The sequence below is a fragment of the Nylanderia fulva genome, unplaced genomic scaffold (genome assembly GCF_048542155.1).
Source record: "Nylanderia fulva isolate GAGA-0341 unplaced genomic scaffold, ASM4854215v1 Scaffold106, whole genome shotgun sequence".
Classification (NCBI taxonomy): Eukaryota; Metazoa; Arthropoda; class Insecta; order Hymenoptera; family Formicidae; genus Nylanderia; species Nylanderia fulva.
In genome coordinates, this window is record NW_028189258.1 from 55,933 (window position 1) to 308,422 (window position 252,490).

At 30.7% G+C, this 252,490-nt stretch overlaps 4 protein-coding genes and 2 long non-coding RNA genes across 10 annotated transcripts; 2 read left to right on the forward strand and 4 right to left on the reverse strand.

Annotated features, from left to right (window-relative positions):
- Positions 1-4,500: 4,500 nt before the first annotated feature.
- On the reverse strand, positions 4,501-7,822 carry LOC146725061 (uncharacterized). The gene is made up of 2 exons (XR_014925194.1): positions 7,471-7,822; positions 4,501-6,315 (listed from the first exon to the last, which is right to left on the reverse strand). It is a non-coding gene; the product is annotated as an uncharacterized LOC146725061 (long non-coding RNA).
- A 4,972-nt stretch (positions 7,823-12,794) lies between these two features.
- Positions 12,795-49,661, forward strand: Atg17 (autophagy-related 17). Of its 2 annotated transcripts, none has more exons than XM_029304449.2 (10): positions 12,795-14,492; positions 23,836-24,044; positions 35,315-35,603; positions 36,799-37,744; positions 38,712-38,926; positions 39,032-39,668; positions 41,614-42,363; positions 42,448-42,756; positions 43,121-43,975; positions 45,065-49,661. In XM_029304449.2, exons 1-10 carry the CDS (start codon positions 14,425-14,427, stop codon positions 45,185-45,187), a joined length of 4,401 nt encoding a protein of 1,466 aa, XP_029160282.1. In that variant the 5' UTR covers positions 12,795-14,424; the 3' UTR covers positions 45,188-49,661. The 2 variants fall into 2 exon arrangements, with proteins under 2 accessions (XP_029160282.1, XP_029160283.1); XM_029304450.2 differs by having other exon boundaries at positions 12,796-14,492; positions 39,032-39,152.
- An 885-nt stretch (positions 49,662-50,546) lies between these two features.
- LOC114932278 (uncharacterized) lies at positions 50,547-70,564 on the reverse strand. The gene is made up of 6 exons (XM_029304445.2): positions 70,089-70,564; positions 61,759-61,861; positions 61,380-61,610; positions 59,848-60,117; positions 55,225-55,318; positions 50,547-52,086 (listed from the first exon to the last, which is right to left on the reverse strand). The coding sequence occupies exons 1-6, from the start codon at positions 70,097-70,099 to the stop codon at positions 50,726-50,728; spliced, it is 2,070 nt and encodes a 689-aa protein (XP_029160278.2). The 5' UTR covers positions 70,100-70,564; the 3' UTR covers positions 50,547-50,725.
- mei-W68 (meiotic W68) lies at positions 55,421-117,426 on the forward strand. 2 transcript variants are annotated; one of them, XM_029304446.2, is made up of 5 exons: positions 55,421-55,475; positions 114,227-114,341; positions 114,886-115,367; positions 116,200-116,557; positions 117,028-117,426. In XM_029304446.2, exons 2-5 carry the CDS (start codon positions 114,232-114,234, stop codon positions 117,323-117,325), a joined length of 1,248 nt encoding a protein of 415 aa, XP_029160279.2. In that variant the 5' UTR covers positions 55,421-55,475; positions 114,227-114,231; the 3' UTR covers positions 117,326-117,426. The 2 variants fall into 2 exon arrangements, with proteins under 2 accessions (XP_029160279.2, XP_029160281.1); XM_029304448.2 differs by lacking the exons at positions 55,421-55,475; positions 114,227-114,341 and adding an exon at positions 114,563-114,796.
- LOC146725062 (uncharacterized) lies at positions 55,729-56,584 on the reverse strand. The gene is made up of 2 exons (XR_014925196.1): positions 56,289-56,584; positions 55,729-56,172 (listed from the first exon to the last, which is right to left on the reverse strand). It is a non-coding gene; the product is annotated as an uncharacterized LOC146725062 (long non-coding RNA).
- A 2,333-nt stretch (positions 117,427-119,759) lies between the features above and the next one.
- LOC114932276 (inactive dipeptidyl peptidase 10) lies at positions 119,760-226,988 on the reverse strand. 3 transcript variants are annotated; one of them, XM_029304443.2, is made up of 13 exons: positions 226,192-226,988; positions 152,147-152,385; positions 133,282-133,388; positions 131,799-131,997; positions 130,243-130,317; positions 129,949-130,001; positions 128,435-128,983; positions 127,152-127,470; positions 126,411-126,589; positions 126,094-126,316; positions 125,568-126,012; positions 125,250-125,455; positions 119,760-124,569 (listed from the first exon to the last, which is right to left on the reverse strand). In XM_029304443.2, exons 2-13 carry the CDS (start codon positions 152,237-152,239, stop codon positions 124,468-124,470), a joined length of 2,550 nt encoding a protein of 849 aa, XP_029160276.1. In that variant the 5' UTR covers positions 152,240-152,385; positions 226,192-226,988; the 3' UTR covers positions 119,760-124,467. The 3 variants fall into 3 exon arrangements, with proteins under 3 accessions (XP_029160276.1, XP_029160274.1, XP_085341085.1); XM_029304441.2 differs by having other exon boundaries at positions 152,138-152,385; XM_085484959.1 differs by lacking the exons at positions 129,949-130,001; positions 133,282-133,388; positions 152,147-152,385; positions 226,192-226,988 and having other exon boundaries at positions 131,799-131,865.
- Between the last annotated feature and the right edge of the window lie 25,502 nt (positions 226,989-252,490).

Consider the following 252,490-nt stretch of genomic DNA (forward strand, 5'->3'; position numbering starts at 1 on the left):
CTATATATCTCAGTTAAAAAAAATCAAGTTAATCATGTCCGTTTGCATGTGAAAGATTAACGCAATAAAATATAAAATATTTTATTAGAAGAATATAGCGACGTATATCTTTCCAATGTATGAACACGTGCACATGCACGCACATTTTTTGTTGGATTGTGAGTTCTTAGATCACACATCAAACACCACTGCGTCTCTACTGCACACTGTCTATTACTAGTTGTCAACGTTATTGAAGCAGTGAATGCCAAACGAACGATGGGCGATTACACAGTTCAACAAAAAATGAATTTTTCGAATATCAGAACGAAACTAATAATTTCTTATAGTTTTTTGAACTCTAAATATAAATCCAATTTTCAAATTGTTCCATCACGTCACAATTTTGAAAAATTTGCAATCAGAGTTGCAAAAAAAGACTATATTTTCACGAATTTTGTCATATTACTATAATTACAAAATATATGACATATCCATAGTTAAATATAGGATATATCGCGGAAGTTACCTGTGACTTACATATAGGTCATTCACAATTTATCAACAATTATTATTTAAACTGAAGGATTGTTTAGATCGCTGAATATAAATTCAATGTCAAACTCAAAATAGTGAACTCAAAATATGATGTATATCAAAAGTTTAAAAATGTTTAGATTGCAATCTTTTGAAACCTAACCTAACCTGCTATATTTTAAGTCCGTCATTGCCTATACATTAGAAACATACGTCGTTGTTTGTCTTGTTTAATCGAATCGGAACTGAAACAAATAACAAAACAATGCGCACATTAAAATTTATTAATGTCTTGATCTGATGTTTAAGATTATTTACTAGTCATTTTTGTCACATTATGACTAAATTTGTGCATGTCACGATTTATTCAGAACTCTAATACAATTATATCATCTTGTATTTGATATATGCGCACTAAACAATTAAATACAAAATTAAAGTAAAAATTTAAATATAATATTCGAACATAAATGTAATTTTAAATTCTGTAATCAACAATTATGGTAACAAATATTTAGATATGATGAGCAAAAATATGTGATTTAAATTAGAAAGATGCATAGACATACATGAATCTTTTAATAAACCTATACGTTATACGTTAAAAAAAAATCTCTACAATCTATTTCTTATTGGTTCCTCTTCTATAAATAACTCTATTATATCGAAGAATATATTATTTACAAATATTGCATTCGAAATGCATACTGAAACGCAAGCGAATAAACGCTAATCAAAGCTTGAAATTCATGATGGTTATGTTACCATCTCGCCACGGTTAACAAAAAAAAGTACACATGACATAAAGCAATGTCTTTGTATTTCGTGCTTGTAATTCGACAAATCAATCGTTTATTGATAATCATTCGATCGTTTTATCAAGATATGTTATAAACGACGAGTATAAGTAATAATGCCGAAACAAAAAAGCGCGCTTTTAACTTTAGCAGACAATAAGGTGCCACAGTCACGTTATCAACTGAAGAATGTAATAATTGTGATGAAATGCAACTGAAAGAAGGAAATTAATTCCGATTTGAACATTGTCTTAATTAGAACATCTACACCTTACGTACAAATGACAAGTAAGTTTCTAGTTTTAAATAAGCTTTACTCATTGACATTTATGTTACGCAAATATTATATCTTATTGAGTCTAGGTTTACTATAGTTTTTATAAATGACGTATTAAATAACATATTTTATGTATATGTGCTTTTACAAAAGCAGATTATCATATTATATGTAGATGCGCGAATATTTAAATTAAAGAAAGGCAACAAAACATATTTATCAACTAAAAGTTTATATAGAAAAACTAACTTGCCATATTGAGTTGTCAGTTAAATTCTCAATATCGTTATATATTTAAAAGAGGGTTATATTTAAGAGACAAGTTATATTTAAAAGAGTCAGAAATATGTATATATATTTCTGAATAACAGATATACGCAGTTAATAAAGAGCATTCATCTACAAAATTACTTCATTAAATTTTAAATTACAAATTTTAAGTATTCCTTTTTCATCTTTTGTTGATGAACTGGTCAAACATGAGCGAACTTTGCCCAACTGTTGAAATGCGCAGATAGTTTGAAACTCATCATTGAGATCGTCCTCTTTTTCTCCTCCTCCCCCTCTCTTCCCGAAAAGATAATCTCCATATCCATCTGCAGTCTGCCATTTCTCGAATATTTGGAACGTCTATCAGCGCGAAGTCGTTTAGGAACGCAATTCACGAGTCTTATCAAATGTCGTAATCGCGATTCGGAGAATTGAACTTAAAAGTGAGATATCCAGCGCAATGTATTGGTAACATGCAACATTCGTTATCTTTTATCTCTTTTGATCTCTTTTTTTTCGCCAAGAGAACGATAAAAAACGCGGCCGATAACCCAAACAAGAATCGCTGCGAGATAATAGCGTAATGACGGAATGGTAGAAACAAGGAAGAAAAAGAAAAGAGGCTGAAATAATATATATATGTATATTTGTTATCATAACAAATGCTGCTACAGATAAAGCACTCGTACGAAATTCGCGACGGTCGTTTTCTCGTTGTATTCTTTTTAATATTTATATAACAGCGTTTCCAGGGTAAAAAATAATCTGGCATTTTCTGGGTCATTAACCGCAGTATATCGATCGTGTCGATATCTCGCCTCGAGGAAACATCAGGCGAGTCCGATTCCATTCCTCAATTTTTTAACCTGAATCTAAGACCTTGCGCACAATACAGACAATATTAAGAATAAATATTAAATATTATATAAGAACAAGAATGATTTTAAAATAATAAAATCGAGAAAACTCTGATATAAAAATACAAATTCAGGTATAAAGGACTAATAAGGACTAATAAACTATAGTAGGAGCACTTTATACCTGAATTTGTATTTGTATATCAGAATATTTCGATTTTATTTTAAAATTAACTTCTAATATTTATTATAATATTTATTTCTAATATTTTTTCTATTGTGCGCAGGTCTTAAAGTGTAAAGGAAAACATATAGCTTTGTGTCTAATTTTAAAATGAACATATGCGTGTGTATGTTACTTGCACGCGTTATTATACATTTATAATATATCTATAATTATAAATTACATATGTTATGCATGGATGAAAGAATAATTCACTAATTTTGATATTCTTGAATTTTTACTATAAAAAATGATATATTATTAAATATAATATATATGTATATATGTGCATAATATAATCAATTATATTAGAAGTCAAAATTAGCACATGTCAGAAAATAATATTCTTGTTCGATTACATTTAATCGAACGACTTTTTTTAATCGAACTAATTACTTCGATGATAATAACTTTATTTGTAATATTTTTACTAAAATTATTGCATCCGAAAAAGTATTTCGCACTAATCTTATGTAAAATGAATTTCGATTAAATCAGCTGATTTTTTCATGTGTGTAGCTTATGGCTTACTGAAAAAGGTATATAATAACATAATGTAAAGATGTAAAGTTATAACATACGAGAAAACCATTAGATTTTATTAAGGTTCAATTTTATGTAGGATTAGTGCAGAATTTTTGAATTTATATAAAATCCTAGATAAAATTAAATCCCGATAAAATCAGCTAGTTTTCTCGTATGTTATAGCTTATGATTTATTAAACAAAAATGTAATAGGTTAAAAATTAAAAAATAGACAGTTATTGATTTACAAGTCAAACATAAGAATCTCGGACTTTGCGAACTATTTAACTGGCTATATAACTCAATATATAATTATTCATAAATAAATGTTGATTTTCGCCAGTGACAATTTAAAAATAACACTGATTGTGAGACAAATTACTTCGAGCAAAAACTGGCTAATTCTTTTATTAAAAGTAAATGAACACTACGTTTCATCAAGCAGCAAGCATAGAACCGAATACAATCATGATTTCCGATGGCTTGAACCATGTATTTTACATACTGAGAAAAATAAACGGAAAAGAGAGATCGCCGAAATGTTATATATAAAAAGACAAACAAATAAAATTAATTTACAAATAGACACGGATAATCTTAGTCCTATTTACAACATTATACAAATGATTTAAAAATATGATACTTTGTCTTCAATAGCTAACAGATTGTTAACATGACAGGTGATAATTTCACGTCTCCATTTCGGATTAATGTAATTGCAGAATAAGTATTGTATAAGTATGTATATCGATTTTTGTTAATGTAAAGATAATTTTCGCTTGGCAACTTATGTATTTTTGTATTCTTGTATTTTAGCACTTGAAAAGGACCACAATGTTAGTCGAAACGTAGTGTTCATTTACTTTTAATAAAAGAATTAGCCAGTTTTTGGTCGAAGTAATTTGTCTCAGTATTATTTCAATATATAATTGTCCATTATTTAGCTTTGAGGCTATCGTATCTTTTGTTCAGCAGGTCATAAGCTGCAACATATGAAAAAAACAATTGATTTACTCGAAATCCATATCACACATATAAGATTAGTGCAAAGTATTTTATTTATAGCTGGTACATTCTTTTTATAATTTGATTCCAATTCTACATACAAACACAACTATACATATATGTCGTATGTCGATGCTTACACTTTTACAAGTCAAATATAAAAATCTCGGACTTTACGAACTGCTTAACTGCCTATATAACTCAATAATTGGTTATTATTTAGCTTTGAGGCTATCGCATCTTTTGTTCAGCAGGTCATAAGCTGCAACATGAAAAAAACAATTGATTTACCCGAAATCCATATCACATATATAAGATTAGTGCAAAGTATTTTATTTATAGCTGGTAAGTACATTCTTTTTATAATTGATTTCAATTCTGCATACAAACACAATTATAGTATACATACAATGTCCACGTATACACTTTTCCACGCGAAGGCGAGGTCCACATGGGTTTGCAATATTTTACGGGGTTGTAACATTGTATATTATATTGTTTTATCTATTTTCAGTACGCAAAAGGGCTGTTATAAACTCGAAGTGTTTCATTCGGAACAGTATCCACATTTATTTCCATTTTAAAAAACGTTCAGGCAAATGCTATTTGTCTAGGAAAATAGCATTTGGACACAAATAAACGGACGAAAGCCATTTGACCAGGCAGATATATAGCATTTGACTAGTCAAAAGCTACCCAGATAGAAATGCCTGATGATCAGATTTCATCATGTCATGATCTTCTGATATTGATTGAAATGTGTTGTATGTCTTGTAATCATATTATGATGATAGGAATCATGAGCACAAGTTACATACATATGATGAAAAATGTGAGCTCATTGTCAGATATTAATTTGAGCATATTTATATGTACTCATAATGACAATTTTTGCAAAAATGTTAAAGATATCATAATATGTCCGTGTTTTGAGTAGCATATGAGCCTACATCTGTGTCTATTTTTGTCATCATGTTTTAAGAAATATGAGTACAATATGAGAACAGAATGCATATATATTTTGCTATCTGCATATATATTTGCCTAAAATAACAATTTGCCTACGACATATACATACGTACATTCAATTGTAAAATTCAAAAACGGTGCTCGACAATTAGATAATATCGCAGCGCTATATACGCAATGACGCGTCCGCCAATGATGAGACGAGAGAGAGTATATATATAATACGTATATAATGAACGCCACGCACGACGTGCACGTGCGTGATCTGACCTCGGTCTGTTCACGCACCTCCCGCATGGGCTCTCTGGCGACTCGCGTGCTACAAAAGCTGATGCGAGCTGAGAGACCTTCGTTCGGGAGGGGCAGAGAAAAAGATAGACGCGTGAAATCTCACGTTATGCTTAACTGTGTGCACATCAGCTGTCGCGCTGATTTCGCGAGAGCCGCTTTCATTTACATCAGCGTACGTAGAAGACGAGAAATATAGAAGCGCATTTCTTCCGCGCGTCTTTATCCTCGTTCGTTCTTTTTCCCGATAAGTGAATTAATTGCGCGCGATTTATTCGCTTAGATTTCCTATGTTCTCGAACTGCGCCTGTTTACGCGATCGTCAAACGAAATAAAACGTTATCAGATCAGATTTACTTGTGAATATTTTTTTGTGTTTCTCTTATATATTTATTCTATATTTCTTAATTGAAAAAATTATTTACAACTTATTTAATAAAAAAAAAAATCTATTGCGTTTTCAATGTTTGCCGTCAGTTTACGCACACACTCACACATACTGTAACTATTTATAGAGATTGTCATTCTGTCATCTTCTTGTTCCATACTTGTTTGTATAATTCTGTTTGCACGATAAAGATGTATTTTCTGAAACATATTGACTACGATGTCGATATGACTGACATGGAATTATAAAATTTATTTTACTATATGTTAATAAGACCAAACTCTAATATTAAAATAAGCAGAATAATGAAAGAATCGCGCGAATTGCATAAATAAAAGAAAACAAAATTATAAGCTAATCTAATAAAAAACTTATTTTTTCTCTCGACTCTTTATAATTATTCTGCCCATCTTATCATTAAAGCTTGAGATCAGTACTTATTAAAATAATTCTATTATGCCGAAACTTTTTTGGTCCGTAGATCTTGGTCTTCATTTATTATGATATCAATTATATATTTATTATTGTATATACAGGGTGTTTCCTAAATAAGTATAAAAATTTAAGAAGATATTCCTTAGCTTATTTTATGAAAAAAGATCCTATAAACAAATGCTGTTTCGTTTTTAAAATATAAAATATCAAAGTTATAAAAAAAAATAGAAAAAATGTGGGGGTGAAGTAGGGGCGATAGGCTAACCAGGCACACCAAACTTTACATCTTCGAAACATCGAACAGAATAAAACAAATTTCTTATTGATACATATAATTATTAATTTTAATTTGTAGTTTTCACAGTTTTTATTTCAATTATTTATCTTAACTCAAAAGCGATTTATCGTTTCAAAAAAAGTACAAGAGGTTATTTTAATAGAGTTGTAGTTCGAGATTTTTTAAAAATTGTTAAACTTGAGAAAAACAATAGCGTACAATTTTTTTACAAAAAATTTAATAGGATTATCCATAATTGTGATGGATCTAAAAATACTTCATCAATATTGAAAAATGGTTCTTACATGTACATATATTCCAAATTGAAATACAATATTTTTAAACGTTTTCGAGATTTTCACAAATTTCATATTTTTTCCACAACTTTTTATAACATTTTATATTTTGAAAACAAATCAGTTTAAAGCATATGTTTATAGGATCTTTTCTTCATAAAATATAAACCAAGAAATATCCCATTCAATTTTTCTACTTATTGTTAGTTAGGAAATACTCTATTCTATTCTATTCGATATCTAATGAAACAGTGAAACCAAAAACATCATATACTTTTTTTAACGATGCGTATGTGCGTGTCTTACTTGAGAGAGAATTTGATTACATCAGAAATGTTAATACTTACTACAAGCAGGTCGTGAAGAGAGACTGCTCCAATGTTATTAACTATGCGATCACGGAAATTCGTCAGGGATGACGAAACATGTCAGTTCGTTGCGTTCGAACGAATACTAAATCGGCGTTTTGCGCGTCAGTCACTATCTCTAAACTTTGCAAGATCAAGAAAAGATTCAAATTGATAAAGTACGAAAGAAATTATATAAAAGACACAGGATAGGAAAAAAGAAAGTTAACAAATTTATATACATATATACATACATACACAGGTAGCTAAAATAAAGCGTTACGAATTTTTATCTCCAAAAATATTGTTTCTAGAGAAAAATGTTTCAAATAAAAGTTGCAGAATTTCGAGGAAGAAATTAAGAAATTGACGCTACTGACTTTTTCCTAAAGGGCGATTTTCAATGTTATTTAAAGTAATTTGTTTTTTTTATGAAATCACCATATTTTTTACATAAATTGATTCCTTGTAATATTCTGCATATAAAGTTATAAGAATAGAATTGTGAAAAAGTGAATAGTTTACAAGATATTTTATACCTAAGTTTATCATAATTTTACGTAAACTATGAAATATCTCGTAAAATATTTAGTTTTCGACTATCTTACCTCAATACTATTAAGCACAAAATAATGAGAAGAATCGATTATGTAAAAAAAACACATAGTTGTTTATAAGAAAAAGTATGTATATGTAATTTTCACTAGCAGCTATATTTTTTCTTAAAAACAACTATGTGTTTTCTTTACATCAATCGATATTCCTCTCATTATTTTATTCATAAAAATATTAAGATAAAATCATCGGAAAGTGAATATTTACATAGTTTACGTAAGATTATGTCAAACTAAATTCTAAAATATCTTGTAAACTATTAACTTCTTTGCTATCCTACCCCTATAATTTTTTATGCAGAATATTGTGAGGAATCAATTTATGTAAAAAAATATGGCGGTTCCATATTTAAAAAAACAAATGACCTTCAAAATGATCTTGAAAATCGTCCTTTAGAAAAAAGTCAGTAGCGCCAACTATTTTGCACCTCGAAATCCAACAACTTTTATCTGTTGTAAATATTTTTTTCTAGAAACAATATTTTTAGAGATAAAAATTCGTAACGCTTTATTTTGTCCACCCTATATACATACATTCTTCAACATAAAAGTTCTCTCTATTCTCTGTATATATACAGAAATCCAGTTCATGAGCCTCTTTCGCGCGAACATGTTTCCACAAGGGGGAAATACTCGTTAATAATCGAAAATTATCGCGCAGTCTCGTACGAGGACGAATTGATTGAAATTGATGTTACTTGGGGGGACCAATCCTCATTCGATACATTTATACGCCAAATAAAAATAGCGGCTCACGCCACGGTCTTGCTTATCTGTTTCGATGTAGAATACGAAAGTATGTGAAAATAATGATTTACACACACATATACACACACGTACACACACACACGCACATATCTGCATACTTGGAGAATTTAACGAAGTGCGACTTGATACGATCAATGTGAAAGATGCATTGGTATGAGTATACCTGTGTAAAAGTCTGACTCACAACTTTATCAAAACGTTTAGCATATTGGCGATTTCCTTCGCGAAGCATCGCGTCACTAATATTGAATAATTGCGCACCGAATTTATCTATGCGCTCTTTACACATCATAAATTTTTTTCAAAACGTACAGCATGGATTACTTGAAATGTGTATTGTAATCTATGATGGTATCTATATGTAATAATGAAAAAATTATTAATATATGCGTATTTTCTCGAAAGAAAAATTTATTGAATATATTATTTCTAGCGTCGTTCTCGATAACTACATGACTGCACAGTTTATTACATATGCACAGTTCTTCTTGTCACATATTTAGCACAAGTTCTCAAGACATCTTTATCAGTTGCCGCACGTGTATGTGCAATTACAACGCAACAAGATTGGCCTTTACTGCGTCGAAACTATTCGCGACGACGCGACGCAGTAAACTCTACGCTTATACAGATTTGAACGAATTAAAATTCAGCATGTCTAAACTCATTGTATTCTAATTAATCGCGATATCAAACGCGCCGCGAATGCGTCACAATCTCCGAATTCTGTCAGATTTCAAACCAATGGCGCGTTTCACTACATTTACTTTTACTCTCGATCGCCCTTGACTCGCACTTAGCGACAAGGCGTCTTACTTTTTATTTTATGAGCTTCTTGATGACAAAGGCTTCCCAAATGAAGAGATTTAACCCTTAGTCCTGACTCATGGGTCGTTTGCGACCCAAACGAACAAGTGATTTTTCCTTAGGTACCTCCATTCTTAATAACAAACTATATAAAAAAATAATTTTTATCGAAATATTATGATTGGGACTTCAAGTTGAAGGTTGCAAGAAGCTCCATGAATTTCTTCAGATTTTTTAAAGCGTTTTTACTGATCCAAATAACGCAAAGACGCAAACGACCCGGGATTAAAGGTGCCGAAAAGAACCGTTGGGACTAAGGGTTAACAGGGTGTATACTCCTTGGAAAAACCTGGAAAACCTAGAATTCTCAGAGAATTTTGTTCTACCTTGAAAAATGGAATTATCATGGAATTTGATTTGAACTCAGGAAATTAAAAAAAAATTGCCCTTTTGATTTTAAAATAGAGTTTTAAAGAATATAAATTTTATTTGTTTTATATAAAGTATATATATAAAGTATGTATTAAAATATATTTTATATAATACAAATACTATATTATATTATTATATTGAAAAAATACTTCATTAATGTTAAAAAATTATGTATAACAAATAAATTTATTTCAAAATTGTATTCTACAAATATTATTTAAAGTACTTTAATTTTACTTGGAATTTTAAACAAAAGTAAAAACATGTCCTGTCAAATCATGGAATCGTCAGGGAATTTATTTCTAAGATTTGAGTATACACCCTGTTTATTAATCTGATCTGAATAAATAGAAAAATGCTTCTTTCTTTGTATAACAAATCCTCTTATTATACGAATAATACGGAAAAATATCGATCGCTCGTTTCTTGCACTGCATCGTCCGCTCTCATCTCTAAATTGAAAATGCAATATGTATATTGTATGAAGCTCTTTATTTAGATAGCTCTATCAAGATTCAAAAAAGAGAGATAAACTCGTTATATATAAAAAGTAAAATTACTTATGAATAATATATTTTAAATATTGTATACATATATGTACATATATATATATTATATGTTAATATTTATATTTCTAGTGCAGATATCGATCGCGTGGTAGAAAGAGTAAACAAATTAAACATTCAGTTAAAAGTTGAGCTTTGAAGTCTAAACATTTATCATTATTCATTGTGCATTTTTAAATACGTTTTATTGTTGGTGGCGCGAGAGTTTGCGGAAAGAGCAATGACAGCCTCATCCTAAGGTCGCGCAAAGCGCGACAGAACAATCAGATGATTACGGCAGCATCGAGCCGAATCGAGCATTGTTACGTTCGCCACAAGCAACAATTATATTAAGAAGTATACAATATATAAGTAAAAACGGATACACTGTCTCTTTTTTCTTTAACTATAATTTTTAAATTTTTTTATGTATACTTGAAGGTGGTGAAAGGAAAACAAGATTAATAATCTCATTTACGCTACAAAGCTGCTGTATGTTAGAGCAATGAAAACTGCATTTCTTGAGAATGTCGAAATAAATGTTCACTTTAGAAAAGAACGGAATATTTATATATATATATATATATATATATATATATATATTAAATAAAACTAATAATACAAGAAACTGTTTAAAAAAATATTTTATTTTATTTTATTCTATTTAATAGAAACAATATGAGCTACAAGTTTATATAAGGTGATATTTGAATCATAAGATTTATTGAGATTTCGATTTTATTATATTTTGTAGCAGGAAAGTGTTATTAAAAGAGAGAGAGAGAGAGAGAGAGAGAGAGAGAAGATTTCTAAGTCTACAATATTTCTATACAATTACATTATTGCCAGTGTTTGCTGTTATCTAAATAAAATAATATAGATGATCACCTAGGTGAAACTTTAGCTTCATCTTATCTTTATATAAATTAATAAAAATATGTATTATCTATATTTGCATCTTATTGTTAGATGAAAAAAGTATTATCTTTTCTAAATTATGTAGAATAATTTTCAGATAATTTTGGTTTAAAATCACATAAATATACTTAAATAGTAGAACTTAAGCAGTATGCGATAAAAATTTATAAATAAAAATATGAATACATATATTTTTATATCTCTTTTACCATTTACATTTTTTTATAACTGTGTTTACATCAGCAATCTAAAAAATTATTTAGATAAATCGCCATATAATTTTATCTTTTATCTAGATATATTTAAAACAAAATCATCTTCACCTTATTTAATAATTTACATATATAGTTTTATCTCATCTTTATCTAGCTAATTTTAAAATCATCTAATTGTAAGCATAATACACTGATTATTGCGTTATATCACATATATTACAATATAGCTAAATAAAATATTCCATTTTGAAAAATTGATTATTCCTCTCTGCCCCCCCCCCCCCCTCTCCCTCTCTCTCAGTCAGAAATTTTAATCATAGGCTTTGTAGATCGGTTGCCAACAAAAACTGTTAATTACCTATAGTTTTTTGTATTAGAAATACACACAGTGTCCAGAGAAAATTAGAGAAAGAAGTACTAAAAGTAAAAAAGTATGTTTTTCTCATTAACCTCCTCATCCGGACAAAGTCTGCTACATATTGCCAGTCCATATATCTATAAGATATGACTTTAATACATATAAAAATATATAGAATAGAAAAAAAATATTATTTACCCGATTAAAATAAAATGTAAATAAAAATAATTTTTTTTTATTTCTCTCAATTTATAAAAATAGCGATTAAAAAACACACATTTCCTTTCCATTCGCAATAAGAAATATTCGGAGAAAAAATATTCCCGGTTACTCGTACACTGTAAAAAAATATGTAATATATTACACAAAAATATGTAAAATTACATAAATAATAAGTGTAAAATTACACGATAAATAATAGAAATGATTACCTTTTCATTATTTATCATGTATAATTTTACATTTATTATTTATGTAATTTTACAAAATTTTTTTACAGTGTACCGCGCTATTCGTCACTGGCGGAACGACGCAAAACGAACGACGTCAAGCGAGCACAGCACAGTTCGCGCGGCGACGATTGGAGTCTCTTTCGCCCCCTACCACCGGACTCGGCCGTTCGTTCGGTCCTTCTGTCCGCCGTGCTCGGCTGTGTTCGGCTCGACGCTCGTCGCGACTCGATAGTAAACAGCTGGCGACGCTCTGCGTCAGTGCGAAACGTTGAACGGTGCTGCGCGGAGCTGGGTCATTTGTCTTCTCTCCTCCTACTTTTTTTCTTTCTTCACGTCTAATTATATATCCTTCCGACCGACGCATTCTTGGCCACTGTCCAACCAGTCCTCGCGAGTGTAAAGCGCAAAAACATTCCAAGTAACATTCGTCTGTATCGACGAGAGAGAGCTCTGCGTCGTTGTGGAAAAGCCGCGGGGAAAGCGGAGTCTCTTTGTTCGATGCGACGCGACGGCTCTGCGCATAGACTGGCGGTGGCGCAGCATCGTCTGTGTGTTGTGTCGTGCGGTCGGTTTGGTACTTTCGTCGTCCCTCATGCGTAAGACGGGACGCGAGCCAAGAATACACATGACTATTAATAGTAGTAAATCTACGTATTGCGCATTGTCGCATCAATCGCGCAGATTCGACAAGTAGGAAAGAATCCTTGTCCCCGAATCCTCGTCGATGTGAACGTCGAGCAAAACGGGAGAAAAAAAAGGATAGAGAGGGAGAGAGAAAACGCAGCGGACGCGGTAGCGTAACGCGGCGCGTGAGTGCTTTGTTTTGGCGAGCAGCTGATCCGAGGCGGCTGTCCGTACGTGACACGATAGACGCGAAACACGCGTCAGCCTGCACATTTATATCTCTCCGACGTTAGGAGCGATCGGCTGCTTGCGCGCGAGCGCATTTTCGCCAAAACCCGGAAAGCCGCTGCTGTTGGAACAAAAGTAGACGTCCGCCGATTGATTTCGATGCCTACCTAAACGTGTAGAGGCGGCAACTTGGCAGCTCGAATCGATCGCGCCAACGGAGACGCTCCGAGAGAGACGGAAAGAGAGATTTAAAGAACGCTCGGCTTCCTCCCTTCGAGATTTCTTGAGGGAAATCCCATATGAAAATATACTCTGGTGACGTTTCAATTAAATTCTTGAACATCGCGTCCGCTAAATTGATTGTGAGGCTCGATGACACGTTCGTGAATCACGAATTGCGTTGCACGAAGATTGCGACGTAAGGTTGCACTAGGTGACGTGATCGACCCGGTGTTTCTAGTCTCCGCGGAAAGTAGAAAGCGGAGTCGATCATAAAAATCGTAAGAACGACGTCCCGCTGTTAGTAGTTTAGTCCCTGCGAAAAGATTCCAGTTTTCAAAGAATTAGCTTTTCCGCAGTCGCGGAACAAAGGAAACAAAGAACTGGCGCGACGCCCCATAGTGAGGAAAGACGGTTAGAGCCGATCTCTTGGGATTTTCGAGACCATATAACCTTTAAATCCCAGGTAGAGAGGCTGCGAAGGAATTTTCGAAGCGCACTCGAGAAATCTGGATGATATTGCGCGACGTGGTGCGACTCTCACGTAGCTGGGCTTCGTCTCGAGACCGACGTCGAGAATCATCGCGTTGATCGATGCGGCATAGTCTCGAAGGGGCCGTCCTCGCGAACGACCAGGAACGTGGGGTACGGCCCCGATCGAGCTGACTAGACGAACCGTCGAGGCCGTGGGCCTCCTGTTGCTGACGGGGCCCGTGACGGCGGCGAATACATCCACGTTTCTCTGTCGTTGAAGACTTTTAACCGACTTCCACGATGCTCTACATCTTTCACGTTGACACCGGCACTACCATCACCTTCGACATCAAACTGGCTCTGCAAAAGTAAATTTATTATTTATGTATACGTATATATTTTTTTTTATTTTTTTTTGCAATGATGAATTTTTCATTGTATGAATTATTTGAAAGAGAGATGAAGAAAAATACTAATATACAGATAAATTGAAAGCATGAAACATATTTACAAAATCTATATATGTAATTTTATTTATTGTTTATTATATATTTATATTTATATATTATGTACATATATTTTATTTTTTTTTTTTTTTTTTTTTTGCAATGATGAATTTTTCATTGTATGAATTATTTGAAAGAAAGATGAAGAAAAATACTAATATACAGATAAATTGAAAGCATGAAACATATTTACAAAATCTATATATGTAATTTTATTTATTATTTATTATATATTATTTATATTAAATATACGTATATTTTTTTATTTTTTGGCAATAATGAATTTTTATTATATGAATTATTTGAAAAAAAGATTGAAGAAAATATACTGATGTACAGATAAATTGAAAGCGTGAAACAAATTTACGAAATTTATATATGTAATTTTATTTATTATTTATTATATATTTATATTTATATATTATGTACATATATTTTTTTTTTTTTTTGCAATGATGAATTTTTTATTGCATGAATTATTTGAAGGCTGAAGAGAGATTGAAGATAAATACTGATATACAGATAAATTGAAAGCATGAAACAAATTTACGAAATCTATATATATATATATTACAATTTATTTATAACGCATGCACATAGGGTGGCTCAATAAAAGTGAGCTCAATTTCTTGTGGATATACGGAATAGGTAAAAATAATTTCATAAGTTTCTATAAAATTTTTTTCTATAAAAAATTTTTATCGCATCTTTTTTGAGAATCTTGTTTTTAGTTTTTGAGAAGTATTTTTCTTAATTAAATAACTTACTTTACTCTGTAGATTTTAATAATTTGTAATCATTTTTATATTAAGTAAAGATCTTTAAAATAGCATAAATTTCTTGAAATTATGTTGGAAAACTAGAAGTGAATTACTTAACTTGCAAAACTTTTTGCAAAACGTTTCTTTTTATTTTTACGTGTTTTTTTTTAGATTTTTAATATCTTTTTCTAAAAGAAAAAACATGCTCTTGATTTATTTTGTAAAAATTAACTGTTTTCAAGAAAAACATTTAAACGATACAAAGTAAACTTTTATTCAGATAATAGAACAATGATTTTTGCATGATACGAAAATTCTACTGACTGTGTTAAAGTTTATTGAAAAATATTCAGCCAAAATTACAAATATTTTTAACTTTAAAGACAAGTATGAAAGACACATTGTAGAAAAAAAATTTATAGGAATTTCTGGGATTATTTTTACTTATTTTACATATTTACTAGAGATTGCCCATTTTTACTGGGATACTATGCATACACATTTTTACATTTTCTTTTTTGCTCGTGTCTTTGTGATTCGGTAAGACACCATTTTGATATAGCGCGCATTCCAAGATTCGTCGAAGGTCAACGAATTGTAAGAGTGCAGACATGAATGAGATTTTTGCGCTGCGCAAAAGTTTGTTGGAATCGCACCTTAGATTGCAAACTTACGCCGAAAATTATATATATATATATATTAAGGTGGTCGTTAAATTGAACATCATGTTGGATGGTCATAAATCAGCTCAAAATGTAGAAAAAATAATTCTCTAATTTTTTCAGATTTTTATTTTCAACCTTGAGTCTCCCTGTTTACACATGTTATGTTATATTCTTATATCAGTTCATTTATTTATTTATTTATATGTTATTTAAATATTATTTATATTATATTTTTTATAATTTGAAAAAATACTTAATTTACTTCAGTTCTAGATGGAGTCAGCTGCAAAAGTAGTGAACAAAATTATTTAATTTTTCATAAAAGATAGTCATAAATATTATATGGGCTATTCCGCTATTTATATTATTTAACTATTTTATATTATTTTATACTATATTTTTTCGGTATTTTCAAATAGTTTCAAATTTTTTTCACTAAAATTTCAAACTATTTACAACAAAAATTGATGACAGAAGCAGCTGCAGAACTGTAGTATTAATAAAATTACATGCCAACAGGGAGACTCAGGACTCAAAATAAAAATCTGAAAAAATTAGAGATTTTTTTTCTACATTTAGAGCTGATTTACGACCATCCAACATTAAAATTTTGAAAAAACCTATATAACGACCACCCTAATATACAATATATATATATATATATATATATATATATATATATATAAAATGCGCACGCGCACTGCACGTATTTTATGTACATAGGTGTGGGTTGACGCGCACGAGTTTGACCCGACGGTAAAACTCGGCCAAGCTCTCCCTCTAATGCATATAACATGCAACAACACGCGCATAATGCAAACGTAGACTCTTTCGATACTCCCCGTTGCTCCGTTCGAACAACAACTCATCTTTTTATCTTGCTAGACGCGAACGTCATATATGCCGTAGCATTTCCCGCGATTCTAATTTGAATAGATCAATAAAAGTTTGGAATTTATTTTCCTTTTTTTCGTCGTGTTGCAAGAATGTTCGCAATATTATTCGCCGTTAAAAAATGCGATTGCGAGACGAAAAACTTTTCACAAACTAAAATTCTTTAGACAAAAATTATAGATTACAATAATCATATTTTTAAGCTGAGATTTCAATTGAACTTATATGATAGAATTTTAATTTGAGATACAGAGAGATATAAAAAAAAGAGAAAATCAAATCAAAGAAAGGTTTTTTTAAAAATCCGACTACACTGGCAATGCTTTATTTAATTAATCCTTAACACGACGTTTCGACCATGGATTTGGTCCTTCAAAAGAGAAAATGTTAGTACAGGATGGGTCAACTGAAAACTTTAAATATTTTTTTCAAATTTATTACCTGAAATCGTAGCCATTCATGCCGCATGCTTCCATTCTTTCTGTCGAACCTTTATTTTGAATATTTTTCACATCTTTCTTATTTGACAGACCCTTGGCCAGACCTTGTGCTCAGTGATTTTCATATTCTTTGACCGTTCAAATGAAAGACAAGTCACGCAGAGGGTCGATTCTGAAAATAAAAATTTTTAAAATTTTTCATTTTCTTTGTCCTGGGAATCTATTCTGTATCACACAACTAAATAAAAATTAAAAACAGAGTAGACAGGTTCGATTCCCAGGACAAAGAAAATAAAAATGATGAATGAAGAAAATTATGTGTATACCTTTCGTATTCAATAAATTACAAGATAATAAATATTTAAGATTTTTACTCACTTATATATTACATAATGCTGGAGTTTGAATATTTGCTATAAACGACAATATTTTTGTTAAGTCAAATTAGCAATGACTAATTTAGGAAATGAGATTTTAAATCTGTTAAGCCTTTTTTCTCGCTATTAATTTATGAGAATAAATTGAAATTCTTAAATAAATTGACACAATATTTTATGTAAGACAATAATTATATTTAATATTTTATATTGAGTATATTTAATGTTTTATATTTACATATATATTTAAGACAGTAAAAATATATATTTCATATTATTATTGATCACATCAGAAAAAAAGTTTTTACAGACAGGCTAAAAGATTAAAGTTAACTTCACATAATTATTTGTTAGTACGATGACATCACCTGATGTCGCATGATCATTTATACTCATTTTCAAGAAAGAATTACTTGTTTATCGCGATCGTTATCGATGCTGAATGAATAATATAGGAAAATAATATAATTTCCATTGACGTATGATAAACAGCTTTGTTACAGATAAAGTCATATCGGCGCATTATAAATGCATCGGAAATGTCTTGTAAGACTTTTCTCTCTCTCTCTCTCTCTCTCTCTCTCTCTCTCTCTTTCTCTCTCTCTCTCCCCCCCTCTCCCCCTCTCCCCCTCTCCCTCTCCCTCTCCCTCTCTCTCTCTTTTTGCACTTTTGAGAAATATCCCCACGTAGTTATGAAAATAATATTGGCCCAAGATGCATCGGCCGTTTTGTAACATGCCACGCACGCCGAATCGCGTAAGCTCAGCCAAGCTTTTAATGCGCAGCATTCTAAGAAAGACAGATTACATACTACTCTCTTTCTATATATGCGAGTAACGTCAGAGATCAATTGAGCAAAAAATTGCTGATGACATTTAAAAATAAAGATATAGAAAATTCTACAATTACAGTACAAAACACAATTTCTTATATATATATATGAAATTGAAATTAATATATATATCGTCGCTTCCAAATTATTATAATTCCGAATGAGTTTTTAGCAAACTTTTGCCGTAGAATTTCTTCGTAGTTCTATTCTATCTAGGAGTGTTTGTTCTCGAGTTTATTTCGGATATACACTATTTGTGGATTAAGATAGAGAGAGAGGAGGCGGTCAACGGCCTCGTTTGTCGCAGCAATTAACGATCTGTGTCAATTCGCGAGGGCGCCTCCTCCCGCTTCGAGAGACTTGCTTTTATTCATCGCGCCTGCTTAGTAATCGCGGCTGCGCGTGTAAGTGTGAATGGGTAAATACGCTGCGGCCTAATTGCAGCATCATGCGATTAAACACAAAACTAGATAAACTAATCTCTGTCTGGTCGTAGTAACACATGTCACCGATGTATATACGGCATTATTTTGCATCGTTTATAAAAATAGTGTGAAAGAAAATCAAACGATTGACAGTTTTCCATTAGCGCGAGAGAGAGAGAATTGATGTATATTTATTTTATTATAATCTGCTCGCGCGATAAACTTATTCAAGTATTTACAATAACATAAAATTAATTAATTCATTAAAACTAATATCAAACTAAAATTAATATAAAATTAATATAAAACTAAAGACCGGTATTCATAGTCCGAGCTTATATTTAAGATCATCTTAAGTCCGAGCTTAAGACGCCACGGAGCCATTTGATTGGTTGAACAGGATCTTAAGTCAACCTCCGACCAGACTTAAGACGATCTTAAATATAAGCTCGGGCTATGAATACCGGCTTCAAACTAATATAAAAAAACTAAAATTAATATAAAACTAAGTTAATATAAAATTAAAATTAATATAAAACACTAAAATTGATATAATGCACTGTAAAAAAATTTTGTAAAATTACATTAAAAATATGTAAAATTACATAAATAATAAATGTAAAATTACACGGTAAATAATAAATAGGTAAACATTTTTATTATTTATCGTGTAATTTTACACTTATTATTTATGTAATTTTACATATTTTTGTGTAATATATTACATATTTTTTTACAGTGTATAGTCACTTACATATGCGCGCACATGTGTATACATTTTTTGCACAATTATTATAGCTTAACACATTAATATAAATATATATACTTCTTATAATCTTTTTCTTGCATCTTATCTTCTATGATATATTTTCTGATTGATAAGAAACTTTTTATCTATGAGTCATTTATGTAAGTCACCGGTGCTTCGTTTCTTTTTATCAAGAAATGTTATATAAAATAACAGACGTAAAATGCGAAAAGAGAATGATTGTGTACATGCAAAAGTAAATAAGATCTACAGGGTGGTTATCATTTTTTGCATTCCTAATTTTGGTCATCATATATATTTGTAACTAAACTTTAAATTAAAATTCTATTAAAGTGAACATCTACCTAAAATTAACTGAAGAATGTAGTTTTGTTAATATTTTGTTTCGACAAGACTTACAAAAAAATTCTTTATTTTCAATCGCTCATAACTTGAAAATTATTGGTGCCTCGACATTTTCGCTGAGGAAAAGTAATCTCCAAATGACATCTGGAATCTAACTGTACATCGGTCATTCGTTGGATACGGGACATTTTGCATAGTTTCTTTTCTTTCATATTGTCAAAGTTTCATGTTTTTCGACCATTTTTAAATTTTATCTTGAACTTAGCTTGACAATATACAGGGTGTTTCTAAAATTATATCAGAGATTTGAAGGACGTATTGTAGGAGTCAAAATAAGAAAAAAAGTTCCTATAAACATGGGTCCAAAAATGAAAATTGCTCTCATATTTTCTTCTCAAAATCGAATCAAATTGTCAAAATTGCATAAAAATGAAGGTTATTAATTATTACGCTGTGCAAAATTTCAACAATCTGTGAAAATCTCCGAGAGCTATAACAAGGTGTATACTCCCTGTAAAAATCTGGAAAGCCTGGAATTCTCAGGGAATTTTGTCTTACTTTGAAAAATGGAATTATCATGGAATTTGATTTGAACTCAGGAAATTAAAAAAAAATTGTCGCCTTGATTTTAAAACAGTTTTAAAGAATATAAAAAATTTATTAGTTTTATATAAAGTTTATATTAAAATGTATTTTATTATAATATAATATATTATATTACATTATTATATTTAAAAAATACTTCATTTATGTTAAAAAATTACGTATAACAAATAATTAAGTATTTCAAAATTGTATTCTAAATATTATTTAAAATACTTTAATTTTACCTGAAATTTTGAACAAAAGTACCTGGAAAATTATGGAATCCTCAGGTAATTTATTTCTAAAATTTGAGTTTACATCCTGTATAAATACATTTTCGATTTTTGCTCCCGCAACTTTAGGAAGCTATAACTCGAATGAAGAAAAGCATTTTTGGACCCATGTTTATAGGAACTTTTTCTCTTATTTTTACCCTTGGAATACGCCTGTGAAATCTCTGACATAGGTTTAGAAACTGTAAAACTGTCAATATATGTAAAGAAGAAAGAGAAAAAAAGAAAGAAACTTGCCGGGGGATTCTGATACACGCGTTAACCAAGTCAGCGACAACAACGTGTGTATGTTGCATGCGCGCGTGGAATACGAGTCGCGCCATGACGCGCCTAACTCGACGACACGCAGTCTCGAGATTTCGCGCAGCTGAACGCGCGTACCGTAATCAGCTGTAGTGCAACCGCAAACGTGTGACTGGCAATATTCCACTCTCACACATGCATGCACGTTCTTGTGTGCGCGCGCGCGCGCCAATGCGAAGCGTTTGATTGATCGATATACGCTGTGGAAGCAATCCGAGAACTTTAAATTGCTCATTAATGAGACATCATTGATCCGATTTTCATGTCGAGGAATAGGAAGGAAATAATTGCACAGTGGAGATTGCGTAAGAAATAGTGTGCTAGAAAGATCACTTTTTTCTGGAACGCTTTTTATAACTAATGGATATCTTGTATGTCGATTAAGACAATTGTTATGACCATTTACGAATGAAATTTTTCGCAAATTTGATGATTTTATTATTTATTTTTCTTTTTTTAGCGCTATAATCAAATCGTTATTGTCTGCAAAACCTAGTTCTTTTATAATTAATGCGTACATCTTTCCTTCTATTCTTTGGACTTTCTTAAAAGAATGATTCCATATCCGTTAGTTAACCTTGCAGGATGTTAATGATGCCTAGTCTACTGTTCCGATTTATTTTAAGCGTGTCATTTATGACTAATATATGTAGTATGTTTGAACGAGTCGAGACTTCAAGTTTCTTAAAATGTCATAAATTAAAAGCGCATGAATATGGATCATGATTGTAAGGAAACAAAAGAGGATTAAAATTAAAATTAAAAATTAAAATATATATACAGGATGTCTCATTGGAAATTGCTGAAATTATAATCAGCTGTCATTTTTTAATGTATGCAGTTATTAAGAAAATAAAAATTGTGTGAGAAACAGGAAAGCCTGCAGTTTTTAATGGATATAAATAAAATATTTGTATATCAGTTTATTTTTTATTAATAAAAAATAATAAAGTGCTAATAATCACATAAAATCACATATACTAATGATAAATATTTTCAACAGTGCCAGATTTAATAGCAGCTGTTAAAAAAGATCGCCAATAACATTAAAAATGACATATTAGTAGAAAAAGTTGTTTCGAGTTTTCGTAAAACAACAGAATTTTGTACAAATTCAAATGGCGCGCAATTTGAAAATATTTGTCATTAATTTACATATGTGATTATTATAGTACTCTTTTTATTACTTTTTTTTAATAACATTTATACAAACATTTTATTTATATCCATTAAAAACTGCAGAGTTTCTCTGCAACTTTTTTCAACACATTTTTTATTTTCTCAATAATAACTGCATGCATTAAAAAATAACAGCTGATTAGTTTTAGCAATTTTCTATGGAACACCCTGTATTATATGCAATTTTTCGCAAGGATTAATATGCTGTATAATTACATCAGTTTTTTGTCTTCTTTATTTATCTTTGATGTTTTCTACACCAGTGCACTTAGTCTGCATATAATTAATCAAATAATGGTATGTAGTTTATTATTCATATGTATTGTCTAAACATTGTGTTAATAAACGACAATCTTTTACCGCTTTACATATTATTATACGACACAATCATTTTTATTATAATATATTAAAGAATTTACAAAATGAGCAATATATACCTTAATCGCGTTCTTAATAATTTTCTTTCTTTCATTATCTTCGTCGCTGTTAAACATGTGACGAAAAAATGTATCCATTACAATCCAATATAGATCTTTGCAGAAATCAGATTGTATAACCTGATTTGACTTGATTTAATCACTTTCAAACTGAACAACTTGCTTCTTTCTTGCCTAGAGGCGTAATGTTGTCCTTGATTTATTGAAGCGGAAGAGAAACTTTCTGAGATTCGATAGAAGATATTGGGATTAGCATTATCGTAATATAATTATATTTGTATTTTCATTGAAACATGACAGAGGCAATATTTTTCGATATATGTATATAATTGATTGAATTTTGACTTTTTCCGAAAGAGACACATCAAGAAAGAGAGAGAGAGAGAGAGGGAGGGAGGGTGGGAGGGAGGGAGGGAGAGGGAGAAAGAGAGAGAGAGGGACTGTGTGTGTGTGTTTCTAATACATTTAAAAAGAAAAAATTTATAAAAAGATAAGAATTTCTAAGTAAATTTCAATTTCACATTCTTCTTATATAAAAAAAACTAGTCATAATTTTTTGCAAATAAAAAATCAACTTAAATTTGAACATTTTTCAATAAACCTCTTGAAATGCATTGAAGAAAATTAAAATGTAAACTTAATGAAATATAAACCAAAAATATGATAAATTTGAAAAATTCTATCCGAGAAGCGAAAAATCGCTGCAACTCTTCTTTTTAGTTTTGTAATGCTTTGAATATTGAGCTCATCGTTAAAAAAAAACTTGAGAAAATTATTAGCAAAAAAGTGTCTCGTTTATAAAATTGAAAAAAAAGATCTCGAATTTCTGTTCCGCATATTCTAACATCTAAGAGTGTATAGACGTTGCTTATTTATGCATAATTAATTTTGTATGCGCAGCGTGAGCCAGCTGATGGAAGCGATCGAGAGGGAATGCGGTGTAGTAGCGACGCATCAGGTGCTGCTTATGAGCGGAGGCGAGTGCCTGGAACCCACTGCACGCGTATGCTCTTACTCGGCTGGAACCGACACGAATCCGATCTATCTGTTCAGCAAGGCTGCCATTGAGAATAGCCTTCCGCCCACGCCGAGTATAGATTACGGTTCCGGTGAGTAACGAAAAAATTTCTTTTTTTTATATTTTATTTTACACCTATGTGTCTCTCTCACTTGACGTATGTAGATAGGTTACAATATGTTAACGCATCGGCTTGCGTAATATATATATATATATATATATATATATATATATATATATAGCGTTATTTAAATAGGAAACCCTATTTTTATTTCAAAAATCGGATGAATCAATCATTTTATCTGTTTAGTTTACCTGTGTATATATATATATATATATATATACACAGGTAAAATAAACAGATAAAATGATTGATTCATCCGATTTTTGGAATAAAAATAGGGTTTCCTATTTAAATAACGCTAATACCGGTGGTTAGGTAATACAACTTTCAAGCCTTGTAACTCGGAAAGTATCTTATAAAAACTTAATAAATTATAGTGTTTTGAAAGCTCTCGAAGTAAGCTACAAGAATATGTAATAAAAAATATAGAATTCCATTTAAGAAATTTAAGGTGACCTCATTCTAACCTTGGTAACGCCGTCCAAGGTCAAACTGATAAGATCAGTAAATAGATTTTTTTAAACCCTACAACTTTTGCCTGAAACTTTTTTCTGTAAAACATATACGTTTCGAGATTTTTCAATGTTCCGATCTTTTTAGGACACCCTGTACACACACACGCACACGCACACGCGCACGCGCACGCGCACGCACACACACACACACACACACACACCCACACACACCCCCACACACACCCCCACACACACCCCCACACCCCCACACACCCACACACCCACACACACACACACACATGCATTTATTATGACAGCCAAATTTTATTTTTGATGACGCTAACAGCGCCTCTTCGCGTTAATTTTTTAAATTACATTTAATTAATTTCATTACTCATCTTGATTCATATTGTTTTCATATATAGACACTCTTTATCTAAAAAATATATTTCTATCGTGCATTTTATTAAACATAAATAATTGTAATATTAAAACATCTCTATAAATATTTTATAAAATTGAATTTTGTCATAATGTGGAGAAGAAAAGGATTGCTTTCTTTCGATAAAAATATATTCTTGTTTCCGTGTACCGGTAATTATCCTTATTTTCCCAGAGTTGGGCCTTGCAATATATGCGCCTATTTTATACTTTCTTTCATTCACTCTTCTTTGTGTTGTACCGTTAGATTACCGTATGTTCACGACTCACTTTATTACCATCTTCGTGTTCTCTCTTTCTCTCCGATCGTGTATATACAGGGTGAATCTTTTTAATCTTAATATGTAAATATCTCGAAAACAAAGGCTTTTTGAAAAAAAAATGTTAAAAAAAATTATAGGGCTTTAAGTAGCGCATTAAATAGTAATATTAGTGTTTGACTATAAATAGCATTAAGGCCGCGTAAAATTTACTTTGAAATTTTTAAATGAAAACCCCTATTTTTGTTTACATATTGATGTACCTTATCTTAAGAGCTTTTCGAAACACCATAATGAAATGTTACGTTATAAGTATTTTTTTCGAGTTATAAGGCTTAAAAGATACAGTATTTTAACATAAAATACAATATATGTAAAATATTTAGTTTTTGATCAACTTAATGCTTATGCGCAAAATAATGAGAGAAATCGATTAGTGTAAAGAAAACATATAGTTGTTTAAAAAAAATTGTTGCAAATTACATATAAGATTAAAAAGACTCACTCTGTATATATATATATATATATATCTGATCATAAAGGTGCGAGATATGATTTTAGCAACGTCGTATACTTTTTGCAATAAGTTTCTAGACTGTTCGATCACAAATTAAACCCATGCGAATCCAGTATATAGAACAGACACTTATCAGATGCATCTGGTATAGAATCTTCGTGAATCCGACTTGGCGCGATCGTCCGAGTTAGATCGTAAATGTCACCGCGAGATTTCGACTCGCGCTGTTAACGAGCCTTGTAATCAACTGTCCGACCTGATTTTATTATTTACTGGTTATAATTATCCGGCTCTCCTTTCCGGTTGTGCGTGAGTAATTGCATCTCGGCAACATGACACGACGCGAAAAGAGTACCAAGTTTCCGTTGCGTAGAACGCGAAACTAGGTCGACTAACTAGATAGATGGCGTAACGCTTTTCCGCGAATCGCAAAAATTATATGCCACACTTGCCTAAATTACGGTGAGCCGAGTCGAGTCGAGAAAAATATTCATACAGCAGCTTCAAACCTGTCGATCATGCTCGCGCGTATTGCTACAAAATTGATGTAAAAACAACTTCTCGTGTGATTACGATGTTGTGTTTTCTTTATCGAAAAACGAAGATCTTTTGATATAATAAACATTTATTAATTATTAATAACAATTTGATTTATAGACAAATCCGAAATATTTGCTAGTTTTTCGTCATTACAGAAGTATACCGAATTGACTTATTAATTTTCGAACGATTATTATTGTGTAATGTATGAATCAGAATATAAATTGTACGTAATATTTATACACTGAAAAGAAAAATTAATAATTCAATAAATATTTATTTTAATACTGCCTTATTAATCATTTATTTGACAAATAAATATTTATCTGTGTTGTGAAAAGGATTTTCTTATATCAAATAAATATTTTTTTTACTTTAAATCATTATTATTAGTTTCAAATAAATGATTTATGAGGCAGTATTGAAATAAATATTTATTCGAATTCAATAATTTTTTTTTAGTGTATCTAACATAATATATTGGAATGTGTATAAAGAATGTTGTAATCATTAAGACTTTGATCCGCAGCCATGTTGAATTGTGACATCAGAGGCAAGAAAATACTTTTTGTGTCATTTTTAGATAAAAAGATATTTTGATAAAACACAACTTCAGATGATTTTGACACTTTTAAAATATTCCGAAAACTTTTTTCTTTGACTGTCAACAACCAAAAATTAATTGAAACATCAGATTTTGTCAGGCGGAATGACTGTGCAAGGTTATATATGAATCAGGTCTCATGTCAGTCATTTTACAGCTGTTAGTTTTCGGGATATTTTAAAAGTATACTAAAGCCATACAAACTTGTGTTTTTATCAAAATATCTTTTTATCTAAAAATAGCACGCAAAAATTTTCAGCGTATGTTTTTTAGCCTCTGACGTCATAATCTAACATGGCCGCGACGAGTACCAAGGAATCTTAAGGATATCCTAAACAGCATTGTGAATTTCAATCTTGTTTTATAGACAAAATGTGAGATTAGATTTAACTATAAATCTATTTAGTGGCTATACGGATTGTTTTTTTACTGAAATTAGAACACTTCGCAATTTGTTAATATTAATATTTTGATTTGTACATGAAAAAGATTTATCAATCTGTATAGTCTCATATATCTAGGTATAAAATTATGAATTCTTTATCAATTTATAATTCTATAGTTGAATCTAACCTCACATTTTGTTGATAAAACAGGACTGAAACTCAAGACCGTTTAAGATTCCCTTAATAGAAAATATTTCAAAATATTTAACTCTAGATTAAATTAGGAGTTTAAAGAATTGTCAATCTTCTTTACAAAGACAACACCTTGAATCGGTCATTGTTACATCGCGTTACGTTGGACCATGAATAGAATGAATTCTCGTTTATCGAGAATCGAAGATACCGCGTGACATATTGGAGTGGTCAGCTGACTATGAAGGACCTCATGAGAGTGCTTCCGTCATCGATTGTGAAGAACGCAAAAATACTAGAATAATTGCTTACCATTGAGCATACTTGTTATCTTTTCAATGATAAATGATTCTCGAGTCACTACACAAAAAACTAAAACAAAAGAGACCTAGTCTGTTTACTTAGCGATCTATGAGCGAATCATAATTTATGAATGTGTATGTGTTGTATAGAGAATTTTTTTACTCGTATTAATCAACAGTAATTCGATTTAATGTAATTCGAGTAATTTTTTTCTTACCAGTCATTAAATCAATTAATTGACTCTAATTCTTGATCAGCTGATTCTCGTTGACAGGCGAAAAAGATGCGAACTAAATTGCATTTTTCGCAAAATAATACCTTCGATATCATATTTTACGATGTCATAATTTTATTTATATTTTATAATGTAATATCATCTTTAAGCATTATAATTATTAATTTTAATCAAGATTTCTAATCTCAAAACAATACGATTTTTCTTTTTGTGCGTTACTAAATATCTCAATAGAAAATTATTCCTATATTTACAGAATTTTGAACATAATATTGCTGAATGAATAGTCGAAAAATAAATAGCAATGTATAATATATGTTTATGTTGAGTTATACATATATATATATATATATATATATATATATATATATATATATAATTTTAATATATAATTACCCTTATTAGTATATAATTTACCTTTTTTTGCACTCAATTCTGGGACACTGTATACACACACACACACACAAAGTGTCCCAGAATTGAATGCAAAAGAAGGTACATATTCTACAACTCAAAAGAAGACAAAATTGTTCTATAAACATATGTCCGAAAACGCATTTCCTCTGAGCTACACTTCTCCAATGTTATCCGAAAAAACTCGAATGTTCTGTATATTGTCTAAATTTGAGCTTCGAATTTTATGAAAATTGAGTCAATTTTTGACAATAAAAATAAATAAAATGCACAGGGATATTTTTTCGAGTTTTTTCGGATAATATTGGGGAAGTGTAGCTTAGAGGTGATGCGTTTCCGGACATATGTTTATAAGACAATTTTGTCCTCTTTTGAGCTGTAGAATACGTACCTTTTTGCACTCAATTCTGGGACACCCTGTATATATATATATATAAGTATATAAATAGTAATCTCAATGTCGTGATGTTATAACAATATAATCAATGTACCCTTGCATTTATCTCTCATATTTACGTTTATTTATTATCATTTATGTTGTAAATATTATTGAAATACTTATCTTTTTCTGGTATTCACATAAATATGTCTCTATCCAATATACACGCATTTAACTGTAATTATTTGCCCGAACTATCATAACGCGATATTTTTTTTCTTTTTTTTTTACAATTGTATGACATGCACGCTTCGTCTGCGATAAAACCAAGAGAATTTTTATTAAATTATACTCATATTATAAAGTGACACCAAGTCAATAATGTCAAAATGCGAAAACAGTAAGTAATGTTCGATGAAAATTTAGATGATTCAGAATCAACAACTTGGAACAGTCATATTCTATAGCCCTCTCTATTTCTAATTATTATCTAAATTAAATAATTTTATCAATAAATAAAAGAAAGATAATTTTCAAGTATATCTCAAACAGATTGTACAGTTATCCGAATTTTTCGCTTTTGATTGCCTTTTACGTGTTCTTATTTCATGCATCATATTTTTATTGTAAAACAATTTAAACAATAATACGCTCCATTTATTTATATGTTATACGTACACGTGCGAAACTTCAATAAATTTATCATAATATTTAAAAAAAACATAAATAGCGCTTTTTCAGTACAATTGTATTCGCGAATTTGTGGCATTAATTAAAAAATTATAATGATATTTAATTAAACTTTGCAAATTCTGAATCACTTTTTCTAATCGAGAAGTAAAAATAAAAATGCGTTAGCGCTGTTAATATTACTGCGGAATATTATCTGTTCACAGAAAGTTATAATAATATTTTAAAATACATAAGGCAAGCAAATTTTAATGTAAATATATGATATTAATATAATATTATCAGTGCGCGTGCGCTTTAACTTTATTTTTATAATTTGAGCGGAAAAAGCATTTCGCAATCAATTTCCAAAATTCAATTTAATATTAGATTTCCTATTAAGATCAAAGTTAAGCAACAGTCGCGACCTGTTACCGTGTGGGTTACCGTGACCTATTAGAGACTATTACGTTTCCACTCTATATACATATATGCGTACGCCAAATGCATATAAAGTTGATGTCGCGACTAAAGATTTGTTAAGCTAACACATGAAACAATTTTTCATTATTGTATTCTCAAGGAAACATTAGACACAGATAAGATAAAGAAAAAAATATTTTAAATTATACGTATTACATATATCATTTTTTTCCATATCAGCGATATCGTTTTGTAAATTTTTGAAGTTTGCGTGTAATTTTCGAAAGGTCGAAAGATAGAAAACTAATGTACACACTGCTATGGCGTAATTACACATATATTTTCGATTATAATACATAACGTGACAACATTATCTCGGAAATATTGCATACATCGTTATGTGTATAATGCATAAATATATACAAGATGTTTCTAAATAAGTGCAAAAAATTATATGATTCTTTGTGGAAAATTAAGTATATTTTTCATATGTTTTTATATCCCTCTCTGAAGAGTTACACTTCTCCAAAGGAAAAAATAAAAATTAGGCTTTTATTTTTTTTATTGAAAATTATTCACTGAATCACAGAGCTATTGATTTCAAATAAATATTTATTTTAATAGTGCCATTAACATCATTTGTTTGAAACAAATACATATTTATGGTATCTGCTTTGAAAAAGGATTTCTTACATCAAATAAGTATTTTTTCACGGCAAATCAATAGTATTAGTTTCAAACAAATGGTGTTAATGGCACTATTGAAATAAATATTTATTTGAAATCAATAGCTTTTTTTCAGTGTTGATTTTACGAAAAAAATAAAAGAAATAAAAAAATCTGTAAAGAAATCAAGTTTTTGAATACATTTTTCGATGATCATATTTCGGTTCGTTAAAAAAGTTCTAATAAAAAATTGGAGATATGGATGTTAGTTTCATCCCCTTATTACAATACGAGAAGATAAAAAAATATTAATAATTCTTTTTAATAATGAAAAATATCCATGAAATTTTACTTTTTTAACTTGTCCAAAATTTGAGACAAAAATTTAAAACGTAATTTTTACTTCTTCCTTTGGAGGAATGCAATTTCTCAAAGAGAAATATAGGGAGAAGTATATGTTTATATGAAAAATTTCCCTTAATTTTCGACAAAGAATTATTTATTAAAATTTTTCGCACTTATTTAGAAACACCCTATATAACTTTAGATCAAAGGTATCGCGATTTCGTGTACAAGGTAATCTAAAAAAATTCTAAGAATTATATTATTATGTAAGAATTGCATTATTTACATAACCCCCACAAATGTCCTTAGAATTATTTGCTTCTATTATATGTAAATTTTCGTTAAGATATACAAAATACATTCAATGAACCGGTAATATATAATAGTGCATTAGGCCTATAATAAAATCTTGCATTATTAATAATATATTACATTTTTTGTTTATTGTTGAACATTGACGTTGTTAATGTTTCAGTTAAGAAATTTTTGTTGACAATTTCTTGGTGACAATTTTATAGGAAAAGAAAAAGAAAAATTTTAAATTGAGAAAAAAATTTCCATACATAAAGTAATGAAGATCATCAGTTCAATAATCGATTTATGTTTCATTATATTCCATATCGTCCTCTCTCCGCACTTTTTTCACAATAATGCTTATTATCGCGCATAATCTCTCGCTCGTGCGATTTGATTATCTTCTTCATAAAAGTTGAAGGAACGCTTTGATAAAAAGCAGCAGTTCATAAACCCAAGTTAATTATAATGAAGAAAAATATGTTTTTGCGAGAGACACATTTCTCGCACCATTTTATTTCTGATTAGATTTTTAGCAAACTTACCTTATTATTGATTTTTAAAAACAAGGGAACGGTCAGAAGTATCCCTCGCTAATTTTAATGAATTCTGGATATGTTGTAAAGTATTTTTAGCTGCGTATCTCGACGTTTAAGGGATGAACCATCCCCTTAAAAATCGATTTTTTTTTATTTCTAAGATAATACCATCGAAACGGTAAGATATGAAAAAAATGTGTCAAATAAAAGTTTTATGATTTTTAATGTTCTTTAAAACAGTGATTGTATTTTTCAAAAATTACGAAACGGGAAGGGGAATTACGAAAAATTTGATATGTTCAAAAAAATTTTTATTACATTGTTTTAAAGAACTTTTAAAATTATAAAACTTATCTGAAACAACTTTTATTGTTTCGATGGTATTAACTCAGAAATAAAAAAAAAAACTTTTTCAAGGGGGTGTTTTACTCCTTAAACATCAAGATACGTATAGCTAAAAAAATATGGGTCTAACATTTTTCATTACTCAACATATCCAAAGTTCATTAAAATCGATGAGGGGCACTTCTGACCCCTTGTAAGTACATAAGAAAATAGAAAATAATGGAGGAAAATGAGGGAACATTTTTCGCAATAATATTCCTATTAAGAAATGATAAAAATGTTTTTGAAAAAAAATATATTCAATATGTTAATGATTAAAAATTGCTTGAAAGATATTGAAATAAAATATTTCTTGCATCATTGGATATATGTTGATTATTATATGCTTACACTGCTTTTTGTTAATAAAAAAAAGATACATATGGTCAATGTAAATAATGCAAGAGCAAATAGAAAAGATACTTCAATTGTCACATACAAGATCAAAGGACACATCTTTTCTTATGTTTCTAATACGTCATAAATTGTAATGTGTTTAAAGAAGAAATAAAAAGATAAATACACACGTGTATAAAAAATAATTATCGCCGTTCAGGGGTTATCGTAAATCGAGACTTCCATATTCGATGGATTCCTGTTTATTAATCTATACGTTACGCGTGTGCTTTACGAATAAAAAAATATCGATAATCAATGTAACTATTACATCCGGCACACTTGTTCGCGATGACGATTCAACTTTCGAGTTTAATAATATTGCGGCATCTTGTCGCTGACTGTTCAATTGTGCATAATGATATTTTTTGCACTTGCAAATCAGTAGGGTCACTTGAACGGCGATCTAGAGATCGGGATCTGTCATAGATACATATAGATATGTACATTATCATAGGTAGAATATGCCAGATAGAATATGTAAAATAAAATATCTAAATATGCTGATATCACAAACGCGCGTTGCATAATAATTTTTTTCTTCTATTCTATATCTTTTTTTGCAACGTTTATTTCCATGTCGATTTTCCTCGACGGAACAGTTTTTTTTTCTGATTTCTTTTTGCGACTTTTTACACGCGAATTAGTCTCGTCCGTTTGAAGCATAATTTTGCTTCTTACTGTCTGCGAGAGAATGATGTAAGGTTAGAGCGATGCATATCATGTTGACCTTGAAGTTTCATCGCGTGCCAAGATTACGTTCTTTGGCGACTTGATCGATCAATTATACATCTGCTATTTGATTCGATTCTCGATTCGATGCACAGTTTCCGTTTGATTGCGACTCTTTGCAAACAATTATTAGGATAAGATTATCGAAAAATAAGTATATTACGAGATTTATCACATTTTTTGTCAAAATGAGAGAGAAGTATAAAATATCTCATAAACCATTCATTTTTTTATTATTTCACTCAACAATTTTTTACGCCAAATATTACGAGGAATCGATTTATGTGAAAAAATTAAGGTAGTTCCAATTAAGAAAGTAATGATAACCACGAAATCTCAGAAATGCCGCCATCCATTGGAAAATTAATACTAGCATATTATGGCTCTTTTGAAACCATACAACTTTTGTAATTACAATATTTTCGTATCTCTGAAAATAGCGAAGATATTCCAGGTAGACAGAATTATTGGTTCATCCCCTATATACACAAAGTATTTTTTAAATAAATACAAAAAATTCACGACTTTTTTTTCATAAAATAAGCCAAGGAATATTCTTCTTAATTTTTTATACTTGCACAGTTGAATTTTTTTTTCTTTTTTTGTTTTGTTTAGTTTAAAAACGGTCTCCATTCAAATTTTTGTTTTAAATATTTAACACATTCATGTGTTAATTTAACATGCTATTATGTTAATTAAACTTGAATGTTAAATTATTAAAACTGAAAAAAGATGTAAAAATAACACAATGTGCATCTATTTGTAATTATACACAATATGTTTTATTTTATTAGTGACAAGATTTATCTTTTAAAACTTACAGGAAATAATGTTGATTTTTTATTTTATAAATAGGGGTGATAAAATCTAAAATTAACATTTTTAGTTAATTTTTACATTAAAACAATGTTAATTTTATACAAAGTTTATTTTAAATTACTTGAAATTTTGCATATATTTTGTGTTAAAATATTAACACAGTATTTGTGTCTTTCTTAAAGGGGTACTAAAAAATTTTTGATTTTTTTTGTTTTAGATTAAAAATTGCAGGAGAAATCTTTTCGGTCGCGGAACATTATCCGTGAAAAGAGGTTTCTTTTGCTGAATTCTCGCGCCACTTTGTACAAAAAAAATTTTTTTAACTTGTAAACATACTTGAAAATATGTGCAATAAGAACTTCTAAACACATTTTATATTCCATTCCCTATATTCCCATAAAAAATTGTTAAAATTACGCTGTTTTTTCGGGGGCTAGAGTGGCATTACCCCTTAACATATATCTATATTATGTTAAATTAACACAAAAATTTTTGTGGACCGTTTGGAACATGTGAGATATCTGTTTTTAACACAAATTTTTCAACTGTATAGGAAATATTCTATACATTAAAGCTTTTTGGTACTCGCCGTGGCCATGTTAGATTATGACATCAGAGGCGAGAAAATATACACTGAAAATTTTGCGTGTCATTTTTAAATAAAAAGATATTTTGATAAAACACACACACATATATATATATATATATATATATAAAGAAACCAAGAAAGTTAAATAATTATAGTTTTCTTATATCGTTTAGGTTAGGTTGACCCAATGCAAAAGATAGAAAACTGTAATTATTTAACTTTCTTGTTTTTTTTTATATATACATATAGTAGTTTTTTTATATATACATATAGTAGTTTTTTTATATATACATATATATATATATATATATATATATATATATATATATATATAAAGAAACCAAGAAAGTTAAATAATTATAGTTTTCTTATATCGTTTAGGTTAGGTTGACCCAATGCAAAAGATAGAAAACTGTAATTATTTAACTTTCTTGTTTTTTTTTATATATACATATAGTAGCCTAGATTTGTTATTATGAATACTTATTAAATTCTAGTAAAGATTTTTCATTTTGTATAGCCAATAAATATACTTAAATAAAAATATTTGTTGATAAAATAGACCTAATCAGCATCCCTTTAATTATATAATCACACATACGCAATATAAGAAAGATGTGAAGCCGAGCATTAATTTTGATTTTTTGTTCACCAGATGTGGATCTTCAGTCCCAGATCGATGCTTCGCTGGCGATGCCGGCCACCTACCAGACCCTCTGTGCACGTGCCCATCTGGCTCAGCAGTGTTGCGGCCTGGCACGAGAGCAGACGAGAATCTGCGAGAAGCTAGTTCACGATCAGCACCTTCAACAGCAGGGTTGGGCCGCGGTAGTTGCAAATCTTGAGGATATCACGCAAATGTTTCAGTCACGTGCCGAGCAATTCCAACAAGCCTTTGTCGTGTATCTCGCGGAGAGGCAGCAACATATGAAGCTCCTTGAGAAGTACGACTTTTTTATCATCTATTGTTTCATTAATACATAAATATCGGGAAAAGATGGTAGAAACTCCTATTTTGTTCTTACATCCTTTGACTTATCAGTAATAGCTAAAATATGTACAATATGTATATACAGGGTGTCTGACATAAAGTGTCACACCGAAAAATACAAGTAGAGCTCGTTATTCGGAGACGATTTTTCCTCAGCAAAAATGTCGAGGAAGGCCATCATTTTTCGCATGTTCCCAATTTTTGTTATTATGTATCTTTATAATTAAACTTTCAATTAAAATTTTAATAAAATAAATTCCTCTACTCTTGAAATTAATTAGAGAATGTGGTTTTGTTAATATTTTATTTTCATAAGGCTTAGCTTGCAAAAACCCTTTTTGCTCAGGAAAAATTGTCTCCAAATAACAAGATATATTTGTATATTTTCGGTGTGACATCTTATGTCAGACAACCTGTCTATTCAACAACTAAATTCAGTATACAGATTCTGTAAAAGAATTTTTTTTTAAAGATTAAAATGAATTGTAGAAATAGTTATTATTACTAAATATTATTATTATTAATTTGTCGTAATTATTGCAAAATTTAGGAGTTCGATATTTATTATTTATTAGCTGAATGCTTTACGAATAAGTTGCGAAAAAGATTGAGGGGGAGATATAATAAATAAAAATTGAAATAACAATGAGATAAAGGAAGTTGGCGAATTTAGGGTGCGTAAAGTGAGAACTAATTTTTCTCAATGAGTTACAAGCTGATATAGCTAACGTAAGAATATACTGCTCTCAATTACTTAAATTACAATGGAATATAATTGCTATTGAATCCACGTTTTAATTATCATTGCGCTTTAATTATCATGCGTAATTGTTTCGCCGCTTTAATTATCATTAATTACATTGCTAATGAGTAATTAAATGTGATTAAGCCATTTTAATTTTATTTAAAAATATGTGCATTCACCTTTATCGCAATATATATTTGCCAACATGTAGCCGAAAATATTGCTTAATACCTGATAATAATATTCTAATTTGTAAGAGTGCATTGAGTTCTTAAATTTTTCTCCGAAAATAAAATAGTTTTATTTGCTTTTGAAAAAAATTAAATAAGTATGTTTAGGTTGATATATTTTCTGTGTGTGTTTTATCAAATGAAAAAACTAATGTCAATTGTTTGCGTTGCAGTTTTAATGCCGATCTTGGTACTCTCGCGAAAATTCCTATTTTGCCGGCTTTGAGAGCTCAAGCGGAGGGCTTGTTGAGTCCGGATGACCAGCCCAGTCAATCGTCTGAAGCTACGTCGGAGAGTCCCGTGGAAGTACTAAGCTTGCTTCGATGGATTTCGGCGAAAGACAATCAGAGCAGTTTGGAGCAAGTGGCGGAGCAATGCTCGCGCGGCTTGGAGCAGTTCGATGAACGATTGATGCAGACTTTGAAAGCCGAAGTGAACGGGGCCATCGATAGCGCCAACAAGCAGGATATGAAGGAGATCAAGGGTTTAGGCGAGAGGCTGTACGCTCTGGAACAGCTAATGGCGCAGACCAAAAAGCTCGTTCACGAGCAGGGTGAATTGGCTCAAGGTTTCCTGCAGAATCAGAGTCGGGCGAGCAACCTGGGCGATGCGAGCGTTTTGCCCGACCTTTGCACCTCCCATCGACGGCAATTGCTGGTGATGTTGCAGAATCACAATCAATTGCGTGACATCCGTCGCAGATGCACCAAAGCGAAAGAGGAACTGTCGGTGAACATCTATCATCGTCTCAAGTGGATCATGTACGTGGAAAACAAGATGGTGGAAGTCGGCAACAAGTTGATCATATATCACGAAAGCTTAAAGCGATTGAGAAGGCATCTGGAAGTGCTCCAACAAATTCATTTGGCTCCGCAAATGTACATAAGCGCGGTGATCGAAGTGGTCAGAAGGCGCACATTCTCGGAAGCCTTTCTTGTATGGGCCAGCAATCTGGCTTGCCAGCTGCTGACCGTTCACAGCGAAGAGCTGGCGCGTAGACGAGAGTTTCAGAGCAAATTCAACGGCCACTTCTTGAACACCCTCTTCCCGGGTCTGGAAGACACGCCGCCGCCTTTCGCGACACAGGCACCTTCCGTTTTTGACAACGGATTACCCAAGGTAAAGTCAATTAGAGATTTCGTTAATAACACTGTTCAACAAAAAAAATTTACCGGAACGAGACTAGTCGTTTCTTAGGTTTTTGGACTCTGAATACGAATCTGGTTTCTAAATTATTCCATTACGTCACAATTTTGGAAAATTTTTAATTAAAGTTGCAAAAAAAGAGCTTTTTTCATGAACTTGCTATATTATAGCTACAATATATGACGTGCTAGAGAAATTTTATTATAATCAAAATAGAGTATATTGTTAGGATTTTTAACCCTCAAAAGGAATTTTTGATGTTGGTTATAATCAATAAGATATCCATGGTTAAATGGGATGTATTGCGGAAGTTAGCTGTGACTTAGATCATTGACGATTTACTAAATCAATTTCAATTGTATTTATTTAATCCTAAAGGTCTTTTAGGCCACTGAATACGAATCCAGTGTCAAAATTGTCAAATTTAAAATGATGAACTCAATATGGTGAATTTATATAAAAAAAACTTTTTGACATCCCCCATATTGAGTACCATTTTGAATTTGACAATTTTGACATTGAATTCGTATCCAATGACCTAAAAAAATCCTTAAAAGCTATTTAGTAAATCGTCAATGATCTAATTGTAAAGTTACAGCTAACTTATAACTATAACCGACTATTACTAACTATAACCGACATCAAAAATTCCTTTCGAGAGTTAAAAGTCCTAACAACATATTTTATTTTGACGTCATTAGAAATATTTTCTCTTATATACTTTATTTTGATTGCAATAAAACTTCTCCATCACGTGATATAATGTAGTTATAATATGACAAAGTTCATGAAAAAACCCTTTTTGCAACTTTAATTAAAAATTTCTCAAAATTGTAACAGGATGGAGCAATTTGAAAACCAGTTTTTTTTTATTGAACAGTGTAATCATTACTGAAATATGTACATTCGTATAGCTTAGTTTTTCTTTATGCTTTCTCAGCTAACCGCGGACGACATGGAGTCATTGAGATCGCAGCTTCCTGATTTGGCGCTTACCATCTCTACGCCAGATTTAAACAACATTACACAATTCTTTCTATCCAAGAGCTTCACTGAAGGCAGCACTGATGACATCAAGAAAGACGCTACATCAGTGAGCATTGATATTTCAACAAAGGAACAAGAGCGCGCTAGAGCGCCGATATTGTCCGACAGGTGAATTTTTGATAATATAGTCACTTTTACAGACGAAATACATATTTACATATATAGATGATGTATGAATAGCGAACGTCATGATTACGCCACGTTGATTTTCAGGGGTGATTTTGAATCCGAAACAGATACGGAGGAATTTGAAAAGATCAGTCAGGCCGGTGCTGACGCGAGCAAGCCCGGCGGGTTCGACGGAGCGAAACAGAAGCGGCAGAAGCAATTGGAGGTTGGTGCCTCACGAAGCGTGTCCCCCGCTTCGTCGACCTCGACTAACGTCTCCCCGTTAAATTCGAAAGTCGCGGATTTAACGACGCGTTCGTCCACGTCAAGCGAACCCGGCTCTTTCCAATTTCCCAGCCTGTCCGCCACGAGCGAGCGTCCGGCGCAGCTGAGTCCGCTGACTGAGTGCGCGGAAAACGGCGCCGCCGATTCATCCTCCGTTTGTCTGCTCCGTAACAACGCGAGTGGCCTATCAAACTATCGCGACACTCTGCCGCTCGAGGAACAGCATTCCCTGAGTCCAAATCCCCCTTCCTTACCACGGTCCTCCGTCATGTGCGACGACCAGCAGCATCATTATCATCATCCGTTGTCCGGTAGCGGTGGTAGCAGTCCCTCTGTCGGCGTAGGCGCTACCGATTTTATGGGTACCGAGTTTTACATGGACGAGTCTCTACCGAGCAGTCTCAGTGAACATCCTGTCATCGACGGCCAGCATCAGGCTATTGTGTCCCTCCTTCAGGTACTGGACGACTTACAGCTCGCTAACAGACAACTCTCGTAGCCGTAAAACGTTCCATGAAGTACTTGTCTTCGTCCTTTATCATTACCTACCATACCTCTAAAATATTCAATTTGTTTATTTTTCTCTTTTTTCACCCTCTATCTCTGTTTCTATATTTCCTTCCTGTATTCTGCAAGAATATCGGAAATTTTGTAGTGTTACGTTTATATAGATGTACATAAATGTAAATAGATTTATACATAGATGTGTGGTCTCGTAGTTGATATTCTCTTTTATTTTTTAAATATTATTATAACACTGATCAACAAAAATGACTTTTTTGTCGAATACCAGAACGACACTAGTCGTTTCTTATAGTTTTTTGGACGGTGAACACAAATCTGTCTTCAAAATTGCTCCATCACGTCACAATTTCAAGAGACATGCAATTAAAGTTACAAAAAAGGACTAGTTTTACGAACTTCGTCATATTTTAGCTACAAAGTGCTAAAGAAGTTTTCTTGCTACCGAAATAAGGTATATTGTTAGGACTTTCAACCCTCAATAGGAATTTTCAATGTCGGTTATGGTTCTGCAATACCTTATATCCATAGTTGAATATGGGGTATTGCAGAAGTTAGCTAATTAAATAAAGTGACTTACTTAAGTTGACGAGCTACAAACAGTTTTAAATTATGTTTATTTATTCTTAAAGGTCTTTTAGGTCACTGAATACGAATCCAATGTTAAAATTGTCAAAATGTGAAGTCAATATGGCGGATTTATAAAAAAAAATTTTTTTTTAAATTTCTGCATTCTTTATATTGAGTACCAGTTTGACAATTTTGATATTGATTTCATATTCAGTGATCTAAAAGACCTTTAAGAATAAATAAATATAATATAAAACTGTAACTCGTCAACCTAAGTCACAGCTAATCTCTGCAATACCCCATATTCAACTATGGATATCTTATGAATTTAATCGACACCGAAAATTTTTATTGAGGGTTAAAAGTCCAAAAACAATTACTTTATTTTGGTGGCAAGAAAACTTCTTTAGTACATCGCATATTTGTAGCTATAATATAGTAAAGTTCATGAAAATAGCCTCTTTTAATTGCATGTCTCTTAAAACTGTGACGTGATGGAGCAATTTTGAAAACAGATTCGTGTTCAGCGTCTAAAAAACTAAGAAACGACTAGTTTCGTGCCGGTTTTTTTTTTGTTGAACAGTGTAATAGTTACCTTTACATTTGTTAGTGAGCTATTTAAAAAACTGACTATATGTAATTTGATTCGTGAAACGTGGATGTTATTTTTTGTGTTCTGGAATTGCTCAAACTAATCGAATTAAATTTTATTAGCGCTTCTAACTAATTTCTTTGTATCGCTTGCCTAAATATAATGGCATCAAATATTAGATACGTGTGCGCCAACAGTGTATATGTGTATATGTATGTGTACATATATATATGTATATACATATGTATTTGTATACATATGCGCGTGCGTCTTGATTTTTTACAGGATAGCTGGCGTCGCACTCGTTTCCTGATTCCTCGATCCACACGTGATTCCTTCAGAATTCCATTAAATTCATCTACACAATCGCTTTCATAAAGACATTCGTTTTCAATTAAAATGATTTCAATTTTGCATATTATATACAAATCCAGTGGTTCAAAATTACTGAAAAAGATGAATTGTTCTTCTTTCGAATGAATTTTTCTCGACTGTGTCCCTAACAGCACACATCCTGAAGATGGTCAGAGAATATCCTGAGAATGTTCGAATGTTCTCTGGATATCCTCTGAATGTCTTTCGCATACGTTGTACTATTAGGGTGTTTGTATATGCGTTATACGTGTGGACATATACATGCAGAGTCGCGAATAATTTATTCTATTAAAACGTGATCTTGGATGTGCTTATTGGAACGTCTCTGATATTGACATTTCAGGAAAATCTCGGTAACACACGCGAGGAAGTGGAAAGATTGCAATCCATTCTAAAGACTATGAAGGTAGTCGTATGCGAGGAATTGAGTTCCGTACGGAACGAACTGACGATTCTGCGTGATCAATCCAAAAAGGATAAGAACGGTATCGCTGAGATGACGGAGCGCGTACGAGTGGCGTTGTCCTTGTATTCCCGCGAGTGTGATCGACGTCTTCAAGAGCGCGAGCAGGAGTTAACGCTCGAGCACGAGTTCGAGATCACGGACGTCAAGAAGCTGATACAGAGTCACAAGGAAGAAATTTGCACGCTGAAGGATAATCTCCTGGAAAAGGAGACGGAATTGACGGAGCACGAGCGACTGATGGCTACGATGCGTCAAAAGCTGGAGGACGAGCAGATTGAGAGGGGGGATCTGCAGACCCGTCTGCACCAGCAGCTCGAGGACTATTCGAGAATATTAGAACAAGCGCGCCTAGAGAAAGAAGAGGCTGTGAAGAAGACGAACGATGAGAGATTTCTCGAGATCACGTCTCTGACGAATTCTTTGACGCAATGTCAGAAGCGGATTCACGAATTGGAAGAGAACCTGATCGCTGCTCGCAATGATCAGGAAAGAATGGTGAAAGAGGTAACTGATAAGTTCCAAATAGAATATAAGACGGAGCTGGAAACGATTCGAAGCCGCTTCAAACTAATGGCCGCCTCTACCATGGAAAGAAGTCCCAGCGATTCCAGTCTAGAGAGGATTGAGGTAATCAATTTATTAGTTTGTGCGCGTGTGCTGTTGTTATTGAAAGATGAAGAAAGATGTAAAAGATTTTTTTTATTTTTTCAGCGGACAGATGTTATCGAGCTGGCTAATCACGAAGCGATTTTAGAGCAAACGAGGGAAAATATGAAAGTGGAAAACGCCATGGCAGTTCGTACTGCTATAGAAAAGGAGAGAGCTGATTGTATGATAAAATTAGATAACGAATTGAAATTAGCAAAGAAAGTAGTTGAAGAGAAAAACAGGGAGATTGAGATACACAAATTAAGAACAGCTATGTTGATCAAAGAGAGCAACAGTTACAAGGCTACGATAGATCGATTAAATGGAGAATTTGGATTGAAGTCGGAAACGCGACAAACTATGAAGGAGAAGGTATCGTATCACGTAATATACGCAAAGTGTAATTTAAAAAAGGTGTTGAAAAATATAAGAAATTATATATATATATATATAACATATATTATTATTATTATTCACGAAAAAATGTGAAAAAAAATGTAATCATTAATATATACACAACAGATTCGCAAATCTGTGATAGAACAATACCAAACATTTTGATAGTGTTTGGCATTTTCAGCTAAGAATATCGATAAAATTAATTTACGGATCTTTCTTGCGTGTTTGTTTATTTCCATAAGTGTATTAAAATTTTTCAACACTTTAAATCATTTTACATACTTTTAGATTATTTTATATATTAATATTTTTCTTTCTCTCCTCTACTAAAACATAGGTGAAAAATCTTGAAGCAGACAAAACGTGGCTAGAGAGCAAAGAGGCTGCAGAAAAGATGCGAACGATTCTGGAACAAAACAAAGATAATCTATACTCTCTAGAATCTGAAATATGCAAGGATTTAACCTATGATCGATTGGATGGCAGTCAAGTCGATCTGGAAGAAGCTTTCAAAGATCCGGAATCCGAAAAATACGAAGTTGAGGTCTCGGAATCAAAGAAAGTGCGACTGGAGACTGATGATGACGATCTGGCTCGGCTATCGAGACGACTTGAAATTTTAGAAAATGACAACAAGAGGCTGTCTTGCGAGTTGAATTCAATACGTGCGAGCAAAATGGCGGCTGAAGCAAAGGTAGAGGCATTAATGACGGATAAGATCTGTTTGGAAATCGAATTACTGAAGGAACGAACCAAGCGGGAACTTGGTATCGACTCATCGTTGTTACCCTCCGAGACTCGCGATAGGGATATGATTGCGTCGGTCGCGGTAGTGTCAGATTCTAGTTCGAGTCGAGATGCGGCCACCAGTCCGGAGCCGAGTCGACGATCATCTTCCAAATCCATATGCTTCCATCCCCTTCCCTCGTATATACCTAAGAAGGTCGCGGACAAAGTGGCCAAGATGGTGCAACAGGGAATCATCACCGTCACCAGTTGCAATCCAGGTGACATGATATTGATAGTCTGGGACAACACACACCGCAACTATGCGGTGTATCAGGAATCTACGACCCTTTATTTTCTACATTCGGACTACGTTGACGCACTGGACATAGGGATAAACTCGAGCGGTTCTCGGAAATGCGTTCTCGCTGAAGTGATCGATAAGGAGTATTGTCACGCGAGAAAGGTAGGACTGCTATTGATTAATTAATGACAAATTTTCAACTACAGAATGGATGAAAATTCCCAGTATACTCTTTTTTTTATACCTTACCAAACAATTCTGTACATGAAAAATGTGACAAGCCACTATAACTCAGCGATGGCAGCACAAGTTTCTCACCGAGTGGAGGATTTTTCACATTTTGCACACATCCTGTACTGAAAGCTTTTTTCTTCCGCTTTAATAAGTTGCTCCTGCTTGGAGCCTCACCAAAACGGGCCAAAACTCTTACATGATGTTCTTCACGATTTTCCCAGTGGCTGCACTCTAAAGCTACAAGTGTTTCCTTTATACTGAAAAGGCTCGAATCAAAAAGAAATTTTTCAAAAATAGTTTTTAAAAATGACTTTGTTTTTGCACAAAATAATTACGCACTACATCTTGTAGTACCTTCGCCAGATGTTTCTATATGTCATATGAGTATTATTATTACATTTTTCATGTGCAAAATTGTTTGGCAAAATATAAAAACAGGTTTACTAGGATTTTTTTGTCTATCCTGTACAACCTTGGCCAAAAGTATTAGGCACCCTATATTAATTCTATTGTCTTATAATGTTTCCGTGTAAAAAAGAAATGAAATCATAGAATTTATAAAGGAAAATGTTTTTTTATTGTTTTTTCAATATTAGTGGCTTCTCCTTTTACTTTAATTATAACAGCAATTCTTTTGGGCATAGTGTCTACTTAATTGACGACATTGTTCTGGTGTTACATTTTTCATTGTTTCTTTAAAATTTCTTTCTAAAAATGCGCACTAATATATTTGCGATAATAGCGACAGATGACAGCAGACTAGCATTATCCCTCCAAAAATGTGACTATAGCAATTAAAGTAAATCAGTTAACTGGGATATCTATTGTTAAAAATACTCTTTAAACATTTCAATATAATAAAAATTAACAATAGAATCATCTCCAATAAATATTCAAAAAATATCTCATAAAATAAAGGTATCTAATACTTTTGGTCAAAGCTGCATATTATAAGACGGAACATAGTATAATTGTCATGATGAGCGAAATAAAACATTTTGTTGCTTTATTTTTCAGCATGAAAATCGGTATCACGTCCCACGTGGCACGAAATTTTACAGAGTGCGCGCTAAACCGCGAGATGTACGCGCATTGACGGACGAAACGGGTGCGGGAATGTCGCAAAGTCAACTACCGTAACTCTACCATAAATTCAGAAATCTAAATGTCGAGAATCCTCGGATTCTTGCCTAGTACAAGCGCTGTGATCGAGGATTTGCGTCGACAGGTCACGTTTTGTCACGAGACCCAGTTACCCGGAACGCAAATCCCGAACTTACGTCTCCGCAACCATCCGGAAAACCTCTAGGCTAAAACCTGCCAGAGCCTCTAGACGCATCCTTGATATCGATGAACATTAGGGCGATGATGATCCTCGATTGAATGAGGTATGTGCAAGTTGGATAAACACGTAAAGAGAGATGGAAGGATGCGCCGGCGTTTTTTATTGTGATATAAGTAATTTTTAAACGAGTGAAACATATATGCCGAATGCTGTGGTTAGCTGTGAAGCGTAACGATATTTGTATTCTTTGACTCTTTTCTTTTTCCATAAATGAGAAAACAAAAGTATGTGAATGCGGTCGACGATTACTTTTTCAATAATTTGATAGGCTGACCAATAGAATGAGAGAGAGAGAGAGAGAAAGAGAAAAGAGATTGTTTGACTTCAACATTAGATGTACGATGCGAGAAGACGAAAGCGAGTCTCTCGAGCAACGTTCAGCTTTCCCTTATCGCACTTCGATAATTACCTTTGCATTATACGAAACAAGAAAAAAACGTAATCGTAAGTTTTACAAAACGATATAGGAGAGAGTATATGTGCGATTTATGTATTATAAATACATGATAATCGCATTAGGTAATTAATACATATATGGAACGTGTGTGTGTGTAAAATTATATATAAAAATCACACATACACACACACACACATCATTGTACGAAACGTGCAATATCGAATATATCTCACAGGTCCTAAAGTGGGGCTAAAGTTTTGTAAGACGAAAATGATGTCTCGCGACTGTGTTGTGCAATTTCGCAACTGTACCTATAATATGTTAGGGTATATTTATACAAAAAGATCGCGCTACTCGACATTGTACACATGCTCCAACGATTCTTTCAACAATGTCTTGGTAGGTTTCGTCGCGAGAGAATTGTCCTTTCACACCTTTTCATATATATTTTCAGATATAACACTTCACTTTTTCACATTTCTTCTCCTTCTTCTCTCGTTACTCTTCACTTTTGCAGTCTCTTAGCAAGTATCAAGAAACGATTTGAGAGATACGTAAACGTAAGCCAATGTTTCTATTGAAATAAACAAAGGCTATTGTTCCCAATTTACTTTGTAAGAAGGAAAACGTTAGTTTTTAAGCAAGATGTGCCCGGATCGGAGCACAACTCCACGTAGGACAAATTTTAAATTGTACACATATACGTATATGTATATACATATATATCATCTTTTTTTCTATCGTTTGACCGGTGTCCACACGAGTGTATACTCACCGCTTTTATATGAAGAGTCCACTTGCGGAGGATCGCTCGTAAAAAGCTCCTTTAGTTGTATTATTTTGTATCGTTAAACGTATCGTTAGCTATTATCGTTTCTCGTGAAAAAAAAATACGCGTAAACACTCAGTAATACAGTACAATAGCTGTGATTGTTAGCTTCATGTTCTCACTTCTACTTAATTAAATTAAATAATTCTTCGCGGTATCAAGCGGTGACGATCCGTTCTTCGTCAAGAGGGATACAGGGTATATATAAATGATAGTCCTATCCTTTCTTTTTATGAAAAGGAACGCAAAAAAAACTGCAACCCCTCCATCTTCGAAGAGCGACAATCATCGTTTGTTCGTGACGACGATTTCAAATTGGTGCAAATTCGGGACGCGTGTCCAGTTTGCAAGCAATTTGTAAAAAAATATGCTGATACGTAAGATAAATTGTTCGATAGAAGATTAAGTTATCTCTCTCGAGAGGAGCTCTCGAGAGAATGACGTATTCGCTTTTAGCGAATATATCACAAAGTAGTAGCTGATATATTTACTCTTTCGTCTTCAATTCGCACGATTTTTAATATACCGAGGACGGATGGATATAAAGTTTCCTTCCTTTCTCGCAGGAACATCATTTCTCCCTTCACTATTTCATGATTTGTCGCTTGAAATTACATACGGAGGAAAAGAAAAACAGTCTTCTACATCGAAATAATAATAAACCACCGTCGTGAAGAGAAGAAAGATACGATGACAATATAAAGTAATACGTTTTTACTGCCACCACGATGATGAAAAATTATTAAAATTCAAATTTTCGATCTTCGTATGTAATTTCCATGTTAGTTTAGCTACTTAGGTTCCTACTAGACCAAACTTCTATGTAAATTTGATAGAGGCAAAAAAAAACTCGATGCAATGAAACTCCAGACACACGAGGCGCTCAAATGTCACATTACTTTGATAGTTTTTGTTTAAACTTTCTCAGAGTGTGTTGAGAGAGTAAGTTTTCTTTCTTTTATTTTAATATATATTTACAGTATCAACGACGTGTCTGTTAAAAATAAGTGACTAATAATTTATTGCGATATTGAAAACACATAGCGATTTTTATCCATATAAAACCGGAAACAGAGGAAAAAGAAGAAAAGCAGATTGTATATATATATATATATATATATGCGACTCTATCATATTTTCAAATAGCGATAAAACAGCTAAGGTTAAGCTAATCACATGTGCAGATTGACAAAATTCTTCAAAAGGATACTCATCATTCTGAAAGGAAAGGAATCTGTTGTTATAAATATTTATATATATATAGAGAGAGATGTGTTTTTCGTGCGTGCGATATCGTGATTTTAATTTATATTCGACTTGCAGCTCGAGAAATGGCGCGAAAAACATTTAACATCAACAGACTATCATTCGATTCATATCATATATCATGTTCTCTCTGAGAATCTCCTTCAAGCTCTATCTATGTGCAACTTTGATGTAACTTTTTTGCACCACTGTGAAATATAAGATTAAAAAGTGGTAGTGCTTTAAAAAGCAATCGGTTAACTTTAATTTCTTGTCTTTATATTTAAAAGATACTTCAACGAGATGTAGGATATATAGTTTGTTCTACGAAATACTTTTTCAAAGAAAATGTGATTGTGCACAATTGCATTAGTTTTGCTAAGTTAGTCGGTTTCAGTAATTATAATATTATTTTGCTTTCATTAAATTATAAGAACCTAAATATCGACGCAATGCGCCTGTGTATCATATAAGTATATCATTTATCGAAATGTTTGTATGCTTGATTGAAGAACAATCGATTTTGTTTAATTGGGTATTTGCAATTTGTATGTACTTACAACCAATATTGAATAGCAATTATCAATATTAATTATTAAAAAAAACAATAATCGGGTGTCCAAGAGAGGTTTCTGAAATAAAAGAAATAACATTGGCGATTAATGAAGATTAAACATCCGAAAAAGCAAATACGAAATAACGAAGACGTCGCTTTTATATTTATAACGATTTCGATTTTTAGATAAGATATTTCTTTTTCTTATATGCCTAAACATATAGCGGTAGAAGATTTTTTATTTGGCTAAGAGTTTTTAATGATTAAATTTGTAAGTTTAGAGGTGATTTAAAAATTAAATTAAATTAAATTAAGTTGCGTTGTGTGTAAAAAAGAGAGAGAGAGAGAAAGAGAGAGAGAGAGAGAGACCGTGTGTGTGTTGTATGTGTGTTGTATGTAAATAATGCAGGCGATTGTTCTATAAATTGTAAGGAAACAAGAACATCGAGATCGGTTCGCGACATCACCGTTTATTTACGATTAATAAATCAAAATTGATTTTCATTACTATAAATTAGATTAAACTAGCGAAAAACTGCAAATGGTGTATGTTGCATTATATTCAATGGGATATTTGATACTTTTAAAATCGAAAGAACTGCAGAACCGAGGCAGTCGTTTTCGATCAAATTTTAGGCTCACATAATAACCATAACCGTGTATATAACACATTTCATATAAATTCGGCTGCTTTATTGCAAGTTTAGCAAACGTTATTCTTTACACGAATCTCGACGTGGTAGAGAATCGTTAAATTCTCATCAGCACGCATTTCTCTCTCTCTCTTTCTTTCTGTTTTCTATTCATTTTTCCTTCCTTTCTCTCTCTCTTTCCTCTCGATACATTTTTTTAATAACGCATCATTTAAAGATCTCATCCTGGCCAGCCTATAAATCGCGCGAACAAACTTTCGTTCCATCTCAAGCAGCAAATTGACATCTATAATGTCATTCAACGTCAAAATGATGTACGTTTGCTACCGGGGATTAATCCAACATCGATCCGTTCAGTTCGTGCATGTCCACGTTACGCGTTTGCCGCTCTCGCAAACGTTCTCATTAATTATTAATAACACTCTCTCGTAAAAAGATATTGCGCATGTGTAATGAAGAAAGTGTAATGCATAGGTATATATAATAGTAAAATAATACTGCATAATACATACACATAACAATGTGATCGTGAGAGTATCTGTTGCGAATAAATCAGTTGCAAATAAATCATATGTGACCTTTTTTTAAATGCGTCGATTCTGCTTTTTCATCTCCTTGAAATCTCCTTGAAAGATTTGCATTTCAGGACCTAGCCGAAGATAAAATTTGTAGGAAATATTTTTACACACATATAGAAATTGCCCAAATAACAAATATACGTCATTTTAACGTTTAAAATGATCCTAAACGCCATCCCCTTTTATCAATAAAATACCATTTTTGTGCACATTTTTTTTTTATTCATTGAATAGAATAATAAATGCTTTTCCACGATTAAAATGCATATAGAAACAAAGCGCAAACCTACTGATTTTATGTTAAGAACAAAAAAAAAAATTAATTATTTTTTATCGATAAAATAAGACGGCTTTTAGGATTCCCTTAAGAGGATGCTGATTAGATCTGTTTTATCGATAAATATTATTTTTATTCAACTATTCATCGATACAGAATGAAAAATCCTTTACTAGAATTTAAGTATTCATAATAACAATTCTGGGCTAACACATATATACATATATACGTATATATATATATATATATATATATATATATATATATATATATATATATATATACACATATATAAACAAGAAAGCTAAATAATTAGTTTTTTTATTGGTCTTTTGCATTGAGTCAACCTAACCTAAACGATAAGAAAACTGTAATTATTTAACTTTCTTGATTTCTTTTTATATACGTATAATAACCCAGATTTGTTATATTTTAATTCTAGTAAAGCATTTTTCATTCTGTATAGCCAATAAAAAGATAAATGAAAATAATTTGTCGATAAAACCAACATAATCAGCATCTCCTTAAAGATGTCAGTTTGTTACTTCCCTAACAGCACAACATATCCGAAAAACGTTCAGAGGATATTCTGAGGATATCCAGAGGACATTATCCTCTGCATGTCCTCTGAACGTTTTTCGAATACTTGTGCTGTTAGAGTTGAGTGGTTACAAGAGAAGCGAACGATCGAGTCAATATGTACTACCTCCTAGAGAGAAAGACTGGCAACACTATCTTATGTATTTATTTGTACAATACAAATATGTATATTGAGTAGTGGCGACGAACTATATAATTCTAATGATGAGGAATGTAGCTGTGCGAGTCCTGGGGACAAGACCCCGCGGAAGGTAACAGACTCGACGTGTCCTCGTCCGTGGAACTGCACAACATCCCGACTAGCGTGTAATCCACGAAGGGCGGCAGATCTAGATCGGCGGCGATCTGATCGCCGTAACTGTTTACGGTCCCGTGACTGGTTGGTCCGGCACCCGGCATCTGCGGCATCCGCTCGACGATCTCGCAAGTGTAATGGCAACGGTCGTTGCTAGGATAAAAGAAGGTTTCGGGGCTGTTTTGCGAGCGAATGGATGTTTCCGCCACGCCGGAATTGTGAAATAGCCTCTCTGCGATTTCCGGAGTCTCCTGATTGTCGTAACCACCTTGGAGTCTGTCGTCCAAACCTAACCTGGACGAGTTCTGATGATGCGCGACGCGATTGTGCGATTGGTTCTTGCTGTCGGCGGTGTGCTCGAACATATGGTGATACCCGTCAAAGGTGTACGGCTTGTCTTGTTCGGAGCTGTTGCAACTACGTCGCGTCGTATCGTGCTGATCCTCGCTCTTCGGCCTCTGATAAATCTGATTGTATTCCGTTCTACTTATAATCGGAGATTGACAACTGTTCTTGTAGCATTCGATCTCCCTGCGCGAGGCCAAAAGCTCCTCCTCCTTGACTTCGAAGCCTTCTAAATGTAATCTGTTGTCCTGTTGATTTTGGGACCAATAAGACTGCTCGTGCTCGTCGTGTTTCGCGCTTCCTTCGATGAAGCTTTTTTGACTTTGCGATCTAGAATAGCTCTGATAGTTCAGAGCATCATTTATAGGTTGGCTTTGATTCTTTTCTGGTAAAGCGTAATGATGCATCGTTTTTTTAAGAAATCCATTAGAAACTTTATCGGGTTCGAAGTTGGTAAAGTGGAACCTCTCGTCCTGGGACAGACTCAAATGACTGCTGCTGGAATCTTCGCTAAGGAATTGATTCCAGTAGGTTTGATCGTGCTGCTTCACTTCATATTTGATGGTACCGCTACCGAGATCAAGAAGGGTCGGTGGTGAACGTGCCATGTCCTGAGGATTTGCAGAAAAATCGGGCCTCAACGGTTGATCCAATTGAAAGATTTCTTCCGGTTGAAAGAGATCGCCTGTAAAGGGATCGCGTGGAAAATCGCCGTAAGCTTCCTGCGGAACCTGATTCGGCAGACAGTAACCAACGGTGTCCTCTTGCGGCGGAGCGTTCTGCATCCAATAAGATCCGTCTGTGGAAGATAACTGTTGAGGGTATACCGTTGTCTGATGATGGTGAGACTGCGGGTAGGACGGTATATTAGCTTGTAGCGAACATATACACTCGAAGGGTGGACAGGAGCATGAATATCCTACAACATCGAAAGAATGGTTTCTTTATATTTTTTGTTAAAAGTTTTTCGCAATTATTAATAAAAGGATAGTTCATTTCGCGTGTATTATTATGTAAAAGTATTGTTATTATACTTAAAATCTGTGAAAATTTGATGCGAATTTGATGCGGATCGAAATATTATAGTAAGAAAGTTGACGAGGAACCAAGTAAAGTCCTAATTTTTTTATATTCCAAATAGTATACAATCATAGACTTTGTATATTATACAATATATTATTATACAATAATAACACTAGTTTACAGCCAAAAATTATTTTAAATTAGATAAAATGTTTCTTATAAATTTTTTAAAACGATGCCACAAATCAAATTTTATTATTAGCATATCAGATTTTCAAAATAATTGAAATTTAATGTGTAAAAAAATAGCTTTTTGTGATATTTAAGATTTTTTGTAAAAAACGTTATGTGAAAAGTATAATTAAATATCATGAATATTATTCATTCCCTATAAAATGTATTTCTTTTTATTTCAATATCTTACTCTTTAGCCATGTTATGGAAGATTAAAACTGAGAACTATTTCTCATATAAAGATGCTTCTTAAGGAAATGATTTTTTAGAAAAAATTATTTTTCCAAAACTGATTTTACAATTACTTGTCCTCCTTTAGATTAAACAATTTTTGTCTGGAACATTTTTTTCAAAAATGCATTTGTTTCGAAAAATTTATCATAAATGCAATTAAAATGAGACACCCAATACACACATATATACATTTAGTAGAATCTATTACAATAAGTTACACTGTGTATGTATATCGATAATCCTAACTATAAATTATGAGTATATTGTATGCGTATAATTATGAATATAATTGTATGAATATAATTATATTATGAGCAGGGTTGGGTAAGTTAATGATTTTTTTAAACTAAGTTAAATTAACAGATAATAATCCTTAAGGTTTGCCAGTAATAATTAATAAAAATCTTTCCTCAATGGTAAAAGTCGACCAAACTGGCAATCATTTATTTTAAATAATTAGTTAAAATACAACAATGCAGCTTGAAAAGGGCTGCCAAAACGTTGTATTTTAACTAATTATTTATAATAAATGATTGCCAGTTGGGTTGACTTTTACCATTGAGGAAAGATTTTTATAAGTTAAATTAAAGTTAGTTGCATATAAAATTAATTTAATTAAATTAAAAGTTACATGAGCAAAAAATTAACTCAATTAAAGTTAAGATTAAATTAACTGAAGTTAAATCAAAAGTTAATTTTTAAAAAGATTATTTATATTAAATTAGAATTTCGTTTGTTAATTTTTTTTAATTTATAATAATAAATAAAAAAGAAATTTTGACTTTTATATAGCAATATATTTTTTGGTAATTACAATTGATGACAAATGAACATAAAAATTAATAATACTTTAATTTAAAAATAATACGTTTATAACTTATAAAAAACCAATAATGGTATTCAGAGATAAAAAAAATTTAACTTAGAAAAAAGTTAATAAGTTTAAGATCAAAAATAACTAGTTGAAATTAAAAATTAATATATTATAAATTAACTAAACTAAGTTAAAAGTTATAAACTTTTTAATTTTTAACTAGTTATTACTCAACCCTGATTATGAGTATATAATTATATATATGACTTTATCATTATATATAAGCGGAATATTTGCTATCTCAACAAAACTTACAATAGTATATAAATTCTTCTTAACATGACTAAAAAGTAAAATATCGAAACAAAATTAAGTGCATTTTATAGGGGATGAACAATACATTCATGACATATATGATTAGAATTTCCACATAACATTGATGTTTTTCACAAAAAAATCTTAAATATCGCAAAAATGTCATTTTTTGTATATTAAGCAACTATTTCGAAACTTCACCGTGCTAGTGAAAATTAGCTTAATACGGCATCATTTTCAGCGTTTAAAAATTTATAAGCAACACCTTATGTAATTTAAAATAATGAAAAAAAAACTTTTTGTAAACTAATATGTAATATTATTATTATTATTATTGTTATTGTATTATTATTATTGTTATATTGTTGTTATTATTATTATTATTATTATATTTTTTTATTCTGTGAGTACAATATAATTTTTGAAAGGATTTAAAGTTAGCCAATCATAAGCTGCGATTAAATGGCGATTCGCGCGCGACTTCACGTCGCGCCGCGCCGCGCTGACGTAATTATAGTTGCATTTCGCATTCGCGCACTAGTATTCATTGACGATTGACGCTGATTGACAAACGTGTGTGTATGATTTTAGTTGAGTTTATAACTTCCTAAATTTAAAGTAATAATTTCACAATAATGCACAAATAATTTTATTTGGTGGCGAAGTGTATTAAATATATATTAATGACCTATAATTAAATGTTCAAAAATTTTTCAATAAAATATATACTGATTTTTCAACAGAGTCGCGTCATTCGTGAAAATCGGGATTACGAGTTTCCGAGTATTCTATTTCATGCGTGTGTCAAAAATATCGTGAATCAAGAATCGATATCAATTTCACTTATCATTTACATTTATATAAAACAGTGTTTTTGCATCTTTAACGTGAACCATGAATCGACAACTTGTCGGAGCAAAGTCATTAAGAAAGCGGCAATGTTTGGTAATTGATTATTTATATTTACGAAATTCAAATAGAAATTAAGTTCAAATTTAAAGTTGATATGTAATATAGTTCCATAGTACATATATAGTTCCATTACTCTTTTAATAATTTTTTTCTTAATTTTAATAACAGATTCTTGGACAAATTTAGGTTAAGTTTTTCCAATAATAGAAATTTTTCAACAAGACCAATATTTATAATCTATGTACATGTATAAGTATACAAAATTATATAAATAAAAAAAAGGAATAAACTTTAGAATGATGAGATAAGAGATCGCAGAATTATACATACACTCGATTAAAAAAATTATACAGTAAAAAAATAGAAAAAATTGTAATATTTTAAATATTTTTATATCGCAGCTAATAATAAAATAATATGAAGACATTGAAAAACAAAAATAATATTTTCTGTAATTTTTGATATATATTCACGGCTATAATGAATATTTTACGTTTTTGATTAATAAGACATTAAAATAGTAACCTTTATCAGAAATCAGTGGTGGTGGCTGCGTTGTTCTCGCCGACTGCTCGAGTGTATCCGTGCTCGATCTTTTCGTTCCTCTCAGTGACATTAACTGCAATGAAACGCATATGTGCATGCAGTATATAATTAATGTAATACAATTCGCTCATTTTATAATCATTATTTCTCTTTTTTTTTATTGACCACGGACGTACAGCAGGAAATTGCAGCTGGAGATTGCACAAGTCGAACGGAATCTTTTCGTTGTAGTAAGTCAATTTTTTCTTCACTTCAGCTCATTATTTCAGATATATCTAGCTACTGTTTTACGATTGATGTTAATTAAATAATGGCCAAAACTGAAATAATTATTTTATCGTCTGATATAACTGAGGAAAATATTGGGAAATTTTTATTTAAAAAATTAATGCAAAATTAATACCTAATCAAAACATCACATACTAATGCTCAAGCTCGTATGACAATAAAAACAATGATAAATTATTAAATTAAGGCCATGTGTAACGAGCAATACGATATTATTTTATTATTGAGAAGAAAATTCTTAATTTGAAATAATAATTATACAAACGTTTCGAGCTCTACTTGCTCCTCTTCAGTGCGCAAAAAAATAGTAATAATAAATAACGATAATAAATAAATACATAAAATTCTAATAAAATCCGCAATACATAGTCAATATAAGTTATATAGTTGAGTCATAGTTAAAACGCAAAATATATTTACAATGAATTGAGACCATTAAAATAGTTCAACAAAGTAAGAACCCAATTAGAAGCAGAATGATTCGTCCGGTTATTCGTAAAATATATTAGAATTATTAATAAAAACTTGGAGTGACACTTATACATTACTCCAAATGAACCACTTATCGTTATTTGACGAAAGTCCTTCGATCTGGTAATGATTATGTTCATCCTCTCCAAATTATTTGATATTTGTTAACTGAATTTAAAGAATTTATTCAATTGTAAAATAGGATTCCACTAATGTGTATGTGAAAAAAAGATTAAAAATTATAAATTAAACTAACTACTAAAATATTGAACCTTTATGCTTACAAATTGTTCCGAATAACTTGAGATGACGATGCTTCCAATTGTTGTTGGCCTTATTGTTAGTACTTGACTGTTGTCTAGTCTTTTAAAAAGTCGAATAAATAGGTGTCAGATCTCACAAAATAAACATTTACATAAGTCTAAAAATTCGATATTTCTTCTAGAATGTCGAAATACGCGTTGTTAAGCAATTCGGTGTCTGTGTTATTATTTATACCATGCCTTTGTTCCTTGATGTGTATCATTTCCGAGATAAGTCTTTTATAATAATTAGATTCAATATCAAGTATTTTAACGTTATCCCAATCAAAAGCATGTTTTTTATCCATAATATGTTCAGAGATCACAGAATGCTTGGAGGAATCAAATTTAATATTATTCATATGCTCTTTTAGTCTAGTGCGTAATTTTCTTTTGGTTTGCCCAACATACGAAGCTTCACAATCCTTACAATTAATTTTGTAGACAACATTATTATTATTGTTATGCACGTTTTTGTCCTTGTGGACTTTAATTAATTTGTTAAGATTATTTAGACAACGGTATCCTACTCTGAAATCTGATTTTTTTATTGTCGATGCTATTGTCTCAGAAATGTTATTAATGTATGGAATGACGAAAAATTTTTTCTTGCTATTATCTTCTGCAATTTCTTTTTTTCTATTGTTGTTAAACTGACCATTGTTTAAAACTCTTATTCTCTTATTTATTTCTTTAAAGATTAAATGAATAGGGTAACCGTTGTCCAATAATATTTTAATACACAGTTCTAAATTTTTCTTATGATATATGGGATGAGATAATAACAATGCCCTATTAATAAGATTATAAATTACTCCTATTTTATGGCACATAGGGTGACTCGATAAAAAAGATAGTACTCTACCTGAACATGTCTTTTTTTGAAACCAATCTAAGTGTATGATGTTGTCTATTATTTTAATGTTTAAATCTAGAAAATTTATGCTTCTATTAATTTCGTATTCAATCGTAAATTGTAGTCGTTGATTGTAACTATTAAACTTATTCAATACGCTATCAATTTTATTCTTTGGTGCCACCATAATAATGTCGTCTACATATCTATAATATATTCCAATACCGATGTCCAATTCATTAATTATTGATTCTTCAAGATCTTGCATAACAATATTAGCAATTATTGGCGATAACGGGGAACCCATAGGTGTGCCATAAACTTGCTTGTATACAATGTCATTGAATGTGAAGTATGTTGACGACAATATAAATTTAACCATGGAAATGAATTCATTTTTTGGAATTAATGTATGTGTATTGATATAATTCCATGTAAATAATAGTTTTGAACTTTACAGCAAGCTAGCGGGTAAGAAAATTGGTGCGGAAGATATTCTAATATCATTAGACGTGGTTTCACTATTCACTAACATTCCGATAGATCTTGCAATAGAAAGTGTGAGCAATAGATGGAATTATATCAGTACACATACATTAATTCCAAAAAATGAATTCATTTCCATGGTTAAATTTATATTGTCGTCAACATACTTCACATTCAATGACATTGTATACAAGCAAGTTTATGGCACACCTATGGGTTCCCCGTTATCGCCAATAATTGCTAATATTGTTATGCAAGATCTTGAAGAATCAATAATTAATGAATTGGACATCGGTATTGGAATATATTATAGATATGTAGACGACATTATTATGGTGGCACCAAAGAATAAAATTGATAGCGTATTGAATAAGTTTAATAGTTACAATCAACGACTACAATTTACGATTGAATACGAAATTAATAGAAGCATAAATTTTCTAGATTTAAACATTAAAATAATAGACAACATCATACACTTAGATTGGTTTCAAAAAAAGACATGTTCAGGTAGAGTACTATCTTTTTTATCGAGTCACCCTATGTGCCATAAAATAGGAGTAATTTATAATCTTATTAATAGGGCATTGTTATTATCTCATCCCATATATCATAAGAAAAATTTAGAACTGTGTATTAAAATATTATTGGACAACGGTTACCCTATTCATTTAATCTTTAAAGAAATAAATAAGAGAATAAGAGTTTTAAACAATGGTCAGTTTAACAACAATAGAAAAAAAGAAATTGCAGAAGATAATAGCAAGAAAAAATTTTTCGTCATTCCATACATTAATAACATTTCTGAGACAATAGCATCGACAATAAAAAAATCAGATTTCAGAGTAGGATACCGTTGTCTAAATAATCTTAACAAATTAATTAAAGTCCACAAGGACAAAAACGTGCATAACAATAATAATAATGTTGTCTACAAAATTAATTGTAAGGATTGTGAAGCTTCGTATGTTGGGCAAACCAAAAGAAAATTACGCACTAGACTAAAAGAGCATATGAATAATATTAAATTTGATTCCTCCAAGCATTCTGTGATCTCTGAACATATTATGGATAAAAAACATGCTTTTGATTGGGATAACGTTAAAATACTTGATATTGAATCTAATTATTATAAAAGACTTATCTCGGAAATGATACACATCAAGGAACAAAGGCATGGTATAAATAATAACACAGACACCGAATTGCTTAACAACGCGTATTTCGACATTCTAGAAGAAATATCGAATTTTTAGACTTATGTAAATGTTTATTTTGTGAGATCTGACACCTATTTATTCGACTTTTTAAAAGATTAGGCAACAGTCAAGTACTAACAATAAGGCCAACAACAATTGGAAGCATCGTCATCTCAAGTTATTCGGAACAATTTGTAAGCATAAAGGTTCAATATTTTAGTAGTTAGTTTAATTTATAATTTTTAATCTTTTTTTCACATACACATTAGTGGAATCCTATTTTACAATTGAATAAATTCTTTAAATTCAGTTAACAAATATCAAATAATTTGGAGAGGATGAACATAATCATTACCAGATCGAGGGACTTTCGTCAAATAACGATAAGTGGTTCATTTGGAGTAATGTATAAGTGTCACTCCAAGTTTTTATTAATAATTCTAATATATTTTACGAATAACCGGACGAATCATTCTGCTTCTAATTGGGTTCTTACTTTGTTGAACTATTTTAATGGTCTCAATTCATTGTAAATATATTTTGCGTTTTAACTATGACTCAACTATATAACTTATATTGACTATGTATTGCGGATTTTATTAGAATTTTATGTATTTATTTATTATCGTTATTTATTATTACTATTTTTTTGCGCACTGAAGAGGAGCAAGTAGAGCTCGAAACGTTTGTATAATTATTATTTCAAATTAAGAATTTTCTTCTCAATAATAAAATAATATCGTATTGCTCGTTACACATGGCCTTAATTTAATAATTTATCATTGTTTTAAAAAATTAATATATATATATAATTTATTAATAATAATAATTATTAAAATAATAAAAATAATAATAAAATAATATAATAATATAATAATAAAAATAAATAATAATATTTAAGAAATTTTGTTTGAAAAATATTATTCGAGATCTCAAAAAAAAATTTCTTTCTTACTTTTCAAATTAATTTTGTAATCAAACGCGCAAAATTGAGAATTACCTTGGAGCCTAGGGCGGCCTCTCTCGCCAAAAGAACCGCTAATCCCCTAACCCTTCTGCCCGAACCCACGCTTCTTCTAGCCTCCGATGTAGATTTGGCTTCCGGTCGCGGATGATCGTGCTGGCCCTTGGCTTGAAAAAAGATCGCGTGTTCCGTGTGCCGCCAAAAATGCGTCACGGGATAACCGCAATGTCCACGACAAGATAGTATCTCTAAACGACCGGTGCATTGCCTATTAGGACACGGTTTGCCCTGTTGTTTCTTCCTCGCCTGCGAAAAAATCAAGATACATTATTAGAATGTCGAATTTGACGATTTATTATTATTATTATTATTATTATTATTATTATATTTCGATTTTGATTCTTAATCCTTTAATTGGGCAATAACGCGTAAAATTGTTTAATCTAATTATACGGAATAAATCACAAAAATGAAATATTTAATTTTACAATATAATTTTTCAATTACATTAGTTTACAAAAAAATTTTTTTTTAATTTTTTTTATGGAACCAGACAAGATGTTTCTTATAGATTTTTGGATGAAAACAATTGCCGCAAGTCAATTTTCAGGTTTCCAAAATAATAAAAAAAATTTCTTTGCAATATTTAAATTTTTTTGGAAAAAAGGTAAAGTATTTTGAAATTTTGATCAGAAATTATGTATTGTTTATCCTTTATAAAATGCATTTTTTATTTCGATATTTTACTTTTTAGTCATGTTAGGAAGGATTTAATTTAAATACACAGTTTTATTGAGTTAGCAAATATTCTAGCTATATAATAAAATCATATAATTATACTCATAATTTACAGTTCAAGGCTATCACATACACAGTGTAATCTTATTACTTATCGTAATAGATTTCACTAAATATAAATTTATATATAAGATATTTTATTTTAATTACCTTAAATTTTTCGAAACAATTACATTTTTGAAAAGAATAATTCAGACAAAAGTTGTATGATCTAAAAAAAAAAATAAAATAAATTTTGGAATAAAAAAACGTTTTTTTTTCTCAAAAAGCATCTTCATATAAGAAGTAGTGTTCCCAGCTTTAATTTTTCATAACATGGCTAAATAGTAAAATATTGAAATCAAAAATGCATTTTATAGGAGATAAACAATAGATTCACGATATTTGATCAGACATTCCAGATAACATTAATATTTTTTACAACAAAAAATCTGAAATATCGTAAAAAAGCCATTTTTTATACATTAAAATCTCAATTATTTTATTTTTGATTTAAATATCTGACATGCTAGTAAAATTTGGTTTGCGGCATCGTTTTCAGCAAACTCCCGCAAATCTATAAAAAAAAACACTTTATCTAATTTAAAATAATTTTTGGCTGTAAATTAGTCATCTGTAATCTGTGCTTTCGTTGCGAACAAGCGAGCAAAATTCTGCATCATAAAAAAAAAAATTAGAATATCGATATGCAACTATCGCGCAATTATAATTTATATATTATATTTCTTATTGAATCGAGATTTGCATTTTATCATTTCGTTCGTTATCACCTTATCGCAAATCGCCGGCCGGAGGTGAACCCTTCCACCGCCGGGCAGGATGCACTCCTGAGAGCACACCAGAACGCCTAGGCAACTCTTCTTAAGGATGCTCACGTTATGATTGTTGGTGTTCCTCATCGCCCAACCAGAGGCGTGTCTCCTTGCTTCTTCGCAATCCGGTCCGTAGACTCTCCTCACGTGTCCATCCGCCCATTCACACCAAGGGTCGTATTCCACTACCTGACGTAAAATTTCATTTTCGAGATTGTAAGGATATACGATTTTGATCTCTATAAAGTTTGGAATTTTTCGATCCGATCATTCTTCTTCAAGAAATTAATTATTTCGCGCGATACAATTCGTCCCGATTGGGAAAAAAAAAACTTACCCTCGGAACGTTCGAATCGCTTATGTCCCATTCCTGATGAGGATGTTGCTGTTGTTGATTGCTAGCAACAGTCGCTGACATCGTCGGCGACCCCACGCGACTTCTATACGAAAACAGAATGAATTTGTACTTTCTTGAAGCATCTATCTTTAAACTTCCTTATCGTTTAAAATTGTTTTAACAAATTGAAATTTATGTATATTTTTTGCAAACAGTATTTGCTATTATCTAAATAAAATTATATACATAGATGATCATCTAGATAAAGCTTTGGCATTATTTTAGCTTTAAAAATATTATAATATTATCTATCTTATCTGCACTTAGATGGAAAAAGTATTATCTTTACTAAATTATCTAGAACAATGTTCAGATAATTTGATTTAGGGCCACATAAAAATACTTGAGCAATAGAACTTAAGCTGTAAGCGATAAAAAATAAAAGTATGAATATACATTTATATTGCTTTTATAATTTACATTTTATTTGTAACTATGTTTATAAGTTATCTTAAAAATAATATTATCTGGAAATTATCTAGATGAATTGTCATATATAATTTTATCTTTTATTTAAATATATTTAAAACAAAATTATCTTTAATTTATCTAAGATAAATTTTTATCTCATCTTTATCTAGCTAATTTTAAAATCATCTAACAATAAGTACACGGTATAACTGTATTGCACATGTAAACAGAACCGATGCGGTCCATCTTAAAATTCTGCATTTTTTTGTTCTTTGGGATTAAATTATTATTTAAAATCTAATCTAAAGATAATTTAACATTTTTCACGCAAATAGTGATTGTATCCGCCAATTGCGAGATAAAAATTATGGTATGTACCTAACCTATCTCGCGCAACTTATGGAGGTTTATGGGTGGTATAGTGCGTGACATGAAACATATTCAGCATCTTTCCGGGGAACTCTTAGGTATATTATAATCGTAACTCCGTATATTATAATCGAATCGGAAAGATGCTGAATGTGTTTCATGTTACACCATATCAGACTGGTATTCTCAGTATAAAACTATTCTTGTGAAATTTATCAACTCGCGTTTACTAATAGTGATTATGCATTCATCTTTGAAAATTAGAATTCAGCACTCATCCAACAAGCATCCAACATTAAAACAATACAAATATTATTTTTTTTTTTTAATCTAGTACTTTTCTTCCAAATTATAGCCCCCTAAAGTTGGGAAAAAAATCGAAAATGTATTTTAGCTCTCGGAAATTTTTTCACAGACTGTTGAAATTTTGTACAATGTAATAAAATTAGTAGCGAATACTTTATTTTTATATAATTTTGACAATTTGATCCGATTTTGAGATAGAAGATGATAATTTTTATTTTTAGACCCATGTTTATATAGAAACTTTTTTTCTTATTTTGATCCCTAGAATACATCCTTAAAATCTCTGGCACAGTTTTAAAAACACTGTATATTCTCCAATCAATAACAATAGTGGATTTGCAACATAGTTAATATTTCCTCCACTTACAAATACGCGTTTCTTTATTTATTTTTGTTCAAACAAACTGATTTACCAATACTTATTTTATTATAATACTTATAAACTTATTTTACAAAGATTTCACATCAATTGCTATGAAAATTTATAAAAAAATAATGTGAAAAAGCATTGGCACTCGATCAATTCCCCCATTTCATCGCGCATATTAATAATAATAAATATATGATTAATTTGCAATTGATTTTTGTTATTTGAAACTTGCAAATAGTACACAAATAAAAGGAAAAAATTATACATAATACATTTTTTTACAATTGATACATTTCTTCGCACATCAGCTCAAAAATTAGTTTCTATTTTTCTTCCTTTAACATTAAAGTATATGCTTATATGTCGGTGGTGACATATGTATGCGAGAATTTCTCACCGAAGTTCAAACAACGGTCTATCGATCATATTTCGCACAAATATACCAAATATATCAAATAAATTGTTTAAAATTATAATCTTTAAAAGAAGAAATGTGTGTATAAAACATCAGGATAATAAATCATCAGGAAATATTAATGAATTAATTTGTATAGCTTTTTCATAAAAATGTATTTATTGCTATTTAAAATGCTATGTAAAAAGTAGAAAATAATTTGATTGCAATAGATATATTACTTCGAATAGTAGAAAACATTGGCAGCTGTAGCAAGCCTTTCGCTAATTTATTGTGAATCCGAATTTTTAGATATATCGGTCTAAATTTGCTGTCGAACTTAGATTATTTACTCAAATTTACTAGTCATTTATTATATATCCGACAGGTCATTACGGAAGATTTTTCCGCAGAATTTTTCTAAGGGACACTTGTACAGAATACGCGCACAGGATGCACAAATAACCTCATTTTCGTCAGTTTTATCAAGTTTAGACGTTTATAATCCTAAAACATCCAAGTCAACAATCTTATCTATTTATTGGCTATGCAGAAAAAAAATCGTTTTCTAGAATTAAAGTATTTATAATAACAAATCTAGGCTAATATATATGTATATAAAAAACCAAGCAGTTAAATAATTAAACAGTTTTCTTATCGGTTATAATACAATATGTTGTTACAATATGTTGGAAGAAAACTGTATAATTATTTAACTTTTTTAGTTTCTTTTTTATACATATACATAGTAGATTTATTATTATGAATATTTTAATTCTGGAAAAGGATTTTTCATTGTGCATAGCCAATAAATAGGCCATTAAATAAAAATAATATTTGTCGATAAAATAGACAGCGAGTCAGCAAAATTATTGTTATCAAAAAAATAACATATGCGGTAGCAATTGCACATATCCCATTGGCCATAAAATCACTCACGATATTAATCGATAATACTAATTAATGATAGGTACATTGTTTACGAAAATGCAGCTGCTTTTTCAGGGTGTATACTCTCTGGAAAAACCTAGAAAACTTGGAATTTTCAGGACATTTTGTTCTACTTTGAAAAATCCTGGACTTACCATGGAATTTAATTTAAATTCAGGACATTTAAAAAAATTGCCCCTTTGATTTCAAAATATAGTTTTAAAGAATATAAAATTTATTAGTTTTATATAAAGTATATATTAAAATATATTTTATTATAATATATAATATAATACTACATTATTATATTAAAAAAAATACTTCATTTATGTTAAAAAGTTATGTATAACAAAGAAACTTATTTCAAAATTGTATTCTAAATATTATTTAAAATACTTTAATTTTATCTGGAATTTTGAACAAAAGTACCTGGAACATCATGAAATCCTCAGGAAATTTATTTGTAAGATTTGAGTATACACCCCGTTTTTGTTATCTTATGTTCTACGTCGATTTTTTATCGATGATTCGTCATCATGTATAGCATAGAAGAAAAGCAAACACGCGTTTATTATACATTACGTCAAAGTCTTTTTCTTTTTCTCTTTCTCTTTCCTTTTTCTCCTCGGCGGAGTGGAATTGAGCCGAAGGAACACACTCGGGAGGACGAGGATAGAGTGCTAACGGAGAAAAGAGCGAGCTTAGGTGAATGATTGCCCGGATCGGTGATAAAGTCATCGCCTTTAGCTCCAAGTAAGATGATACATCGGCGGACGATGCTGCGCCAAGATTGTCCAGTCGAGAGTCGAAGACGTACGCACACGTGCGTGAACATACGCGTGCGTCCTCACGGAGTACCGTGATCCCCGAAGAGATGGAGCAAAGAGGAAGAGAGAGAGAGAAAACGCTCTTTATTCCTCCCTCTCTCTCTCTCTCTCTCTCTCTCTCTCTCTTTCGATGGTATGGGTGCGCGTTGAGAATTTCAGATATTAAGGTAGATACGCGGCCGCGACAAGGCCACTAAAATATCACGAAGGGCGCAGTGTGAAGAGGAAGAAATTTCTCGGTTCGTCCATTCCTCTTTCCTTCTTTTTCGTTTCTCCTCTTTCTCTCATTTTCTCTTTCTTCTCTTCCTTTTCCTCCGTTTGTTACTTGTCCGTTTCTCTGTTCCCTCGCTACAAGCTTTGGATCTCTCCGCAAGATTAGCTCGCGAGTTAATCTCGCGTTTCTAAACAAGTTAATTCTTCGCTCTTTTCATTCGAATTATTGCTCTTCTCGTTTTATCCGGAAACATTCCGAAACACACACCAATCCTGTAATGTCAGGAGAGTAACTTCACCCCTTCGTTCGTTTATATTCATTTTTCATAATTAATTCTTTATTGGCGAAAAAAACGTCTACCGTAGTAAGAGAGGCTACTGAAGCAAAACAAATATGGCCGTTGTGAATATACAACAACAGTTTTAAGTATAAAAATTAATTTTTTTAATGAAAAAGATGTCATTGCGGCTAGACACACTCTGTGATTATACAAAAGCTACGCCTTCATCAAAGAATATGATTAAAGGTCAGAATGTTATAAAATTCCGGCATGATTATTATGTGCAGTGTAACTATGAAAAGTCATAAAATCAAGAAAGAATAGATTTATATTCCTTATGTCTACAAGTAAATGCCTTGACATCAGAATCTCATGTGATCACTGCAACATTATTAATTAATTATTCAAATAATAATAAGATAATGTCAGATGTATTCTCTCTCTCGCGACGGCCATTTATGATAGTTCACGCGACCACCACTAGTGTCGCATTGAATTATTTTAAGCCCCGAATTGCGTAAACTTGTGGATTATAAATTTAACAAAGATTGTTTTGCGCCTGCGTGCAAGAATAATAAAAACATTTATTACGATAATTTTAAACTTTGCACATACAATGTTCAAATAATATAGCTCATCACATCATATAAGAAAATAAATTCTTCTTGTTCTTAATCTATCTATAAATAATTAAATAAAAGAAAATGAAAAGAAAAAATTGCAATGTTCAGTAAGTGATATAATTTCGATCAATCAACTGTTTTTGCTAATTTTTTTTCTTCTAATTTTATTTATTTTTCGAAAATTGTTTAATCTAGCTATAGACAATTCGAGGAAAGTCTTATAGCATTAATAATGTCTATTTTTTACATTGAAAGTTATTCACTTATTTTATCTTATAAGTATCTACTTCTTTTCAAATGTTTGTTCACAATCGACACGAATCAAATCAGTCGATTTGCGAGTGTGATTTTTATTCTCACAATCAAAATAATAAAATAATAAAATCATAAGACAGATTTGTTTATGTGCTATTTATTGTAGGCAGTACATCAAAATTTTTCTATCTCTCATTAATTAGTTTACATTCTTTAGCAATCTGTTAAAAAAAATATTTTTAATTAATGTGTTTTTTTACACATATTATACATATGTAATATAAATCTTTCACATATTTCTGAAGATGATTTTTCGAAAAGTATTTTTTGCGCCACGCGCGACAAACTTAGTTCGACAGACTATATATTACATTCGAAGAATGTATTTTTGACAATTTTTTAGAATGTTTTGAAAACTATTTTGATCAGAGCGATGACCCAGTCATACGCCATTTACATTCAATCGTTTTACTTATACAATCTCTGGTCAATCCTGGCGATATCTATTTATTAACGCAGAGTATCTCTACGCAATGATTCTGAATAGCAGAATGGAACAGTTGTGAGATAGTGCAAAAAGCTTGGTAAAACGGGTCGCGACTCAATGAAACGCGATAGAACGAAAGAAAACCGGTCAGGCTGGATTTTTGTAAATCCCGACTTTTTGCCGATTCCCGTACGTCGCTTCGAGAAACCACGTTGATCCTGATGAGAGAGAAAGCGGACGAATGACCGACAAGAGAAAGAAGGATCGCAAGTAATATCAGTTTAACGCGCAAAATTTAGGGGCGCACGTGGGTTCTCTTATAGGGTTGTTAGTGTTTACTATTACTTAAATAAAATTATATAGATGATTATCTAGATAAAGTTCTGGCGTCATCTTATCTTTATATAAATAATAAAAATATTTATTAACTATATCTGTGTGCATCTTAGATAAAAAAGTGTTGTCTTTACTAAATTATTTAATAATATAAGAGTTTTAACATTGTTATTTAATAATGTTCAGATAATTTGGTATTATGGCCATAGCACATAAAAATACTTAAGCAGTAAACGTTAAAATTTATAGATAAAAATATGAATATATTTTTATATCTTTTTTATAATTTACATTTTTTTATAACTGTGTTTACATAAGCGCGATCCTTAAAAATAATATTATCTGGTAATTATGTGATGAATCGCCACACAATTTAATCTTTTATTTAGATATATTGAAAACAACTTCATCTTTATCTTATCTAATTGTAAGATGAATTTACATATTTTTATCTCATCTTTTTTAACTAATTTTAAAATCAAGCACTGATGATTGTAGAATATTTACTCGCAATTAGTGCGTTGCACAACCTTATGATATACATATTATTGATGAATTTATAACATAATAAACTCGAAAATTCTTGAGGATGTTACGCAAAAATTTATTCAGAAATAAGATTTTGATTTTTAAAATTGATATCGTTTAATTATATATTTTTCGTAATTATAAAACATTAGGTACTCATAAAAAAATCATATGAAATTTTTTTTCAGAACACATATTAGAGAATTTACGCAAAATCTGACATTCGAAATATTTAATTTATATTTATAACATAATAAATAAATTTATAACATAATAAACTCGAAAATTCTTGAGGATGTCACGCCAAAATTTATTCAGATATAAAGTTTTGATTTTTAAAATTGATATCGTTTAATTATATATTTTTTGTAATTTTTACGTCAACATTGGTCATAAAAAATCATGAGATTTTTTCCAGACCACATATTAGAGAATTTGCGTGAAATCTGACATTCGAAATATTGTCCCCTCCTACCTGTAATCGTTGAATTAATACCGCGAATAAACTGTCAGCTTCTCGTTCGGTTGCCACCGAATATAAAAGGATACACGAGGAGGGAAAAGGAGCTCGCGAAGGGGAACCGCGGGTTCAAAGGATCTCTTGAGGCAGCAGACAGGAAGAGAACGTTCTTGAGATTCGAGATAAAAGGGGATCGCGTTTTACATTCGTTTAATCTGTCTCTGAGGTGTTGGCCTGTGCCATCAATGGCGAGGTGGTAACACATTCTTAATCGAGTTTTCACGAAGATAACTATCTTCTTTCCGATTTAGACTCCTTGATTATTTCTTTTGCCTTGACTAATCAAGTAAGTGCAATCGTAAACCTATTTTAACTATTTATTGCCAATAATTATTTAATTGAGAATATTTGCTTCTGAAAACTCAGGAAGCAAGTACGTATCATTTTGACGTCAAATAACGTATAATTGAAAGTCAAAATAATAATGTCATTTTTGACGTTTAAAGACGTGAATTTGCTACTTCGGAATAGAGCGCAAAAAAATTAATTTTTTATTTTCTTGTAGTTTTATTATATCAACTTTTTTTAATTACTATTCTTAGAATTCTGAATATCGTTTAATTGTTATCATATTTTTTGAGAGTTATTTGAAGTAAGAGAGAATTAAAATAACGACGAGGAGTAACTTTGGTAAAAATGATAAGTATTGGAAAAACGCAACTTCTGCGCACTAGCGTATGATTTGATAAAACGCGCATGTGTAAATGAGGGATTTGTAGAACACCTTGCGTCCAATCAAGTCTCGTGATACGCCCACGTACCAATGGGAGACCCGCAGGACACTCATTGATTAGATACTAACTACATTTCTCTCCCCCCCCCCCTCTTGCTCTCCTTCTCTTTCCAATGCAAAAGTAATTAATGTCAAATATTAAAATTACAAATTCTTTGTATTTGTCAAATCAGCAACTGAAAATTTTATGTTTCATAAAAGTTAGTTTGAGATGGAAGAATTCGCTGAACTTGGATTATACTTTACAACTGTAACTGTAATTTTATTGGAAAACTAATACAATGTGTCCCGTATCCAGCAAATCACTGATATACGTTTAGATTTTCGACGTCATTTAGAGACGATTTTTTCCTCAATGAAAATGTCGAAAGGGATCATCATTTTTTGCATATCTCCAATTTTTGTTATTATAAATTCTATTAAAGTAAACGCTACCCAAAATTAACTAAGGAGTATGATTTTGTTAATATTTTATTTCTACAAAACTTAGTTTGCAAAAAACCTTTTATTTTTACTCGCTTATAACTTCAAAATTACTGATGCCTCGACATTTTAGCTGAGAAAACATCGTCTCTAAATGACGTCAGGAATCTACTGTAAATCAGTGATTTACTGAGTACGAGACACTCTATTTTGATAAAAATTAATAAAAATGGATGCTCTATAAGTCCAATCATGGATACTTACAAAACTACCATAGTCGATGCTATTTCGTAATCGATGCCTCGGTGCTTTGGTAATCAGCCACACGATAAACGATTCGCGATCACAGTGGACGTTTTTTTTGGCGATTTTTATCACAAATGCGCCACTTCCGATCACGGACGAAGCACGAGAGCCAATTCTGCACTTCACTACGACCTAGACACAGTTTCTTGGAGCGAGTCGAACATTTTGGTTACAATATCATGGAAAACAATCAGTTCTTCGGAATTTATCACGTTGACAACCGGCCAATTTAGGAAAGTCTGTAGCCTCATATTGCCTTGTGGTTCTTAAACTCTCTTAATGAGAAGCGAATCGATCGAGATTTTCCTATAAATGTCCGCGATACGCTGATTGATTTTGACGTTTGTTGCTTTAGAGAGAATGAACAGATGCGTGCCGATGCGTGCCGATGCGTGCGGCACGACGTTGCTGCGTGAACTGGCGAGGCGACTCTACCATGGTGCAAACTAGCTGCGGATACCAGGCACATTGTGCCCGGCAAAACGCGAGTATATCTCTCGGTTGCCACCATATGTCGGCAGGCACCGCCTATGGGAGTGGTCCTAGCGAACCAATCGCCGGCTGTTTCCCTTTCGAGGGTGCCTAATCGACGATAACAACCCCTCTCGGAACTCACGGAGGAATCGATCACCGGAGGTTCCTCCCTATGAGATTTCTACCCCAAACATTCCGGTCCAAGATTCCACCGCTCCGCGACATATCGAAATTGCCATCAAAAATGAAAAATTAAAAAAGATTGGTGGACATCAATTAATTTCCTTATTCCATGCACGTTTTGGCTACGAATAGGTTGTTCTATAATTACTATATTGTGTTGATTTGTCAATTATATAATAGTAAAATTATGTTACATGTCTGGCAAATGACAGTTTTGGCCAAAAATATTAGGCACCCTATAATAATTCTATATTATCTTATGTTTCCGTGTAAAAAAGAAATAAAATCATAGGATTTCTAAGGAAGTGTTTTTTTATTGTTTTTTAATATTAGTGGCTTCTCCTTTTACTTTAATTACAGCAGCAATTCTTTTGGGCATAGTACTACTAAATTGACGACATTGTTCTGGTGCTACATTTTTCATTCTTTCTTTAAAATCTCTTCCTAAAAACGCGCACTAATATTATATTTACGACAATAGCGACATCTGACAGTAGACTAGTACTATCACTCTAAAAATGTGAATATAGCAATTAAAGTAAGTCAATTGTTTTTTGACCCATTAACTGAGATGTCTATTGTTAAAAATATTCCTTAAACATTTCAATATAATAAAAATTAACAATAGAATCATTTCCAATAAATATTCAAAAGATATCTCATAAAATAAAGATACGTAATACTTTTTTGGCCATGGCTGTATACGTATGTGTGTGTTTATAAATAATCATTTAGATAATACTTAATGTTCAAAATGATCGATATCATAAAGGAATTATAATTGATTGAATCCTATGGCGATGGCCTTAATTTATAATCAGCTGGCAAGAGGGTGTTCCTCGCAGGAACCTCCTATTCCCTACCTTCTCTATCCCTTTGCCTCTTCCAACCCCAGGTACCCGCATCCAAGACAACGGCCCGTTACGCTTCGATCGAACTCGAACCCACGACGCAAACATATCTGTCGAGGTGAACGCGTCCTCGGAATTGTGAAGTTGCGATCCCAACCCAGAAAGAGGACATACGATAGACATAGTCTCTGTGTCGCGATTGTATCGCTGCAACTTTTCGAAAGATAGAAGCGTTTGTTTCGAGGTTGTTTATTCTCTCTATAGACATCGCGCAAACATCATCTGCAATTCTTCATCATTTGCAGTGTTTGCTGTTATCGAAATAAAATTATATAGATGAGCATCTAAATGAAATTTTGACGTCATTTTGTCTTTATATAGATAGCAAAAATATGTGTTATCTATATCTGCCTTTTAGTTAGAAAAAAGTGTTATCTTTATTTAATTAGCTAGAATAATGTCCAGATAATTTGGTTTAGGGCTATAGCACATAAAGATAATTAAACACCCATACAGCACAAGACATTTCAGAGATCTTCACAAAATTTATTCAAAAATGTTTCATATACGTCTTAAACACGTGAAAATGTCCGCTATTTTATCACAAATATGTTTATGAAAGATTGCATAAATGTTTTAAATGTTACTTTTTCTATAACAAATATTTAATGAGCAAGTCGACCAAACTGGCAATTTTATTACAATTGTTTAATACAACGTTTTGACCGTCATTGCGCTTCTTTTCAAGTATCTAAGTCAGATATAAATACGGATTAGTAAAAAGAGTAATAAAGACTAAAATTCAGTTGAAACTGCAATCATTTCCATAATGTTTTAACGAACGATGTAGAAATGACAAACGAGTGTAACGGATGTTAACTGTTTGACAAACGTTTTATCACTAACTTGCTCATTAGATATTTGTTTTAATTATTACTGGCGACCTTTTGAAGAATTTATTTATTAATTTTACTTTTTCTATGTTACGTTTCTTAGATGTTATAATGACGTTTCAGTGTTACTTGAAACTTTTTTGAAACTTTGAAATGTTTCTGCAACATTTCTGTTGAGTTTTGTGCTGTGTGGGCAGTAAACGATAAAGGCTTATAAATAAAAGTGTGAATATATTTTTATATCTCTTTTATAATTTATTTTTTATAACTATGTTTACATACGCGGTAGCTTTAGAAAAATCTAGAAGTTATTTAGATAAATCACTATATAATTTTATCTTTATTTAGATATATTTAAAACAAAATCATCTTTATCTAATTAATTTTAAAATCATCTAAGTACAACACTGATCATTCGTTTTCTGTAAATTACACAATAATATAAAACGTGTCAGATTGTTCACATCTTCGTTTCAGTTATCATAATTAGAAAAAAGTTTTTATAATATGGCCGCAGTACGTATTAAATTTTTGTCACAATTTACAATAATATCCATTTTTCCACATTTTATAAGTTTTCCATATTTTAGAGTTTATCGTCTCCGACAATCGACTTCCGCGCATTGCTCGCACGTGCGATTTGATACACGTAGTTCGACACGTGTGTGCATTTAGAGCACAATGTCTTTAACTTTACTTCCTACCACGTGCACACAGGTGCATGTTGAACTTAAATTTTTTATATAATTTTTTATACTGCGACAAAAATTAACAAGACCGCCGCTGATTTTTTAACGATATCTATTTTACTTTTTTTTTGCTTTTGGTCCAATTAATAAATATTAAACGCAAATATTAAAATCAAAATATATGATAGAAGGTGTAAAATGTGAGAAATATTAGACACATCACACATGTATATGTATTAATTTAAAAAATGTAAATTTTCGCGCAAAATTTGCGATAAGATTAAATATTGAAGATTATAATGTCACTAGAAAATAGCGTTTTACCCCGGATGATGTTTCTCCGTCTTTCTCTCTCTCTCTCTCTCCTCTCTTCTTCTATGGATCTATTAAACATGGAAGGACCGGAAAATCAGACGAGGAGAAGCGGCAAAGGGTAGTGACAGGATTGGGGGAAGAGAGATAGAGTGAGAGAGAGAGAGACAGTTCGAGGCTGTTTAAATACAGAGAGTGTGCAATCAGGAGTGTTTGCTGCCCCGTGAGCGAGTGAGCGAGCGAGCAAACGACTGAGCGGATCAAAGGATAAACGTTGATGGGTTGGGGTGGCTGATAGCGGGCTGATTTGATTGTCGGCCTCTGCTATTGTCCCGAAACTGGCCTATTGTACGCCTCCGTGACAGTACACTCTGGTTACTTGCACACACAGGTACCGAACGGCGAATGCGTTCCTGTGCATGACACTATCTCTCCGACGTTATGCGCCCGCCGTTTCTACGTAATAAACGCGCCGTGATATCGCGCGGCCATTTTCTCCCTTCTCCCGTCTCCCGAGACAATTATTGTGAATTATTATGAAAGAAAGAAAAGATCGTGCCCATTAGTATTTTTTTTTACCAGCTCTTTCTGACAAGCTATTTATTCGCCTTGTCACTTTGTGGAATGTGTTCTTTATTGCTTCTATCTTACTGAAAAAAAATTAATTTTTCACACTTTCTACGACACATATATGTATATACACGTTTACTCACACACATATTTATATATTTATATATTTAATAAAAATAAAATATTAATTAATATTAGAAACAGTCGTAATATATATAGTTTGGTATATATATACTCGTATATAGTGTTGAAAAATTTTATCTTTTTTTTATTTTTCCAGTTTTTTAATACTTTTTATACTTTAATTAATCTTATAAATAATCGTAGAGGCAGTTTATTGTAAAATAATACGAAAAGGACAACTTTTCTGACTTATCCGTACATCTGCCTCGCATTTGCATACAATGCTAGTCGCGTGTCCCAACCAGCAACGTGTAGGAGGAGATTCCCCTCTCTCAGACTTTTAAATATTCCGTCACCTGTCAACTGTAACGTTTTATATATATGTATACGTATGTATGTATATATGATTATTCTTAAATATAATATTTATTTAACCTAATAACGTTTATACGAATAATAATGAGTAGTTGAATTGTACATTTTATTTTTTCTTAAATATAATATAATTATTTACTCTTAAATATAATATTATGTATTCCAAGTAGCAAACTGACGTCATTATAGACGTTTAAACGTCAAAATGATGTCATTTATTTAATTTTTTTTATATATAATATAATATGATTATTATTATAATATAATTATTTATTCTTAATTATTATATAATATTATGTGTCCCAAGTAGCAAACTGATGCCATTAGATGTCAAAATGACTTGGGATATATACATACATATATATATATATATATATATATATATATATATATATATATATATATATATCTATAAATTAATTCTAAATACAATATTTATTTAACTTAATTAACATTTCTCCAATAACTCGTCTAAGAGTCTTGACGTGTTGTCAAACCGACACTATGTTTGTTCTTGACATCTTAAAATTATAATTTTATTTTTATTTTTACAAATTACTTGATAAGGACTCAAAGAAGGGTCGAAACGTTGTGATTGAATAAATAATATTTGCCAGTACGGTCGAGAGAAGATTCTTACCTTTTTTAATTAACATTCATATGAACAATAATGAGTACTTAAATTGCACATTTATTATAACTCCATAAAACTGAAACATTTTGTCCCCATATAAAACGTTTTTGTCCATCTTTCTCGCAAACTCGCGTGTCGCACTTTGATGCAATTTTATTTAGATTTCCGACGATCGCTCTTTTCAGCGACTCTTGAAAGCCAGATGATGAGAACCTAACGTCGGTAACCAGCTCACGTCTCCAGACTCGTGCCGGCTGCTTCCGGTTTTTCAAAGCGATGCTGCCTTCTGGCTGGCGAGATCTGATCTGACGTGAACTCCATAATCCATTCAGCCACGAGTCAATCCTCCGGCTGCTTTGTAAATCGTTTAGGGTTACGAATTCACCCGATAGTCGAAATCGCTTTTCTACAATATACACAGACGTGAATTCATGTTTTATGACAATTAATTTGCCGATAGATATTAAGAAATTAATTAATTTGCATGAAAAAATCATTCGCGCGCGCATAATATACTGGTCGGAATGTTTCCGCTTACTTTGCATTTTGATTTTGTCTTGGACAGCGATTTCCGTCAACGGAAGCTATGAAAACATTGCAGGCTTCGTAGTATGTTCTCAAAAAAAGCTGATATCTATTGTATCAACGTTTAACCACGATGTCACCCCGGAAAACGCGCCCTTTAGATTGAGAAAAAAAACACCCCTCTTATATAATGCGTCCCTAGGGTATCGTGACATATTCTTTAGTCCTCGAGCGAGGAGTTTTTCATAATTGTTGGTCAATCATTTTTCACATTAACAAGAAACACATAAAAAAAAATAAGGAACATTTTCGTGGGATCCTTCACGATTGTTTTATCGACAATTATTATTTTCGTGCTTCTAGTCTTTTGCCGCAAAATATTTTTAAAATCTTTTAAAAACGTTTCGTAAAAGATAAAATAATTGTCGAAAATATTTTTAAAATGTTTCTATGTCCGCTTTTTCATGTTTAACAAATATTTTCCGAAATATTTTTAAATATAGACCTAAATTAGTATTTCAAAAATATGTATCAAATATTTATAAGAAAACATTATATGAGCGATAAAGAAGAACATTTTTAAAAATATTTTTAAAAGTTTTTTAAAATATTCTAAAAAATGTTATTACAAAAAATTTCTAAATCATTTTAAAATATTCCTAAAACCATTTTAAAATGTTTTTATACAATATTTTATAGAAATATTTAGAAATATTTTTTGAAAACATTCATAATATTGTGTGCTGTATGGGTACTTACATCAATGATCCCAGAGAAATTCGATTTCATATGAAAAACGAAAAATAATTACGAAATTACAGTTTTCCTTATCAATTTTTATCTTAATATGACGTCTCAAATGACAGACGAGCTGTCAACTCATCATATTATGTGCTTTATATAAAAAATATACATTTTGTGTGAATATAAACATAAGATCCTTGAGATTAAAAATACATGAAAAAAATTGTTATCCTCTAAATTTAGATTAGAAGTCTAATATAATTATATAGTTTGTATTACGATTCGTACGTATATGCGCGTGCGTTGTAGGTATAATAGAACAAAAAACAGCAATACATATTTACGTTCAAACCTATTCGGGACTTAAAAATTTAATGCGACAATAATGGTGGTCGCTTGAACTATCATAAATGGCCGCCGCGAATATACATCTAACATTATATCTTATTATTATTCGAATAATTAATTAATAATGTTCAAGTGATCACATGAGATTCTAATGTCAAGGCACTTATTTGTAGACATATGGAATATAAATCTATTCTTTCTTGACTTTTCATAATTACACCGCACATAATAATCATGCCGAAATTTTATAACATTCTGGCCCTCGATCATATTCCTTGATGAAGGCGTAGAAGCTTTTGTATAATCACAGAGTGTGTCTAGCTGCAATGACAACATCTTTTTCATTAAAAAAATTAATTTTTACACTTAAAACTGTTGTTGTATATTCGGAACGGCCATATTTGTTTTGCTTCAGTAGCGCCTCTCTTACCACGGTGGACGTTTTTTTCGCCAATAATAGTATTACACGTAGCAAAAAATGACTCCATGTGTGCCATATATATCGTACATAAATTTCTAATACATGTTTGATCTAAATGATTTATAATGTAAAATTCAAAATATCTGTAATTATTCTTAGACAATTAGTCGGTAATTAGCGATATTTTTAATTCCAAAATGAGGGCGCACTATTTTGTCGGAGTTCGTTGTTCGCTGAGAGATCTCTCCTTAAGATTAAAATTTTTATAAAACCTTTACACAATTTGTCGAATATCGTAAAACATACATTCCTACAGGTCAGATGATTCATAAAAAAGATTTTCTTTAATGAGCTCTGCTCCCATTTAATTACATAATTGATGTTAACAGATCCTGGTTCACACGAATGGTACCTGCGCCCCTCATCACAATCTCTCTGTTTTCTCACATTTATTTCACAATATCGAAAATCTTATCTGGTACCCATGGGAATAAGATTCCAGTGCGACAAGCATCGAGATAAATAGATTAATACCCTTAATTGATTAATCCCCAACAGTCCTAGTACAATTGATAGGAAAAGAGAATCTTTGCTCCCTTGTGAATAACATTATGTTTGTATGAGATGAATCAAATGCCGGATTGTCATTTGGAATATTTTCTTGAGTTTATTTTTTGAATGGTGTAGAAGAGAGACGTAGAAAAGTTTTAAGATTGAAGTACCACGTATGTTAGTTTCCCTTCGGCCAAAGGACTCCCGGCTTCTCATTGTGTGCCAATTGAGCCTTGTTATAAGCTAGGGGGTAGTAGGTTAAATTGATTTAAATTAGCCTCGAAGAGCCCGTTCTCGCGCAGAGGAAGACGAGAAAGGCAGGAAAAAATGTCTCATTCCTATCGCCGAGTCGAATCTTTCCACGATACGGGAGCATTTATACACACTTCTTACCTGTCTCTCTCGTTTCACATAGATCACTATTATACATTTTTTTTATAAATTTTCATCGTGCCACTCGTGGACTTTCATTAGGGCACCCGTATGCGCTCAGCTGCAAATTCACGATAGACATGCACACGTTATATCACGGTTATAAGTCTATTTTATAGGTCAACTATCGTATCTAGGATCTTTGGCTTCTCGATTCCGATCATGTTTTTTTCTTTTCCTTTATTCCTTGATTTATTTTTTGGAGAAAGGAGGCAGGAGGATAGAGAAGGGGAGTCGAGGAAGGGAAGAGGGCAGACCAAAGTGCATTTAAATGCACGTCATGACGTCATATAATTAAATACGATTTTCCCCAATATCTTTTTATCTTATTTAATTTAAATGTGATTTATTTACAAAACAAATTAACAAAATTATAAAAAAAGATTTGTGATACACTGAAAATTAAAGGATAAATTGATCGTAAAAGATATTTTCATAATTTAAATAATTATTTCTAATCAGTAAGCAATAATAATAAGTGTGGGTATATTTGTGGGTTAGCTTTATTATAATTTAATAACATTATTGAACTGATATTAGCAGTGTTTGCTGTTATCTAAATAAAATTATATAGATAATCATCTAGATGAAATTTTGATGTCATTTTATCTTTATGTAGATAATAAAAATATGTATTATCTATATCTGCAGCTTATTGTTAGATGAAAAAAGTGGTATTTTTACTAAATTATCTAGAATAATGTTCTTTATAATTATCTAAAAAATGTGGTTTAAATATAGCACATACAAATATTCAAGTAGCGAAGTAGAATTTAAGCAGTAAGCGATAAAAAATAACAGTACGAATATATTTTTATATCACTTTTATAATTTACATTTTGTTTATAACTATGTTTATAAGCGATCTTAAAAGTAATATTATCTAAAAGTTATCTAGATGAATCGTCATATAATTTTCCTTTTATCTAAATATATTTAAAACCAATTTATCTTTATCTTATCCAAGATAAATTTACATCTTTTATCTCATTTTTATCTAACTAATTTTAAAATCATTTAAGCACAACACCAGATATTATAGTAATAATAATAATTTACGATAAATTATATTACTGATTTGAATTATATAATGAAATGATTATATAAAATTAAGTAAAATGTACACTGAAAAAAATTTATTAACTCGACTAAACCTTTCAACTAAATATTATTTTGTTAATTGAATATATAAAAATATTTAAATTAAATATTCAATCTAGCAAAATGTATATTTTACGTAAATACTAATATATGTTCAATTAACAAAATAGTAATTTAGTTGAAAGGTTTAATCAAGTTAACAATTTTTTTTCTTCAGTGTAGTATTGTTATACTATGATACTCGATTTAAGGTGGACATTACTCATAAATACTACATACCCTTCTTTAAAACAGATCGTCTCTTTCGTCGTTTCATTCGGATGCACGCGGGCACTATGGCGCAATGGTTTATGCATAAATTAAAACGTTTGTTCCCTTAACCCTTCACGTCGGTACCCTGCGGAGAAGATCCGCCGCAACGGAAACTAGACACGCGCGGTTGATATAAATTTCACAATTTTTAAAAACCACCCTTCTCGTCGTGGAGGGCCGGCGCTCTATTCATCAGTTTAACGTCATTATTAAGTACGTGGACACATCGTGGAGAATTTCGAAATGTATAAGAATTATTATTATTCTATAGAATATTATTCCATAAAATTGTATATCCAAAGTCTTGAAGCGGGAAGAGAAAAAGAGAGTACCTCTTCTATTTGCACTGTGTAAATCTGTCCTGTAACTCTATACGATGAGTATCGCAAAAGGGGTTATCAACAAATGTGTTCAAACATATAGGGTGTCACCAGACGCGAAAGGGGAGCTCAGCTAAGACTAACCAACCCCTAGTGTCAATAATCAATTCTGTAATCCTTTCAACGCGAGGGATCCGGCCGATGCGCTTGTAACCGTTGAGAATCGATTTACAAATGACTTCTTAATTTAATAACCGTAATCGACATTCGCGAAGCGAGAAAATCATTGAAAAACCTTTAAATTATAGTTCTATTCGAGTATAATTGCGCGAGCACATTTATAATCAGTGTTGTGCTTGCTTAGTTGATTTTAAAATTAGCTGGATGAAGATGAGATAAAAATTAATTTATTACAAAATGAAAATAATTTTGTTTTAAATATATTTAGATAAAAGATAAAATTATATGCAATGTTTGCTGTTATCTAAAAAAAATTACATATATAGATGATCATCTAGATAAAATTTTGACGTCATCTGATCTTTATATAGATAATAAAAATATGTATTATTTATATCTGCATCTTAGATGAAAATTGTTATCTTTACTAAATAAGAATATCTAGAATAATGTTCAGATAATTTGATTTAGTCACATAGTACATAAAAATAATTAAGCAGTAGAACAAGCAGTAAGCGATAAAAACTTAAAAAAACAAATATTAATATATTTTTACATCCCTTTTATAATTAACATTTTTTGATAATTGTGTTTACATAAGTGGTCTTAAAAATAATATTATGTGGAAATTATCTAGATGAATCGTTATATATATATATTTTTATTTTCTATCTAGATATATTTAAAACAAAATCTTTATAAAATTATATATTTTCATCTAATTTTTATCTAGCTAATTTTAAAATCATCTAAGCACTGTTTATATGGCAATTCATTTAGATAACTTCCAGATAATATTATTTTTAAAACTGTTTATACAATAAACGCAGTTATATAAAATGTAAATTATAAAAAGAAAATTAAAATATATTTATATTTTTATTTGTAAGTTTTTATTGCTTACTGCTTAAGTTTTACTACTTAATAAAAATATTTAAGTATTTTTAAGTGCTATGAACCTAATTATCTAAACCAAATTATCTGAACATTATTCTAGATAATTTAATAAAGATAAGACTTTTTTCATCTAAAATGCAAAAATATAGATAATACACATTTTTATTATCTATATAAATATAAGATGACGCCAAAATTTTATTGTATTTAGATAACAGCAAACTGTTTATAACTTTACATTCACGTGGCAAATACCTATGTTTCATTGTCAATTTACAATTATTCAAATTGTTGGTAAATATAATTATTAAAGACAATTATATTAAGCACAATAAGGTCAAATGTGCAAAACTACAACGTTTCTGTTTGTAACGTTCCTTAACGTCGACAATAGCCTCTAACAAGCGTTCTCATGATGGATCGCGGGTATTCTTCCTTTAAAATGTAAAGGCACGCGCTACATTTCGACAAAGAGAAGCAGGAAACGTGCGGTCCTGCGAAAAGAATTTCGACACAAGCCGAGATCAATTCGGAAGTTACACCCACATGCTATATTCGCGATATACAATTTAACGTCCCAGACATGAAATCCAAATTGAAAGGTTACTGGGAAAGCAAACAAACGTTGAGTTTTCCAAAATTATTGTCACTGCATCGTCGGACATCTTGGAACGAGAGTCTGCCCTGAAAATGGCTGATTCTCGAAAAGCCAAAATATCCGTATATAAGAATCAGCCCCATCCGTCTTTTATTTTTCGATCGCTTTTGGCACGCGCCCTTTTTGGAATAGAAAACGCTCGACTTGGTTCGCGTCGGCTCTATGAATAGCCGATCGCAGTCTATTAAAGTGAAATGATTATCTTTCGTATTGACAGATCGAGCAGATTTCCGTAGGAAAGACGTAACCGCGGTTGCCTGTAATTTTATATGGGAGTGGGTCTGAGGGAAAAAGCATGCGCGATATAAAGGTCTCTTTTAGTACATACATATAATACATAAATTTGTATACATCATTTCTTAAATTATAATTTTTAGAAATTATTAAAGACGTAAAATGTTTATAAAATTTAAACATAGTGTATATATTATAACAAAAATTATGAAATGTGTCGAATATTAACATAAGTGGAATTTTTCTAAATAAAATATTGTCCATTTATATTCTATATTAACGTACGTGACAAAAATGTTTGTTAATTCTTAACAATTATATATATATATATATATATATATATATGTCTAGAAATATTTAATTATTTAATTATTGTTGTTTGCCAATTTTGTTTTCTATAGACATATATTTTATATATAATTATGTAATAATATTTAAAATATCATATAGCAATTGAGAGAGTTCAACCGCTATTACCGCGAAACCCTATCTCTATCAGAGATGTATTAAAAGCGCCATAAAGGGGCTTGTCAAATGGCAATCATCCCCTATTATATAACGTATCACTCCCCTTGCGGCTCTCCGCTGCCGTCGCTGACTCGTGTGAACTCTGTGGAAAAGATAGGAAGATAGGTAGCGGAAATCTGGTCGAGAAATAATGTGGTATGTGTGTGCGTGTGTGTGTGTTCGTGTGTGCCGCAGCTTACGAAGAAGAGGTAAACTGATCAGTCATGTCATGCCTTATTGGCTCGTCAAGCCGCCCACATCGTACAATTAAAGCATTCGTTTTCACGTGGTGACCTTCTTCTCACAGCTTCTCACGATGTTTTTCTCAAATCTGTGGATTGAGTCAAAAATCAATTTATAATTCTTATAGCACACGATAACACTGGTTCACAGTCAAAAGTGATTTTAAACCAGATAAAGTTTTACTAATAAATGTTTGAGTACTGAAAATGATGCCGCAAACCAAATTTTACTAGCACGTCAAAATAGTTGAAGTTTAATGTTTAAAAAATGATTTTTTGTGATATTTGAGATTTTTTAGAAAAGGTTAACATTATCTGGAAAATCCGATCATATATCATTAATGTATTGTTCATCTCCTATAAAATGCATTTTTAAAAATTTTAATGTTATTCTTTAGTCATGTTATAAAAAATTAAAGCTAGGACTATTTCTTATATGGAGATGCTTTTGAGAAAAAAGGTTTAAAAAAAAAAAAAAAATTTTGTTACGTTTTATTAAATGTTAGAAAAAAATCTCAAATATCTTTTTTCGTCATTTGAGATTTTTTGGGTGAAAAAGATTAACGTTATTTTTAAATTCTGACCAGATGTCATGAATGTATTGTTTATCCTTTATAAAATGCATCTTTACCATTTTTTGCATATTAAATTAGTTGAAAAATCTGACGTGCTGGTGAAAATTGGTTTGCGACATTGTTTTTAGCATCTAAAAATCTGTAAAAAACACTGTCTGGTTTAAAACAATGAAAAAAAATTTTTTTTTTTAAACAAATATAATTGGAAAAAGAAAGAAGAGAGATTCAAGCTTTAAAATAAAATTATAAAATATAAAATGAATATAATAGGAATTCATATTTTATTATGTATTTTGTAATTTTATAAAATTATTTGTAAGAAAGCGACAGAAAAAAATCTAAATTTAATTTAATTCTAATCTAATTTTAATATCAAAATTGCATTTATTTGACGTTTGTCAAGTTTTATTGTTTAAACACTGAAAATCATGTGTCTGCTAGATCTACTGCTAAATATTAAAACTGCGTGAAAAAAATGTCACTTTGCCGAACTCATCGGCGCACGGCCCGTTATCAGAATATCGCCGTTTAACGACGTAATGCATGACGGCGGTGGGACCACCTGGCGCTCGCGACCACGTGTCGGACGTAGTGGACACGTGTCCTCCGCTCGTGCCATTCGCATATCTAGCCGTGGATACGTCATTCCATATACCTATAAGTTTCTCGAAAATACGTATTATCACGTATGCACTCTATTATCTCTCAGCAGTTAATTATCGTTGCATGCTTTACTAACTTAGTAACGAGTTTATATATGATACTTTTATCGAAACTGGCTCGATAATTAGAATAGGACGCAATTATATAGCGAATATAATTCAAAATTTCGAGAATGAAAAAAAATGCTTGAGAAAAATACCTTAAGGGGATGCTGACTCTGTCTGTTCTATCGACAAATATTATTTTTATTTAATTATTTATTGGCTGTACTGAATGAAAAATTCTTTTCTAGAATTAAAGTATTCATAATAACAAATCTGGGCTACTACATATGTATATAAAAAAAAAAAACAAGAAAGTTAAATAATTACAGTTTTTCTATCGGTCTTTTGCATTGGATCAACCTAACCTAAACGGTTAGAAAACTATATAATTATTTAACTTTCTTGGTTTTTATATACATATACAATAGGAGCCTTTTGTTATTTTTAGTCAATAAATAATTTAATGAGAATAATATTTATTGATAAAACAGACAGATTCAGCATTCCCTTAATTCGTCGCAAAGGAGACGATTGTTTGACGGATAATTGGACGTGTGTTTTATGGACGATGCGCAACAGAGCAAGCTTGTGCTATAAGCGAATGCATCTTTCGGAGCGTCCAAATAAACCAATATTTTTCCCATGGATATACATAAACGATTCTTACTGCGAGGGTGCACTTCACTGACAGCATGGGGATACGGGTGCGTCGCGTACATACCCCATGCTGCGCGGAGCAATACGCTACCAGTCCGAAAGCAACCCCATAAACATCCTACGCTCGCTTTAGTCGGACCTCGAGTGCGCTCGTGTGAATGTGCCTCTCGAGTGTCTCGCGAATCGAATCGTTACTGCTTTAACAAACTGTTAACAGCCTTACGGGACAGTTTATGGAATAGCAAACAGCGCGAATAATTGGCAATTTTATTTGTCCTCTTCTTCGAAGACGGCTTTCTAAGACGATGAATCATATTTTTTATCATGACGCGATATTTCAATTCGTGATAAATATATGTTTTTAAATTATTATTAATTTTCCAATATTTAGTTCTCGAGTTGTCTAGAGATAGCTGACAGATTATAAAAGGATTGTGTCAATTTTAAAAGTCAATAGTACGAAGGACAAGGAGATTAGTGATGGATTGATTTGGGTAGGGAAACGACTGGTAAGGACATCGCGATTCAAAATCTCTCTCTCTTTCTCTTTCTCTCTGCCTGACCTTCGATACGGATGCCAGCGGTACAAATGAACGGAATTAAGGGGCTTTTAGAGGCGTACGCGCATACACACGCTCGTCGTATTCAGGAGGGGTAGATAACTCCCGAGAGAATCACGAGGGGGCGAGAACGGAGAGGAGCGCAACGAAGAGGGAACGTTCGAGGGGTGCTCTTTGATTGGTGTGGGAAGATTCACCGCCAGTTAAGCTCTGCCACTGACTGTTCCTGCTAGGGAATTTCCCGACACGTAACACCCACAAAGGAAACGCAAAGGGTGGCCGTGTATATTCTCTAATTGACGATTACTATCCTACCGCTGCTATTTACCGACGTTGCTTTGCTAAAATTATTCCGCGAGACTTGGAGCTTCTATTCAGCAGCACATATATGTGTCAATTTTCCGCGATATACCGTGAAACAGAGTTTAAAATTTCGAGAATGTTTCAAGATTTCGTCGATTGTATATAGATTCTGCGTTTCATTATACTACGTTTTTCTTTCTTATCTGCGATTTATTGATTTTTCGATGATCGCCAGAGTATTACCAATTCATTGGAGGTTAAATAATCGAGGGTTGCGCATCAGTAGCGTTTATCCGGCGAGTGTCATAAACACGCCCCTTCCGTCGTGGTCGTCTCCGTCGTAGTTCTCCATTGTCTTCTCAGTACAAAGCCACAAAGCGATCCCTGTGTCGCCCGGTAATGCAACGGCTCGGCCGAGAAATTGCAGCAAGTCGGGCGGTTTGTGCCAGTCGCGGTTTAAGATGTTTATCTTGCGGTAGCCAGGTCGAAATGACGTGCTATTACTCTATACATATACATATGTATATCTCAAGAGCAACAACACATTTAGGGACGAATCCACGTACGCCTTTACCGGATCTAAAATTTCCATTTAGGAACAGACACTGATTAGCAATTGAACCAATTAAAAGGATTACCCCTTAAGCGGGATCGGCAAATCTGCGATATTCGTGTTTTTCTGTCTTTCTTTTCTGTTAAATTAAGTCAATATATGACATGTGCAACGTATGACACGAAATTTTCATTAAAGATTTCTGAGATTCAGCGAATTTAATATAATTCGAACAGCTCAAGTGCGATATCCGTGATTCTTCATAAATGGATCATTTGGAAAAAAATTGAAAAATTGTTATCACTCGTTGTTTTGGAGATATGAACACATATTTAATTGCAAAATTTGAAATAATTCGCATAATCAACTAGTAATAATCATATAGTAATGCGATTTCCGAAATCCAAACATAAACTCAAACAACCATAACACACAAAACAAATTTCCTAAAGAACATAATTTTCTGATACTTTGTACATTTAAAAATGACTATATTTGGTGCAAAAATTTGCTATTATATTTAGTAGAATAGTATTAAGTTGTGTGTGTGTGTATGTGTATATTGAAAAGTGAAAACCTAGACGAGGGATATTCATTTTGCATCTCGAAAAAATATGAACCTAACCTGACCCAAATCCATTTTTGATTAAATTAAAATTAAGTTTGAGTTAGGTTAAAACTTTAAGTTAGATTAAGGTTAAGTTAAGTAGAGAAATTACAGGTGCACGTAATATTACAATTTCTGAAGCCTAAACAAACATAAATTCAAACAAATCTAATAAACTTATGTGAATTATTTAATTTTTTGAATGTTACAATTAAATTCCTCTGGAAATCCAAAGGACATCCAATATGAATATAACAGATATCTTCAGGATATCCTGTTTTAATTCTAATTGTAAGACCTTCTCCGGATGTTCTAAGAAAAAGCAAATAATCGCTCATTTTTTATCCTTGAATTATCCTCAAGATATTGGGTGGAATATTCCAAGGATTTTTATAGGATATAAAAAGGATGTCTTTTAAAATTCTGATTCTTATATCGGAAAAAAGTTTACCTACAAAAAGGTATATACAAAAAAGTATAAGAATATGAAAAAAATGCTAATATAACAATAATTCTTCAATAATGTATTTATTGAAGAACTATTATTATACCAATAATTTTTTGTATTCTTGTAGTTTTCTAAAAAAAATACATATACTTGAGATATTGTAGTTATCAAAATTAAAAAATTTGAAAACAAAACAATTTTAGATTGCGTAGCATGTAACTTGTTTTGCATAACAAAAATAATCATATATGAATATTAAATTTTCATAAAATATTTATATTGATAATAATATTTTTAAACATTCTATATATATACAAATGTTCTAGACCATCCTCTACATTTTCAGGATAATCTTCAAATGTCTTGTACTGTCTAGGATAGCAACTTTTGTCACTTTTAAACTTTGGTTCCAAATGACGCTCAGATTTGATCATTTTTCATAATAAATTTGGAACAAAATTAAGCGCCACGGAAATTATATTATCTTCTAATCTGAATTTAATATATAATTCCAACATTGCGCAGTAGTTGGCATTGCATCTATGATGCAAACAGCAGAGTCTAGACAACAGATTGGTATATAATGAGATTGCAGGAACGCGATAACCTTTCTATAATCGCTCGCTAATAATATATCCCTGCTACGTTATTTCGTCGCGTTATACCGTCGCGTCTGCACCCATAAGCGTGATATGACGCTCGATGTTCTGGAATTTGGCCGGCCATATGCTGATGAATCTACCCCCCGTGAAGTGGCAAGAGCAGTCTCCATCCACCGTGAAGAATTTATTCACTGCCCGGCGCTAATTTGCTTAACCGTCATGACGCGCCCCTGCTCGATGCGCGTTTGAGGTTTCGTATCGGCCTCTTCGCCTCATCTTAAGCCGTTGTTCGTCCGCAACACCACTTCCGATCACCGGGATCGTGCTCGTTGTCAAACAATATCCATTGCTCTCCTTTGTTCTGCTCTTCCTTAATGGTTTCGAGAGCGCCCTCTTGGAAGTTTGGTCCTTTTTCGCTTTTCTTATCGATATATCGAATACAAAGCGAGTACTGCATCATATATACTTTCTTGTAATTATACATACATATTATGTACGCTTTCTATAATAGACCCTAATAGCACAACATATCCGAAAGATATTCAGAGGATATTTAGAGGATATCTAGAGGACATCCTCAAGATGTTTTCTGAACGTCTTCGGGATATGTGTGCTCTGTTAGAGAGATGAAATATAATTGTAAATATTTTTTTATTTTTAGAACTATGTTAACTTCATTGTCATTGAAATGGACCGTATTTAGAGTAAGACTGGCAACTCGTCTCTAATAAAAGCAAATCGAGTTAGCTCGAGTTTCGTGTACATATTCATTTAATTCGTGCCTCTTATAATCAAACAGAAGGAGCCGCATTAAGAGGTGAATCATAGGTTAACGCAACGCGGGTCCACATTCTGTCTCTTTCTCTCTCTTCTTCTCTCTTCGCATCGTGATAATTGCAGTCTGGATCAGGGAACAGCAATGGGGAGGAGGATGGGGTCGGGTAAGGGAAGAATAGATCCCGTGCGATACGTTTATTCCCTCGTGCCACGACGCAATTTGTGGAAATAACGATTGTATAATTGCTCTTTTTTTTAGGGATGGCCTAAAAATCGCGTGCCGCATAAAACGTTTTCACGCTACACCGATGTAACTGAGATCCCGACGACTTTTCGAGAAATTAATTATCTCGTTCCGCTTATTCGCTTTCTCTGTTTAGAGCTATTTCTAATTACACGCGATTTTCAGTTAAATATTAGTAATTGTCACCCGAAACTTGCAGACGCGATCGAATTGGCGAGCGAATTTGTTACGAATATCTCTCGCGACGAATCACATTTCATGTTTCTCCATGAAACCATATTGCCACCTCCGCATCTGCCGTAAATACCTCTCTAATTTATATCGTTTTAAACGCTCGAGACCCCCTTTGATGATGTGCGTAAAGTATCTAAAAAAATGGAATGGGAAACTACTATATGACATACGTTTTTGTCGTATTCAGGGATACGTGTAGCTATGTGTAGTAAGGGTAGAAGGATGGCACCAGTTGCTCGGAACCATAATCGCTGCAATTACGTATGGAAATTTCTGATTCATCCGATCATGTCCGATAACACAATTCTGCTTTTCACGTGAATTGTCAACGCTTCGCTGACTCTCACGAGCCACTATCTTCTCTTCTTCTCAAATTATATAATAATTAATTATAATAATAATTTCTTAAATTATATTGTTAACACGATAAATTCGCGAATTAATAAAATTAAAAATTCTCATCTTTCTCATCCAATATACTGATGCGCGCAGATTTTTCGCGGTGTGTTTATCGTCGTCGTAATTTTATGTGTGCTTCGAGAGACGATGCATCAATAGAAAGATGATCTTGAGCGGGACCTGAAAAGGAACCCCTCTCTCTCTCTTTCGAGGGATCCTTTATGCAAAGACATGTCTATCGCGCGATGCTGCACGAGGCAGGGTTGAAAGTTTTAGGTTACCGCCGCCGTGTGTGGCGCCTCAGGTGTCTTTGGGCTCTTTCATAGGTAAATATGCGATTTGTAGCTTTCAGTAACGCGGTTCACCGAAAGTGAAAAATAACACATCTTCGAGAAAAATAACTCGTAATAGTCTTCATCGATTGAAGAATTAATAATGCAAAATAGTAAGCTAAAAACTTTGTTTTTTCTAATTATATATTTATTATTTATTAATTTTATACGTATATATAGTCTTTGCTGTTATCTAAAATTTTATAGATGATTATCTAGATAAAATTTTGACGTCATCTTATCTTTATATAAATAATAAAAAATGTTATCTTTATTGTTTCTAATTATCTAGGCTAATGTTCAGATAATTTGATTTATAGAACTGTAGCACATAAAAATACTTATAAGCAGTAAATGTTAAAAACTTACAAATAAAAGTATGAATATATTTTTATATTTCTTTTATAATTTCCATTTTTTTATAACTGTGTTTACATGAGCATTCTTAAAATAATATTATCTAAAAATTATTCTATCTAGATGAATTGCCACATAATTTTATCTTTTATCTAGATATATTTAAAACAAAATTGTCTTTATTTCATCTAATATAAAATTTACATATTTTTATCTCATTTATCTAGCTAATTTTAAAATCATTTAAGCACAACACTGATTATTATATGTTACATATATACTCTCGTGATTTTTCAGTCATTATTTCTATTTGGCGAAAGTCGCCAGGTCAAATAAAGGGCAACGATCTCACTCATGTTGTAGGAACCAATGAATAATTATCGACTAGTAACGAGGAATATATCGCGTACTACAGAAGTTATAATTACAAATGTGCACGCGTTTCTGTTTCAACCGAGCAGGTGATGCACGAGGCGAAATAGATAATGGTTAAAACAAATACGCGATGATTATAACATACGGGCTGATTATCTACCGTGGACTTTCCGTATTTAGCTTTACCGCGCGCGCGCGCGCGTTTCAATATTGCTTATTCATTGGCAATATTTGTCTTGGTAATTCATCTTTGTGCTTTTATGATACACAAAATGTCGCGAATTATTGCGAATAGATGTATTTGTTTAGTATCCTGAAAAGTATTATTTCTAAACAAAAATATAAAATGTCATTTATTGTGATCTTTTAATTGCACATTTTTTTAAATCGAATGAAACAGTTTTAAAATTCTGCCAAAAATTGTAGACGAGCAAATGACTCGATTGATGAGTAACAACTTTACGGAACAAAACATTAACTTTCGTCATGCATTTTTGAATGTCATCAGAGTATCGTTTGGAATCATAAACGTATCGAATGTCATCATGTATGGTGTGCATCTTTGCGTGTGTATTTATCTATGTATTTGTACGCATCCACCCTTGGTTCATTAGCGTCAATACAGAGTGACGGGACTTTGCTGCATATTTCGTGTGGCACGAGTTTACTTATCTCGCCTAATTTTTTACAATATGCCTCAAAATACATTAGCTATGCTCCTGCAACGTCATTCTCGTTTATTTTAGGGATCATGGAATACACAGGCGGACTTCATATATCGATGATCCAAAAATGAGAGTAGAAACTTAATCATCGTTGAAACATGTCGATGCACTTTAATGCCAATCGACTTTCTGTATAAAACACCACCGTCATCGCGCACAATAATAAGTATATAGAAATAAAATTTGAATTTTATGGATATATACAACTTTTATGATTTTTATTATATTAATAAAAATTACTAAAATTTTATCCTCTTATAATAATATTGCACAAAATATTTTAAATTATCAAAATAATTAAGATTTAATAATTGATAATGTAACATGAATAACTTTCTTGAATCCAAGTGTATTAAATTATGAAAAATTGTATAATTAATATCAGAACTGCAGAATGCAATTTTACTAATTACTTTACTGGATTTATCGTACCAGAAAAACTTGAGCAATTTCTTTGCTAAATAATAAAGTCAAGATTTACCATAATGCTAGGTATTATATTATTATTACATTGCTATATCCTTTGCAACATCCATTTAATTCACTTAATTGGGCAAACGTATGATTTGAATCAATTATTATGTATGAATATAAGTGGTAAAAAATAAAATAAAAATCCGCAACTTTTTCGAATGCTAGATACAGCAGATGCAATGACGAGTGCTTTATCTCTGCAGCACCTGTCTGTACATTATATAAGCACGAATAGATAGCTGCCTTTTTGCTTGTAATGCAATTTTCTCGCGTCAACATCTGCCGAAGTTTTGGTCGATGCTCAATTTTCAAAATACAAAAAATTTAAGTAATTGTACTTGTCTATTATCACTTTAATTTTACCTTATTTTGGAAATTATGTAAGAAAATTATTTAATATTTTAATCTTTACTCATTGTTTATAATAGTTGTAATTTTCTGTAATAACATGTGCAATTTAAAAAAATAGCACATATTTAGATTACTGTGTATTTGATTTTAAAACCGTATTAACAATAAATTGTTTGCTCTTTTTACTAAAAGACGCAGGGAGATATGTGGATGAGAAAAACAGCCGCGGCCCTTTTAGCGCGTATTTAACGCTGATATTCAGTTTCGCACAATAAAGCGCTTTATGGGATATCCGTTTACTCGAGGCATGTTGTGCGCGTGCCAAAATGAAAAAAACCGCAAAATAGCGCTGTGAGCTCTTTGTACGGTCTTGTGATCCCCGACCTTTCCCCGAAGCTTTTTTATGATCGAATAGGATAGGATCGAATTGCTCTATTCTGCTTCTTTTGCTTACCATTTCACGCTCTTTCAATTTAGAATGCATTTTATTAAATTTTTAATAACAATGTTCAAAAAAAACTTGATACACATCAGAGTCAAAGCCAGACCAATATTTTTTCTAATCGCAAATCAGATCCTTGTACATACAAAGGCTGTTTGATAAGTCAATGACTTTGAAATAAAAGAACTTTCTTTTTACAAAAATTTTTAGCTCTGTACATTTCTCCAACTGCTTTAAGCTTTACAAAAAAATACGATTGCTCAAACTGCAAAACGATATTTATTTCAGCAATCTCCTCGTTCGATTCGAATCTTTTTCTACTGATGTGAGTCATTTTTTCATATTGACAAAAAAGCCGCAAGGGACTAAATCTGGAGAATAGGGTGGATGAGGGAGAAATGGCAATTACAGACATGTGAGTTGGTGTATATTGTCATAGTGAAATACAAACTTATCCGCTATCGAACGCTGTAAAAATTTCAATTTGACAGATCTATCTGAAATTTTGTGTATATGCTTAAATAAGATGACAAATGTCAAAAAATTAGGTTTAAAGTCATTAGATTTATATAAAGTATCGCAATCCATTGTCTCATTGGAGCCAAAATGGTATCGGATGATGTAAATAATGTAAATACTTCGTGTAAGCTATTTATGCAATTTTTTTATTTAAGAGTTTATCTTTCTTCATTCACAAAAATTATATTATAAAATACATTCTATTTTGCAAAAGAAAAAACAATAACACAATAATAAAAAGGTGTGAATCTTCTTTGCGATAACATTTCTCTTTCATGAATAGGCTAAAGACGCAGGGTGCCTTTCAGGATTTATCGCGCAGAGCGACGTAAAGCGAAAGGAGAACATCGCGGCGAACCGCGAAAGTCGTAAGGGCGAAGCCCATTCGACAAGCGAGGTGCAACATGAATTAAGTGTGTGCGCATGGTTAGGTCTCGCTCTGCTCGCTCAGGTTAGGAAGCTCGTCTCGCGGTGCGAGGTTAGGAAGCTCGTCTTTTCGCATCTTTCTCCTCCTCCTTCGTTCTTCTCTCCCTTCTTTGGCCTGTCCTCCATCTCGGTTTTACAATTTTGATATTTTTATCCGTAGGCGACGATGCCATGCCGGTGACACCGTGAGCAGGTGCTAGGCCCAGTGTGGTAGTAGTCTATTTGCGTTGTCTGTGTCCCGGCCGTTTGCATACCCGGCGAGCTCGTGCGCACGCGCGCGCGCGCGAGCGAACGATCATAAACGTCGTTTTGTGTATTTGAGACACGTCGGTGGAGGACCGCTTGATGCGGGCTCATTACCGGCACGAGCCAAAGCGCGCCATCGAGCTATCGCATCGGCTCGACGTGACGTGCTACCGTCTAGCAAATTGTTTCTAACGACGGCGGATGCGTTTACCAATAGGCTAGGTGATGGTATCGTATCCTCCGTACATCGTGTCCTCGACGTGCGATCTCTCCCCTCCCCTTTCCTGACAAGTGGTCTCGTTCTCATAATGAATTCACGCAATGTAATCCGGGTCGATCGATCGGAAGGAACAAAAAAAAAAGAGATAGCGTTCATTGACGTTTTATGCCCTATCTACACCTAAGGATAATCTTACTTGAGGCTTTTATTCCAGTGAGTAGTATGGACTATCAAAAACCATACTGAAGTTGATTTTCAATCGTAAATTTTTTTGGTTGGTACGATTGAAAAGCAGTTTCAATATGGTTTTTGATTCAGTGATTCAGTGAGTAGTATAGACAATTAAAATTATACTGAAGTTGGTTTTCAATCGTAATTTTTTTTCAGTTGGTACGATTGAAAACCAATTTCAGTATGATTTTTGATCGTCTATATTACTGGAATAAACCACAAGTATAGGATTATCCTTAAGTGTAGATAGAGCATTATAGAATGTACGAATGTAATATGTCACACTTATCATTAATTGCAATCGATTTTTATTGTCTGCTTCTATGAAGTAATTCGTGTTTCAGAACAGAGACTCACACTCAGAACTCTTTGTTATAACTTGAGTGAGAGGATATTTTAAATTTCACGCAAGGTTACCCTGTCCCTTGTACCAATCTTCTCATTAAAAACGCGGCACGCTGTGGATCATGCTGGATTAAACAATTCCAGAAAATAAGATAACCGATTGGCAATTCCATGGTAGAAACTTAGTCCGCAGACTTAATTGCTATCGCTGTGTTTTAAGCGAACAATTACTACACGAACGCAACAAATTTTTCTTTACTTTGGATATATACGAGAACGCGATGAAACATATGTATTTAAAAAATTTTGTGCAAGTTAAGATATACAGAGTGTCTCATACTTATCGATAACTTTAATTTAATCTAACCACTCGTTGATGGCAAATTCTTGGGATTATTTATTGGAAACGATTTTTCTTCTGTAAAAATGTCGACTCCTCCCTCTTCCTTCAAAAAATAAAGGATTTTCGCAAACTAGACCTTATATGTAGAAATAATATGTTAAAAAAATTACATTTTCTTCAATTAATTTTCAATCGAATTTAATTCAATAGAATTTTAATTTAAGGTATAGTTACAAAGCATATGATGATAAAAATTGAGAACTCGCAAAAAAATGATGACCTCCCTACATTTTTGCTGAGGAAAGATTGTTTCCAAATAATCTTAGAAATTTTTTATTAGTGGTCTGATAAATCTGGAACACTCCATAATAATTATATCTTTTATTACATATTTAGTACTATTGCGTGTTATTTTATGATCTTTATTTCTATTATTTTCTTCTTATTATCTATTATACATTTTTATTACATATTATTTTATAAATTACTATAATAAAATCGTAATGACATAGGGACTTAAACTGCACCGTTAACACCGAATTCGAAACCGGTTCGCGAATTAGATGTGGGTTAGGGATCCCAAGGCCGCAACTCTTTCCTCTCAGCTCTTTGCTCTTGCACATCTTTTTCTTCTTACTGTGCTTTGCGTGCGTTCACCATCTCCATCACATCAACCTCTTCTTCCTCGGATCCGCAGTGCGTCTCTCGATGTTTCTGCTATAACACCGGTTTGTGATGGTCGCGTGCCGAGATCCCCTCCGTATGAAACGGATCTGACTCTTTAATACTTATCTCTCTCTCAAAAGCGGCGAGGCAACCTTGTCGACAAACGACCTCGATTTTTTATATTAAAAAAATAATTTCTGATTAAATTTCGAGTGAAAGCGATCCTTCATGTCTTTATTGTAAAGCAATAACTTTGCTTATAAAATGCATAATATAATTTAATGCATCTGAAATGCATAATAAAAGCAATCTTTTGCAGTTGCAAAAGTCTAAATTCTAAAAGAAATTGTAATTTTTCAGATATTTAATTTTACTTACACTACAGGAATAACATTACGTCACATATTGGTGACGTGCACGCTGTCAAAAAATTGTATGCACGTCGGAGAGATGTTTGATTATCTGATCAGGTTGACCCCGCAGGGGGGCGACCACCGTCATCTTTTCGGTTAACGCGCGATCGCAACCCCTTGGAAAATAAATAACGCGTAATCGTTGGCTTCATCTTTTTCTGCGGCCGCTGTCGATCTAGAAGAAAGTTGCATCTGCTCGCGATTGAAAATTGATAGTAACTGTATCCTCGAATAAGAATACTCGAAGCATGGAGCATTATTTTGTTGAGAGATACACCAATTCAATTTTTTCTCATTAAGGAGTAACTTAAATAAATGATTCATTTTTATGCTAATTTGATACAATTTTGTAAACATCAACGAAACGCTAACGAACTTTAATACGTATCCAAGGTGATCGGGAGACAAATACGAAGATAAAAAATGTTAAATCAAGTAAGAGCGGATCAGTCAATAAGATCCAGCGACATTCAAATCAATATCTGAATATTTTTTTTTATTGCCGCGTCTTAATAGAGTTATCTCAAAAATCAAATAGTCATCCGAGTAATTGCTTCACGTCTAACTAAATTGCGACAACAGGTGCGATAGAAAAGAAATTCGTGTAATTGTCGTTGACATTTAATTATAATTAAACGTCGAGCTCTTAATTGCCAGTGCTCGTAAACGAAGAAGCAGAACTAGTTTTACGTTTGACAAACGCGAAATAATATTTATCGAAGATTGCCACGGTTGTCATTATATGAGCGTCTTAGTCATGCATTATTCAAAAGCTGCGCTCGCCGGATCTCGAATGATCGAACCATTTTGTAGGGGTGACCACTAGATGGAATTTCACCAAAGTCAAGGGGCCTATGTAGAATCCGTGTGTGCACGCGGAGATTCCCGCGGAGATATTGCAATAAATCAAACGCGTTAGTTGGACCCATCTCGGGGCGGGAAGGAGGAGCGGAAAAAGAAAGCGAGAAAGAGCCGGGACAAGAAAAGGCACGCTCTGTTGTGACGTTGGATGATAATTTGTCCGAGCGTTCCGGCAGTTTGCGAGATTTAGACACAAAGATCCTTCTACCTTCCACGCAATGGTGGGCTTCGGGACAGGTTCTCTCGATAGTGGCAGGATCTTCTTTGGAAATAAGTTTTGCATCTGTTGCTTTTCTAGCCTTTCTCTTTTATTTTATTAAATTATTGTTATCTAATTTTTTCTTATTTATAATAATTATTAAGATTTTAAAATGCTGTCTTTGATAACTCGGTCATGTAACAAGAATTAAATATTATATTGATTCTTGTTAGGTTATATAGGTTAGGTAACTTCTATCAGTAAAAACAATAAATGTGAATATATCCTTAAAACTAATTCATAACAGCTGAAAAGGTGCATTCGCGATAATAAATGATTCTTAATAGCGCAGAATTATATTTGCGGTCTCCTAGCGCAATTACATTGAACGGCAGGTGAATCCTTACGCTTTATAAAAATTCTCACAGTCTGTGCTTGAACACACTTATTCTGTTCGCAACACTTACCAAGCGTGCGCGTGCACAAATGCGGCTAGAAAAATGTCGCAGCTGCAAAACGAACTTTGAAAAAAAAGGGAGAAAAGGGAGAAAAGAAAGCGAAGAGGCAGCCGTTCTAGACTGCCATCTTTTGATTAATAAAATAAAATAAAAATAAAATAAAATAAAATAAAATAAAACTATAGCAATTAAGTCTTGAGTTAAGAATCATACATATAATTACGATCTGTTAGTTATCGGTTAACTTATTTCATATTTCGTTCAACTCTAATGTTTTATTCTACAGGGTACAGCGAGTCACTGATGTACAGTTAGATTCCTGACGTCATCATTTGGAGACGATTCTTCCTCAGCGAAAATATTAAGGCATCAATAATTTTTAAGATTTAAGCAATTAAAAATTAAAATTTTTTCGCAAACTAAGCTTTATCGAAATAAAATATTATTAAATCATATTCTTTAGTTAATTTTAATTAGAATTTACTTTAACAGAATTTTAATTTAAGGTTTAGTTACAAAGACACATAAAGTAGCAAAAATTATAGGAACATGCAAAAAATGACCATCCTCGATATTTTTGCTAAGGAAAAATCGTCTTTAAATGACGTCAGGAATCTAACTGTATATCAGTATTCACTGGGTATGGTATTCTGTAAATAACAATTTATATTGTATATAAAAGAATATGCTTACTTGTTTACTGCGAGATATATAAATATATAATATACATATAAATATACAGGATGTCCCGTATCCATCTAATTACTGACAGTAGATTCTCATCATTTGGAGACGATTTTTTTTCAGCGAAAATGTAGAGGCATCAATAATTTTCGAGTTATAAACTTCGAAATTGAAAATAAAAGATTTTTCCCAAATTAAGCTTTGTGGAAATAAAATATTAATAAAATCATATTCTTTAGTTAATTTCGGGTAGAATTTACTTTAATAAAATTTTTAATTCAGGCTTAGTTATAAAAATATATGAAGGCAAAAATTGGGAACATACAAAAAATTATAACCTCTCTCGACATTTCCACTGAAGAAAAATCATTTCCAAATTTCCCAGGAATCTGTCGTTAACATGGTGATTTGCTGGGACACTCTGTATTTTGTATGTATATGCAATATAAATTAAATTTTCCAATACCGAAAATTACCGAAAATTTCTCCAGATAAACGAAGAATAAAAATTTCCGAATTGAAACGCACCTATCTCTCTTGGCAACGTGGACTGTCATCGTGCTACGAAATCGAGTTGGCGAGAGAAACTCTGTGTCGCGTTCACTATCGTTTCGTTTTCATAGACCCAGTAATACTACCCCCATCGTTTCTTATCACGAGACTTCACGGATACCCGCGTGGCAGTAACTCGAGCGTAAAAAAAAAGATAAAGAGAGAGAGAGAGAGAGGAAAGCCATGCACTTGCTTTATCTGATTCCACGTTTCACGACAGATTAATGTGGGATCGAGCTACGATCAAGCGAAGAAGTCACTATGCCTTTTATTGCTCGCGTGATGGATCACTAATATGGGATCCGCGCCACACGCACGGGGGATCAAATCATTGTCCGAAGTCGTCTTTTCGACGCGTACGACGCGACTCTCGATATCCTTTTCTCCATTATCCCCACCCTCTTCATATAAAAAAAAAATCACCCTGAAAGAAGCCTTGTTGCTTTCTTAAACTCGCGGATTCCCAGGCGATTATATCTAGTACGAAGAGTTAGATCTAGGCATCAGATGACGCGACCATTGTCCCTTATCCTATATATTGGAGGAATTTCTCTTCTTCCTTTACTCCTTCTGTGAATCTTCACGCTCTTCTTCATCGAATGGACGCATTTCTCTTTCTCTTTCGTCTCTTCTCTTTCTCGTCGCGAGAGAAGTCAATGGCATCGATTACGAAGCCCGAGCTGAAACTCGGTCTGAATGAAGACTTCAAGTTTAAGCTAGAAAAAAAAGAGACAGGTAGTTCTTCTCTTGGATAGGTGGGCCAGCACGACCGCACTCCGAAAACCGGCTACAAAATGTTTTATTTACCAAGTTTGCTGAAGGGAGAGAAGGGGACCATTCTTTCTCTCGTTCCTCACTTTCTCACACGTTGTGCATCTTTTTCGAGATTGGCCGATCTTTTCGCACTGCCTCAATGGAACTGTAAGGTGCTACACGACCTGATTTCAGGACAAGTGTTACTGTGCGATCAGCGACCGGTCTGTTTTATGTCCTTGTGTCTGCTCTCAGGTTTGATTAAAAAATAAAAATGTATTTACCTTATATATTTTTACATTTATTTATTATTTTTTTATTGAATAATTGTATAATTTTAATATTTAAAATCTTATAATTTGTGAAATAATTTTTTCCTCCATTATAAAAATAAATAAACTTTATTCGCTATACAGTATAAATAAAGATTAAATACTTTATATTTTTAATTAACTTATTATTTGTAATGATGAAAAGAAAAAGAAATTAGTAATATTTAAGTTTTTATATTAGGTCCTTGAATAAGTTCTCGCTGTTTTTTTTGTTAAAAAAAAACATTTAAAATATAAGGCTTACAATAACTTTACTCAAAGTATTGTCCATCATTAGAGACCACACAGCAATGCCTCCAATTCTTCGTCTTCAAACTTTGTCGGTGCTCCAGAACGTTCTTTATCTTCAAGGTCAAAGTCATTATTTTTAAAGCGCCTAAACCAGTCTCTGCATGTCGTATTCGACAGAGCATTGTCACCATATGTTTCAACAAGAATTCTGTGTGCTTCAGCTGCAGATTTCTTTTGAATAAAGCAGTGCAATAAAATTCCCCGCAAAAACACTTTATTTGGCACAAAAGTAGACATTTTTGCAATAGGTAATTAAACACGTGGTTGACACTGTGGTAAACTGTATCTACTAGAATTTGAGGTTACATATAGTACTACTTAGCTGATGCGTTTCCGTACGAAATTCCATGCACAGAGTGCCGCTACGCCATCTTTTAAGAAACAGCGAGAACTTATTCAAGGACCTAATACATAAATATATCGTCTATTTATAAAATCTATATTTATATGCATTTTATTGAATATTACAAAAAAATACATTTATTTATATTGTTGTTAAAACAATCATACGTTGATAGTTGTGCGTAAAATAAATACATTATATAATTGAAAAATGACGAGATAGGAATTAGTTCAAAGAAATTAAATTGATAATTAATGTGCAATGAAGCCAGCTGTTTGTTCGAAATTAAATAATAATCTGATGCACTGTCATTTATGAATAAAGTATCTTGTTTGAAATTTTTTCGCTTAAAAATAATTAGCCCATGCTTCGAGACAGCATCCACATTTCAAATAATTTTCCGTCCATGATTTCAAAAACAAGTTTTCGATACACAAGAGCATATAAGATATAAATGAATGAAAAAGATTTATTATTATACCGTCTAGTTCTAATTATTTTTCGAATCAAAGTGTGCATTTTAAATCAATTCTTCGATCTCATGAGTAATGATAATTACTTTTCGACTAATATTACGATTCGCGACTGTTATTAAAGAATCGCGCGCGCACTGAAAGAGTGAAAACGAAATAAAAGGTGAGACCAAGGCGCGATGGTTACGAGCGTCAATGACACGCATAGGCACGCGTACATGATCGAGATGCAAAAATCAGCAAGGTCAGCTGAATGGCCTTCGATCGATTGTTTATCGATAATCTGTGCAATGAAACGCGTCGCTGTTAGTCTTCGTAAATTTATAAAACTCTTTAAAAACTTTTGCAAATTTTTGATGAATTAGTTCATTCAAAGGAGAAATATTATGAAAATATTTATGCTTCTTTTTCTTGTTTATTTTGGTAAATATTTGCTTTTGCGCAGTCAACCCCAAGAAAATGTAGGGGAAAGGATGCTAAATCGTAACTCTACTGTATTTCTTAAACAGAGTTAAAATATTTTGAGGTGTTATGCCGCAATGTTTGTTTCTTTCTCAAGTGATCTGTTGATTAATGACGTTCATAAATTTATTTTGTGTAATTTTCATATAATGTTCGACGTACCTATTACATTGAGAAAGATAAGCACGTAAACTTATTATTAAAGCATTTTTAATTTCATTTAATCTTATATATGAACGCGTTAAAAAATTGGCAAAATGTTTTAGAATTAGTTTTTTATTTACGACAAAGCGAGAGAACAAAATGTATTACACTTACTTTTTCCTACATTGTACTGATATAAAAAAATGTACTAAATTTATTTTTTTCTTTTTTTACTTAGGCATTAGGTTATTTTCTTTAAATTTAGATTTATAACCGAAGAAAAAAAATCTAATTTTATAATGAGATATAATTATATTGAGATAATTCTTATTTATATTTTTGTGTGATACAAGTATTTTTGTTAAATTTTTGAAGATAATTTATGATTATAAATGTCATTTTTTAATTTTATTGTTAAAAGTATGATTTAAAAATTCATAAACAATTTAGCAAATCGGTATTGTAAATCGTACGATTTAGCAATCTTTTTCCTATATTATCAAGATCAAAAACACTGATTAATAAAAATTCAGTTATTTGAACATTCTTTATAGTGAAAATAAAAAAGATAAAGAAAAAACCACAATATCCACTTGATTCCTCTCGACCAATAGAGCCAAACGCGATGTTAATGCGACAATTATGAAAGAAAGAACATTTGGAAAAATAAGGAATTTGAATCCTATGGTTGGGATCTCAAAAATATAAACATTGAGAAGAATATTTATTCGTAAGTGTCTGAATAGCTCAGTTGGAAGAGCAGTCGCCCGGCAAGCGAAAGGTCTCGGATTCGATTCCCGATTCAGCCGACTTTCGGACCAATATTTTTCTCGCCTATTTCTTTACAGGGGATGTTAAGAGAAGAAACAAGGGGAATTTTTGAGATCCCAACCATAGGATTCAAATTCCTTATTTTTCCAAATGTTCTTTCTTTCATAATTGTCGCATTAACATCGCATTTGGCTCTATTGGTCGAGAGGAATCAAGTGGAGATTGTGGTTTTAAAAATTAAAAGAGCTGACTTAATAAGTATTCTCATTATAAAGAAAAAAGTTGCGATTTTGACGACAGTAGAAAATCTTTTGGGCTTGACTGTATAAATATAAATGTAAAAATTTTCTATATTCTTTATAAATCGATTATATGAAAACAATATTTTTTATAAATCGATTATACGAATTTATGATCTGTTTACTTAATTTTCGCTCATGATTATTTGCGCTCTTCCTTCCGCGCTAGCTCTTTATACATGAAGAGAATTTTCTTTTAAAACTTACCCTGAAAATTATGGTGATCGTGCGACAATATGGTATTGGAAGAATCTTATAAGAGTTTCTCTGATTAATATTTACCACAAAAAGATATATTAATATGTAAATAGTAAAATTTACTAAGAATTTTCTATGCACATATTAATATTTTTATTGTGGTAAATATTAATTAGAGAAGTAAGTGTCTGAATAGCTCAGAAGTTGGAAGAGCAGTCGCCCGGCAAGCGGAAGGTCTTGGGTTCGATTCCCGATTCAGCCGATTTTCGGACCAATATTTTTCTCGCCTATTTCTTTACAGGGGAAGTTAGGAGAAGGAACAAAGAGGAATTTCTGAGATCCCAAACATAGGATACAAATTCCTTAGTTTCCAAATTTTCTTTCTTTCTTAATTGTCGCAATAACATCGCGTGTGGCTCTATTGGCTGAGAGGAATGGAGTGTAGATCGTGTTTTATTAATTAGAGAAGTTCTTATAAGATTCTTCTAAAACCATATTGTCGCACGATTACCATATTGAAAAAAGAGTTTACTTGTTTTTCGACGAAACCGAGAATTACTGATTAAATCGACCAGAATTCCTTATAATGCAACACGAATCTTGATTAGCCACAACCAACTAATTTGTTGTGCAACCAGATTCTTGTTACATTATAAGGAATTCTGGTCGATTTAACCAGTAATTCTCTGTTTCGTCGAAAAACAACTAAACTCTTTTTCCAGTGGCATGATTTTCAGAGTAAATTCCAAGAGAAAATTCTCTCTGTGTAGTCTTAATATTAATTACTTTGATTAAAAATTTCTGTTTTATTACAAACTAAACTAATCTTCAATAACGCATATTATATACATTCTATTTGAAAGGAGTAAGAACCTCCCGCATAAATCTGTCGAGACAACTTCTCCCTTGTATATTCCTTGCAACTTGTAGATCACGATGACGATACGAAATGTTGACGATATTCACAGCGCAATTTTGGAGCTACGAAAAACATCCTTTTGTGGGGCGAGTCCAAACGGCGTAGGCTTGCGCGTTTAAAAGGATTTTCATTGCGAACTGAAGGGTTCCGAATGAGCCGCTTTTCACGATCGTGAGTGCGGGCAGGTCACGCATCCATTGTTGCGAGAGCTTAATGTCGTTACGTGGAGTCGCGAGGTTATACGAGCGCGTATTATGGCGATGCGCCAGGCAGCCCCGTGACCACAATACGTATGTACGTTGCATCGATATTCATAGGGATAGACATTCTATCCCTTCTCCTCTTCTTCTCGAGCCTTCTGCTGAAGCAAAAGGCGCGTGCTCGTCCAGGTGATGCCAGACTGTTGTCCATCCGTTTTTCTATATGTCGCTCGCTTCCTCTCGTTTACTTTCTTCTTCGTGCACACCTACGAGAACATATGTTTATGAACAATGCGATCCTCCAACAAGAGCGCACTCTCTCCTGAAAAGCCAACAAATCTCGACGATCGCAATCCGACAGCTCATCACCGCCAAATTCAGCCTCGCTCTACCGTGTGTGTGTTTCACCGTTTATGAATTATTTTTAAAATTGAGGGGATAGTTCTAAATTTATTAAAAAATTTTTTAAATGTATATAGGGTGTCACACTGATAATATACAAGTAAATCTTGTTATTTGGAGACAATTTTTTCTCAACAAAAATATTGAGGCATTATTAATTTTCGAGTTATAAACGATTGAAAATAAGGGTTTTTTGCAAATTAAGCCTTGTGGAAAGAAAATATTAACAAAACGACATTTTCTAATTAATTTCAAGTAGAATTTACTTTAATAAAATTTTAATTTACGGTTTAGTTATAAAGATACATGATGGGAAAAATTGGGAATATGGCAAAAAATGATGGCCTCTCTCAACATTTTTGCTGAGGAAAAATCGTTTCTAAATAACGAGATCTGCATGTATATTTTCGATGTGACACTTTATGTCAGACACTCTGTATATTTAAAGTGTAACTGAAAAAACACAGATAGAACACTATCAAATTCCTTGGCCAATTTGGAGACGATTTTTCTTCAGCGAAAATGTTGAGGCACCAATAATTTTCAAGTTATCTCACAAACTAAACTTTGTAAAATTAAGATATTAACAAAATTATATTTTTGATTTTATAAGTAGAGTTTACTTTAATAGAATTTTAATTTAAGATTTAATTACAAAAATACATAATTACAAAATTTAGGAACATGCAAAAAATAATGACCTCTCTCGACATTTTCGCTGAGGAAAAATCATCTCATATATGCTTTTTATTTACATATTTTATATATAATTTGGTGGTGATGAACCGACAAATTGCGATCGCCAAAATAAAAATTACAAATTAAATATAAATGGGAAAAATGGCCTGCAATTACACGAGTGACAAAAGATTGCTGTTTCATTATCGACATGTCGTTAAGGACAATGGAGAATTCGGATTCTTTGCTGGTTTATCGGTGAACGGACGTTATCGAGGTGCCAGTGATCCCGGGGGTCGAACACCCGATAGCTCTTTATCCCTCACCGTTAATCCCTTCTTAGGCTACGATAAAGACCGCCCTTACTTACGATCGAGTAATCGTAGCTCAATAGCGTTGCTCTTAATTATTGGCAATTCTGAATTTCGTTATCGAGATGATACATTGACAATTCAGGTCAGCCTATAGTATTTGTAGTTGTAAAATGTTTCTCAGATATTTTTTCAATGTGTTGTGTTTAGATGCTCTCAAAATTAGCTATAAAGATGAGATGAAAATAAGTAGATTTATCTTAGATAAAATAAAGATAATTTTGTTTTAAATATATTTAGATATATTATCTGGAAGTTATTTAGATGAATCGCCATATAATTTTATCTTTTATCTAGATTAAAATCTAGATAAACGATACAATTATATGAGATTTATTCTAGATAACTTCCAGATAATATTATTTTTAAGACCGCTTATATAAACGCAGTTATAAAAAAATGTAAATTAGAAGAAGATATAAAAATACATATTTATATTTTTATTCGTGTAAGATTTTATCTCTTACTGTTTAAGTTCTGCTATTTAATAAAAATGCTTAAGTATTTTTATGTGCTATGAACCTAATTATCTAAACCAAATTATCCAAATATTATTCTAGACAATTTAATAAAGATCACATTTTTTTCATCTAAAACACGCAGATATAGATAATATAAAAATATATTATATTTTTATTATCTATATAAAGATAAGATGACGACAAAATTTTATCTAGATGATTATCTATACGATTTTATTTAGATAACAGCAAACACTTTATATAAAATTATACCAATCATAAATTACACGCTATGAGTTAAAGACGAACGAAAATAGCATTTTCGGTCTGGTGTAGCATTTACACGGTAATTTACAAGATGAATAATTTCGCAAATCGAAGGGAAAGATAATATAAGAGATGAAGGGAAAAAATTAAGAGTCCGTCAAGAGTTATGGGTAAAAAGATTAAGAAGCGCGCTGCAATCTGGTTCCAAATGGATGATAAGAATAGGTATAATCTCGGCAATGGGCACTCGCAAGGCCGAAGAGATGCGCCGCGAACGAATCGGGCCTTCTTCGAGGACACATCTGCTTGCCTCGTAATCGCGAAAAATTCTGCGCGCGGAAAAAATCCGGCAGCTGCAAACTGCCTCATCATGTGGCATGCGCCAAACAATTATTATTAGCTCGTGCGCACACGATATATTGTATATGCATAATCGGTATACGGTATTTCATGCCTATATCAATCTATATTTTTATGTCGAAGTGCTGTATAATTGTTTCTTTGATGTAAATGATCGTGGAATAAATCGGGAGAATAAATCGTTATAAGGAGAACAGAAAAGTCAAAATGACATCAATTGATTAAAAAATGACATAAATTTAGTCAATATGACGTCATTTTGACTTTTCTGTTCTTCTTGGAAAGCTCACAAAGAAATTACATAAGTTGGCAAATCCCTTCCTAGAAGAGCGCACATTAAGGGGATGTAGTTCTGTTTTACCGACTTTAAGTTAGGTTAGGTTAGATTTCCTTTTTATTGAATATACAGATTAAAAAATTCTCCACAATGAAAGTATACTGATAATAATGAATAGGGAGCGCTGTCCTGCAACTAATTTTTGCTGTTTTATGCCTCAACATCGATTCCATACGCAAATATATATACATAATTAATTCAAGTACGAATCTTTTGAAACAAGCTTTCAATCTCATTTTTATTAATTCTGTATTATTATTTCATGTCATCTTTATTAGGAGCGTCATATTTTGTGCACAAATAAACTGCAAAACTTTTATATTAATTAACTATTGTTATGAATTGATGCAGAGGCCGATAAAAAACTGTAATTTTTTAACTTTTAATGTTTTTTTTATACAAAATTACAGCGCTTTCTGTTCATTATTATCAATATTTTAATTGTGGAGAAGAATTTTTCAATCTGTATAGCCAATAAAAAGAAAACTCCTTGAACTCAAAGTCGGTAAAACAGACATGGTCAGCATTCCCTTTTAAATTCCCACTAATTATGTCGCGATATTTATTCTATAATAAATATCTGTAGATAATTTTTTTCATTTATAACATTATTAAAATGAAAATGCATTATGGGATATACATATATTATTCCATCCAGATGTGTAGAATTTTTACGATTATTAGATCGATGAGCAATCTTCCATCAAATTAGTGTAAAATAATGGTCCTTTTATTTCTATTTAATTGACGGTTGCGTGGTTGATCAAACCAGTTTCTCTGGTATAACTGACCTATACTTAACATGTCCAGAGACTGTGGCATATAAACACAGTTTGGACAATTCTGTCGCTTTATATTCAAGTACATCATATTGCGAAATCGTTCAATTCTTCGTGATACAATTACACACATCCTCCCTATAGTTAAATTTGCATCTTGACTTGTTCTTTTTCTTTTTGCATCATATATCCGTCATTTCTTTTCATCCTTGATTTTCTTTTATCAATGAAGGATAGATAGGAGATTTTCTTTGTTCAATTTTTATTTGTTTTTCTCTCTTCCCCGTTTTTCCTAGTTATTTTCTTATGTTCATTCCTATTCGTTATTTTTTCCATCCATTGATATCCTTGAGATGTTACGCTCGTTTCCTTTTCTTTTCAGAATAATCGTGAAAACATTTGACGTGTAATAAAGCGTCGCGTCAAAGATCTTATTTAACCCCGAGTTGCCGGTTTGTTATTAAAGGAATGGTAAATTTTAAGCGAAACGAAAGCGCTCGTTAAATGATAATTAACATCAAATTTATTAGCATATTCTATCTTTGTATATAAAATTATTTTCTTCATCCTTCGATTGCCTTAAGCACCTCTTCAAAGAATTTCGATCGATTCGTGCCTTTATGTGAAAAGCAATTAATTTTAAAGATACTTTATTCGCGCGCGATTTTTAGAATAATGTACATAATTTAAAAGAAACCGATGTCAAAAATCAAGGTCCAAGATCGAGTGGATCATTGAAATGGTGTCGCGCGATGACAGTCGTTTTGGCGAGAGACTTTCCCAAGGTACATTTAAGTCAAGTACTTACCGCACGTCAAACCCTCTTTATAGTGTGTGAAACAGCGCGGTCGCTACAATAACGTCGTTTGATCCCTCGAAAACCGCGGCGCATTCAAGTAGTCTTTTCGAGTGCGCTTGGAACGATCAATCGTTCACATCTGTGGGGGAAATTGGAAAAGTGCCCCACAATCTTATGCAAAATGGATTTAGGTTAAATCAGCTAGTTTTATATATATATTGTAGTTTATGACCTGCTGAACAAAAGATAGTAATAGCCCCAAAGCTAAATAATGGACAATTACTAAACTATAGTGTTTGCTGATATCTAAATAAAATTATATAGATGATTATCTAGATGAAATTTTGATGTTTTATCTTTATATAGATAATGAAAATATGTATTATTTATGTCTGCATCTTATCAATTGGAAAAAAGTGTTATCTTTATTAAATTATCTAGAAAAATTTCAGATAATTTGGTTTAAAATCATAGCACATAAAAATACTTAAGTAATTTTATTAACAGAATCTAAGCAGTAAGCGGTAAAAACTTACAAATAAAATTATAAGTATATTATTATATTGATTTTATAATTTACATTTTTTTTATACTGTGTTTACATAAGCGATCTTAAAATTAATCTGGAAAATTTAGATAAATCGTCACATAATTTTATCTTGATATATTTAAAACAAAATCATCTTTATCTTATCTAAGATAAATTTACATATTTTCATCTCATTTTTATCTAGCTAATTATAAAATTATCTAAGTACAACATTGGCTATAGCTAATCAAACAACTCGTAGAATCTGAGTTTTTCGTATTTGAGTGACTGCGTAAATTGTCTATTATTTAGCTTTGAATCTATTATATTTTTTGTTCAGTAGATCATAACCTACAACATATGAGAAAACCAGCACATTTTATATAGGGGAGTAATGCGGATTTTTTAATTTATATAAAATCCTAAATGTGTGAAATTAAATCCCAATAAAATCAACTAGTTTTCTCATATGTTCTAGCTTATAATCTATTGAACAAACAATGTAATAGACTCAAAACTAAATAATAAAGTTATTAATTTACAATCAGTCAAATATGAAAAACTTGGCTTTGCAAGTTGTTTGTCTAACTGTAACTCGATAATTATTCATTATTTAGCTTTGAGGCTATTAAATCTTTTGTTCAGCAGATCATAAGCTACAACATGAAAGAAATCAGCTGATTTAACCGAAATCCATTTCACATAAGATTACTTGGTGTACTTTCCTCCGATAGTGAACTCAATTAACCCGGGTAGCAAGCATACGTCATTTTGACGTCGAATGACGTTAATTTGCTACTTGGGAAACTTTAAGATATGGTCTGCGCATTAGGCTCAATAAAATTTAAATGCGAAAATCTGTAAAAAATCTCTATTTTATTTTCAAATAATGTGTAAATATGTGTTAAATGTCAGACTAAATTCGTGACTTATAATCGTCCTTTCACTCTCTCTCTCGCTTTCTTTATGCTCCCAAATTTGTACGTTAGCCAATCCCCCACTGCTTCGCAGTCACGATCCCTACTGTTTGGACAAATTCGATGTTATCTTCGAAAATCGCCTTGTACACATGAAGAAGCAAATAAAGAAAGAGATTCGATCTCTCCCGGCGTCTCTCGATCAAAAACTTCGGCTATTACGATTTTCTGAATAGACTGGAGTTTCAAACATTGTCGATTCGCTACACATTCGTGGCATTTACACGTGATCTCACACTCGAATGCTTGACATATCGGATTTCGAAGATCCCTGACCTGCAAATAAAAAGAAGCTAGTTGACATGCGACAGGTATTTGCTACATTGATCGATATTTTATATATAGCCCGAATATTTAATTTCATTCAAACTCTCTCAAATCGAAAAAAGCATTTAGAATCGAGAAGCTTACTAGTATTAAAATTCATGGAGTTTCGTATTTGCCCATCTACAATTTCACTTCCCCTCTTTTTTCCATTTGTGTTAGTCGATATATCGAAAGTCGAGAAATTTTTTGACATAGTATATAGTTCGAATACTCTCATCACTTTTTCCCTAATAGCACACATATTCAAAAGACATTCAGAGGGCATGCAGAGGATATTCGGATGTCCTCAAGATATCCTCTGAACGTTTTTCGAATATGTTGTACTGTTAGGATTTGTGTTCATCATTCTTTTAAAAAAAGAGACAGACCAAAATCTTTTTTTGTATATTATCCTACTTATCAAGCTGGTGAAATAAGTTTGCGCGTCGAAAAAGATTTTTTATGTCTTATTATTATAATTATACATTCTTCATAATCTTTTCCGTCGTGTCTCCAACTGACATTTCGAAAACGACGCGCCGACGACGCGTGTTGGTTATATACGGGCTATTTGAGAGCCGGCGAGGGCATTCTTAGGGGTGTTTCTCCACTGTGTTCGTTGCACAATGTAACACTATCCCCTTTTGTAACAGCGCAACCTTGAAGTGTCTTTAATGCGAAACCTAGAGCGCGAGCATGCTTATCGCCCTCCATTATTTTTTTCATGAATATTCTTGTTATGAGCATCTAAGAGGCCGGAACTTTAAGGTGGTCTTTCACTTTTGTTCGCGTATACAGCCGACGTGCTTATCGATGCTAATTTACAAACATTTTTTAATCTTTTTAAAATTATTTTGCAAGATTATTAAATGTACCCAATATAAATATTTTATATATTATTAAATGTACTTAATATAAATATTTTTAAACTAGCCAATTTATTTTTGTCCGATTATTTGTAGTTTTCGAAATACTGTGGATCTGACAATTGTTTGTTAATATTCATTGTTCATCGTATCGACGCATATTATAGATTAAGGAAATTTATATATAAAAATTATCATACAAAATCAACTAATTTCTAACAATGCTTAAGCTCGTATATAAACAAACACAATGATAAATTATTAAATATTATGAGGCCATGTGTAACGAGCAATTAAAAATTTCGTCTTTTAATTTTGACATAAGTATTTAATTTAATTTATTTTGACATTATATTGCGACTTTTTATTAGAATTTTTATTTAAATTTATTTAATTATTATAATGATTATTGCGCACTGAAGAAGACTGAGTACAGGTCGAAACGTTTGTAATTGGTTTTTTTAAATTAAAGTTTTTCCAAGATTATAATAATTTTTTAATTGCTCGTTACACATGGCCTCATAATATTTAAAAACTTATATATACTAGGACTCTATTACCAATGCTTATTATTTCCAGTTTCTTCATAGTTTTTCATCTAAATCGATTTTTTAATCAAATACTTTTTAAATACTTTTTAGTTAACATTCCAGCTTTGTTTAATTTATAAACATGATATAGATTAAATATACATATATATATTGTATATGTGTGTGTGTGTTTCTAAATAAGTACAAAAAACTATAAGAAATGATTTTTTGACGAAAATTAAGAGGAGGTTTTCATATAAACGTATACTCTTTTTTCATACCCTTCCTGAATAGTTACATTTTTCCAAAGAGAGAGGTAAAAATTAGGTTTTTATTTGCTTTATAAATTTGGGACAAGTTGAAAAATGAAATTTAGTGGTTTTCCACTAATAGAAAGAATATTTATTAATAATCTTTTTACATTATTATAAGGGGATAAAATTAACAATCCCAATGTAATTTTTTTTAGAAATTTTTAATCGGGATGTGATCATCTAAAAATATGCGTAGATTCTTGATTCTTTTAGAAACTCTTTTTTTATCAAATTAATATTTTTCAAGAAAAAATCATAAAAACCTAATTTTTACCTTTTCCTCTGAAGAAGTGTAATTCCTCAGAGAAGGATATAGAAGCATATTTCTTAATTTTCGACAAAGAATCATGTAAAATTTTTCACACTTATTTAGAAACACCCTATAAATACTTATTCGCGTATAAAAAGTATTAAATTTCTACAAATATAATTATTTTTGTAACATCTCGTAGATTTTAAATATCATGAATCTTCCTCTACAGCACGAAATATTGCTAAAATATTGCATAAATATTGCGCCATATTACAAATATTGTAGCAATATTGTGCAAATATTAAAAGTTAATATTTTATTGGAAACATTGCAAAATATTACTGCTATGTTATAATGGAATTACATAGTTCTTTCGTTTTCACAGGGAACTCAAATATTAAATTAATTACTCAGAAATCGGACAAATAAATATCTGAATAAATGAAGAAAATAAAAAATAAGACATATTTTACAATATTTTATAAATTTACGTTTGCAAAAATAAATCAGCATCATTGCAGAAATGTTGCATAATATATAGTTTAAAAGCGGACATATATATATTGTGGCAAGCCTTCAGGAATATTGCATGCAATATTTCAATCTTGCAAAAACAATATTCTTTTAATATTTCTGCAATATTTCGTGCTATAGGGGTTGTAACTCGATAACTGTCGCTAATTGTCGCGATCGTTTTCTCGTGCGGTTTTTCCAGCAAAATGACGACGAACTCCCTGAATTTCGTTACAATCGAACGTTTTGCAATAAGGGGTGTATTTCGTATTCACAATAAGTCCCTCAAGTGTCTTTAACGCGTACAGTAGCGCGCCATTCAATGGTCGGTGCTCACAAATACGCAGCGGGGTGTCCGAACTCTCTTGAGATTCGCCACTTTGATATGAATGTCGGTGATCGGGAGAAAAATTATAGTCTAGTCAGCTATGAGTGCGAACGAGCCTCCACAGCCAATACTTTACCTCACGACCCGGGACTTAATATGTTTATTGCTGTGAGAATGTCGGCCTCGGATAGGTAGTAGATTTTTATCTCCCATCGCGCCTTTTAACTCGGTCTCTCATAATGTTCGGCGACGAATGAGTGAAAAACGAATCCCAATCCTCCTCTTTAGTTTTGATAATCTCTTCTCTTTTTTTCCTCTTTTTGTCAATTTTTTATAACATGCTCCGTTGCACTAGATTTATCGATCCTTATAAATTTGTTGATAATATTATTGAAATATGTTATTATATAAATTTTTTTATATAAAGAATAATGCAAACACAAATGCGGGCCAGAGTAAAAAATTATCTGACAATTGTTTCTTATCGATGGAATTAATTAAATTGTTAAATTATTTCTTTGTAACTGTATTTTATAACTTTTATTATTATATGTATATAAACAATATATATATAAGTATATATATATATATAGGTACAATATACAATAACATAAATTGAATTTAAATGAATGAATATATTTTTATTATCTTGTTAAAATATTTACACATTTTAATTTAATAGTTTACATCATGATAACATATGTGAATGTATTGAATTTTATTAATTAATATCACGACGTCATTGCGAGGCGATTTTCAGTGTCTTTCAAATATGAAACTGATATATATCTAAATTTTTATTTCAATTTTTTATAGACTCAATCCGTTCTTTCTATATAATATACCAGATACCTTGTTTTATTATTTTATCATAAATTTGCGAAAACACAGCAACCCTTAAAAATAAAAAAAACCATAATCAAACATATACCTTTAAATGCTATTATTTATGTAAGATTGTAGTTTGTAAAGCAGAAACGCAACTTTAAATTATTTTTTTAATAATTGAAGAATAAAGACACATTAAAACAACAATAATATATTGTTATTATTATTTTTTTTTTAAATTGATTATTTTTTTCTAGTTGTACCGATAGAAACGATCTCTGTACAAAGGTTTGCTTTATGCAAGCTGAAGTCATCTATTAACAAAAAGATGAACTAAATTTTTAATCAATAATTCTCTAAAAGATGTTTTTAAATTTAAAAAAATTAAAAATTTGATATACTTTATATCTCTTTTTTATTTTTAATAATTTATTTTCCAGAAAAGCATTCTTATACAAAAGAGTTGAATGGTTTATTGTAAAAGATATAAAAGTTTTGTTACTAAATTTGTTCAGTTTAAGTATATAAAGTGTTCTTTTTTTTAAATTTAGGTAAAATGCAAAACAAAATATTTCGGGAGCAATCAAGTGCGTCATCTGTCAATAAATATATGAGTGTCGAGGAAAAACGCATCGATATACCGATAGTCGACAATAAAGAATTCAGGTAAATTATCTTTTCAGCTGCTTTTATTATTACCCTATCTACACCTAAGGATAATCCTACTTGTAGCCATAAACATATAGAATGAACTGTGCCATCCGCTCTTAAAAAATGGTCGTTTAGAGTGAGAGAGATAGAACGTGAAGACGGCCATCTCTATCCTTTTCTATTCAGTATCAATCACAACACTAGAAAGAGATGGAGATTGGCTGTCTTCACGCTCTGTCTCTCTTTTTGACGACCACATTTGGTGCACGGATGGCGCAGTCCATACTATATGTCTATACTTGTAGCTTATTTCAATGAGTAGTATAAACGATAAAAAAATCATTAAGAAGTTTACCAACCGAAAAAATTTACGATTGAAAACCAACTTCAGTATGATTTTTGATTGCCTATACTATTCATCACTGCAATTAGCTACAAGTAGGGTTATCCTTAGGTTAGGTATAAATAGGGTATATATTAATTTTATTATTTGTGAATATAAATTAAGTGTAATTAAAATTCAACACATCATATCTGACATTTCTCACTCGCATCTTAGGATGGATTTGATAGCGCGCATCGAAGCTGTTACATTAAAAATAATTAACCAGATAGCTGCTGGACAACCACCTTGTATATCGTACTGCAATATTGATAAAAGTATTGCTACAAAAAAATCAAATTTGTGTGAGAAAAATGTTCACGCAGAGTGCTCAAGCAGTCTTCAATTAAATACAATATCCAACGATTTTTCGTCCAATTTTGCCGATAAGCAAGACACAGGAGAAAAAAATAGTTTCGAAAATTCGAAAAAAACCATCGATTTCGCAATAGAAAACAGCAGAAATAAATTTACCCTAATGGTGATGATATTATCCGAAGTTCATCATTTGTTGTTAACAAACACAACCAAGACGAAACGATCGTTTTACTACGATTTGAAGAATAAAGTAACGAAAAGTTTAATGCTCAATCAAAGATCTATTGATTGTGCATTGAATAGTGTCGCTAATTTATTAGATTGCGCTCCATGGGATTTGAGTAAGTTTTTAAAATTATATTTATATATATTGTTTAATTGTGGAAAACTGTATAAAATTTATTATTAATGTATAAATTAAAAAATTATATATATAAACAATTTAAGGGGATGCTGCAGGTATGTTTTTACCGACCGAATGCGAATATTTAGTTTTTTTATATATCTCTATATTGACTATACTGATCAATAAATCCTTTTCCACAATTAAAGTACTTATAAAAACAGACCGCGCTAGCTATAATTACATATATAAATCATATAAAAATAAAAAATTACAGTTTTGTTATCGACTTCTTTTGTGTCAGTTCGTAACAATACTTATTTAATTAAAAAGTTCTGCAGTTTGTTTGTGCATAAAATATAGTATACGCGGTAAGGATAATGTGAAGAAATATTAGTAAATAATTAAAAGTGAGATTGCAAATCTAATAAAAAAGTTATATATTAAAAACATTTTCACGCATATATGTTGTATACGTGCATATGTTTAGATATGTGTGGTACTAACCTATCATGTGTTATGTGTATACGTGCATATGTTTAGATGTGTGGTGCTAATCTATCGGAGTTTGGTCGTTACTCCGGCATCCCCTTAAGATGATCCTAACGCAATACCGTTTTACCGATAAAACGATCATTTCTAAAAAAATTTTTTTTTGTTTTTAACATAAAATTGATAAGTTCCTGTTTTGTTTTTATATATACTATAATCATGGAAAGGCATTTATTATTCTATTCAATCAATAAAAAGAAAAGGGTGCAGAAAAATGATTGTTTTATCAATAAAACAAGACAAAAAAAAGAGATTGGTAACCAAATGGGACTTTTCAGGATTTTTAGCAATGACTAAAGGATTAGTGGCAGGAAATATGACCATCACACTAATCGACAATCGAGTTATCGATTGTGCGATACTAGGAGGCGTGCAGATCCCACAGATTACTTTAAACGCGACTTCAATTCGTGTAAAGGCCAACTTTGTCTTGGTTATCGAGAAAGACGCGATTTTCCAAAAATTGCTCGAGGAAGACTGTCCACGTATTTTAAAATGCATTTTAGTGACAGGAAAGGGCTATCCAGATGTAAATACCAGAATGCTGGTTAATATCCTGTCTGAAAAAGTAGGCCTACCGATTTACATAATCGTAGACGCGGATCCTTTTGGTGTGGACATTATGTTACTTTATCGGTAATTTAAACCAAAATTTCGTTGTCGCTTTTCATCAGAATTATTCTAGAACGAGACATTCTTCTATTTTTTTGAATACACGATATATATAGAGTGTCCCAGGCTTACTGTACGATTTGTTAATGAGAGATTTTTAAAAATTTTCTGGAAGCAAAAATGTCGAGGGAGGTCATCATTTTTTACAAAGTTCCGATTTTTGCCATCATATCTTTGTAACTAAGCCTTAAATTAAAATTTTATTAAATTAAATTTTACCTAAAATTAACTAAAAAATGTAGTTTTGTTAATATTTTATTTTCACAAGGCTTAGTTTCTAAATAATGCCAAGAATTTGTGTATAATTAACAGTAAATCTGGACATTTTATAAATCGTAAGATTTATAGTTTTTCAATCTCGCGCGTTTTAGGTTTCTCGTATTTTATATTTCCGTACTTTTTGCGATGTTATATATTGATTTTTTGTATTGTAGTTTTGGCTCGTCGATCCTTTGCAGACAGAACAAGTGTTTGGCTTGTCCTAATGCACGCTGGCTCGGAATTCATCCTTCAGAATTAACTATTTTAGGAGTGAAAACAGTCTCGCTCACCCAGATCGATTCCATGAAACTGAAATCCATTGAAACCAAGACTTACATAAACGATGCTATATCAAAAGAGCTAAGCATATTGAAGAAAGGCAAGACCGATATAGGGGTATTGTCCTTTACAAGAAACTTTCTCACAGCAACGTATTTGCCTTATAAGATAGACGGCAAAAAATATATTTAAAATATTATATTTTCTTTTATTTCTCTTTCTCTCTTCTTTTTTTATATGTATAATTAGAGATTCTTTTTAAGATTCTTTTTACAAGATTCTTTTAATTGACACAAAACTGTCTAACTGAAATTAATTTTATAGTTGTAACTATGTTTTTTTATAAAAAATAATATGAGAGAAGATTCTCTTCAAAGTTTTTAGAGTGAAATAAAAATATGTGTTCTATTTTAAACAACATTCTCGTTTTATAACAAGATAGACGGCAAAAAATATATTTAAAATATTATATTTTCTTTTATTTCTCTTTCTCTCTTCTTTTTTTATATGTATAATTAGAGATTCTTTTTAAGATTCTTTTTATAAGATTCTTTTAATTGATACAAACCTATCTAACTGAAATTAATTTTATATAGTTGTAACTATGTTTTCTTATAAAAAATAATATGAGAGAAGATTCTCTTAAAAGCTTTTAGAGTGAAATAAAAATGTGTTCTATTTTAAAAAACGTTCTCGTTTTAGACATTGATGTCTTTTCTGAAAAAAAAATTTATTGTTATAACATCATAAACTGCGAACATACACACCTTTTCATGAAACAAAAATCAATATATATATATATATATATATATATATATATATATATTATTTTTTGTTAAATAAAAACTTATAATTTGTCAAATCTCCAATTTTGATTGTCCATCAAGACTATAAGAAAAGAGTAAATATTGGATAAATAAATTAAGACTTTTTTCAGATATAATGTAACAGTTTATTTAAAACACTTTATCCGCCCAATGTCCGGGCCGAGCCTCGCTGATATTAAAAAACGCAGAATCTTAATAACATGATTATTTTGTATGTGTTACGTTGAAGATAACTTGGACATTATCCGCGAAATCGACGACATATTATGAGTTTATAAACTAAGTTAATTTTAATTATTCTCGAAAATTGCAATAAGAGGAAGAGAGAAGTTTGAATTCTTCCTTTTTCTTATAATAAATTTGGATCAATTATTCTAACAAAATGAGAGAAAAAGTCATGTGAATATATACATATATATATATATAAAATATTAGAAATATCGGAGTAAATATGTCTCACCAATTCGCGTTTTATAAGTATGCCAAAAGCAATTTAAAAAAGCTATTATGTAATAACATGATTATCAAGCATTTCTTTGGAACATTTTATTAATTATATTTTCCTTTTGATATGCTGGTAAATTATGTTTTCTTTAGCAGACCAAAGAATAAAATCAACTTTTATTATAGCTCTCGCACATTTATCATCTCTTTTTTTTTCGACATCACCGAATACATCGGTACAAATTATTGATTAGCCGATTTCGTGGATATTTTCAGTGCAGGGGGGAGTCCGTGCGAATATCGCCAAAAATCTAGTATAAATTACTTTCGTATCCGTTTCAAGTCGAAAGCGAGAATCGATCGAGCATTCCAAATTACGTCCGTGACTGTCGTCTCGAATGTGTATCGAGCATTTTGATGAAATATTATATATAGATATAAAAAACAATCTTTCTAAATAGTCGAACATGCGCTTTCGAGCGGGTACAGACTCGTGTGGAATCATAAATCGTTGAAAAAAAAAAATATCGCTCTCGTCATCAAGAGGTCAATTTGCTCTCTGTCGCTAGCACGATCGATTGTCAAATGATGAAAATTCAATATATCTACATTAAAAAGAGAATCTCAATATTCTCGAATATACGGGTAAAAATTCCAAAGTTATCTAGAATTTACATGTGTAATGTATTTTTTAGCAATACTAGTTCTTTTTATAACACTAGTTTACGACCAAAAATTATTTTTAACCAGACAAAGTTTCTTATAGATTTTTAAGTGCTAAAAATGATGCCGGAAACCAAACACTAGCACATCAAATTTCCAAAATAATGAAGATTAATGTCTAAAAAATGGCTTTTTGGAATATTTAAGATTTCTTGCAAAAAAGATTAACATTATCTGGAAAGTCTAATCAAATATCATGACTGCATTGTTCATGCCTTATAAAATGCATTGCTTTTTATTGCAATATTTTTTTACAATAAATCTTAAATATCGCAAAAAATCATTTTTTGCATATTAAACCAAATTATTTCAATTATTACGAAAACTTAACGTGTTGGTGAAAATTGTCTTGCAGCATCATATAAACACTTTGTCCGGTTTAAAATAATGAAAAAACATTTTTTTTTGTAAACTAGTGCGTAATCAGTGGAATTAAATACTACGGAAAGATCATTGATTATTAATTTTTTTATGGACTCAATAAGGGGAAAAATAACTGAACTGACTTTTTATATACACTAAATTTCTAAATTATCGGAGATTGATGCATTTTGTTTGACAATCGACAGTCGATGTGACAAATGTACATAATCCGCATGAATTTGTTCGCACGGGCCCAATTCTTATATCTATTTCCGCATGAACTACCTGTTTTTTTTTTTTAATATGTTGCATTGTGTAAATGTGTATGTATGTATTTTTTGTATATGCCGAATGATTATAAGTATACTTTTCTTTGCTTTTTATGCTTTTTTCTCTTTAGCCTAATGGCGATAATACGTTTTACCAAAAGCTATGGAGATATCCTTACGCGCTGCTACCAAGGTTTCTTTGCTGCGATTAATTTCATAATTCGCATGCTTGTTGCGTGTCTGCCTTTGTGATAACTTATTTTCTTCCATTGCTCTATGCTTACATTTAATTTGCCTCTCACTTTCTTCTGCCATTATTATATTTAATAATTGATTGTGATTTTTTACACACGCACATGCTCTCCCGCTTTCAACCTTACATTCGCTCTATCTTTTTCTTCCTTCCTCCTCCTTGTAGCTTATTTCAATTTCAAATAACCAATCGCTTTCTCTTTCTTTCTCACACACAGACACGCACACACATACATACATACACACACACACATATCTCTCTCTCTCTCTCTCTCTCTCTCTCTCTCTCTCTCTCTCTCTCTCCTCCTCCTCCTCTCTCGCTTCTTAGATTTAACAATTCATATTTCTATCGCTCGCGTACATATTTATTCGGGGATAAATGGAAGCGATATTGTTAACGACGAACTTTTTCTTGCACTACAAACGACCATTCATTTGTCGCGAAATGGAGGAACCTTATCAAAAATGTACTGTTTGTTGCATATTGCATGCAATGCAATTGCCTGTTAATTTGAAAATTTATTACAAAGATTTGTTAAAAGATAATGAAACAGGATTTAAACACCGAAAAAAAGATTTGTTAATTTGACTAAACCTTCCAACTAAATTACTGTTTTCCCTAATAGCACAACATATCCGAAACATATTCAGAAGATTTTCAGAGGATATTTAGAAAACATTCGAACATCCTCAGAATGATCTCTGAATGTCTTCGGGATATGTGTGCTATTAGGATTGTCAATTGAACATATATTAGATTTAATATATTATATTTAATTTAAATATTTTTTATGTTCAATTAACAAAATAATATTTAGTTAAAAGATTTAGTCGAGTTACCACATTTTTTTTCAGTGAACAAACTTTTGCTGAGGATCAATTTTAAACTTGTCCAGCGAAGCCAATAGACAATTTTTTTCGAAGCCTCCATTAGGCGCCGTATTTTTTTGTACTTTCTACAGTCGACAGCGGGCACATCATCTCGACCTCTCTAACGACCCTTTTTTTGCGTTCTACTTCTATTCTCACAAAAATCGCACTCGCAAAGTCTTTTCAGCCGCAATATTAAGACTTCGCACACATCGCGACTTACAATATACAATACATACACAAACCAGCGATCATTCACGAGTATTCATTAAAATTATTATTAAGTAGCTTTCTTTTCTCTCCGCTTCTCTCTATTTATTATCGTTTGATTAGTTGCACTAGCCTTGATTGTCGGCATTTAAGGGCTGCTGATCATGCAGCGTACATAATATGGCGACACTTCCTTGTTTGAGCGCGCCTCTTCCTTAATTAACACTTATATGAGGACTCGTAAATTATTTCTTTTTTCTTCAAACTTGAAACTGAATCGACAATTCTCGTGTCTCAAACAGTACTTATGATTTGATAAAATTTTTTTAAGGTAGAAAGGCAGTAGGCGAATTTTTTTGTTCACTGCGCGTGATTTGACGCAAAACGCGGCTCTGTTTCTTGATGTTCCAAAATGAGATTAACAATAAGTTAATAAAAAACAAATTCTCTTAACACCTTTAACATAAATATTATATAAAAACCTACTATAGTATTATTTAATAAATAAATAATAATATAAATAATAATACTGATCAACACTAATTTTATTACCAATTATATTAAATCGATTTCAAGGTAACTTATTATGTCACTAATTTCGAATATGATTTTTCTATTGGCTTTAATTTTTAAAATAATGAGTGCCCCACGAAAAACATACAAAATGCAAAAAAATATGGTCAGGTATAATCTAAAATTTATAATTTAAAAAGGCGTTCCCAAATGATATGGAAACTGTTTCAAAGCATCTCACAAATATATTGTATATATGAAATACCTAATATGTATGGAGTTGTATTCAGTGAAATTAAAAAAGCGAAGTAAGTTGATTCAGTTAATTAAAATTAATGCATTAGAAAAACGCTGTTTGTACGATTTGTTAAATATATAAGTCATCAGGATCACGTTAGAGATAGAAACAATGTTAAAGAATAAAAACATTGTTGCTAAGTCAAGTTTGAGATAAAATTGTAATTTGAATATCCATTATCTCAAAAACTAGAGTCAATTTGGTATAACTATTATCATTTTAGATTCAGTATTCCTAAAATACCCTAAATTCATTCAAACATCCTTGGCAACTAAATAAAACATTTTCTTTTGTTGACCAGTATAATATAATAGTCGATATAAGCGGTTTATTTTAATAATAAAAAAGATGTAATGCAAAGAAAAATAAGACGTCAAGAGTAGTAAGGCATTAAAATTTTCAATTTTCGCATTTCAATTCCTGAAATATATATGTGAAAGATATCTTACGTCGAAAATATTTACGAGTCCTATTATTTTTCGACATTGTCGAATGATCTTTATATCGTTTCCGAACATTCGCTTCTCACAATAGTGGAACAGTAGTAGAAATGATTTATATGTGACAATAAGCGTACGATGTCTCGCCATATTTCGTCTTCTATTGTTCCACGTAAAAGCATCGCAATAATATATCCGGAAACCTCTATGTCGAATGCCTGATCGCTTCTGATCGATGATCAACAGCTAATCATGACGATTCTATAAGTAGGTTCATATCGTCTGTTTAGTATCATCGTTCATCCATTCGGGATCGATTAATTTATCTCGAAAAGATATACAACGAGTCTAATATCTGCACCTTCGACAAAATTCGAATTCACATACATATATGCTCTATATGACAAGTAACATATTTTTATAAATCTTGTCGAGAATCTGTCAAAGAAACCAATTTATCCACGATCCACCATTCGTTCTATGAATCTCTCGCGACTTCTCTTCTAGGCATCAGCGCGAGATCTCGTCGAAGGAGCCTCTCACATTTCTCATAGGTGTATACGTATGTACAAATATCCAAAATTCAAATGGATTAGAGGAAAGGAGAAGGGGTGGGTCGAGATGGGAGTATGTAAGGTGGGGTGGAACAATTTTTTTACGCATCACGATACATAGAACTAGGCGCCAAGCTGTACAACACAAAATTTACAGTAGCCCTCTGTCCGGATTCTATATATATATATGTATATATAATGGTAAATATGTCGATGCCTGTGGACGAACGTCACCGCATAGGCGTAGATACTTTTTTCCTCGTTTAAAATCGAGGAGGCACCAGTGACGTAGCTAAAAAAAGAAGAACATGAGACGCGGAAGCTTGCAAACTTTTTCTGTGAACAAACTGTGTGATAATTCAATTTGAGATTTTCAATCCATGGATTTTCATCAATTTCACCGAACAATTGTCGATTACAGTGTGCAAAAGAAATTTTTCCCTTTATACGTTATTCGAGTATAATATACACACTATAATTTGATAAACTCCCCAAAGTATGCAAAGAATGAGATATAAAAAAGAAATGCAAGTTTGCAGACTTCCAATAAGCTCTGTACGTTAAAATCTTATTCAATTCGTAATAATCGCGTCTTTAGTTCGCTCTACGAAATCTCATCAGGCCCTTTCTACATGAGCGCCCTTAGGACTTGGAACACAGCAAAACGTTAATGGACGAGCTTGCAAACACCCGATGTCGATATTTCGCAATGTCGTTCCTGTCGATGGCACTACGACTTAGGGATTTGCAAGCCGTCGATAAGCTCCGCACATAATAATTCGGTCTGCGCTTTCGAACACGCATTTCGTTTTCTCTTGCGCTCTTCGAAATTTGCCCAAAATCGATTTCACGGCAAATACGCGCGTTTGTTCGGTGCATTTTATTATTATCGAACAAATCTCGCTCGCGTGAAATTGCGAAACCTTTGCAAATGAGAGATTCATGTTCGATGACAATTCACACATTATCTGACGAATTATAGAACTATCGAATATCGAATCCACGTGGAAAGCGCGAGAGACATCGTTCAATAATATACAAAAATACTGCCAAGCAGAAAAGAGGATTCATCGTTTTTTCGTTTTTCGTCAAATATCTTTCACAATACCTGAATTCCCTCATATGACTTGGTGATGTATGTATCACTAATTGCACATTCAGAGAGAGAAATGAATGAGTTCTCCAAGAGAAATCTGAATAGATGAATGATACATGCACGTTATAACGATATATATTGCTCGTACAAATACCATTTTATTTCCTTGAATGGAATCATCCCCATCTTCCCCATCTTTTTTCCGCATAAATTCGCATATACGCATAGTTCTTCTTTCATTTTTTTCTTATTGTTAGTCGTTTTAGATAAACAATCGTGTTTTTGTTTTTCTCGCCTTGTCACATTTTTAATTAACAGCCAGATTTATTTTGCGATTCAGGCTTCAAACGAGTTTTATTCCGCTCACAAGTGTAATTGCCGTGATTTCGAGGACAAGTCTCCGTTTCAACGTTCGTTCTGGATGTATCGGAAGTAGACGCACTAGAGACAACAAAGAATTTTTCGGCTTGAGGCACTAGGAGACATCCAGGGCGAGGCACTCGGCGAGGAAGTCCTCCATGGAACGATAAGCGTGTTCGAGCACACCCGTCAGGGCATGATCTTCGTCCGCATAACTCTTTTTCCCCGAAAGAAACGATTAAATAGATTGAGCGATAATTATATACACTCCGTTCAACGAGAAAACGTGCATTGAATTAGACAAAAATTCCATTTTCGCCCATAGTCTTCCTCTTCACTGTTTATTTAACTTGTCAGTGTCTGCTATGAATATCAGGTCTCCGAAGCATTGGAATTGTTCCAATTTCGATCGGACACAATCTTGATCGGACATAATTCCGATCACACATTTCCAAATAAGTTTGTAGGGTCTACACATATTGACCAGTGCTTTCAATTCTTAACAAAGTTTATAAATGTACATTTCCACATACATAGGTTTGCAACTCTTCGCAACATACAAGGTTCATTAGAAACTTGTGTCCCATCGGGATTGTGTTCGATCGGAAAATATTGGGTTTGCCCTTATTGTTGCATTGGTGAACTAGTGCACACTGGTGCAGTAAGTTAAAATATAATTAAATATATTTGTCTCACTTTAACTTATTGCATTAATTCACCAGTGCAGCAACAAAGAACAAACCCATTGTCGTGTCCGATTGATGCGCAATTGGGACTCACTCGAAGCATTGCATTGGACCGCCGATATCTTTTCCTATTTTGCTCGTCTATATGTAGACCGATGCGTGCTCGTTGAACAGAGTGAAAGTTCAAAAATTCTGTATTTGCTTCTTTTACCTGATATCTAAAGATGACTCCCGCTTCGGACAAAGCCTTGGCGAAGGCAACGCCGTGTGTGTAAGGCGCAGTGAGGTCGGCTAGACCATGAAGGAGATAAAGGCTGTGACTAGGTACTAATCTCGCTCGTTGCGTGAGATCAGCTTCCACGTAACCCTTGTAATTCTCAGCTGGAGCACCGAGGATTCGTTCCGTAAATGCAGAATCTACGGTTGAGAATAGTGAATTTTAACAATAATTAAACAACAAATGTTTTCACAATTTTAAAAACGCGCACGCTTAGGTCAAATACTCTTTATATATGAAATATTCACATACTGTAGTACATCCAATCAGCGATTGGATTTACCGCGACGCCACACTTGAAGACATGCTCCTGACTCCCGAGCACCATAGCGGTAACGTATCCACCATAGCCCCATCCCCAGACGCCGACTCTGTCGATGTCGAGAAACTTGTGCGTTTCCAAGAGATGTTTTAACACGGTTAGCTGATCCTGTACTTCGACGCCGCCTATCTTTCTGAATAGATCCCTCTTTCCTTGACCTCGGGCACCGCGTACGTCCAGTCTAACGTAGACAATGTCATTACGACTCGACATGTACGTTCCCCAATCTATTCGGAACTTGTCCGTGACCGCCTCGCTACCGGGACGGCCATTTACTTCAACAAGCACGGGAAACGCCGCGTCCCTAAGCTCCTCCCGCCATGAAGGAGGTAGCAACAGTTGCACCTGCGCCCGCCAGCCTTGAGGTAATGGCACCTGTCGATTATTTGGCCATATATTAGATATATAGTGATAGAATCAATAATGATCGAATTCCAGACACAGGCAGATAACCACCTCAAAGTTTCTTCTGGTAGGCAACGCGAGTTCTGACAGCTTATCCGCGCGTTGGATTCTCGTGTCGTATAGCACGCGAACCATTTTGTGCGATGACATCATGTGTATACCAGCGAGAGGAAGGCCGGGACCCTCGCAATGTAATACGTAGTGACCTTGTGCGTCATCGTCCACTGATGGACTGACAGAAGCAGCGAAGTGCGTGCAATTCGTATAATAAAACCTGCAATACATTTTTCAATTCATTTTAACATACACGATCGATTGTACCAATCTGGTACGTCGTATCTTTTGCGGAGTGGAAGAATCAAACTTGCCTACTGCTCCAAAGAACTTCTCCAAGATCGCACGTGATACACAATGGTTCGAAATGACGAGGATCATCCGCACTGGGATCTCGTACCACATAAAGATGTCTCTGACCAGGTCTTTTCTCTCTGGTGCCTAGATAATAGACGAGATGTGCCTTGGTGTCCCATGCTAAGATCTCGCTTACCTGTTTTAATTAAATTTTGTTGTATAATTAAATTCTTATACAGAGTGTAAGTAAAAAAAGGTACATGAAGCGCACCATTAGGCGCAGGACAACAAACTAAATTGAAAAGTCCTAAACCATTTTTTAATCTAAGCTTTATTTTTGGCGCTATACATTGTTAAAGTTTGCCAAATAGTGCGTGGCTACAACGGAAAACAGCGTAGACGTCGCCTCAGTAGGCGTACTAAGGCCTACTAGGTGGAGGCCGCGGGCTCGGAGAGTATCCAGATTCAAGTAGGCGCCGTCTTAATAGACCTTAGTACGCCTACTAAGGCGGTGTCTACGCTGTTTTCCCTTGTAGCCACGCGTTATTTGGCGAACTTTAACAATTTATAGCATCAAAAATAAAGCTCAAATTAAAAAATGGATCAGGACTTTTCGATTTAGTTTGGTGTCCTGCACCTGATGGTGTGCTTCGTGCACCTTTTTTTAGTTACACTCTTAGTATACATCTTTATAATATACTATTTTTGTAACGATCATTTCTTTTTCTCTTATTGCGTCAATCTCAAAAATTGCTCACCTCATAACGACCATGAGAGAGTACCGCTATTCTCTGCTGTGTAAGCGTGATGTGCTTTATATGCGTGAAATGCTCCTTCTCGCCTTCCTGCACTGTGGCCAGCAACAAGAAGCTGTCGCCATCCGGAGCAAAGAGAGGATGCGGTTGAGCATCCAGCCATAATCCTTCGGGCGCTCTTTCCGAGTGAGTCTCTTCGCATTCCCACATAGGAGCGCGGCAGGCCGATACCAACGACAAATTTTGCATCCTTGTCATCCAAACGACAGCGATCTGCGAAGCGTCGTCGCCAACCCAACCGGCTGATATCAAATAATAATCTCTGAAAACATTTTGCGAATACGGATTTCGTCAGTATACAGAATGACAAAGGTAAAGATGGCTTAGACACACTTTATCATACTTTTGAATTTGTATTAAAGAACTTCGCCTATTTTTATAGAGGTTTCTAGGTCCTCCGAGCAGAAATAAGACACATAACAAATTGTAGAGCATCATGAAAAGACTAAAAATTTATAAATACCAATATCCAAAACACCCGGTCAATGTTAAGTTAACGTCATCAATGTTGGTATATATAAAGCGCATTTATTTTGTTATCTATGCTTACACAATGCTTTTAAGCTTGCAATAAAGTAATAATTTTTTATTTTATAGTTGAACAAGACTTTCAGAATTCTTATTTTTGCGTTTGTCCTTTCCAAAAATTTTTTTGCGTTCAAAACACTACTTCGTGAAGCTGCTTTGGACGTAAATGGTGTTTGTACCAGGCTGTTGTTTTCACATCATGTCAGTTATTTGGTATCTAGGATATCCTAAATACCTTTCAGAAATAATAACGTAGATATTTGAGAATCGCCAGACAGAATTTAAAAAAAAGTAAGATTCTTCTCTCGACCGTACTGGCAAATATTATTTATTAAATCACAACGTTTCGAACCTTCTTTGAGTCATTATCAAGTGATTTGTAAAAATAAAAATAAAATTATAATTTTATTTTTATTTTTACAAATCACTTGATAAGGACTCAAAGAAGGGTCGAAACGTTGTGATTTAATAAATAATATTTGCCAGTACGGTCGAGAGAGGAATCTTACATTTCAGAAAGTATATATACTTTCTGAGCACAGTAATAATGTATTCATTACATTAAACAGTTTTGATGAAGAGCCATTAAACGAATAAATGACAGCGCCCAAAATAGGCGAAGTTCTTTATTTAAAGCCAAACATTTTATTATATAATTTCTCGGGCAATTAAAAATTCCAGAATAAAAGTTAACGTACTGTCCGTCCAAGGCCGGCGGCGGCTTCAGCTTCATTTTTGCTGACAATGTCGTGTTGCCCATGCCACTGTAATTCATCGAGCTCATATTCCCGAGATCTACAATCCACAATTCGACCTCTGGATTGGGTGAACCCGGTCTTGGATATCTAATTGATCTAGAAGGCGGGAAGGATTTGGATATTCCGAGAGGATTCGAACCAGTTCCGTCTTGACCTAGCTGCGTACCGAACCAAGGAAACTCCAACGCGCTCACTCTGGTGTCGTTAAACGTGGCGTAAAGGATATGCGTGCCGTCCGGACTGGGCCATGTCGCTTGCGGTTTCGGCAACACTTCTTCCTGATACAACCAATCAGGCACCCCGTTGTAAATAACTCCGGGTACGCCCGTATCGGTCATACGAATGTCCTGGGCCGTAGGCTCCATTCTAAGATAAATATCGTTTTCGGAGATCATGAGGAGACCGGTCGTGTTGCCCAACCAAGCGGCATGTTGCAGTCGCGACTGTCGCGTACGTGGCACTGCTTGCAAGCGAAGTGGTGTATGATGGCTGTCAAGTGGAAGATCATGAAAAAAAATGCATAATATTAATTGTATGCCAAGATTTTAATTATATTAATACGTTTTTAATATAGAAATATAATTTAAAAGAGATTAATTATTTAATTATAATGTGATATAATTTGTTAAAAAAATTAATAGAACAACAATACTTATATATATGTCTTTGTTATCTATTTTAATATGCATCCAAATTTTAAACTTTTAAAATATATTATTATTGTTCAACAAAAAAATAACTTTTTTTTAACACCAGAAGTTAATTATTTTTTATAGGTTTTTGAACGCTAAACATGAATCCGGTTTCCAAATTGCTTCATGTTACAATTTTAAAAAATTTGCAATCAAAGTTGCAAAAAAAGGTTATTTTTACAAACTTTGTCATATTATAGCTACAATATGTGACGTGCTAAAAATATTACAATCCAAATAAAGTATGTTGTTAAGACTTTCAACTTAATTTTGAATTTGATAATTTTGACATTAAATTCGTATTCAACGACCTTAAAACCCTTAAGTTTAAATAATAATTGAAAGCTATTTGATAAATCGTCAATAACTTAAATCATAGTTAACTTCCGCAATAAATTCCATAAGTATTTAACTATGGATATTTTATTAACCATGAGAGACTAAAAGTTCTTTTGAGAGTTGAAAGTTCTAACAACATACTTTATTTTGATTGCAATAAAACTTCTCCAGCCCACATATTGTAGCTATAATATAACAAAGTTCGTGAAAATAGCTCCTTTTTGCAACTTTAACTGCAAATTTCCCAAACTTATGACGTAATGGAGCAATTTGAAAACTGGATTTGTGTTCAGCATTCAAAAAACTATAAGAACCGGTTAGTCTCGTTTCGATATTTTTCGAATTGTGTTATATCATCTCAAGAAAAGTTTGATAAAATTAAAAACAATATCTTCTATATATTTAATCACTATATGCACTTACTCGTTTGTGACATCGTAAACGGTGTAGTGAGCAGTAAAAGTATTTCGAAAGACCTGCATAAAAATTACCCATTTGTACCATATAAAATATAAAATGTATGATCGGAAACAAGTTTATAGTGCATACAGTCTATGTTTTCTCGATAGCGATAATCGTCTGTTAACTGCAACTAAACTGTACTGCATCGTATTACATGACTGAACATTACCGATAAGCCACAGATCGTAAAGTTAGGATGCAGCTGCTGTCCAAAAAACTTTTCCCGAAGAAGCTTCTGCTGTTTAAGCTACTTACCGGTTTGACATTGTGCCGGAACAGTACATAACGTAGATCAGCGCTGCATTCGTAGCCTTGGACATTTAGTTGTCTCTGAAAAAAAAATAAAGTTTATTAAAAGTTAAATAATACTTTACATTATGTTAATTTTACACAATATCAAATTAAATTTGATTTTAATATGCTAGAACAATACAAAACACGCGCTACGCGCGTGCCATTCTTCAATTTTATGTTAAAAAGAACAATATTTTTAACAAATAATAAAGTGTTTTAACTGAATTAATATTTTTTGACAGAAATCAGTTGATAACTGTCACAAATATTAATTGAGTTTAAAGTATTATTAATATACACATTACTTAAAATATATTATTTTAATTTTCATAACATTATTATTTTAAGATTTAATTAGCAAATTAACATTTCAATCAGCTAATTTCTGTCATAAAGTATTAATAAAGCGTTAATTTGCTAATTAAATTTTACAATAATAAGCTAAAAATATTAAAATGTAGTAATATGTTGTATAATTGTTATAATGCCTTATCTGTGCGATTATGGTTTTTTTACAGAAATCAGTTGATAACTATCAAAAATATTGATCAAATTTAAAATATTATAATATATTATTTAAAACATATTATTTAATTTTATTTTATTTTGAACAGACTCTCAAACTGCTAACCTTGGCGATAATAGCTGCTCGTTACAAATATAACGCACAACGCGAATTGAAACAGCCAATCAGCATCACGGAAAAAGGCAACAATACTTGCAAGAATCGACTTAATATACCTTTTTTAGAATGAAAACAATTTAGTTTGCAAACAATTCGCATTCTATGTGCTATTAAGGGAATATCTTTTCTCATCGCAAACATTTCTATTATATTTATATGTCCAGAGTACTTCTAAATAAGTGCGAAAAGTTTTAGATGATTCTTTTCGAAAATTAAGGGAGATTTTTTATATAAACATATACTCCTGTAGTCTTCCCTAAGGAGTTACACTTCTTTAAAAGGAAAGGTGAAAATTAAGTTTTTATTTTTTCTTGAAAATTATTGATTTTACGAAAAAAATTAAAAAATAAAAAAAAATAAAAAAATTTCTAAAGGAATCAAGTCTATAACGCACATTTTTAGATGACCAAAATAATAAAAAAATTTTATAAAAAATTAAATAGGAATTGTTATTTTTATCTCTTTATATAAACGGGTAGATTAAAAATGTATTAATAAATATTCTTTTTACTAGTAAAAAATCTCCACCAAATTATTTAAAAACTCCAAAATTTAATAAAAAAATTAAAAACCTAATCTTCATCTCCCTTTTAAAGGAGTATAGATACTCTTTAGAAAATGATATAAGTGATACGTTTATATAAAAAAAACTCCTTAATCTTTGACAAAGAATCATTTCCTAAAGTTTTTCACACCCTTATTTACTCGATATATTTAACAACTTTTTGTTAGAAAATATTTTATTTTCTAGACGTTGCCACAAATATCAGCGTATTTCTGTGTGATTCAAATACAAAGCCTATACTAGCTAGTACACTATACATTTACGTACAAGCGTATGATTAGAGACCAAAAGGGACACGCTATTGTTGCGAGTATTCAAGAGAGTAAGGGAACCATCATCAGCTTGGTAGACAAACTTTTCGTGGGTTAGCCAGGTCGGTGGTAACCTGTGTGGTGTCAGGTCATCACGAAGGCACTCGTCCAACGTAAGACGCCTGCCGCTCCAATACAAGAGCTCATCAACGTATCTGTAATTATAGTAATGAATAATTATCTCAAATTGTTAAGCAACAAGTCGCTGTTGTAACTTTGTGACTCGATATTGAAGCTATGATCATGGATAAAATAGAAGATGAAACTTTATATATATATATATATATATATATATATATATATTTATAACAAAACTACTATAACAAAGCTATAATAACAAATAATAATAAAAAAGAATAATAGTTAATGTGTGTATGTGTGTGTAAGTAAGAGAGAAAAAAAATTGAAAAATATTATTTTAAAAATTATTGTGAGCAAAAATGTCTCTTTATACTCTACTACAAACGTAGATCCTACATAAAAGGATAAATTTAATTCGCTTTGTGTTAGAAACATTATAATGAAACTATAAAAACTTTTTCTAAATTATGTTAGAACAAACAAGACTTTACGTATATGTATATATATTTAATTATGGCCAAAATTATAAAATATTGTAATCTGAATTTTGTATATATTAAAAATAAAATCTCGACGGCAATCGGAGCCTGTGCGGACGACATGCACAAAATTAATAAATTAAAATGAGATCTCAAATCAAACTCATTTATTAAATTCTAAACGTTTCGACCCACTTCGGGTCTTCTTCAGTAGCTGCAAAATACAAAGAAACAAAAATAAAAGATAATCGGTACAAACAGAAAATTATAAAACTCGTATACATACAATCCGCAAATAAATTAAATATCATTCTCCTCCCTATTCAAACCGTCCGGCCGTCGGAGTGTCTCCCTAACGGTGACCATCGTCAGGAAAGAAGCAGAGCAGTGACTCCCTTACCAACACTAATCAACATAGTATATAAATAAGTTTATAATAAGTAATAAATGAGTTTGATTTGAGATCTCATTTTAATTTATTAATTTTGTGCATGTCGTCCGCATAGGCTCCGATTGCCGTCGAGATTTTATTTTTATTGTAACACAATAATTCGAGCCGAGATTAACAGTTTTTTTTATTTTGTATATATTGTCAAAAAAAAAAACATAACAAAATCATAAATACATTGTGTGAAGATCTTGTAATTGTCAAAACAAATGTATTAGTAAAACATTTATTTATATTAAATATTATTTTATTATAAAGTTTATTCAACTGCAAATTACATTATGAAAAAGATATATTAAAGTTTCATTTAACAGCATGATTAATTTGTTACGTATATATACATTAGCTAACTCATTTGAAAGAAAAATGACAAGTATAATAGGTATACAAAAATTAAAATATAAAAGAAAGAGAAAAAAGTATGAACTCACCCGAGGAGATAAATTGCCGTGACGATGCCAGCGATAACGAAGCCGATCACCAGGAGTGAGAAAATTATGCTCCGCCAATTGTGACCGCCATCCCCATACGTTAAATCCTGTGGAAGAAGACATCTTCCTACGTAATTATCAGTCTATTAATGAGATCGATGAATGAGTTATAGTGCAAAAGCGTACTAGAGACATGCTGGTCACGAATAGGAGAGTGAGAGGACTTTAGAGAATAATTAGGAAGATTTAACACATCGATGAGAGAGAAAGACAGGGAGAGAAAGACGAGCGATCAAGATCAGAAGAGACTCTACATCTATATAATATCTTCATACACTGTTGTGATTATCGCGAAAAAAGAAGTGCAAAAAAATGTAACGAACTATATATACTAGAGTCAAGATTTTTACACATACACACATATAAGTGTTGTACAACATATACATATTCTCCGTATGCTTACAGGGTGTTGTGTGTATAATATACATGTAATATTATATATTGTACAGTTTGTTATCGTAAATTATATAATTAAAAGCCAAAAATTATTTTAAACCAGACAAAGTGTTTCTTATAGATTTTAAATAATTAAGGTATATTAATGTGTAGAATATGGCTTTTTTGCGATATTTGAGGTTCTTTGTTAAAAAGATTAATGTTTTCTGAATGAATATGATGATGTATTGTTCAGCCTCAATAAAAAATGCATTTTCTAAATTTTAATATTTTATTTTGTTATGAAACACTAAAACTGAAAACTACTCATATGCTCTTGAGGAAAAATTATTTTTTCCAAAATTAAATTTATTATTATTTATTCCCCTTTAGATTATACAACTTGTTTGGAAAATTTTTTCGAAATTACATTTGTTTCGAAAAATTCAAGGTAAGTAATTAAAATGAGATATTCTATATATAAATATATACACTTAAAATTAGTGAAATTAATCATATATCTCAGCAAAACTCTGTATTTAATTCCTTCCTAACTAGAAACTAAAATATGGAAATAAAAAATGCATTTTATAAGGGATGAACTTCTGATCAGAATTTCAAAATAACCTTGATTTTTATTATAAAAAGAAATTAAACATATCGCGAAAAAGTCATTTTTTGCATATTAAATCTCAGTTATTTAAAAAAAACGTGCTGATGAAAATCGACTTGCGAATTTCAGCATCCAAAAATCTATAATTGTCTGATTCGAAACGATGAAAAAAATATTTTTTTTGTAAACTAATGTTATTATTTATTCTCGTAAATTATATTCATGTAATTTCAAAAAATGTATACTGACGCTTTTTTTGTTTTTACCAATCATATATCATAACATGTGCATTTTTTGATCATAAAGTTAAATCATTGCATTGTAAGTATAGCTTTTTCGTTAATTAGCAACTACATGGAAGCATGTCAGATATACGTAATACTTTTTGCTCTAGATTCAATACATTATGCAGGCTTTGCAAGAAACACGTCAAAGTTCTTTAGTAACCGTGGTTTGGCTAAAATTCAAGGAAATTTTTTTCATCGCCAACAAAATTTTGCGTCTTTATCGCGTGGATCGCAATTTCCGGAATGGAAATCAACTCTGTTTTCTTCTACGACGCAGCTTTAAGTACGATTCTTTCGTATCGATGAACATTTGTTTTTGAGAAAATTATTTATTCAATAAAACTTTTATATTATTCGCGAAGTTTGTCTAGAATCTCATCAAATATTACATTATAAGAAATATCGCAGATAACGATAACGATTTTAAATGAATCATTCTTTGCGACAAATTTGCTGATATAATACTGTTTATACATATAATCCCCGAGGTATATACAATTTATTTTCATGCATTTACTCCACGTCAACATTCCACAAATTATGAATATCGACAATGGAAATATGTATTTGATGAGCGGCTTATTATCAAACTCCCCTTGTAAATAAATTAAAAAATTAAAAACCGACGCGGTTATTTATTCAGCTTGAAATTGTCCTTGCGGACTAGCGAAAATACTGTGTTCTCTCGACGTTACAGGAACAGACTTTATTCTCGTAGATTATAAAAACGCTTTTGGGGTCGCGAAGTTCGATCGCGCCGCCGTCCAGAATATCGCGGTTTTTGTTCGCCTTCATGAAATACGTCACCGGCTATGTTATGCATATTGCATACGAGTTATGCACCTGCACAGTCGCTCTCTTGTCTACCGGTTATCGGGCCGGATAACACGTGCGAGTCGTGTAAATGAGAGTCGCGCGCCAGATTTCGTATTACGTGAGTTGTATAATGTACGCATCGTTGTATACCTCCGCACCTATTAGAATAGCCCTGCGTGTGTGTTTCAGAGCAAACTTTAGACAAACATGACAGATCATTTGTTGATATTTGTCGATGAGACTATATTCACTTGCGATCGACCAAATGTGACGTTACGAAGGAAAACATAAAATGATGCTCAAGATGCATGAGCATTTTGTTAAATAATAATGTATAATAATATTCAAATTAAATCATATATGAATTAAATAATAAAATAAAGATAAAAAAAATAATATAAAATATATAGTAAAAATAATAAAAATAATAAATATATTACATAATATATAAAATAATATATCAACTATATATATATATATATATATATAACTATATATATACTGGCAAATATTATTTATTCAATCACAACGTTTCGACCCTTCTTTGAGTCCTTATCAAGTGATCTAGATATACATAGACAGAGATTAATACAATAAAAAAACAAAATTACTTCACTAACAATATTACAAAATGATAAAAAGAAAAAGAAGCGAAACATACTTGTAAAAATAAGAATAAAATTATAATTTTAAGATGTCAAGAACGAACATAGTGTCGGTTTGACAACACGTCAAGACTCTTAGACGAGTTATTGGAGACTAAACGATCTTTATTATTTTGTCGTAGATATTACTTAGATTGTCGGTATCCTTTTGTAAATTAATAGCGTTATTATTTTTCTTAATAAAAAACATTTCAGCGATTTCTCTTTTTCTTACGTGCTTTTCACTATGTAAAATAACAGGCGAAGTCCAGTCAAAATCGTGATCGAATTCAATTTTATGTTTGCTGATAACTGATAAATTACTCGAATGCATTTTGATGTTCCTGAAATGTTCCTTTACACATGTACAAAGACGTCTTTTTGTTTGTCCGATGTATGACACGTTGCAATCCTTACAATTAATTTTGTAAACTACTTCAGTTTTTTTATCTGTGGGCAGTCTATCCTTGCCGAGTGTAATTAAATGATTCGGTTTTTTAGGAACATTATGAACAACATTAAATCCGATATTTTTAAAAATTCAATCGATATCGCCTAAGCTATTAACATAAGGTAGTGAAATGAATTATTGAAGTGAATAGTGCAGTTAAATATTTATTATATATATATATATATATATATATATAAAATATATGTATAATATAAAAAATAATAAATTAAATAATAATAATAGATATTTTTTATAAATTTTTAAATGCCGCAAACCAACTTTTTTTTACCAGCGCATCAGATTTCCGAAACGATTGAGGTTCAATATACAAAAATGACATTTTTTACGATATTTGAAATTTGTGAAAAAGTTAACGTTATCTGAAAATTCTGAATAGATGTCATGAATATATTGTTCAGCCCCTATAAAATGCATTTTTTTATTTCAATATTTTACTTTTTAGTGATAGAATGGATTTAAATACAGAATTTTCCTAAAATAGCAAATATTCCGTCTATGATGATGAAATAGATTCCACTAAATGTATTTTCATATATAAAGTGTCTCATTTTAATTGTTTAATTAATTTAATTAGATTAAATTGTTCTTAAATTTTTCGAAACAAATGCATCGAAAAAATGTTCCAGACAAATTATATGATCTAAAGGGGGACAAAGAAAAAATGGTAAAATCAATTTGGAAAAAAACAACTTTTTTCCAAAATTTTTTTTTCTTTAAAAGTATCTCCATATAAAAAATAAGATATTGAAATTTATAAAAATCTATTTTATAAGAGATAAACAATACATTTATAATATTTGATCAGACTATCCAAATAACGTTAACTTTTTTTACAAAAAAATTTCAAATTACAAATTAGTAAAAAAGTCATTTTTGATTCATTAAACCTCAATTATTTTGGAAATCTGATGTGCTAATATTTGGTTTGCGGCGTTGTTTTCAGTACCAAAAAATCTACAAGAAACACTATCTAGTTTAAAATAATTTTTGATTGTAAAATAATATAATAAAACCAAGTTGAAATATTTTCATCTATTTAAATTCAGCAGCTTAATATTGTAATTTAAAAATTAGCAGTTTCATATTTGGCATGTTGTATAAAACATGTAAATGTTTCTACATTTGTACTATTTGCAACATAATAAAAGAATAATAATCGACAATTATACATTCTACCGATCGATAGCATCACGTATCGGAAAATATTTTTGATTGCCTCGACTATTAACGACAAAGCAAAGAATTTTCAGTCTGAAATATACAGTTTAAAATGATCTCTCAAAATATAATCCCCCGGCCTTCTCTCGGATATCGTCGATAATGACTTTACTCCATATACAACTGGATAAACGATGGATCACCGCGCCGCTGACGTTATGTTACGATAATCGTTTTTTGACGATCTGTTTATCTCCGGATAAATAATTGTCGATCTCTCGTGTTCGAATAATTCGCCACATGACAAATATCTTCGAGATACGACTCGTTCTTTCTTTCTGTTCTGTTCAATCGATCGATTGTCGCTGCTTTGCATTCAAAACGCATAGCGGCGTGCACACGAGTTACATAGAGTGACTATAAATTCACCTCGAAACATTAGACTTCGCGAGCTGATATCTACATTGCGTATAATCTTGCACGACGTACACATTATTTTACGAAGATTCGCGCCACTTTATACAATAAACTACGATAATGCAGCGAAGATGCATTTAATTTTTATGTGCGCTATATGATCTTCATACGAGTTAAATATTATTTCATGGTTATACTGTAAAATCACAGAATTTTTGTAAACAACTTGCTATATGCAGGCATACATAACGCCCTAAAAACCTGAAAAATTGTTAAACATTTTGTAAACAATATATTTTAGAAAATAATACTTTACTCAGACAAAAGTTGTGGAATTTAAAAAGATCTATTTATCAGTCTTATTAGTTTGACCTTGGGTAGCATTTTTCAAAGTCATTTTAAGATCATTCGATTTTTTAAAATAAAACTACTTGAAGTACTGTAAATAGATTTCTCATAATATTCTGCGTAGAAAGTTAAAAAGGTAGAAAGCCAAATGTTAAATAGTTTGGAATATTTTATATCTTAAACAATCTGACATATTTTGATATAAAATATAAATATCTCGTAAACCTCATTTAGTTTTTAGTTATTTTATCCTTATAACTTTTTATACCAAAAAAGTCTATTTAAATAAACTTAAAGTAGTTTTGTTTAAAAAAAATCGAGTTGATCTTGAAATGACCTTGAAAAACGCCATCAAAGGTGAAACTATAAGGAGTGTATATATGTATAGATGTTTTTAATCCCTACAACTTTTCTTTAAAGTTTTATTTTATAAAATGCATTTTTTACAAAATATTCAACCTTTTGTGACATTCTGTATATTAATAATTTTTTGTCAGAGATTTCGTATATACAATGTGCAATACCAGCTATTAAATACGTTTTGTTTATATGTATAAAAACACTTAAGAATTTTTCTTTTTTAATTTTTTTTCAGTGTCTATATCTACATTGTATTTCTCATTTTTTAATATATTATTTTTATAAATAAATGTATATAAATAGATTTAAAGGAATGTTTTATTTGCTCAACTAAAAAAAATTGAAATAAAAAGATTTCAGCTATCTATTGTTATCTAATCTTTTCTTATGTATTGCGGACACTCTACATCCTTTGTAGAGTGTATTACATTACAGAAGAATGAAAAATATCAGATGACAGTTGCGTGGCATCGCGTAAATACGTCCGTGAAATGTGCAATGTTATACGGAGGGATAAAGCTACATATAATACATTGAAATAAAATTTCTATCGTATAAATAATAAACTATTATATGCATGCGCAATTATTGTGCTATCGGTATAATATGCCTTTGTTGCGATGAATTAATACACTCGAGATAGTTTGTTAGGGACAAAATGTGTATTCGCTTATGCATATCGAATATAACTATAGGCAAACTGAATACAACTGGGATTAATTCAAAGGAAATATCTATGGAACGATATCGCGCGGTGGTGGCAACTCGACATGACGATTTTCGACTGTTCCGCCACCGTGGTGGTGTGTAGTGAACTGAAACGATGCGATAAATAAGGTTGTCACATATGGATGCATCGAAATGGTCCATTCATCGCTGCACGTGTTCGCGCTCACCATATTTTCAATTTTGTTCATTTTATTCGTAATTTTATGTAACACTAGAAACGCATATAAATCTTCCTTTGTTAAATAATTTGATGACAGAATTTTTTTACGCTTTATTTGTATCCATATAGCAAAATATTTATACAGGTCCATTTTTAATTGATACAAGCAAATATATATTTCGAAAAATGTAGATATGAGAAAATGTATTATATAAAAGTTATATGACTTCGGAGGGAGACATAAAATGATATATCATTGTTTTGACCTTGGATAATCATTTGAAGATCACCTTCAATTTCCTAAATAAATCTACTATTTTTATTGCATATTTTTGTAGCTTATCTCGAGAGCTTCCCAAAATATAGTAATAATTTCTCTCAAGTACTTTTTGAGTTAAGACTTGAAGTGTACAATTTTTTTATATAAGATACAAAATATCTTGTAAAATAAATAATTTTCGCTAATAATCCTTAATACTTTTATGCACGGAATAATGAGACCAATCAATTATAAAGAAAATATAGTTAAGATTTAGAAAGACAGGGCCAACTATAACTTAAATTAGTGAGAGATGTAATGTCAACACATAATTAATTTATTTCTTAGTAAATACAATGATAATAAAAAATAAACGTTTCGGCTGTTACCTCAGCCTTCTTCAGTAAATATAAAAAAACAATAAAAAATTCTTTTAAGTAAAATTATGACATATTACGCATTGGAGTCTATTTTTTAATGAACCTTTGGTTTGATGAATCAATAAATTTAAATTGGGTTACGCTTATATCAATAATTAAAATAGATATTGTTTCTAATCGGCTAACCATTTTTTAACTGAGATGGTAAACTTTTTAATTATGTCAAAAAACATGTAAACGAGCTCACTGTTGTTAGTAGAACAAGTTGACAGTCCATTCCACGTCATCAATCCTTTTGAACATTATTAGTTGAAAATATAGTTGCTTTTAAAAAAAACTACACAGCTGCATATATATTCCAAATAACATACTTTTTTTAAAGCAACTGTAATTTCTTTACACTAATGAACAGAAATGTCAAAATGATGTCAAAATATGATCAAAATATGGTCCTTTTAGTTCGTCAAAATGACATCAAATTGCATAAAATTTTGATGTTTACAATGATATCTTGATGTTCACAATGATAAAAAATTATTATTTTGTATTAAAAATAATTGAGATACAATTTAAGACGTAAGCCGTTTAAAATAACATTTTAATCAACAATTTAATTTTTAATACAATAATTCAACTCTTCTGCGAACTGCAATAATATTTGAATATGAAAAAAACAACCTTTAATTATCCTCATAATATAATAAGCATTGTATATGCACAATCGAGATACGTACATCATATTTTCTAAAAATTAAAAAGGTCAAAAAAGTCAATATAAAAAGTCATTTTTTAGTCATCTTTAAGATCGAGATTTTTATAACCAAAAAATGACATAAATTTAGTCAATATGACGTCAAATTGACATCATTTTGACTTCTCTCCTTGAGAATTGATTAGTCTCATTATTCTGTGCATAAAAATATTAAGGTAAAATTACCGAAAACTGTTCCACAAGATATTTTGTATTTTATGTCAAAATACTGTAAACTCAAGCCTTATAACTCGGGAAGAACTCAATGAAAAATAACTTAGTTATAGTGTTTTGGGAAGCTCTCGAGGTAAGCTACAAGAATATGCATTGAAAAATAGGGGTTCCCATTTATAAAATTAAAAATTTACGTGAAATGACTATCCAAGGTCAAACCAAGGATATTATCTTATGTCTCCCTTGAAGTCAAAAAAGTTTTATATAAAATATTTATTTGCCTGCGGCATTGAAAATGGGACACTCTGTATATATGTACATATAAGTATATAGTATCATCATCGACCAAGCGATCAAACAATAATGTTTGCTTCTTTCTTCTGGCAATAAGCTGTCAGTGGCAATAACAAAATTTTTACAGTCTCCAGTCGCCGATGAGAGATCAAATGGCGATAAATTCCTTCGGGCCTTTTCAATATTCGTCGTGAGAACTGAATATGAAAACGTTTACGTTTTAAACCAAGGCGTCTCTTGAAAATTTAATATACCCCGACGCGATTTTATCGTTCCACTGCTGTCACCGGATAGCGAGGTAGGTACATATAGACATAGAATGCGATCGTTATTACTGTTACAGCTTCGATAATGCCACACGATACCATCGTTGGTTACCATTTCGCGACGACGTCTCAAATAAAGCCATGCAATTACGTACAAACTGTCGTTATTGTAATTTCATATAATTTGTACAATTTGGACGAGGTATAATTAACAATTCGTCATAGCTACGAGCGTGTTAATAATGGATAAGTCGGAAATTTCGTGGCCAACAATTGGCGCGTAACAATGCAGTTATTACAAGACGTAAAAGTAGGGGTCATAAAAGTGAGAAAATTGGGCCATTGCGAAAAGTTCTATCTATGCCAGATACCACGTCGTTTCTATAAGGCAAAAGTTCTCAGTATTTTTATTTCATCAATTATTATGTTGAAGATATCCTCGAAAACATGTATACTTTTAAATTTAATAACGTGAAAGTTATTGTAAATCTTGTGTGTGTGTGTGTGTGTGTGTGTGTGCTGTGTGTGTGTGTGTATGTCTGTGTGTGTGTGTGTCTGTGTGTGTATGTGTGCCGGAATTGCTTACACTTTACACAGTTGAAAAACTTGTGTTAAATTTAACAGATATCACATATCCCAAACGGTCCCCAGAAATTTTTGTGTTAATATGGATATGTTAAATAAAGACACAAATATTGTGTTAATATTTTAACATAAAATAAATGCAAAACTTCAAATAATTAAAAATAAATTTTGTATAAAATTATTAACATATTTTTAATGTAAAAATTAACAAAAAATATGTTAATTTTAGATTTTATCATCCCCACTTGAATTATAAAATAGAAAATCAACATTTTTTCCTGTAAATTTTAACAGATAAATCTTGTCACTAATACCTAAAGCAGAACATATTTATTGTGTAAAATTAAAAATAGATGCACATTGTCTTATTGTTACATTTATTTTTTCAATTGTTTTAATAATTTAACATTTAAGTTCAATTAACACAACAGGAATATGTTAAATTAGCACATGAATGTGTTAAATATTTAATAAAAAAATTTCAACGGAGACCGTTTTTAACAGGAAAACAAATTTTCCTACTGTATACAAGATTTGCTTCGATTGCACGAAGATAAATAACACAATTGTAATAATAGGGGAAAATTGCACAAAGTTAGATCGAGTGAAGCCTGTGGGTTTTAAAAGTGAAGAGTTGGTTGCTTATCTTCCGAGAGAGTATTGAACTTGTTAGCCTTCATGACTTCTTCTTGCTTTGCCGCTCGTTGTAAAGACAAAATCCATTGATTTTACCACTATTACCGGTTACTTTGAACTCGCGTCAGCACGAATTACGCGTTTCACTCGACGCTAATAATTAATTCATCCACTGAGGAGACACCAGATGCGCTGACCAGACTGCTGCTGAGCAGGTTTCTGCCAAGTATTTCAGCCCATCGCCGCCCACATTTCAATTTCTCCTTCCCTCTGTGTATATACATCCTTCCTCTATATCCACATAAACATACATATATATATATATATATATATATATATATATATTTAAAATAGTAAACAGTCGTGCGCGCGCGAGCTCATATGCACATGCGTCATTGCACCACGTGTAGAAATATCAGCGGCTGATCAGCGACGTCTGGTTCTACTCGCAATCGATCCGCGTTTCGCGAGAGGAAACGATCGATAACGCAATAACGCGCAATGTCAATCGGCGAACGTAATTCCTGCGGATCGATGACTCTATGACTTTATACGAACTTCATTTATGCCCGGCAATTTCCCAAGTAGCAAACTGATGTCATTAAACGTCAAAATGACGTACGTTTGCTACCTGGGTTGTCCGTTCTCTGGGACTAACAACGTCCGACTAATCGGACATGAGATTGTTTTTTTTTTTTTTTTTTTTTTTGAAAGCTGGAGGAGACGCCTCTCTGTCATTTTGCTCTTTTTGCCTCGCTCGGACGGAGGAAGTTCAAATAAAAGCGATATATAAGCGGGGCTCTGCCCCACCTTTTAATCCCTCTCTCGGGGTCACGAGATCAGTCGTGCAAAAGGGCCGATAATCGAGCGTAAACACGCCACGTCGTTCAATTTTAGAGCAGCAAAATTCCTTAGTCTCTCGATAGTTTATATACAGTGTCGCGATACAAGACTGGAAGCCTGGCGCGAGAACGAAAAATTGTGAAATGCGTCTGCAAGGCGGGAACAGTTAATTCCAAATGCGTGTTCTAGGTTAGAATTTCGCGAAAGTTTCGACGTAATGACAAATGGGACATAGCGGTTTTAGATGCGACCGCAGTCTGAGAAACGGCAACTACACGAACGGAAGTCAAACTGAGGATTTCTCTACATGTTGGCCACGGTACAATAACGGGTTCAGAAAGTAGTGTGCGAGCTAAACTTACGAAACTGCAGCCAGTTTCAACGCGGTGGTTTTCCTCGGCAGTGTAATGGTTTTCCAGCAAGTGCGTCCGTTCAAATTAAAGTGTGACGCCGGGCGTATTTTAAGCGTTAAATATTTCAGGAAAACTCGTTTTCACATTTATCTTAAAGAATTTACATTTATTTCATCCTTGGGAATGACAATGCAAACATTAAGGGAATTCCTCAGCGAACGACGAACTCCGACATAATAGTAGCGCCCTCATTTTGGAATTAAAAATATCGGTAATTGTCGACTGACTTTCGAAGAATAATTACTGATATTCCACATTATCAATCATCCAGGTCAAACGCGTATTAGAAATCTATATGTAGACACATGGTACAGTCGTTTTTGCTATGTTTAATACTATTATAGGTTTGAACATAAAGATATACTGTTTTTCGCTTTACTATACCTACAAAGCACCTACATACGTACAAATCATATAATACAAATGTACTTTTATATTAGAGTTCTAATCTATACTTAGAGCAGTGGTTCTTAAGCGGTGTTCTGCAAAATTATGAAAGCGCGGCGTACCTATACATAGAAAAACTACTATAATTTTGATTTTGTTAATATTTTTTTAAATTTAAACTTAAATTTTTTTACTGTAATATAATCTGTATTTTAAAATTTTTAATAAAAAGTATGTTCATGCATATTTTTGTTATTAGTTTAATTATCTTAATGATTTTGGTGTTCCGCAAAATTTTTCTTATAATCAAAGGTACCGTAACTTTAAAAAGATTAAGAACTACTGACTTATAGGGTAACAGTGCTTTTTGCGTATACTTCAATCTCAGGGAACTTATATATTTTTATATTTATACAAAATGTAGGTGTATTTTTTATATAAAGCTTATATAAAGATTATGAGTTGATAATTCGTTTGCAATTCGAACTATATTGAGATAAAAGTAGAAATGGTAAACTCTAACTTTGTAATTCTTTCTCATTTTTCATATGAAATCGAAGTTCCTTGTGATTCATGTATGTATTGCAATCGTAGAGAAGCATTTTTATTCTGTCAAATGAATGCGACAAAAGACTAGAAATACGAAAAAAATAATTTATCGATAAAACAGACAGTCGTCAGGAATCCTCTTAATCTTAATATATCTGGAACATCACACAATAACAGTGTTGTGCTTAGATGATTTTACAATTATCTAGATAAAGATGAGATAAAAATATGTAAAATTTAAGATGAAGATGATTTCGTTTTAAATATATCTAGATAAAAGATAAAATTATACGGCGATTCATCTAGATAATATTATTTTTAAGATATAAACACAGTTATAAAAAATGTAAATTATAAAAAGGAAATTAAAATTATAAATTATGAAAATATATTCATACTTTCATTTATAAGTTTTTATCGCTTACTGCTTTAAGTTTCACTACTTAAGTATTTTTATGCTATGACTCTAAACCAAATTATCCGAATATTATTCTAGATAATTTAGTAAAAGTTAAACGTTTTTTTCATCTAATTGATGCAGATATAGATAATACATATTTGTATTATCTATATGAAGATAAGATGCCGTCAATATTTTATCTAGATGATCATCTATATAATTTTATTTAGGTAACAGCAAACACTGCACAGTATAGGTATAACTACCGTTAAGGTATTGCGGAAACGATGAATACCGCAAAATGTTTCGGCACATTGAACAAAGTGTCTTTAATCGAGAGAGCCGTGTGACGTTTAACTTTAGTCACGTTTGTTGAAAATTTATTGAAGGTCTCTGTGACACTCCGAGAGCCAATATCACACCCGAGCAGATAGCGACGGCCACCAGAATGACCGAATAAAATGGCATTGCTGGCATTTTGCGGCAACGGTCCGCTTCGCTAAGAGTTTGCTAGGTACGTTTCCCTTTGTACATGTATATATGTACGTGTACGTGCACGCGCATATCGAAAGGGTAAAATATAGCCGTTGCCTTCATTCTCCGTCCTTCTCATTCGTTAGCTACAGATCCGTGCCACGTGTTATCAGGTAATCCGATAATCAAATTACTCTATGTTTGTGTATGTCGTTAGCTAACAGGAGAGTTTCCCGATTCTGTCGTCGGAATCCCTCTCTGTGCCCTATCCCTGTTGCCATGTGCTTCTTGTTCTCGTCAGTTCTGTCTTTCTATTTTTCGCTGCCTGACACGGCGAATGATAAATTTGTTTACACATGTAGGTATCTGTCGAACTCCACGAAAATCGTATATAAAACGAGGAATGGACCGATCGATTACTCAATGTAAAGGTTTTTGTTAAAAAATTGTTGAAACATCACAACAATTAAAATAAATTCGTCGTTATTGATCGTATTGGTTACGTTGTCGATTATAAATTGACTTTTTTGTCTTGTTTCCGATTAAGAATAAATAAAACGCAAAAGCGATTTCGATATAAACGAAAGAGTGCTATACTTAAATGCGATAAAAGCGGTTTCCGCGTTTACTTATATTTTGCTGCTTTAAACGAGCGGAAAGAGTCGTTTCGTGAAAATCGTCGGATCATCAACTTTGTTCAACTAAGAGAGAGAATGGGGGCCGGTTAATTTGAATATAATTAAACTATACACACTTTGCTTGCAAAGGCGGAAGTAAAGCGCAGAACTTTAGTAACACTTTCCTGAAACTCGTAAGTGCTCATAAACCAGAACAAAAAAGCCGTCTGACAGGTAAAGAAAGTGTTTTACGTAACAAGATGGAACGTGCTTCGAAGAGAGACGCGTCTATAAATTTTTCCCGATTCCATAAACACAATTCACCCTGCGCGAGGAAAAATGTGACTTATATCACTCTCTTCTATAATATATGTAATCACTCAATTAACGATCGCACGCTCTACACTCGCTCTGTTATTCTGATGATTGAGTTTATGTACATTATTACGTGCCATATTTTTACATGCTTGAAGAAATGTTGATGTTAACTGGCTTAATGAGACGTTCCATCTTGAGACTTCTGCGCCATTCATTTAAAGCCATTTATTTAAACGTTCGTCAAAATGTTTCTTCACATTTTATCGTGGACAAGTAACATAATTGACGTCTTCTTTAACGGAACTGTGTCTGCTTTATCGATAAATGTTACTTTCATGTAACTATTTATTGGCTATATAGAATGAAAAAATCCTTGACATATAAAAAAACAAGAAAATTAAATAATTACAGTTTTCTTATCGTGTAGATTAGATTGACCTAATGCAAAAGACAAGAAAATTGTAATTATTTATTGTTAGTTTTCTTGTTTTTTTTATGTACACATATATAGTAACTCTCACATTTGTTATTATGAATACATTAAAAATGTACACTGCGAAAAAATATGTAATATATTACATAAAAATATGTAAAATTGCGTATAAATAATAAATATAAAATTACACGATAAATAATGAAAATGTATACATTTTCATTATTATATTGTACAATTTTACATTTATTGTTTATGTAATTTTACATACTTTTTTACAGTGTATGGGAGATACAATCGAAGACAAAAGTATCAACGCTATTCATCTTATAGAAAATCGCTATAATTTAATATACTAATTTTCAGCTGTTCTCAGCGTTGACACAACTAAATGCTCAGAAATCGGAAAAAAGCCAGAATGTCAACAAATTATTATTTCTTCTAAATGGTTTAGTGAATGTTAATGTAATGTTGCAACGTTGTTTTTAAAATTCCAATTATACATGTAAAAAATTTAAAATATATGGTACAATTTTTTCGATATTTTTAATGTACAATAATATAATCAGAGTAATGAATTTTCATATAAGATTATATATGTAAAACTAGCAGAAATTTAAATTGTAATAACTTTTAAATGAGTTATAGTGAATTAAAAGTCAAATGTTAACAGTAGCTTTAGAACCAAAGTAAAAGCAATCTATATGATTTTTATAAATTTTGTACCATTTTTAGATGTCTTCCATACATCCTTAATTCTGGTAAAGGATTTTTTATTCTGTATAGCCAATAAATAATTAAAAAAAATAATATTTGTCGATAAAACAGATTTATAGTCAACATTCCCTTGACGTGATCATTCATTATTTAAAGTTGAAATATCGATCGTTGGTCAAACAGTGTACGAATACCGCAAGATAATTGTAAATTTGGCTCTTCTCTGTACAAAGTCTTATCTCGACGATTTTTTTTCTACGAAAAGACAACCTAGGGAGAACAGAAATGTCAAAATAATGTCAAATTGATGTCAAAATATGATTATTTTAGTTCGTCAAAATGACATCAAATTGCATAAAATTTTGATGTTTACAATGATAAAAAATTATTATTTTGTATTAAAAATAATTGAGATACAATTTAAGACGTAAGCCGTTTAAAATAACATTTTAATCAACAATTTAATTTTTAATACAATAATTCAACTTTTAATTATCTTTATAATAATAAGCAGTGTATATACACAGTCAAGAAAGGTATTTTCTAAAAATTAAACAGATCAAAAAAAGTCAATATAAAAAGTCATTTTTTAGTCATCTTCGAGATTGAGATTTCCAGGACCAAAAAATGACATAAATTTAATCAATATGACGTTAAATTGACATTATTTCGACTTTTCTGGTTTCCTTGGAAATTTACAGAAATCTTGAAACATAAATATCCAGTCTAGTCAATTGTCATCTTGCCACCGTTCGAGATATTCATTATACCGAGTAGTAGCGCATAGTTTGGGCAGGACGTAACTACACGCTATTTGAACTATTATGCAGAGTGGTCGCTAATACAGCTATCGACGCTAAACGCGAGTAATTCTGCTACAACACCTGCGAGCACGTGTGCAAGAGGCTTAATCGCCTACGGTCCTACATTCGAACCTAGCATTATCACCCATGGGACAATGTATACGCAACATATAACGCACATTATTAACGCTTATTGGAATTCTATACGGAATTATCTTGAAGATTCTGGTAGAAATTTGTGATTATCAAACCAAATGCAATATACATATAGGGTGTCTCATAGGAAATTGTTGAAACTAATCAGCTGTCATTTTTTTTAATGCATGCAGTTATTGAGAAAACAAAAATTATGTTAAAAAGAGGAAAATCTGCAATTTTTAATGGATATAAATAAAATGTTTGTACACCAGTTTACTTTATTGAAAAAAATGAAATAAGTGCTAATAATGTATGTAAACTAATAATAAATATTTTCGAAGTGTGCACCATTTGAATTTGTACAAAATTCTGTTCTTTATTTACGAAAACTCGTAAAAACTTTTTCTAACATATTGTTAAAGTTATTGACGATTTTTTTAACAGCTGCTATTAAATCTGACACTGTTGAAGTAATTTATCATTAGTTTATGTAATTTTGTGTGATTATTAGCACTTTTTCATTACTTTTTATTAATAAAATAAACTAGTATACAAACATTTTATTTATATTCATTAAAAACTGCAGAATTTTCGCTTTCTGACACAATTTTGTTTTCTTAATAACTGCATGCATTAAAAAATAACAGCTGATTAGTTTCAGCAATTTCCTCTGGAACACCCTGTACATATGTCCACACTTAAACATTTCTCATTCAGTTCTTTATTTTAAAAAATATATTTATAAATAAAATTATCACATCTAATAAATAAGCTACTTGGGTGTATACAGAACCTATTGAATTTTGACACTCGGTGCATTCATACACACAATTCCATTAATTAGGTGCTATACTAAACAGTCCAATACACCGATCATTACAGTAGTTTACAGTCAAAAATTATTTTAAAGCAGACAAAGTGTTTCTTAGATGATAAATTTTTAGGTGCTGAATACGATGCTGCAAACTAAATTCACTAGCACGCCAGATTTCCAAATTGATTGAGATTTAATGTATGTGTGTAAAAGATGGCATTCTTGGCAATATTTGAGACTTTTTGTAAAAAAGATTAACATTATCTGAAAACTCTGATAGATAACATGAATGTATTGTTTATTTCCTATAAATGCATTTTTTTATTTCCATATCTTTAGCCATTTTTATTTTCATATTTTTAGCCATTTTTAGTTATTTATGAAAAATTAAAGCTGGGAATTACTTCTCATATTGAGATGCTTCTAAGGAAAGATTTTTTGAAAAAAAATTATTTTTTTCCAAAATTGATTAAATCATTATTTGTTATCCCCTTTAGATCATACAACTTTTATTTATCGAACTAAACTTCAAATTATGAGTATAATGACTTTATCATCATAGATCGAATATTTACTACCTCAGTAAAACTGTATTTACTAAAAAGTAAATTGTCGAAATAAAAAGCCATTTTTTACATATTGAACCTCAATTATTTCGGAAATCTGCTAATAAAAATTGACTTGCGGCATCACTTTCAGTATCCAAAAATCTATAAGAACAGCCTTGTCTCCCAAGGAGAACAGAAAAGTCAAAATAATGTCAATTTGATGTCATATTGACTAAATTTATGTCATTTTTTGATCATGGAAATCTCGATCTTGAAGATAACTAAAAAATGATTTTTTATATTGACTTTTTTGACCTTTTTAATTTTTAGAAAAATGATGTACGTTTGTCGACTGTGTATGTACAATGTTTATTAATTATAAAGATAATTAAAGGTTAACATTTTTTATATTCAGATATCATTGCAGATTGCAGAAGAGTTGAGTTATTATATTAAAAATTAAATTGTTGATTAAAATATTATTTAAACGGCTTACGTCTTAAATTTGCATTTCAATTATTTTTAATACAAAATAATAATTTTTTATTATTGTGAACATCAAGATTTTATTGATAACATCAAAATTCTATGCAATTTGATGTCATTTTGACAAACTAAAATGACCATATTTTGATCACATTTTGACGCCAATTTGACATTATTTTGACATTTCTGTTCTCCCTGGGATTGATCTGGTTTAAAATAATGAAAAGAATACTGTTTATAAACTAGTGTTATTAACATCAACATTCAATTTCTATGTAGCACATGAGAGCCCATACAGCACCGTTAGATTGCAAAAACATTACAACAATCTTTCACCGCAATATTGCAATATTGCAAATTTACTGCAAAATGTTGCTACATCATTGCTGTTGAATTGCAGCAATGTTAAAATGTCCGCTTTTTGGAAGATAATAAAATTATTGATTATCGTCAACATCTTTTATTGTACAATATTGCAAAAAATTATTTTATTACAGTATTATACCCAGCAAATACCAAGTTACAGTTATATAATTGTTAGTTGTAATTTTCCACTCAACAATATAATTGTTATAATACACGTATTATATTTTTGAGTGGGAAATTACAACTAACAATTATATAGCTGTAACTTGGTGTTTGCTGGGTATATGTATATATTGTATATTACAAAATATAAATTATAGAATTTGGATTACATGCAATATTTCCGAAATATTAATGTCATGTTGCTACAAGTGTGCTGGAATTTTGTGCACCTATATCTCTGCAATGTCTTTATAATGTTGCATTGCAACTTGCAACATTGCAACATTGCTGCAATATAATTGCAATAATCTGTGCTGTATGGGAGATAATTAATATCAATCCGAAATTTTAACACACACACACACACAGTATGGGATATCATTTCCTCTTCTTCCATCAAAATTATCCGTAACCTTTTATCCCGAAATGTTCGTAAAAATTAATAACCGGTACTGCACTAGAGTGCGGATATCGACTTTCACCAAACGTGTACACCCATATACACATGCACATTTGAACCTGATATCGTATGTGTAAACCCACGAGAGAGAAATACCCGACGATCGGGAGAGGAACCACTTATTGAGCCGGTTGAGCGATTTACCTCTTTTACCTGGGCAGACTTTGAACGGGGATCGGCGACCTGGACGGTCTCATCGGGAGGCAGCCGCCAGGAGTTCCTCTCGACGTTAACGCTGGCGTTCATAGCGGCCTCCTCCTCCGCCTCCCGTGTCCTTCGTCGTCGGTCTCAGCCACTTCGTCTTCGCGCGATCGCTTCCCCAAGGTCCCCGGGGTAACCCTCGGGCTACTCCTGGGGCCGAGGTTTTATTACACCAATCCACAGTTCTTCACCTGAAAGAAGAAGAGAAAAAAGGAAGATGAGACCTAATAAATTTATACGGTAAAATATAAAGAGGTGAAAAAATATACGTCGAACCAATCTAGCGGTACAATTACTGAATGAACTGCAGAGTTGATGAATATTGAATTCAAGGAGATGGAATATTGAAGGACGGCCGAAAGGGATAAAGAAGATAGGCTAGAAGAGAGCTCGCAGGAGCAACGGCAATTCAATCTGGGATGAAACTCAATCCGAGCTTCGGTACCGCAAGTTAAGCAGTGCATACATATATAAATAATAGCGAATTGATGAATTGTAACCGCGATTAAATTTTGTTGTCGAAATGTTAGAAAGATCAATTGTAGAAATTCTTTGGTATTCGCGAGAAAGCGAAAGGGAGCGTAGGAAAGAAATTTTAAACTTTATTTAAAACAACCTCTGATTAATAAATATTTTATACGCGAATAAAATAAAATTTTTTTTTTATTCTCTTTGTTTTTTTTTTTTTTTTTTTTTTTTTTTTTTTTTTTTTTTTTTTTTTTATTCGAGGAAAAGGCAAATTACCAATTGCTTCGACGTCGTAATTTTTCCAAGGAATTTAATATCTTCCGCGGAATGATTAGTTAACGTAATCCGAAATTCCGCGAGAAAAGTTGCAGCGAGTTTGACTCGCGATTTTGACGAAGGAAGAAAAACTTGGCGATCTCGCTATTCTCCAGTTATTGTACACTTTTTCGTTGCAAGAAAGTTGCAGCGGGTATGTGTTCGGTAACTGAACCGAAATCGCGATAACGAGAAAGAGGAAGAAAGAGAAATAGAGAAAAGCACCGATTTCGGTTACCGCAAATTTATGAGGCGTAAAAGGAACACAAAGACGTGGAAAGTAACGAGCGATATACAGAAGGACAATCGATTAAACTTTTTCGCATTCTTGTATTTCTATCGTTATGCGAATAATGTGCTGCTAGAAATTGAGAACAGAACTATACATCTGTGAAATTGCAACTGTAAAATCGTACTCTAATAAGCGATAAAATGTATTTTATATCTTGTTGCTAAATTTGAATGCTAAATACTCATTTATATTTACTTCGTGAAAGATTAAGTATGATTGAATGTGATTGTCATAATATTAATTTAACGCGTCAGTAATTGGAAATAATTTTCTCTCAAAAATGGTAAATGATACGTGACTATTTCGCAAAATAAGCATCGTTGTATAATTACATGATTCGAGGGTATAATTATCATGTAATGTATATTCATTATCATGAATATATGTAAATTTATATACCGTGTCAACCTCTTGTAAGTGTACTTTTCTGTGCTGTTTGACGGTATCCTTAAATTAAACAACAACGTGTTAATATTCGGATCGTTCAAATTTGGAGTAAACAATTTTTGTTGGCACTGATTTTCAGCTAAAAATTATTTTAAACCAGACAAAGTGTTTCTTATAGACTTTTGTGTGTTAAAAACGATGTTGCAAACAAAATTTCACTAGCACGTTAGATTTCTAAAAATCTAAAAATAATTAGGATTTAATGTGTAAAAAAAGATATTTTTGTGACATTTAAGATTTTTTGTGAGAAAGGTTAACGTTATCTGAAAAATCTAATCAGATATCATAAGTGTATTGTTCATCTCCTATAAAATATATTTTTTATTTCAATATTTTACTTTGAAGCCATATTATAAAAGATTAAAGCTAGGAAGCTGCTTCTCATGTGGAAATACTTTTGAAGAAAAATTATGATCTGAGAAATTATTTTTTTCAAAATTAATTTTACCATTATTTGTATAGATCATACAACTTTTGTCTGGAACATTTTTTTTGCAAATACATTTTGTTTCGAAAAATTCAAGGTTGACAATTAAAATAAGCCCAACACCCCATGTATAAATATACATTTAGTGGAATCTATCATAATACGTTACACTGTACGTGTATTAATAACCCTAAACTACAAATATATTATGAGTATAATTATATGGTTTTTATCATCATATAAGCGAAATATTTACTACCTCAGCAAAATTCTGTATATTTAAATCCTTCCTAACATTTCTAAAAAATAACCTAAATAACAAGCGTACGTCATTTTGACTCGAAATGACATAAAAATAACATCATTTTGACATTTAATGACGTCAGTTTGCTATTTGAGTAAGATATCAAACAAAAAAATGCATTTTATGAAGAATGGACAGCACATCATGACATCTGATCAGAATTTCCAAATAACGTTAATCTTTTTCGTAAAAAATATCAAATATCGTAAAAAAGCTTTTGCATATTAAACTTCAATTATTTCGGAAATTTGACATGCCAGTGAAAATTGGCATTGTTTTCAGCATTCAAAAAAGTGTAAAAAACCTTGTGGTGTGAAATGATGAAAAAAAATTGTGCGATCGTTAATATATATTTTTCGATGCAAACGTTGTTGGTAAATATCGATATGCAAATAGAAACGCGAAGAATATACGAGACGAGAAGGAACTCCCGCGGGAGGAAGTGAAGCAAGGAGGACGTTGTCCTCGTCCTCGTGGGGGATGCAGGGGTAGCTAGCTCGCGCGCGGTGCTAACTCCACGTGTGACGTCAGGAGAGTTACGTCAGTGGTGCGGCGGACTGTATTGGTACAGCCTGACGGCGCAATGGTGGAGATTGGGATTCTGCGCTGCGGAAGGGAGGATGTAGACTAGTTGAAAGGTCGTAGAGGCAAAGGGGGTACATACACGAGTATGATCGAGGAGGAGATTCGCGGATATGTATGTTGCTGCGCTGGACGGGGCTGACGCGAAATAAGGTCGATCACCTCCGGAGATCCATCCATCCCTCGGATTTCATTCATCAGTCACAGTGGTTAGCTCGTGCGAGGATTAATTTTTCGCGATTGTGTCCACGGAGCGGAAAATATAAAATCAAGCATAATATATATATATATATATATATATATATAAAGTAACTAAACAAAGGTATATATACAGAGTAACTAAACAAAGGTATACGAAGCACACCGTCTGGTGCAGGACGAAAAACTAAATCGAAAAGTCCTGAGTCATTTTTTAATTTAAGTTTTATTTTTGACGCTATAAATTGTTAAAATTGACGGCGATATCGATATATACAGGGTGTAACTAAACAAAGATATATGAAGCACATCAGATGCAGGACGACAAACTAAATCGAAAAGTCCTGAGCCATTTTTTAATCTGAGCTTTATTTTGGACGCTACAAATTGTTAAAATTGACCAATTAGCGCGTGGCTATGCCTACTAAGGCGGCGCCTACGCTGTTTTCCGTTGTAGCCACGCGCTAATTGGTCAATTTTAACAATTTGTAGCGTCCAAAATAAAGCTCAGATTAAAAAGTGGCTCAGGACTTTTCGATTTAGTTTGTCGTCCTGCATCTGATGTGCTTCATATACCTTTGTTTAGTTACACCCTGTATATATCGATATCGCCGAATTATCTCTTCAACTTGCCGAACTGGAGCGGAATTTCTAAAAATGGCAATTACAGCGCGACGCAGCGGATATCGATTATTGTAGCGGTAAATTAATAACTGTACAGTTAGTGTAATACAAAAAAAATTATGCTTTATCTCCTACAAAAGACAGGCAATATTTTGGTATAATTATAGTAATACAACACATGTCTATAATAATATATAATATAAATGAAGAAAGTTCTCGTAATAAATCTCTTATAGCCAGATATTTATTTTAATATGATATGATTAAACTGTGACCGCGCGATCTGTTCCACGTTTCTTGATTCCATTTATTCTATATATGTCTGTATCGGCACTATAAATCAATACCGTTCTGCAATTATACAGAAAGAAATGCACATCGAGTAATCGAATTCTCACTGAGTTCCGCGAATAGGTTCGCAATTTTTTTCTAATTTAGCTAAGTTTACTTCTTCTCGACCTTTTTGCATCCTTTTTCGCTTACGAGCTATGTAAAGTTAAACTGACTCGTTAAATATTTTATACGATGCCCTCGAAATTCTTGTTACTTGATCGATCGGCTCTATATAACGATTAAATTTCTTAAATTACACAGTTAATCATTGAAATACAATTCCTATTTTTTCAAAAAAATGAGAAATTTTTTATATATAAAAATTTATTTATAATTATAATTATAATTATATAACTATTGTGCTGTACAAACAAAAGAGTTATTGACGTATAAGATCTGGTAGTTTAGTAGCCACCTGACAAGAGTGAATGATCTCAGACCATTCTTCAATCCAATCGACATTTTTCTTCTTTATACACCCATATAAATCTTCTGCTATCGATACGAGACATAAATATAGAGCGATCTCAATTTGGTTAATGGCGAGAAATTTTACAGTCTTTTTTTTGTTCAAGCATTACACTTTTTTGAGGGGGTGGAGAATCCATCCATTCTTACTACTGTTTGAAGCAGAATGATTATCCCCGAGCCGGAATATCGAGCAATTACGCTTCTTTGTCCCTCAGGAAATTCTAAGCTCGGCAGTTCCTTTAATTTTGTCTCTTTGTCTGTCACATTTTTTTGTGAGGAACGTAGGTAGATGGCGGCGCCTTCATGAAGAAAATAACAGATGTTTCAAAGATCAATATGACCTGCAATCTCTTCAATGTCTTTCCTTTGTTCTTCCGATCCGATTTTCCCTTCGATATTGCATCCACGTCGTTGACATTAATATCAACAATTCTTCCTTCGAGGCTCGCGAATTAGGAAAAAGGTCAAAAAGTGTCGATCCATAACTGTCAACTGGCAGATAACTTCTATTGTACACGACTCAGCTATTTATTTACTCGTATTTTAATTTTTCATTAAATTTTGAGTGAGAAAGGGAGGGAAGGAGAGGTAACTCTATTAATTATTCCGCAGCATAAAATTACTCACTCTTTTGTCTGACATTACAACAAGGCACATGCATATTTTCGAGTCTTTAATTTCGTGTAAAATTAATAATACACAATAAAAAAAAAATTAAACAGCGTATATTGTAAAACTCGTGTTTCGAAATTTTTTATTAAAATATGTCGAGAAACCCGCAAATACATTGAAAAAATTATATTATTACATTGTTGCAAAATTCATAAAAAAATATTTTATATTATCTTTGTATGTAAAACGATAATACAGATAAAATAATACCACACATATACACATATCTTGTGTGTGATATTTATCAGAGCAATAGCTACTGTTTAATTTTACAAGATTTCATAAAAGTTATTATATAAGCGTAGAGAAAACCAGAACAAAATAAGGTAAGAACGAGATACGAGCTTTACTCGCTGCTTAAGGCGTTATATTTTTTGTATAAAAGCAAAACGAAAAATGTGAAAGCTTTTTCTAAATTTTTCTTTATTTAAAAAGTTTTAGCACATTTTTATATATTAAATTTTTTTTAATTTTTACACTTGATTTTAGTACAAAAATATTCACATAAACTATTTCCCTTATTTTAATTATTTTCTTTATTATTAATTTTATTTAGTTTGTTTTAATCGTTACATACCTTACATTTTTGGAAAAATATAGTTTTGACTAATAATTTTACCATTTAATTTTTTTTAATATGTGAAAAATAAATTACATTTGCCGGAGCCAAATTTAAAGTTTATCAAAGACAGAAACGTGTAATGCGATTTTCAAAATTAAATTAATATATTGACACGAATTAAACCATAAATAATAAATAATTTAAATAATATTAAAACATAAATAATAAAAAATATAAATAAATAATAATATAAATAATATAAATAATATAAATAATAATAATAATAATATAAATAATATAAATAATAATAATAATAATATAAATAATATAAATAATAATAATAATAATATAAATAATATCATGTGCTGCATTATCAAGGTATACAAATTTCGATATCATTGTCCATATTTAAAGCTTGTATATATAATTTTTTTTTTATCATGAAAGCACTCACTTCTCGCTATCTACTTGTCTACTTATTGTAGCTAATCTATTTCGTTCTGAAGAAAGATGATTTAAGAAACAAATAATGTGTTTAAAAAGGTGTCTCTAAAAGCTTGAATCAATTTTATCTCAAAGCAGTCGTGCTTGCTTGAATAGCTTTCGTAGAGATATGAAAGTACACATTTGCTTATGCGAATTACACGCATATGTTTTGCCTGATATTATACCTCTCTGAAGTGTATGTCACGAAATTGCTTTTGCAACCGCGAGTAAATATCTGACATGAGTTTAAATACTGGAATTAAGCACACACGTGTTTGCATAATTATAGTTTATATCTAGTCATTAAAATTATTGATTTTAACTTTGTTTAAAAATGCAATATGAACGATTCATTCGGTGTCGTTATCGTGATGCAAATTACTAGAAAACTGTCTTGATCCTTTAAAACAAATTTAAAAACGTCTATTATCCTTTTTTTAAAAATAAAAAAAATTGATTATTCCCTTCAACAGGGACTTTACTTGTGAGGATTAATATTCATATTAACTTTCTTATATAAACGAATTTCTAATAATTACTCTATTACAGAAAAAAATTACAGGCAAAGTGTTAGGACGCAAAATATTGTAACTCTAATCCAGAAGATGAAGATCTTTTCTCTCAAAGGTTCTTCTGTATAAAAAGAATTTGCCGTATAGAACTTATGATGAAATCAAGATTGTATCGAAGAAAATTTGATTCTTATATCGGATGACCGCTGAATACTTGTAACTTTATTCCAACTAAGTAAAAACTTGAATAAGAGGAACTTGATATTATTTCCCTAAGGGAATTGACGTCTCGTAAATAACATTGCACTCGTCGGATCACGATGCAAACGCGCACGATGTAGCGCATATCGATTCCTGAAGCACCAAGTTAATTCTTTCAACTGCCGGTAATCAATGTTCGCTTTAGCGGAAATGCAGTTTGAAAACAAAGTTATTTGTCTGTCCCTGAACGAGAAGAATGAGCGAAAAACAATGACGAATGCGGCGGAATGAAGTGAGCTTGCACTTTGACGCCACATGATGATCCTGGATTCGCCCCTTTTTCCCCCAAGAAAAAGAAAAAGATGAGTCACACTGATAAATCGACGGTTCGATATCGTCTGTACATTTCGTATGTACTTATGACAATGTATTTTCACTAAAAATCGGATCGAACTTCAACTGCGAATTATTCCGACGTTAAAATTTCATTTCACTATACTTCTTGGTAAAAAATTGGTTATGTATAATCAAGTAACAGTATAAAATTATATAGAAATATGTAAAATTCTATAAGTTATGTATATAGTTATATATATAATTTTCTATGACTTATTATATGTATAATTATCAGTTGTGCTTAGATAATTTTTAAATTAGCTAGATAAAGATGAGATGAAAATATGTGAGAATTTATCTTAAATAAGATGAAGATGATTTTATTTTAAATATATCTAGATAAAACAAAATTATATGAATAAAAGATAAAATATATTTATATTTTCATTTGTAAGTTTCTTTGGCTTACTGCTTAAGTTCTGCTACTTAATAATAATATTGAAGTATTTTTATGTATAATAAAAATAACTCTAAACCAAATTATCTGAACATTATTCTAGATAATTTCATAAAGATAACACTTTTTTCATCTTCATACATCAAGATACAAATATAGATAATATATATTTTTATTATATATATATATATATATATATACATACACACACACAATATATATATATATATATATATATATATATATATATATATCGCTAAAACTTCATCTAGATGATTATCTATATAATTATATTTAGATAACAGCAAACACTGATAATAATTATATATAATTATATATAAGTCATAGAAAATGATGTACAATTATACATAACTTATATAGAATTTTATATAATTCTATATAATTTTATATTGTTAGATATATGTATATATAAAATTTTTTAACGGGTTCATATCGCTTAAGAAAATTGTGCTGTTAAATATTTTGGATGACCAGAATCAAATTTTATACCTAATTTAACCTAATCTAAATTTTATAGTATTGATTTACTTTTTATAATGCCGTTTTAAAGATGAATGATCTTTTCAGTGAAAATTTTATTTTATTGTACTTTATTCATATCGGTTAAAAATATTGCGATATTAAATATTATGGACGGCTAGAATTATCTAGAAACCTAACCTAACCCAAATCTAAATGTTATAACCTAACCTAAGCTAACCCAAATTTTATGGTTTATAGTATTGACTTACTTTGGTAATGTCTTCTAAAGACGATATTTTCAATATTTAATAAACGATCCCTTATAGTTCGACGTGATTCTTGCTAAGCATCTTGCTTGTGTATGCTATACATGGATCTCGTTCATCACTCGCGATCAATCAATATGAAGCATGCAACGATGTATCTTGAGTGCAGTTTGTAGTGGATTGAGTAGTAAGTTAAAAAAAACAACTACAAGGATGCTGAAACGGAATCTCCAAGATTGTGAACAAGAGTGACGTGACATTGATAAATGACAAATAATAATGGTGTTAATAAGTATCAATTTACATATGAATGCATTGAAATAATTGCGAAATGCATTACAATTCTTTCTTACTATGACAATTATCTTTATAATATATATATATAACATAATTTCTTATCCTCTTTATTTTTTATTTCCTCGTAAAGTATTTTGTTTCTGTGAAAAATTTTTTTTCAATTTCTATGTCAATGTATTTAAAATGTTTCAAAATATCGAAAAATCACATATTTTTTGAATGTCTATATGTATGCATGTATGTATATTCATTTTTCTGAAAAGTAATATACAATACTTTTATTTACTGTTATTTTTATAAAAATTCATACAGTGTTTTGAAAATGCGATTTTAATTTTTTTTTAAATGTCTATGGTTGCTCTAATTAAATTTTGACATATCAGGATAAATTTTCTTTGTATAATTGAAAGATAGTTAATATTGAATTTGACAAGGATCGGAAAAGATAAAAGAGTTTATTTTTTAATAAAATTTTTGAGAATTTTTTGAGAAATGTCTGTAATTGCTCTAACTTTCGTAAATTTTAAGATATTGGACTAAATTTTTTTACATCAATAGAGGATAGTTGATATTGAATTTGATAAAAAAAATCATTAGAGGATAGTTGATATTGAATTTGATAAAAATTAGTAAAAGGATTTATTTTTTATCAAATTTTAAGTTTAAACTTTTGAAATGTAAATTTTCAAATTTAAAAACAAATATTTTATGTAAAAAAAGTGTGCAAATTTTTAATTTGCACACTTTTTTTCGCTGATAAAGCTTCCTTTATGAAGAAGCCAAAATTGAAAAAAAGCTTGCTGAAGCAAGTTTCTAATTTGCACACTTTTTCTCATAATTATAGTTTAAATTTGCTATTATCTTTATTAAATCTCCTAAAAGTTGATGATAAATGAAAGTTTATCAGACAATTTCAAAATAAAAAAAAAAAAAAACACAATAATTATAAATGAATGCAATCGACGCTAAATGCATTTATGCGAGAAAGAATAAGCACGGCAATCTTTTTATTGTGTTGCAGTCGATTATGTAGAGAGAGAACGAAAGATTTATCGTTCGGTCTCCCAATCGAATCCAAAAGAGACAATTACTTAAGTATAATAGCTTTAGTTAATCGTAACAAACGAGGCAAGGGAGTTGCGCTGCAAAAAATTTTAACCATTTCCAATTGCTGTATATAACGATCATTACGATAAAATTATCCGACTCTGTTTCCAGTCTTGTCAACGAAAACGAATAGATTTTTCTGGATATACGTCACCTCCCAAAAGTAAAAAAATCCCGACAAAAAGGATGGCTCGCCATATAAATCTGCAGCCATAATCGCGTTATTGTCTATCGAAGCTACCTGTTGTATTCATACTCGATCGATTTGAGAGACTTGAGGGAGAGAGAGAGAGAGAGAGAGAGAGAGCGCGCGAATTTGCTCAACATCCGTATTAAGACCCAACATGATCCGACACCATCGAGTATATCGACATTCATCTCTCGATATTCAAATATCAGAAATCCGATCAGTATTCACTAAACTTCTCGAATTACTCGAGAGATTATTCGCGTAATATCAAAAAGAAAAAAAGGATTCGGATAATACGACGAACTCGCACAGGCTGGAACATGTAATCCGGAGATACGAGAAAGTACTTGCGTATTCTTAGAATTCTACGCGCTCCGCCAAAGTTGAGATTGTTATTCGTGTCAGGAAGGTCTCGACGAGAAGCAGAAACCCGCAAAGACCCGGCGACGCGCATCTTTACGCGAGACACAGAAATAAAACGAGAGAGGGACGATCTGGCTCGTAACCAAGACTGTTCATCTCGCGCATCATGCCGGACCGATTCGTTCGATAGAGTAACACAAATCCGTGGAATATTTCACCGTATACGTATATACGAGGCATGCAGGCATCGATTTTCTCTGCCCGAGTACGATATCTTTTTGTCTCGCAGTAGTAAAATCGACTAAAAGTCAGACTTTCAACTCTTTCCTCTAAGAAGTTATTTTGCTTCAGTATACAGAATGATTCATTCATTTTAATCGCCCTAGACAAATATTATGAAAAATATATAAATATTTATACAAAAGTTTTATGACTTCGATGAGGAAGTAAAATAGTATCATTTGTTTGATCTTGGATAATCGTTTGAAGGTTACGTGAAAATCATCTTAAAGGGAAACCCCTATTTTTCAATGCATATTCTTGTAACTTATTATTTCAAGAGCCTTCCAAAACACTATAATAAAGTATTTTTCTCTTAAGTATTTTTTGATTTTATAAGGTCTAAAGTTTACAATTTTTGAATCGACTAAAAGTCAGACTTTCAACTCTTTCCTCTAAGAAGTTATTTTGCTTCAGTATACAGAATGATTCATTCATTTTAATCGCCCTAGACAAATATTATGAAAAATATATAAATATTTATACAAAAGTTTTATGACTTTGATGAGGAAATAAAATAGTATCATTTGTTTGATCTTGGATAATTGTTTGAAGGTTACGTGAAAATCATCTTAAAGGGAAACCCCTATTTTTCAATGCATATTCTTGTAACTTATTATTTCAAGAGCCTTCCAAAACACTATAATAAAATATTTTTCTCTTAAGTATTTTTTAATTTTATAAGGTCTAAAGTTTACAATTTTTGAATCGACTAAAAGTCAGACTTTCAACTCTTTCCTCTAAGAAGTTATTTTGCTTCAGTATACAGAATGATTCATTCATTTTAATCGCCCTAGACAAATATTATGAAAAATATATAAATATTTATACAAAAGTTTTATGACTTTGATGAGGAAATAAAATAGTATCATTTGTTTGATCTTGGATAATTGTTTGAAGGTTACGTGAAAATCATCTTAAAGGGAAACCCCTATTTTTCAATGCATATTCTTGTAACTTATTATTTCAAGAGCCTTCCAAAACACTATAATAAAATATTTTTCTCTTAAGTATTTTTTGATTTTATAAGGTCTAAAGTTTACAATTTTTGAATCGACTAAAAGTCAGACTTTCAACTCTTTCCTCTAAGAAGTTATTTTGCTTCAGTATACAGAATGATTCATTCATTTTAATCGCCCTAGACAAATATTATGAAAAATATATAAATATTTATACAAAAGTTTTATGACTTTGATGAGGAAATAAAATAGTATCATTTGTTTGATCTTGGATAATTGTTTGAAGGTTACGTGAAAATCATCTTAAAGGGAAACCCCTATTTTTCAATGCATATTCTTGTAACTTATTATTTCAAGAGCCTTCCAAAACACTATAATAAAATATTTTTCTCTTAAGTATTTTTTGATTTTATAAGGTCTAAAGTTTACAATTTTTGAATCGACTAAAAGTCAGACTTTCAACTCTTTCCTCTAAGAAGTTATTTTGCTTCAGTATACAGAATGATTCATTCATTTTAATCGCTCTAGACAAATATTATGAAAAATATATAAATATTTATACAAAAGTTTTATGACTTCGATGAGGAAGTAAAATAGTATCATTTGTTTGATCTTGGATAATTGTTTGAAGGTTACGTGAATATCATCTTAAAAGGAAACCCCTATTTTTCAATGCATATTCTTGTAACTTATTATTTCAAGAGCCTTCCAAAACATTATAATAAATATTTTTTTCTTAAGTACTTTTTGATTTTATAAGGCTTAATGTTTAAAATTTTTTGACATAAAACGTAACATGAATCTTGTAAAATATTCAGTTTTCGATAATCTTATCTTAATACTTTTATGCACAGAATAAAGAGACCAATCAATTGGTGTAAAGAACAACAGATAATTGTTTTAAAAAAAGGTATGTAATTTTTGCATCTACAGCTGCGTACTTTTTCTTAAAAGCAACTATGTGTTTTCTTCCAGTTGATTGATCTCATTATTTCGTGCATAAAAGTATTAAGGAAGAATTATCGAAAACTGAACATTTTACAAGATATTTTGTATTTTATGTCAAAAAATTATAAATTTTTGAGCCTTATAACTCAAGAAGTATTTGAAAGAAAAATACCTTCTTATAATATTTTTAAAAGCTCTTGATTGATAAGCTATAAGAATATTTAAAAATAAGGGTTTTTATTTCAAAAATTGAAGATGACTTTTAAACGATCCAAGATCAAATTTTATGATCCCATCTTATATCCTCCTCTAAAAAAGAAGTTGTACACCGTCATATAAACCATTTTTTTCGTATCTTTTATATTTTTCCAAATATTTGCCTGGAGCCATTTAAATGACTCACCCTGTATCTTAATATTTATAATGATGAAATATGGATGAAAATTTTCTTCATGATTTATAATAATATAAAAGATATTTAGTCAATAAAGGCTCGTATAAATTTAAATTAAACGAGCTAAAAAAATTAGGTATTAATAAGAAATTTACTTTATTATTAATATAATTTACATGTATAATTTAATAAAGCAAATAAAATTTCTTATTAACACCTAATTTTTTAGCTTGTTTAGTTGGCCTACTAATTTTCTTTTATTAATATAAAAAATATTAATTATAATTTAATTGTTATATTATAATATAAAAGTGTTATATCGCAGTTCTTCAAATAAAATAGTGCTTCTTTTAATATATAGGTCATTGTTGAGATAGAGGGATAACCCATAAATTATACCTTGCCGATAAGATTTAATTTTAGGAACAAGTTTTCTATATATAGATGCAAATTTGCGATGAAATTTGCTAGTAGCTAATAATATCCAAATTTAATATGGGATGACCGGACTTTAAGATTGCGTAACGTAGTATAATGCAGACGCGCAAATTGTCAGCAGATTAATTAAAGCACTCCCAGCAGCGCATTAATTAAGCACGGAATTTTAATTCAGTAATGTAGAGCGAAAAGAGTATAGAGGATATCTAATGACATTATCTGAATTATGGCAATGAATCCTGTGTGCAGGACGGATTTTTTTTTTTTATTCTTGAACCATATTATTTTCAGAGTTCCGGTTTTCAAGGAAAAAAAATTGGAAACGTGAAACGATTGCATTTTCGTTATATTCGCCTCGCGGCTAATTATCGTTTTTCACTGCAGGAAAATTTCGATAATCAGAAGGATATTTTGTTCTCATTTTGTCGTCATGTCCAGTTACTAATTTAATCCATTATGCGGCAGGATTTTGACTTAAATTCCTCCGCGAATCGCCCATAATTCACGAAGATGACTTCTACAGAAATCCATCTTCCGATGCAAATATTTTGCGCTTTTGATGGACAGTCTATAATGTATCTGTGATCGCATTCAGTTTTATCCTTCTCCACAACGAGAGTTTAATCCTTTCTCAGAAACTTTACGCTGTTTGTTTTTCAAAAGTCTTGCTCTTTAGATTGTTTCCACCGAATGATTCTTTTCGGATTAATCGTGGCAGATAAATCGAGTTCGTATTTTTTATATTTTAGTTATCTCTATCTCTTAACTGTAGCTTAATTGTTCCCAGACGTAAATTTTTATTTTCCACAAGAGGCAAGTTTCTATACTATCCATCAAAGAGATTTAGTTTTAGCGAAAAGAATCGCATTCTTCTCTTTTCTAATTTAATCCACTTAAAAATCTTGCACAATCTGACATTAAGAAAGCTTTGTATTTTCAAGCTTTTTATAAATCGCATATACAATATTTTTAGTTTTTAATTTTTAATTTTTAATTTTTTAATTTTTAAATATTTATAAAATTTATTAAAATTTTATTATGTTTATATATATATATATATATATATATATATATACAATTTTTAATAAAAATTAAATATTTCGCGTATTTATCTTATAAAAATTTATTAATCAAAATGCTTGAAACTCTTAAATGTCCCGACAATGTAAAAATAATTTTAAATATTTTATTAAAAATCAGCTTCTTCAAGACTTTAAAATTTCTATTAAAATTGGAATTTTCAAGACACGATTTATAAATTTATTCAACAATTATAATTATAAAAAATTTTATATTCCGAAAAAATCTGACGTATTTTGTTAGTTTATCTTGATTCATCTTGAAAATATTTTATAATTTTACTCGATTTTAAAACATATATCAAACTTATTATAATATATGGTTACTAGCAAAACCAGCTTTTTCGGTCGTAAAATGTCTGCGAAAACTTTTATATGTGTGTTCGTTTCCACATGAATTGCACACGAAATGTTACTGACACTAGTGTAGATCAACGACGCGATATAATCTTAAACCAAATTTTACGGGATAAGAGGATTGAAACAATTTTTCATATCTGTCTAGACACAAAAGTTTTTGAAAAAATTTTAACATAAAATGTATAAAAAATTCTCTAGCTGCGAATTCACCAGATTTTACTAAATAAAACTATACAGGATATTTTCTAAGTAAGTACAAAAATGTGAAGAGGACATTCTTTGGCTTATTTTATAAAGAAAACATCTTATAAACATATAACAATTATTGTAAATATTTTTCGCGAAGAATCTTAATATGTTTTTTAATATATAGGGTGCCTTCCTAGTAAGTATAAAAAATGAAGTGGCTAATTCTTAGTTTATTTTATAAAGAAAAAATTCTATGACCTAAAGTGTTTTATTTTCAAAATACAAGAGTATGAAAAAAGAATTTTAGTTAGAAGTTTTTTAAAAAAATTATTAAACTCTTGGAAAAAATAATGACGTACGAATTATAAAAATACTTAATATGATTATCCATACGCACGGCCCTTGTGGATCTAAAAATATTTCATCAATATTGGAAATTGTGATTCTTGATACCACATGAACGTGTTCCAAATTTGAATAAAATATTTTTAAACAATTTCAAGATTTTTAAAATTTTCTTTTTTTTGACAACTTTGACATTTTGTATTTTGAAAACAAAGCAGTTTAGGACATAGGACCTTTTTTCATAAAATAAATCAGAATTAGCCCCTTTGATTTTTTGTACTCACTTATAAAACATCCTATATATTATTTTTCACGAAAAGTATCGACATTAATTGAATAATGATAACCGACGCGAAATTAATCACGATATTGAATTATGCAATGCAAATTGCATTTCGCAACAGCTGCAACTATTTATGAAATTGACAGGTATGTACGATGGCGAAAGATTTAAGCGCATTTGAAGCTCTAAACTCGCTCTAAAGATACAAATTTAATTTTCATACTCGTTGCTCGTCTCATCGACAAGCATAATAAAGGTATTTGATTAAAAATACATTCCATGTTCGTTATTTTAGGATTTTTGCTTTCACGAAACACGAGTAAAAATTCGTCGATTTTGTTGAATAGCAAAAATTTTCACGAGATTGGAATAAAAGCCAGTGCCACGTGGACACCGTAATCTACATATACAGTATGCCTATTATAATTCAGACAGCCATCTTTTTCGCATTCAGTTTGTGTTTAAATGATTTCAAAATTATCTAGATAAAGATGGGATAAAAGCGAGAAAAATCTGTAAATTCATCTTAGATAAAATAAAGATAATTTTGTTTTAAATATATGTAGATAAAAGATAAAATTATATGACAATTTATCTAGATAACTTCTAGATAATATCATTCTTAAGACCGCTTATTGTATATAAACACATATTTTTTAATAATTACTGTAATATAATACTGAGAAAGACCGCGTGCGGTTGAAACATTTATTTTATAATAATTGTAATTTTCGCTTAAGTTTCAGTATAGAATGTTTGTAGCTTTCACATAATGTTTTACGTTTAGTTTATACATGGAATAAATTTTATTTGACAGAACAACTCTAATAATTGCTCGATAAGTTGGCCTTTTTATCTATCACTAGTTGTATATATAAACACAGTTTAAAAAATGTAAATTATAAAAAAAATATAAAAATATATTCATATTTTTATTTAGTTATAAAAACTAATTATAAAAACTTATAAATAAAAATATGAATATATTTATGTTTCGCAAAATTATGAAAGCGTGCATGGCGTACCTACCTAGAAAAATTACTATAATTTTCTTAATTTTATGCAAGTATTATTTTTTAAATTTAAATTTAAAAATTTGTTTGCGCTTATATAATCTGTACTTTATAATTTTTAATAAAAAGTATATAGTATTCATGTATATTTTTGTTATTAATTTTATAACTTTAAAGATTTTGGTGTTCCGCAAATTTTTATTATAATCAAAAGTGTTCCGTAACTTTAAAAAGGTTAAGAACTACAGTTCTAATACCTAAGTATTTTTATGTGGCCCTAAATCAAATTATCTGAATATTATTCTAGATAATTTAGTAAAAATAACACTTTTTTCATCTAAGATGCAGATATAAATAAATACGTACATATATATTATTCATATATATATTCATATTTTTTTTATCGCTTACTGCTTAAATATTTTTATGTCAATTATTAATTAAATAAAATTATCTAAATATTCTAGATAATTTAATAAAGATAACACTTTTTCATCTACGATGCAGATATAATACATATTTTTATTATGATAAAATGATGCCAAAATTTTATCTAGCTGATCATCTATGTATATAATTTTATTTAGATAACAGCAAATATTGGTCTCCCGACGTTGAAAATGCACGTGTTGCTTCGCTTATCTACTATCTTCTGCATGGACAATTCCACGGTGCATAGATAAGGGAAGAAAAATATGTATGTCGAAGAAGATGTTTCCTCAATTGCATTGTGTATCCGATAGATCGGAATGATCGATTGGCTATAAAAAAAAGATAAAAAAAAATTTTCCGTTTTGCTAATCGATACCTTTCGCGTCGATATTAATGAACTATCATTCTGTTAACAATCGCGATCGATAAACCCCTGGTTGCCCCGGCAATATTTTTCACGAGGGTGACAATGCGCAGCCGAATGCCAATATCGACGCACCAGCCATTTTTCTTCCTTGCACATAGCGTTCCTTCTTATCGCGTAATTCCTTCGCAAAGGAATTTCGGATTTCGCTGTATAAGGGAGTTAATTGAATTGCATTTTTATTATCACATTACACGTTACATTTTGCGCCTCGTATAAATTTTACAAGAATGTAGGATAAAATGTACACATGCTCGGCTTTTGTGTACATTTTTAATTAGATATACAGACATTGCTGCATAGTTCGACTACTATCTAGAACAGTTATCTAAAAATTCTGAAATTTATTGGAATAGTTCGCCAAAAGAATATACGCAAAAATTTATTTCGCGACTTATCAAGCTTTAATTATTCCATAAATGGTAGTTGTTAATAAATAAAATTTTTTTAAAGCTTCTTTTTTTAGACCACTGGGATTAATGCATTTTCAGTGCATTATTTACAGTTGTTAATGATACATACACGCAGTTTCTACAATATGTGCGAAACACAGCCAATTTTGCTGACAAAACAAAATATGCTATAAAGTATTTATGAATTCCGCTTGGCTTGACTTTAGTATCTCTCTTTCTCTCTCTCTTTTTTTTATTTATTACACACGCTGTTGCACCATATAACTGCAACAATAAATATCTAGGCATTCGGCCACGTAACAATTAAAACCGTTTATCTCATTTTCAACATAGCAGGTTGCAATTTTGTTCTTTAACGTTAAATTATAATGCATATAGACAGTGTTGTGCTTAGATGATTTTTAAATTAACTAGATAATAAGATAAAAATATGTAAATTTATTTTATATAAGGTAAAGATGATTATATTCAATATAATAGATAAAATATAAAATTATATGACGATTTATCTAGAAAATTTTTAGATAATATTATTTTTAAGATTGTTTATGTAAACACAGTTATAAAAATGTAAATTATAAAAGGAATATAAAAATATATGTATTTATTCATATTTTTATTATTTACAAATTTTTATCGCTTACTGCTTAAGTTCTATTGTACTATTTAAGTATTTTTATGTGCTATATGATTCTAAATCAAAATTATCTGAAAATGATTCTAGATAATTTAGTAAAGATAATACTTTTTTTTATTTAAGATGCAAATATAGATAATATTTTTAAATATAAACTAAATATTTATTTTTTTAAATATTTTTTAATATAGACATATTTTTATATGTCTAATATAAAATATGTCTATATAAAATATTTTAAATATAGACATATGGTATATTTAAATATAGACATAAATATTTAAATTAAAATAAATATATGTATAAATATTTTTAAATATAGACATATTTTTATTGTCTATATATATAATTTTATTTAAATAACAGCAAACTCTGCATATAGAACTGTTGCAGAAACAATCTTTGTTTAAAATTTGTTTCATCTTTCTTTTATACATATACATACCCAGATAGCCATAGTAATTATTATGACATCATTTTGATGGCAAATGATGCATTTTGACATCAAAATGATGTCATAATAATTAATGTAGCTATCTGGGTATAGATGACAATTTTGATTCTCAAATACCGAAGGATGGTTTACACAACATTAATCATTTATACATATATGTACAATGCAACGTGCAACAATCTAATATATTTTATCATTTACCGAAGAGCGGATATCGAATATATCTCAACCGGCTTAAAACACATGATGTAATATGATGTTTATGGCATCGTCGTATGCATTTTATGACGACAGTCTTTTCCGTTTGTATCGGTCTGAGCAGAGGTAGTCCTACCGTTCATCCGAAACTTATATATTTACGATGTTTGACTTTTACCAGCGTATACGAAATACGATGAATACGACGACTAAGGTTTCTTTCGATTTTAAACTTGGCTTTTTGCCAAGAAAGATCGTATCTATTGAATGCCTTATTTCTTTTCGTGTTCTCCGCATTTTATCGACGAGTAGCTTTAACAAAATTACAAATTTTGCAAAGATATGAAATGGAAAAATGATTAATATAGAAAAAGATTATATCAAAAATTAATAAGAAAAAAATACTTGCACATGTGAATTCAAGAAAAATTCTAAAAATCACTTCAGAAATTTAGGATCATTAACATTAAAAGGAGACGGGGATAGCTTTTTACATATTTTATTGTAATTCTCAAATCTTTTCTCCAATATCTGTGTCTGTACGTCTGGAATTATTTTAGCTCGAAAATCAAATGCAAAATGTATTTTGAATCAAATTGTCGAAATTGGATTACGCTAAAGTGACGTTTTAATTGTTCTACTTTACGCGAAAATGCAGTTTATTATTAACGGTGGAGAATTACAAATTATACCAAAATAATTGTTACAAAATACTATATTGACGCAGCATTTTAGAAATTGCCGTTCGTGTTTCGGTTTGAAAAAATAAACGAGTTCTGCTTTCTGCACCTATTGCTGCATATTAATTAATTGGATATGGGTGAGGCTCAAGTTGCTGATGCGATATAATGAATACTCTTTTTGCAATAAATGTTTAGTGTCAAATACACGAATTTATGAAAAAGTACTTATTATATTTAATTTCTAGGTACTCGATTTTTGGAAATATAATTTAAAAATATAAATTAAATATCTCTCTAAAAGTGCATGTGATTATTATTTTCAAATTAATTTAATAATTTTTTTTTCATATATCATAGAATTAAATCTCTATAATTTATTGTTTTATCAATAATAGAAACAGATATAGAAAGGTTGAACAATTAAATATTGATCAATTGCATAATTTTGCTATAGTTTGAAATATGAGAACAAATATCAAGAACAAAAAACGGAGGAAAAGTTAGAGCTGCGAGAAAAAATTTGTCGAGAAGAATACAAGCTTTCATGCAAATGTTCTTCCGCATTCTTTTATTATAGTAGGGAATATGAGCAAAGAGATGATAATGAAAACCGGAGAAAGAGAGAGTGTGTGTGTGTGTGTGCAATGTAAAAAAGTGTACGCGATACAATGCCAGCAATGCTGAGGATTCTCAGATTTCCGTGGAATGCATCCCGCAAAACTCTTTCGCTTGTACGGAATTTTCTAAGCTCGCTTACACACATGGTACTTGAACCCTCATAATTTCGTGTCTGGAATTAATTTGCGACTGAAAGTGAGAAAGCGTGTACTAACAGAACATATTTTGCTGCTTACAATATTCCCAAGCAGTAAACTAACATTAAACGTCGAAATGATGTCATTTTGACGTCTAATGACGTCATTCGACGTCTAATGGCGTCATTAGATGTCGAAATGACATATGCTTGATATCTGGGTTGTCGTTATCGAACATCAGGAAAATAAAGTATCTAAATTGAGGAGGGGGGCAATCAGTATTGATTAATTCTAAAACTTCTGATGCATCTTAATCTCATGGAAAATTTGATTGATAATATAATTATTGTGTTTGAACAATATTCAGTAAAATCAAATAATTCGATCATTTTTATTATCATATTTTATTATCCTTTATATTAATACTTGAGAAAACTTTGCTGGGTAAATCAATCTTCAAATCTTTTTTTTTATTCGTAAATTTTAGACACTTCCTTGAATTAAGCACTAAACGAAAGTTAATGGAAGAAAAGTTGAAAGTTAATGAAGCCAGAAATGTAATTAATCCAACTCTGATGACAATAATCGGGCGCTTTTAATTTCTTTTGCTTTTTAAGTCTTTTATTTCATTTTATATTATATTTCTATAATATCAGCTTCAGTAAAATTGAGTAAAAATGATAATATATCAAAAATGTCTAATTTTTATTGATCACTCAAAAACTTTTTTATTTTTGATTGTACAACAAAGTGTTTCAAACAAAAGTTGTTTGATGTGAACGGGGAAACAGAAAATGGCGCTACTGACTTTTTCTGAACGCTTTTCAAGGTTATTTGAAAATCATTTAAGTATGTTTTTTTAGGGAACTACTTAATTTTTTTAAATAAATATAAATATAAGTGAATAGTTTTCGAAATATGTTATACTTTAGTTTGACATAATCTTACATGAATGAAATATCTTGTATTCATTTTCCGATAATCTAACCTCAATACTTTTATGTACAAAATAATGAAAAGTATAAATGGATGTAAAAAAGTAATATATAGTTGTTTGTAAGAAAAAGTATATGCAATTTATAACTAGTGTACCCAGCAAACACCGATATATAATTGTTACATTGCTACAATAAAACAGAATATAACAGGTAATATAACGTGTACGTTACATGTAAAATTTATGTTAGTTGTAATTTCCCACTCATAGATGTAACATTTTAATATAACATATATTACATTGTAGTTATATTGTAATTATATACCAAATAGCATATTGATGTATTGATAAGTCAGTGCTATCTTGGGATATAATGACAATATAACTACAATGTAATATATGTAATATTAAAAATGTTACATCTATGAGTGGGAAATTACAACTAACATATACGTTACATGTAACATGCTTAAGTATATAACATTTATATACTGTGTTTGCTGGGTAGCTACGTATATATGTATGACTGATGAGATTTCTTATGAGAATTGCCAAGAAATGTTGCGTTGCCAAGAAAGTGTTACAAAGCTTCAAACATTTTGTGCATTCCAAAAACCATTTTATTTGTGCAACGAGGAAACATTTCAAGTTTCCCACGTTGTAATCAAGCGATCGACTAACGTGGATGTTGCCTCGTGCACTGAAGATCTCGTTATGGCCGCTTGCTGTTCTAACTCTACTGTAAATGTCTCTAATACTAAGCGTGACGGAGTGAGACACTCTACAAATTATTATCGTCAATACTTCGATGAAGTTAAGACTCTTCTTCGTCACTATACTATCATCGCGTCGTTATCACACGGGGCAGACTTGAATTGCTAAAATTAATTATTACGGCACACACATTTACATGTACATGTACCCATGTTATTCAAATTACTATTCGAGGTAATTACGAGAAATTTATCTCGCCGCCGCCGTTCTCTCTATTTACCTCACGTCGCGAAAATTTACGCCATTCCCGGTGAAATTTGCGCATGAAGACTGCGTTGCTTTAGATAATTTGAAATTCTTATTAAAGGGTTCTTTTCCCATTTTTTTTCTTTCTGACGCGCATTCGCCTTTTCTTCTCGATGCTAGTAACAATAGACCTAACAATAGACCAACAATATAACCTTCATGAATAATGAGAAAGAGAAAGAAGCAGCCAGCTTTATACATTTATTTCCAAAAGAGAACACGCTCTAAATCAGTATTCTATATAAATTTACAAATCCGCTTCAGAACTTGAGATTTATGGCTTCGGTACTTCGCGCGACATAGCTAGCTATTCCGTTAGTAGTGAAATCTGCGTGGATCGGGTATTCCCGGGTGATTGGTAGGACCGATCGAATACGTCGCACGACGTAATGAAGTGCCATATCGATGGCGACGTCAGAAGACGAGGTGGTTACTGAAGAGAAAGGGGAGACAGCGTGCGAAGGATAATATCTACGTTCGGAGTTTGAGCTCGGTCAGGCGCATGATTAATTGCTCGAGTCTCTCGAAACGCTGACTAAAGGCCAGTTCCGCAGGTCTGGCACTTCGGCCAGACCTCGCGAAATTAATAACGCGAGCAACGTAGGTGAAAGGTATAGGCTTATAAGGAGTTTCCCTTCGATACTCGCCGCTCTGTTCGTTCACCAACCTCGCCAACTGCAACCCCAATCCCCGAAGACTCGTCATCTGTCACGGGCTATGTGTCAGCGATTTCTACGGGGAATTATAATCTGATGCCTCGTTTCGCGTGATAAGAACACGAGCAGAGCGATTTTTTTCATCAATCATTTCACAGGTGATTACGTTAATAGTTAGTTAAAAAAAAAGACGCGCGATGTTTTCTACGATTCTCTCGATTGCATTGAGATTTCTCTCGATTTCAAATATCATCCTCATTATTGTTTGTGTTAGATGAAATATTGCGTCGGAAATTAGTGGATATTTCTTTTTTACTTGTGAAATGTCAATGTGGAAAGGCACAGTGTTTACAAAGCATTAATCTTATGTAAAATGGATTTTGATTAGGCTAGTTTTTTTTTCATATGTTGTAGTTTATAACTTGCTGAACAAAAGATGTAATAACTTTAAAGCTAAATAATGGGTAGTTACTGACCTACAACCAGTTAAACTTGCAGAACCCGAGTTTTTCGTGTTTGACTACTTGTAAATTAATCAAAATTTAATTTTATATAAAATTAGTGCGAGCTTTTTAAACCTATATATATAGGGTATTTCTAAATAAGTGCGAAAAACTAATTCTTTGTCAAAAATTAAGGAGGGTTTTTTATATAAATATATACTTTTCTCTATATTCCTCTCTGAAGAGTTACATTTCTCGAAAGGGGGAGGTAAAAATTATATTTTTAAATTTTTTCTCAAATTTAAGACAAGTTAAAAAATGAAATTTGGTGGATATTTTCCACTAATAAGAAAATACTTATTAATATTTTTTATAAAAAAATATTTTAAAACAATGTGATAATCAAGCTCGTATCAAATTAATACAATAGGAAAAGGCTTATACACGAGCAAATATGGATGACTATGTAAAATTACTGTATTTAAATATAAAATTTACAAAAAATTCGTGCAAGACGTTTTGTCACTTACTTGTGACTTCTTAATCGCTACATTCAATACGATTACATATAATAACAGTCTATAAAATTCATTTTAAAGCTATAGTTGTCTTGTTAGCAATGTATAATATACTAATATGTCCATGTTCTTCGTATTAATTTCGGTGCTCGGAAATAATTAATGTTCAATCTATGTTAACAATAGCGTACAGTTAAACTTTTATACGGATTTTATTAGATATAATTAATATTAGTTAAATTGCAAACACTTATATATTTTTATTTTTCGCCTCGATCTCCATTATAGTGTGTTATTCTTTATCGACTTTAGGCTGAATATACGCAGAATCTCTCTCTTAAGCTTTATATATTATTTAGAAAAAGGTGAAATTTATTTATATTTTGTTTATTTTGTCTAAAATCGAAAAATATGCCTTGTCTAATAAATCAATATCATCTATAAGGTTCAAACTGTTTTTTTTTGTTGTTTAATGTGTATTGTTTCTGATATTAATCTTTTGTAATAATTGCTTTCACAGTCTAAAATCTTAACGTCATTCCAATCCATATCATGATTCATGTCAATAATATGTCTAGAAACGACGCTCAAATTCGATTGTTTTATATTTCTTTTATGTTTATTAATTCTTGTATTAAGTTTGCGTTTAGTTTGTCCGACATATAAAGCGTCGCAATCCTTACACGTTATTTTATAAATAATATTGCTTTTTGAAATGTGATCAGTTGAATCTTTATGCAATTTGATAAACCTGTCTAATCTATTAAGACAAGCATACCCCGGTGTATATTCAGTATTTTTGAAAGATTTTTTAATGTGTTGAGAGAGACACTTTACATATGGGAAACCTATGAACCTTCTCTGTGACTCTCGTGTCGAATTAGAATTTGTATTATAGTTGCAATTATTGGATATATCATAAATTATTTTTTTGATCCTTATATTGATATGTTTGAATATAAATTCTAATGGATACTCATTGTCCATGGGTTCACCGTTGTCCTCAATAATATCTGATATTGTACTCCAAGACATTGAAAATAAAGTTTTACATAGTATCAAGAATAATATACTGTTTTACCATAGATATGTAGAAAACATTATATGCGCAGCCAAACACAGCGAAATAATAGCAATACAAAATTTATTCAACTCATTCCATAATAGAATTAAATTTACCATAAAAATGGAAAAAAAATAATAGTATCAGTTTGTTAGATATAAAACTAATCAGAAGTAACAATAGAATTATCACTGACTGGTATCACAAGAGCACTTTCTCGGGAAGATACCTCTTTTTTATTCAAACCACCCAATCCATCATAAAATAGGCACAATTTTCAGTTTAACAGATGGAGCATTACTTTTGTCGGATCCCATTTATTTTAATAAAAACATAACATTAATAACATAACATAAATAAATTTTACTTTTTTCTAAATAATATATAAAGCTTAAGAAAGAGATTCTGCGTATATTCAGCCTAAAAGTCGATAAAGAATAACACAATATAATGGAGATCGAGGCGAAAAATAAAAATATATAAGTGTTTGCAATTTAATTAATATTAATTATATCTAATAAAATCCGTATAAAAGTTTAACTGTACGCTATTGTTAACATAGATTGAACATTAATTATTTCCAAGCACCGAAATTAATACGAAGAACATGAACATATTAGTATATTATACATTGCTAACAAGACAACTATAGCTTTAAAATGAATTTTATAGACTGTTATTATATGTAATTATATTGAATTTAGCGATTGAGAAGTCACAAGTAAGTGACAAAACGTCTTGCACGAACTTTTTGTAAATTTTATATTTAAATACAGTAATTTTACATAGTCATCCATATTTGCTCGTGTATAAGCCTTTTCCTATTGTATTAAAAAAATATTTATTAATATTTTTAATAAAAACATATTTTTTAATATTTTTTAAATCTTTCTGTACCATTATAAAAAGATGAAACTAACAACTCTTTATTAAATTTTTTATTAGAACTTTTTAACGGCACTGAAATGTGATTATTTAAAAATATGCGTTAGAAAACTTGGCTTTTTTAGAAACTTTTTCATTTCTTTTATTTTTTTCGTAAAATCAATAGTTTCTAAAAAAAACTTAATTCTCACCTCCTTTTTAAAGAAGTGTAACTCCTTAAAAAGAAATAAGAACATATGTTTATATAAAAAACTCTCCTTAATTTTTGACAAAGAATCATCTCAGAAAATTTTTCGTACTTTTTTAGGAACATTCTGTATATTAAATCTAATAGATGAAATAGAATTTCAGTAAAATCAGTTGATTTTCTCATAAGTTGTAGCTTATAAACAAAAAATGTAATAGGCTCAAATAATAGACAATTTTACTAATTTACAGCCAGTCAAACAGAAAAAACTCTATCTTTTATATTTTTTGTTGAGCAGGTCATAAGCTACAGCATATAAAAAAACCAACTAATTTAACCGAAATCTATTTCATATAAGATTAGTGCGGAGTACTTTTTGAATTTCTTTTAAGCGACTACTCATTACTTTTTTAAAGCAGAACAGACTTACGGAAGAGCTTTTTTAATGCTTTTGATAGCTCGCGCAGAAAAGAGCGATGTAAGAAGAGTCGAAGAACGTTCAATCAAAAATTGTGAAATGCAGTAAATCGCATTAGCTCTCGCTCCATCAACATCACACGTCTGTGAAGTTGGTCCCTCATTGTTTAAATTTTCGAAAAATTATTAGAGTTTTGAGTGCCCCCGGAAGAGTTCTAGAGTTGTCTATCGGTTTTAAAAATATAGTTTTGCTGTTTAAAGTATTGAAAATAGCACTTTAAAATATGGAGGGAGGGCAACTTCACATTTTTGCAACTTTGAAGTTGTATTACTTTTTATTATCAACCTTAGCACTTTGATCAAAGTAGCAATCGATAGAACTCTTCGAGGAGTTATCAGAACTATCAATAAAATTGCCGATTTTTAAAAAAATTGCGAATTCGAAATTTTTCTAAATTCCAGAGAAGTAAATTTTTTTTTTAAAAATCGGTAATTTTATTGAGAGTTCTGATAACCCCCCGAAGAGTTCTATTGATTACGCTTATTGTTTAATACGCTAAAATGAATAACAAAAAAGTTATACGACCTCAAAGTTGAAAAAATAAGTGAAGTTAGCCCCCGTAATTTCAAGTGCTATTAACTCTTTTATTTTTTATTTTTTATTTTGCATCGGAGCCCATCGAGTCCTTATAGTTTTCGTTAGAACTCTTCGGAGGGCTGCCAAAACTGTCAACAACTGCTCATTATAGAAAAAAATTTTACCCCTGCGGGATTTGGAAAAATTTCGAATTTGCGGTTTTTTTTTTTTGGAAATCAATTGCAATGACAATTTTATTGATAGTTCTGATCACATCTTTAAGTGCTATTTTCAATATTTTAAACAGCAGAACTATTTTTAAAACCGATAGAGAACTTTGGAACTCTTCCGAGGGCACTCGAAACTCTAATAATTTTTCGAAAATTTAAACAATAAGAAGCCAACTTCACAGACGTCAACATCACGCGACGTTAGAACATGTGATAAGTCTCTCGAAATGTTCGAAAAAGGGTTAAAAGATAATTGGCTGGCATGCGCCAAGAACTAATATATGTATATACATATATAATAAAACGAATCATAGTTAAATCTGAAGACACACCGATCGATACATATTTATTATTCATTAAAACGTGGCTCGAACGATGTTTATCTTCGTGAAAAGCGATTAAGCAGATCTCGCAGCTAGATATTATTAACTCAGATCGCATTCGTCGTCACGTGCTCTTGAGCTCTTCTAATAATATCTCATCTATTCTTACCAAAATGCATTGCAGTAGCTTTACGAGCTTTCGCAATACGAAATATACATTTTATTAAACTATTCAACTAATTATAAATTTAGTATTACTTGAATCATAGAATTACTAATATAGTAACACGAATAACATGAGTGTGTGTGTATTTGTATATGTGTTGTATTAATGTCATATAAAGCTCCTCTGAGGTTTTAAATCAATACAGTTTTTAAACAAATGGAGCTAGATGCTTTACTTTGATTTTTATGTATATATATACATATATATATATGTTTTTAATTTACCTTATTAAATATTATTTATTATTAATAAAAGAGAGAGAGAGAGAGAGAGAGAGAGAAATATGAAATGAGATTCTTTCAGAATTTTATGTACATATATTGAATCCATATAATATATAAATTGATTGAAAATGATTCAATTAATAGATAAACATTAAATCGATCCAAGTTCCTCGTCATGCTGCAAACTCGTTTACATACTTCCGCCATATTTATGGCGACTCTCAGATGCTATTTAAACTTTAAGTGACTTTGTGTTGAAGAGCTTTAAGCACGCTAATTGAAAACAACGAGCTACCAAAGCGCGGCCACAAGCGGGCCAACTATGACCGAGATGATTCGCGGGTGGCCCACTTATTGTTGGACTAGGATTAGAATAGCATGAGAACAGCGATGAAAATTTTCAGAGAGTCTCCTCCATTCACCTATGCTAAACAAGCTCTGTGTACGTATATGAAACGATAAAAAATCTCTCGTGACGGCTAAAAATGTTAACATCGCTCAAACATTAACCTAACATCGCATTTGTGTCACAACCGGCAATTTTGTTTCGCAAAAAATTTGTCTTACACCCGGACTCACACAAATTACACCGTTTAATAAAAAATGACTTTTTTCGATTACCAGAACGAGACTAGTCGTTTCTTCTAGTTTTTTGGACGCTAAACACGAATCCGGTTTCCAAATTGCTTCATCATGTTACAATTTTGAGAAATTTGCAATTAAAGTAAAAAAGGGCTATTTTTTATCAACTTTTTCATATTATAACTCCAATACGTGCTGGAAAAATTTTATTGCAATCAAAATAAAGTATGTTGTTAGAACTTTCAACTTTAAAAAAGGAAGTTTTAATGTACGTATGATTAATAAGATATCCTCAATATAGGGATGTATTGCGGAAATTAACTGTGACTTAAATCATTGACGAATTATCAATTATTATTTAAACTTAAGGGTTTGTAGATCGCTGAATATAAATCCAATGTCAAAATTGTTAAAATAGAGGACTTATATCTTATTAAGCTGACACCAAAAATTCCTTTTAAGGATTGAAAGTCCTATAACAACATACTTTATTTTGATTGGAATAAAACGTCTCCAGAACATATTTAGCTATAATATAACAACATTCGTGAAACTAACCTGTTTTTGCACTTTAATTGCAAATTTCTCAAAATTGTGATGTAATGAAACAATTTGGAAATCGGATTTGTTCAAAAAACTATAAAAACCAACTTGTCTCATTCAAGTCAATTTTTTGTTTAACTGTGTTATTATGTAAGCAGACAAATTTCTAAATTGCAATAATTTCTTTATCACAAATTATTAAATATTTATGAACAATGACACGTTCTATTATCGGCTGTTTTGACGAAAGCTCGATTTGCTCGTAAAACTATATTGGGTCTCATAAAAATATACGGGAGTAAAAAATGATCTCAGCATCATCGTTAGCATCAGTGACGTTACAATCGTCGTTGATATTTAAAGATATTGGGATCAAGGAACGCAAATATTCTCGAAAAAACACAAAATGTTTTCATTTCAGCGCAACGTATTATAGAATCGGAAAATCAGGTAGATATACCGATAGATTTTATTTCGATCGCAAAACTTGTAAAAACACTTGCGCAAAAATTACATCTAAAATTGCGTCCGCGAATCTCATCGAAATATTTTATTTTACTTCAAATTTTGATGTGACACTCAATTTTGGCACATTAGGTATAACTTTGGTACATTAGGTATAAAACTGTAATGGTGAAGAGGAAATTGATTGAAAATTGATTCAATCATTTGTGTATTCAAACGTTTTGAATATTCTTATCCGTATCTTGAACACGTCCATTCGATAACATATTCCGGCGAATGACACAGTAGAGACGGTCGTTATAAGTCAGCCAGTCAGGATGCGCAGATCGCAAAACATTGACCGACTGCAGTTGCAACTGCATTGAAATTCCTTACGGTCGACTACGTTCAGATCGACCCAAATAGCATCGGTTTTTTTGCGAAACTTGACCGGTCAAAAGGATCCTCGGGTCCAAGAGATTCATTTCTGCACTTTCCTCGCTCATATATTTATCACTTTTATCAGCTTAAAGTCACCTGGAAATGGTCTCTGCGTATGCAGAAACGATTTTATAGATATTTCTCGTGGAATTATATATCAAGAATGCATAAGAAGGTTATTTATTAAAGTACCCCGTACTAATCTTATATGAAATGGATTTCGGTTAAATCAACTTATTTCTTCATATGTTGTAGCTTATGACTTAAACAAAAGATTCAATATTCAAATTAAGTTAACTCAAATTAAACAACTCATAAAGTCGAGTTATTTTTCATGTTTGACTGGCTGTAAATCAGTAACTGTCTATTATTTAGCTTTGACCTAATACATTTTTTTATTCAGCACATCATAAGCTACAATATACGAACGCGAAAAAAATTAGTCATTATAGCTCAATTTTAGCTACCTAACTTAACTTGAAATTTAGTTATAAATGTTATCATGCCTAAATTTAGCTATGGTAACTAATATTTTTTAGTTACAATTTAATATGAAGAATTCTATAATAAAAATATTAGCTATCATAGCTAAAATGTAGGCATGAAAACTAAATTTTAGGTGTAATATAGGGACAACTAAAATTTAGTTATAGTGACTAATTTTTTTGTGAAAATATCAGTTGATTCTATCGATATTCAATTTTATCTAGGATTTGATAGATTCAAAAATCCCTTACTAATCCTACATATGTAAAATTGAATCTTTCGAGTTAGATTGCAGTCAAACACAAAAAACTCTAGTTCTGCGAGTTGTTTGATTGACTGTAATTGTCCATCATTATTTACCTTTGAGGCTATTAAATTTTTTGTTCAGCAGGCCATAAGCTACAATATATAAAATTATTTAGCTTTGAGGCTAATTACATCTTTTGTTCAGCAGATCATAAGCTACAACATATAAAAGAACCAATTCCGAAATCCATTTCACATAAGATTATTTTTACGTAAATTTTAATGCATAATACTAGTGTAACTTGAATTTATGATAAAATTGTAAAATAAAAATTTTATTTAAAAATCATAATGTGCCAAATTCCGTAAATTAAATTGTTTTTTTCAACAGACATTTTCACAAATAAAACTTACATTTAGAAGAGAGACAGCGCACAATTTTTGCAGCGTAATTAGAAAACCGTCGGGCTCCATTCATTCGTTTATTTCTTTTCGAATAGAGCTCTAGTGGCTTCGAGCTCGCGACTGAATAAACATGCTGTCTAAATTTTTCTGTCTCATTTTTCGTTCCCTCTCCTCGTGTTCATCGCTTCGTTGTCGCTTTATTTTTTACATTCTCTTTCCTATTCTCTTTTTCTTTCTCGATTTCGCATCTTAATCTTGGAAGCGGAAAAAAATGAAACCTTGGATTGTGTCAACAAACTAAAAAAAGAGAAAAGCGAACTGTCAAATTTATTTTTGAAAGTAAAGCATTTTAAGATATAGAATTAAAGATGTTTTGATACTTTGACGTGGTATATTACGAAATTTTTTTATGTAAGATATATATATTAAAATGTATATGTATATATATATATATATTGTATATATATATATATATTGTATATATATATATATATATATATATATATATATTGTATATATATATATATATATATATATATATATATATTGTATATATATATATATATATTGTATATATATATATATATATATATATATATATATATATATATCTTTCTCCCTCTGTCATAGATTACGACTGATCTGCTATTCAAATTTCCATCTCATTCAACGTTGCATATTATTAGAAAATCGTTGTCGCAGAACAAATATATTTATTATGATGATATTTCTCGATTATGCATTTCGCATGTCATTATTTTATTACGAATTAATAAATTATGATGTAACAAAGTCCCGACGTATTTGTTTTATTTTACTGGCTCTGATCATCATTACTGCACATCGTAAACTGTACAATTATTGGTATATATTGGAATAATAATACTAACAAGTAATAATAGCGCTAATCGATTGACTAGCTTAATTGAGCGTTTAACGTAAATCAAATTTACTGATTGCTTATCGGATAATGGAGATGACGATCGTTGACTTTTTATCCCGACTAGCGCGACTAATTAGCTAATTCGATACGGAGATAGAATAGCGCAAATGTTTATATCCTTAATGAGATAATAATTTACATATTCCCAAGTAGAACAGAAAATCAAAATAATATCATTTTGATTTTCTGTTTTACTTGGGTTAATTAATGCACCTTATCGGAAATTTATTCTTGTTTTAATACTATATAATGCGAAATTTTATCTGTCTAAAAGACAATAAATGCTTTGCGTTCTCGTCATTAATCGCCTTGAAATTAAAAATCGTAACAGTCAAGAATTATCCAGCTGTTAAGCTCGTGTTTTGATCGACATAATTATGTTCCGGAATTAATGGGATTTATTGTAACCGCGCTCGATTCATCACAGCGTTATCTTTCAAACATGATATTTTAATATTTAATATTAATATTTTATTTGTTGAATAATAATAACTTTATTCAATCAAACATAACAATAAATGTATGTATACTAAAAATAATAAGAAAAATATTTTTGTTTGATCAAATTTCGACGAGCTAGAAAGAATTCGAGATTTTATTTTTAAAAAAACATTTAGAGGAGAAAAGAGGAATTTTTATTAAAAATTAAATTTCGAAAATTGAATTTATTTAGGTGAAAGTATGCTAAACCGTATTGATAAATATTAAAATTGTGATAAAACTATCAAAGAAATGACAAAATTTTTTATTTATTTGAAACTATGATTCTTTGTCAACGATATACGCTAAACATTAACACAAATTTACCACTACTTCACATCATAAATTAAAAATTACAAAGAAAATAATATTTAATATGATTAACAACCGGTTTGCTAAATTGTATCCAATATTTTCTAAATCGTACAATAAAATTAAACAAAATTATAACAATAAAATTAAAAAATTCTAACAAAATGAATTTTAATTTTCTACGAAAGTTCTTAATCTCCAATAAAATATATCTACAAGAATGTCATATTTTATAATCATATAAATTCTCTGTGATTTAACAAAAGTACTTTTTGTATTACATAAAAATCAAAATAAGTACCTATTATCTCAATAAGATAATATTTTCTTCAATTGTCAATCTAAATATAAAGAAAATAAATTAATGCTTAAATAAAAAAATTAATATAATAAATCGTACCAGTATAATATAAGAAAAAGTTAGTAATGGTACCGAACTTTCAATGCTTTGTCAAATTTGTGAATAAGAAAGTAATCTTAAAACATTTTGCCGATTTTTCCATGTACAAGATTAAATAAGATAAAAAAAATGCTTTAATAATAAGTTTAATTGCTTATCTTTCTTAATGCGATAATTTAGGCTAAATATTACATCAAAATTACTTTTACAACAAACTACAAAATAAATTTATAAACATTATTCATCAATGGATCGCTTCAGAAGGAAACAAACATTACTGCATTCAAATAAGACCAGATGCGATACAACAGTGTTAACATCCCTAAAATATTTTAACTCTATTTAAGTAATAGAGTAGAGCTACGAGTTAATGAACGATACGATTGTACTTTCCCCTAATTACTTGGTATCGTATTAAGGAAAATTTGTGCATAACTAATCAGTTTCAGCGAAAATTAATTTTTCGTTGAAATTGACGCGTTATCCATCTGTGTTAGCTCTTTCCAGCTCGTTGAAATTTAAATATGTATTTTATATCAAGAACCTTATCAAAGTTTTACTATTTCTTTGTTTTCTTAGTAACGAAAAAGACAGTATTATTCTCCTAAGATGTCTATCTTGCGATTTAATCAGTGTTTGCTGTTATTTAAATAAAATAATATATAATAGATAATTCTCTAGATAAAGTTTTGACGTCATCTTATCTTTATATAGATAATAAAAATATGTATTATCTATATCTGTATCTTAGAAAGAAGTATTATCTTTACGAAATTATCTATATAGAATAATATTCAGATAATTTAATTAGGGCCATAAAACATAAAAATACTAAAGCAATATTTCTATATTTTTTATAATTTACATTTTTGTAATTGTGTTTAAATAAGCAATCTTAAAAATAATATTTTCTAAAAATTCTCTAGATAATATGGCATAATTTTATCTTTTATCTAAATGTATTTAAAACAAAATCATCTCTCCCATGAAAAGATTTTTTATATATAACAATATAAAATTATATAGAAATATATAAAATTATACATATAATCGCAAAATTATATATGAAATATGTCCATACATAATTAAATAAAAGTGCTTTTTATATATAAGTAGATAAGTTTATATATATAATAAATTAGTATTTCTTCATATATAAATATATACATATGTTTCATGTATAATTTGACATAATTATAAATGAACCCTTATAATTTATATATATAAATTTATATAATTATGTATAAAAGTAGACATATTTCACATATAATTATATAATTATCACATATATGGTAATTATACATATATAAAAAATTTTTTCCCGGGCTTTAGCTAATTTTAAAACACTAACTAAGCAAAACACTGGATATAATTATAAGCACGAAAAAAGCACTTTATTATAAACCCAAAAGCAATAAATTTCCCTGATAATATTAAAGTATCGAAACGTGTGCTATATCGCGCGAGTATACATACGCGTATCGAGATAAAAAGTCTTCTCGCATGGTAATACTCTTCGATATAACATATCCACAATGTAGGCCAAGTGCTGAGCGACGTATATACTCTCAAGTTAATTTCAAGACATCCCGAGGATCGGCTTCATCCTTGCCACATGACGTCAGTTCTAATTCTCGGCTTCGTGTAGTGTCGTTTTGAAATCGGATTTATCTTCCTTATCCTTTTTGTATTCCGAGGAAGAAACATGTATCCTTTGGTCGAGATGTGCGTATTTCTCGAGAAGATCGATATAAAGGGAGAATCGTGCATCTCTTCTATAGTTTTCTCTCTTCTTCCTCTTCCCGCCTGACATATTTAATTACTTACCGGAATATTCGGTTTAAATCTTTTCAATGTCACCGAGCTATTTAAATATTTAAATATTTTACCTCCGAGAACATTTTTCTTCTCTGCTGTATACAGCCTCAAAATTCCTTAAACGAATAGTTTACTATAATTTCTTGCTTAAAACCCCAATTGCGTCTTCTTTGATCTCTTTCAATCTGGTTTTCAGAAAAGTTCAACAACTTGTACTTGCGGAATTCACCGATGATAAAAGATGAGTCATGGATAAGCGTAACTATCTTTAATGCTTAATCTTACAGAAAACTTTTGATTTATTAACTGACACTCTTTTTCAGCAAAACTAAAAAATGTAATTATATCTTAATGTATCATTTCCTTCTAAAATGCTACTTTTTATAAAAGTGCATAAGTTTCTATCTGTATAACAGTAAGATTACGAAAAAAAAACGCACACGCTGTATCTTTCATATCATCAGTTAATTAATGCTGCTGTCGGGAAAGGTTTGTTTCTCATATTTTTTCTTGAGATAATAATTGTTATTAAGTAAATAGTTTTTGTGATAGATTATTGGATAAAACATACATCATTATTTAAAGTTATATCTTTGCTAACCGATCACCTTTCTGTTTCAACATGACACACAGTGTTTGCTATTATCTAAATAAAATTATCTAGATGATCATTTATGTAACATTTTAACGTCACGTTATCTTTATATAAATAATGATATATAAATTTATTAATAATATTAATAAATATAAAACAAACTGTTAATCTCGGCTCAAATTATTGTGTTACAATAAAAATAAAATCTCGACGGCAATCGGAGCCTGTGCGGATGACATGCACAAAATTAATAAATTAAAATGAGATCTCAAGTCAAACTCATTTATTAAATTCTAAACGTTTCAACCCACTTCGGGTCTTCTTCAGTAGCTGCAAAATACAAAGAAACAAAAAAAAAATAAAAGATAATCGGTACAATCAGAAAATTATAAAACTCGTATACATACAATCCGCAAATAAATTAAATATCATTCTCCTCCCTATTCGAACCGTCCGGCCGTCGGAGTGTCTCCCTAACGGTGACCATCGTCAGGAAGGAAGCAGAGCAGTGACTCCCTTACCAACACTAATCAACATAGTATAAATTAAACGTGTAAGATCCCCAAGAATTATAAATTAAAAACCGGGAAGAACACTCACCCCGACAGCAAAAACAGAGAGAAGACGATGCTACACGTGACACATCACTCTAACGACTGTGCGGTATTCTACCTCGACACAGTCGATACATATATTCGCAAAAAAAAAACAAATATAAAAATAAAATATGAAAATAAAAATAAAAACAACTAATACTTATCGGCACTCATGTCAAAGGTCTAACGAAAAAATCCGGTTATGTATAATCACAAAGCTAGATTTTGGTAAATTTTTCAATTAACAGATCAAAATTCTCGTTTAATTTGTCGGTGTCGCTATGTAAATTTAAACTATTCTTCTGACGCTTTATGTGGATCATTTCGGATATCAAACGTTTACCTAAAAAAGGCTCCTCATCCAAGATTTTTACATCCTCCCAATTAAATTCATGGTTCAATAATCTATGTTCCGATATAACTGATAATTGTGACGCGTTTCTTTTTATGTTGCTGCGATGTTCTTTCATCCTAGTTTTCAACAATCTACCCGTCTGCCCTACATACGACGCATCACAATCCATACAATCAATTTTATAAACTACATTGTTATGGAGTTCCCTTGGTAACTTATCCTTGTGTACTTTGATGAATTTACGGAGACTGTTAATTGCTGTATAGGATGGAATGACATCCAAATCACGTGTAATGTCCTCGATTCTCTTTGATACATTATTAATATACGGAATATTAAAGTACGAAACTTTTTTCTGCGTTGGAATCTTGTCATTGCATATATTTGTTCTATTGTTATGCAACTCATTATTGTACCGGAAGAACAACTTTTTTAACCGCGCTTGTAATGTTTGAAATATCAATTTGAGAGGATAATTATTAGACAAAAGAACTCCAATCATAGACTCAAAATTATCTTTATGGAATTTTGGATGAGATAGCCAAAAAACTCTATCTATGAGGCTGATAATGGTGCCTTTTTTATGGCAGAGAGGATGCTGCGACTCAAAATTTAAATATCTACCTGAATACGTCGGCTTATGAAATAAATCAAACTCAATGCTTCCATTATTTATAATAATAGTGACGTCTAAAAAATTCAATCGGTTGTCAACCCCCTCCTCCATGGTGAACTGCAATCTAGGATGGAAAGAATTGAAAGTGTTTAAAACAATTTTAAGCATGGAGGGAGGGGCCGCCAACGCGATATCGTCAACATATCTAAAATAAAATGGAAATGACATTGGAATCGCAGCAATCGCTCTATACTCCAAATCTTGCAACGTGATATCCGCAATGATCGGTGAGAAGGGGGAACCCATAGGCGTGCCAAAGGTCTGTTGATAACATACATTATTAAACATAAAATAAGTCGAATTCATAATAAAACGAATTGCCAATAAAAATTCATCCCGTGGAATAATACACTCTTTTTCAATATACCCCCATCTGTTAATTAAACTATCGATAGCCATATCCAATGGTACGTTGGTGAACAATGATGTAACATCTAGTGAAACTAACTTCACATCACTATCCACACATAAACCATTTAATTTGTTCACTAATTGGAAACTATCAGAAATAGCCGAATCAGGTTTCGGAATTGCCTTATATATTATCTTATGTAAAAATTTTGCCAAGTAATAAAGAGGTGTATTCCTAGATGACACGATGACACGTAAAGGGCAATTCGGTTTATGCACCTTCGGCAGACCATACGCTCTCGGTAAAACCCCGTCCGTGCAGTTCAGGGATTTATATGTTGTTGAAGAAATGTAATTCTTCATTTTCCATCTATTTAAAATCCCGTGTAATTGATTAATTAGGTTCCTAGTCGGATCTTTTTTAACAACAGTATAAGTATCCCGGTCAGCCAGCAAATCACACATTTTGTCCATGTACATATCTTTGTTCATCGCAACCGTGATATTACCCTTATCCGCCTTCATAAATAAAATCTCAGGATTATCTTGGATGAATTTACCCGTCAATTTGTAAGCATTACATAAACTATTTTTTGTGTGAGCTTTTTCAGACATGGAAATATGGAATTTATTTATTATGGGGAAGGCTCTATTTCTGACTGCAGATCGTTTTTCCACAGGGAGTTTAAAAATATTTTGTTCTATATTTTTCAACAACTCTATGGTGGTTTTATCTTTGTCAAATACTGGCAGACAGAAGTTCTCTCCTAACCGCAACAAATTTCGAATTTCACACGGTATCGATACGGATGATAAATTTAAAAACCATTTATCTCTTTTGTCAGCAACATTAGGATTTAAAGAAACAAAGGAAGTCGGGTTCAAGGAAACACTAAGAGACTGAGACGGCCCTGACTCACATGGCCTTGAAGAAAATTCTTTCGTACATGTGTAAAAATATTGGATAGGACGAATATTCCTATTATTGAATTTAATTTGTTTATCTAAGAGCCATCTAAATTTATCATCCAGTCGAACCCGCTCCTTATTATAAAAATAATGTAATGATCTGCTTTGCTCACCGAAAAACCCATCACAATAACGCACTGGGAGATCTAACATGATGTAACGAACGAGTTCATAAATATCCAATCTAACTTTGTGCCTCTGTCTATGAGCATCATAAATAATATTAATAAATAATTTATTAATAAACTTATTATATATATAATAAATAATAAAAATATGTATTACCTATATCTACATCTTACAATTAAATGAAAAAAGTGTTATCTTTACTAAATTATCTAGAATAATGTTTAGATAATTTAGTTAGGGTAAGCGATAAAAATTTATATAAATAAAAATATGAATATAGTTTTATATCTCTTTTTTAATTTACAGTTTTCATCACTGTGTGTTTATACATGAACGTTTTTAAAATATTATCAGAAAATTATCTAGATGAATCGTCACATAATCTTTTATTTTTTATCTAGTTATATTTGATCTTTTATCTACATATTATTATATTTGGAGCAAAATCATTTTCATCTTATCCAAGATGAATTTACATATTCAAAGTGTCTGACATAAAGTGTCACCCGAAAATATACAAGTAGATCTCGTTATTTGGAGAGGATTTTTCCCCAGCAAAAATGTCGAGGGAGGCCATTATTTTTGCATGTTCTCAATTTTTGCCATTATGTATCTTTATAATTAAACCTTAAATTAAAATTTTATTAAAGTAAACTCTACTTGAAATTAATTAGTTTTGTTAAGATTTTATTAATGTTTCTACAAGGCTTAGTTTGCGAAAAACCCTTTATTTTCAATTGCTTATAACTCGAAAATAATTGATGCCTCAATATTTTTGCTAGGGAAAAACTGTCTCAAAATAACAAAATCTACTTGTATCTCATAGAGCACCGAAATAATAAAGAAACATTACATAGACCTTACATTAAAACATTGCAATATTACATATTGGTTGCAAATTATTGCTGCATTATTGCTGCAAGATTGCTGCAACGACTAGATGGCCACTTTTTGTAATATTGCAATGAAACATTACAGTAACATTGTAATATAATTTTTAAAATAATAAATAATAAACAGTTGCAGACTTAATAATTTACTTCATAAAATTAAAAATTTTGTTTTGAAAATAAGTATATAAAATACAATGAACAGATTTTCATTCATTCGAATTCATCAAATATTCATCTGTCTGATTTCTAAGGAATCAGTTAAGTATGTATTTTAATATCTGAATTCCTGTGTTTAGATTAAGTCCAAAAAATAAAACTGATGTAAAGATGTAGGCATGATACTTTTAGTCTCACAGCTAATTAATTTCACCAACCTTTATGTAATTCTAACTAAAAATTTAAGTACGGGATAGATAGAGAATCGCGCGCCGCATAGCGGTAGATAAAGGATCTAGCGATTATTAAATATTTTTATAACCTTTTTGGAATGTTGTTGCAACATTTTTATGAAATATTATATTTGCATGTTTCTGTAATGTCTCTACAATGTTACATTGTAACTTGCAAGATTGGAACATTGCTGCAATGTAATTGTAATGATCTGTGCTATGGGATATTTTCGATGTGATACCTTATGTCATCCTGCATATATATATTTTTATCTCACATCTTTACCTAGCTAATTTTAAAAGTATCCAAGTACAACACTGGACATACATTTATACGAGAGTTACATGCACATACACAGTTAACGACTTGAAGAGGATAGTGCACGGTGATATCGAAACGGCAATCTCAACATGCAGATGACGAAGGTAGAACGAGAACCCAGGCCAATCATGGCAGAGAGAGATCTCTCTTTTTCTTCCTTTCTCCTGTAACACTCTATTCATTCCTTCTTCCGGCTCTTCTTCATTCTTCTGCGTAGAATATTCAATCATTCATCCTCTCAACCAAGCGTGAATCCGAAATTTAAGCGAGCTCCTTCACGAAGTTTCACCCATTTAGTCGAACTAAAAGCCATCCCTTCCTCTCGTTCTACTTCGGACCTCGTTTCAAATGCCGAATATTTCTCGTTCTTGACTTCAGGGAGCCAACACACTTTGCTAATATTGCAAACTGTATTTTTTCGCTCTCTCTCTCTCTCTCTCTGTTCAAATTGCTAACGATTCCATTTAGACCTTAAAATCTGATATGCAAATCTCACACAATTAAAACGTCATAATCTAATGGATAAGGAATAAGCGCCCTTCGTCATATCACAGCGGCGGAAAATTAAAGAGCGTAGTTTCATTAAAATTCTGAAAATTAAAACACAAGCGTGAATTCATTATTATAAAAAGATTTCTCAGAAAATGAATTTATATTACATAACCAGCAAATGATGGAAAATTTTATTACAATATTTGATAATCTTGAAAGAGATATATACAATTACACTAGTTTACCGCCAAAAATTATTTTATTGAGGTTTAATGTGTAAAAATGGTTTTCTTGCATATTTAAGATTTTTCTTAAAGTCTGATCTTCTTTTTAAATCTAAAAAGTCTGATCAAATATCATGAATATATTCATTCCGTATAAAATGCATTTTTTTATTTCAATATCTTACTTTTTAGCCATGTTATGAAATTTAAGATTATAGCTGGAAACTATGTTATTTTTCATATGGAGATGTTCTTGTAGAAAAAAGATATTTGGAAAAAAATTATTTTTACCAAAATTAATTTTGCCATTATTTGTCTGCCTTTAGATCATACTACTTTTATCTAGAACATTTTTTTCGAAAATTTATTTTTTTCGAAATTCCAGATGAATAATTAAAATGAAAAATACTCTATATAAAACATTTAGTGGAATCTATCACGATAAGTTACAATATAAGTATATCAATAGCCCTAAACTATAAATTATTATATGACTTCTTTATCATAGGTGAAATATTTACTATTTCAGCAAAACTCTGTATTTAAATCCTTCCTAACATCCTAAATAGTAAACTGACGTTATTAGACACTAAAATGATGTCACTTTGACGTTTAATAACGTCATTCGACTATATGACTAAAAAATAAGATATCGAAATAAAAAAATGCATTTTATAAGGACTGAACAATACACTCATGACTTTTAATCAGAATTTCAAAATAACGTTAACCTTTTTATAAAAAGAAATTAAATATCGCAAAAAAGCAATTTCTTGTATAATAAAAATCTCAATAAGTTTGGAAATCTGATATGCTAGTGAAAATTGATTGATGACATTGTTTTCAGCATCTAAAAAGCATCTATAAGAAACATTTTATCTAGTTCGAAATAATGAAAAAATAAAATGTTTTTGATCTACATAAGATTTTCTTAATAATTAATAACAACGTACTATTTCTTAATAACATGCACGTAATTTTTTGTCGTAACGTGCTTTTATCAAACATTGCGGTAAATTTTGCATCTGTGATTGCAGCCAATAACCCAATAATCGCCGATGTAAAACAATTATAGCGCAGCGTGAGCAAATATAATCGCTCTGATTACACGCGTGACCGCACAGAACATGCCTCGTTACACAATTACATTATAATATATGTACATATTTAATCGAATAAGTGTGGACAAAAATTTCCAAGAATCGTACTCTCGCGTACAACGCGATCATTTCTGGCTTTATTGTCATGAGTAAAACGCTAATTATACATCTGCCTTGCGCACGTTGTTGGTCATTGTTAATTGAAAACGTCGTTCTTAACCCTGTTTGGTTAGGTTAGGTTAGGTTAGGTTAGGTTAGGTTCTGTTTGGTGATTCAACTGTGATTATTCGCCGCGCGAAATTTAAATTTTTTGATGATGCTCTCACAAAGACATAAATTAACTTGATTGTTTTTGAAAAAAAAAAAAAAAACCATTTTTGCCTTGTTGAGTTAATTGCTCCTAGCATTTGCACGCGTATTTCAGTCCTCGCATATTATAGCTTACTTATATTTCATTTCTGTCTGAGACGAATCTTTCAAAAATGTATATTATTTATGACAATTATAAAGGCGCAATTGATTTTAATTTTGATTTTCACTCTCTCTCTCTCTCTCTCTCTCTTTCTCTTTCTCTTCCATTTCAGCTGAGATCGCGTAATGTTGAAGTAGTTTTAATCCAGAGTCCTTTGAATAGAGCTATGCAATCAGCTTTCTCTACAGACAGTCGGTCCTGTTAGACTTTTCTTCCAGCAATTGCGGATTTTCGTGGTTTGATGAAAAAGCAAATTCAGCACAATCGACCGAAACTAGGTGAAAAGGAGGACAAGTGCTAATAAAACGGATATTACGAATACTGGGTAGAGGAAACATTTTGGGGAAATAAATCAATGTCCTCGTCGATTGGCACATCCCGTACGGATGGACGATAGTATCCTCTCTAATAACGAGTGTGAATTATAACCGTGCGATTCGTTTTGCTAAAATCGTTTTAATCGTCAAAACTGCTCGAAATATAATGAAATATAAAGATCCTAAAAGGATCTTTGGCCGAAAGACATCTATTATCGATTATTTAAAAAGTGGACCGTCTTTCAATGTCCGTTTTTTTTCTACGATAGACGATAAAATTATAATTACGAGCAATGTTTGCTGTTATCTAAATAAAATTATATAGATGGTCATCTAGATAAAATTTTGACGTTATCTTATCTTTATATAGATAATAAAAAATATATTATTTATATCTCCATCTTACAACTAGATGAAAAAAGTGTTTTATTTACTAAATTATCTAGAATAATGTTCAGATAATTTGATTTAGATTCATAGCACATAAAAATACTTAAGTAGGCGATAAAAATTTATAACCTATTTAAAATATGAATATATTTTTATATCCTTTTCATAATTTACATTTTTTAAATAATAATGTTTACATAAGCAGTTTTAAAAATAATATTATCTGGAAATTGTAATAAATCGCCATATAATTTTATCTTTTATGTAAATATATTTAAAACAAAATCACGTTCATTTTATTAACAATAAATTTACATATTTTCATCTTATTTTTATCTAGCTATATAATTTTAAAATCATTTAAGCACAACACTGCGGTTACGAGAAATATAATAAAAATCATTTCAAATTAAATATCTATTTCAAATTGAGCAATATCTATATTTTTTCTTATCTATATTTTTTTTCTTCTTTCAGATTGGTCTGTGTTTAGGAAACTGACGATAGCTTTCGAAGATGGATCACAGGCAAATAAAATGACGTTTCTATAGGACAGATAGAAACAAGAGTGTCTTATCATAGTGAGACAAACAGAATTAAATTCGTAACTTTCTTCGTATCTCACGACATGACATCGTAAATTAATTTCCTGACATAATTTTATTTCTTTCTTAATTACAAGTTTTCATATATATTTTAAACTGGAATTATTTTTTTTTTGGTAATAAGAGTACAGAACGGAGAATGAAGAAAACAGAATCGCTATTGCTATTACTTTATTGTTCAATCTAAAAATATTATATTTGAAGCAAAATAATGAAAAGTCATTTTCGTGCCAAGTTTCTCTCGCTTTTTCGTAACAACTTTTCAGTCTATTTACTTCCATTCCTTCGAGACTCTTCATACTCATCTTCCACTTTTTATACGATACACTTTGCACTTTGTCAAAATCATCGGTGAATGGTTATCACCAGTATTTCCCAAAGTTTTCGACCAAATAAAAAAAATGTTCTCATTAATTTCTAGACTGATGTCCCTGGTTAGCAGTCAAATCAATTTCTGAGATTTCTGAGACCATTGAGATTTTATTTTTAATGAAAAAAAGTATTCTTATATTTACTACAATAAGTTACTTATTCGCTCTCGATATATAATCAGCTTATAGAGTCTCTTCTTATTTCAAATGCTCACAACCAAAACACTAATTTAAAAAATTATTTTATTTTTTGATACTAGACGAGATGTTTCTTATAGATTTTTGAATGTTGAGAACAATGCTAATTTTCATCAGCACGTCAGGTTTTTGAAATAAGTAAGATTTAATGTGCAAAAAATGGCTTTTTGTGATATTAAAATTTTTTTGTAAAAAAAATCAACATTACTTTAAAATTCTGATCAGACGTCATGAATGTATTGTTCATCTCTTATAAAATGTATTTTTTATTTCGATATTTTACTTTTTAGATATATTAAGAAGGATTTAAATACAAAGTTTTTCTTAGATAAATAAATATTCCGTTTAGAATAATGAAATAATATTATACTCATAATTTATAGTTTAGGGCTATCGAAATACACACACAATGTAACTTATCGTGATAAATTCCACTAAATGGAATGTATCATTTTAAAATTACCCATCTTAAATTTTTGAAAAAAATGTTTTAGACAAAAGTTGTATGATTTAGAGGGAAACAAATAATAATAAAAAATGGTAATAATTCAATCGACCAACTCTGGCAAATAAGTAATTTTATTGAATATTCACAACGTTTCGGCCGTAGGTTTCGGCCCTTATCAAGTGCTATAATATAATATTAACAATTATTAGAAAAATAAATATAAAAATAATAAAATATATAGAAACTTTTTACGTTAATACGCAAACCTACCTAAATCACAACTTTTTTTAAAAAACAAAAATTCGATCTTAGAATATGACATAATATAATAACATGATAGTATGAAACGAAATAACTATGTTATCGTGTCAATTTCAAGCTCCTTATATACTCACTAATTTGATCAAACTAAACGATCTTTTTAGTTTCTCATAAATATTGTTTATATTATCTGTGTCTTTTTGTAAATTAATTGTGTTATCAAATTTTTTGATAAAAAACATCTCCGCGATTTCTCATTTACTTACGTATTTCTCATGATGTAAAATTTCTGGAGCAGACCAATCGAAATCATAATCATTATCAAGTTTATGATTACTTATGATTGAGTAATTACTATTGTGTACTTTAATATTATTAAAATGTTTTTTTATACGTGTGTCTAATTGTCGTTTAGTTTGACCAATATATAATGAGGAACAATTTGCGCAATTAATTTTATATACTACTCCTGTTTTTTCTTCTAAAGGTAAAGGATCTTTGACGCGTCTAATTAATGTATTTAATTTTTTCGGTATGCAGTAAATGCTTTGCATGCCAGTAAATTGTAATAATCTCGAAACATCCTCACTAAATTCTTTGACGTACAGTAATTGTATAATACGGTCAAATTTTGCACTAATTGAATTATCATTATCCGCATTGCGATCGTCATTATTTCGTGTCTTAAGCAATTTTAACCTGTTATTCACAAACTTAATAATAATATCCGAGGGAAAACAATTATTCGTCAATATCGATTTTACTTTAGAGATGTTCTTTCGATGAAAACAGTCGTCCGATAATAAAATTGCATGATCAACAAGACTAAAAATGGTATTCTTTTTGTATTTAAAAGGATGATTAGAGTAATAATTAATATATCTACCCGAGCAAGTGGGTTTCATAAACCAATCAGTTAACAATCTATTATTATGTCTGATCACAGTAGTGTTCAAAAAATTAATCGCGTTATCACTTTCAATTTCATGCGTAAATTTTAATCTCGAATGGTAATCATTAAAAGCCGACACAATTTCATCAACACCCCTACATGGGATGATCGTGAAAATATCATCCACATATCTGTAAAACAGCGAAGTTTTGAAACTCAACCTTTCCAGACAATCAGTCTCTAAGTCGTCCATCACTATATCCGCTAATATGAGTAAGAGCGGAGACCCCATAGGACTACCAAAAATCTGTTCATAGTACATTTACAAAAAGACACGGATAATCTAAACATTGTTTACGAGAAACTAATAAAGGTCGTTTAGTTTGATCAAATTAGTGAGTATATAAGAAGCTTGAAATCGACACGATAACGTAGTTATTTCGTTTCATACTATCATGTTATTATATCATGTCATATTCTAAGATCGAATTTTTGTTTTTTAAAAAAAGTTGTGATTTAGGTAGGTTTACGTATTAACGTGAAAAGTTTCTATATATTTTATTATTTTTATATTTATTTTTCTAATAATTGTTAATATTATATTATAGCACTTGATAAGGGCCGAAACGTTGTAAATATTCAATAAAATTACTTATTTGCCAGAGTTGGTCGCGCGCGCGATTGAATTATTATCATTTTTTAATTATTATCTAGTGACTTCATAGTTTTATATCGTAAATAATAATAAAATTGATTTTGGAAAAAACAATTTTTTTCTCAGGAGCATTTTCCAACTTTAATCTTTCGTAGCTAAAAAGTAAAAGGTTGAAATTAAAAATTATGCATTTTAGGGAATGAACAATATATTTCATATCTGATCAAATTTTTCAGATAATGTGAATCTTTTTTACAAAAAATTTGATTTGTGGCATCATTTGTGGCAGTCAAAAGACTAACACTTTGTTTAATTTAAAATAATTTGTAGCTGTAAACTAGCGAAATTGTTGCAGGATTTCACTCTTGGATTTAATTAAAATGCGTTCATGGTAAACACAACTAATCGAATCGGAGAATGCATAGAGTGCGACTAAAGGGAATTTCTAGTCAGTTGACATTGCCTGTCTTGACTCGCGCGCATGTTGTCGCGCATTAACAGACTGGCAGAAGAGAAGAGTAGGTCGTTGGAAATGCGGCAAGCTTTCTGCATTAAACGCGTATAGATACGGATTCACATACCCTCCGAGAATGGAAGTGTAAGTAACTGAATAATGTGCATTTGCATCTATGGTAGCGTGAACTCAGCACGAGGATTTCTCAGAAACAAACGACCGATTCTTGCTGCATTCTATTTAGACCATTCACAAGCGTGATATTCCAAACGCGATATTGTTTCTCTGCGAATCGTAATTTTTCACCTACATTAACCTTTTGGAACACGCAAAAATCTCTTAAAGGGATGCTGACTTTCTGTCTATTTTATCGACAAATATTAGTTTTATTTAATTATTTATTGATTATACAGAATAAAAAATCCTTTTCTAAAATTAAAGTATTTATAATAACAAATTTGGACTCCTATATATGTATATAAAAAAACCAAGAAAGTTATATAATTAAACCAATAATTTTTTTTACATGTATACATAGGAACCCAAATTTGTTACTATGAATAATTCAATTCTAGAAAAGAATTTTTAATTTTGTATAGCCAATGAATAGTTAAATGAAAATAATACTTGTCGATAAAACAGCTCAGTGAAAAATGATTGGTCTAATAGTCATCGATTCGACATCGATTCGACGAATTTGACATTGATTCGATAACAAATCGACGTCAATTCGACCATTATTTCTCACTGGGAGATAGTCAGCATCCCTTTAAGGAGATGTTGCCGTAGTTCTGTTTTATCGATTTTAAGTTTGGTTAGGTTCACTTTTTATTGAACATACAGATTGAAAAATCCTCCACAATGAAAGTACTAATAATAATAAATAGGGAGCGCTATTCGGTAATTAATTTTTGCTGTTTTATGCCTCGACATCGATTTCGCATATAAATATACATACATAATTAATTCAAGTACGAATCTTTTTAAACAGGGTTTTAATCTTATTTTTATTATTTCTGTGTTATTCTTTTATGTCATCTCTATTATAGGAGCGTCATATTTTGCGCACAAATAAATTGCAGAACGTTTTTATTAAATAATATTGTTATGAGCTGATGCAAGAGGTCGATAAAAATTGTAATTTTTTAACTTTTATTGTTTTTTATACAAAACTACAGTGCTCCCCGTTCATTATTATCAGTACTTTAATTGTGGAGAAGGATTTTTCAATCTGTATAGCCAATAAAAAGAAAAGCCCTTGAATTTAAAGTCGGTAAAACAGACATGGTTAGCATTCTCTTAACGAAAAAAAGTGAATTTTAATTTAGAAACGTCCAAGACGTCTATTTTTATTTAAATCAATAATATTTTTCACTGCACAAGTAAAAAAATGTCCCGACGCTCAGCTACGAGAATTGAATTAAAAACGTAACGACTCGCTTGAAGCGAGAGATTAATGGATTTTTGTCTGAATGGAGGCCCGAGTAGCTTTCGGCATTATTGGCTACAATTGGTTCTTTTTTTGTATCGATACGTTCCTCCATGCCTACATCGGACATTCTTTTCATGATCGAAAATTTTAATTCGTCATGAATTTAAGAGGATTCCTCAAAAGGATTAATCGAAGTTTGATTAAATTGTAAAAGCTCGTGCACATGTAATCCAGAGAGATATGACAGTCGCAACTATTGTCTCTGAATATGTGAGATAATACCACATTCAACGACTTACTATGGCTTGATATCGCTTGCACTTCGTTTACGTTGCATAAACGCGCAGTTATTACTCGTGATAACCTCGTACTTACTTACAACATTCTCGTCGTAAAAGAATCTAGATGTGTGTTAAACGTGCCATAAACAAATCCTTTTCACGAGGACAAGGAAACTATAGGTCTTATCTTGTGTCTTTTATGATGAACGGATTTCATTTGGTCACATGACTATTTGCAAAACTAATGGCTGTTTAAAACAAGTTTTACATATTACCAGTGTTGTGCTTAGATGATTTTAAAATTAGTTAGATAAAAATGAGATAAAAGTATGTAAATTTATCTTAGATACGATAAAGATGATTTTGTTTTAAATATATCCAAATAAAAGATAAAATTATATAGCGATTTAGCTAGATAATTTTCTAAATAATAATTTTTTAGATTACTTATGTAAACACAATTATAAAAGAATGTAAATTATAAAAGAAATATAAAAAATATATGTATTTATATTTTTATTTATAAATTTTTATCGCTTACTATTTAAGTTCTACTATTTAAGCGCGTATTTTTATGTGCTATGATTCTAAACCAAAATTATATCAAAATTATTTTAGATAATTTAGTAAAGACAATACTTCTTTTAATCTAATTGTAAGATGTAGCTATAGATAATACATATTTTTATTATTTATATAAAGATAAAATGACGCTAAAGTTTCACTTATTGTTAGATGCTCATATGTATAATTTTATTTAGATAACAGCAAACACTGTATATTATAAGTCGTTGGCATAAATCGATTTGCATTTTAAGTCTAGATGGAAAAAAATATATTATGGATGACTCTATAAGCGCGCACACATTATTATACGTAATTTTATTTTTCTGAATATAATACTTTTATGAATATGTCACAGCGTATAGACGTTATGGTAAAGAATTATCGAGTTTATAACACCATGTGACATCGTTTCCACGAAAAGAGCTTAAGAGCGTCCAGTTAAAGATTAACGTAAGTACGCGACGCCCGAAAACTTGGCTTTATATTCGCGTCGTTACTTATTTATGCAAACGCTCACTAAAGCGCGGGGAATGCAAAACTTGGCACACAGCTCGCAACTCCAATAAAGCCACTTTGCGTATTTTATTGCAGGAGCAGAAGTTCGATAGTTGTATAATTAAAAAATATATACGGAGAGTGATGATTTTTCGTAAAATAATAACAGGATAGCGATTTACGTAACATATTGTCCCTTTATATATTCCATTTCAGTGTTGTGCTTAGATGATTAGCTAGATAAAGATGAGATAAAAATATGTAACTTTATCTTAGATAAAATAAAGATGGTTTTGTTGAATTATATGAAGATTTATCTAGATAACTTCTAGATAATATTATTTTGAAGACCGCTTATGTATATAAACACAGAAAAAAATGTAAAAGAAATATAAAAATATACTTATATTTTTATTTATAAGTTTTTATTGCTTACTGCTTAAGTACTTTTTTGTGGCCCTAAATCAAATTATCTGAACATTATTCTAGATAATTCAGTAATTTTTTTTTCATCTAAGATATAGGTAATACATATTTTTATTATCTATATCAAGATAAGGCGCCAAAACTTTATCTAGATGATCATCTATATAATTTTATTTAGATAACAAAAAAACACTGTTTCCTTTAAACATATTGTTTTCATTTATACATTTGAAGTTATAAATTCTTGTTTTATTAGCTCAAATGCAGCAAGTTCTCGCGCAATATTAATAGAATAAAATAGAAAAAACATTTCCGTATCGTAATTAAATTAATATAATGAAATATACATAAGTGGACAAGTACATATAGGTATGAATGATAAGAAGAGCAGGAAGTATAAGAGGAAAAAGGAAATAGAAGAAATAAAATATACATAAGTAGACAAGTACATATCTGTATATGAATGATAAGAAGAGTAGGAAGTATAAGAGGAAAAAAGAAATAGAAGAATAATGAAATGAAATATTGCATGAAATGTGTAATCGATAAATAATGAGGAAGGAAGAAAAATTTTGTAATAATATCGCATTTTTGTACCTATTTGTCAAATAAAACGTAGTCTCGATATGGAAAACTGAATAAAAAAGCAAAGTTATTCGAAATAAGATTTTCCGTGTTTGCTCGACCCTATTTTGAACTTTCTAATCAGGCTGCTATTGATGAGGCCATGAACGAGAGGAGCCGACAACATAAACTCATGATAGTCGAGTTCGGCGGCCAAATAGAGTAACTTAATTGTTTCTAACGTGCTGGTAATGGCTTAGCCGACGGCGTATTTTGCTAACTAAAGTTTCGCAGGCGCAGTTAAAGCCCGCTAGAATAAGGATGCCGGTAGTTTATTTAGTGCGCCAGATATCAAAAGTCTATTAGTGTATTTTCTTATTTAGGCATTTATTATATCAAATTTAATCAATTGCTGCAGATATTATATTGTTTTTATCGATCAAGGCTATCAATTCTAGGATCCAAATTTTCGTGATAATAATATTTTTATAATAAAAAAACTTTTTTAATTCTCTGTTCCATAAGTGCAGCAAAAATGTTCGTGATCGCAAATGTCGAATTACTTTTGGTTAGCATAAAATTTGGAATAGAACTGCAATTCTGTCTATACATTGGTACCCAAGCTGAGTGTTAATGTGAAAAAGAACGACGAGAAAAAGGCAAAAAAGATTACTGCATATATTATAGGCGATGTCTGCACATATATTCGAGCGAGGAAGATATGAATAAGTTTTAAAATTAATCCTTATGCGAATGTGTAGATATTCGAAAGAATAGTCAAGCTATAGTAAATAATTAGTGAATTTTTACCATTTCTTTGGTGATCATAAACAGTGTGTACGAAAAGTCCCGGACCTCTTAATTATTTTGAACAATACGAATTTCTGAAAAAAGTGTTTCATGCAAAATTTGTAGGGTTTTAGTGATACATATAACAATATTATTATATGATCTATTATTATACAACAGTATTACTATATGACCTTGAATAGCGTTGTCAAGGTCACGTAAAGGTCACTTTTAATTCCTTATATGTAAACTTCTATTTTTTAATGCATATTCTTATAGCTTATCTCGAGAGCTTTTCAAAACACTATAATAAAGTATTTTGGAGTTATGAGGCTAATCTCAATTGGTGTAAAGAAAACACCTAGTTGCATTAAAAAAAGGATGTATTTTGGAACATATTTTTTTTTTAAATCAATTATTTGTTTTCTTTACACCAATGTCGATTTCATTATTATGTACATAAAAATATTACAATTCCTGGAAACTGAATTTTTCACAAGATATTTTGTATTTTATGTCAAAATACTGTAAACTTCAAGCATTATAATTCGAAAAGTACTGAATAAAAAAATATTTTATTATAGTGTTTTGAAAAGCTCTCGAGATAAGCTACATGAATATGTAATAAAAACGGGAGTTTCAATTTAAAGAATTAAAGGTGACCATCACGTGACCTTGACAACACTATTCAAGTATTGTTCAAAAAAATTAAGGGGTCCGGGATTTTTCGTACACTCTGTATAAAATGATACAGTTGTAAGAAACTAAAAGCTATAATGTTGTTAGAATCTGAACATTTCTCTCTGAGTCAGAATCAGAAATAGTTAAAGACGAAAGAAGATACTTTGCGCAAGTTTAATGAGTTCGCTTTGTGTTCGGACGTTATCGGCGAATGCCACAGGTGCTCTTGCAACATCGAGATATTTCATCGTTACATCCGCATCGAAAATTGCGAATATTTTTGCGCCAGAACAGAGATTTGCGCAAAGTAATAAATATTCGTAACATACAAATAATCTCCACACACGGGAAATGTTTAACATTAATTCTCTTGAGTACCCACTCATTTGGATATTCGAGTTTTGAATTTTGATGCGACGTTTTATGTAGCCTCCTATTGAAAATGCAATCCCATTTTCCATAACAAAGAACTATCAACAATATGAGAATTATATTTAAAAAATTACACATTGTATTTCAATAGTGATACAAAATATTATTATTACAAATGTTGGAATTGTTCATTGTAAAAAGACTACACTTTTGAAAATTCACAGTACTGTAATTATCGATGCTTTACTTCTATTTATTTTACATTTCAGAGAGTCAGCTGTTTTATACATCGTAGAGATGCTCGCTTTGATCTCAATTTTATGTTAATTCAAAAAAGGATTTGGATATAAATTAGACAATAAATATATACAATTGATTCTGTCTAGAAACTTTATTATATTAAAAGAAAAATTCACATATATTTATAATTATTTAAAAATCATATTATAATAAAATCACGATATTTTGATATTTAATATTAAGTTGAACGTTTCGCGCGGTGACCATTTCGGGATATATATTATATATATATATACATATATAATTTAAATTTAAATATTAATTTACACTAAATATACATTTAGAGCAAAATGTTTTCGGGACTATTTTTATTTGATTATTTTAACATTAAATAATTTAAGAAAATAGCAATTCTTGATATTCAGATGCCAAAAAATGATGTAAATATTATAGGTTAGGTTATGTTCTATTATAATGCCGCTCTTTCGCACCGCATTATAAACCACTGTGCTCTTTCGACCACGTTATGCGAAATCTCTTCTCCTCCTCGTAAAAGTTTCTGCTTTAATATACATCGAGAGGTCTTGAAAGGGATGAATGTTCGTATATAGGAGAGGCCTTTTTTTACCGCGCCCTGTTTCTGCCCCTGAAAAGGTGTATGTTTTTAACCATCACGCTACCGCTGCCCCAACCAATCTCGTAAGAGGCCGAACAGTATGCTTTCGGAAACTGTCGGAGAATTCACTTTAGGATTCATCGGCTAACTTTGCATCGGGAATTGTTGTGCATGAATATATTTTCTCTCAATATCGTGGAAAATCAGCTCGATCGAGTTCGCTTACGGCATTCTGTGTGTTTTTGCAAGATTTCGAAAAGATAACGCCTTATGAAATTGCATTATGTAACGAAATAATTTTATATTTTTCGAACGAGGTGGTTCTCATGTGTCTACAATATTTAGTTTATTTCATTTTTAAGACAAAATATCCTACACTAATTTTATGTAAAACGGATTTCGATTAAATTAGTTGGTTTTTGTAGCTTATGACCTACTGAATAAAAGATGTAATAGCTTCAAAGCTATAAATAATAAAGAGTTACTGAATTACAGTCAGTCAAATAACTCACAGAATCTGAGTTTTCATGTTTAACTGATTGCAAATCAGTAACTGTCTATTATTTAGCTTTGAACCTTTTACATTTTTTGTTCAGTAGGTCATAAGCTACAACATATGAAAAAACCAGATAGTTTAACTAAAATCCATTTTACATAAAATTAGGAGAAAGTTAGCAGATTTTACTAAGGAATTATTTTATATAAAATTAGTGCAGAAGCTTTTAATTTATATGAAGTCCTAGATTAAATTGAATCCCGATAAAATCAGCTGGGGTTTTCTTATATGTTATAGCTTATGATCTACTAAACAAAAATTATAATAGGCTCAAAGCTGAATAATCGACAGTTACTGATTTACAATTAGGCTTTGCTGGTGGTAACTCAATAATTGCCCATTATTTAGCTTTAAGGCTATTGCAGCTTTCATTCAGGAGATCATAAACTGTACAACATATGAAAAAAGTCAGCTGATTTAATCAAAATCTCTTTCACATAAAATTAGTGCGGATACTTTTTATTTACATATATCTCCAGCTTCTAACTTTTACACTTATTTGTTTTCTCAACGACATAGAATCTTAATATGATTTCCCTCTCGCGAAAACATTGGAGTCATTCGCAATCAGGTTCATATAATCTGCCACAATATTGCAACGCAGCGAGTATCACGCACACGATCGATACTGAGTTCCGTGCCAGCTGACTTTGCTAACTAATATCCGAGTGCACAAGTGTATACATAGACATAGATACGAAAGACATGTTACATAGAAAAATGTCGAATAAAATAGTTCCCGAATGGGCATCGTTCGTTTAATCCGGTCCACATCGAGAACGACGGCGAAGTTGCTTCGAAACTTTGGTATTAAGGGAAATATATCGAATTAGTGATACACGTACAAATCCCAAACTACCGTTTCTGCCACGTCGTCCCTAACCACCGTCGTTTCTCTCATTGTACCGCGCCCTTCAAACGAGCAGACTACTAATTATTCGGAAGCATTGTCGGAAGCAGTCTGCAGGTCTGTCGGTCTGTCGGTTCGCGAATACGCGGCGGCAATACAGCGAGCTAATTCGCGTCATGAATGTTAATCACTCGGGATTAATACGGAATAATGTGCCCGGGACTTCCTCTTTCGACCTTGCGCGTTGTTTGGACAAGCTTACGCGACGTTAAACGCAGGGACCGACATTATTTTAATAGCTGCAACGCGCCAGCGGAAAAACGAACTTTATTATGTAATGAGATGCTAACATGGTTGCGTGTCCTTCTCGATAAAACAAATTATGTATGCCGGGAGAGAAGATAATTGAAATCAGCATCATGCATACGCTGGAGAAAATTTATATATTTAAATTACATTAATATCGAATATATTTCAAGTGATATAGTCGATTATCTTAACCCTTTAAGTCCGAGACTCAGATTTCGAATTTAAAAATGCTGCTGCCATATTGAATTTCTGGCAATTTCGAATACAGAGCGGGATTTTTTAATATTTACAACTTATTTGGGATTGATTAATTGAACGGGCGCGATAAAAAAAATTAAATTATAGATTGATGCGTTTTAAGGATAATCTAAAGTGAACGTGTCAAATATGGCATGTCAGGCACTAAAGGGTTAAAAGTAAAACGTTTTTGGGAAAAATATTCCATATAAAAGTTGTAAGGTTTTTTAAGGAGAACATAATACCGTGACCAAGAATTGCCTCTATATTTTTGAAAGTCATTTTTAGAGATCAACACAGTTTTCTTAAACGGAACTATCCTATTTTTTACATTCATTCTTCATAATATAGGCATAAGAAGTTATAAGGATAAGATGGCCAAAAAGTGAATAGTTTTTTTATGAGAGATTATATTCTTTAGTTTTAACATAATCTTACATGAAGTATAAAATATCTTTTAAATCATCACATTTACATTTTTAACCACTTTATCCTTATAACTTTTTATACCGAATATTACAACGCATCAATTAATTTATGTAAAAAAATAGGGTTGTTCCGTTTAAAAAGCTGTGTTGACCTCTAAATGACTTTAAAAAACACCATCCAGAGGCAATTCTAAGTCATATTATCTCTCTCGAGATCCTACACATTTTTACAAGGAAAATTTAAAAACGTTTTATTTTTAAGATAATCGACTTTGTATCACTTAAAATAAAACACCCTGTATATAAAATATAATATGATCGACCTTGTGTATTTCAGCGCGATACATGGCAACGTAAAGATATCATGGGTAATATTTTAAATTAAAGTGTCTTCAAAAAATATAAAGATACAAATTTTACACAATTTATTTGTAATAATATAGATGCTATATGTTTTCTTTTTTCTATTAAATTTCTTCTATTAAAAATTTATCGAAAAACCTTACCACCATCATGAAAATAAACGATCAATTAACTTCGCACAAGTGAAGAAAAATAACAAATTAAAGAAATTATAAATCGCTTACCCCACGGGGGTTGTTTTGCTGTAGCTCGATGCCTCTATACTTTTCCTTCCTTTTTTGCTCGTTCTTCGCTTCTCTTTCGTGATTTACTTGCACTCGTTCACGAAAAACAGTTAATTACGATCGCGCGCGTAATAATAATTAATAAAAAAAAGATCAACAGTCAGATGCTGTTAATGCGCATCTTATGACAGGATGACAAATGTGATAATTATTATACAATTCCCAGTCGAGAAATTACGCGGCCAAATTCACGCGGCAATGCTGCGTTTGTTATCAATAGACCTCGGTAACATATATCTTCGCGCTTGAATAAGATAGCTACTTCCATCATGATGCACAAGTATAGATGTGCGTTCAATCTGAAAGTGCCTCCCTTTAACCGTGAAAACACTTGTGATATATTGCGAGTGCATTTTAAAGTAATTTTATTTTATCTTGCTTTACAAGCAGCGTTGTGCTTAAATAACTTTAAACTTAGCTAGATAAAGATGAGATAAAAATATGTAAATTTATCTTAGATAAGATAAAGATAATTTTGTTTTAAAAATATCTAGATATAAGATGGCAATTCATCTAAATAATTTTCTAAATAATATTTTTTAAGACTGCTTATGTAAATACAGTTCTAAAAGAATGTAAACTATAAAAGGGATATAAAAATATATATATTCATATTTTTATTTATAATTTTTTATCGCTTGCTGCTTAAGTTCTACTATTTAAATATTTTTATATGCTATGATTCTAAACCAAAATTATCTAAAAATTATTCTAGATAATTTAGTAAAGATAATACTCTTTTTCATTTCAAATGCAGATATAAATAATATTGTACATATTTTTTTATTATTTATATAATAATAATATAACATCAAAGTTTCATCTAGATAATCATCTATATAATTTTATTTAGATAACAGCAAACTCTGTTTATAAGTGAATAAATATACAAAAGTCAATATTATAGATAAATATCTATGGACTTCAATATTCGAAAATATAATTAATTTATAAGAACAGAATTCAATCAAATAGAATCTCGCGAAATATCTGCGTTTTCTTAACGCTAAATTTATGTGCTTGATATAATTATCAAAAGATTAATAGTGAGATTAATAACAACTTGTTTGTTAATTAAAACAAATTATGACATCACAAAATCAATTCGTTTTATTAATGACAGAAAAATACGTAGATGACATCAATTTTACTTGTCGAGTATTGTACGATATTACACGGTTAAATTAATGATGAAATTGATGGATTACAAAAAAGTATGTTGTTAATTATAAATCCTGCAATATATATATATATATATATATATATATATATTATTATTAATCGATATATCATGTCTCCATGGATCAAATAGCGACAAATATTGTCGCAATATCGTTTATTATCACATATCGTTTCTCACCACAATTGATCGACTGCACAGACTAATTGTAATAAATTGCTAATTGTAATAATTATAAGGAAGCATTACGCATAAAATAAGTCAAATATAAATATAAAATTGCAAATTATTTTCAAGTCAAAAAATGCAAAAGATACGTAGTAACCATAGATATCTTTATATTACGTAGTATACCGTATAAATATGTAATAACTAGACGCGTCTTTATTATTATGTATTCTATAGAAAATAGTAAGAAATAGTTTTTCTAGTCACATAGTCATGTCAGCCAAATACAGAATGGTGATACAAAGAATGCTGTCTCTTTTTCTAATATTTAATGACCTTTCGTCTTTTGATCCAATGCATAGTCTAGTTATACGTCTTTGAGTAATGCACGCGTAGTAACACACGGCGCTTGCAGTTCGTGACGTCAGCGGCGCTGTTGTTTACCGTCGTGATCTGATATTGTCATTCATTCGCACAGCGACGGTCGAACGGGAGAATGGCGATCCGAGGCGTTCCGTGACGTATATCTTTTTTGCACTTATTTCATAATATATTAAGTATAGCTCACAAATCTACATTATCAATAATTTGATATAATGATATAATATATCAATATAGCATATAAATATAAATATATATTATTAATTAATAATTAATACTGATATAATTTCTTTTCGTTACTAAAAATATGACAATTCCAATATATTATATCAAGTTAAATCGATATATTATAATATATTTATAATCAATATATTAATTATATGTATATATATATATTTATAATCGATATATGCATTTAAATCAATATATTATATCGATTTAAATCGATATAATATATTGGAATACTCGTGTTATTAGTAACAAAAATAAGGAATTATATCAGTATCGATTATTTATTAATGATATACATAAATATTTTTTCTTACTTGCGTCTTAACTATCGATTATAAACTGTCAGTTCGATTCATCGATAACAATCGATGTCATTCTTGTCTTATCCTCCTCGTACTCATATTCTTCGAGTCATTAACAGAACATCGCGAGGACAGTATAAATCGACCCCCAAGTCGAGCGACATGTTGCAACGCGTTTAATTACTAAGTCGTTTAATTATAGTCGTTATTAATCCCGTAATTTTCAACCACGTATTACATAAATTGGCTGTTAAAATACATCGTTGTAATTTGTCAAAGCGCGTATTTCGCGAGATTTATTCTATCATAGCTTATATGGTAGTAATGCGAATAGTGTGTAAATTTAATTATTTTGTGAAATATTACAATCTATAAATACTTGTATTTTTTTTAAGATGCTCTTTTTTTAACTTATATATTTATTCACTTATTTAATAAATGCGAAGCACAGTAAAGTACTAAAATACGAGCGTATATTATTCGCGCGTTAGCCGAATGGAGGTTAGTACCGAAGTGGATGAGGCATGAAGTTGACCGCGCATGATTTTCAAGTGTAGTTTCATGCGAATATATAACTTTCACGTCGTCCTACCATCGCGAATAAAGTGTTCGCGTCGCGTGTAATTAACATCGGCAAAGTGTCATCGCAAAAGTTGATATTTTGCTGATTAATACGTGCGCGATCATAATAATAAACCGTGTTTTCGCAAGTGTTTTGAATTATGAGTGCGAGGGTTGTAAAGGAGCAACGAATAATAAACAAGAAAAAACCTACATTCACACATACATACATGGGGTAAGCAATTTATAATTTTTTTAAATTGTTATTTTTTACTCACGGAATTAGTTTGTTTATCCCAGTTGTGTAGGTGGTAGTGGTCCATTTTTAATTATTGTGTAATATAACATATACACAAAATGTATGCGTCTTCTCTTTCTTTCTCTCTCGATAATAACTTTTAAAATATTTATTTTATTTTTATATAAATACATGTAAAATATATTTTCAACATGCGTTAAAAGATTGAAAAGTTATATTGTTTATATAAAAGTTTTATATATACATATATATTTTTTTTAATTTATATTTAAAATGTTTTCGTAAATTATGCAGTGTTTTTTATTAATAGTCTCTTAAAACAGTCTTCAAAAATTAAAAATAAATAAAAAATTTAATTGTATAGATTAATTATTTTTATAAATATTCATTATTTTTGGTACTGACTTATACATATATAAATTTGAATACATTTATATTTTACAAATTGACATAATTAGTACAAGTTTGCGTAGTAAATTAAATTATTTTTTACTTTTATACATACTTGCACACACACATATATGTGTATACAAAATAAATAAATAATTTTAAAAAACTAGAGAAAAGATTAATCTTTTTCCGATACACAAAACTGACAATTTATAAATTTGCTATGAAACAAATACAACAATAAAAAAGTATGCTGTATATTATATTTATTCTTGTATAAATTGCTTGATTTTATTTAAATGAATATTTCAACCATTCTCTAAAAGATATTAAATGAAATAAGCAGACAACAATGCGAACAAGTAGGGATGAGGTATAATAGGATTTGTGATCGCTCTGGTTAGTTTGCGGCTATGTACCCTTTCTCCGAGATAGGCAACAACACACAGATTCGCTTAAAACGCGACGATAAAACGCTTCTTTCTTTTATTTTCTCAATTATAAATACCAAAATTAGTCACACGTAAGCTTTTAAATAATCACTTATGAATTACTGCAAATGTTAAAATCTTATCACGTGAGTTTAAAACCAAGTATGGTGAAGAAATAGATTATTCAATAATTTGCTTAAAGGATGTTGTAAGTTTATTTTGTCATATGGTTGTTTCTTCAATACAACGAAAAGCTATAAAATACATTAACGTATGATGTATTGTATATATATTTTTCATCAACTTTGAGCTTTGAAGCATTTCTCATATTGTATATAATATAATTATAAATTTGCCAAAAAAATTACACCAAACATGTTGCATTTTCAACATCGTTATAATTCAATATCGCAATAATCGCTTATCTATGTATACAAGGTGTCTCATTTTAAAGAACCCACTTAAATATCTCACTGCGTTATAAAGAAAATAGATAATTGTTTTAAAAAATGTAATTTTCACACAACATGCCGCTGCATATTTTTTTCTTAAAAGCAGCTGTGTTGTTTTTACACCAATTAATTGGTCTCATTATTCCATGCATAAAAGTATTAAGGTATGATTACCGAAAATTAAAATTTTACAATATATTTTACATTTTATGTAAAAAAATTTTATGTAGAATAATTCAAAAAGTACTTAATGAAAAAATATATTATTATAGGGTTTTGGAAAACTCTTGAGATAAGCTACAAGAATATGCAATGAAAAATTAGTAGTTCTACTTGAGAAATTGACGGTGACCTTCACATGACCTTCAACCGACTATCCAAGGTGTCAAATCATTGTCACTATCTTAGTCACTGGTCCCCTTGTCGCCATAAGACTTTTGTTTGAAACATTTTTCGATTCAACACAGTGTTTCTGAGATATTTGAGAGGATCCTTTAAAATGGGACACCCTGTATATCTTGGTGTATTAATGGGTTTTATCGATTCGTCAGTATTGTCAAAATAACAGTGACAAAAAATAATCGCCCGGTCGAAAAATCGCGTAATACGCAGATGGAAAAAAAATAGGCACACATATGTAACGGCGTAAAAGCGATTGTCAGAGTGGATATGGAATGGACATCCTGAATCCTTTTCACGACTAGGATGAAACTGTCGGGCAGATCGATCGGGACGAGCGGTTGCTTTCTAGATTGCCGCTATTCCGCAGAGAAAATGATTTCCGGCATTGAAGCGCATCGTCACCTCGCAAGCGTGTCAACAAGGATCGGTATCGGTGAGGAGCGATTTCGCTCGAGGGGAGACAGTGGTAAACTGGAATTCCTTGTCAAGAATACAATCGTACGTACACACGAGTACAGACACAATCCGGTGTTCTTTTTTTCCGATATTCTTTGCTATAGAATATAAGGGAAAGTATGCTAAATCCGTTTTGTTTGTTAAATCGTATCTCTACTGTTTCTTAATTTCTTAAACAGAGTTAAGGGAATCCTTCACGATTGTCTGTTTTATCGACCAATTATTATTTTCGTACTTCTAGTCTTTTGTCGCATTTATTTGACAGAATTAAAAATGCTTCTCTACAATTGCAATGCATATATCAATGATCCTAGGGAAGTTTGAGTTTATATGAAAAACGAGAAATAATTACTAAATTACAGTTTTTCTTATCAATATGACGTCTCGAATGACAGACAAGCTGTCAACTCATCACTTTATGTGCTTTATATAAAAAATATACATTTTGTATGAATATAAACACAAGATTCCTGAGATTAAGATACATGAAAAAAAGCATTGTTACCCTCTAAATTTAGATTAGAAGTCTAATATAAAAGTATAGTTTGTTTTACGACTCGTACGTATGTTTGCGTGCATTATAGATTTAATAGAGCAAAAACAGCAATACATATTTACGTTCAAACCTATAATAGTATTAAACGTAGCAAAAAATGACTATGTGTGCTATATATTCTAATACATGTTTGATTTAAATAATTTATAATGTAAAATTAAAAATATCAGTAATTATTCTTCGAAAATTAGTTGGTAATTACCGATATTTTTAATTCCAAAGTGAGAGTGCTACTTTTTTGTCAGAGTTCGTTGTTTGCTGAAGGATCCCCTTAAAATATTAAAAAATGTTAACGCTGTTATATCGCAACTAACTTCATTCGAATGCCTCAATGTTTGTTTCCTTCTCAAGCGATTCATCGATGAGTAACATTCATACATTTTTTTAATGTAATTTTCATGTAATATTCGGCACCCTGTGTCAGGATTTTTCCAGGGATAGGAGGGGACATAATTAAAATGTTTTTGTTTCTCCAATTAATTTTTTTATTTTCATTTTTTTATATTAAATATATAAATGAATTTCAGTTTATTCAAAAAGAGAGCAAATACTTAATTATCGCAAATACTTAATATCGTACTGGTACGATTTACTAAATTAATTTTTTTATCTAGACATTAATATTTATTTTTTTTTTAGTTAGATAGAAAACTAAAGAAAATATTATGAAACTTTATAAAATATTTATTTATATTCTGGTGTGATAGAAAAAGTATTTGTGTTATATTTTTGAAGAGAATTTATGATTATAAATATGGAATTCATATAAATATGTTTTGTTGCAGATTGAAAACTTTTGTAGAAAATAAAAATTTTTGTTACAATATTTTAGTTTTTTTTTTATTGTTAGAGATACAATTTAAAAACTCATGGGTACAATTTACTAAATCGGTATTATAAATCATACCAAATACTATTTTCTTTTTAATTTTTAATATACAATGTGAAACAGTGATAAATTTGTGTTAATGTTTAGTGTATATCGTTGACAAAAAACCATAGTTTATTATTAGAAGTACGATTTAAACTCATGGATACAGTTTAGCAAACTGGTATTATAAATCGTACTAAATATTTTTTTATTTTTAATTTACAATATAAAACAATGATAAATTTGTGTTAATATTTAGTGTATATCGTTAAAATCATAAAGTTTCGAATGAATAAAAAAATTTGTCATGTCTTTAATAATGTTTAATTGCAATTTTAATATTGATTTTAGAGGGTACAATTTAGTATACTTTCCTTTAACACGCATAATATTTTATCTTTTTGTGGCAATAATTTAAAAGGTTGCGGTTCGCATGAATATACTTCTCATTGAAATATAAAGATGATAAATCTATGATAAATGATCAAAAAGTGAACGCAACAACTCGTGTATTCGTACGCTAACACAGTGAAACTACGTGTGCAAGTGATACAGGATTAATTCCGTGCTCGGTCTCATATATACAGGATGAAGCTGTCGTATCGTCAGCAAAATTCATTTATTGCCTGAGCATCCTGCATTCAACACGAGAGCCGTAAACAAAACTACTCCTTTGCAACACTGAGACAGCACGCTTTGTTAGCCGTCGTTCTCTCTATTTTGTTTCCTTTTTTTTTTTGCTTTTTCGTAAAATTCGAAGCGGCTTGGAGGAGAAATCCGCCTCGAATCCAGGTCTCGGAGTTTTCGGGAATGCTGCGCAAATTCGAATTTCCATTTATCTTCTTGGATTTCTCGCGAAAACTTTTAATCTGCTCATCGAATCGAACGCATTTGTTTATATTCTGCAGACAAATCGTATACGAAAGGAAATGCTCGACAAATGCAAATCGTAATTAATTCGCACACTTATAGAATCACGCTGATTAAGCGTTACGTCGTATCGATAAACAATACAATTTGCGATGCATTGCGATAAACGTAGCAGCAGTGTTTACTGTTATCTAAATAAAATTATCTAGATGAAATTTTGGTGTCATCTTATCTTTATATAGATAATAAAAATATGTATTATATCAATATCTGTATCTTAGCTCAAAAAAGCTGTTGTCTTTATTAAATTATCTAAAATAATGTTCAGATAATTTTGTTTAAAGAGTCATATCACAAAAAAAATATTTGAATATTATTATTAAGTAGCAGAAGCAGTAAGCAATAAAAATTTATAAATAAAAATATATTTTTATATCCCTTTTATAATTTACATAGTTTTTATAAATGTATTTAAGCGATCTTAAAAATAATATTTGTGGAAATTATCTAAATAAATCGCCATATAATTTTATCTTTTATCTAAATATATTTAAAACAAAATCATCTTCATCTTATCTAAGATAAATTTACATATTTTTATCTCATTTTTATGTAGCTAATTGTAAAATCATCTAAGCATGACAGGAATACACAAGAAATTAAGGCCATCTCTATTTGTGAACAAATGTCGAACGTTCTTTGAAATAGTCATTCAATTTTACAGATTCATAAGTTTATATTCGTCGATAGTAACAGGATATAAATCATGACAACAAAAAGATGAAACTCATAGCTATACAAAGTATTTCCTTATTAGCGATAAATTTGACGAACATGCAAAATATCACGTATACGCTTGTACTCTATCTCCTAACTTATTTCCGGCATTTTATTCGATATCGATATCAAAAAAAGCGATGCTAATAAAACGGCAATAAGTTATCATTTTCGCGGCGGAAAGCACAAATGCTCGTTTCCTGCGAACGAAAGCTCGATTTTATTTGAGCAAACTTAATATTCCATGGATGTGCACTCGCGCACATCCTTTGATTTTTATTATTTTTAATTCCATATACACACACACACAAATATTATTGACATATTAAAAAAATTGAAATATTTATCCGTTTGCGATGCAGGTTAACTTATTAATTAATTTAGTTAATCTCGTTCAAGAAATACTTATATATTTGATCATCAATGAGAAATACGAGACAGAATTCGATTATTTCGCAAAATTGCATCCAATATGTTTCGTCGCTCAAGAGACAGAAATAATTTCAATTTCCATTTTGCAAAATTTATCGCATAAAATGCACGAACGAATCGCAGCTGCGAGTTACAAACTAATGAACAAAAGTTTTCGCATTACAACTCGCGTACGAGATGCATCATTGCATAAAGATATTGCAACAAAATGCCGTATCGTATTTCAGATAGTGACAATGCATATTTCTAATATTTTATACATATTTTCAACAATAGTGAAATCAAAATTAATTCCTTCTAGGGTAAACTCGGATAAGATGACCATAGTTTTTTAAAATACAAAAAACATACTTTTATTATTTTTTTAATATTTTTGACACGTTCTTTCATTGAAAATTAAAGTAATATCAAAATTAAACAATAAATATTTAATAAAAATTGTATATTATTAAAATATAAGCATTAGTCATCCTTCTAGGGAGAAGATGGCCATAGTATCATAAAAAATAAATTTACCATATATTTCATATTTAAGAAATAAAAAAAAAACATAATTCTACATATTTAGTTTATTTATTTTTATAGAATTTTTATACATTTTTATTTTTATTTTTATTTTTAAACATATAAACAATAATTTATTTTTTTAATTATAAAATAAAAACTTTTATTTAAAAATTAAATTTTAAATATAATCTTAGATTGACCTTTTTAGCTAAAAATAATCTTTGAAACCATCTTTAAAACAGAGCAGAAGTAAAATTTTATACATAAATAAAAAAAATACACAATATTTTAATAATAAATATTTTAATAATGAAAGTGGGCTATCTTATTCAAATTGTGAAAAAAAGATAACCATAATGGTTATAAAAACATGAGTGAAAACGGAAATAAAAATTATTGGAGTTACATTATAATTTATATACCTTTATTTTGTATCTAACGTCGATTATGATAGCTCAGCTTTAATTTATTCGACATTATAGCATTTTTTAGTGGACATATAAAAAATTTTTAAGATAACCAAAAATAAAAAGACATGTATAATATTTACAATATTGTTATTCTGAATAATTTAAGCACAGAAATTATTATAAATATCGATTATCTTTGAGAATAATTAAAAAATGCATTATTTAACAATTATTAAAAAAATTGCAACTTGTGACCTTTTTTTCCGTATGGACCCGAGTTTATCCAAATTATCATAGATTCTCTCGTGATTTAATAAAAATACATCTCGAGATTTATCGTATCGCAATATGCACAGTTATATTTTAATAATTTAAATACAATATAATAGAATGAAGGGAGATTATTGCATGAAAAAAATATCGATATAAGATGGACCGTGATTGTCTTATAAAACTTGTAAAATAATAATCTAGATAAATGATAAGCGGAAACGCTAATTGTATCTTAGAAGAACAAGACCTGACACTTTGCGATCGTCGTTATAAACGACTATAAAGTTTTAGAGACATCGATATTTTATCGTCAATTAAAAAAGAATTGTTTCGAAATACCTGGCTTTCGAGGATGAAAAATATGATCGACAATAATGACGCGCGTCACGAGTATTTTACACATTTTACGCACATATTTGAACGAGAAGATCACCAGGATGCGCGGTATGTCGCGGCAATTTGCAGTAAATCATCGATAATTAAACGGCATTATGCTCCCTCGTGGATTAATAGGACATGAATAATTGCTGTTGGTGATTTTCAAGAGGCAGGGCTTTATTCGACATCTGATTGGATTATTATTTTCTCATCCCTTAACTGATCTTCCCCTATATATCGGTCCTGCTCGAAGATCCGGAAATATCCGTTTCCCTGTTATCGAGAGCCTTGTTGCTGAAATCCCGGCTTCATCCGATATCGGACACCGAAACCACGCTGATAATAATAATAATAATAATAATAATAATAATAATCGTAATCATAATAAAATGGGAAACCACAGAAGTTTAACTAGAATGCGCCACGTCTTGAGCTCCTAAAAATTCAAATACGAGAAAAAAATTAAAATTTACAATATGATTGTATCAAGTTAAAAAGAAACAAACTAAATTATCGTATAATAACATAAATAAAGGTGTTTCGGTCTCTTTATTCAGAAAAAATTATTTAAGAATTTTTTGAATTATTGTATTTGTAAAGTAGAAGATATGTGCTTTATTACTTAATTATTTATTTTCGTCAAAAAGCAAAATTTTGTTTTTGAGCCCCCAAAATACAATAGACTAGTTTGACGATTTTTTGCTTTTTTCCTCATTTTTCAATATATTAATACATATATCTCTCAAAATTAAGGATGAACTATTTTGGGTTTTATATATGTTAATAAGCCAATAGCTAACATTTAAATGTAATTTCAAATTGGTTCGCCATTAACTTTTACGTGAAAACGATTTTTTTGTAAAATGGTTTTTTTATTAATTTAGCCAATTTTTTATTTTTTATAACACCAATCTGTGTCAGATTTGAAAAAATGATTCTTGTACAACTTTTTTCTGTTTCTTTCTTCTTTTTGGTGACGTATAAATCATATTTCTTGGCTTAAAGATTTGATGAATAAAATAACAAAAGATCAAAGATTACTTTTATACGTATCATTTTGATATTAATTTTCTCCCTCCTGATTACAGCTTATTTAATATTTTTAATTATTTCAATAATATGTAATAACCTAAACTATTTATTATAAAAATAAACTATTTATTATATAATTGTAATAAACTGTGGTAATAAACTGTTAATAATAAACTCTTAGCATATAAACTATTAGTTTAGTAATAAACAATAAACTGTTGTAATAAACTATTTATTATAAAAAATAATTAAAAAATAATAAAAGAACGAAGGATTTTTAATAGTTTATCTATCCACATCTTTTACTATTGTGACAAAATTCTTATCGTTTATGATCTACCTTGTATCTTACTGTTTTGTCGATTCTTAATTCAAAAGTGAAAGAATTTAATCGAGAATTTAATCATACATTTTTTACCAGACCGTGATTCCGTGATGACGAGTTATTGTTGTTTGCAATTTTCGCGGTATGCTTTGTTAGGTATTCCCGAATGGAGCGTTCTAATTCATCACGATTTCACCGTAGGAATTTTGTATTCCACGGAGAATTTAAAATTAGTAAAAGAAAAACTCCCGGGGTCTTGTTCGCTCGATAAGATCAAAATTTATATCTTTCGGTGCACATTCGCATACATCTATCCTCAAATTTTAATTTGACCCATTGGCCCATTTCGTGATAAAAAATAGAAATTAATTCAGTTAGATCGCTAAAAATCGAATATATTGACTTACGATATCGAAATTAAAGACTTTCCTTCATGATATTCGTGATATTTCAATTTATTGTTAGAGTGAGCATGTTTGACATCCAGTTTGCTGTTATCTAAATAAAATTATCTAGATAATCATCATTTTACATTTATATAGATAATAAAAATATGTATTATCTATATCCGCATCTTAGATGAAAAGTGTTTTCTTTATTAAAGTATCGAGAATAATGTTTAGATAATTTGATTTAAAGCCACATAAAAATACTTGAGCAATAGAACTTAAATTGTAAGCGATAAAAAATAAAAGTATTAATATATATTTTTATATCCCTTTTATAATTAACATTTTTTTATAACTATATTTACATAAGCAGTCTTAAAAATTATTATTTAGAAGATTATCTAGATGAATCGCCATCTTTTATCGAGATATATTTAAAACAAAATTATTTTTATCTTATCTAAAATAAATTTACATATTTTTATCTATTCTTTATCTATAGCTATATATAATTCTAAAATCATCTAAGCATAACACTGCTAGCATTCCAAATCATCATCTACAACGCGAAAACGCGTGCGAAAATTATCCTTTTTATCGTGATATTTGTGTAACATGTAATGTCAAAGATGTAGTGGTTTTAGCAATAATTTTATTTATTTATTTGTTTTGTTGAAGAAATTTGTGTTTTTTTGTATAACAAACGAAATATGAGATTCTAAGATAAAAACAATATAGAAAGCACTTATTTTTACATTATTCTCGAAGTAAAATTAAAAGCCAGGAAATTCTCTTATGACGGGAAATTAATGTGTAGACTAAAAAAGATCGTCTGTACGTCAGAAATGGCCGTATTGGCGAAAATGATTTTGTTAAAGGAAATTAGCGTGCCGCCGAGAGAAATTATAGCTCGGCAGTGTCGGAATCCGACATTCCGATTCGATGTCCGATACGAAAGTAACTTTGTCAACCACACGCGCGGTTACTGAAGTTGAAAACTCGTGTCATTCGATTAACTGGAAATTTCTAGAGTAAGGCGCCTGTAATTTAGAGAGAATCAAATAGTTTAATTACATACGTAAGCATGTCGATGATGTGATTAGCAAACTATTATTCGTGATAACTTGAAGCGCTAAGAATGAAGAAAATTTATTCATGTTTTTATGTAAATGTCAAAAAATTGAAACACGTGTAAGTTAATTCACTTCTATTGTAGAAGAAATTAAGTTTTAGAAATAAAATTATACAATATTTAAGGATATATCTAAATATGGTACAAAATTCATAAAAATTATGTACAATAAATCGCTTCCACTTTGATACTAAAGCTATCGAAATTTGGATTTAATTCATTAACGCATTTAAAAGTTATTGCAATTTGAACTTCTGCTAGTTTCACATTATAATCCTATGAAAATTTGTTATTATGATTATATTACGTTAAAAATATCGAAAAAATACAATAGTATCATGTATTTCAAATTTTTTTACATATATAATTGGAACTTTAAAAAATCATGTTGCAAAATTACATTAACATTTACTAAATTATTGTTTAGAAAAAAAAATAATTTGTTAAAATTTTGGTTTTTTCTCTTGTAACAACAATCATCACAATTCCATCTTTTGTTTTTAAACTGCAAACAGTCAATGAGATTTTATGAGCACTTTCGTTCTATCTTGCATTGTTTTAAATTGATACGAGAAGAATAAAACATGCCTATCAATGCGATCTCTTAAGAGTCGTATGAAAGACTATCAGATCTTTTTTATTTTTTTTTGTAAACAGTCTTAAATTTTAGTATTATCTCGACAAATATAACAAATATGTATACACTCGTAAATCTATAAGATTTATCCCGACTATCAAAATAGAAAATCTTAAAGCGTACAACAAACAAAAAGGAAAGATATACCAAAAACTTATTTCAATGTCAAAAATAAAATGAATTCTTTTATCATATTTTAATTAATCATCTTATATATATATGTTTATGTACAGGGTGTATCTAAATAAGTGCGAAAAATTTTAGATTATTTTTTATCGAAAAGGAGATTTGTTATATAAACATATACATCGCTTCCTGAGAAGTTACACTTTTTTATAAAGGGAGGGAAAAATTAAGTTTCTATTTTTTTTAATATTAATGTTCTTTTTATTAGTGTAAAATATTCATCAAATTTTATTTTTTTAATTTGTCTGAAATTTGAAAAAAAATATATATGTTTATATAAGAAACTCCCCTCTTAATTTTCGACAAAGAATTAGCTCTTATGTTTCACACTTATTTAGATACACCCTGTATATAAAAATTATTAAAGTATTATAATAAAAGTTAAAATTATTAAAGTGAAATCAAGGAAAAAATTATAGGTACATATTTATAAATAAAAGGAGTTTTTTTCCTATACATATATATATATATATATATATATATATATATATATGTATATATTCCTTTAAAAAAATGTCCTCCTTTGCAATGATAAAATAAATCCTAATACAAACGAATAGGAATCCGAACAGAGGAAAAAAAATAAAAATGTATTTTAGGAATTTTTTATTTCGTTCCCTAAATGTGTGTTATGTGTCGGTCAAAGTTGCAATGGTCACACGGTCACATTTTTCACGATTCCGATGGTGTATGACTGTATGTATGAACACGCTCATGTAATACACACGCGTCTATCCTATCGACGAAAATTCATCGACATCGAGAGACCAGCGGTGTACCAGCCAAAATTCCTAGAGCATACGGTAATAACAGGACGGTTGACATTCGTGTCCGCGCGTATTGTGTACGCTACATCCGTGATTCATGCTTGGATTTCCAGTAATTAATGCGGCGTTCGTTGCTGCAAAAGCACCGTGTCGAGATGCATAAGCTTGCATGACAGCGCTGCAAAAAGGGGCGAAATTATACCAGCATTTTTCAACACTATTCAAAATTAATCGAAAATTTTCTCGTCTCGCGTCTTCTAAGAGACAATTAAAGCGAAAAAAATGAAAACTAAAAGATAAACGAATGCAACCATGCGCTCTTTAGAATATCATTTTAACATAGGATATTTTGAAGAATGACCCAACTCTTTTGACGTATTTTAGAAATATTTGTTTGAGCACAAAATCTTGAACTGTCTTCTTTCAGAAAGTATAAAATTGAAATTATCATCGACCTATGTTTTAACTATCTTATATGTTTTTTTTTTTTTTACATTTTGAGATATTTAAACAAAAAATAGTACATACAATCAAAGTATTGTAGAAGCAAATTATTATATATTTCAGAAACATTTATTTTCTTTAGTCATACACCAGGTTCACATAAGTCTCTTTAGAAATTAAAAAATGAATGTGCTTTTATTTCTTCCATAAACCTGTTTAAGGAAGAGACCGCTAAAGATCTTTTTAAGTGAAGATCTTTTAATAATTTTCTGTAAACTTCTGTGAAGAATTAAAAGATGAATGTACTCTTCTTTTCTCCAGATAATTTCTTTAGAGAATAGGCTGCTAAGGATCTTTTTAAATGAAGATCCTTTTTTTAGTAATTTTCTAGAAACTTTTATGAATTTGAATCTCTACGAAATTAAAGACTAACAAGACGATTGACAATTCTCGTGTAGTTTCATGCGAATAGGAGCGAGTCAGAAATTGAGCCATTGAATATTTTTGCCAGAAAATGGTATTTAAAAGGAAATGATCAGTGTTATTTTATACACTATTCTGTACACTTGTATTAATTCTGACTGTGGTTCTTATTAACCCATTTCCTTCAATCTATATTATAGTACACAAAAACCTTCTCTCTAATTTATAAAAAGATAATAAAATACAGTATTATACATTTAAACCTACAAATTAGCAAGAAGAAGTAGATACTTATCTATAAAACCAAACCATAATCCAATATTGCAATGAAATTAGCGACGACTGTAGAAACGTAAAATTAAATTGACTTGGAGATTTTTGGAAATTGTAAAATGTTTCGAAGAGATTTGACGAATCTATCGACTTTACGATTGTATGTAATCGGATATAAATATCTTGAAAGAATGTGATTCATCAAATGATTTCTGAGAAGCGATGTTGGGACTAAGTTTCAAAGTAATCCTCTTGACTTTTCTTACGAGCAAAGAGAACATCTTCTAATCAGCAGCCGCGCGGAATCTGTTGCTTGAAAACTCACGAGTTCTCTCACGAATAATTACAACTAAAGATCAACGAAGCTTGTTAATTATGAAGTGTAGTTACAAATATTTATGAAATAACTAATAAATTAAAATTGCGTAAAATTTCCAACTCTGATCAAAGAATTCATACTTATTTCCTCTCTATGGAAAAGAGAAAACGAAGAATAAGATTTCTCCAAGAACTACCCGCAATTTGACACAAATTTTCGCTAAGAGAGATATCGATGTTTGCTACAAATATTTACGTTATCGAGAAGTAAATAAAAAATGTTTTCATTCACACAGGAGGACGTGAATAAAAGTTTTTCTTCACATTCAGAAAGAGAATCTCGAATTATCTCGTTGATAAACGGGGAAAAGATTTATATCGTAAGAAATCTTCTCAAAAGCTACTTACGATTTAGGGGAGAGACGCCATTCTAAACCATATTCACAATATTTATCGAATCCTTGATACGTACGCAGACTTGATACTTCACTCAGGCAGGTTTGACCTGCGTTTCATTCGCAAAAAAAAAGTCTCACGTACTCAATCCTTCAAAGAGAACCACTGCTGATTTCGACCACCGCGTTGATCCTCGCGTAATCATATTTCCATCCCTCGCATCATAGGATCTTTGGCAAAGTCCTATTGGGAGGCCTCTTACCTCAACAAAAGCGAGCACGAGAGTCGAGCAGCCTCGAAGAATAGGGAAACGGTAGCTGAACGATCCTGCTGGCTGCCTCGAGGGAAGCTCGCCCGGGCGGCATGGCTCCCACCTCTTCACCTCGATATCCTGCTGGCCGCTGTTGCCCGGTGAAGGATGTCCTCCTGTGTTCGCGACTAATTCCGAGCAACTTGTGCCGTTCCACTGTCATCCAACGTAGCAGTATACACCTTTACTCGGGTACGCACCCCGCGCAAATTCGCGAATAATTACTACCAGCACTCTCTCTCCCGCGTCAGGAAGTCAAGCCGCGTCTTTCGGGGAGGCTTTATACCGGATGTCGCACCACGTCGCGACGCGCCGGCTCTCATCGGATACGCGGACGCCGATTCGTTCGATTCGACGAGAGAAGAGAAGACCGAGAAAGGGGAAGAAAGAAAGAGATAGAGAGAGAGAGAGAGAGAGAAAGAGGGAAGAGAAAGAGAGAGAAAGAGAAAGAGAAAGAGAGAGAGAAAGAGAGAGAGAGGATATGGTTGATACTATAGATGAGGGTTAGTGGTTGGAAGAGGTGTAATGATGATGACGGCGACAATGACAACGACGATGATATACCGTGTAGAGTCCGTATGACTGTCGACAGGATCAGAAACGGGGAGAGATGAGCACGGAGACCTGGGCACAGGCAGGACACGATGGCCCGGCCACTGCGCCGACACTGAGGCTACGCCGCAGCCTCGGCCTCCTGGTACTCCCTCTTCCTCGCTCTCTCATTCGGTCTCGTTCTTCCTCTAATCCTCTCTCTCTGACTTCCCGTCTCTATGTAACGCTCTTCCACCCCCGCCGCGAACCACCCTCCCCTCCCTGCGCCGTTGCTCGCGCGCTCTCTCTCTCGCGATCGCGCGTACGCGTGCCATGGTGGGTAAATTTCGAGGATCCTTTCCATGTTTGTGTTTCTTTCTCCTACCTTCTACGCTTTCTCTCTTTCCCCCTCTCTCTCTCTCTCTCTCTCTTTTGGAGTTGCTCGTGTGATTTATCATAATTTTTCGAAAATTTATCTTTTTATACAGTACCGAAAGATTGCAGAAATATTGCAAAACCTTTTTCCTCTAAAATATTGTAATATGAAAGTTGCGACATGCTCATATAATTTATCATAATTTTTTTTTAATTTTTTGAAAATTTATATTTTTATACAGTACCGAAAGATTGCAGAAACATTGCAAAAACATTATACTAAAATATTCCCATACAGTGCAACAAGATTGCAGCAGCATTGTAGCAACATTTTATTGCAATATTACAATATTGCGAGAACATTGTGAAATGTTGTAGCAATCTTGCTGCAAGGTTGCAGCAACGGTAAAATGTCCGCTTTCAGAAATATTGTTCTATAACATTGCAACAATAATGCAATAAAATAAATATGTATTACTATTGGATTATTGGAAATGTGTTAAACACATGATCGGAATGTTCTGTACCTAATATTTTTTGCGTGAATTTTATTTTTATAATATTTCTGAAATGTTGCTGCAACGTTGTTTAAACTATATTGCAAATTCATGCCTATATAATATTTCTGCAATATTGCTATGCAATGTGCGATATTGCAATGTTGTTGCAATATTGCTGCAAACTTGTGTGCTGTATGGGTTGTAATATTGAAAGTTGCGAAATATCTCTACAATATTGTTACAAGATTGCAGCAACGTTGAAATGTCCGTCCTGGGAAACATTTGCATGAAACATTGCAGCAATATAGAAATGTGCACGGAAACATAAGAATAAAGGAATTAACGATTATAGAATAATATTTTTTATAATCTTTCTGAAATGTTGCTGTAACGTTCTCGTGAAATATTACATTTGTACGTTCCTATAATGTTTCTACAATGTTACATTGCAACTTGTAAGAATGCAACATTGCTGCAATGTAATTGCAATGTTCTGTGCTGTATATTTATCTTATCTATTTATCTTTTTATCTTATTTATCCCATATTATTTATCTGATTTATCTTTTTATCTTGTTTTTAGCTCTATATCTATATGTGTCACCCCCTTTCTTCTTTTTCTCTGCTAAATTCTTCCCTTTCCATTTCACGCGCGATTTCTCCCCTTCCATTGACTCTATTTCTAATTTTCTCTCTGAGTTCCCCTTTCCACCCCTTCTACCTCCCTCTTGTTCTCCCTTCCTATTCTCTTTCTTTTTCACTCAATTTCTCCTATTTCTGTTCCTCTTCTGTCGTCTGCCAAAAACTCCGTCCTCATATCTTCAGCCCCACCATTTTCGCGTCCACCACCATCTCTTTCTGCTTCTACCGATTCTTCCTCTCACTTTCTCTCAATTGATATCTACATCGCTTTTCAGCTACTGTGCTTCTCTCTCGTCTCGTTTATTCCCCTTTTTGTTAGACCTCTCGAAATGCTCTCTTTCCTCTTAAATATATCCTCCCTAACTTTCCCATCTCTCTCCTCTCTGTCTCTCTCTCTTCATCTTCGCTATTTTTCGAACATCCTTCCTCAACTTGGATATCCCTTCATCCCTTCCTTCACGCTTTTCGTCCTTCCCTTTCGCCTTCCACCGACTCCCACTAACCATGTACGATTCCACCTCTCTTTCTTCCAGGATCTTCCGTCCCTCTCCCATCTGCGTCCCCACATTCTGAGTTTCATCCCTTTCGTTCACCCAGCGCGCATTCCCCTCCATTCTTACACTAGCGCAGCGATCTCGCGTTCTTCGCATCTGTCGCGTTCCACCACGAAAGTCAACCCTGTATCGTTAGAGGGTGCATTTTTTCTTCATTCTACCGGATAAAGTTATTGTATACAGGATGGTCCTGAAATAGTTGGTCAAAATCAGGGATTGGATTGGACTCGTCATAAGAACGAAGAAAGTTTCTATAAACGTTAGTCGAAAAACGCATCCTTCAAGAGTTACGACTCATTTAATTATCAGTTTTAAAGAACAAATACTTCTAAAGTTTTGATCGTACTTACTATAATTTGTGCTTTTTTAATTAATGTGTTCAATAAGTAGCTCAATCGAGTGATCTGTCATAATTGAAATATATATTATTATTGTTCGAACACGGATCCAATAGTTAAGGTTATGCAAGAAGGTTAAGACATCTCCTACAGCTACCCATGATGCATTGCGTAATTAGAAATGCATAGTGATATATTGATATTAGTTACATTGTAAAAAAAATACATAATTTAAATTAGAAAAATACAACACTATTTTATTAATTAATTTATTTATATGCCTTATTTACCAATATTTATATTTTGTATTATATTGAAAATAACATAACCTAACCCTTGTCAACCTGACAATGAGTAGCTGTGGAAGATGTCTGAACTTTTTCATGTATAACTTATGCATAAGTTTACTATCGGATGGAAAAGCTCTTTTGACACGTTCCCGAATCAATAAATAAAATAAAAATACTTCAATATTTATACATATATGTACGATCTAAAGAGAATACATTATTCGCGGATGGGATAATAAAGAGATAAATTCATAACAAGCTAATTAAAACTCAGTTGTACAAGAATATGATAATGTAAATATGCAGAACTGCGGATCTTAAAAGGAAAATAATAGATTATTAATTATTAATTTATAATAATAATTGTAATAATATATCACATAGAAACACTCTTATATGTAAGATAATTCCATTCAAGAAACATGCTGTAATTAGAACTGGTGCGGAAAAATCCCGCATTATGCGAAAGTGCCGGCGGTAATGTTAGAGAGCGTATTTTCGCGCGGACTTTAACGAATTAATTAAACGTAACCTACGAACCACAAACGCGAAAATAATATCGTCCGGTTTTTCACCTGACCGCGAATTGCGTTCACTTGAAAATTGAAAAGCTTCAAGAGCACGTCGACGAATACTCTATCGTCCTTCATGCAGTCGCACCATCTTTCAACGTAAAATGTATCACGATCCTCAATCAAATCCGCTATTCGTCAACCCTTTATACTCTTTTTTTTCTTCCTTCCTTTATTATTTAATTTTTTTCTTTGTGTCATTATCAATAAATGTTTTAAATTATTATATAATTACATATATATTCTAGCAATTAAAGCGCAATATGCAATCTAAGATTTTGAACAGTAGTGTGCTTAGATGATTTTACAATTAGCTAGATAAAAATGAGATAAAAATATGTATATTTATCTTAGATAAGATAGAGATAACTTTGTTTTAAATATATCCAGATAAAAGAAAAAATAATATAGCGATTCATCTAGATATTTTCCAGATAATATTACTTTAAAATCGCTTATGTAAACACGGTTATAAAAAAAATGTAAATTATAAAAGGGATGTAAAAATATATTTATACTTGTATTTGCAAGTTTTTATCGCTTAATGCTTAAATTCTGCTAATTAATAATAATATTTAAATATTTTTATATGCTATGCCTCTAAAGCAAATTATCTGAACATTCTAGATAATTTAATAATTTAATTTAGTAGATATAATTGATTCTAGATAATTTAATAATTTAATTTAGTAGATATAATTTATTCTAGATAATTTAATAAAGATAACATTTTCTATCTAAAATGCAGATATATAGATAATACATATTTTTATTATCTATATAAAGATAAGATGACGCCAAAACTTTATGTAAATAATTATCTATATAATTTTATCTAGATAACAGCAAACACTAGTTCTGAGATTTATTTGATAATAATACTGATAAAAGATTTGAGGATGAAAGTGCATAAACCGATAAAACTCGAGGAAAAACAAGTAAAGGAAACGAGTAAAATTGTCGGAAGCTATGATTTTAATCGATCATTAACTCCGTCTTAATTTTACAAATATACGAACTCATCGGTTCTTTTATATTGAATGACCTTACAGTTTCATTTATAATGATTGTGAGTGAACCAATTTAGACAGCATTGTTATCTCGAACGAATCGACTTTTACGAGATTTATCTTATCCATCTTCTAGCTCGGAGATCTGTGCGCAGTTTTCTCTTTTCTTCTCTTTTCTATCCATCCTATTCTTTTCTTGTATTTTCTACTTACCCCAAGCAACCTTGCGCTGAAGTAAACGTTTGCGGATAACGGAACGGAATTGAGTCCTCCGTACTTATTTAACTGCAGAATGGATGGAATTTTTGTAATAGAGTCTACAATACCGATTTCTTAATTTCTTTATACAAATTGATAGAAATTGACAAGCCAAACATTTTTGAACACATTAACAAACATCACGTTTCATCACAATATTATTACACTGATCAACACTAATTTTATTGCCAATTATATTAGATTTATTTTAGGGTAACTTTCGCTGATTTTTTGAATATAGTATTGATTTTCCTAACTCTAATTTTTTAGATAATAAATGCCCTATGAGAAACATAAAAAATGCAGAAAATATAATAGCCTACTCCTATCTCAAATTATCTCAAAAGTATATATAAAATATAAAATGACTAATAATGTTGTGTTCAGTTTTTACTTAACACAAAATTAAAATAAATTGAAATCACAATTAATGCATGGAAAAATGCTGTTTGTACGATTTTCTTTTATGTAGGTCATCAGGATCACGTTGAAGATAAAAATAATGTTAAACTCTGCTACATATGTCAGTGGCTATAGATCGTATTTGGGATAAAATTGTAATTTGAGTATCCATTATCTCAAAAACTAGAGCCAATTCAGCATAATTGTTGTCACTTTTGGATTCAGTATCTCCAAAATATCCTATATTTGTTTAAACAATCTTGGTAAAACAAAAGATTTTTTTGGTGACCGGTGTTATATTTAGTGTTGTGCTTACATGATTTCAAAATTAGCTAGATAAAAATGAGATAAAAATAAATAATAAATTTATCTTAAATAAGCTAGAACTGATTTTGTTTTAAATATATCTAAATAAAAGATAAAATTATATGACGATACATCTAAATAACTTTCAGATAATTTTAAGACTGCTTATGTGAACAATTATAAAAAAAGTGTAAGTTACAAAAGGGATATAAAAATCTAGTCATGTTTTTATTTATATGTCAAACTTATATTTTACACTTTTCTTTATTTTTATCGCTTACGGTGTTAGTGCTATTATTTAAATATTTTTATGTGTTATGGCCCTAAACCAAATTATCTGAACCATTATTCTAGATAATTTAGATAATAAAGATAACATTTTTTAATCTAAGATGCAGATATAAATATTATTTTTATTATTAATAAAGATAAGATGACGCCAAAACTTCATCTAAATAACCATCTATATAATTTTATTTAGATAAAAGCAAACACTGGTTATACTTCACCTACGATGAAAAGATAAACCCATTTGTTTAATAAAAACTTACGTTTGCAGAGATGTAAGGAACAATATCCGAACGTCATATAACACTGCGACATTATAAAATATGTATCTCGCATGATCTCATCGTCTTATAGTTGTACGATACGCACCTTGTTTTCAAGGCTGCGCGCAGAACATAAACGTCATCTCGGTTTGTTCCGTAAATTCATAAAGTGGCGAAGACAAACTCGAGGTAGGGATACACGCCATAAGTCGTGCGTACCTATAATATGCCACAGTAACGACGAGCCATAAAATTTCTGCGCGCCTTTAAAGAATCTAAATAATTTCGTAAAACGGAATTTTTTTTCTCGACATCTTTTATTACTGAATATCACCGACAAACATATCCATACAGCACCGTTAGATTGCAAAAACATTACAACAATCTTTCACCGCAATATTGCAATATTGCAAATTCACTGCAAAATGTTGCTACATCATTGCTGTTGAATTACAGCAATGTTAAAATGTCCGCTTTTTGGAAGATAATAAAATTATTGATTATCGTCAACATCTTTTATTGTACAATATTGCAAAAAATTATTTTATTACAGTATTATACCCAGCAAATACCAAGTTACAGTTATATAATTGTTAGTTGTAATTTTCCACTCAACAATATAATTGTTATAATACACATATTATATTTTTGAGTGGGAAATTACAACTAACAATTATATAGCTGTAATTTGGTGTTTGCTGGATATATGTATATATATTACAATATATAAATTATAGAATTTGGATTACATGCAATATTTCCAAAATATTAATGTCATGTTGCTACAAGTGTGCTGGAATTTTGTACACCTATATCTCTGCAATGTCTTTATAATGTTGCATTGCAACTTGCAACATTGCAACGTTGCTGCAATATAATTGCAATAATCTGTGCTGTATGGGTAATATCGCATAAATATATACAACGATATGTCCGTGAAAGCCTCGGCAACACGCGAGAACGTTATTACGTTCCCTAATGGAGACGACGAAAATAGTAAAGTGCATACTTCGGACTCGTATCCTCGTTAGTAGGACGTATCCTTCGTACAGAAGGCAGGATATCGCGTATTATCACGCGGTACCACCCAGGATCGTGTCGAGGTCAACTTATAGTTCACGATACGGGGCCTCCCTTCGTAGTCACGCAAAATGAAAAGCCACCGCAGTCTAACCTTATTCAAGGAATATCGATTGGTGGAACAAGAAACGTTGCATGCGCGTCCTTGACTCCGGAAACCTTTCCGTTTCAAGGGCCAGGGTCGGCAGGTAAGAGATTAATCGTTCAGGAAATTTTTCGCGCGCCCTCGCAAAGAGCTTTGCTTTATTTCTTGCGAGACACTCACTCTTGATTGTCAGATAAAGAAAATCGGCCGAATTTCTTTGCACAAGAGTCATTGATACTTCGATTCTTTTGGATATGGCATCTCGCGAGTTTTAAAAATAACTCTTAGCACTCGAAGCGCTAAAATCAATATTTCAAAAAAATATCGCGATTTTTCGTTGCTTCGAAATAAAATTCCCAAGGAGCGAAAAATTTTGTCGGTTTTTTAAATTCTGGGTAGCTTCGTGCGAGTTCTAAAAATAACTTCTAACATTCGAAGGGCTAAAATCAATATTTCAAAAGACATCGGGATTTTTCATATGTCGTTTCAAATATTTCTAATTCCCGAGGGGTAAAAAATGTTTTCACTTCAGTTCTGTATATTTCGTTGCAATCGCAAAAGTGATGTCGCGCCTCACCCTTGATAACGTCGTCGTCCTTCAAAGACAGAGTGACTCTTAGTCTGCACGATAAATTCGAGAAAGGCATCAAACACACAAAGGAAATATAACGAGCTTTCGAGAGGTCACACTGTCGGAAATTCGTCTCACGGGTTCGATCGAAATGCAGTTTCGATCTGCGGCAAATTCGAAGTAGAATCCGGTACGGATGCACGTGGACACATATATATATATATATATATCGATGAGAGAGAACTTTACCCCGGTGACATTTCAAGCGATGGCTGTAGGTTGATTATGCAACGATCATCGCAATGGGAATTTCTGTATAAAATTTGAATCGTCTCGAGAATACATTTGCATTTTCGGAAACATGTACAACTACAACGAAAACGATATACATATATTGATGCTGCAATCAATTTAATTACTTCAATCTCCTTTGCGCGAATAAAAGAAAAATATAAGAATAAATAAATAATAAGAGAACAAATGCTAATATGGATCTATTTTATTTTTAACTCCATTTTATTTTTATTTTTTACAAAATCGATATGTATATACAAGATGTCCTAGAATCCATAAACCTGTTAACGGCGGATTTCTAAGATCATTTTTTGCATGTTCCCAATTTTTATCATTTTTGTCTCTTTAATTAAGCCTTTAAATTAAAATTCTATTAAAATAAACTCTACTTGAAAAAAGTAGATTAAAGTAAATTAAAGAATGTGATTCCGTTAATATTTCATTTCAACAAAGCTTTATTTGCGAAAAGCCCTATATTTTCAATCGCTTAAAATTTGAAAATTATTGCTGCTTCGACATTTTCGCTAAAGAAAAATCACTACCAAATAATCCCAAAAATTTAGCATTAACAGATTTATGGATAGTTCTCAGACACCCTGTATAGGTATTAGAAATGCAAGTTTTGTGAAATTTGTTTTAAAGAGATAATGCAAAAAGTATCAAAAAATTATTTACTAGTAATACATATAAAAGACGACTTAATACTACACACACACACACACACACACACACACACACACACACACACACACACACACACACACAATAAACCTTGTAGAAAATAATTAACATATACACATCCAAAAATTTTAATTTAATTAAAAATTTTAAATATATGCACCTTTTTAGTTACATAATTATATTTGTATTTTTTAATTTAAATTAATAGTTTTTGTTTACAATGGATATAACTTTTTAATAACAAAAATTTATGTGCAAAGATACGACATATATTCTCTCTACAAAAAATATATATACATATATATTTGCACCAAAACAACTATTGTCAGAACGGTCGTATTGTAACGGTGTTTTTGTTAAACGAAAAACAAACCGTACGCTATGTTTCATTCTCCGAACGGCTTTGACGCTTCCGTTTAACAATTGACTTTTTTTCACAAAACTCATTGGCATGCGTTACAGATAGGTGTAGAAATGGATTTTCCACCTTCTCCTCTCATTCAGCCTTCTCGCTAGTCAATCACGTTTATTCAAAGGCGCATTAACACAACTGTTTTCATAGTAACAGGACTCTGCAATAGCGAAACGAAGATGTCATAGACATTTGATCGTTTACCATTTAAATCCGCATGTTTCTTTACTTTCTATGGATATCATTCGAATGATACATCACAGGATAGCAACATCATCAAAAATAATACATGGTCTGTTAAAAAATGAGGCTCAATATGTAGTATATAATGTGATAGTATTAAAAAATTTTAATTTTATATATACTTATAAAATTATTATAATGACGCAAACTAAACGGATCGAAAATTGGTGTGTTTTTAAAAGAAGGAATGTATTATACATTTTGTAATTAGGATTTGTTTAATGCTACCACATCATGTACCACATATTATCTCATTATTTTTGTGACCATATTACATTGGTCAACAAAAATAACTTTTGTTTAGTTGCCAAAAATGTTTGAACAAATTTAGGGGATTTTGGGGATACTGAATCCAACAACAGTCATGAATTGGTTGAGATAATGGATACTCAAATTACAATTTTATCCCAAATATGATCTGCAGCTACTGACATATGCAGCAGAGTGTGATCTGTCTTTTATTCTTTAATATTATTTTTATCTCCCACGTGATCCTGATGACCTACATAAAAGAAAATTGTACAAGCATTTTTTATGCATTAATTGTGATTCTGATCAGCTTTGTTTTTATGTTGTTTTACTGAATACAATGTCATTTCATGTACAGGGTATATCTAAATAAATGCGAAAAATTATAGATGATGTTTTGTTCAAAATTAAGGGTGGATTTCTTATATAAACATATATTTTTAGATTTCTCTCGGAGAAGTTGCACTTTTCTAAAAACTTAATTTATTATTTTCTTTAAATATTAATAAATATCCTTTTTATTAGCAAAGAAGATCCATCAAGTTTTATTTTTTTAATTTCTAAAATTTAAGAAAAAAGAATACTAACTTAATTTTTACCTCCCTCTTTAGGAAAGTGTAATTTCTCAGAGAGGGATATAAAAATATATAAGTATATGTTTATATATAAAAAACCCTCCTTAATTTTTGACAAAGAATCATCTAAAATTTTTCGTACTTATTTAAATACACTCTGTATATACATATATTGTACTTTTGAGATGATTTGAAACAGTTTTTATATGATTTGGGGATAGGCTATGCCTGATCATTACATTTTTGCATTTTTTATGTTTTCCACAGGACACTCATCTAAAAAATTAGAGCCAATCTAATCAAACCATCATATTCGTAATCAGTGTGACACAAAATTACCCTAAAATCGATCTAATATAATTGGTAAAAAAATCAATCTGATGGCCAATGCAGAGTAGTTCTTTTTTTTCACTGAAGGGAATATCATTGTTCTGTTTTACCGACTTTAAGTTAGGTTAGGTTCACTTTTTATTGATTATACAGATTGAAAAATCCTCCACAATAAAAATATTGATAATAATGAGTGGGGAGCACTGTCCGGCAACTAATTTTTTCTGTTTTATGCCTCGACATCGATTCCGCACGCAAATATACATATATAATTAATTCAAGTACGAATCTTTTGATATAGGCTTTTAATCTTATTTTTATTACTTTTGTATTATTCTTTCATGTTATCTCTATTGGGAGCGCCATATTTTGTACACCAATAAATTGCACAACTTTTGTATTAAATAAGTATTGTTATGAGCTGATGCAAGAAGCCGATAAAAGCACTGTAATTTTTTAACTTTTATTGTTTTTTTATACGAAATTACAGCGCTCCCTGTTCATTATTATCAGTACTTTAATTGTAGAGAAGGATTTTTCAATTTATATAGTCAATAAAAAGAAAAGCCCTTGAACTCAAAATCGATAAAACAGTCATGGTCAGCATCCCCTTAATTCATTATGTAATATTAATATGAATTCGACTAATAACAGGCACAAGTATATTCACGCATTAAATAACGCAATTTTCCGCGACTTTTATTTTTATATGATTTTCATCATCAATATCCTTTAATCGGGCTAAAATAAGAAGGAGAGAAAATTACCTCGAAGATATCAAATTAGATCATCGCTACGTTCTTGTCGCTCTCGTCCCAACCCACTTTTCGACTAGCTGCGCCACTTGTCCGCTCATTCCTTGTGAAACTTTTAGCGGGAGCATCTCATTATAGTTGGACGAGCGTCGCTCGCGCTCCATTTGTCTCGCGGCCGAAGATCGCTATCCCCGTCGCCGATAACATTTAACGGAGACGGTGAAAAGCGACCGGGCTTGGGGGATCGATGACGACGCGTGCGGGCCATTGTGTTTTTGCTCGCAGAGAGAGAAACTGCATGACCGCGACAATGGCCAGCGCGCACCCAGACACAACGTGTCCGTTTCTCGCCGTCGCGGACGTAGCGTTCCTCTGGCGCGGAAAATAGGCTGCGTTCCTTTTGTTTGGGCAGACTACTTGTCGCGAACCGAGCAGGAGGTGTAGTTTCCGCCGCGCTTCGGGAGAATTCATCGCAATTCTGAAAGGAAGTCTTACATCACCTGCGAGATACGGAGAATCGACTTTCATGAGAACTTGTGTCTGCCAGCGATAAACTCGCGCGTCTCTCCTATCTTCTTCATTTTATACAGAATGTCCCATTTTAATCGATCATCCCTACGAAACTTTTTTATTTTCGACAAGATAACAAAATGTTACATTTGAACATTGCATAAATAACCTTCAAGTGATCTTGAAAAGCGCACTTCGGAATAAAGTTAGTAACTCTCTAAGTTATCCTCTTTTCCCCTTTAAATCAAACAAAAATTGTTGGTAAAAAGGGATAGACGACAACGTTACTGACTTTCTTCTGAAGAACGCTTTTCAACGTCATTTATATTTTCATAAATGGAGAACCACTATATTTTATATAAATCATCTGTTATATAAATCAATTTCTCACAATTTTCGGAATAGAAAGTTATAAGAGTATTATAAAATAATCAAAAAATTAATAGATTACGGAATATTTTCTACCATGGTTTGCCATATAAAAAAAACATGAATGACCTTCAAATGAATAACCTTCATAAGCATTCTTCAGTAGAAAGTCAATAGAGCCATCTTCTGTCCTTCTTTCAAAAATCAAACAACTTTTGTTGGAAACATTTTGTTATACAATTAAAAATTCAGATTTTGGGAGTGGTCGATTAAAATCGGACATCCTGTATAGTTTAATCTATACTTTTTATAATTATTTTGTAATAATTTTTTACAATCGCTGTAAAGTATTTTTAAACATTTTTCCGCGTTTTTATCAATGGTTTAAAAAAGTTGAAAAGCGTGAAGAAATATTGTTAATTAATAAATTAATTATAATTAATCAAAATCTGAAGTTTTAATCTCCAAGTTTTGATTTCCAAGTTTTTAAATATTTAAAGCGGATGTACGATGAAAAATTTCGACAAATTTATCTGACGATAAAACGTTCAACTGAAATGAAGAAGAATATTATCGAGGTATATCTAAATGAATCGAATTTGCCAGCTTGCCATATCTTTTAGGTTTGCGTGCCAAGGCAATCTTTTCACGAGAGAGATTGCCTTGGCATGCGAACTCTGTTCTTTAACTATTAAAGCAGCATTTAAATCGGCGTGTATGCATACGAATGAGAAAGATATCATTTTAATTCACATCGAGATGAACATTTGAGATCTTTAATATCTCCTGGCAATCTCGTGGTTCGACATGATGCCACATATGAGAAAATGAAAATGTCGCTTTCATCAATATTTATATCTGCCATTATTAATATTATTACGCGAAGAAACATGCTAACATTGCATTAATATTGTCTCCAATATTTATTAACAACGAAATACTCGCAATGTTTAATATAATCTATATATGCAATGATAAACACACAGTGTTTGATATTATCCAAATAAAATTATATAGATGATCACATCTATATAAAATTTTGACATTATCTTATCTTTACATAGATAATAAAAATATAAAAATGTTCAGATAATTTGCTTTAGAGTCATAGCGTATAAAAATATTTAAGTAGGCGATAAAAATTTATAACTTATTTAAAATAATAAATATATTTTTATATCTCTTTTATAATTTAAATTTGTTTAATAATTATGTTTACATAAGCAGTCTTAAAAATAATATTATCTGGAAATTATGATGAATTGCTATATAATTTTATCTTTTATGTAGATATATATTTAAATACAAAATCTTTATCTTACCTAAAATTTACTTATTTTTATCTCATTTTTATCTAGATAATTTTAAAATTATCTAAAAGCACAACACTGGAAATTGACTTAATAGTCCTGAATTATCTATAAGTTATTTAGATAAATCGCTATCTAATGTTATCTTTTATCTAGATATATTTAAATTTAAAATCATTTTTATCTTACCTAAGATAAATTTACATATTTTCATCTCATCTTTATCTACATAATTTGAAAATCATCTAAGTACAACACATACATATATATTATTTATACATATGCTGTGAAAAAAGTAGTTGAAAAAGAGATTTATATGAGAAAGATTGATCTATCAATGAATATAAGACGATTTTGATAAGATATTACGACGAATATAAGTCGATTAGGCAGAATAATAATTTGAAATTGATGAAAGTCCCATTTAATATCCTTCTTAATCTTCACTGACCGAAAAGAGTCATAAACTTAGTGGAAACTCTCTCGGATGTTTGAACAAACATTTTTCTCCTGACTGTCGAAGATTCCAGGTCAGCGAGCCAAGCTGCCTCGAAAATTCGCCCATCTTCGGCATACAAGATCCGCGGATACGATGGATAGAATGATTAAATTTCCCAAAAAGTCGCTTTGCCCGGACTTACTGATTAAATTGAACAGGCGAAACTACAAAAATATGATTGTTAGAAAATGCAAAAGCGAGACGTGTATTGTGTATTCTATCTATATGTACAAAGAAAGAATAACAAAAAAAAGAGTATTTGTTTTTTCTGACCAACAATATGAAAATTCAGGTCACCGATACGGCAAGATCGGTTTTCAAATCTGTCTATAGTCTCTACAGACAACAAGAAATTTTCTCGAGCTCTTTCCGAAAAAATAACATTTGGAAACATCGCGAGATTCGTCACGTCTGTTTCTACTTACAGAATAATAATTATAATTATTATACTAAAAACATTTATACACAAAAATTCATACACTTTAAATATATATTAATCTATTAGAAAATTAGATATATTTTTAATATATATTTAATATTATTGAGGATAGATTATTTGTATGTTTTGTATCCTAAATTACAACTTTAGTTTACTTTGATATAATCTTGTAATATAAAAAATCAAACAAAAAAAAACATCTTAAACGATATTATAATATGAAACACATGGGGTTATGATACGAACAAAGCTTACTCGTAAAAGAGATGGATTATGAAGTGACAGACAGTTATAATAATCGCTAATTTAATCTCTATTCATATTTTGCATTAATTTTAGAAACTTTTGCATACTATTTTATGTTACATATTCATAAGAAAATTTTTAATGGAAATTTGTCACTGAGATTAAAAACGAGACCAACGATGTATGTACCGGAATAGATTTAATAACATGCATATGTATATTTATGTTAAATAATAAATATATATTAAAATAAAATGGTATCTCTGATTCATAAAAATTGTGTATACAAAAATTTATTTGCGTTTACAATCTATCAATCTATCAAAAATCTATTTGTGTATACAAAAATCTTATTAATAATTCTTTACAAAAATTAATCATTATCAAAAATATTTTCTCAAAAATTATATTTTATTTTTATTAATAATACGAGAAAAAAATTTTAAATATTAGCGTCAAAAAGTAGTAAAATAAAAAAATTGCGCTAAATAAATAAAAATATAACTTTTACAAAAATTAAACACCATCAAAAATATTATTTTCTTAAAGATTATATTTTATATTTATTAATAATACGAGAAAAAAGCTTAAAATATTAGCGTCAAAAATAGTAAAATCAAAAAATTGCATTAATAATAAGTAAATGACAATATAATATATAATATTTAGATGAATTTTCCATAATGATACAAGTGTATAATTATTATTTTATTTCAAAATGTTTATATAATATATATAATAATAAAATAAATTCACTAAAGTATATATGTATATATGTATATATTTATTTATATCTCTAAATAACATGAATAATTATGTAATTAACTTAAACTTGAACGTATATACATTGTAAAATTATTACGTATTTTTATAAAATATTTATATATATATATATATATATATATATATATATATATAATAAAATAATATAATTAAATTAATTTTATGTCTAAATAAACATTTAATTCAAATATATTGAAACGTTTTTTAAAAAAAGATAATACGAGGCACAAAAAATTAATTTTAGAAAATTAAAAAATTTAAAGTTAAAAAAATTAAAATTAAAAATTGAACTTAAAAAATAAAAGTAAAAAAATTTAATGTGCAAAAAATACTTATTGTTAGTACTGTTTTTATATTGTAGCCCTCTGACTGCGAAACATCTTCAGAAATGATGATGTACGAAATGTGTATATACAAAATGATATATCACGAATCACAACTCATCTTTGGAGAATAAATTGAAGTAAAAATAAGTCAAAACTAAAGAATCATGAAATTACGTTTAAACCTTATTCTTTAAAAAGAATTATAATCAAAATAATGCGCTTTAAACATCCATCTTGAAATTCTGATTGTAGTTAGAGAGACATTGCAGATGCATCAAAACATATATCAGGATAAAAAAATTTTTACTCATTTTGTCTTGATTGATCAATTAAACACTTCGAAACATTTCTCGCAGATCACAACTTCTGTCACAAAGAATGACAAAGTATTTGAATATTTTTGTAAAGATATATTCCAATATATTATTAAAAAAATATACAAAAAAAAAAATGTTGATACTAATAAATTCGAGTTTTCAGGGCGACAGACTGAACATCTTTACATTTAGCCATTATACAGGGTGTCTGACATAAGGTGTAACACCAAAAATACAGAAGTAAGTAGATCTTGTTATTTGGAGACAACTTTTTCTCAGTAAAAATATTGAGGCATCAATACTTTTCGAATTGAACGATTGAAAATAAAGGGTTTTTCGCAAACTAAGCCTTGTGGAAATATAATATTAACAAAACCACATTCTCTAATTAAGTTCAAGTAGAGTTTATTTTAATAAAATTTTAATTTAAGATTTACTTATAAAGATACATGATGGCAAAAATTGGAAACATGCAAAAAATAATGATCTCTCTTGATATTTTTGCTGAAGAAAAAAAGCACAAGCAGCAGCACGTTTACTCTCCTCTTATTGCCACGTGCCGGCAGCCAATGCTGGATATATTGGGTTTTACTATAGCTCGAGTGGCTTTCAAGTCTTTCCTCTATATTATCTTGGCGCGTTCTTATTTGTCTAACAATAAGTCTAAGGTGAATGCCCAAAACCATAGGAGCGAAATGACTATCGGCATTATCGAACATATTCATCAATGGTATGAGTGTCATTATGGGTGTGCACCAATCGAATATGATCATTACTTTTGTTTTACTAGGCGAAATTTATCTAACGAGACCTATATCATTGATGGACGCCAATAGAATTGGGCATTCTGCTTTAATATCAAATATTTTGATTATTATTGTAAATATCGCAAAATGGTATAAGACTATTTTTCTATATATGCGACACGTACACAGGATATTATTTCAAACAATCAATGTGATACATATCTTAAACAGAATTGCAGCTCAAATTGATAATTTTAAATCAAAATTTATTATTATAAAATTTATTTTTTGATTCAGATTAATTTGACAATAATTCAGCAAAGAATAAACATCCGAGATCCGCAAAAGCGCATTTGAACCTTCATGTGCTTTTTATCTCAATGATGATATATCAACTATATAATAATTCACTTTGTGTAACTCAGGAAACTGAACTTTCTAAGGTTAATCAATTTTGCAGGTTCTCTAGTAATAAATAAGCAGATAAGTAACGATTTCAATAAATTATTATTCTGTTTAAACGTTACTAATATACAGTAATTTAAGTACTCGAAATAAGTGATTAATTGGCGTTACTAGTGATACATTTCTATAAGGGATCATAATATATTCTTTAAATAAACCATATACACGTTGTACGAATAAAAAAAGCACATTCCTTGGGATTAGAGAACCCTAAAAGAAATTACTTGTTATCCTCTAAATCTGGATTAGAAATCTAAAAATGTGTAATTAGGAATACGATTTGTACGTATGTGTGCGTGCGTTGTGTATACGTGCATACGTGTTTTGGATATGTGTGTGCTGTTATTTTGTCGGAGTTTGTCATTTACTGAGGGATCTCCTTAAGCCAGTAGAGTTATCCTAGTTATAGTAAAGCCCAATATATCCAGCATTGACTGCCGGCGCGTGACGAGGGAAAAGAAAACGTGCCACTACTTGTATTTTCATCATCGTTCCCATGACGCATCGCGATAAAAGCCATTGTACATAAGGGACGTAAACAAATCGTTCGATTATAATCAAACTTTCTTGCTACGTTGTTAGAATTCTTCACAATGATTGGACAATTTGTTGACAGTCTTACGACTAAAATTTTTTCACGTGCAATAACCCCAGCAAACACAGTATATAAATGTTATATACTTAAGCATGTTACATGTATATGTTAGTTGTAATTTTTCACTCATAAATGTAACATTTTTAATATTACATATATTACATTGTAGTTATATTGTCATTATATCCCAAGATAGCACTGACTTATCAATACATCAATGTGCTATTTGGTATATAATTACAATATAACTACAATATAATATATGTTATATTAAAATGTTACATTTATGAGTGGGAAATTACAACTAACATGGATGTTACATGTAACGTACACGTTATATTACCTGTTATATTCCGTTTTATTATAGCAATGTGACAATTATATATCGGTGTTTGCTGGAATCTTAAGGTTCGCGTCAATTAGTTATTGGTATAAAATAATAAGCATTTCCCATAAGATACTTCATGTCGATATATGAGATAACAATTACCATTTGTTACAATTTATATCTTTCCGAAATAAAATTATTTTGTGGCAAGGAATCGCTATCATTTTCATCTTGCTTGGTGCATTTTGTATTTAGTGGTTTCTTCAATAGGCGTAATTTATTCTCAAAGGATAAAAAAATTTCCATTTTTTACCTAACAGGAAAACGGATAAACTTATTGGATATCAGGATATGTTTTTATAACGTTCATAGATGATGAAAAGTTATAGGTGAGACCGTGGAAAACTTTGGAGAAAATGTTTAAAACCCTATTAAACGTTGTACAAGAGTGAATAAAATATTGCTATTATTAATACGTCCAAGTATGGTCTCACCTATATTTTAATCATCTATTGGCGTCACAAAAACATATCCACACTAAAAAATTATAAAATTATTAAATCCACATTATAAAATTATTAAATTAATAAATATTTATTTCAATACTGCCTAATAAATTATTAATTTGAAACAAATAAATATTTACCTGTTTTGAAAAAAGGTTTTTTTATATTAAATAAATATTTTTCAAACCAATATTATTAGTAATAAATAAAGAATTAATTAGGCAGTATTGAAATAAATATTTATTCGAGTGTTCAATAAACTCTTTTTTCAGTGTAATAGGTTTTTCCGGTTTCTCATTATATAATAGGTAAAAAACAGGGATTTTTTACATGGTCTTTTAATTTTAGAATTGTTCAAAGTGCCCTTCTCATGTTTATAAGCGGAGTAAAGTAAATATACTTTATAATAGAATTTTGTTTTAGTTTTTAGATATATAATTGTATGTTTATTGAATTATGAAGAATGTTCTATGACTCGAGATTGATACATTAAGAGCGTATTATTGAAGTTATTTAGAGATGAAATTGTTTAATAAACATATATGTCCGTAAATGCTTCCTAATATAATTAATTAACCTAATCATTGAAAGTTTATGTGAATATATGTAAAACATTTTCTGTCAGTCTGACATTGTTCACATTTTCTCATATCAATAGTTTATGCAAAACAATCTCGCAATATAAACATTTTATACAAACATACATATATATTTTTAAACAATTTCAACTCTAAATGATTTTAATAACACACTTTAATGTATAGACCTCGAATCATGGGACACTCTGTATATTAAATGAAAAATTCTTTTTCACAATTATCAATAATAATGAATTGTGAACGCTATAATTTTATATTAAGAAAAAAAAAAAATACCAATAAAAATATTAATTTTTTTATTTTTTTACCTGAAATTATAGCGCTCCTCCGTTTGTTAATATTAATACTTTAATTGTGAAAAAGGATTTATCAATATCTGTATAGCCAATAAAAAAATTCATAGTTGAAACCATGCAATTTCTTGTTTCTATCGATAAACGTTTTATAAATATTTTTCAAACCAATATTATTAGTAATAAATAAAGGATTAATTAAGCAGTATTGAAATAAATATTTATTCGAGTGTTCAATAAATTCTTTTTTTAGTGTAATAGGTTTTTCCGGTTTTTTCACGTTAGGATCACCTTTTAATAATAGCATTTTATTTTGTTATATTATATAAAATAGAAACTAATATAATCTTTTAATTTTATATAAATTTGTCTTCCCAAAATATTACACATAATGTACATAATATAATATGATTAAATATTATTGATTATATAATATGATTAAAAAGATTATTAATTTTAATAAGGTTTTATCTAATCTAATTTAATAAAAATTATTAATAAAAATTATTAATAAAAATTATTAATTAAAATTATTAATAAAAATTATTGATAAGTATTGATAAAGACTTATTTTATTATTCTTATATATGTATACATTAATTTATCAATTTTAGAAAATAAATACTTTCACAATTTTGATCGTACTTATCATGATTTGTACTTTTTTAAATTAATGTGTTCAATAAGTATAGCTTAATCGAGTGATCTGCACAGAAACAACACTTTAAAATTCAAAACACAATAATCTCACAATCAGTCATTTTCTCTCGGGATTGCTAACAATAAGCATTAGTCGAAAGGAAAAAATCAATGATTAGATGAGTGAAATGTGCAGGGGCATTGCTTGAGTAATTGTATTAAAAAATTAAAGAGATATATCAGTAATGAGTAGAAAAATTTTTGAAAAGTTTAAATTATTTTAGATAATATCAGATAAGAAAACTAATTCACATGAAAGCATATAATACAATTGAAATTTTTAGTTTTAAAACTGAATGATTAATTTATGTGGAAATTATGATTTTTTAAATAAAGTATATTATGTAATAAATTTTAATAAATCTCTCGAAGAATTTTAAAGCTACGTTAAAATTTTTGATGAAATAATACAAAATTGTAATAAATATAATATATTTTAAAACATTTAATTCTGTAAGAAAATGAGAATAAATAACATATGAAGAGTATAACATAAAAATAAAACAATGATTTATTTAATTTTAATACAAAGTTTATCACATATATTCTCTATGTAAATTTCTTTTTATATGTATACTCATCTTATCATTTTATATTCACCTGCAGAAGTTATAAAATCACATAATAGTAATCACATAGTATATATTGAAATTCTTTGTATTAAGCTTGCACGAACATTTAATATTAATGATTGTCGTTCTATTGATGGTACACGTCATAAATATTTTATCAACACTGATTATAAGTTTTCTTCTCTTATTTTTTCCTTCCAAGATACATATATATATATATATATATATATATATATATATATATATAAAGCTTGATAAAATATATTCCATGTATTATAATGTATGTTCTAAAAGCACTTTTTACTATTTGTCAAACTCTTAAAAGTCTATAATTAAATTTGTTTTTTGTTCGATAATAAGTATTTATCAAAGCATAGCTTCATTATTCTGTGATTGAAAAAATCATTATCTGCCCAAAAAACCCAGGCGTATGAATATCATATTCTAGTAATTAAGTATAGTAGCTACGTTTTTAAAAAGTATTAATTATTTTAAAAACTTTTTCTTATTTTAAAATCTGAAAAAATGCCTCCGTCGTTATTTCTACTGTAAACTTTTATGCCAGCTCTTATGTCAAGTCTATAATCAATAATTATCATTAGTACACTATACACATATGTGTATATACAAGGAGGAGCAAAAGTTCCGGAACAGCAAAGTATTTTAGAAAATATTGATTTAATAAAAAATATTTTAAACAAAAAGAGTAGGGCTTCAAGAAACTATTTAGTGATGTTAGCTGTTTAATCTTGAGATGACCTTGAAAAGTTCGGTCAAGGTCAACATAAAAATTTTAAATAAAACTCCCTATTTTTTATTACATATTTTTGTAGTTGATGTCGAGACCTTTCCAAAACACTATAATAAAATATTTTTTCATCAAGCACTTTTCGCGATAATCATAGATTATGTTTTTGTTTCTTGATCAGCTGATCAATGCGGACCATCGCATCGGCGCGAAAAACCACGCAAAGACGACACGTGCCATTTAAATTAAAAAAGGCTTAAATAGTTTTTCGCGACATATCATCGCTCGCTCTCTCGTAATCAATTTTCGACACATTATTATAATCTATCGTCGCTTTTTCCAAGTTCCCCCACTTCGGCGGTTGTCGAAAATGATCGATACGAAGTCGCTTCCTCCGTTATACATCGTCGCGTGCCGCATTAAAAACTAATTTTTATTGTATTCAGTGCCGGTTTTAGAATCAGTTCACCTCCAGGTAATATTTCGATTCGCCTTCTGCATTTTTGAATTTAAGGGAATGCTGCCGTAGTTCTGTTTTATCGATTTTAAGTTAGATTAAGTTCACTTTTTATTGAATATACAGATTGAAAAATCCTCCACAATAAAAGTATTGATAATAATAAATGGGGAGCGCTGTCCGGCAACTAATTTTTGCTGTTTTATGTCTCGACATCGATTCCGCACGCAACTATACATACATATAATATTAATTCAAGTACGAATCTTTTGATACAGGCTTTTAATCTTATTTTTATTACTTCTGTATTATTCTTTCATATCATCTCTAATGGGAGCGCCATATTTTATGCACAAATAAACTGCAGCACTTTTGTATTAAATAAATATTGTTATGAGCTGATGCAAGAGGCCGATAAAAAACTGTAATTTTTTAACTTTTATTGTTTTTTATACGAAATTTCAGTGCTCCCCGTTCATTATTATCAGTACTTTAATTGTGGAGAAGGATTTTTCAATTTGTATATAGCCAATAAAAAGAAAATCCCTTAAACTCAAAGTCGATAAAACAGACATGGTCAACATCGCTTTAAGATGAAAAGATCAAATAAGTGAAAATCATGTTAAATTTTTTAAATCTGGCGCCTTCTTCTCCCGTGGTGTCTACACTGTAAAAAAATATGTAATATATTACACAAAAATATGTAAAATTACCTAAATAATAAGTGTAAAATTACATGATAAATAATAGAAATGTTTACCTTTTCATTATTTATCATGTAATTTTACATTTATTATTTATGTAATTTTACATATTTTTTTTACAGTGTATATGGTAAAAGCGGCACTGATTGTATTATCAAATAAACTTTGTTAATCGATATTTAATAAAATTTTTGAAATACTAAGAAATAAAAGGGGCATTGAATCGAGAACAATAATTGATTTTGAACCAAATCTTGAAATTTTTAATAAAGAAGAGATCTCTTTAGCAAAATATATTGAGACTGCCTACGATCTTCGAATGATTGCTTCTTCATAAGTTGTTCTCCGTGCAAACTTATGCTATAATGCTATTATGTGGATTATTCCAATTTATCTCTTAACTCATTTCTCGCTAACAGAAACTTTTTTTCTCCTATTGAATTCGTCTCGTACAAGCTAATGATACTGATTTTAATTGATATACGGATTATTCCAGTTTATCTCTTAAATCAAGTTGTTTTCACGTATATGCATTCATTTTTATCAACTGCCCACACAGCACAAAATTTAACAGAAATGTCGCAGAAATGTTTCAAAGTTTCATGTATACGTATGAAATTTAATATATTTTAATATTATAAATTTTATCTATTAGTTTTATTATTCTTTATGAAAAATGTCACAAAACGCATAAAATATATTTATGTACATGTAATGAAAGACAGTGAGTTCTCGAAATTTGCTGGTAGAGCTTTTTACACGAGCCGTTAAAAGAAAAAAAATGATGTAAAAATTTAAAATATCATACTTTTTAGCCAAAGAAAGCACGCAGTGTGGTTATTTAATATTATATTTTGATTGCGATAAAGAAAGTGAAAATATTTTAAAGTTATAAAAATGCAGTTTAGCAAAAGTGCATAAAAATTACAAATATAAGTTGTGTATTGTACTTATAAAAAGTGAACGTAATTGTATTAAATTTTTGTTTTTAATAAGATGTATAGTAATCACAACTTTTTAACATTTTTAAAAAGAGATACAAAATCTTAACAAATTAAGTTTCTTAAGTAAGACACAAAACTATCTTCGTATTCTATTATATCTATTGCATTATATGAAATTAAATTATAAGAGTACGAATATATATTACTATACTTTTTTAAAATGTTTAAAAGAAAACAAAAGCATCGTTAAACTTGTCTGTGTAGCTGTAATTGTTAATAGGAAATTTGAAATCCATACTCCATGCTGCTACGTATTACAGGTTTATAAATATTTATATAGAAGAAGGCTGGAACAAGCCGCCGCAGTAAATTCCTCGAAGAGATTGTATGATATTGATAAGTTTGAGACATTTTGTTTCCCTAGAGTTTCGATGTGTTTGTCAATGTGTTTAACTTGGATTATAGCGTGACGTCCAAGAACTTATGATACGCGGAGAATTTAATGATACACCATCGATGAAATATGACAGAGAGTTCTGTCTGTTACTGAAAAAGATTACAAGAGCCGTTTTGGCGAAAGATATATCTAGACTGTGAGAACTAAAAAAAGTGGGCAATTTTATATTGACGGAGTTTTTTTAGGTAATTAAAGCTTCTGAGCTCTTGCCGATCATATTGGAAATTTGACGTTAGAACCGAGAAAACAGTCGCTAAAAATTCTTAGATGCCTTTTCTAAATAAAAAGATATTTGGACAACACTACAAATCTCTTTGGTACACTTGTAAAATAGTCCAAAAACTATTTTTTCCTCTTTATAATCAGTCTAATAGAAAGCAGTTGATTGACGGGAAATAAATCTGTTGTAAATTTCAATAATAATACTCCTGATTTGTTTAAACAGAAAACGAGAGAGAGAGAGAGAAGATTCAGTTCTTCTGAAGCTAAATCGAAGATTAGGGATAATTTGAATTTTGTTTGCCCACCAAAGGCGGGATATAATTTCTTTTATCATCTTTAGATAACAAGAGGTGAGGATACACGTGTCATATACAGGGTGTCCCATAACAAAATACTGAAACTAATCAGCTATCATTTTTTAATGCATAGTTATTGAGAGAACAAAAATTGTGTTTGAAAGAGAAAAGTTTATAGTTTTAATGGATATAAATAAAATGTTTGTATACCAGTTTATTTTATTGATAAAAAGTAATGAAAAAGTGCTAATAATTACATAAAATCACATAAACTAATGATAAATATGTTCAACGGTGCCAGATTTAGCAGCTATTAAAACGATCGTCAATAACATTAAAAATGATATGTTAGAAAAAGTTTTTACGAGTTTTCGTAAAAGAATAGAATTTTGTACAAATTCAAATGGTGCGTACTTCAAAATTTATTATCAGTTTACATATGTGATTATTAGCACTTTTTTATTACTTTTTTCAATAAAAGAAACTGATATAAATACATTTTATTTATATCTATTAAAAACTGCAGACTTTCCTCTTTTCAATATAATTTTTGATTCCTCAATAACTGCATCCCAAGAAGTATAGAAAAGTCAAATGATGTCAATTTGACGTCATATTGACTAAATTTATATCATTTTTTGGTCAATGTTTAGTCAATATGATGTCAAATTGACATCATTTTGACCTTCTGATGTCCTTGGGATGATTAAAAAATGACAGCTGATTATAATTTCAACATTTTCCTATGAGACACCCTGCATTTAATTTGTCTCTAAGCTTTAATTTGGCTTCAGAAAAACTTTACAGATTACAGAACTTAAACAAATTAAAAGTTTCGAATATTAAAAGTTTTACTAAAAATATGTACACATATATCGAAATAAGTACATAATATAAATGTACAAATAAATAGCGCGCGCATATATAATGCTCTAGTGAAAATTACATGTAATATATAACAAATGTCATACTCCGTTTATATTATATGTTATACAATATTTATACATATGGTAGAATATAATTGTGTTATATACTTATTATATATTGCTTTGTTATTTTTATTATTATGTTGCATTATTATTTATATATTTAATATTAATGGTATTTGAAGATGTCGCTTTTTTTGCTATTTTTTTGATATTTTCGCTATCATTTTGATATTTTTGATACCCTGTAGAGGAAAAACATCTTTTATATCAATGGTTATTTAAATTTGAA

What these genes read in the sequence shown, in the direction of transcription:
- Atg17 (XM_029304449.2), top strand. Translation starts at nt 14,425, where the DNA reads ATGCTCTACATCTTTCACGTTGACACCGGCACTACCATCACCTTCGAC. An exon ending in CTATTGTGTCCCTCCTTCAG is followed by an intron (nt 39,669 to 41,613) that starts GTACTGGACGAC and finishes TTGACATTTCAG; the next exon opens with GAAAATCTCGGTAACACACG. An exon ending in GACAAACTATGAAGGAGAAG is followed by an intron (nt 42,757 to 43,120) that starts GTATCGTATCAC and finishes ACTAAAACATAG; the next exon opens with GTGAAAAATCTTGAAGCAGA.
- LOC114932276 (XM_029304441.2), bottom strand. Translation starts at nt 152,239, where the DNA reads ATGAACGCCAGCGTTAACGTCGAGAGGAACTCCTGGCGGCTGCCTCCC. An exon ending in ACGGCAATTTATCTCCTCGG is followed by an intron (nt 131,998 to 133,281) that starts GTGAGTTCATAC and finishes CTATAATTACAG; the next exon opens with ATACGTTGATGAGCTCTTGT. An exon ending in GTTTACGATGTCACAAACGA is followed by an intron (nt 128,984 to 129,948) that starts GTAAGTGCATAT and finishes TCCACTTGACAG; the next exon opens with CCATCATACACCACTTCGCT.
- mei-W68 (XM_029304446.2), top strand. Translation starts at nt 114,232, where the DNA reads ATGCAAAACAAAATATTTCGGGAGCAATCAAGTGCGTCATCTGTCAAT. An exon ending in TTGCGCTCCATGGGATTTGA is followed by an intron (nt 115,368 to 116,199) that starts GTAAGTTTTTAA and finishes GGGACTTTTCAG; the next exon opens with GATTTTTAGCAATGACTAAA. An exon ending in GACATTATGTTACTTTATCG is followed by an intron (nt 116,558 to 117,027) that starts GTAATTTAAACC and finishes TTTGTATTGTAG; the next exon opens with TTTTGGCTCGTCGATCCTTT.
- LOC114932278 (XM_029304445.2), bottom strand. An exon ending in AGGCCGCCCTAGGCTCCAAG is followed by an intron (nt 55,319 to 59,847) that starts GTAATTCTCAAT and finishes GTTTCATTGCAG; the next exon opens with TTAATGTCACTGAGAGGAAC. An exon ending in ACCACTGATTTCTGATAAAG is followed by an intron (nt 52,087 to 55,224) that starts GTTACTATTTTA and finishes TCGATGTTGTAG; the next exon opens with GATATTCATGCTCCTGTCCA.